Raw genomic sequence first — 285,941 nt, forward strand, 5'->3', positions numbered from 1 at the left:
CTGCCATTAAGTTGACCCATATTTGAGCCCCCTGGGTATACACAATATCCATCAGGTCTGGAGATGAGTCCTCAGAATCCTGGAGTTCAAAGACAAGGCAACTAACTGCCCCCAACACATCTGTAGACCACAGCAGTGGTCAGGTGGCTCACTCACTCTCACTGCCCCAGTTACAATGTAGCTAGCGAGAAAGAAAAAATATAAGCAGGTGTGCTATAGCCGTCCCTCCGTAATTCCAGTCTTTTCAAAGCCAAGAGGGAAGCATGACAACTTCAAAGCCAGCTTGGGCTATACTTTGAGACTTTGTCTCAAAAAGAGGAAGAAAGAAAGAAGGAGGAAGAGAAGGAAGGAAGGAAGGAAGGAAGGAAGGAAGGAAGGATCAACAATTTGTGTCTTCATTAGCCTTCTACACAATTCTGCTGTAGGCTTAAGTTGAAGATTCCCAGCAAGACAGTGGCAGTCAAGGAGCCATAACCCAAATGTGCAGGGGACACTACACCTGAGCATCTAGAAAATTCCATTTAAAAAAAATTACTGGTGCCTAGGACTCCAGTCTAAAGGGTTTGTGTGCGTGCATGCATGGGGGGGGGGAGTGAGAGAGAGGGATAGAGAGAGTGTGTTGTGGGTACATGTGTGTATGGGGTGCCTGTGGTTTGTACATGTGGACACCAGAGGTTATCTTTGGGTGTCTTTCTTTACCTCTCTCTACCTTTTCCCCCCCCAATAGTGTCTCTGAACACAGACCTCGCTGTTTGGGCTAATTTGGCTGGCCAGGAAGTCCCTGGGATCCACCCCAGCACTGGGGTTCCAAGTGCATGCTGCCAAGCCTGGCTTATCCCCTGGGGGGCTCTGTATCTAGAATTTAGGTCCCTTTGCTTGCTCAGCCAGCAGTTCATCTACTGAACCTTTTCCAAGCCCCAGAATATTCTGCTTTAAATCAGCCCTTGCTTTGTAACGGGCTGCCTCGTTCTAGCAACTTAAAAACAGCAATCATTTGTTTGCACTCTGGTTTGGTCTCTGGGTTGGCCTTTCGGGCTGAGTGGGGTTCATTTAGGGATTTGCATGGAGCAGAATGTGGCCTCCCTGGCTCTGCAGTTGGTTGGTTAGGCGTTGCCTGGGATGATGAGAGGAACTGAGCCAAGTCTCTCCTCTGGTGGGCTAGCCTCCATTCTTCTGGCAATGGTCTCTGAATTTGCAAAAGCAGGAGAGGGGGCCAGCGAGCTTCCGCTTCCATGCACAAGTTCTTCCCAAGTTTCTGTCAGATTGGATCTTATCTCATTGGCCAAACAAGCCAGTTGCTCAAACCCAAATTACATCAAGATAGGGGGAGGGTGAAGACTTCACCTAGAGGTGGCAAATGTGTCAACCATTAATGCAGCTTTTTAAAATTTTCTTTTTCTTTTGAGACACAGACTTGCCATGCTGCCCATGTGTCATTAAACGTGTGACTCTCGGGGCTGGGGATTTAGCTCAGTGGTAGAGCGCTTACCTAGGAAGCGCAAGGCCCTGGGTTCGGTCCCCAGCTCCGAAAAAAAGAAACAAAACAACAAACAAACAAACAAACAAACAAACAAAAACAAAACGTGTGACTCTCTTGCTTTGGTCCCCGGTGTGTGTTTACAGGTGTGTGCCACCACACCTGTCGCACTGAAGCTGTTTTAAGAAGCTTCTAGTGCCATGCCCATCAATCTACCATAATACCTACCCCAGCAAGTAGTGAACCTATGGGCTAGTCTGTCATTCTCTGGGAATGCATCAGCTATGGCCTGTTCTCCAGGGACATGCCTAATATAGGCATTCGGCATATGCTGGTCTTAGGGACGGCCGAGCTTGGGCAGCTGTCTTACTGCTAGTGAGAGCTGGGAATTTAGAAACTGCCTCTGATTTGAGGTCCAGGTCTGGAGTGTCTTTGGCTGTAAAAGCTTGAGTGTTCTTGTGGATTATCTAGTCTAGTCAGTTTCATGTGCCAAGAAACCAGGCAACACTCTGTAGACCTGTGCTATCCAATATGACAGCCACTAACCATAGTAGACCTGTGCTATCCAATATGACAGCCACTAACCATACTGAGTTATCCAATACTTGAAATACAACTGTGTGATGTGGGTTTGTGTGTGTGTGTGTGTATGTGTGTGTGTGTGTGTGTGTGTGAGTCTGTCTGTGTGGTATGCGTGGTGTGTGTGTCGTTGTGTACATGTGTGTATATGAGTGTGTATTTGCATGTGTGTGTGTGGTGTATATGGTTTTGTGTATGTATAGTTGTATATGTGTGTGTTGTGTGTTTGGTTGTATATGAGTATGGTATGTGTGTGGTTGTATATGAGTATGTTGTCTGTGTATGGTTGTGTATTGTGTGTGTGTATGTGTGTGTATTTGTGTATGCATCTGTCTCTGTGTGTGATATGTGTGGTTGTGTGTGTGTGTGTGTGTGTGTGTGTGTGTATTGCTAGCAGTGGAATTCAGGGTTTCACATATGCTAGGCAACTGCCTATCATTGAGCCCCAGCCCCCAGCTACTCTGTATCTAGAAGGCCTGTTTCTTTTTACCTTTTAAAATGTATCTAGTGGGAAATGGCTTGCAATACTTGGGACTCAGTTACTATTTCTATCATACAGCACCCATCCCTGACTATTTCTATCAGACAGCACCCGTCCCTGACTATTTCTATCAGACAGCACTGATCTTCCCTGAAGTCTGAGGATTTCTCAGTTATTGCCATATGCTCACTGAATCCCTTTCTTTAAGTCTGTTCCTTGAGAAAAGTTGCCCTTCCTCCATCTCCTCTCCCTTCTCTCCCTCCTTCTCACTCCCTTTCTTCCTTCTTTCCTTCCTTCCTGTTTTGTCAGTGATGGGGATCAAACCCAGGGTCTCACTCACCCTAGACCAGTCCTTTATCACTGAACTACCTAAGACAATTCAAATTAATAATCCAGAGGTAAGGATTCCACCTTTAATCTGATTTTTTTACCAGGCTTGTATTCATGGGTGCTTATCCCACACTGGTCCCAAAATGATTTTGAGTGGTCCCAATTTTGTGATAAATTAAACAATGCTTTCTTTAATTTATCAGCTGATAAACCTCTCCTGTTCTTGGATTTATTTTTTCTTAATGAACTTGGGTGTAGAAGAAACTCAGTTGTTTTGGTGTGTGTGTGTGTGTGTGTGTGTGTGTGTGTCTGCAATTCTAGTACATGAGAAACTGAGGCAGGAGGATTTTGAGTTGAAGCCAAATGGACGTATGTTGTAAGACTTTGTTTTAGGACTGGAGAGATGGCTCAGTGGTTAAGAGCACTGACTGCTCTTCCAGAGGTCCTGAGTTCAATTCCCAGCAACCACATGGTGGCTCACAACCATCTGTAATGGGATCCAGTGCCCTCTTCTGGTGTGTCTGAATACTCACATAAAATAAATAAATCTTTAAAGAAAACAACAACTTTGTTTTAAAGAATAAAACAGGGGCCAGCAGAGGCAGAGACAGGAGAACCTCTGTTGAGGCTAAGTCTGGTCCATAGAGTGAGTTCCAGGACAGCTAGGACTATACAGAGAAACCATGTCTCAGAGATAGATGATAGATAGATAGATAGATGATAGATAGATAGATAGATAGATAGATGATAAAACAAAAACAAAAAGCAAGCAAGCAAGAAAAAGAAAGAAAGGAAGGAAGGAAAAAAGAAAGAAAAAAGAAAGAGAGAGAGAGAGAGAGAGAGAGAGAGAGAGAGAGAGAGAGAGAGACTAGGGAGATAGCTCAGTGGCTAAGAGCATTGGCTGCTCTTCCAGAGGATCCAATGCCTTCTGGCCTCTGAAGGCACTAGGCACACAGGCAGGCAAAACACCCATACATTTAAAAAAAATTAGAAAAAAATATTTAAAAGGGAGGCACGGAGAGACTGGCTCAAGTAAAAGACAGCATCCTACTCTTCTTGAAGGTGAGGTTAGTTCTTCCAATCTGAGTCAGTACTGACTTCTGTGCACAGACTGGGACCAAAACAAAGATGGAGTCACTTATGCTGGAATCCAGAAGACGACAATCTAAGGGCTTTTGGAAGGGGCCAAGAAGCCCCGAAAATTGATGTATACACAAAGAAAGCAGGAAAGGCAGTGCATCCATATACTGCACTGTTGGCTTTTTGTCTACTTGACACAACCTAGAGTCACTTGGAGGGATAGAACGGACGTTGAGGAACTGCCTCCATCACACAGGTCTTTCTAGATTAAAGATTGATGTGGGAGGAGACAGCACACTTTGGGAAGCGCCCATCCCTGTGCAGATGGTCCCGGATGCATGAGAAAACTGCTGAGTAAGGCATAGGAGCAAGCATATGAGTGGCATTCCTCTGGTCTCTGCTTCAGTTCCTGCCTCCTGGTTCCTGCCTTGGCTTCCCGTGATGAATGGCTCTAATTACTGAGCTGAAGTAAAGCTTTTCCTCCCCAAACTGCATTTAGCCAGTGTTTTATTGTAACAACAGAACGCAAACTAGGTCAGAAATCACCTGAGCGCTGACCTAACCAAGACTGATTTATTAATTTATACTGATTTTTCATCTGTACCAAGGTCTTGCCTGTATCTACACATATGTGCCCTGTGCATGACTGTTGCCTGTGGAGGTCAGAAGAGGATGTCAGATTCCTAATCCCATAGACACGAGAAAAAGACCACTGACCCACATCATGGCCAGATTAATTGAAGCAAGCTTTCTTAATTTATATATTTGGTCTCTTTTTAAAGGTGGGGTTTGGGCTGGAGAGATGACTCCGTGGTTAAGAGTACTGACTGCTCTTCCAGAGGTCCTGAGTTCAATTCCCAGCAACCACATGGGATGTAATGGGATCCAGTGCCCTTTTCTCATGTGTCTGAAGAGAGCTATAGTGTACTTATATAGAATAAATAGATTAATTAAAGAAAATAAAAGAGTGGCACATTGTCTTTGATCTCTGTGCTGTCTTAAAGGTGGGGTTCAAGAGATCAGCATTGGACATGGGCAAGAAAAGGGTTTTATAGTTCAGGAGTAGTAGTTCCACAAATGGGGGATTTGGCAGGAAATAGATTGGGTTACAGAAGCAGAAGATAAGCATAATAAGGTAGTCATAACAACATCATGAAACAAAGATGTAATTTCCAAGGTTGTCATGACAAGGTGGTGGTCATGACAAGGTGGTTGTGACAAGGTGGTTGTGACAAGGTGATGGTCATGACAAGATGGTTGTCACAAGGTGGTCATGACAAGGTGGTGGTCATGACGAGGTGGTCATAATAACCTTTTGAGACAAAGGCATGATTGTCATTTTCAGGAACAGGCAGTACAGAATCATTTGTAGTTAAGCTTACAGGTGGGGCATAGCTCAATCCTTGAGAAAGCAATTTAATCATAAACAGAAATGAACCTAGTTTGTCTTTATTGTAAGATGTTTTTCGAGCCCAAGATGGAGGCAAGGTGACTTCTCCTTCACCCATTATCTTCTGCGTCCCTGTCAAATCCTTGATAGGGTCTTAGCATTCTTTTTATCTGGGTGGGGTGGGGACAAAATTTGTAATGTGTGGCCCAATCATAAATAATGCTGGTTTTGTTTGAAAAAATCTCTTTGTCCACTTTATTAGAGAGTCTGCTTTTGATCTAATGTATCCCAGCCTTCTGTTGAGATGAGAAGCAATGTGTTCTCTTCTGTAATTGTTTCTCAGATGAAATCAGAACATTATTGTCAGGGCCCAGAGAGATTGGAGCATTAGTCAAAGTCCAGGAAGAGGTTAGGACAATGGGTTATTCATCAGAAGCACTTAGTTTCTGACCCAGCCGATGAGTCAGGGAACCTCCAGTTTTGTAGGACTACCTGGGGCATATGGTTTGGATCACCTTCAGAGTAGTTTGTACTCTGCAGCTGATTTCTTCCAAATGGTGTCTGCCAGGTGCTTGGAACTCTGCCAAGACAGATACAGACTAGGAACAGAATTTAAAGTTAAAGAAACTAAAGAAAAAAATTATATTTAGAGCTTCCCACTCACGAACAGTCAGGGAAGCTTAGGCTGTTGGTTGACAGTGATTCTTGGCTTTTTATGTTTGACTTGGAGGGGTGGACCTAAGACTTATGACTTTCTTGATTCCCTGGAGCATAAAATACCATTTTAAAAATAATCTGTACTGAAACCCAGCCAGCAAGGGTCTGTAAAGAAACTGGAGTAGACTTACGCCTTTGAGTCATAGCAAAAACTATGGCTTTCTGCTAAAAAGCACGAATGTTTTCTTCTTCCCAGAGGGCTAAATATATAGATCAGATGGAGAGCTTTATAGCACGATTAAAAGCATCTTTAAGTCTATATTTAGATAGCCAAGCATGGTGATGCACACCTTTAGTCCTAGTATTCAGGAGGCAGAGGCAGGCAGATCTCTGTGAGTATAAGACCAGCCTGGTCTACAAAGCAAGTTCCAGGACAGCCTGGGCTACAAAGAGAAACACTGTCTTGAGAAACAAATACAAGCCAAAAAGAAACAAAACACCCCCCCACACACACAAAAAGTCAGTATTTAGGGCTGGAGAGATGGCTCAGTGGTTAAAAGCACTGACTGGGGCTGGAGAGATGGCTCAGCGGTTAGGAGCACTGACTGCTCTTCCAGAGGTCCTGAGTTCAATTCCCAGCAACCACATGGTGGCTCACAACCATTTGTAATGAGATCCGATGCCCTCTTCTGGTGTGTCTGAGGACAGCTACAGTGTACTTATATATAATCAATCAATCAATCAATCAATCAATCTTAGAAAAAGTCAGTATTTCGAAAACAGCCAGAGGAAATTTAAAATCTGAAGCTTGTGACTGATACAGCAGACAGTGCTTTATTAGAACTTCGTTGATCAATGTGAAAACTGTAGACTTTTGAAACCCTAATATAATAGTAACACAAAAGGGAAAAAGAAATCTGAAATGTCTCTTATTTTAATAAATAATTTTGGTATGTTTATAATTTGTCATTATATATCTTTTTAAAAAATATTTCATTTATTTTATGCATATATATGAGTACACTGTAGCTGTCCTCAGACACACCAGAAGAGGGCATCAGATCCCATTACAGAGGGTTGTGAATCACCATGTGGTTGCTGGGAATTGAACTCAAGACCTCTAGAAGAGCAGTCAGTGCTCTTTTTTTTTTTAAGTTTTTTTTTTTTAAAGATTTATTTATTTATAAGTACACTGTAGCTGTCTTCAGACACACCAGGAGAGGGCATCAGATCTCATTACAGATGGTTGTGAGCCACCATGTAGTTGCTGGGACTTGAACTCAGGACCTCTGGAAGAGCAGTCAGTGCTCCTAACCGCTGAGCCATCTCTCCAGCCCCAGTCAGTGCTTTTAACCACTGAGCCATCTCTCCAGCCTCTTTTTTTTTTTTTTTTTGGTTCTTTTTTTCAGAGCTGGGGACCGAACCCAGGGCCTTGTGCTTCCTAGGCAAGCGCTCTACCACTGAGCTAAATCCCCAACCCCTCCAGCCTCTTTTTATACAGTTATTTATCATCAGACATATATTAGTGGTTGATTACTGAGAACAGTCATTGCAAAGCAAGTTCCTTTAAATAAAGGAAAGGGAACAGTTATGTTGAACCCTGTTTTTGTGAGTTTATCTTTTTGCTGTTGTTGGTCGTTTGTTTTTTTGAGACAGGGTGTTTTTGTGTAGCCCTGGCTGTCCTGAAACTCACTTTGTAGACCAGGCTGGCTTTGAACTCACTGATCCACCTGCCTCTGCCTCCTGAATGCTGGGACTAAGGGTGTGCACTTGCCTCCATGGCCTGGTGTGAGTTTATGTTTTAGTGTGGAATAAACAGTTTCTGCCTTTCTCAGCAGGGAGACCCAGAGGCTCAGGAAAAGTGAAGAGCTACACAGTTAACTGTTAACACCATCAGAGATCCGAGAAGGACAAATTATAGCTGGAGCTATGATCCAAATGGCCTCTGTACTAATTAAAATGACAAAGACTTACCAGCTATCTAGATGACCACACTAGCTCCCATGGTGGTCTTGATGGTTTTGTTGGTGGCAGAGGTCATAGGTCACTGGTCATACTGGACAGTATTACTTCTTCACCTGCTGCACAGGATGGCATAGGCCTTTGGCTGCCCAGAAGGTCTGAGAGATTTCTACGTGGAAGAGGAACTTGGGAAAACCTACTCACTTTGAAGAGACAGAGTAGGGTAGTCAACCCATTAGTCTCCATAGTTTGAACAGGTCCTGCCATGGGATGGGGCAGTGGTTAGTGTTGCCAGAATTCAGGTGTCGTCACCTGTGTCCTACCATCTTCCTTGGAGATCTTAGGGTTGCTGCTAGGAGTTTTCTATTTATTACTGTTTATTTCATTTTTTAAAAATTAAACATTTTAAACACCATATTCAGTAGATCTCTGGAACGTTTTGAGGGTCTATTAAGTATGCTTGATTTTTTTTTTTAAAGATTTATTTATTTATTATATATAAGTACACTGTAGCTGTCTTCAGATGTACCAGAAGAGGGCATCAGATCTCTTTACAGATGGTTGTGAGCCACCATGTGGTTGCTGGGAATTGAACTCATGACCTCTGGAAGAGCAGTCGGGTGCTCTTAACCGCTGAGCCATTTCTCCAGCCCAAGTATGCTTGATTTTAAAGAAACTTTATTTGTTTATAGTTCCTTGCCTTAGGTTTAAGCTTGAAAACACATACAAGAGGCTAAATAAAGTTTGTCCTTTTAAGTGAGCTACATTTGTGTTTAACGTGACTGATAATGGTTCTCAAAGCATTAAATGATTCGATCACTTATAAAGTGACTATTAACGTGCATATCTTAATCATCTGTGACAGTTTATAATAAGTTAACAGCTTCTATAAGATTAAGGTTTTACAGTCTTATCCATGTCAAGTTCAGCCTTAAATTAAGGTTCTTGAATTGAAGCTCTTTCTGAGTCAAAATAAAAATTTAAGTCATGAATGTAATCACAGGGAGACTGGCAGCTTTGCTTTCCCGGTCCGTTTGTGGTGCACTACTGCAGGATATATAGTTTTTGTAAGACGAAGTTAAAATATCTAAAGTATAATGAAGATTAGCAAAGATAAGAAGTTAGACCCACATTCTTATGTCCGTCTCTGCTGAGCCCTTCTCAGGGAGAGCTTTTAACTGTAAAAGCCATGTTTTGGGTTGACATATTTTAGTTAACAAGAACAGCTAGCCAGAAGCTGAAGAGAAGAGGACTCCACAGTGTGTGCTTGGCTTTCTTTTCATGTGGCTGTTTGCTCACTCAGTCAGTCTGCCAAACTGAGGGCATTGGAATGTCTCCACAGTGTGAATCCCCTAAGAGTAGCTCTTGAGCTCTGGAGGACTGGAAGGAAGGCTTCTGAATATGTGTTGGGGTCTTATTCTTGATGGGGCCTTCCAATGTTAACCCTATAGCTATGAGAAGCAAGGACCCTGACCCAAATCATGGCCAAATTAATTAAAGCAAGCTTTTTAAAAAGAGAAGCCTTTTAAATTTGTGTACATGAGTGTTTCTCCCTAAAGTCAGGGTTCAAGAGATCAACACCGAACATCAGGAAGATAAGGGTTTTTATAGTTCAGGAGTAAGGGTTTTGCAAATGAGACATTTGGCAAGTCAATAGGTTCAGGTTATGGAAGCAGAGCGCACACACCTCCAAGTTAGTCATAACAACCTGCTGAAACAAAGACATGGTTGCAAGGTGGGCCTAACAACTTTTTGAAACAAAGTCATGCTGAGGTGAGGATGGCAACTGTTGCAAGGTGAGCACAGTCACCTGTAACAAAGACAAGGTTGCTATTTTTTTTTTTTTGGAACAGCCACCCACAGGACCATTTATAGTTACAGTTATAGGTGAGGCTCAGACTAATCCTCGAGAAACAAAAGTTTAACCATAAGCAGGAACGAACCTAGTTTGTCCTCACCGTAAGAGGACTTTTAAGCCTAAGATGGGGTGGTGTAGAGAACTTTTAGTCCAACACCATGGCTGCTCTGGTAAGTGATCACCTTTAAATCCACTGGCTGGAATACAGGCACACCCTTACCACACCGGTTTAATCTCAGGAGACAGATAGAAATGTATCTTTGTCAGTTAAGTGGACAGTTCCAGGTCAGGCAAGACTGCATAGAGAGATTTTTTTTTTTTTCAGAGCTGGGGACGGAACCCAGGGCCTTGGCTTGCTAGGCAAGCGCTCTACCACTGAGCTAAATCCCCAACCCCGATTTTTTTTTTTTTTTTTTGAGACAGGGTCTCAACTGCGTAGCCCTGGCTGGCCGGGAATTTACTATGTAGATCAGGCTGGTCTCGAACTCAGAGATTAGCCTGCTTCTGCCTTCCGCGTGCTGGGATAAAAGGCCTGTACCATTATACATAATGAGATGTGTGTAGAGGTAGGTGTGCAGCACTCCTCAAGAAGGCATTACACGGGTGCTGAGAACTGAACTTGGGCCTTCTGCAAAAGCAGACAGCAATCTTAACCACGGAACCATGTCTCCACTCCCTATTCCCACGGAAGTTCTTTTATAAGTCTTTAGGAGTCGAGGCAAGATGAAGCAAGTTCTACTGTAATCTTTTTTTCTTGTGTATTGAGACAGGTCTCATATAGCCCAGGTTGGCTCCCACTGAAGAGAGAATGATCTTGAACTTTAGGTCTTCCGGTTTTTACCTCCTAAATGCTGGGATTACAAGATGCCCAGAAAAAGAAGAAAAAAAAAGCATTGTTGGCAGGCATGATTCAGAATCTGGGGTGGGTGAAGGACCTGGCCTGTAGGCAGGTCCATCAGAGAAAATGGGGGAAAGGACACGACAGATGAATGCTCTCCCGAGTGAGAGGGTTCTGGAAGAAGTAAAGCCAAAGCACGCGAATCCTCTTGCTTGAGAGTTTGTGGAAGGTAGGCGCCCTGTGCAGCAGGTGCTGCATCTCCTCTAGGAGAGCCTAGCAGGCGACAGCAGCCTGCGTTCCAGACGCTCCGCGGCAGAGGGCGCTGTAGCCACGCCCGTCCTGCGCCTCCGGGGCGGGGCGAGCTCCAGGCCGGGGGCGGAGCTGCGCGCTCACGTGACCCTCGCTCAATGGCGGCGGCGGCGGCGGCAGAGGCAGTGCCGGCGGCTTTCGGCGGCTGGAGCCGGATCCTGTAGCCCGGGTGTGGGCCCGCGTCAGTCCGTCCCTCCTTCGGCCCCCTCTCGTCTTCCGGAGTGTGGCTGGCGCAGCCGCGATGGCGGAGCGAGGCCTGGAGCCGTCGCCGGCCGCGGTGGCCGCGCTGCCCCCGGAGGTGCGGGCGCAGCTGGCGGAGCTGGAGCTGGAGCTGTCTGAGGGTAGGCGCGCGGCGGGCCGGGCGGGCGGGCGGCGGCCTGTGGGCGGCTGGGCTGGCGGGGCTCGCCGCTCCCCAGCCGCGAAGCGCGGCTGAGCTCTCATTGTTGTCCCTGGGGGCCCCGCAGGACGAGGGGACCGGTCAGCTGGAGACAAAGCTGCGCCCTCCGGCTGACACCTTGCCCCTCTGCTGCCTTTCTCCTGAAGGGCCGCTCGCCTGCACCCTCTCTCCTGCTTCAGAACGAGGCGCAGGGGAACGCCGCAGCTGCGTTTCTTCCTGCTCCTCTAACAATGCGAGGTGCCTCACCAGTGACAGGCGTGAGAAAGGAGCGGGGGAGCCATTGAGGGTCCGAGGGAGGTCGGAAGCGGTGGCGCTAACCCAGAGAGAACCGGATCCGCTGCCTCTAAACCACCTCTGTCCTGGGGTGCAGCTGGCTTTTCTTGGCACCTGTATTCAGGCTAGGTTTTCCTTATCTGGTCACCTTTTGGAGTCTTCGTAGAGGTGGCTACCGGGTACATGCAAATCCTGGCCGGCACCCTCTTTCTTTTGACAATGGATTGGTACAGGGAGGGTTGGGTTTATGTAGATAATTTCAAACATGAGCTAAATCTAGTCTCTGTTACAAGAGAAGTGCCTTGGACAACAATGAGAACCTCAGTGCCTGCTGGGGGCATGTGGTCAGGCGAATGCGCTGTGGCGATCAGCTCTCTGTAAAGTTCCTGTTTTTATCACAGGCGGCCTCTGAACAAAAGCAGCATTTTCTCCGCTCTCGGTGTCAGTACACTTCGCTGATGTCTCCAGAGTTGCATATTGTTGAATTATTTGCCAAAGGCCCTCACCAGTATTTTTCACGTTCAATAAAAACTGTTGATTTGAAAAAGAGTAAGGAATGCGACCAAGTTCCCAGGAGCGGTCTAGTTCCGACTTTTTGTTAACTTGTCATGACACTGGGCTTCGCCCCCCCACCCCCATTCTGAAAATCACGAATAGTCAGAAGTGCATTTGAAGTGCATTACAGATCTTACTCGATTGAAGAAGGAAATAATTAATTTTAATAACCCTTTAAGGCTTTCCCAATGTGTAGGGTGGTGATCTTTTCACCTGCATGCAATTATCAACATATTACTTTTTAATTAATCAATGGGGAAGCATTTAAGAAGATAGGAATCCTTTGGGCTGGTTGCCCCATGATACCTTTGGTTAAAATATTTATCGTATTTTTTTGTTTTTTTTTTTTAAAGCATTTGAAGTAGTTCGTTAAAATATATTTAGAATATATTTCCCCTATGGTTTTGTTTTTTCGTGCTATCTTTTTGTGAAAGTGTTGCCACTGAGGGTTAGGAATCCCATTCAAACCTTTTAAAAACAGTTCTTACTTTTAGTAACAAATCAGCTATACCTTTCATTAGCCAGAAAGGGAGGCTTGCCTGGATGTTTGCATGAGGGGGAGATTAAAAATAGGGTCTGATTGCTTTTACTGGTTAAGGGAAATCCTGGGCGCTCCCCTTGGTGTGGATCTGCCCCACACAATTATCGCTTACAGCTCTTGGTGTTTCTAGACATCTTTAGAAAGAGCTATTTTGAGGATCCACTACGGATTTGCTCACCCTACTCCCTGAAAGGCGTGAAAGCCTTAGAAACTGAGAATGTCAGGGTTTAAATGTTTTTTTTAAGGATGAGTGAGTTGGTCATTCTTCTACAGAGGGTACTTTGATGGGCACATGACTTAGTTTAAATTTATTTCTTAAGGATTTGTACTGCATTGTCCTGCATCTTATGCCTTTGCGCTCTAGAAGGAAATAGCAGTTGAGGAACCTTGAGCCTGCAGTGTCAGCGTATTGGCCATCTGTCTGTCTTGCTTCAAGTACACAGATGGTTGGCTAGAGATGTAGGAAGGTGCTATTCGGAGTTCAAGTTAAAATAAACCAAGGGTCCTCAGATCTGTGAAGTTTGTGACATCTGCAGCATATTTTGAACTAATCTTGCCCCCTTTAAAAAATAATTACTATTCTGACAGAAAAACTTTTTTTTTTTTGTTTTGTTTTGTTTTTTTCCAAAGCCTCTGTCATGACTTGCTGACATTGGTGAGTTCCTTCTTTCCTTGGCTGGTTTTTGTAGGTTCAGGCACTACTTGGTTCTAAAGATAGGAGAGTCTGAGCAAAGGACTGTTGGAGCATTTTCTTTGTGTGTGTTCTGCTGCAGGCTTTGGTCACAGATCAGCCGCTCTGCTGAGATTCAGGTCCGTGCCTCCTTTGGGCTGTTTGCCGCAGAGCATAGTGCAGAGCCCTGTATGGTGGTTCTGCTGCTACGGGCTGCTCACCATGGACTTGAGTGGCTGTAAACCTCTCCCGCCCTGACAGCCTGAAACTCTCCAGAGAACTGATTAGAAACTGAATTTACACATGAATTTTTTGATAGATGAGTTGGATAGGATTCTTAACCTAGTCCCTGTTTGAATATTTTCTCAAGAGCTTCATGTGTCTGTCATCTGTCGCTCCACAGTGTTGAAGGACCTAATGAGAATTGTTTCTTTAAATCTGTCCGGTCCCCTGTGTGGTGCTTTCATGAAGTCATCAGAGCATCACTACACTTCTTGATGAGGTTATAACAGGTACACTCAGTCCCCCTGCCCCTTTCGCTTTAACAGACGGAAGATTTGGACTCAAAGGTTAAGCGTTTGTTTAAAGCTGCACCTCTAGTGAGAGCTATTATCTCAAGCTGTGATGTAATTATGGGATCTGAACGATTTAAATAGCTGAGTTGTGATTGCACAATAGTTTTCTCTTCCTCTAAGGAAGCGCTACGTGCAGTGTTTGTGCCACAGTTCTGCACAGTCCTGGTGGTTCTCAACCCGGGGTCCCTGCATGCTGCTTTCCTCTGTGTCTCTCTGTGTGCGGTGGTAAGCAGGAGGTTTGCCAGCTTTCAAGGAGCTCTGAGCTGCTAGAGGACATCTCTTAAAAATGTCAGCAAAACATCACAGCAGACCATGACAGAGCCATGCTCAGGGGGCTGCCTTCTAAGAAAGGAGGAAGCTGTGTGCTTCGCCATCATGAAAAGCAGCAGAGAACTGTAAATACTGGATTGTGTGGTTAGCGAAGGCTGTGATTTGGCTGGTGCAGAGCTCACTGTGAGGGAACAAGGGTGTGAGGAACCGCTCACCCTAGCTGCAGGTTGGAGGGTGAGCAAGTCTTTCCGTGTCTGAGAACAGCCCAGAGAGGGCAACTGGAAAGGTATTTAAGATAAAACAACAGTTACCGGAAGGGAGCCTCCCTTTCTTGTTTGAACACTTCTCTGGGCATGAGCAGCCTCCTGTCTCTGTCTCTACATGTTTCACTCCCTGTCTCTCAGGCCTGGAATCTGCAGAGTCCACCCTGAAGGTGGAGGCACGGAAGGCACCTTCTTAGGAGCTGAAGCAGAGTTGAGAAGGAAAGGGAGGTGCTGGGTAGATTGTAGTGAAATGAGCCAGCCAACATCGCTTCTGTTTACCTGTAGTGCAAGCTTGGTCACTGCCCCCAGAGATGTCCCTCATGGAGCTGTGGGCTAAGCACGCACCCCAGAGCTACAGCTGAGGTCCGTGCTGCTAAGAGTTTTCACATCTGCAACATAGATTGTTGTTCTTACATTGCTACTGCTGAGCCAGCATTCCACCGCTGGTTTCTACCCTCAGTCCTGTAGGCTTTCATTACAGTTTGAAATTACATTTTATCTATTCGTGTGTGTGTGTGTGTGTGTGTGTGTGTGTGTGCGTGCGTGCGTGTGTGAGAGAATGGAGGTCAGAGACTGTTTGTGGGAATCAGTTTCCACCCTCTACCACATGGGCCCTGGGTGTTGACGAGGGTTATTGACAGTAGGCCGTTGGTTGGCCAGTGCTGACTTCATAGTTAGAAGTGTGTTTATGTTTACTGGAGTGCTGGGGATTGAGTCAGGGCTGATAGGCTAGCTGAGTGCTCTCCCATGGTGATGTCTCACTTTCATTCAGCTCTGGAGAGCTCCTTTGCTTTTTTAAGTTTTGGGTTTTTGTTGTTTTGCTTTGTATTTTTGAGATGTGGGGGGCAAGCGCTCAAAGGAGGGAGGGAGAGAGAGATTGGGGGCGGGGGGAGCTGGCCCAGAATGCTGGCTTTGAACTTGTGGATTCTACTGGTCTTGCCTCCCATGTGCTGGGATAATAGGTGTGTGCCACCACTCCTGGCTCCTATAGACTTATTTTATTTACATATGTATTTATTTTGAGATAGGGTCTCTATGTAGACCTGGCTGTCCTGGAACTTACTCTATAGACCAGGCTGACCTTCAAACTCACAGAAATCCTCCTGCCTCTACCTCTCAAGTGCTGGGATTAAAGGTGTACGCTACCACATATGAATTGTTTATTTATTTAAATAATTTAAAAGGATTCTGCCAGTGTTTGTATCATAATCATACAGTTTTCTGTTGCTCTCCCATGCCTAATGTAGGGTAATGCCCATCCCTCTCTTGCCTGTTGTTGCAATTCTTTTTTTTTTTTGATTCTTTTTTTCGGAGCTGGGGACCGAACCCAGGGCCTTGCGCTTCCTAGGTAAGCGCTCTACCACTGAGCTAAATCCCCAGCCCCCCCTTTTTTTTTTTAATATTATTTATTTAATGTATATGAGTAGCTGTCTTCAGACACACCAGAAGACGGCAGCAGATCCCATTACAGATGGTTTGAGCCACCATGTGGTTGTTGGGAATTGAACTCAGGACCTCTGGAAGAGCAGCCAGTGCTGTTAGTCATGGAACCATCTCTCCAGATCCTATATTTTCTTTGAAATAACTTTATTATTTTGAGGCAGAGTCTTATTGTGTAGTCCAGGCTGGCCTGTGGCTCTCCATCCTCCTGCTTCATCCTCCCAAGTGCTGGGACTGCAAGCCTGACTACTACGTGCATATTTTATTTTTATGTGTCTGAGTGTTCTGCCTGCATGGATGTGTGTTCACCATGTGTGTGCAGTGCCCTCAGAGAAGAGGAGGCACTGGATCCCCTTTGGATTACTGACAGCTGTGAACTGCCATGTGGGTGCTGGGAATTGAACCCAGGTTTTCTTAAGAACACCCAGAGTATGGGTAGAGACACTCACCTTTCATCCCAGCAGAGGCAGGCAGAGGCAGGAGGATATCTGAGTTCTGAGTTTAAGGCCAGTCTGGTCTCTAGAATGGGTTTTAGGAAGGCAGGGCTGCACAGAGAAACAGTGCCTCAAAGTAGGGCCAGTGCTTTTTACTTGCTGAGCCATCTCTCCAGCCCCTCGTTTTTATTTATATTATCTTATTTTCTTGTCTTTATTTTGTTTTATTTATTTATTTTATTTTTTTGATTTATTTATTTATTCATATATGTGAGTACACTGTAGCTGTCTTCAGACACACCAGTAGAGGGCATTGGATCCCATTACAGATGGTTGTGAGCCACCATGTGGTTGCTGGGAATTGAACTCAGGACCTCTGGAAGAGCAATCAATGCTCTTAACTGCCTGAGCCATCTCTCTAGTCCTTTATTTTATTTTTTGAGACAGGGTCTCACACATACTCTGGTTAGCCTGGAATTTGCTGTGTACACCAAGCTGGCAGTTAACTCAAAGATCTGCCAGCTCCTGGCTCCTGAGTACTGGGATTAAAGGCGTGCACCACTATGCCTGGCTTACTTTTGTTTAAGTGTGTGTGTGTGTGTGTGTGTGTGTGTGTGTGTGTGTGTGTGTGTGTTGGGTGCTGGGAACGGAGAGTGGTCTTTTACATGGCAGTAAGTGGGAAGCCCTGAGCTGTCTCTTCAGCCTCTCCCTTGTTTGTTCAATATGGTTTTAGGAGGACAATGAGTTTCTGCTTGGTTCAGTATGATTTGAATGGGAAAATCAGGTCTCTATCTTGGTGATTTGATCTTGGCCTGAGATGGGGCTGTATAATTATTTGAGAAACATGTGTTGTTATCTGGTAGGCCTTGGTCCACATCCTGGCCATATCCCTTAGCTAGCCGTGTGACCTTGGATGAACTGCCTAAACCCTGGTTCTATCCATACAAAAAAGACGAAATTTCTTACTAGACTTGATGTAATAGCACGTAGGGAACATTTAGCACATGTTAACTCATTGCTCATGTTTCTGAGCACATGGTAACCCATTTGTTGTTGATTGTTGAGACTCTTTCATGGGTTTAAGGTGTGATGTGCTGTGTGGTGTGGATGCACTTTGTGAGCATGATTTTCTTTTTCTTCCCTCCCTCCCTTCCTTCTCTCTCTCTCTCTCTCTCTCTCTCTCCCTCCCTCCCTCTCCCCCTCCCTCTCTCTCTTTCTTTCTTTCTTTCTTTCTTTCTTTCTTTCTTTCTTTCTTTCTTTCTTTCTTTCTTTCTTTCTTTCTTTCTTAGGACAGGGTCTCAGGATGTAGTTCTGGTTGTCCTAGAACTTAGGATGTAGGCCGGGCTGGCCTCAAACTCAGAGATCTGCTTGCTTCTGCCTCCTGGATGCTGACTTGTTTATATTTTTATGTAATGCCTCTATCCATGAGTGTGTATCATGGAGTCCAGAAGAGGGACTTGGATCCTCCAAAACTGGGAATTGGACACAGTTCCTGTGCAAGAGCTCTGGTGCTCTTAAGCCCTGAGCCTTTTTGCGGTTCCCACCCTTCTTTCCCAGAGACTAAACCACTCCCTCCCTGTTCTAAAGTGCATACCCGGCTGGTGCCCTCAACCCCATCAGCTATCCCTTCTCTGTGGTATTCTGGACCTGCTAGTATCTGTCTCTGGTCCCCCCCCCACCCCCTGCCTTTTTCCTCTTAGCTCCTCATACATCTTGACTCTTCAGCATTTACATTTGTTCCAGTTCTTCCCCTGGAGAAGATGGGAGAAATACACAAACCCTTCCCAGAATTTCGTGTGAGTGGCCTGGCTGTACACAGTAGGTAGGAGAAGCAGACTGCCTCCGACCATTTGCCTTGCTCATGGCTCATGGCTCAGTCGGCTGGGTCTAGCTCAGCAGACTACTGAATGAAACATTGTTTCCAGGCGCAGACTGCAGCACCTCTGGGTTGTTGCACTGCAATTGGTCCATTGTTGTTTTTAATTTTTTAATGCTTTTTGAGAAGAAGAAACTTTGTGGTACCCAGGTTGTTCTCCTACTCCCTTTTGGCGTCTTGCTCCACACTCTTCTGATGCAGGTGACTTCAGTAACACCCTTATTCCTTATTGGCATCTTTCTTAGAGCAATTTCATGCGTGCCCAGGGCTTCAGCTCTCAGCAGCCTTCAGTTGACTCCCAGGTCTTAATCTCTAGCACTGCACCCTCTGCTGTGAGTGCCATTGCTGTCCTTGTAGACACTGATTATTTAGCAAAACCAGCACTCCCTCCTCCCTGGTTCATCCATCTGCCTCCTCTCTCCAAAGAGAGTCATCTCAGGATGCCCACTGTCTGATGGCTACTTTCCATTGTCAATGTGACTGGGCCAAGAAACCTGAGTGTACTAATGAGATGGAACTTTGGGTATATCTTCAAAGGCTTTTCCGGAGAGATGAGCTGAGAAGTAGAAAGATCCCATCTCAGCATGGGCAGCACATCTCACTGCGTCCTGGACTGGCTAAAGGTAAAGGAAAGAGAAAACACACAGACCCAAGTTCACTGTCTCCTTATGTGCTGCCTGGTCTGCTGAGGTGTGAACAGGAGGTCCTCTGCTGACACATACCTTCCTTGATGGGATGGTCTGTTCTCTAAAGCCAGATAATCTTAAGTTGCTTCTCCCTGGTATGTATCTTGTCATAGCCATGAGAGCACTAACACACCCTCAAGATTGTTCCCGACTATAGCAGAACACCACAAATATAGGTATTTAAGAAACACCCGTTGTTCATAGTTCAGAAGTCAGTAAGACATGATCAAGCCAGTGCATCCATTCTGGTGAGGGCTTGTGCTGATCCCCAGAGATGGTGCCTTCTTCCTCATCCTCAAATAGGAGGGAACAGGCCTTTCTGAAGCCTTTCTGTAAGAACTGGCATTACTCCCGTCCATGAGTGCTCCATTCTCATGATCTAATCACCTATTAAAGCCTCCAGCCATGACCACACTGGGAATTACATTCCAGCAGAAGTGGGGGGTGAGCAGGACACCACCTTTCTCCCCACAGCAGCTTACCCAGAGGACCCCTGCGTTCTGTGCTTGTTCTGTCTGTCCTCATCCTTCCTTGGTGCATCCCACTCCTAGTCCTTTCTCTGCCTCAGCCATCCTGCTCTGTTCTCTTGTGATTATTTTGAAACAGAATCAAATATGATCTTTTCTTTCTTAAAACACTTCTATTGGCTTCTCCCACGTGCAGGGTAAACTCTAAGCATCCACATGTACTCAGGCGGTTCTCTTAACCCCACTTCCTGCTCCTTGTTCTCTCCTTGCCAGCCATGCTGGAGGACTCTGCATACATTCTGCTTTTTTGTTTGCAGGCCTTGGTTGACTCTGCTGTCTCCTGATGCCTTTTCTGGCTTCCCTCTGTCTTACTTCTTCACTTAGTGTCCTATGAGCAGTTTCCTCATCCTCAGTCTCTAGATTTCCACACTGGTGTAATCGCTTTAGAATGCTTAGCATGGAGCAGGTCCTGAGCTCCGCCTGCACTTAGAAACCTGCCCGACAGCTAAGCCGCTGCCCTCATGGTGATGGTAGAGCTGAGCTAGCAAGGAGTGCTTGCAAGTGGCATAGGGTGTGATGTGCAGCCCAAGCTACTGGTGTCGCGCAGCACAAGATCTTCCACTTCCTCCGGCAGGAAGGGAACATTTTTAAAAAAAAATATATATGTATCCTATGTATACATATATACAGACATACACACACACACACACACACACACACACAGCGAGAGAGCGAGAGCGCGAGAGAGCGAGAGAGCGAGAAGAGTTAGTTTTGCCTGTGTGCATCACATGCATGCCTAGTGCCCATGGAGGTCGGAGAGTTCAGATTTTGTGGGACTGGAGTTACAGATGGTTATAAGCCACCATGTGGGTGCTGGGAATTGAACCCAGGTCTTCTTGAAGAGGAGCCAGTGCTTGTAACCACTGAGCTATCTCTACAGCTCCTATTTTTACATATTTCTACTTATTTATTGTTTTTGAGATAGGTTCTGGCTGTGTAGCCCTGGCTGTCCTGAAACTTACTTTGTTGACCAGGCTGGCCTCAAACTCAGAGATCTGACTGCCTTTGCCTCCCCAGTGCTGGGGTTAAAGGCGTGTATCACCACACCTGGCTGGTCAGGACTTCTTACTGGGGATCTGTGTTTATCCACTACAGATACTCAATTTGTAGGATAACATGGCACATCTTGGAATGTTGATCTAATTGAAGTTTGGGGAAGTATATTAATGTTTTAGTGAAGAGCTGAAAACCTAAGATAAAAACCTAGGGAGATGACTTGGTAGTTTAGCACCAAACATGGGGACTGGAGTTTGCACTGGGGTGGATGTGGCAGCCCAATTGAGCCTCGGAAAGCAAAGACAGGGTCCTAGACCAAGGAGGCTGGGAAGACCAGCCACACTGTTCCGGAGATTCTGGGTGTGGCTGAAAGACCTTGCCTCGCTGAATAACGGTGCAAGAGCCAGCCTTCAGGGTGATTCCCAACATCAAGTACCCCCAGCAAGTACAGCTTTACACGTGGGTAGCAAACACATGCAAGCTTGTGTACTTACATGCGTACCCATCACACACAAACGGGGGGAAAAGGAAATCTGAGATAAAATGCAAGCCTAATGTTTAAGCTTTTAGTGAATGCATTTTGCTTTAGTGGCTGTGCCCGTAGATGTGCCAGTCCCACATCAGTTTCTTCAGAGCAGAGAATGTTAACACCATCCTCATAGTGACTAGGACTAACAGGTCAGTGTTTCCCTCGAGCTGGGTAGTGTTATGCTCCAGCACTTGGTAAAGGTAAAGAGTGACGCTTAGGGCCCGGTGCATATGGCCCTGTGGTTAGGACTGGGGCTGGAGGGAAACAGCTCAGAGAGGCTGGGCTTTCTCCACCGTGGGGTCAGGGAAGATGGAGTGGAAAGAGGTGGTTAAGGAGGGGAGTTGTTGACTATGGAGAAGCAGGGGATTTGGTGGAGGGATCTAGTGGATGACTAGGCTCTGAGGTTTCTTTCTTTTTTCTTTTTTTTTTTTTTTTTGGTTCTTTTTTCCAGAGCTGGGGACCGAACCCAGGGCCTTGCGCTTCCTAGGCAAGCGCTCTACCACTGAGCTAAATCCCCAACCCCGGCTCTGAGGTTTCTTAAAAGAATTGGCCTTGGGGCTGGGGATTTAGCTCAGTGGTAGAGCGCTTACCTAGGAAGCGCAAGGCCCTGGGTTCGGTCCCCAGCTCCGAAAAAACAAAAAACCAAAAAAAAAAAAAAAAAAAAAAAAAAAAAAAGAATTGGCTTTGCTGGCCCTGTCCCTCACTTAGGGAGGGGTCTCGTTTTGGGCAGCAGGGAGCCAGAGGCAGAGTCACTGACAGGACGAACAGATGAGGTGTGCAGCAGTGGGCTGTGTGGCTGAGTGCTTCTGGAAGGCCTGGCCTTTCTGACCTGCAGCTGAGCCCTCCATAACGGGTATGAGTAAGGTTGTCCTGGGAGAGCTGTGCAGTAGGAAGGCTGAATATCCAGAGCTCCGGGAAGCACTGACCTTGGGAGCTGCAAAAAAAAAAAAAAAAAAAAAAAAAAAAGGAACCTGGGAGAGAGTTGCCTGTGAGCAAAAGCAAAAAAGAAAGAGCAGAGCAGTTGGGGATTTCCTCAGTCCCTTGCTGAGGCAGCTCCACTATGGCCGACTCAGAAACTGCCGCCGATTCACAGTCGTCAGAGGAGGCCTTCAGGAGGGACTTCTGCCTGGGCGTTGTTGTTGTTGTTGTTGTTGTTGGTGGTGGTGGTGGTGATGATGGTGTGGTGGTGGTGTGGTGGTGGTGGTGGTGGTGGTGGTGTGGTGTTGGTGTTGGTGTTGGTGTTGGTGGTGTTGTTTCTTCTTTGGGAAACGTTCTAAAGTGGCCTCATGCTCCATGCAGTCTTCATGGTGGAATTACAGGCAGCTTTAGTGTTCCCAGGGACAGGGATTGTGTGGGAGACTGCACCATGTTGGGGAATCGTGCAAAGCAGAGAGAAGTGGAAATGGGGTCCCAAGTGTTCAAGCATGGCTGTGAGGAGGAGGAAGAGATAACACAGGAGTAGGTGCTTGTCAGTGTGTCTGTCCTTTGTCTCTTCCCACTGGAAAGAATATGGTAGGACCCTCATCCCCATTGCCACAGGTCAGAAAGAACCTGTGCAGTCGCAGGCACAGGCACGGTTCTGATGGCCAAGCAGGGAGATTTGAGCATATAGATTTGGAGTACAGGGATGGGGACTTGGAGCAGGAACGTGGTCTTGCTGAGTCTAAAGTTGAGATTCCCAAGTACTGCTGGAGTGGTTGTCCAAGCCGGGCGCTGGAAAGACAGCCTTTTCTGTTGGAGTTAGGGGAAGCGCTAAGGACAGGAACAAAGAGTCATTGTAAATGGCAGATGAGGAAGTGATAGGCCTCTCTTGATGGCCTCGTGAGTGTTCTGTCAGGTAAAAGCAAAGAATAAAGACTGAGTGTATGTGTTTTGGGGAAAAGCTTTATGAAGACATAAAAAGACAAAACCCCAAACAACACGAACAAGAAACAATCTAACCCAGCAACAACCCACCCCTTTTTAATGGCTGCCCTTATGAGGCACACACAAGGTGATGGTCCGTGACACAAAGGGTAGATGAGGTAAGGCTGTGCCAGACTGGATGAGTAAGAGTAGCTGAGACAGAAGGCCTCTGCCTCAGCCCTGCAGGTTGGGTGTGGCTGAACAGTGGAGGGGCAGGTGGTGGAGGGGCGTTGGCACACCCCTGTGCACAGCTGTTCCCCCCCAAGTCCCCCTCAGGGGTAGCCTGTGACATGCTTCTGGGGAGGTTGGGGGTGGGTACAGAGGCTCACCTGCTCCTTCTTGATGACAGCAGCAGAAACCCAGGTTTCTCAGGAAGTTACTCTTAGCAACTTCTTCCCCATTAGGCTCTTCTCAATGATCTGTCTCTGATTCATTTAGCAGGGAACTTTCCCAATGGTAGCAAACCTGTTTCTCTAATGATGTGGAAGTAAAGGTGATAGTGAGAAAGAGGATGTGACGTCATCACTGGGGGTCAGGCGCTGGCTACCAGGTGTGATCTAGAGTTAGAGAGCAGTGAAATGCTGACTTCTTAGAGTGCCCCATATCAGTTCACGACTACTTATTTCTCAGGATCTTTCTGCAAGGGGGAAGAGTGGGAAAAGCACGTGCTGCTTTAGGACATGGAAGGGATTTCTCCGTCAGACAGAGTGGCTGAGAGATAGTAACTGGAACTTGGTATCATAGTTTGTTTCCGTACATAAAAGTGGTAGAGGGCTGGAGAGATGGCTCAGTGGTTAAGAGCACCCGACTGCTCTTCCAGAGGTCATGAGTTCAATTCCCAGCAACCACATGGTGGCTCACAACCATCTGTAAAGAGATCCGATTCCCTCTTCTGGTGTATCTGAAGACAGCTACAGTGTACTTATATATAATAAATGAATAAATCTTAAAAAAAAAAAAGTGGTAGAGACCGGTGTCTTCTCCTGCTGGAAACCAAACTTTACTGTTTGTTGAGCAGCCACTCGTTCTTAGCGCTTCTTGAGTAGCTCACAGCTGGCACTGATTTTGCAGGAAAGATGACTTTAACATTTGAGGAAAACTTGGGCAGCAAATCATATGGTTACTCTGACACCAGCAAGCTGAGGACCCATTTCCATTTTCACAGAAAGCTAAACCATAGCTGGGTGGTGGCGGTGCACTCGTCAATCTTAGCACTCAGGAGGCAGAGGCAGGAGGTTCTGAGTACAAGGCCAGCCTGGTCTACAGAGTGAGTTCCAGGACAGCCAGGGCTACACAGAGTTTGTCTTACCAAACAAACAGACAAACCCAAACAAACAAACAAAAAACCCCAAACAAGAAAAGAGTTTTGAGTTCAAATCCCAGCACATGGTGGTTCACAACCATCTGTAATGAGATCTGATGACCTCTTCTGGTGTGTCTGAAGACAGCTACAGTGTACTCATATATAATAAATAAATAAATAAATAAATAAATAAATAAATAAACAAATTAAATAAATAAAAGAGTTTTTAGGGATTAGAGAGATGGATCAGTGGTTAAAAACACTGGTTCCTCTTAAAAAAAAAAAAAAAGCAAAAGAAAAAAAAAGAGCTTTGACTCTGTGTGGTTACCCCCAGCTGTAGTCCCAGCTACTTGGGAGGCTGAGGAGTATGTGTGCTGAGGAGATTGAGACCAGATTGACAATTTAGTTGTATTTTTTAAAAAACAAGGTCTCTGTAGGCTTGACTGGCCTGGAATTCACTGGATGAACCAGGTTAGCCTCAGAGTCACAGAGGGCTGCTGCTGCCTCCTGGCTGCTGGAGTTAAAGGTGGGGACCAGCACAGCAGCTAAGATTTATTTGTGTGTGCATGTGTGGCAGGTAGAATGAAGGCTTTATTTTCACAGTGGAAGCTTAAACATTTTCATGGACAATGGGTACGGTCATTTAAAGGGAGGAGAGTGACCATTCAGGAGAGAAAAGGGAGAACATGAATTGAAGAATGCAGCAGGTACCAGGAGGGGTTGGAAGCAGCTAGAGGAGAAAACTCCTCTGAGGTGCCAGGGATGGGCACAGAAGTAGGACCTGGGTGGGTATCATGGGCTTTGCTGGAGGCAGATCCTGAGACTGTCTATAGAGAATCTGGGAGAGGGAGATGGGGATGCGATTGCATTAGTCAGCCTTGTGGCCAGTGGTCAGGGCAGAGACAATGAGTATAGTTCTGTCTGAATGAGAGAACAAAGGCAGATTCAAGGGCTGCTTGCCTGACATTGTGTCAGTACTGGGGTGTGTTAGGGGAGGGAGGCTGGGTAAAGACAAGCTATGTTGGCTGTGGAGACGGGGTTATTTACTAGTTGGGTCATTAGGTGGAGAAGTGGTGGACTTAGGGGTGGGGGGCTGCTCACTCTGAGTTACGAGCACTTTGTGAAGTGAAGTCAGGACCACAGTGTTGTTGGACTCAACCTTGCCTGTCACTGCACATGCCTGAGCCACTGTCTTTGTGTGTGTGTGTGCGCGCGCGTGTGTGTGTGTGTGAAGGAGAGAAGCGAACATCTTGTTTTAGGGCTGTTGAGGGGGAAATGAGGCATGAAAATGCTTGCAAGAACACTGTTTAAAAAGAGACATGGAAGTGCTGCTGGGAGAACACCAAAGGTGGGAAGTGGAGAAACAGCCCTCTGTCAGCGTTCCTGCTCATTCACAAGTTCCCAGACGTCACCATTTCCTAAAATCTCTTTTGTAGGTCTGATAGTTAGTGGAATTAAAAAAAAAAAAAGCACATTCTGGGAGCTGGGGGTGGTGGTGCACACCTCCTAACATTGGGAAGGCAGAGACAGGCGGAGCTCAAGAGTTCAAAGGTAGCTATGTATGGAGTTGAGGCTAGCCAGGGCTGCATGATGAACATACACACACTCTCATGCATTCACACATGGGGTAGCTTAGGAGGTGCCTTTGGATTTCTCATGTTAGCAACAGTGAGAAATTATTACCCTACAGTACTCTTTTTTTCCTGAGATTTTGTGGTTTTATTATTCTTTTTTTCCCTAGTTTTTTTTTTTTTTCTTTTCTTTTCTTTTTTTCGGAGCTGGGAACCGAACCCAGAGCCTTGCGCTTGCTAGGCAAGTGCTCTACCGCTGAGCTAAATCTCCAACCCCTAGATTAAAATTTTTACTTAAGGCTTAACACACTTTTCTTGGAGACAACAGAAAAAATAAGGGACTGGAGAATTTTGCATAAGGTACAAAGAATCATGCAACTTTTGTTCACAACTAGTTTTGGCACACTTGGTTCTGCAGAGACATTTCTGAGATTCTGAGGTCATCTGCATCAAATGTCTGTTTTAGGCACTTCCCTTCAGACTTAGTGAGAGCGTGGGTGTAAAGTTCCTAACTTAGAATCTCTTCTATCAATAACTCACATATCAGCACTGGAAAAACAAAAGAAGAGAGATCATGAAGCCTTCAAAAGATAAAGATTGAAACTGTATGGTGGTGTGACCTTTAATCTCCTCACTGGGATGGGTTGGGGAAGGGCAGAAGCAGGTGGATCTCTGGGACTTCCAGGCCAGCTTGGGCTACATAGTGAGACCAGGTCTCAAAAAAACCAAACCAAACACAGTGGCCTTAGGCGATTTCCTGAAGGTGAATTAAGCATCTAGATTGTATGTTTTGTTTTAGTGCTGAAGGTTTCCAGCCTGAAGCAGTTCTACTTCCCCTTCCTGGTGTGGTTTGGGGTTGACTCCAGGGCCCCAGGCACATCACACAGGGCTCTGCCTTGAGTTATCTCCTCCCCTTGCTAGGCCAGGCTGTGGAGTTTCGGTCCTCTTCCCTCCTAACCTACACTGTGTGCTTTCCCATACCCTTTGGGTTAGAGGTGGGGAGCAGATAGAGACACTTGAAGTAACAAGATATGGGTCAGAAAAAATGTACTCAGTTTTGGCCAAAGATTATAGTCCTGCTAAACTATGGCACTGAGAGAAATCATTTTAAATACCTTAAGTAAGGAGTTCTATGACTCTGGTTAATGGTGCCTGCTGACAAGCCTGGGTTCCATTTTCAGGACCCATGAAATGGAAGGAAAGAACTGGCCTGCAGTTGCCCTCTGACCTCCACACACTTGCTAGGCCAAGCCCCCCCTCCAACCCCCATAACGCTCACAGAATCCTGAATAAAATGTAAAAGCTAAGTATTTATAACCTTCAGGGAACAGTTTGATGGGCATCTTTAAAGATGTACACCCTCCGAAAACTGTCACCTATGGCCTCAGCCTCGGAGTGTTTCTGAAGCGTAACTGTTGGCATGAGATGAGAACGGGCTGCAGACTTTCTGATGGTCACGATGGCAGTCCCATCGGAGAGTAGAACTTGCTTGAACACGAGAACCTGCAAGTAATTTTCCACAGCTGGGCTTGTGAAAGAGCCTGAACCCTGAATTTGGAGGGATCCCAGGTGTCCTCTGCACTTGCCCCAACTCCGTGCAGCAACACGTACCGTGCAGTGTGAAAACAATCTGGCCACGAAGTCAGGCGAGTTCAGGAAAGTCAGGTTTAAGGGTTAGGGTGCACCGAGAAGCTGCATGGGAATACGGGGTTAGACCGGCTCAAGAGATTACAGAGTAAAGCAGAAATTTTGGCAGTAAAATACTTGGTCTCCATAGTAGTTTCCAAACTGAGCATCCGTTTCCATGAAATTGTTTGGGTTTTACCAAGGAAATGCCCCCTTCTGTGCCCTGCCACACTGTGCCCTGCCACAAGGAGATAGGTTGTAGTCCTGGCGGATAGAGAAATGTATGCAAGTTTGTAAAGAGACGTCAGTCCCCACACAGAGCACAGTGGTCTGCCGAAATGTATGGAGTTAAGAGATCAAAGTGGAGACAGAAATGGCCACAGTATTTGTCTGCTCTTTATTATTATTTATTTAATTTAATTATTTTATTTTATTGGTTTTTCAAGACTGTATTTCTGTGTGTAACAGCCCTGGCTGTACCTAGAACCTTCTTTAGACCAGGCTGGCCTGGAATTTACCGAGATCCTCCGCTCTTTGTCTCCCAAGCACTGGGAGGAAAGGTGTGCACCACATCTCTGCTCTTTACTATTCTAAGGCTGAATTAACACGAGACGGGTCCTAGTGTACGTGTGTGAGTGAGACCCGGCAGAGGAGGGTCCTAGTGTACGTGTGTGGGTGAGACCCGGCAGAGGAGGGTCCTAGTGTACGTGTGTGAGTGAGACTCGGCAGACGGTTTAGGACGGAGCAGTTGATTTGTGTTGACACTGCATCATTATATGAGAAGAACTCACATATCGTCCGTCGACACTTGAGGCTGCTACAGAGAGCCCACGATTGGCCCAGCACCTGGCCTGGGAATAGAGAGCCACAGAGAAGCTGTCCAATTAGGAAAGGCTCACCTGGCTCACAGTGAGCCTTTTGGACTAGATCATCCTCAGAGATCTCTGTCTGGACGGTGTGCCTGCACTGGAGGGAGTTTGTCTCTACTGTCTGACACTTTTTAGATCTGGGGCTTCCTCAAATCTGACCCTCCCACCCCCACTCTTGTATCTCTTCCTCACAAAGTAGTGAGAGCAGCTGGGACCCAATAAGCCCAGGTCAGGCGCTGCACTTCCCTTGGGGTTTCCAACATGCGCCCCAAGTCCTCTTCATCTGTGTTGATGTAGATTTGGGCAGATTTCTGTCTTCAGTTTCACTTTTAAGAGGAAGAAACCCCTCTCTAAACCTTTTCCATTTCACTCAGACCTGTGTGTGAGATGTGCGGGAGGGACACAGGACAGTGGGTGCCTGACTCAGATCCCCGGCTCATGACTTGAGCAGCGGCCACACCTAGAAACCTGACAACAACAGCACTGTGTTTGATACACCTCACTTGTTAAGTCCTGTTTGGATTTTACCGTGCGCTATATGTGTTGTTCATCAGCAAAACTGAACAGGTGCTAGGACATTGCCAAAGCTTTAATCAGACCTATGACGACATTCTTTCTGGCTTTGGCCTTACAGAGAGAATGAACCACAATAGCCAGAACAAATTTTTGGTTGTTTCTTGTGGTGACAAATTATGGTTTAATGGTTTTAGTGCTTTCACCTACACCAAGGTAGACTGTCAGGGGTAAGCTGTGGTGAAGGCGGTCTGGCAGCAACTTCCTCTCTGGTAGAAACACAACATGCTTGATGATAAAGAGAAACTGAGGAAAAATGCACACCCTTCATTACAGCCCATTGATGCCTCATTGTAAACAGTGACTCTGTGTACTCCTCCCAATACTCTTTGCTTAGGTGTCTGCTTAAAACCAACAGACCCTGGGGTAAGTACCTTCTTGGCCTTTGGCTAAGAGCAAGTTTAAAGATGCATATAGTTAGGGGAGGGGATGCACGTATAGTATAGTATAGCTCAGTACAGTACAGTTGAGCATAGTTCAGTACAGTATAACACAGCACAGTGTGGTGTAGAACAGTACAGCACAGGCGTGCATGTACAGTATAGTATAGTACAGTGCAGTTCAGTACAGGAGAGGTGATGCATGCCCCTAGTCTTAGGACTTGATGAGCTGAGGCAAGCATACAGAGTTACAAGTCATACTGAGCTTGTGCCTCAACAAACCAACCAATAAAGAAGAACAAAGAACAGAACAAACAAGAATTTGGGTTTGTTTCTGCAATGTTTGTTTTGAGATGGGGTCTTATAGCCCTGACTAGCCTGGAACTGGAATTATCGGGGGTTATGAGCCCCCTGATATAGGTGCTCAGAACTGAACCTTGGTCCTCTGAGAGAGCAGCAGGACCACCAGCCATCTTTCTAGTCCTCAGAATAGGTTTTCCCCAAGTTTGTAAAACTGGGTTCAGTAGTTCAGTGGATTTACATTGCGTTTTTACAAAAGGAGTGCACCATGAACGAGCCTACTATGGTGGTGAGGAAGGAAAACATTGGCCAGGAATGTGGCTTAGTGCCACAGAAAAGCTAAGACCCCACACTCCGTACAACTGCCTGTGTTGGTAGACACCTGGAGGTGGAGGCAGGAAGGTTATCCTCAGGCATATAGTGAGTTGGGGGCCACCCTGAGGGTGAGGGTGAGGGTGAGTTGGGGGTGAGGTACTGCCACCAGCAAAAAAGAAGGCAAACATCTCCATTATCTGGGCTCAACCCTTCCCAGTCAGCACTCCACAGACATACCGAGGGCGGACCTGTGCACTTGTGTGCACTGCTTCCCCTGTTCTTGTGTTTACTTAAGTGGCATCTTAGGAATGCTGTCCTTTGTTTCTGGCTTCCCTTTCGGGTCTCTGCTTTCTCATTCATTGTACACAATACTTAGATTTATAGCTGTGCTAGCGTTCATTTGCTTTGTTGTTGATGGACATATGGTCTGCTTATGTTTTTGACTCACAAATGCTTCTTTGGTCACATGGCACTTGCGTGTTTATTTAATTTTATAATTTTATTTTTCAGTGTTTGAAGTGTTTTGTTTTTTGTTTTGTTTTGTTTTGAGACAGGGTTTTTCTGTGAAGCCCTAGCTGCCCTGGAACATGCTTTGTAGATCAGGCTGGTTTTGAACTCACAATAGATCCTGCCTTGAGTACTGGGACTAAAGGTGTGTGCCACCATGCCAGACTTCTTTGAAGTGTTTATATAAGCTGGACATCCCTAATCTGGAAATCTAAACTCTGGAAACTGAGACATTTAGACTTCGTGAGTACTGATAGTATGGTTCACTGTGCTGGATCAGTCAAAATGCATGAACACTGAGCAGGAATGGAGTGCTTTCCATCTTTATCTATAGATACTTACACAGATCAGCCCTCATATACAGACTCATGTGTACATGGTAATTTTAAGGTTATGCTGTGTGCTGTGTCTTAACCCTGATACATATCACTCTGCACATGAAATCGTCCAGAGTCAGGCTGAGAGCTCAGTGATTTCCCTTTGCACTGGCTGATTGGTTTTTCTTGCTGGGCCCAGGGCGGGTGGTCACATGAAATGTCAGACTGAATACAGTGCCAGAGCTGGGAGCCTGGGACCTTACAGAGCCCCCAGCACTGTGCACAGTGGGCACACGATAGGATAGGCAGCACAGGCATTGTGGAAGCAGCGTGAGTTCCTTCCTGTCTTTCATAGTTGCTGACATGAGCTCCACAGAATGTAACTCCATACAGATTGTGTGACTGACACTGACCAGAAGTGAAGACAGCAGTGAACTCAACTTGCCTTGTGGGACAAGCTGGGATGGGCACTGAGACTGTTAAAGGAAGGCTGTGACTGGTGCTTTGGTCAGTAGGATGATTACATTCAAATGTATGCCATTTGAATACCCATTAGCAGGTCAGGTGAAATGTGGGGTGTGGTTTAGGCTGCTGTACACGCATAAATTAGATGGCACTCAAGTATGCTCTCAGTCTATCCAGAAGAGTGACACGAGCCAACGACAGCCCATAGTGCCTTTGTGAGGTTGTCCCCAAGGAAGCAAAGGGAGCAGACAAGTTCCAAGTGTGGAGTTGTGCTGGGCCCAGCTGCTGGCTGTGATGTCAGTGACCTGGGGGTTCATTTCTTCTCCTTTACATAACAAATGTAGGTGGCCTGGGGCTGCTGTGACGTGCCTGTGTGCTTGCCCACATGTGTGGGGTCACTTTGGTTTAAGCATTTGGATGGCAAAGAGAATAAAGAACTCATTTGTATGGCTGCTCCATAACCAGCCAAGGGCTTAGTTAAAAGTGTGTCCTCCCTAATTTAGAACTACACCTGCGTCTTTCGTCAGTGCCAGGACTTACCTTTGTGAGAAGATGATGCTTAAATGGAGGCCTAAAGATTTTTGGGATCAGCCAGGTAGGTAGACAAGGAAGACAGGAATAGGGAGTTTGAAAACATGCAAACTCAGATTTAGATTTGATTCAGATTGGCTAAGGTCAGGGAGTGGCCGAGATGAGCCCAAGGTGTCAGGCCTATAGCGTCACATTTTCTCATTGCTCATGTTCTATCTTGTAGTCAGCTACAGCCTCAAACTGTTTATTTGGTTTTTGTTTTATAGGATGAATTTCAACTTCTGATTCTCCTTCCTCCACCTTCCAAGTGCATAAATTAGATGGCACTCAAATATGCTCTCAGTCTATCCAGAAGAGTGACACGAGCCAAAGACAGCCCATAGGCATGGGCCGTCATGGCTGGATTTATCAGAACTGTTTCTTTGGCCATGCACTGTGGTGCACGCCTTTAACCCCAGCACTTGTAAGGCAGAGGCAGGCAGATCTCTGTGAGCTAGAGTCCTGACCACTCTACAGAGTAAGTTCCAGGACACCAGAGTTATGTAGAAAGACCCCATCTCAAGATACATAATAAAAAATAAAAGGTTTTTGGCAAAAGCTTTTATGACTTGAGTGATTGAGGAAGTGTCTGCCTTGCCCTTGCCCTGGAGTTAGGAAGGCGGGCTGCTGCCCCAGCTTCAGTGAGGCTGATGGTTCTGTGGTTTCTGAGAGATGGTGAGGTAAGTAGTAGCTTGTGAGGCTCAAAGTAGCGATGCACTTTGAGTTTTTCAGACTTTGCCAGAGTGTGTGTCCTGCCTCCCAGCAGGAGTAGTGTGTCGCCAAGTCTGAACATTATTTGTTTGTTTCTTAATTTTTTTCTTTTAGTGACAAGGTCTTATTGTGCAGTCTAGGCTAGCCTTGAACTTGTTTGCACCTTTGGAGTGCTACCATGACCAGTGATTAAAAAAACCACACCTGCCAAACACTTGCCCTTTAAAACATACATTTCAAGGGCTAGAGACATGGCCCAGCAGTCAAGAGCACTGGCTGCACTTCCAGAGGACCCAAGTTTGATTCTTCATACCTACATGGAGTTACATCTTTAACTCCAGTTTGGATATCTTCTTACAGTGTCTTCTGGTACCAAGTAGGCAAAACTCAGATGCATAGAATGAAAAGCTTAAAGAAGTGTGTATTTCAGAGACCCTCAGTTCATTCCAGTTGTGCATCCGCCATTACCATGTGGGTTCAGCTCCTGCATTTGGGTTGATCTTCAGTCTTTACATGTGGGAGTGCATAGCAGCCTGTGTGCTCTTGTGCAGTTAGAGATTCAGTTCTTACATGTGATGGTGGGTAGCAGCCCATGTGTGCTCTGGTGCAGTTCTTGTGTGTCAGTTCTTCTTGTGTCATTGTTTTCAAAGAACCCCCGTCTCATTTCATTGTATTAAACCCTTTTAAAAATCAAGGGCTAGGGGGTCAGCATAAGAGCACTCACTGGCTGTTCTTCCAGAAGTGCTGGGTTCAATCCCAGCACCTACATGGTGGTTCAAAACCATTTATAATGGGATTTCATACTCTCTTCTGCCATGAAGGCATTCGTACAAATAGAGTACTCAAATGAATTGATATATACATACATACTACACACACACACACACACACACACACACACACACACACACACACAAATAAAACCAAGGGCCTCTTGGTGCCAAGCTGATGAATCAAATTCCATCCCTAGAACCTACATGGAGGAAGGAGAAACTGACTCCCAACAGTCTTCTTCTGACCTACTCACCCACCACACAAACATATACCATGGTATGTACACACACACATACACATGTACACACACACTACAAACCACCCCCATGTACACATATATATGTATACACATATACTATGGCATGCACATTCACACACATGCACATACACACACATACACATACACATGACATGAACATACATGTACACATACAGATACCATATACAACCCCCATACATGCACACCATGGCATGTACACATGTGCACACACACACACACACACACACACACACACACACACACACTCACTAAGTGGCCCCTGCACTTGCATGAGAGTCAAAAGGACAACTTTGTGCAGCCCACTCTCTTCTGCCTTACCTAAGTTCCAAGGGTTGGGCTGAGGTCCGCAAGCTTGCATTTTCAGGCAGAAAGCATCACCTGCTTGATAGGAATCAAAACCCTGTGTGCTGAGGTCCTGGGGCAGGCAGAGGTGGATTTGCCCGGCCTTCACACTTGAAGTGTCTGCCTTGCAGCGCCTTTCCACAGAGCTGGCAAGTAGTCCTGAAGCAATGAAAATCACAGGCTACTCCAGGGGACTTCATGATGTGTAGCTAAGGGACAAGTCCCCTTGAGAATGACCGCAACCAAAGAGGATCTCTAAGTTGGATTTGCTTTCACAGTAACTCTTGATTTTACTTTGCTATAGTGTTTTACATAGGAGTATAATTGAGTAGACTTCAGAATCTTCCTGTCTTGAAGTACACCTGTAGAATACGCTTACAGAACTGTTTGTTGTTTTGAGGAGGGCCTTGCTATGTCGTCCAGGCTGGCTGTGACCTGTTCTTTATCTTCCTGCCTCAGTCTCCTGATGCTGGGATTACAGAGACCCCCCACTCACTGCACTTCATGTTCACTCTTGATGATCACGTCTGGTACACAGAGCCTTATGCACTTGAAGAGATTAGATGGAGGTACATTCCAGTGCTGTGCAGTGTGGCCTGATGGGTATTAGGTTTTAAACTGAGGGTTTTTGCGTTCTAGAATGGCTGTATTGTGGCCTTATGTTTCAAGTTTCATATATTGGAAACTTGGAGATTGGAGACAATGGGAAAAGGAAAATAAATGAGGTCTATCTCAGAAGTTATATCTGGTTTGTATATAGATAATTTAGAAATACATTATTGATATAACAGTTGAAAGGTATGGTGTTATTGCCTGGTGTGGAGGCTGAGGCCGGAGGATTGTTAGTTCTAGGCTAGCCTGAGCTAAATAGTGCTGTGAGACTCTCTCAAACAAACAAAGAAAAGTAGAAGTCAGCTCAGGATCGTGCACGGGGAGGGAGGCTGTGGGATGTGCAGCAGCTGTGGTGCCGGGAGGGGTGGCTCAGTGGTCAGGAGCTCTGCTGCTCCCTAGAGAACCAGCTTCCATTCACAGCACACGACAGCTCAGCGCCCCCTGTAACTCTAGTCTCAGGGGATCTGATGCCCTCTTTTGGCCTCCATGACTACCAGGCAAGCATATGGTGCACAGACACACACAGGCAAACACAGCCATTCACATAAAATAAATAATGTAAGTGTGTTTAGGATAATTAGGATATATTGGGATAATCATAGGAAACACATTTGTCTTGATGCAAATTTCCTCCAGTGTTGAATTTAGAGGCAGAGCAACAAGTGCACTTCTTACTGTGTCATCCCAAGGTGACAGATGTAGGTGACATGTATTTTGTGTCTGCATTTATGGGATTTCTTTTCAAATAGAACAGACTCAAGGAAAAACAAACAGAGCTGGAAGCGATGTCCTTTAAAAATGTACATGTGTTTGGTGTGTCTGTGAGTTTTGCACTTTGTGTAAATACACTCCTGCGGCCAGTGGATTCGGTATATTCAATTAAGCTATAGAGCACATTTTCTTGGGATGCTTTTCTCTCAGTACCTTTGGTGCTGGGAATTGAACTCACAGCCTTGGGTATGCTAGGCAGGTACACCACCATTGAGCTATAGCCCCAGTTTGTATTGGAGTGCATACAAGACAAGTGAGTTTTCTCTCCCACATCCCCTCTGCAGTAAGTTCCTGAGAATTGAACTTCTCTAGAAGTCACTGGGTTTGAGTCAGTCTCAGCATTATGGGAGCATGTGCAACTTTCTGTTTAGAGTGTTAGCTTGTTCCTGTCTTTGAGTTAAAGTTTAAATTCTATGGTAATTACCTAACTGCACAATCACTGAAGCTAAAACTAGAAAGTCTTTCAGACCAGTGGAACTCAGAGTACAGCTGCTTCAGGGTTAGGCTGTGAATTTGACTTGTCTTCATTGAGGCGATTGATGTCAGGGATGAGAACACAGGCTGATTTAGAAAGTAGTCTGCTTTGTGTTCCCTGGGGTGTTGCTAGTCCATTTAAACTCCTGTAAATATATAGCATATATCTGAAGCTCTTCTGTTTCCTTCTGAAGAGTGTGTGCACATGTAGTTCACATGTAGTGCCTGTGCAGTGCTGGGCTCACCTCTGCTAGGTTGCTGCTCTGCCACTGGCGTATACTGCTTGCTGGCCCTCGTTCTGAGTAATTTCTACACTGGATCTTAGAGAAGTCCGAGAAGCAATTTGAGTAATTTTTTTTTTTTTAAAGATTTATTTATTTGCTTTATGTATATGGGTACACTGTAGCTGTCTTCAGACACACCAGAAGAGGGCATTAGACCCCATTATTACAGATGGTTGTGAGCCACCATGTGGTTGCTGGGAATTGAACTCAGGACCTCTGGAAGAGCAGACAAGGTTCTTAACCACTGAGCCATCTCTCCAGCCCTTGAGTAATTTTTTAAGGAATGAATATTCTGATTTGTTTCTTTTTCAGATAGCTTGTAGTGACACAGGCACTGTTAGATTTTGTAGGAACTTTCTAGTTTGTAAGTTATATGGCCCTTCTGTCTTCTTCCTTTATCTGCTGGAATATCTCCCACTTTGCTGTGTTCTTTGCTCAGTAAGAGAGAGTGAAGTAGGTGGATGAAATGAGTCAATGGATAAAGACCTGACCTGATGACTTGAGTGTGAGCCCAGGACCGACATGGCAGAAGAGAGAGCGAGAGCCATTGCGAGTCGTCCTCTGACCTTTACACTCGTGCTTGGCGTGTGTGTGTGTGTGTGCCCGTGTGTGTGTGTGTGTGCCCGTGTGTGTGTGTGTGTGTGTGTGTGTGGTGTGTGTGTGTGTGCGTGCGTGCGTGCGTGTGGTATGTGTGGTGTGTGTGTGTGAAAGAAAGAAAGGAAGAAAGAAAGAAAGAAAGGAAGAAAGAAAGAAAGAAAGGAAGGAAGAGTCTAGACCGAGTTTTGTTTTCAGACCTGATCATCTCTGTCTGTAATGCATGGCATTAAGTTCTAAAACCTCACTGAGGTCTCCTACCATGAGTTGAAGATGATAGCAGTGTGCTTGAACTTCTGTGTGGCTGTTGGCTTTGAATTTGCTATCATGTCCCTGCCTTAGCATGGATTACAGGTATATATATGCTGTGCCTGACTCCTGGCTCCTCCTCCTCCTCCTCTTCCTTTTCCTTTTTTCTTTTCCCTTCCTTCTTCCTTCTTTCTCCTCCTTCCTATCCTCCTTTGCCTTTCTTCTTTCCCCCTCCCTCCCTCCTTCCATCCTTCCTTCCTTCCTCCTCTGCTACTCCTCTCTTTTTCTTCAATGATAGTCTGGCCTCTGAACTCTGTGCAGTTGAGGCTGGCCTTCAACCCCAGTTTCTTACCTGTTTGGTGCTAGTCTATACATCAGTGGCCACCATGCCTGGCAAAGAAGGAACCTGCCTTCATTTCTCTCTCTCTCTCTTTCTCTCTCTCAAAGAAGGAACCTGCCTTCATTTCTCTCTCTCTCTCTCTCTCTCTCTCTCTCTCTCTCTCTCTCTCTCTCTCTCTGTGTGTGTGTGTGTGTGTGTTTGTGTGTGGTATAGCCCTCGGCAAAATTTGTTGCATTGTTTTTGGAAATTGAAGATTCCTGTTGTTTTTTTAGGTTTAATTTTTGTTTGATTTTTTGTTTCGACAGGGTTTCACTGTGTAGCCCTGGCTGTCCTGGGGCTCATTCTGTAGACCAGGCTGACCTTGAACTCAGAAACATCCACCTGCCTCTGCCTTATGCTTGCTGGGTTTACAAGCCTGCATCACCGCCCCTAGCCATTTCAGGTAGGTGTTTTGAACAGTTTCTTCATTCATTTTTCCCCCACCCATCTTCGTGTGACCACGACATTCTCAAGTACACTAACAAATTCAGCTACTCAGAATCTAACTGAATATTCATGAAAACACAACCTGGAAGAATGAAGGTGTCATTTATAGCTGCTGCTTTGCTAATAGCTGCATAAATGTTTCTTGTGGTGAGGACCCCGGGACAGTCTGGGACCTAACAGGCTGAGACAGGATTTTCTCCATCCCACACTGACTCAAACCTTCCTTCCTGTGACTCCCTGACCCTCCAGCCTCTGCCTCCCTGGGTCCCTGAAAGGTTTTTTTTTCTTTTTTTTTTTCTGGAGCTGAGGACCGAACCCAGGGCCTTGCGCTTGCTAGGCAAGCGCTCTACCACTGAGCTAAATCCCCAACCCCTTTTCAGTATCTCATTGCTCATTTTAACTTTTGAAAATTATTAAGGCCAGATGTGCTGGGCATAGCTGCAGACTTAGAACTTGGACACTGAGGCTGGAGGATTATGAAGTTGAGGCAATCTGAGCTTATAAAGTGAGACCTCATCTCAATAAGGGAGGGAAGGAGGGGTGGGGGAGGGAGTCAAGAAGGATTAGCTTAATCAGAAGGAAGTGAGTAGCCTTGGTAGAAGCAGACCCCAGACTCCTGTGCTGCAGTGTGAGAGCAATCTGTCAGTAAGGCTCGCCCAGTGACTCTCTTGAGACGATGCTCTGGCAGGCTTTTTAAAGCCTGTGTTGTGTAAAAGTTTGTGCTGTGTGCCTGCTTGCACATGCATGCCATGAAACATGTGCCATGAAGTCAGAGGGAGCTTGGGTCATCAGGCTCGGTGGCAGGAGCCTCTTCTTGTTAATTTTTTGTAGGAGTGTTTTGCCTTCATGGAGGTATGTGCGCCATGTGTGTAGCCGGTACACAGAACCCAGAGTTGCTGGGTCCCCTGAAACTGAGAGACCACTGGGTGCTGGGAACTGAGCCTGTGTCTTCTGGCAGAGCAGCCAGTGTTTCCAGCCACTGAGCTATCTTTCCAGTCTCTCCCCTCCCTCCCTCTCTCCCTTCTCCCTCCCTTCCTCTCCCTTCCCCTTTTTTGGAAACAGGGTTTCTCTGTGTAGCCCTGGCTGTCCTGGAGCTCACTCTGTGGACCAGGCTGCTCTGGAACTCACAGAACTCCTCCTGCTCTGCCTCCCAGGGCTGGGATTAAGTGTGCGCTGCCACACCTGGCCTCCTTTCTTTGTTTTTAAAAAAGCGCTTAATTGATAGTTTTTGCAATTTTGTGATTTCTATTTCTGTTATTAGTTCTCCCCTTTCTTTTATTCCCCACAAGAGGTATGGAAATAAATGTTTTAAATTCTTTGCCTTTTACAAAATTTCTTTTTTCACTTTTTAAAAACCTAAGATTTATTTTGGAGATAATGATTTGTCTTCCAGTAATTTCAAACTTCTAGTAATTTCCAGTAAGCACATTCAATGTGTTTACAGAGTTGTGCAGACTCCAACTGCACCCAATTGGAAGAAATGCCACCTCTGAGCCACCACCCCTGACTGAGCTCACCAAGCTTCTGTAAGCACTCAGTACTGTGTTGCTGTGGCTTTGCTGTTTGAATTCTTCAGGTAAGTGGGCTCCTGCAGTGCTGTGTGCCCTTCTGCTCAGTCACAGGAGTGAGGTCGGAGCAGAGCAGTTATGGAGAATTCTTGTATTACTGTGGAGTGTTGTTACTGTGAATTGAAAATGCAGACTTCCCAGATGACTGATACTTAACTGTACTTTAAAGTCGACATGCTAGAGTCGTGGAGGATGCAGGTTTTCCTAACTTGCATGGCGCATCACTCTGATGATCTTGTAGGATGTATGACAGCTATGAAGACTAACTGTGCCGCTGTTGTTCACTGGAAGTGAGGCTTGAAGAGGAGCTGCTCTGGGCATTTTCATGGGCACCTTGGGCCTTCCAGAGCTTTGGTCTCTGAAATCAGTTCACTTGCTTCTCTTCAGAATTTGATTTAAAAACTTCTTAAATTCCTTGTGTACATAGGACAACACATGTTCATTGTAGAAAATGTAAGAGTCATAGATAAAGCAAGGTGACAAGCTCTTCACACACTGAGGTGACAGACAGTTGTTGGCATCCCCTTCTGGTCCTTCCTGGCAAGTGTCACTTGAGCTCCTCAGGAGCTGTGACTGGAGCCACAGGTCACTGTACTGGCTTTGGCATATATTTTGACATCCCTTTTGTCTTTATTTTTTAGGTGAAACATAGTTTCACTGAGTAGGCTAGGTTGGCTCCAAACTCATGATTCTCCTGCCTCAGCCTCCTGATTCTGTATCTTTTAGAGCCATCTGATTCCTTTCCTCATCTGTCTTATAGCACTTCCCATACCTTCTGTGCCACTCATCTGCCTTGGGTAGGCTGTGAGCTCACTGGGCAGTGCTGCCTTTTGTCTTTCTCCATGTGTCCCATGCTGTTACAGCTTGCTTACCTTTGGGAGCCATGTGCATTCTTGATAGCTCTTGTACCAGTGTGTCAGAACCAGCGATTTATTTGCAGCCTGTTATGGTTTAACAGTGAGTCCTTTTGATGGGTGTTGTTTCTCATGGCAGTGTTTCCAAATGGGGGGTAGAGGACAGCCGACTGACTATCCATGGATGTCTGCACTGACTTGATGTATGTGCCCTAGAGGCCTAGGCTATCCCTGGTCCCGCTCTCCCCACTCAGCTGCCTCATAGGTCTGTTTAGCATATTAGCTGATCATTTAAAAATGTTTTATGATAAAAATACATGAAAAGTTATATTCTAGTAATTTCCCCATACCGTTTGGTTTAGTATCAGTTGTATATTCAGTGAACCTATACTTGAAAACTTTTTTTTTTAAAGATTTATTCATTTGTTATATATAAGTACACTGTAGCTGTCTTCAGACACACCAGAAGAGGGCATCGGATCTCATTACAGATGGTTGTGAGCCACCACGTTGCTGGGAATTGAACTCAGGATCTCTGGAAGAGCAGTCGGGTGCTCTTAACTGCTGAGCCATCTCTCCAGCCCCACTTGAAAACTTTTTATGTCTGCAACCCTGAACTCACTAGACAGTTCCTTCCCTCTTCCCCAGTAACCTTCTGTCTCCGTGGGTCCTGGGGAAGAGCAGCTGGTACTCTTTAAGCTGGTGAGACTTTTTTTCAGCCCCCAAATTCTTAGTTTGTTATAGGCTTATTTGTCTCATTCCTTCGTCTGTCCGTCTGTCCGTCCGTCCGTCCGTCCACCCATCCATCCATCCAATTTAAAAATAGGGCTTTTCAGCATGCATCTAGAGGCAGACAGAGACAGGTAGATCTCTGTGAGTTTGAGGCTAGTCTGGCTATATAGAGAGACCCTATCTCAAAATGAAATATTAGCTTTTCTATTTAGCTCAGGCCAACCTTGAACTCACACACCTCCTACTTCATCCTTAAGTGCTGAGGTCCAGTTGTACTAACACACCCGGCTTTCCTCATGAAATCACTGCCCCTTCCTCTTTGATGAGGACAGTTCCCTTATTTTCTTCTAAGTTTCAGTCTCATGTTTAAGTCTTGACTCCATTCTGAGTTAATTTTTTATATGGTGCACATTCTAAATGTCCTTTTTCTAATTTTCCCAGCACTGTTTGTCAAAGACCCTTCCTTAAATGGCTGTGCATTTTTTCTTGAGCTTTTTGAAAACTCATTTTACATGTAGTATTGCTTAATTACGTTTTCTGCCCCTATGATAAAATACCATGAGGGGACTCGTGTTTGCTTTGCATACTCCTTCCTGCAGCCCCTCAAGCAAGGCAAGGCCTTTGCAGCCTCCCATGCATACGTACGTAAGTAATGCTGAATGTAACAGGCTATCTGCGTGCTACAGATCTGTTTGAGAACTGTTGCAGTGTGTGGTAGGTAGGGCTGAATTAAAAAGTGAGCTAAATGGTTTTGTTATTCTGAGAGCCAGTATAAAATGTCCTATAAAGAGGACTTGTGGCTCCTTGCTTTTTCCCACTAATTGTTTTAATTGAAATTTTTATTTTATAAATAATTTTGTTTTATATTATAAAATAAAAATTTGGGCACATATACTTAAAAAGTTTAGCTTTGGCTGGGCAGTGGTGGCATACAGCAGCACGTGGGAGGCAGAGAAAGGCAGATCTGAGTTTGAGGTCAGCCTGGCCTACAGAGTGAGTTCCAGGACAGCCACAGCTACACAGAGAATCCCTGTCTCAAAAAACTAAAACCAAACCACACCACCCCCCTGAAAAAAATTCAGTTTTTCAGGCAGGATGCCCACAGCATTTGTAGGTGGGATGCCCGCAGCATTCGTAGGTGGGACGTCTGCAGCATTTGTAGGTGGGACGTCTGCAGCATTTGTAGGTGGGATGCCCACAGCATTTGTAGGTGGGATGCCCACTGAAGCTGCCTTTCTGCTCTTACCTTTCTGTTCGCTCCAACTTTACCTCCCCACCTCTAAGCAGCCAGTGAGCACTTCCTCTGCCTTCTCAGTTCTTTTACGTTTCTCATTCACTTTCTTCTCAGCATAGTTGTAATTTTCACTAGGTGTTAGATTGATATTCAGTACTTATGTTATTATGTTTATAAATATTGTTTATGACTAAGTTATGTGTAGTGTACTGTCTTAGGGTTTTACTGCTGTGAACGGTCGCCATGACCAATGCAAGTCTTATAAAGGACAACATTTAATTGGGGCTAGCTTGCAGGTTCAGTCCAGTATCATCAAGGCAGGAAGCATGGCAGCATCCAGGCAGGCAGGGTGCAGAAGGAGCTGAGAGTCCTACATCTTCATCTGAAGGAAGCCAGGAACAGACTGAGCATCCTTAGGCAGCTGGGAGGAGGGCCTCCAAGCCCACTCCCACAGTGACACACTTCCTCCAACAAGGCCACACCTTCTAATCATGCCACTCCCTGAACCAAGCATAAGCAAACCTTCACATGGTCCATGTATTTCTTGGGAATTGTTAGATTTGTTTTCTGTATCATTCATGGATGTGGACCCAGACTCTTGCAGTTGCACGATTCTTTCTGTGTGACCATCATACCATACAGGGCTTTGTTCAGTTTTCTTTCTTTGTTTGTTTGGTTTTGAGACAGGCTTTTGCTGTGTAGCCCTGGCTGTCCTGGAACTCACTATGCAGACCAGGCAGGCCTTGAACTCAGAGCTCTGCCTGTGTCTGCCTCCCGAGTGCTGAGAAGGTGGGCGCCCTCACTGCTTAGCTGTTTGCTGTTTTACCTTCTTGGATGAGCCCATCTTGGAGTCTTAGGTGACTGACCCCTGGGTGAATGGCACAACAGTTGAATCACGTTTCTCCAGTTTTCTAGAGTTTTCCACTGTGCCCTTTGTCCTATCTGATTTGTTCAGTCTGCATTGTCACTGTGAGTTGCCGTGATCACTTCAGCACGGTGCATCTCTGAAAGGGTCCGTTTCAGTGTACTGGACCTGCTCTTAGCTGTGCTGGGCCCCCCATTCTGGGGACTTTCTGTTTCTCTTCTAGAGACCACTCTGCTCTCTTCTGCCACAGTAAGGGGTAGGGTAGGGTAGGGTCTGGGCTGAGAGATCTGGCCTCCCTTCCCATGGGTTTTCATAGGGTGAGTCACTCTTTGCCTCCAAGGAATTGGCTTTCTCGTGTCGTCTGGGAGACATTTATGTCAATTATGTGTTTTGCACACTTCAGAATTGTACAGCTTTGGTTTCTTCAGGGTGTGTGTGTGTGTGTGTGTGTGTGTGTGTGTGTGTGTGTGTGTGTGTCTGCCTGCCTGTGCCTGCATGTTTGTGTGCCTGGTCTACAGAGCTAGTTCCAGGGCAGTCAGTGCAACACAGAGAAACCTGTCTTGAGCAAGCTGCCCTTTATCTCCAGGTTTCCTCTCAGGCTGGTCTCTAGTCATCTTTTATCTGCTTGTTGCCTCTGGCTTCTGCCTTTGACCTCAAGTGTTCCAGCCCCAGTTTTCCCCAGTACCTACATTTTCCAGCTCACTGAGAGTTCATTTCAGTGGCCTGCCTTTGATCTGTGTTCCTCTGGACGCTGGGGCCCTCCGTTTCTTAGTGTCTATCAAAGGGTCTTTTCCCATTGGCTTCCTGTTAGTTTGCAGGTCCGCCCAGCCCATGCTGCTCTGCTCCCCTTATGCAAATCACACTCTGCATCGCCATAGGGCAGGCTCTTCTGTGTCTGCTCAGCTGCTCCACAAGGAAAAGCAGATCAGTCCTGGAAATGAAACCTTGTTGGCTTAGAGTGTGTTCTGACTTCTCTGTGTGCCGCCACACAACACTCATGCCCCCTTTCTCTAACTACTCTCAGCTGACAGGTCATTTTCTTTGCAGGAAACAAGTATTTGCTTTTCACAAATAAAATAAACATTGTGAGTTAGAAAGACTGAGGCGGGAAGGCTCTAAATGATACATATTGTTAATCTCTCTCCTTTCCTTTCCCTTCCCCTTTCCCTTCCCTTCCCCTTCCCCTCCCCCCTCCCCTCCCCTCTCCTTCCCTTCCTTTCCTTTCCCCTTGCCACCCCTCCTTAACAAAAGGAGTTTCTCTGTGTAGCCCTGGCTGTCCTGAAACTCCATCTGTATCCCAGGCTGGCCTCAAATGCATAGGGCTCGGCTTACCTGTCTCCTGAGTGTAGGGGTTAAAAGCCACTGCTGCCTGGTTTGTTGAACTTTAATGGCTGAGATTTAGTACTTTATTATTTGGGACCAGTAGTCCCTTTCTACTTTATAGGACTACAGAGGCAAAGGCAAGAGATTAAGAAAAGGCATTTGGGAAACTTAGAAATTATATGTCATTTGTATTCCTTTTGCTTCTGCAGTTGTTCAGGCTGAGGTGTGGGGTTGCTGTCCTGTCTGACAGCGTGAGCAGGCTGAGAAGCCTGCATCATGCAGATCCAGGATCAACATCCGTCCGTCCTGGGTGCTCACCATCCCTGTTCTGTCCTCCTGCCATTTTTCAATGTGCAGTGCTTCCTAGATACCTGACATCTGCAAGGAGAGTGTGATCCCTGCCTCCAGCCGCTGAGCTGTGGCAGTAGCTCGCCTGGGGGAGCTACTCCCCGAGGGAACTGTTGGGAGTTCCTGGGAGGTAAAAGTAGAGTTGTAAAGACTCTTATTACATCCTCTCCCTTCCTTCACTTAGCCAAGAGACCATCTTTCCTTAGGTTAGCAGGAAACTGAGATTGATACTTTCATATTCTCTTCCTCCCCATCTCCTCCCCTCTCCATCTTCCCCCCTCCCCCTCCATGTACTTCTCCTTCCTGCCCCTGTGATTTTGTGAGCTGCCTGCCTGAGGCTCCTGAATATTGGAAAACTATACCAGTCCAGATGTGTTTGTTGACAACTACATAGCCCTCGCTCCTTGCTACATAGACCAGGCTAGTCTTTTTAACTCACAGAGATCCTCCTGCCTGTGCCTCCTGACTGCTGGGACCAAAGGTATATACAGCACACCACCAGGCCACTCCAGACTCATTCACCATTGCCTTCCCTTCCTCCTTCTCTTCTTTTAGAATATTATTATTTCTTTATGTGTATGGGTGTTTTGCCTGAATATATTTACCCATCATGTATATGGAGAGACAAGAAGAACACATCAGATTCCCTTGAACTGGAGTTGCAGACAGCTGCCGTGTGTGTACTGGGAACTGAATTCAGGTCCTCTGGTAGAGCAGCCGCTGAGCCATCTCTTCAGGTCCCAGATTTACTTTTTAGAAAGACAAGAGTCTGGAATGGGGCACCCACCGTGGCTTAGGAGAGGGTGGTGCATGTGGCCAACCTGCGAGTTTCAGTGGCTTAGGAGTGGACAGTATGTGTGGCCAACCTGTGTATAATTATTTCCATCTCCAGCATTGTGTGTCGGAGTGATTTAGTTCAAGGGACGGGAAATGGGGTGATTAGACAGACCCTCATCTTCCCTACCATTCTCCCACTGAGTAAAGAAGTCATGTGCTTTAAAACTAATTTGGAAGTTAGTCTTTATAGAAGAGATGTGAGTTAAGTTTAAAAGATTAAAGGTAATAGTTTGACTAAAGATTGATGCTTTAAAAATACTGTTTTAGGGCTAGCGAAATGGCTTAATGGCTAAGCACAGGTATTGGTTTTGTAGAGAACCTGGGTCCTATTCCCAGCACCCACATTCTGGCATCTCACTCACTGCCTGAAGCTCCACCTCTAGGTGTCGGACATGCTTCTGACCTTACAGGGCACAGGCACACACCTCTATAACCCCACACAATAAATGTTTAAGAAATAGTACTTTAGGGGACTGGAGACATGGCTCAGTGGTTAGGAGCCCTGGATGGTCTGCCAAAGGTTTTAAGTTTGATTTTCAGCACCTACACGGCAGCTTATAGTCATTTGTAACTCCAAATTCAGCACTTTTTTTGAGCTTCTGTGGGTACTAAACATGCACATGGTACATAGACATACATGTAGGCAAAACACTCATATATACATAAATAAATTAAAAATCAAAAAATATTAGTTTACACTTCTGCATAACCCCTCCCTGCTCTTTAGTGCTGAGGATGTATTCAGAGCTTGCCGTGGGTTAGACTAGCGTCTTCCCACTGAAGTGTGTGCACCCAGTTCTTTCCTTTCAGGTCAGTAGGCAATGGCACCCTTCAGTCAGGTCCACGTTAGCCTGTGGTGGTTCTAATGTCAGATCTCCCGTCTGTGCTATTGTGGCGAAGCCCATGTGCCTGCATCGTCTGGCCCGGGCAGTGTCCAGGCTTTGCAACTTGTATGTTCTTCTCTGGAGCTGTTTCCTACCTATGGGCTGAGGACCAGCCAGCTCTTTTCTATGTGGAGATTGGCCAGCCATGCTGTCACTCACAGCTTGAGCTTTCAGGGTCTCTTTCCCCAATGTCCTACAGTTAAGTCAGACTGAGTGTTCCAAACTTAAACTGGGAGTGGAGAAGCGACAGAAAGAGAAATTTACCTGTGCTTGGACTCTTCTCAGGCCCTGGGCCAGGACAAGGTAATTTCAGCAGTTTTAGTTTGTGTCCACTGTGCTGTTTTTTGAATTGGGCTACAAGGACAAGGCCATTACAGGGTCAAAGCCAGGACGTGATAGTTTTAGCAGCAGCAAGAAATGCAATGCACTGTGAGTCCCAGTGGACCTTACCTTCCCACCTCTGCTTGCCTCCCTGTTTTCCTTAGTTCTCCAAGGAAATGTGTTGCTCTGTTTAATTCAGAGCTTTTGTCGCAATGTGTGGTATATGTGTGTTGGGCGGGGGTGGGAGGGAGAGACAATTGTGGGCCTCTTGTTGGTTAATGCCAGAAATAGACTTTTGTATTTGTTTTTAGTCTTGTATAACTTTGATAAAATACTAATCTCAGGGCCAACAAGATGGCTCAGTGGATAAAAGCACTTGTCACAAAAAACTGATGGCCTGAGTCCAATCCCTAGAATCCACCGTGAAAGGAGAGAACTGAGTCCTGGAAATGACTGCCACATACATGCCATAGCATATATTCTTATATGCATACATGAATACACACACACACCTCATACTCAATAACCTGGGACTGAACCTTGATGAATGACCTGGATCAGCATGGTGTGACAGGCCGTGCTTTCTGTGTCCATCTCTCCTGTAAGCTGAGTGCCACGGTGTGTGGCGTGGTGTGGGTGTGTGGCGCAGTGCAGTTCAGAGGTCTACCCTCTCAACTTGAAGGAGTCCTTGAATTGCATGGTAGTTTCCTGCGTGGTGCAATTGTTAATTTTAGAGTTAATAAGGTAGAACTAATGCAGAAGCGAGTTAACACCAGGGTGGTTACTGTGGTTCAGGGCTAGGCTAGAGATGGAGCTGTCTATAGATGTAGAGTTGTTTCACTTTGATGAGATCCATGACTTTGCTCATGGAAAACCAAGGTTGGTCGTCTGCCTGTTAGCTTGCCAGACATTTCCAAATCTGAGAGAATGTTCAGATGAATCTTGCCATCCCTGATGGTGAGGTCCCTTCTACAGTTATTTAAGGGGTTTGGGTGAAGGTGAGGCTCTTTGAGAAGCTTAGGGTTTCAAGCCCTTCCTAGGTGGCAGGTGGAGCTTGCCCATTGATATAAGTATCAGTCAGTCAGTCACTCTGTCTGTCTGTCTGTCTGTCTGTCTCCCCCTCCCCCCTCCAGGACATCTGCTGCTGCTTAAATTCTCTCTGTGTGGTCTTGATTGTCCTGGACCAGGCTGGCCTTAAACTCACAGATATGCTGGGGTTAGAGCTGTGTGCCACTACTGCCCAGATAAATGTTTATTTATTTGAAGATTTTACTTTTGCAAAAAAAAAAAAAAAATTGAGACAGTCTTAGGTGTAGAGTAGCCATAAATCTATGACCCTCTTACCTCAAATTCCTGAATGTGGGGACCACAGATGCACTTGGCCTGGCATGTTTTCATCACTGTCCAAGCAGTCCTAAGAATACAGGACAACATGCTTCTCATTCATTCATTCATTCATTCAAGTGTGTGTGCGTGTGAGAGCACATGCACATGTCGTAGTACACACGTGTCCATGGTGTGTGTAGAGATCAGAGGGCACCTCTCAGGAGTCAGTTCTTTCTGGTTGAGACAGGATCTTTATTGTTTCTGCAGTGTGTACTTTGGGCAAGGCTATCCTTGAGCTTCTGGGATGGGACTCAGGTTGTTGTGTGGCAAATGGTTTCACCTCCAGAGCTGTCTCACTGGCCCCATTTTTGGGGGGAAGAGGGTAGTGATTGGAAGTAGTAGGTCTGTAGCCTGGTCTGGCCTTGAGCTTATGACCCTCCCACTGTCACCTCCCAAGTGCTACAATCACAGATGTTGCCACTACCATAGCTGCCTTAAGTTTTTTAAAAAAAAAAACATATTTTTGTATTTACTATGAACCAAGTAAGTTTTAAGCTAATTTCCAAGGATCAGAAATAGTGAACTTGTGTGTGGACGTCTGCTGCTGCTCCTGAACTCTGAAGTCTGTCAGTGGGGGTGGGATGTGCCACTCCACTCCCATAGGAGCAGTTCGGTTGGTCTGATGTCGTGATTCTTCTGAAAATCTAGTCTAAAAGATTTTTCCAATTCTTCATTTAAATTGAAAGAGTTTTAAACTTTCCTTTAAGTGTTATTTAAAAATCTTGTTTCGAATCTTGCTCTGTGGAGTTTCCTGTGCACATGTGTGTGTTTGCATGTGCATATGTATTTGCATGTCTCTGGTAGTACACGTTCTAGGTGTGCTGTTTGTGTGTCAGGCTCCAACATTAAGTATACAGGTATGGACACACCAACAATTCATTTCTTGTAGTACTTGAAGTTGCCTGAAGCTTCCCTTTTAAAGAACAGCTTTTGAGGGGTTGATAAGGTGACTCAGCAGGTAAAAGTCTCTTTCTTACTGCCAAGCCCTGCATTTGGTCCTGGTGGAGGAGAGAACCAGTTCCCACAAGTTGTCCTTTGACTACCATGTGTATGCCGGGGCCTGCTGATGTGTATGCACACATGCAAACAAACAAACAAGCGTATAGAAGAAGTTAATGAAAAAGTGGAAACTTTGTTTTTGTGTTTTCAGTTAAAAGCAGGGTCTCGCCTTGTAGCTCTGGCTGGTCTGGAACTCTCTGTAGATCAGGTTTCCTTGAACTCACAGAGGTCTGCTTGCCTTTACCTCTTGAGTCCTGGGATTGAAGCCATGCACCACCTTGCCTGTCCAAGAGTAGCTTCTCTAAACAAAAGATTTTTAGAAGTTTTGGCTTCAGTTTCTCAACCACACTTTTGTTGACTAATTAAACTATTTAGTAGATAATGAGCGGTAGCAAAAGGACTGTGACCTAGCCTTTGCCCACAAAGAAGGCAGACTCAGGAACTGATTCCTAATTAAAAAAAGTGAAAATGGACTTGTGTGCCTAGGTAAGCGCTAGTCGAGTGTGAGAAGCAAATACTGCGACTGTAGGGGAGGGGCCGGCAAGGGGCGGGGCCGGCAAGGGGCGGGGCTTCCAAGGAGGGGCGGGGCTACCTTCCCAGGCCTGGGAGAGGGTAGATACCGTACCTTTACAGATTCTTGAACGCGGTTGGTGTTTGGCAGGAATCAAAATCTGTGACCTTTGAAACCTAGGGCATTTAATTGTATAGCTTTAACTTGGGATTTATTTAACCCTGCATCTTTGTTTGCATTTCAGCTTTTCGTTTGAGTGTCCCTGTAGAGAAGTTGTCTGTGAGTGCAGCATGAGGCGTGTTGAGGATGCTTTCTGCATGGGTGCTGACAGTGCAGCTCTGGTGACCCAGCTAGGTCACTTGTTTTCAGCACTAAGCAGTTTTCATTTGTTCTGTAGTGGAAACTTAGACTGTCTGGATGGTTTGTCGTCTTGTATAAGTCGAGATGACCTTTCATGCCAATGTGAAGTCATCATTAGACCCAGCCCTTGGAAGGCAGAGACAGGTGGATCTCTGTGAGTTCAAGACCAGCCTAGTCTACAGAGTGAGTTCAAAATCAGCCAGGGCTACACAGAGAAACCTTGTCTCCAAAAACAAAACAAACAGAAACCATCCCCCTTCAAAAAAGACTACAGTTCTCAGCCATCAGTGAACGTACACTCCTTCTTTGAAATGCTGTACTTGGGTCAGTGAGGTAGCCTCAGCAGGTAAAAGCACTTGCCAGGCAAGCCTATGACCCCTGGACCCCACAGTGGAAGAGAGAACTGGCTCCCAGACTTCCATACCACAAACCCCTGCACACCCATTCTCTTTCACTTCACACTCTCTCTTTTAAATAAAAATTTAAAAAATTACTTTTGTAAAAAGTAGGTTTTTTTCAGGCTGGAGAGATGGCTCAGTGGTTAAGAGCACTGACTGCTCTTCCAAAGGTCCTGAGTTCAAATCCCAGCAACCACATGGTGGCTCACAACCATCTGTAAGGGATCTGATGCCTCTTCTGGTGTGTCTGAGGACAGCAACAGTGTACTCACATACATTAAAAAAAAAAAAAAGTAGGCTTTTTTTACATTTACATTGCAAAGTTAAGATGTATTTCCTAGAAAAATCATTTGCAAGAAGAGGAACTGAAATCATTTGCAGAGGAGGGAGTTGGGGATTGCTAAATCTGTGACTGTGCTATGGAATGGTTTGTAACATTTGACTCAGCAAGTGTTTCCTGACGCCAAGGGCAAAGGCCGCCCAGTAGATCTGATGGGTAAGGGTGAGCAGGAGGCAGGCTGTATTTGGAAGACATTGAGGGCGACAAGCTGTCACTTCTGAGTCACCTCCTTTCCACCTCATCTTGGCCAGTTTCCAGTTGGTCTAATAAATCATTTGTGTAAAATGAATGTCTATTCACTTAGTTTGCTTAAAATATTGGTTACAGATTCTCCATCACGCTAATGAAATCAAGAGTAACAGCAAACCCGTCGGTGTCCTGGTGCTCGTTTCCATAATGAACATTCCCAGAGTGCCTGCTTTTCATGGAGCTCAGTGATCCAGACCCTCGTGCTGTGATTCTCATGGAGAGGATTAAATCAGATCTGAGCAGCTCCAAGAGACAGTTGAGAGCTTGAGAATATGCCCAGTGTGAGCATCCTGACTAGGAGGGAGTGGTAAAACAAAGGATGCTCTTTGGCGCTCAGAGACTGACAGGCATGTGCCATTCAGTATGTGAGTGCTCACACACAATGCTGCAGCCTTGCATGCTGTCATTTGGGCCAGATTGAGTAGTTCATATCCTTGAAGGCTTCCAGCAAAGTCTAGTGCAAACTATTGGCACATCATCCCAATGAAGCAGATCTCAGTTGCTCACCCAGATGCATTAGCCCTCTATCCCCTGATTAGATAGCTGCTGGATGCCCGTCCAAAGCTCTGTGCTGAGTGTTTAGGGAGTGTAGAGAACAGTCAATGCGAGGCCTGTCACTTGCTTCAGCCTTTCTCCGTCCCATTTCTTGCTGCTGTCCACAGCTCAGTGTTGGGACACTGTCGTTGCAGACGGCCTGTGTGACCTTACCCTTGGTGAGCTACCCCACAGCTTGGGAACAGTAGCAGAGATGAGCTGGAGCTGCTAGAGCCTGAGGGTAGCCTTGGCCCCAGGAGGAACAGTCAAGGAAGTTTTCTTTTCTCAGTGGAATCCCACACTTGTCATTGAGACTGGCAGAGTGAGACAGGAGACAGTCTTGGAAGCTTCCCTTTTTCTAGAATATGTACTTTCCCTTTCTCAGGTTAAAAATGGCACAGCCTAGTTTATGGTGACAGTGTTGAGGTATTTTACATGAAGGCAAAACTTCATTCTTTCAAATAAAATGGCTTCTCAAGTGTTTTTAAAGTAACCAAAGATAAATATTTATGGCTCATATTTCAGTAACTGGAGGGCATTTTGAAGATGTGTTTTTCTTATGACTAGAATTACGTTTTGTTTTTCTTGATTGTGTTTAATGATAGTAAGAACTTGGAACTTTCCCCCAGATCTTGTAGTCTGAAAGCGGATGCAGCATGCAGTACTGATTGCAGTCTGGAACGCTGGCGCGCCTTGCCAGTGTCATTTTGTAAACAAATATGAAGGGTTTGTTCTGTCGCAGACACCTTAGAGATGACCGTCTGACAGGAAGCTTGTCGTGGAAAGACTGGCACTTGCCAAAGGCGTTTCTTGTCGAAGGCTGTTGACGAGGCCTTGGGTGAGTGCACCTCTGTCAGAGTCCTCTCCAGCTCTTGGAACCTCTCTTGACCGTCTCATTCCTGCACTTGTTGGGGCCTGTGCTGTTGGCTGCCCTCACAAGTCACTATGGCCATCCCTGGCTCTGCCGCGTTGCTTCTTCTCCTGGTCATGGTGGTGGTCATGGTCATGGTAAAGGAAGCCATTCGGTGTTACAGTTTGGCTTTCTAACTGAACTGTGATTGGCAGAGTGTTCCCTGGCTCAGCTGTGCAGAATTGGAGGTGTAAGCTGTGTAAGCCCCAACCTCAGTCCAGCACAGCTCACACACATGAGGTAGGGACAGCCGTCTGTCTTCCCATATTGCTGGCCAAATCAGCCTCGTCCCTCTCCTGGGTAGACCACTGAGGCTTCAAAGACGTGGCAGAGGTGTTGTACCTGGCAGGCCTGGATCCTGGCAAAAGACTTTAGAGAGCCAGGCGGGAAAACAAGTCTTCTTGCAAGTGCCTCCGTCTGCCTGCATGGTGTGTATGAGGCAGGCTGCTTCTGAGGTAGAAAATGGCAGCCTAAGTAGGCCAAGGAACTAACCTTGTTTGTAGGAAGAACCTCTGGTTTTTTGGATCGTAGCAAATATTTGTTTATGGGAATGATGGAAGTTGGTCCTTGAGAAGCTTCCTCTGCCCTTCTCCAACCGTCATTTAGAGTGTTCCTTCTGGAATAGTGAAGCAAGGCTTACAGTTCGGTCTCTGCTCTCCTTTAACAGTTTACAATATATCTCTCCTCCTCTCTCCCTTGCCCTCCCTTCTGTCTTCCCAAAACATTATGTAGCCCAGGCTAGCCTCAAAATTACAGTCCTGTAAGTGCAGGGATTACAGGCATTCACCACTCTCCTTGGCTGGTGGGACTGGTCTTGGGATACAGTCCAGCCTGTTTGAATTCAATCCCCCTGCCTCGTCCTCGCAAGTGCTGAAATTGCAAGTGTGTCTCCGCTGCCTGGCTCTTTCTCTTCTCTTCTTTTTAAGGCTTTCTTAACTCACCTGGTGCTCCTTTCCTTCCCTGGTGCTCTCTTTCCTGGTGCTCCCTGTATCAAGGCAGCATTTCTCCTTCATGTCCTTGCTTAGCTTACGTCATTACACAGGTCCTCCTTCCTGTTGCTTGCCTCGTAGATCAAGGATCAGTGAAGCAAGCTACTGATTCAGGTCTGGCATGTAGCCACAGTGAGCCCTGATGTGTGAGCCAAGTTGACTTTTGCATTTTTAATGTTAAGACAAGTGTGTGTGTGTGTGTGTGTGTGTGTGTACACGACCATGTGTGGGTCAGCAAAGCCCAATGTTTCCCCTTGGACTCTTCTGTAAGACGGTTGGCTGCCTCTCCCAACAGTTCTTCCTGAGTATCACTCGCTATCCCACCAGTCCCACCCTGTGCATGCATTCTCTCAGAACAGCGCCTGCTCTCTTGCGTTATCTATCTATCTATCTATCTATCTATCTATCTATCTATCTATCTATCTATCTATCTATCCATCCATCCATCCATCCATCCTCTTTCTGGCTGGACTCTTCCCCCACTATCAGGTTTCTCTGCAGCAGCCTGCACAGCACTGTACTCCCTTGACCTTGTCTGCCCACACGAACCTCCTTATCCCTTATGGGCGTCTAGCCCAGGCGTCATACTATTAAGCTTGTGTGTCTCCTGTGAATTAAGTTCCCTTTCCACCCTGTCTACCATTCGGACAGTCCCGGTGGGGTTGAGTGAGCTCCCTTACTGTTCAGTCATGTTTCTGCTACATTTCTCAGAGCAAGCTCCATATTCCCCTCTCCCAGATCTCCTTTACCTCTCTTGAGTGCTGGAGGGAGGATTCCAAGAAGCCGATGAGAGCCTGGAGCTTTGTGAACAACTCGGTTTGTCTACTACTGCTTTGGGCCTCGTTGTGTACTCTGTGTGGGCTCCTGACTCGCTGTGCAGACCATGCCAGTCTTGAACTCTCAGATGATCAGGACTAAGACCTCCTGAATGCTGAGATGATTGTGTTTCATTCTCTTAATTTCTGTTTCATAAATTTTAAAACTAAACCTTTTATTTTGAGATAATTTTAGGTTGACATGCACTTACATGAAGTGATGTAGACTGGGGCTGGAGAGCTGGCTCAGCGGTGTGGATGGAGTTAAGTAGGTGAGAACCTCTCGCAGAGGGTCCAGCTTTGGTTCTAAGTCCTGCCACCTGCCCGAACTCCTGTTCTTTTCTGGACATAGGGTACTAGGCATACGTGTGTGCACACATGTAAGTGCAGGCACTCACATAGAGACATAAAATAAAAACAAATAAAGCCTAAAAAGGAGGAAGTAAGGACCCTGGCTACCTTCAGCCTCATTTCCCAGTATTACAAAAGTGTCAGAATGCTGACATTGGTAGGATCCTTCCTCTTGTCCTCTTAGGACCACACCCTACTGTGCTCCCACCTCAGGCCCTGGTGGCTGCTAACCCCTGCTCCATACTGGCTTGCTCTCTGTGTATAATTTAATCACCTGAAGAATGTATACAGATGGAGCCACAACATTTGTAAACTGTTGAGACTGAGGTGTTTTTGTTTGTTTGTTTTGTTTTTTTGTTTGTTTTCTTTTTTTCTTTTTTCTTTTTTCTTTTTTTTTTTTTTGGAGCTGGGGACCGAACCCAGAGCCTTGCGTTTGCTAGGCAAGCGCTCTACCACTGAGCTAAATCCCCAACCCCGGGTCTGAGTTTTATCAGCATAATTATTCCGAATGGAGTTAGCCTGAGCCAGTTCTTTGCTCCTGAGCAGTCACACCCTTTAACAACGCACACGTCTGCTCGTGTGTCCTTTCCCTCTCTTCAAAGCCTACTAATGTTCAGATCTCTCTCTTCCTTACCACAGTGATGCTTTAACTTTGTGCTTATCATCGTTACAGTTCTACATGGTGTGGGCTCTGGATAGCGAGCACTGGACATTCCTTCCTTAGGCTAAGTGGGCACCTCCCCTGTTACTGAGACTGAAAGAGCTTTTGATTTTTTTGTGGATTATGTGTCTTATACTAAAATATTTTTGCATGATGATTGAATTAACTTTAAGTAATGAGCCCATTATATAAGCAATGTTTCATGTAAAATAGCTGTATTTTCTTTAAAAAAGAAACTGGAGAGAAAAAGCACTGTTTTACTTGTTTCTGAATTTCTTTAATGTCTTGATCCTTATATTTACTTCTACACTTAATCTGTTATGAATGGTTTTGGTTGAGAAATTTAAAAACAATTTGACTTCATTAATAATGTGACATCATTAGAAAAGTTGGAAGTGTTTTATGTTCTCAGGTAACTGAGGACAGTCTTTCCTGATGCTTCAGAAGTCTGTCCTTCATTTGCTCATTCTTTGTTGATCCCTCCCTCCCTTCCACAGAATCTTATATATAGCTCAGCTGGCCTTGAACTCCCTATGTAGCCAAGGCTAGCCTTGAATTTCAGTCCATCCATGTTACCTCCTGAGTGCTGGGACCACAGGCTTGTGCTGCTACACACAGCTTCGGTGCTCGCTTTTTAAAGAAGTATAGTAATTTGGAAACTTTGAATTTATTGAATTCTGCATATCCTCAAATCTAGAACATTTAATTAAACAATATTGAAATCTCTGGGAACTGGAGGTAGCTGTCAGTGGAGTATCCGCTGCATGATGGGTGAGCTGTGTCTCTGGACTCTGAGAAGCCAGGCACCGCACACTTGGAATAGGTAGGCCGGTCCCTGCAGCTCCCTGACCAGCCAGGGTCACTCTTTGGTCATCAGCCAGGTTGTAGTGAGAGACCCTGTGTTAAAAGACAAGGTGGGTGATGGCTCAGGATCTCTGGACTCCACACCCATATGGTACCACCACATCCCCAAAATATTGGAGTTTGTCAAACTCAACTTTTCAAAACTTGTGATTTTTGCTTGAAATCACTTTTCAGTTCATTGACTTCCTTTATTGTTGACAAACTATTGGTGAGATGTGCATTTCTTCCCCCTTCTTCCAGGTAGAAATGGGTCAGATCAGGAAAAACAGCCGATTCAGCTCATTGCTTGCTTGTGAACGGGAACTGTTCCCTGGAGCTGTAACATATAATGCATGTTTCACACAGTAAAGAGGCAAGTAATGCCTTGTGTTATGATTAAAATTTCTTTTACTTTGAGGTCTTCCCTCAGTTGGTGGGGTGCTGCGGAAGGTGTGGATGTCATGTTAGTAGACTGATTTATGGTGGACGAATTCCTGGTTCAGCCTATTTCTTCCTCTTCCGTCTGATTTTCATTCTGCCTTTGCTGACATGGTGTAGGATGGTTGGTTGAAAATCTCCACTCCTACAGGCAGCCATAGACAGGTACCAGGCAAATGCTGGGAATATCCTAGGGCACCGAGAGAAAAACCGGTTCAGAGCCTCACCTTAGCCTTCAGGGGCAAAGGCAATAGGGACGGGCCACAAACCTGCTAACCCCGTTGGCTTGCCTGTGTGTTCATCCAGAAAGCGTTCACATCCCAGACCTGAGCCCATAGTGAGACATTAACTGTGAGTCATGTGTATCCCAGGGTGGGAGAGACCTGGGCTTCCTAGGGCCTCCTGAGCTCTCTAGGAGCTACATAGGCTGGTTCCAGAGCTCCTGAGTCATGGCGACTCGTTCTAGCTCATCATCCCAGGAAGAGGCCTCAGACCTGCCCAGAACAAACCTTTACACCAGCAGAGCTTTGCTTGAGTTTTGGACTCCTTCGCCTGTGATTGAAGCTGTTTCCTTTAATGTGAACACAGCTACCTAGTCGCAGCACCCTAGATTTGTTATGTCTAAAGGCACTTTCATTCGTTCTTTTTCTTTCTGTCTGCTCAGTGTTGTCTTTGTTGAAGATGGTTCCTTTAGTCAAGTGTTCTAGGTGCTTTTGTTCCAGACATTATTTTTACAACTTGGGATTTTCTGGCATCTAGGGAGTAGGGGTCAGGGATCTTGCTTTCATTTTAGCAAAATCGCTAATTGTATTGTTAGGTAAGATGTGAGAGGGATAACCTAGGGTATCCACGGTAGCTTCCAGTAACAAAAATAATACAGGCCTAAATGTCAGTGGTGCCAACCTTGGAAAAATTCTATTTTAGTTCTGCTCAGAGATCCACCTGCCTCTGTCTCTCAAGGGCTGGGATTAAAGGTACTCACCACCAAACCTGCCTGTTAGCCCTTTAAAAACATTCGATTTGGGGCTGGAAAAATGGCTCAGTGGTTATGAGCGCTTGCTTTCTTGCTGAGGGCCTGGGCTCAATTCCCAGCATCCACATGGTGACTCACAACCATCCATACCTAGTTCCAGGGATCTCAGGCCCTCTTCTGGTTTCCTTGGGCATCAGGCACACGTGATACACTTTACATACTTAAAATAAAGGCATACACACTTAAAAATAAATATCTTTAAACTTTTTTTTACTTTACTTACCTATAATTGTGGCCTTATTTTTGGAGAAAATGTCTTAACTATGTCCAGTTTAATTGAGTTGACTTGAAAGGTCCCTCTTAGGAGTGAAGGCTCACATTTTTGCCTTAGGTCATGCTGTTTTTTTGTTTTTTTTTTGTTCTTTTTTTCCGGAGCTGGGGACCGAACCCAGGGCCTTGCGCTTCCTAGGTAAGCACTCTACCACTGAGCTAAATCCCCAGCCCCTCATGCTGGGTTTTTAGTTTCTAAACCTAAGAACTTCTAATAACTGATGACTGAAAAATAAATACACATTCCTAGGTTCCAACCCTGTCTTTTAAAAATTCTCTAGAAATGCTCATGAGTTAGCCAGGCCAAGAGTCCCTGAAACAGATTGGTAGTTTGTAGCTAAAATGGGATGTACTCTGAAGACTGGTTCTTTGTAAAGAAAAGGTTCTTTGTTGTTTTCAGAAGTAATGTGCACCCTGGAGTAACCAGTCACGTCAGTAAAACCAGTCAGACCACCCTGGCCACACCAGCTGCTCTCAGACGGCCAATGGAATGCTGGTTCTCTCTGGTCCTGTGCAGTGAAGTTCACCTGGTTAACCACCAGCCACAGCAGGGAGGCAGTCTGCAAAGGAGCTTGGGAGGGATGAGGACTAGGCTAGTGGAACCCGTGCCCTACTGCTTCTGCCCAGAGGGGAATTACTCAGTGCTGACTTTCCCGCCAGCCCATACTCACCACAGAGCTTAGTGTCTGGCTATAAATTCACCTGCCCAAGGCTGCAAGGTTGGTCACTCCCATTCCTACTATTGGGCCGTCCTTCTGACTGCATTGTCCTTGTGGGAGGTTAATGATGCTGAGCTTGGGTTGCAGTGGTTTTGTGAGCTGTGAGGGTTAGATATCTACCCAGAAAGGGACGATGGAAACCTTTGAACTGCTGCTTTTCTTCTCTGTTGACAAAATGTCACCTAGGACATTTCATTCTTAGCTAGGCTCCTTAGCTAGACAGGAGTGTCCCTCCTCTCAGGGACTGTGCCACCCACAGGCCAGAAGTGACCAGGGTGGGTCCTGAAGTAGGAGAGAAGGGCCGTCAGTTTTGAAGTGGACTGAATTTCCTTTGGACAGTATCCTCAGCTGTTGTTCAGGATGCAAACAAAAACTTATGAACGAAACTATAGTGTTACCTTACAGGAGGCATAAGATAAATATGTACATTCTAACCTTCTGGATTAATCTTGTCTATTACTGTATTACGGTCATTTTCAACACAGGGAGATCAGTTACTAAGACTGCATGTGCCTGTCACCAGTAGTGATGATTATAAGCACAGGACCAATCTCGTTTCATCTGCCCCTCACCAATACCCATGTACCTCATCCCCTGGATTTCATATTTTTAAAGTTTATTTTAATTTTATGTGTATGTGTGAGTGCAGTGGCATTGGCACACACAGGGTGCACACACACACACACACACACACACACACACACACGCACACACACACATGCACACACTCACACACATGCAGGCCAGGTGAGGACATTAGAACCCCTGGAACTAAGTTATAAGTGGTTGTCAGCTTCCTGGGTTGGGTTTTGGGAACCTGAGCGCTCTTAGTCTGTAACCATTATGTCATTTCTCAGCACTCATCTTCAGCAATTCTAAAACACAGGCATCCGTATATTGTTAGAAACATGGAAAGTTAGTGGCTACGCGTCTCCTCTTTGCATTCTCTCTGCTTGGTTAATTTGTTGTCAGTTTTTCCTAAAAGATGATTGCTAATTAAGCAGCCAAACCTTGGAATGTGTAGGGTGTGTGTATTATTCTTTCTGGGAGAGGGGATTTTTCTTGGAATTAGATTTCCAAAGATGCTGTTAAAGGCATAATTACTGGATAAGATGCTTGCTGTGCAGTCTAAAGTACCTGAGTTTGGATCCCCAGCATCCAAATAAGAATCCAGGTTGGCATGGCAACCCTTCTGTAATCCCAGAACTCCTGAGAAGGAGGTGGGGTTCAGGGCAGACTAGTTACAGAAGCCAAATTGTCATGCTCCTGCCTCAGTACATATTGTGACCAAGGAAGACACCCAGTGTCAGTCTATGGCTTCATTGCACGTGTGCACATGCATACTCTCACATACCTCTCACATGAATACCTTATATGCATGCATACACACATACAGACACGCATACGTGTACACACACACACACACAGACATACTCACACACAGAGACACACACACTCTAAACACATAAACATATGAAAATCTAATTCTTGGTATGAATTTATTTATTATATCTGAAGAGAAGTTATTTCTAGAATTCCATGAAGTTGTAACTAGAATCCTAACAGGCTTCTCATACCTTTAGAGCTAGCTACGTGATGCTTGTCTTCATCAGACTCACATTGTGTTCTCTGCTCTTTCACTGTTAGCTCAGCTTCATGCTTCTGGAAAGAATAGCATTGGGTCCAGAATACCCTTGGCATCTTCCTGGCCTGGTACCTCGTGACTTTGGGTAGCCATGCCACTATCATGTATTCATGCATCATGGCTGGTTACAGGATAGGAAGGGCTTGTCTATGCCCATGCCATGCCTCAGCTCTTCTACTTCTCCACAGGGTCCTGCTGCCATCTTGTTCCTCTCTGTTTCCTCCATCTGCTGTCTCTTTCTGTTTGTTGGTAAAGTTGACTGATGTGTCTTTAACAGAAGGTCATCCCTGCTCAGTCAGCTTCTTCCTATAGTTAGTGGCCCAGTCTTTTCTCCTCTTCACAGTAAAAACAGTCTTTCCAAAGAGTGGTCTGTTCCAGTCTTGGTCTGTGTTAGGCAGGAGCCTGGGCCTCATGCGGCCAGGCAAGTGCTGTGTAAGCCACAGAGCTGCCTCTGCTCACACTTCTGTTCGCATTGCTGCATTAAGCCACTCAGTAGGTTCCTTCTCCTCGCACAGCTTTGAAGCAGGATCAACTTGATGAAGCCTTTTCTTTCTGCCGCACATACACCTTCCTCATTCTCTTGATGGCCTCTGCTTGTCTGTCCTAGGCTGGAGCATCTCCTCTTTCTTCTGTTTCTCCTCTCTCCAGACCGTGTGGCTTTTACACTGTCTTTGTGTTGCTGACTTCTAAACCCATATTCACAGCTGACACCCATGCTCTGAGTCCACGTGGGTGACGGTGGCCTGCTGTCCCGACTTCATGTGTGTGTAGGAGGGTTGTGGTTCTCCCCGGTCCGTTTTCACTTCAGTAAAGAGACGCCAGTGCATAGTTTGTGAAGTGAGACGCCTGAGCTTTGCCTCCAGCGGTTCCTGTTTCCCAGGACTCTGGCCCGCAGCTCTCCCACCGCAGCTCTCCCACCGCAGCTCTCCCACCGCAGCTCTCCCACCGCAGCTCTCCCACCGCAGCTCTCCCACCGCAGCTCTCCCACCGCAGCTCTCCCACCGCAGCTCTCCCACCGCAGCTCTCCCACCGCAGCTCTCCCACCGCAGCTCTCCCACCGCAGCTCTCCCACCGCAGCTCTCCCACCGCAGCTCTCCCACCGCAGCTCTCCCACCGCAGCTCTCCCACCGCAGCTCTCCCTCCCTCCCCGCCGTGTGCTGCTCCCATCACTGCTCATCTCTTCCCAGCTGGAGCTGGAGCTTCGTGGTTGCTTTTCTTCCTGCTTCGTCTGCGTGCACTGTTCACGCGGCAGGTGGAGGCCTCTGCCAGACCTTCACCGACGTTCAGACTGCTTGATGGATAATCAGCTGCTCACTCCCCTCAGCCATTAGGGCCCTGCTTGCGTCACCTCTGTCCCTCATTGTGCTGGGCTCTAACTGGACCTTCATACCAACATCGGTCATGTGCTAGAGCTCAGGACTTGCTGTCTGTGGATGAGTTTGTTCGGACCTCTGTATTTTTGAGTGTGGCCATCTTAAGAGCCATTTTCCTCATCTGTCTTCCCAAGTGAATCTCACCTCAGTCTGTTCTTTGGCACACCTTCTTTTTCCCAAACATTTATTGATTGCTTACTCTGAGCCCAACACTGACTTCACTGGTAAACGTGGATGCGCGAAGGAAGCTGGCTGGCGGGCAGAGGCGCTGCAGTAAGCGTGTTTCCTGGCTGCTGGGGTATGCAGCATGCTAAGGGGTGCCAGAGACTGACTGTTGTGTGTCTTTGATCTTCCTCAAGGAACAGGAGAAGGTTAGTGTCAGGACGATCTCTGGCCTCTGCTGGGAATGCCCCAGTCCTGATTTCACAAGATATTAAAGAAGTCTCGAAGGAGTTGAACATTCACACAAGACAAGACTTACATTGTTTAACAAAAACCAATCAACAAGCAAACAAACAGAACCTATTTTTGCCTCAGACTGAATAGAGGGGCTTAGAGTAGTGGGGAGGAGCCTGGAAGGCTGGGAGAGGGTTGAGGAGCAACCGAACCCAGGGCCTTGCACTTGCTAGGCAAGCGCTCTACCACTGAGCTAAATCCCCAACCCCCGAGGAGCAACTTCTAATGCACTTCAGGCTGCAAACTTGCTCGTTTCTTGACACTTTGACCCTGGCTCTTTTCTTGATCTTTTTTCATTATTTGACTTTGTTTTGATATGTTGATTGAAAAAGGTTTATATGGGTTTGGGGATTTAGCTCAGTGGTAGAAAAGGCCCTGGGTTCGGTCCCCAGCTCCGAAAAAAAGAAAAAAGGAAAAAAGAAAAAAAAAGAAAAAGGTTTATATTTTATACGTGTGTGTGTGTGTGTGTGTGTGTGTGTGTGTGTGTGTAAATGCATGTACACTGTGAGCATGTAGGAGTCCTCAGAGGTCACAGGGGAGTCCGATCGATCTCTGCAGTTGGTTACAAATAGTTGTAAGCAGCACTGTGGGCACAGGACAGGAATCCAGGTCCTCTGCAAGGGACTGAGGGCTTTAACAGTGAATTCTCTCTCCAGCCCCCAGTGCTGTGTTTTGAAGATCTCACTAAGTAGACCTGCCTGTTCTGGAACTCCACATGTAGACCAGGTTATCCTTGAAGTTTCTGCAGTACCTATGCTCTGTGTAGACCAGGTTAGCCTTTTAGTTGCTGCAGTACCTGCGCTTCATGTCCTGAGTCCTAGGATTCCAGGCATGTGCCCACATACAGCCTCCATCATGTCAGGTTTGATGATGCACGCATGCTCTGTGCCAGCGAGTCGGCTTAGTTTTTATTGGCTTTAGCTTTGAAAATCCCAATTATTTTCTGTTGCGGTAAAATTAAAAGGGGTGCACATCCGTGCACTCGCACTCTGGCTGTTTCTCTGTCAGCCACTTTCACACACTGTCCCCTAGGTGGGTTGTTACCATGCCTGAGACTCACTTTGCATTCCTGTGCTAGCCCCAAGCATTCTATAGCCTAGCACGGCTTCCTGTCATGGACTCTGCTTCCAACAACCCAGTTAGTCATGACTCAGCAAGTCGGAACCCAACAACCAGATGTTAAATGCTCAGTGTACAGTACCTCCACACAATTAACTCACAACCAATCGATAGGACATAATTCGTTCATCTAGACACACAAAGCCCTGTGAGTATGAGTGTGTGTATACATGTGGTCATGTGAGTGTCACCATGCAGGTGACTTGGAGTTTTCTCTTTCCTTTGAACACATGGGGTCTGGGGATCAGACTCAGGTCACCAGGCTTTGTGGCAGGCACCTTTACTCACTGAGCTGTTCCACCAACTCCCTGGTTCTCTTTTCTTTAATGAATTTAAAGCAGCTGAGTATTTTCATGCTTTCCGGTGCTCCTGGTGTCTGCTCACTAGAGAAACTGACGTGACATTGTGTTCTTATTATTTGGCCTTCTGTCTGTTCTCTGTACTTTCCAGTTTTTGAAATCTTTTAAAAGAAGTGTGTGTGTGTGTGTGTGTGTGTGTGTGTGTGTGTATTTGTGTGTGTGTGTATTTGTGTGTGTATTTGTGTGTATTTGTGTGTGTGTGTGTGTGTGTGTGTGTGTGTGTATTTGTGTGGGCCAAGATGAGCATTAGGTGATTCCTCAGTTACTCTCTTTCCTTCGTTTTTGAATTTTATAGTCTTTATTTTTATTTGTTTGTTTGTTTTTCAAGATAGGGTTTCTCTGTGTAACAGTCCTGGTTGTCCTGGACTCACTCTGTGAACCAGACCGGCCTTAAACTCAGAGATCAGCCTGACGCTGCTGGGGTTTAACCCCTAATGCTGGGGCTAAAGGTGTGCGCCACCACTGCCCAATTGGCTCATTTACTTAAAAAACAAAACAAATAAAAAAGTTGAAAATATTTTTAAGTTGCATTTCTTTATTTTTATATTTTTGTTCTTATGCCTGCATGTATGTCTGTGTATCATGCCCATGCCTGGTATGGGCAGCAATGCGTCTCCTAGCACTGGAGTTACAAACTGTTGTGAGTCACCTTGTGGTGAGTTGTAACTACAACTCCAGGGTATCCCATATCCTCTTCTGGTTCACACATGCACACACACAAATCACCACCACCACCATCACCACTGCCACCACCACCACCATTATCACCCTTGGGTGTTTGTACTTCTACTGACATATTTTATATATTTGCTTGTGAGCCTAGCCTTTAACGGCTGAGCCATCTCTCCAGCCCCTACTGACATATTTTAAAAATTAAGCTAGCTTTTCACTACAGAGGCGCTGTCTTCTTGTGAATCCTGTCTTCTCAGTTGCACTCCCAGCCCTACTCTCCTTCTCTGTGGAGTCTGTATATCAGTGTCGAAAAAAGGCTGCATCACATCACTTAAGGTGAACACATTGTTTGAGTTTAGGCAAAGGCATTGAAAACTTGATGTCTTATGTTGAAGTGTTTGGATTCTTTGTCAGCATTACAGTGCTTCATGTAAGTGATTCTCCTATCTGTTGTGCCTGCAGACAGCACTTGAGTGTTCTGATTACCAAGGGAAAAGGTTAAAAATGAGTGTTACCTTAATATAACACAAGTGGGTGGTGCTGTAGCCTTCTCATGTAAAAGAGCGTTATTCTTGTGAATCAGTGGGTGTGTTGGGACCATGCTGTCTGGCTCTGTGGGAGCTTCAAGGGAGGGTATTTCAAGGAACCAACCTATAGCAGGCACTGAGGGTGGCTCACCTACCTGTCCTGCTGGTTCCTCACTTACCTGCCCTGCTCTGTCCTTGACTGAGTCATAGACAACACAGACTGACTTTGTGTAATGAGAGCTGACTCTAATTTTGTCTAAACACTAGAATTTTTTAATATTAGAGCTCTTTTATAATTAGGTTTTAAACCTTTTCCCGCTAATTTATTTATGTCCCAATCGCAGTCCCCCTTCAGAGGTCCCTCCCCTACTCCCATCCCCTTCACCTCTGAGAGGAGAGGTTGTCCTCACCCCTTCACCCTCCCACCCCTGGTACCAGTGTCCCTCAGCACCTCAAGATCTTCAGGAATAGGCACATCTTTCCCCACTGAGGCAGATACAATAGCCCAGTTAAGGGAACAGGATCCATAGGTTGGTAACAGAGTCAGGGTAATTCCCTGCTCCAGCTGATAGGGGACCCACATGAAGACCAACCTCTTGTGTGTGTGTGTGTGTGTGTGTGTGTGTGTGTGTGTGTGTGTGTGTGTGTGTGTGTGTGTGAATATGAGAATGAGAGTGCTCTGTCAGAAGAGGGCATCAGATCTCATTACAGATGGTCGTGAGCCACCATTTGGTTGCTGGGAATTGAACTCAGGGCCTCTGGAAGAGCAGACAAGTGCTCTTAACCATTGAACCATCTCTCCAGCCCTATCTTTTCAGTCTTTATGCACTTAAATCTGTAGTTAAAGAATTCTCAGGGGCTGGGGATTTAGCTCAGTGGTAGAGCGCTTACCTAGGAAGCGCAAGGCCCTGGGTTCGGTCCCCAGCTCCGAAAAAAAAAAAAAAAAAGAATTCTCATAAGGAAAATATTTGAAATTGAATGTTAGGTCTTAAAAAAAAAAAAAAAAAAAGCCCAAAACAAAACCTAGAACAGGTCTCACCCAGTACCTGTGACTCCTTTCAGCACTTCTTACCCCGCCTCTTTTCCAAACACCTCCCTCCTAGGGGTTGGGCTTCGGTTCCCTTCCCGAAGCCTGATCCCTTTGTAACTCAGTCATTTTGGCTACACTGGTCTCTTGGTCAGCAGTTCTCTCTTGCTCTCCTCTCATGGTATGGCTTAGTCAGTTGCTGTGTTGATCCCGGACCCTTCCCTCTGCCTGCTTTCTCCCTTGTATCATCTATACTGATCATCTCGTGCCAGGCGGTGGTGATGCGTGCCTTTAATTCCAGCACTCTGTAGAGGCGGTGGACCTCTGCTTTGGAAGCCAGCCTGGTCAACCAAGTGAGTTCCTAGACAGCCAGGGCTACACAGAGAACCCTGTCTCCAACAAACAAACAAACGAACGAACGAGCGAATGAACGGATGAACGGGCCCCTCCCTGACCTGGGAGTCTGTCCCTCTTTGTTTGCTCTTTCACTCAGGAACAGTGAGGTCGTGAACAGGGTTAGCCGACCATTTCATTGCTTTTGGTGTTTTCATCTTCTTTTCTGCTTCACTTTGCTTTGCTTTGTTTGTCTTATTATGAATCCATCTCAGGGGGCTTAGAACTTTATATTGTAGCCCAGCCTGTTCTTGAGTCTACCATCCTCCTGCCTCAACCACTTGAGTGATGATGGGAATGAGCTGCTAGCAGGATATTTCTGTATTTCTGCTTCATCAGCACATTGGGCAAGTGCAATTTTCTGCCTCCCAGTGATCGCATGAAGTGAGTGTTTCTGTAGAAGATGGCTTCACTCAAGTGATTTCTCATGAGTCTCTCTCCCTCCTCCTCTTGTCTGTTTCTGCCTCTCCTCCCTTCTCCCTCCTCCCCTGTCCCTTTCTGCCTTCCCTCCCCTCCCTTCTCCCAACCCTGAACATGCTGGGCTAGTGCTCTGCTGCTGAGCTACGTACTCCCCAGTGTCCCTTAATGTCCAGGTGTATACGTACCTATAAGGCTGAGGCAGGAGAATTGTGAGTTCAAGGACAGCCTGGCCGTGGAGGAAGTCTGCTTTAAATAATAAGAACAATGAAACAAACAAACAGACAACTAAACAAAACCCAGCTAAATAAGGATTCTTGGGCAGTGCACAGTTGTCTGTCTTGAGGGCATGTTGGGATTTTACTCTTCATCCACGTGTCCACGTAGTGCATGAGATACATCTGCAGCTTCCTAAGGAGAAGGGGCCGCTGGTCGCATCAGTCAGTGACAGTCATGGCCAACACTGTGTACCAGGACGGTCTGTCTTGTGTGAGGTTGCAGTCTTCTGTGGTAGCTGCCCTGGAAGGACTTGGCACCCACACTCCGCTGCTCTACCTCCTGCAGCCCAGCTGAGCCACAGAAGGAAAACGTTAAGTCAGGTGTCCAGGAGGTGCTGTCAGATCTCAGAACCAGAAAGTGTTTTCAGGATGATTAGTAAATAATATTTATTCATTCAGGGTGTTAGGCAAGTAAAGCAGAAATCACATGTTTGAATTAAACACACCTCTGTCCTCCAAATTTATAAATTGCTAAAATCACACATCCTTTGATGATGCAAATGATTTCCAAATCCGGTCCTTGTCAGATGCAGATAAAGAGAAAATATTTTCTGAGAACTTAGTGTTTTAATTATTAACAGTATTGATTAATTCTAGAGTTAGTTGGTTGTTATTCTTCATAGAAATGCCATTTTTCCTCAGTGCTGCAGCCTAGCTCTCCTCAGTGCTCCAGCCTAGCTCTCCCTCAGTGCTCCAGCCTAGCTCTTTCTTAGTGCTCTAGCCTAGCTCTCCGTTCTGTGCAGTGTAACAGCATCTTTTATTTGTCTGATGTAATTGTCATCTCTGAGGCTCTGCTAACCTGGGACCTTCTAGCCTCTCTACAATCTAATATGGGCCTAGAATGTTTACAGCCTCTGAGACTTACTGCTAAATAAATGTACCCTTTCTTCTTTCTGGTCTCTGATTGGCTGGTTCAACTCCACTATTCTCGATCAAATTCCTGTCCAAGCTGACTGATTCAATCTGGCTTCTTTCCGCTTCTGATTGAATTGTTTTGCTTTGCTTCATACTAACTCTGGCGATCTGTTCTAATCTTCAGGCTCCTTCTGTCTTCACCTGTGTCTAGCTGGTTCTCTCTTTGCGACCTCTCTCTCTGTAACTATCCCGGTAAAACTGCCTTATCTCGCTGCACTGCTCCTTCGAGTGGCTTCCCTTTCCTGTCTGTTCTCATGGGAGTTGGGCATACTGTGTTCTGTTAAATCTTTCTCTGACTTGTCACTTTGTCTGCCACTTAATTAGACATCACTTTCAAACATGGGTGCTTCCTTTTACAAACTTAACTTTACATTCATTGTTTGAGATTAAAGATGCGTGTTAAGGTCATGTCTGTATTCCAGCCAGAGTAGCCATGTTGCCGGATTCAAATCCCTCTACAGTGCTCCAGGCTAGTTCTCTGATGTAGAGTCCAGTACCTTGTGCCTCCCACCCCTCCTTTTCTCTTAGTGTTCTCTACCTTCATTTTGTGTATTTTACCTATTATACCTGTAGTCCTTTGCCAATCTCTTCCCTGAAATATTTCTGCAAGCATAAAGTATTTTATTATTTCTATAATATTTTAGCAGTTTAGCCACTGCTCCCCACGCCCCCTTTAACTCATGGTGGCCATCATAGTGTCTGTCTGCCATCTTGACGCCTCTTTGTATTTAACCTGTCTTGTCCACTTCAGGCTTCCCTGGCTGCTGTCCCTTCTCTGAAGACTCAGTCTCTCTGCATGTGCCTTTGGTGACAGGCTTTCACCCATGCGTCTTCCCTGTTGTGTCTGTCTTGCCCCAGTATGCTGTGGCTGTCATTCATTCTTCAAGATAGAATCCAACCGTCTGCTCCTGTCACAAGAGAGCAAACAGCCCTTCTGTCCTATGAGCCACTCATGGCTGGATCACAAAGGAACGCTTGGCATTGAGGAGATCTCTGTTGTCAGCTTTGAGCAGATTCATGTGTTTGAAATTTCAGGCTTAGTGAACAGAGGGAGTCCTCTGGGAGAGCTTGTTCTGTGTACTCACAAGCAATGTGGTGCACCACTGAAGACACTCACACACGTGTGCAGGAACACCCTGTCATTCAGATGCTAGCACTCTCTTCCTTCTGCCCTCTCCCTCTACTGTGTATGCACGCATCTTGGCAATGTAAACAGCATCTAATTTAAAGCAACATTTAGTATTTGCACATAACTTTTTCTCAAGCAAATAAAGAGCTATCAATTTAAAAGAGAAAACTAGGCAAGGTCAGGCCTTTTTATAACTTAGCCAAGACTATGTGAGTCTGGAAAGAACATTCTGCATGGCTGGAGCGAGTGGGAAAGAGACAGTTGCACAGTGGAGAAACAGACAGTAAGTTGTCTGGGATTGAGTATTCTAGAGAGGGTTCGGTTCATTTCAAGAAGTTGGCTTGGGGGGGTTGGGGATTTAGCTCAGTGGTAGAGCACTTGCCTAGCAAGCGCAAGGCCCTGGGTTCGGTCCCCAGCTCCGAAAAAAAAAGGAAAAAAAAAAAAGAAGTTGGCTTGGGAAACAGAGAGGTAATGACTTGACCTCAGCATGAGAAAGATGGCTGCCTTTTAGACTAAAACTGTCTCGTGTCAGTTTTGGCTGGACCTGCTGTGTAACTGAGGGTGACTGTGGACTTCTGACTGCTTGCCTCTGCCTCCTGAGTGCAGAGCTACAGGTGTGTGTCTCCCAGCCCAGTTCTGTGTGGTGCTGGAGACCAAGCTTTGTGCACGCGGGACAGGAACTCTGTCGTCTGAGCTGCACTCCTAGCCCTGCCTCTTGGAATTTGAAGCTCTTTGATTGCCGCGGGCTGTTGAAGTCCATACTTTGAGGCCACCAGATCCACTGGAGGATTTTTTCCTCAGGACTCACAGTTCAAGGAGAAATTCAAAATGGATGATTAAGCCTGGCCTGACTTCAGACCTTGGCTTGCAGATTTAGAATAACACTTTGGGAAAGATGTTGATCTTGGCACTGAGCAGACCCTGAATTCTTTCCTTTGCATTGTTGTAACTCTTCAGGCTCTCGATGGATTGCTTTTCCCAGCTAGTAAAGTGCCTTGAATATTACATAAATACAGAATAGCTTTTGGAAAAGTTAAATTAGACAAGTTAGACATTAATTGTTTGCTATAGAAGATGATTTAGTCTGTGGATCATTTAAATAAGCATACCCCTGTAGTGGTGAATTGTTAAAGGGTCTACTCTATGCTCCTGGTGTGTGGCTCTGTCTGAAAGACACACACACACACACACACACACACACACACACACACACACACACACACACATTTAATCTGCCTTAACTAGCTCAATGACTGGACACTTCCAAAAATCCCCATGGTCAGCATACACTCCCCTCCAGTATTCTGAGGTAACACTTTCTAAATCTATATTTTCTCTTTGCCGCCCTCTTTCCTTCTAGGCAGCCCTCTCATGGGGCCACTTTCCCTTTGCACCTACATTGCTGGATTTCTCTCCTGCAGCTCTTAAGTCTGACCTCTCTGCTTCTTCATCAGAGTGATTCTGTTCCTTCTCTGTATTTCTCACCCAAGAATCCTAAAAGTCCCACCTTTTTCATCCTGCCCAGCCACTGGCCGTTGACTATTGATTAATCAGAAACCAACTGGGGACAGGGACCCTCTACATCTGGACATGCAGATTCCCGTGTGACTTTGGGAGCTGAATTAAGACAAAGCATTAGAACCAATCCCCAACATACTCCTTATTGTTTCCAAGTATGGTTGATACAGTTTGAGGAACTGAATTCACTATAATAAGAAACACCAATCTGCACACACACAACCTCCTTCGTTTTCCTATGAACTCACAGTGGAAGTAACATCTTTGTGTGCATGTGGAGTAAATGCATCAACTAGACTTTTATGGTGGCCTTTAAAGAAGTTACCTTAAGCCAGGTGGTATCCCATAGTGGCCCAAGCCTTTAATCCCAACAGAGGCAGGCAGATCTCTATGAGTTTGAGGCCAACCTGGTCTACATAGTGAGTTCCAGGACAGGCAGGGCTGTGCAGAGAAACCCTGTCTTGAAACCACCACCCTACTTCCAAAAACAAGTTAGATTACTACCTAGACTGGTCACTGCCATTCATATACGAACCATGTGACCACTGCATTGAAGGCTTCTTAGCAGCACTGAGATGGACCCTGGGCCTTGTGTGTGCTGGGTAGGCAGGCACACAACCCTGAGCTTTATATCCCCAGCTCTTCGTGGACATGTTTATAACTTGCTTTATTGTCTGGAATATGATCAAGTTTACAAAGGTTCTCTGGTTTTAAAATCATGAATTAAGGGCTGGAGAGATGGCTCAGTGGTTAAGAGCACTGGCTGCTCTTCCAGAGGTCCTGAGTTCAATTCCCAGCAACCACATGGTGGCTCACAACCATCTGTAATGAGATCTGATGCCCTCTTCTGGTGTGTCTGAAGACAGCTACAGTGTACTCATATACATAAAATAAATAAATCTAAGAAAAATAAAGTCCTCAGCGTGACTTTCCCAGCTCACTATAGGGTGGCACTAGGTGGCATCACTGCAGGGCATCAGCAATGAGACTCACTTCATGTGGCACCCATGTGTGTGCCCTGCCCACTGCTGTGGCTGTTTGTCAGACTGAGACTATCTTGAGCAGCTGTGATTTGACTGTGTTTAGGTCCAGTGAGGGTTTTTTGTAATTTGGGTTTTTTTTTTATAATTTACTCACTTAAAGGATATAATTCATTATAATCTTACAGTATTGATTAACCAGCACTGATTGTTACTAGAAAGATTTCCTTCTTTCTTTTTTCCTCCCCTCCCCTGCCTTCCCCTCCCCTGTCCTCCCCTCCAGTTCTTTCCCCTCCTTCCTTCGGAATGTTTTGCCTGCATGTGTATATGTGCACCACGGTGCCTGTGGAGACCTGGAACGGGCATTGGATCTTCCGGAAGTGGAATTCACAGACTATTGTCATCTACCACATATGTGTTAGGAATTCAATTTGGGTCCTCTGGAAGACTAACAAGTGCTCTTAACTGTTGAGCCATCTCTCTAGCCCTTAGAGAAGTTTTCAGTGACACCAAAGAGACTGTATTCCTCTCACTTTCTGCTCTTGGCAGCCCTAGTTTATTTTCTGCCTCTGAGACTTTTCTGTATTCTGACGTTAATGGCACCATACAACATGCAGTCTTTTGTAAATGCACTCTCCTTCTCCCTTCTTTTCTTCCTCCCTCTCCTCTTCTTCCTCTTGCTTCTCTTCCTTGTCCTTCTCCTCTTTCCTTTCCTCTTCTTCCCCCTCTTCCTCTCCCCTCCATTTTTTTTCTTCCAAGACAGTTTTTCATTGTGTAGCCCTAGAACTCACTCTGCAAATTAGGCTGGACTTGAACTCAGAGATCTGCTTGCCTCAGCCTCCCAGTTGCTGGGATTAAAGGTGGGAGCCGCTGCATCTTACACGTTTATCACTGGAGGGTACCCCACTGTACTGTCTGCCACCTTCACTGGAGGGTACCCCACTGTACTGTCTGCCACCTTCACTGGAGGGTACCCCACTGTACTGTCTGCCACCTTCACTGGAGGGTACCCCACTGTACTGTCTGCCACCTTCACTGGAGGGTACCCCACTGTACTGTCTGCCACCTTCACTGGAGGGTACCCCACTGTACTGTCTGCCACCTTCACTGGAGGGTACCCCACTGTACTGTCTGCCACCTTCACTGGAGGGTACCCCACTGTACTGTATGCCACCTTCACTGGAGGGTACCCCACTGTACTGTCTGCCACCTTCACTGGAGGGTACCCCACTGTACTGTCTGCCACCTTCACTGGAGGGTACCCCACTGTACTGTCTGCCACCTTCACTGGAGGGTACCCCACTGTACTGTATGCCACCTTCACTGGAGGGTACCCCACTGTATTGCTATGCCACCTTTTGTTTTGTCCTCTCAGCAGTTGATGGGCATTTGGAATGCTTTCACTTTTGTATTTCCAAATATCTTTCCCATAAACACAGGTATAAATCTTAATGTGAATGTGTTTATTTTCCAAGGAGGTATTTTAACATAAACATCATTCACTGATGGGGGGATACAGCCCACATCAGAACTCTCTCATGTGTAGCTTTTCCCTTTGAGTTTTTGGTGTTTCTTACTTAGTGAGAAGAGGGTAGGCAAGGTTTATTGTTGAGGTGAATTAATCACTTCTCTGGGAGCTCTTTACATGTGAGCTCACTTAACCGTGTTAATAGTTTGTGAGACACATAAAGGTTCCTTTTCCTTTTTTAAGGTTCCTAAATTTTAACAAACTTAGAAAACAAACCAAGCAGAAGCACAACTCAAGGTGGGAGTTGTCACTCAGAAGTAGAACAGTTGCCTGGCATGCAGGGTTCAAGTTCACTCCTTCATACCACAGGGGAAGGGGGGCAGGAAGGAAGAATGCTAATGGAACCACCAGAGGCATGCCTCCTGAGTGATTTGTGACCATCAGGTCTTGGATTGTCTCAGGCCCCTGCAGTGGTACAAGTCTGCTATTCCACCCCTGAGAGGCTGAAGCAGGACGAGGAGTTCAAGGCCAGCCTGAGTATGAGACTGTCCCAAAGTCAAAGGACAGAACCTGGACCTGCACGTTTCACAAATCAGTCTTTTTGGAAAACATTCTGTTTATAAGCCATAAACTTAGTAGGATTGTTTCTAATTTTTAAAAATTTTATGTGAATGTTTTGCTGATATTTTATGTCTGTCTGTGTACCATGTGCATGCCTGGTTCCCAGGGAGCCCAGAAGAGGATGTCAGATCCTCTGGAACTGGAGTTATAGAAGGTTATGAGCTACCATGTTGGTGCTGGGAATTTAACCTGGGTCTTATGCAAGAGCCGAAAATGCTTTTAACCACCGTACCATCTGTCCACCCCTTGCCTAGTAATATTAAGAGCTTGCAGCCATGGGGAGGGTCTTAGTGAGAAAAATCTTACACTGAAGTGTTATTGAGCATAAACCTTACTAGCAGAGTTAATTTGGCCCAAATTTGGGGATTTCTTAGTATTATTAACTGTTCTAGTGCAGCAGGCTCTAAATTAGGCTCTTCATCTGAAAACCTGCTCACACCTCACTGGTTTTCAGGCTCCAGTCCTTCAGCATCTAGCGAAGCAGGAATTAGAAATCGTCACATATCTGTTTTAACTGTAGTTTATCTTGATGATAGTTTGAGGTGGGAGCTAACCATATTAAGTGGGCTGTGATGATAACAAGGTGACATTCAGAAAGGCTGTTCTGAGGGTGTTTGAGGGGGCTCAGCAGATCTCAAGCCTGATAATCTGAGTTTGATTCCTCAACCCCTGTAAAGGTGGATGGAGAGGAATGAACGCCACACAGCTGTCTCTCCTCACTGCCACCTACATGCTGGGGCACACATGTGTGTGCACACACATGCACACATACATCCTCACACACACACACACCATATTTACCTTATTAATTTCAGACTAGTCAAGATTCCATTTATATACACTGATTAGCTGTGAGGTTTGTTAGAGATGTGTCTTAAGTAATAGTGACACCAGCTTTTAAGTGTTCAGTCACAGTCTGGCTCTGCTGGTGATGCCCTGTAGAACAGTTATTTGCTACTGACTGAAAACCATCTTACTTACGGTCCTCACTGGATCATAGGTGTGGGGCATGTGACAAACAACAGACACTAAGACACTGGTCTCCATGTGTTCTCGTAGTCTGAATTCTAGCTGTCATTCACTAGGTTGCCAAGGACCAGGCTCTTGCTGTCCTGTTCCTTCCCAGTCCTTGAATCTGACTCACAACTGGTGGTCCAATGGTTGGTCACCACAGTCCTCCTTCAGCCATCAGCAAAAGAGGAAGGAACGGACAACATGATCTTTTTGTTAGGGCCCAGTACCTGAAAGGCAGACAGATCGTCTGTGTTACTATGAGCTCACCAGGAAAGGTGATGTTGTTTCTGGGTGGTTTTGTCCAGCTGAGAACCCTGTTATGGAGGACGGGGCAGCGGCTGGGCAGCCACTTGTGACTCTGATTGTTTGGCAGGTTTGGACATTTGTTTTTCCATATTTGGCGATTATAATGGTGTCTACTTCTCTCATAGTCTAATAAGGGATTATGACGCCTCCTTTAAATTATTTTTCATTTATTTACATGTGTGAGTGCGTGTGTGTGTGTGAGTGCGTGTGTGTGTGTGTAGGTTAGAAAACAACCATGGGGGTTTTCTCCTTCTACTGTGCAGGTCCTGGGGACTGAACTCAAGTTGTTAGGCACCCACCTACCTTGCTGGCAGGGACCTCCAAACCTGACAAGTCATTCATTTCACTGGCTCCACGATTGCATTCTTAAAACAGTATGGACTGAAGAGACAGCTCTTGCAGAGGACCTGAATTATGATCCAGAACCTACGCCTGGTGCTCACAGCTGCCTGAGTCACAACCGTAACTCCAGCCGAGGTATCCATCACCTCTGGCCTCTGCAGACCCCTCACCTCCTTTTATACATAATTGTGAATAAAGAAGTTTCATTTTAAGCCAAGGCACGAGAATCATGAGTTAGAGACCAGCCTAGGCTTAGATAGGAGAACTTATCTCAACAAAACAAGTTTTAATTAGAAAAATCACTATATAAAATGCTATTTGTTTCTAATGAGGAGCAGCCAAAACAAAACAGGGTATGAAGACACACTCTGTGCAGGATGCAGCAGCAGGATGGTCTGTCTCTGAGGTGAGACCAGCCAGATCCACATGGAAAGTTCCAGGCTAGTCAGAGCCACACAGTGGGATCCTGTTTTTTTGTTTTTTGTTTTACGTTAAATGAGAAAAAGAAAAACTATGTCACGTTCACAGTAAATTTTTTTGTTTCTTTGTTTTGTTTTGAAACCGAATCTCATTATATAGCTCTGGCTGGCCCAGAATTTCCTATGTAGACCAGGCTGGCCTCTAACTGAGATCTGCCTATCTCCTGAGTGCATAGATTAAAGGTACCACCATGCCCAGCAACAAATTCATGCAATAATTTTAACAGTTTTGAGATATTCAAGCATGTAGCCATAAAATCTAAGATGAGACGTAGCCAGTGCATATGTATTCTAGAACAGCGATCAGACTGCCAGCGTCACAGTTGTTACGGTCTCATTTCCATGTCAGCAGTCGGGAGAGCATATTTACATCATCCACATGAGTGCCGCTGCTGTGCCCTGGGCAGGGATGTCGGCAGCCAAGCTAGTTGCTCTCTGTGAGTCTGTGTTCTCTTTCCAGTCCTGGCCTGGCTGTGATCAGTGCCTTGAAGGAAGTCCAGGAAGCACCAACAGAGCTGCAAAGCCACTCCTTATTTTATTGCCTCTGCTGTCTTAGGATTGAGGTGTGCATGCGTGCGATGTGTTCCCTCGGGTGAAACTAGGAGCGCAGTGGTTTAGGGTTTGAACATCTATCTTTAGGTGGCAGACACTGAGTATGGAATCAGGCAGCACCCTCTAGCACAGTGCTTTTCAATCTGTGGATCCCGGGCCTTTGGGTAGTGTGTCAAACAGCCCTTTCATAGGGGCTATATATCAGATACTCTGTATATCATACATTTACATTATGATTCATAACATCAAAAATAACAGTTATGAAGAAGCAGTGACATAATTTCCTTCCTTCCTTCCTTCCTTCCTTCCTTCCTTCCTTCCTTCCTTCTTTCTCTTTTTCTTTTGATTTTTCAAGACAGAGTTTCTCTGGGTCTGGCTGTCCTGAAACCCACTCTGTAGACCAAGCTGGCTTTGAACTCACAGAGATGCGCTTGCCTCTTCCTCCTGAGTGCTGAGATGAAGGTGTGCACCACCACCACCTGGCTCTCAACAAAATAATTTTATGATTGGAGGTCAACACATCATAAGGAATTGTATAAAAGGTCGCAGCATTAGGAAGGTTAAGAACCACTGTTCTAGCAACTAATCCGAAACTGTATTTGTTCAGCAGTGGTAGATAAGTATCTCAATTACAGGTTATTTGCTATGATTCCAAGGCAGCTTAGTCATGTTTCTTTTTCTTTCTTTCATATATATTTTACATGAGCCAGTCTCCTTTTATTGGAATTGGCTCTTAGTCAGGATATGAAGATTCAGACATAGTTGAGTTATTTGGTTTTGGGTGGGGGCTTGGGAGGCGGTTATGTTCGGGCATGCAATGTCCTCCACACTGACCAACTTCAGTTGCCACTCATGTTTGAGTTCCCTGTAAGAAATGCAGTAGCTGGGGGTTGGGGATTAGCTCAGCGGTAGAGCGCTTGTTCAGCGAGCGCAAGGCCCTGGGTTCGGTCCCCAGCTCCAAAAAAAAGAAAAAAGAAGTAAAAAAAAAAAAAAAAAAAAAAAAAAAGAAAAGAAATGAAGTAGCTGAAAATCATGGATGTTTCCAGGAGCATGTTTAGCCCCACACTGGTGACGTTCCTGTGGTCGGGGTTGGCTTTGGTCCTGATTCTGTGTCTTCAACTCTCAAGTGTGGACAGTATGGGCAGCATGCCCTGTTAGGGGCATTTCTCAGGTTCCTTTGCCATTAGAGTAGTATGTGTACTGCGTGCTAGGAATACATACGGGTCCTTTGCGTGTGTGTGTGTGTGTGTGTGTGTGTGTGTGTGTGTGTGTGGATTCTGTTGACGCATTCTGCAATTGAGGAAATTGTATAGCAGGTACCCACATAGGTAGCATGGCATGCGTGCCCACCACACTTGTGTTCTCACACATGCACACAAATGTTTTCATGTATCCTCACATACACATTTACACACATGCACACACAATTCAAGATAAAACAAAATCCCTACTCTCATTCTGTCCCTCTTAGCAGAGTTGTCGTCCTACAGCCAGCTCTCTTACAGAGTGGTCCAGGTCCATGTGCCAGGTCTGTTGCAGGGAACCTCATGCTACTCTCAGTACTGCTTTTCCTCTCTTTCCGGGGAGCAGGACCATTAAGGTCCTGACAAACACAGAAAATATTACATTTGTTTTATAAAGTGGACTACAAAGACTGTTGCTTCTCGGAGATTATTGACTCAAGGCTGCCAACTCCCTCAGGACATTTGCACCCCAGTAAGCACTCAACAACAGACACCATCAACCCAGCCTAGGTTGGGAGGCCCACGCACGAGCTAACCATTGGATCAAAGTTCTGCCACATCCAGGGTACGTGCATCATTACTGTAAACTTAGTGTGTCCCTACAGTGAGGCTTGGCCTAGGAGGACCTCAGTGTCTGCTGCATCAGTGAGCATCTCGGCCCTTGTTTCATGGTGCTTTCTAGTTAATATACGCATTGGTCCTTCATTTTTAGATAAAAACACACCCAGGACTCTGGCCTACGGACACTTTGTTCTGTTCCCTGGACTGAGGACTGAGAGAGACTCGTTTGTCCATCCTGACCCTCAGCTTCTGCCCTCACTCATCCTTCCTGTAGATTGTTCCTGGGCTGCTGGTGAAGAAGCTGTTTGCGATGCTGACTTCACATTTGTGACTGCGTCCACCATTATTTCCCTCTCCCTTCCTTCCCACCCTTTCCTGACTTCCCTGCTCTCTTAGTAACCACCCCCCTTCCCCCAAATGTCACTTTATCCCAGGATTCCTTCTCTGGCCTTCCTCTCTTCTCACACCAAATGCTTTCTGAATGATGTCATTCACACACCACTTCAGCTGCCAGGCCTACGCAGATGCTTGCTGACATCTATATGTTCATGCCCGCGCCTCCGCTCCTCCTCGCTGGATATCCTCCTTCTGACTTGCTCCGTGTTAGCAGTGTCAGACAGTGATCATGAACAGACACTTGTGCGATCTCCTCGTTACCAATGAGGGGCCTGAAGACAGGGCATAGTCAGGATCCCAGAGGCAGTTCTATCAAAATGGCAGTGAAAACCCAAGTCTCCTGATACCGGGAACTCTAGATCACACACCTCCTGGCAGACACTGAGTGTGTGTCCTCTAGCACGGCAAACTTCCCCAGAGAGAGGCAGCGGGGGGGGGGGGTGCAGGGAGAGAGAGAGGGAGGGAGAGAGAGGGAGAGAGAGGAGAGAGAGGGAGAGGGACAGGGAGAGAGGGAAAGAGAGGGTGAGAGAGAGAGGGAGAGAGAGGGAGGGAGAGAGAGGGAGAGAGGGAGAGAGAGGAGAGAGAGGGAGAGGGACAGGGAGAGAGGGAAAGAGGGTGAGAGAGAGAGTAAGAGAGAGGGAGAGAGAGGGAGAGGGACAGGGAGAGAGGGAAAGAGAGGGTGAGAGAGAGTAAGAGAGAGAGGGAGAGAGGGAGAGAGAGGGGAGAAAGGGAGAGAGAGAGGGAGAGAGAGGGAGAGGGACAGAGAGAGAGAGAGGGAGAGAGAGGGAGGGAGAGAGGGAGAGAGAGGAGAGGGAGAGAGAGAGGGAGAGAGAGAGGGAGAGAGAGAGGGTGAGGGACAGGGAGAGAGAGAGGGAGAGAGAGAGGGAGAGAGGGAGAGAGAGAGGGAGAGAGAGAGGGAGAGAGAGAGGGAGAGAGAGAGGGAAAGAGAGAGAGAGGGAGAGAGGGAGAGAGAGAGGGAGAGAGACAGGGAGAGGGACAGAGAGAGAGAGGGAGAGGGAGAGAGAGAGGGAGAGGGAAAGAGAGAAGGGGAGAGAGGGGGGGAGAGAGAGAGGAGAGACAGACCAGAGATGGCCGCTGTCTTGGTGCTGTGCTGCAGTGAGTGCTCTGCTCAGTGCCGTCTCCTCCGCACCTTGTTTTACAGTGGGGCCTGGCTGCCAGCAACAGTCTTCAGCTCTTTATAAAATCTCATTTGTCGCTGTACTTCCAGAGGATGTGCTTGGTTTGATCCTCTAATTTTGTGTGGCCTGTTGATAAGGCCTGACTCATGCATTACTTAATGTGGCTTTGTACTTGGTCTAGACATTATTTTTTTTTCCTGCTTTAAAAAACTTGTCCTACCCTGGGTGCATACCTTTAATCCCTACACTCAGGAGGCAGAGGTAGGCTGGTCTCTTTTGAGTTCAAGTCTGCCTTGGTCTACACAGCGAGTTCCAGGGCAGCGAAGACTACACAGAGAAGCCCTGTCCTGAAAAACTGAGAAGCGGTTCCCAATGGATGAATGATAGGGTGGACACTGTGCTATCCCGTGCACATCACTCACTGGAAAAGGCTTCCCGACCGCCTGAGAGGATTAAAGATGGTAGGCTGCAGCATGCAGTAGCTGTAAACAAAGTGACCTTTTCTCCTGATACCCTGGGGTCAGGCAACATCCATAGTGGGGTGCATTTAATCCTCTGTTCCGTGGTTGATGGCACCATTCACATATGTACATACCTGATGGCACCATTCACATTCACATGTGGTGACTGATCTTCCCTCACTTTGGATGTAGGTTTGTATCTCTTCTATAAGAGGCCAGTTTTCCACTCTTGTAGTCTGCCAGCATTAGGAGCTACTGATTTGTTGGCTTTTGGTGGTCAGAATCCAGCACCTCCTAGAACCACTGGATCCCTACCCTCTTTCCTCTTCCAGTGTTAGTGTTCTAAAACTCGATACTTGTTGTCTTGGGGGGATGGGGGTGCCAACAGCATCACAAGGAGTGAGTTCTCTCTTGCCTCAGGACAGCAGGGATGGAGCTCAGGCTGGCAGGGTGGTGTATGAGGCACTCTTACCTTCTGAGCTTCCTCACCAACCCCTCTTCTTTAAAAAAGATGGACTCAGATTCCGATGGTTGAGACATGCTGCTCAGCTCTAGAACAGGTGTCACAAAAGACAATCCAGAATTTTCTAAACGAACCTGTCAAATATAAAGGTGCATTAGGACTCTCACTGGGGTGCGTCCACTAAAACTAGTTGAGTGCATGCTAAGTGTCTGGACTTTGATTCTCTTGAAGTCTGTCTCACCAGAAGCACTCCAGGGGATTTGTTCAGGCTTCCTCAGTGTTGCTTAGTGACTTACTGTAGTAGCAAGTGCATGAATGAACGAATGGTCTGCTTCTTCATGAAACCTGCACTTCCTCCCCTGCCCAGATCTGTGGGAAACTCATTATTTCCTGATTCCCCTGCTTTCTTTTAAATACTCAGCCATTAGGTGAGCACAGTTCTCTGTAGCAGCTTTCCTAAGTGACAGAGGACATACCTTTTGCATTAGCCAGAGTAATTGAGCCAGTTACATGGTGATGTTGCCACACTTAAGAGCTCAGCTTCTCAGTGTCTTCTGTTGACTTTTATTTGTTGGAACTTGTATGATGTCTTTGGTAAAATACCGTTAGTAAGGATCGTATATTTGACCTAGGGAGGTGAGCCATATAGCCACAACAATTCTAATTAGAGTTTTGGGAGAATGCAGTCTGGGTTTACCTGTGTAATTCTTTTTTTTTTTTTTTTTTTTTTTTGGAGCTGGGGACCGAACCCAGAGCCTTTCGCTTCCTAGGCAAGCGCTCTACCATTGAGCTAAATCCCCAACCCCCTGTGTAATTCTTAATACAAAACTGTCTAGTCACTCTTCTAAATGAGGTGATAGGAAACAGAAAGTAGAAAATCTTAATTTCTTTCAAAAATTGTTTTGTCAAACTAACAATGTTTACTTGAAAAAGAAATTATTACCATTTGAAGACTTTTAGGACTGATCTGAAAAATATTAGATAAGTAAAGATTCTCAACTTCCCCCCCTTGTTGTTTTAAGACAGCCTCACTGAGGCTCAGCCTGGCCTGGAGTTCACTACAGATTACATTAGTTTATTTCTTAACTATGTAAACTTTGCCTTTCCGGCACAGTATTGATTTTATCTATATGTAGAAATAAAAACAAAGGAATGTTAGAAATAAATTAGGACTTTTGAAGTTTAAAATAAAACCCATGTGGCACATGTGTGGTGGTCAGAGGATGACTTTGTGGGGTTGTCTACTTTTGCATGGGTTCCTGGGCTCCAGTGCCTGTGCCTGCTGAGCCACTGTGCTGGCCCAAAACAGTGTATTTAACTAATTAGAGTCTTCTTAGACATCTTCAGTTAACATATACCAGGAGAGAGCAGGGAAGGATGGTTGGTTTGAGGGTAAAGCCATTCTTTTGTGTACTTGTGACCTTTCTTGGGAAGGAGGATGTCTGAAGATGTGTGGCTGCTGCGCTCCATGTCATTTTATAGCTGGTAAGACGGCTGTGTGGGCAAAGGGGATTGCCACCAGCCTTGATGACCTCAGAGGGAGAGACCTGACTCCTGGGTTGTCCCCACTCCTTATGTGCGTGCCTTGGCACACATACTTCCTCTTCAAGCACTCACACACTAGATACATATAAAAAAGAATTTTCATCTGAAGGAACACATAAAACTTAATAAAAAATATTTTTCTTAGGTATCACCTAGCTTTTAGCCCTTTTCTGGTTAGCTTCCAGATTGACCGTATTGATGTTCTTGGTGGTCTTCCCCCATGTGCATCTGCATGGATCTGCCTTAGTTGGAACAACTCATAGTGTACTGTCTCCAGCCGTTTACTAACACCTGCCACCTTCCTTCCTGAATTAAAATTTCCATGTAAAGTATTGAATGAGTGGGTAACAGGCAAAAATTTGAAGATAATGGGGACACTGATAATTTTTCTTTTTAGACTTGGCACTGAGTGGACATGAAACTCACACAGGGTACTTTGCCCCAGTGGATGAACTTGTGGTGGCTGCTGCCATCTTTGCTAGCCCCTCTAACAAATTTTTATTTTTATTTTTTTAGACAACTGGTTGTAGTTCTGACATCGGCGTTCTCACTGGTTGTAGTTCTGACAGACAGTTGACATTCTCATTTAAAAATGAAAAGGGTTAAACTGTTCCTGATGATCTTAGAGGAAGGGCATGGGGAGTCGCCCCCGAGTGGTACATTGTGATGAGGACAGCCATAACATTGTGTATTCCATGCTACCTGTTTTATGAATGTTAGGTTCTGTTCTTTGTGGTGTATGTTCTGGAAGTCAGTGACAAAGAATAATTAGGAATGAAGAGCGGGAAGAAGTTAAAGGTGTGGGGAGCAGGGCAGCAGGCGAGTGCGTCTGTGGCAGAGCAGACATGGAGCCTGGGCCAGCCTTGTGTTCTGCACCAGCTCCCCAGTTCCCACTCACGCTTATGAAGGCCCATGACCTTCCTGCTTATTTAACATGGGTTTTAGCCAGATCAAATTAACTGGTAATGGAATGTTCTAGACTTTAGAATGATGGTTGTGCTGTAGAGAGCCATTTAATGAGAAGGGCATTAAATCAGCGACCTTCAAGGTGACCATGGGCCCTAACAGGTAGTCTGTGAGGGTCCCATGTGAAGGTGCTGCTGGCCTCTGGAGGCCTCCTCCAAAGGCTGGGCGCCAAGGGCAGCAGCAGGCCTCCATGTCCATTCCTAGAGACCAAGCATGCACTTTTAGATCTCCGCCGCCAGACATGCTGCTCTCTTCCATGTCTTCATGCTTTGTGCCTGTCTGTCCTGACAGCTGTCCAGACCCACTTAATAGCAACTTCGGTGGTGTCTGCTCTACCTTGCTGAGGCAGACTTTTGAAGGTGACCAGACAGATTCAAGCTAACTGGGTCGGTGTCAGCCTGCCCCTGGTGGTTGTTGGTTTTATGAGCTTCCTTCTGTAATCAGCTGCTGCAGACCTTTGGACAGGTGTACTCTGTTTACCAGTGAGTGGACAGCACAGTATCTGACTGGAGGGAAAAACCGATCTCTGTACTTGTTTAGGTCTCAAAAAACTGGATGATGGAGAAATGGCTCAGTGAATAAAGGTGCTTGCTGCCAAGCGTGATGGCCTGTGCCTGATCCCTGGGGCTCCGGGACAGAACTGACGTCACAAAGCTGTTCTCTCTGTCCCAACTTCCATGGAACACACATGCACATGGAGGGGAGGGGCAGAAAGAGGATTAAAAATATAAAGAATCGGGGCTGGGGATTTAGCTCAGTGGTAGAGCGCTTGCCTAGGAAGCGCAAGGCCCTGGGTTCGGTCCCCAGCTCCGAAAAAAAGAACCAAAAAAAAAAATATATAATGAATCTTAAAAAAATGATTAAAGCCTGGGGTTATAGGCCAGCTATAGAATGCTTGCCTTGCATGTGTGGAGCCCTCCAGTGGTCTCCAGCACCCTAACTCCCAGCAAAAGCAAGAGGAAAGAAGGCAACAGGGAGCAACCCAAGGTGGGCTCAAGTGTGCACAGCACTGCTTAGTGCAGTGAAGTCTGCTTACCTCACAGGATGAGACTGACTCTCAAGTTCTGAATCCTGGTGGGCATGACACTGCCGAGGAATGAGGATTCCCAGGCGTGGGCAGAGCTGAGGGCACGTCTGTGTAATCTGCGCTGGCTCTGAGGCTCCAGGTTCTATCTCTGTTCCTTCCTTTCTGGTCCATGCATTTGCTTTTCTGCTCCCTTCTGTTGTTGTTTGAGACAGGTCTCCTGATGTACAGCAGGCTGGCCTTGAACTCATAGATCTTCCTGCCTCTGCCTCTTGAGTTCTGAGATAAAGGCATGAGCCACCATTCCTGGTTTTTTTGTTTTTTTGTTTGTTTGTTTGTTTTTGTTTGTTTTTGTTTTTGTTTTTTTGTTTTTTTTCCTGTCACCTTTAAGGTCTGCTGTCAAATTTCAGTACACTTCTCAAGGTTCTTATCCTGAGGCCTTTCAGTTGCTACTAAAGTAAAGACTTCTTTTTCTTCCATTACAGTTTCCGCCCAAGTGCACATGTCTTTTTGATTTAATACTCCCTCACTGCTTCCATTTTACCCATTCAGTTAGTCTCTCATTCAACAAGTGTGTATTGTGCTGTCTGTGGGCTGGCCACTGAGTTGATGTGACAATCCCTGCCCTTGAGTGCAGTCCAGTGGGGAGCCAGAGGCAAACATGATTAAAATACCAGTGGTGTGCTCAGTACTGCCACAGAAGTGTGACAGGGCTGGGGAGGAACAGGAGCAGTAGAAGGGAAGCCCAGGAGGTGCCTGTGGCATCAGAGCCCTCTTCCTTACTGCCACTCTGTTTCTTCCTCAGTGTCTTCCTGGTGTCTTTGCTCAGCTATGACTCTAACTCAGCTAACTGGCATAATTAGACTCTCGTGATTGACTCCTTTCAAAACCTGGATGTTCAGTGGTTGATAGATGTCCCAGCTGCCAGTTAGTCTGAAGACAGTTACTGACAATGAGTGGTGGGGACTGAGCACAAGAAAGCCGTAAAAGAGAGGCCTTTCCTTTTACCAGATGTTGTCCAAGACAGCAGAAGTGGCCGCTGCGACTGTCCCACCCATATTCCAGAGAGTGGGAGATCAGAGGGCTCTATGGAGTGGCGGCCCCGAATGGGCTGCTAGCCCACAGTGAGACAGCCTTCTGTCTGCTGTGAGGCTCCTTGGTACTTGGGTCCTCTTTGTCCTTTAATTGTATGTGTTCTTTGAGCTTACCTGAATTCTCGAATTGACTGAGGGAAGAGTCTTGTGATTCTAGGTCTGTATGGTCACCTATTGATGGGACATGTCCGTTTCTCTGTGTCCCACAAACCCACACTAAGTTCAACCTCCATGTCACGTTTGTCCTATTAGAAACGTTCCTCAGCTTCTTGGCACCATTTGTGTGGTTGCTAGGACCGTGAGCAGTCAGCATCTTACTGAGGCCTCCCTGTCCCTCTGTCCGGGACTCAGAGTCTCTTCAATCCATTTGCTTCTTTTCATACTCTAGGAGGCTGCAACATCTGGCCTTTCTGCTTCTGTCCTTCTGTCTGTCTTCAGTAAGCCTCCTGTGCCCCTACCCCATATCCTTCTTGTCTAGTATGCTGAAGCTACCCAGCAACACCAGCCATGCGTCGTCACCCTGGATTTCAGCTTTCTGTCACCATGGTGTCTAAACATAGAACATAGAACAGTTAATGTAAGGAATGTGACTGCTTAGAGCCAGGTATGGCAATGCACTTCTGTCTTCTGAGCACTCACTCAGGAGGCTGAGGCTAACTCACGTTAGAGCAAACCCCTGTTCCAAAACTAAAAACAAACAGAAGTCAGAGAGATTGGGGCCCGAGAGAGTGTTGAGGTTAGGTGCGCCTGCTCTGCAACATGGATACTGGGTTCAGATCCTGGTGCCCTTGATCCTGTAAATGACCATAATCCTGTGCCTTTGGGATTCAACAGATTCCTGGCTTCTGTGCGTATGTGGGTATGCACCCACTCACATAAACAACAATCAATTAAATCTTTAAAAAATACTGGGAAGTTATATACTTAAATTATTTTCTAGGCTATTTAAAACCTTTTCTGTTTTCATGCATTGAATCATGTAAAACATCACTTTAAGTGAAGTGTTCTCTGCTTTTAAAAATTTATTTATTTATTTTTAGAAAAATGCTTTCATGCTACGTACATTTTACTACCCATGTTTCTTGCCACACCTTGGAAGCACTCACACTCGCCTGAGTGCCCTTGAGACCCGTGCAGCCCCTCTCCCAGTCAGTGCTCTCTCCCTCCCTCTTGCTCCTTTCAGTAGTCCTGCCGTTGCTTTGCTTCTCAGTGCGGCACATACATGTGTGCACTTCACTTAACCTCGGAGAAAAGAACAACCACTCAGTCAAGGAGAGCATATGGGAATTCCAGCCCTAGGTTCCGGCCCAAGTGTTAGCAGAAGGGCCTTGTAAAATTCTCTTTCAAATATCAGGTGCCTATGTGTCATTCCATTTTGGAGTATTTTAAATACCAAGAAAGTGAGGACACTGAGGGATGCCAGGAGTCTCTGGTGAATTGCTATGCAAGGCTGATGTGGGGACAGCCTGCAATTTTCCACAGGTCATCGTCTCCAAGCCTTCGGAAAGGCACACTTTACAAAGTCCTGTCAAAGAACTCTACATTTAAAACGTCCACTCTACATATGGCACTTCTCTAACACTCCATACTTAATTTTCTTTTTACGGTGTGGAACCATGGTTCTTCTCTAACATTCCATAGTTAGTTTCCTTTTACAGTGCGGAACTACAGCATAAGAATAATACATAACCCATTTCTGTTTCTTGCTGTTTTAGGGGACATCACACAGAAAGGATATGAAAAGAAAAGGTCCAAACTCCTGTCTCCTTACAGCCCACAGACTCAAGGTAAGAGAGGAGAAGTGTGTTCAGCTAAAGAGATACTGTCTTAATAGATGTCTGTCATCTGTCTGTCCCACCCTCACCATCTCACACCGGTAGGAAGACAAGGCAAGCGCAGGGGAGGATTCTCAGGTGAGCATCTGCTGTGCTCTGTGAAGACACTGAGGTCATCATACCATTTGCATAGACCTCGGTGGAAGTGCGTGAAAGACTGAGACAGTTCAGGGGCAGAATATTCCAGGTTGTAGAAAACCGCATTTTATATATGCCAGAGAGCATATATAAAGATGTATGTCTATAGGCAACTTGAGCCTCACCCATTGCAGGGTGTGCAGTGCTTGGGGATAGGAGATTGGGACAGTGCTCCTACACACCTGGAAGCCAGTCTGTACCCAGTTACCACGTCTGTAAAGAAATTGGCAAGTTTCTTACACATCTAGAAGTCCAGAATCCCCTTTGTGCTTAACTCCAGTTGCGTGCGCTTCCTTGCCTCCAAGGTATCAGATGTCTGTCTGTCTATCTGTCTGTCTGTCACCCATCCATCCATCCATTCACCCACCCATCTATCCATCCATCCATCAAGAGTATATATACAAAGTGCTCAGAGAACAACTTGCACCCTCCTCCACTTCCTGTATCCTTGGGATTGAACTCAGGTCATCAGTTTTGGTGGCAAGCATATTCACTTGGCGAGCCATCATACTAGCACAGTGTCAGATTATATATATATGTATGTATGAATATATATATATATATGTATGTATGAATATATATATATGTATGTATGTATGAATATATATATGAATGTATGGGCACTACTGTGTATGCCTGGTACCCACAGAGGTTAGAAGTGGATGTCTTACTCCCTGGGATACAAACCTTTGTGAGCCACCATGTGGGTGCTGGAAGTCAAACCCAGGTCCTGTCTAGCTTTTGCTCTGTGGGCATGATGGAAAGTGGGAGTATTGTTCTGACATGTTACAGACCTGACCTGTAACACTGACAGCCCAGAAATACCACGGTGAAAGAGAAGGCTGGGGAGCGGCCCAGTGGACACAGTGCTTGCTGTGCGAGCATGTGGTCAGGGGCTCAGACTCCAGTGTCCACCCTAATCCAGTGCTCAGGAGGCAGAGGTGGGGTTCTCCACGTCTTATTTTTATATGAATTTACACTGAGAGATCTATATTGTCAGTACATCTTGCCCCACGGGCAGACCTATATGGGAGCCAGGTCATAGCTGATTGCTTAGTATGCCTTTGAGATGTGAGGTGTTTATTTGCAGTAGACCAAGAGTGGGTGTACATCTCTCAGTAGACTTGCCCTTGCAGATGACCCCGTGAAGACTCTACAAGCCATTCCATTACACCTCTGTTAGCTTCCTGATGAAAGCTTAATTTCCTACATCTGTGCCCACCTATTTTTACTCCTTCCTCTTGCTTAACAAGGTCCCTGCCAGGTAGGACTGGGCTTCAGATTCAGAAATGGGAACTGCCTTGCTAGTGGCCCAGGATAGGGCACTGTGAGTGGTACGAGCTGAGTCCACATGTGAGGGGCACAGTGTCTGTGAAAATGCTAGAGCTAGGAGGGGTTGGAGAGATGGCTCTGCAGGTAAGTGGCTGCTCTTCCAGAGAACCCAGGTCCAGTTCTCAGCACCCACATGATGTCTCACAGTGGTCTGTAACTCCAATACCAGCGAAAGCAGCACCTTCTTCTGGTCTCTGTGGGTACTAAATGAGCAAGGTCCACCCACATACAAGGAGGCCAGACACTTCTACACATAAACATTAATTTAAAGAAAAGTAAAAAGAATAAAAGTAGTGACACGGAAGGAAGCTTGCTTTTTCTTACTACCTAGTGCAGCAGTTCTGAACACCATTAGTGATTAATCCTGCCCCTGCTGAGATGTCTGTCTCCTGCAGGGCTTTCCCTCACAGCTAGCTCTTTCCCAGCAGTTCAGCGTGCACTAACTGTCCTGTTAAAAAGCCACTCCCATGCCCCACTGTGTGCTCTGTAACCATCTTCCATCCTCTCACTCAGCTGCTCAGACCATTTGTCCTCAGCCATGATGTTATTGTTCTTTCTGCTGCTGCTGCTGCTGCTGCTGCTGCTGTTGCTGTTGTTGTTGAGACAGGGTTTCTCTGTGTGGCCCTCGCTGTCCTAGAACTCACTCTGTAAACCAGGCTGACCTCAACCTCAGAGATCTGCCTCTGCCTCCCCAGTGCTGGGACGAAAAGCCTGCTTCAGTAGATTCGAATTTTCATTGGCACAGCCTACACGCCTGGGAAGAGGGTCTCCAGGAAGACAGATTGTCCAGATCAGATTGACCCCTGGGTGTCTCTTTGGAGGAATATTTTTAAAAATTAATTGCTTGCTAGGCATGGTGGTACATCTCTTTAAACTCAGCACTCAGAAAGCAGAAGCAGGTGGATATCCATGAGTTTGAGGCCAGCTTGGTCTACATAATGGAGTCCAGGACAGCCAAGACTCTGCTACACAGAGAAGCCCTGCCTTGAAAAACAAACAGAAGCTAATTACTTGTTGTTCCTCATAGGTGTTCTTGCCGGCTCACCCAGCAAATGATAATGCAGTTATTTATTGCTTGACATCATTTTTTTTAAAGACCAAACCTCTCTATTTTGCTCTGACTGTCTTGGATGTTGGTATGTAGACCAGGTTGGCCTTAAACACATGTGATGCCTGCCTCCCCAGTGCTGGAAATAACGTTGTGCACCGCCAGGCCTGGCAAACCTTGAGATTCTTACATCAACCCTCCAGCCCGTCTCTCCTCTCCCTGTCTGTGGTTGTAGGTACACAGACTGCAGTCTGACTCTCTGGTCTCATAGGTTTTAGGGGAAGCCTGAGAATGTACATTTCTGTGAGATTTCTCGACAGTGTTTTTAGGTTGCGTGTCCAGGAACTCGATTTTGAGAATCAGTGGGCTCTCTCTCCAGATTATTAAGCCATAGCTGCGACTTTAACATTTGAATGCTCGCAACTCCCTAATGTGAATCTACAACCCAGATCATTTCTTTGCCCCGATCCATAAATCCAGCTGTGTCCTCTCCTCTTCAGCCTCCTCTGGTTTGAAACAGGGTCTCCTTATGTATCAGCACTGGGTGGGCTGGAACTCTCTATATAGAGCAGGCACGCCTCAAACTCACAGTCTGCCTGCCTTTGTCCTCTTACATAATCCTGTAACTAGTTTTCCTAAATCTTATTTTTAATGATGGTTATTAGACATTTAATCTCTCTTTTAGCCCACAACCTACCAGAGGTGGTGGGAAAGAAAGGATATGGGGAAAATAGACCTGTTTAGAAAGGTTCCTTGGAGCAACTCCCATCTGTGTGGTTTGAAATCAGCAGTTCAGTTCATAGGTCAGCAGCAGCAACTCAGTCCACACACAAACACTTCACGGAAACACCAGCAGTCCAGTTCAGTAGAGCTGGGATAGCAACAGCGGTGATATGACCTAGCAGAGACAGCCAGGCCTGAGCCTCACTTTGAGTCAAAAGGAGGGACCTAGAGGGACACCAGGAGAAGTTTTTGGCTTTGCCTCTCTCAGGGAAGCAAAGATCAGTGAAGATGGGAGACCCACAAGAGTTGCACAGCTAGCTGTACCAGCAAGCCAAGCTCTCTCTCCACCACACCGTAGAGTCCTTTTTATACTCCCTCCAACCATCACGTGTTCTCCACATGCCTTGCCTCAGCATGTGCATCCAATCCGCCCAACTCTGAAGAAACTGAAGGGCACCATCTCGTTTATCTGCTGGACCGACAAGTGCAGCCCAACTGCATGCTGCAGTGTGACCCAGTATATGCATGCTATCGGCACAGAATCCTTCATCACGCGTGCTTTCACATGTTTGCTTCAGCAGAACATCCTCTCTCCTGTGTCTGCATCAGTGAAACATTCCTTTATGGTCTGCCCTTAGTCTTTCACCTGTGTCTGCTTTAATGAAATGTTCCTTCACGTGTTTGCCCCAGCAAAACCCCCTCAGACTGACTTTTCAAAGAACCCTTAACTTTCCCCTTTATAATCCACTTTAAATAACTTCTATGTCAATACACTCAAAATTAAGTTGATGACTAACTCATGCTACCCTTACTATACTACCAGCTGAAGCCTGCCCTGCTACACACACACACACACACACACACACACACACACACACACACACACACACACACACCATGGAGGTTGGTTTTGTTAGTTTGACAGATTATCTACATTAGGTTGACCCGTGGGCAAATCTGTGGGTTTTATATTGCTTATGTTAATTGATGTGGGAGGAACCCACCCCTCCATGAATGACATCATTAATTGAGTTTGGGTTCTATATACAAGGTAGAAAAACTTAGCCAAGTATTAGAATTGTGTGTTCATTGTCTGTCTATTTCTGACCGTGGATGTGGATAGCTGTTTGAAGTCCTGTTCATGACGATGGACTGTCCCCTGGAATCCTAACACAACCCCTTTTCCTCTGGGTGGCTTTTGAACATCAGAGCCTTCTGTCACAGGACAGACAAATGGACCCAGGTTCCTGATCTCAAGTCCCAAGGCCACATCATCCAACACATTATCCTCAAAACCTCCATCCTGGGTTATCAAGATGACTGAGGTGGGGGTGGGTAGAGGTGCTTGCCCTGAAGGCTGTCAGCCCTAGTTTAATTCCCAGCACCCATATACCATAACAGAAGGGGAAAACTGATTCTTGCAAGTTGTCCTCTGGTCTCTATTTCCATTCTTAAATTACCAAGCTGTCAGTTTCTTGGGTGTTTGTGTTTGTTTTGAACCAGTTTTGGTCCATTTGATTTTTCTAGGAAACTACTTGTAAGTTTTCAGTCAAATTCTGCTAGCCACAACATTCTCCTTAAAGTGTCTGCTTTGTCTGTGTTGTTTGTCTCTGCCCCCACCAGCCATCCCAGATGTTTGCTTCTTTGAAAAGCATGCTTTGTTTTCTGATGTATTGTTTTCAGGTTCCTTTTATAATTTTTTTCTTTGCATCCTCTTAAGTTGGTTCGTGAACTTTTATAGAATTTCCTGGGTTGTATGGCTAGGCCTTGTCTCATTTCCTCACGTACGTGTTTCTTAACTTCATTGTGGTCAGAGAACATGCCTGTACATGGAGTCTGTTAGGACCTGCCTAGACTGACATTAGCCTCTAACTCATCTGTCAGTGTTCAGTGTTGTGATAATCCCTTGGGTCACACTATTGCATATGCTCAGAACTTGTCTGTGAGTCTGTCAGTGCTGATAGGAAGTGTATTCGGGTGCTGTGATTCATAGCATCTTATTGAGACACCAGTGACTAGAGCATCAATATTTTCCTGTAGTTCTGTCAAATTTTTATTTTACATTTTTATAATTATTTTTAATAGCTGTTACTTATGTGAAGTTAGGAGGTAGCACTTGCCTACCTCAGCAAGACCTAACACACATGTAATATATAAATTATAATGTAATTGTAAATGACATTATTTGTCATATTATAAAATATTAACATATAATTAAAAGTTACATATATTTGATATATTAAAATCATATATATATAAACTTAATTTTTTAAAGATTTGTTTATTTTATGTATGTGAATACACTGTTGCTGTCTTCAGAAGACATCAGATCCCATTACAGATGGTTGTGAGCCACCATGTGGTTGCTGGGAATTGAACTCAGGACCTCTTCCTATAAAAGTCAATGCTCTTAACATTGAGCCATCTCTCCAGCCCCCGTACTGTCTTTTAAAGAGGTAGATACATCTTTATGAAGCTTATAGTTTCTTTCAAGGTCTTGAACACTTTCCTTCTGAGCAGAGTGAGAAATGAGGTCTTGGTCCCTCGTAGCTCTCAGCTCCTACTGGGGCAGAGCAAAGTGCTCTGGTCTCCAGTGGCCTACGAACAAACACCACAGAACTCTGCAGAAAGCTGCAGGGCGCTACAGAACTTAGCAGAACACCCTGCCCCATCATGGTCAATCCCTCCAGAACCTAGAGCAAAGCTTCCCTTATTTTTTTTTTTTTTCTTTTTTTTCAGAGCTGGGGACCGAACCCAGAGCCTTTCAGTTGCTAGGCAAGTGCTCCACCACTGAGCTAAATCCCCAACCCCCAACCCCCAAAGTTTCCCTTTTACTTCACTTAGCAGACTTCCGGTGGGGAGGGGCAGGAAGTTCACGCTCCTTCTGGCATAGCCCAAAGAACTGTCTTTTCAATCCACACGTGTTTTGACCCCTTTCTCTAAATCAGCTCTCTCCTGGCCAAGAGCAAATACCTTTGGAGTGACTGGAAAGTGGAAGGTTTTGTGTAGGAAGCTTCACTTTGCTGACATTCTGATCTAATCTCCTTCAGAGATTTGCCCTACAAATACCTGATGTTTCCAGGTAGCTATAAGAGAGAACATGGTGTTACTGACAGGACTATAGTACATATTTAATGAGTAATGCCCATGTTCCAGGTACTGCTGGCACACCAAGGTGGTGGTACTGGGTGTGGCCGAAGTGCCCTGCCACTACAAGTCTCTTGCTTCTGCCCACCAGTTTGCTCTGGTGTCACTGTCACTCTCCATAGTAGCTTGCTGAGTGACAGGTTCCAGCCAACCTGTGTTATCTGAGTGGCATTCTTGTAGCTTTAATTCATTGTTACTGTGTGTGTATCCTTGGCATGCATGTGCAGGTCAGAGGTCAGCTTCATGGACTTGGGTCTGTGCTTACCTTTAGTGGGTCTCAGGGATCAAACCCAGGTCACCAGGTCTATGCAGATACCTTCACCCCTTCCTGAGCCATCTCACCAGCCCCAAGTTGTATTTGAAGAACATTCCTATGCAGTCCTTAGCTTGTTGACCACTTTGTGTCTGGCTGAAGTGCTGGGCTCCTCCGGTTTCTCAGGAGCGTGCTTATAATTCGAGTATCTCTGTTGTGACCCTGCTTTGTAGCCTTGTGTTTACACCCAGCATATGTACAGACATTGGCAGAGCTGACAGAAAGTGTACCTCCAGGGTCTCCTCAGCAAACCTCTCTAAGGGTGGGATTCTTTTTTTTTTTTTAAGATTTATTTATTTATTTATTATTTATTTATTTTATATGTGAGTACACTGTAGCTGTCTTAATATGCAACAAAAGAGGGCATCGGTGCCATTACAGATGGTTGTGAGCCACTATGTGGTTGCTGGGAATTGAACTCAGAACCTTTGGAAAAGCAGTCTGTGCTCTTAATTGCTAGGCCATCTTTTCAGCTCCAAGGGTGGGATTCTTAGAACAAAAGAGGTAGTTTTTGTGTACATCAAAGAGTACTCTCTTCTCCCTTGTCTCCTGGCACCTTGTCCTGGCCCCCAGTCTTTTCCTTTATAGCCGCTAAAACCTAAGACACGTCATGAGTGTGGTAATCATCTGAGACCTCAAATGTCAGACCTTGTCTGTTTAGTTTTCTGTTCATTGTTGGCAAAGTGTCTCTCTGTGTCCCTTCAGATCCCTGGTGCTGGGATTATAGGCTGGGACGCCCACACTGGGCTTCATGTCCCTGTCCCTTCTACTGTCATGTATGACAGTGCTAACAGTGGGGCTGGAGGCCCCGGACATGCCATACAAATGCCCTACTGCTGAGATACAGCCCAGCAATTTTTATCTTTAAATGAAATGAGCTACAGGCTTCCAGCACCAAAGATGCGCAGTGCCCTGTCTCTCCCTGTGTAGGACGAATGTCTGCCAGCCTTTCCATCCCTCTCCATACTTACCTCCGTCTTTTAAATAGTTTCTTTACTTTTTCTCAGCTTTAATCAACTTGAGGCTGAAATTTCTTTCTATAAAATATTAGTATCAGCCTCGTAACGTAAGCCTAGAATCCCAAATACCTAGGAAACTGAGGCAGGAGAGTTACAAGTTCAAGGCCAGTATGGGCAATTTACCAAGACTCTGTTTGAAAAATAAACTGTGTAAAAAAAAAAAAATAAGTGAACCAGAGATACAGCTCAGGGATAGAGCACAGGCTGGATCAGTCCTCAGTGCCAAGGGGGAGCTGAGGAAGGTCCGCTATCTGTCGCTTTTCTCCCTTTTGACCACTTCCCTTTCCCCTTTCCCTTGCTTTCACAGTTCACATTTCTCAACACATACCCTATATTATGCTTAGTATCAGGTGTGTGTGTGTGTGTGTGTGTGTGTGTGTGTGTGTGTGTGTGTGTGTATTTAGATTTTAAACCAGCATGGCTAAGCTATGTGTTATTCAGGTTAATACATTATTCTGTTTGTATTTTTGTAGAGTAAACTCTTGCTGTCTGCTCTCCTTCTGTCTCCTGAACTAAAGAGTTCCTTGTTTTATAACAGGCATTGTGGAAAGCAGTGAGCATACACAGGAGTGTTCATTCTGTCTTGTTGAGTCTGAGCTCTTTATCCCAACGCTTTTTTTTCTTCTTTAAATGTACTTACTTTTTATTATTTATGTATTTCTCCATATGTATGGTGTGTGTGTGTGTGTCTGTGTGTCCGTGTATGTCCGTGTGTCCATGTCCATTCATATATGTCCAGAAAAGCAAGAAAAGGGTATCAGGTTCCCTAGAGTCACAGGCAGTACTGAGATGACTGAACATGGGTATTGAGACTGTCATCTTCTTTCAGCTCCATTTCTCTGTGTCCCAGTGAAGATGGAGCTCACCCACCTTCCTTTTTTCACTAGATCGCCCTGTCTGGCCTGGAACCCACCACATGCCCCAGGCTGAGCTTTCCCCCCACCCCCTCCTAGACTGAGGCTCACCCCAGTTCCCACCCCAGTTGTTTATGAATGTGGTTGTGTGGTGACTTACATAGCATATCCCAGGATGAAGATCTAGTGAGCAAAGGTTTTTGTTTTCTCAGTCTTGGGTGGGGCCAATGCTTTGTCAGTCCCGAGTGCCTTGTGCAAAGGCAGCCGCACTGCATCCCCTCAGTTGCATGCCTTTCATCATATGTCTGCTCTGTTGGGTTCTGTCTCAAGCCTGCACAAGTGTTTATATGATTGTGTTAATAGAAAAAAGGAAACACTTTGTGGTGTAGCCCCCCACTGCCCCAGATATCAAGAAGCCTGAAATATCATTTCCCCAACAGCTTCCTGTAAGAAGGTTTGCTTTTATTAAACATATGACTTTGTGTACACTGGAAGGCAGAATCTGCTTTGGGGCTTGTGTTGAGCACACGCATACATGTATGTGAGTGGGTGCCCATATGAGGAGATCAGAGGACAGCCTTGGCTGTCACCTTCCACCTCCACACAGGCTCTCCCTTTGTTGTTATTTGCATACACCAAGCTAGCTGGCCCACAGGCTTCTAAGGACACCCCCTCCCCCATCCCATCCCAAACTGTAGTCTCCACCACACTGTTTCCCTGTAGGATTCCCCTGGAATTACAGAGCTTCACCCTAGCCCATTAAGTAGGAGTTTAATCATAACATTCATCAGTATCCTAATCTTTAAATTGATGTCATTTTTTTAAAAAAAAGATTTATTTATTATATGTAAGTACACTGTGGCTGTCTTCAGACACACCAGAAGAGGGCATCGGATCCCATTACAGATGGTTGTGAGCCACCATGTGGTTGCTGGGATTTGAACTCAGGACTCTGGAAGAACAGTCAGTGCTCTTAACCTCTGAGCCATCTCTCCAGCTTGATATGTCATTTTTTTAATCCCAACCACCCACCGTCAGTGGTAGATGTAAAGAGTCCAGAAAGATCTCAGTTATTTATTTTAACTAAATTGTTAGGAACCTTAATGTAAAAGACCGAAGCCAGTTACTGCAGGAGTGTAGGGAGAGTAAGAGCTCCGACCTTTACCTGTGTACTGTTGAGGGCACAGGAAGGCTGTCACATGGATTGGGTGCCAAAGATTGAAAAACACCATTCCAGAGTTCTAAGTGGGTGCTGGAGAAACACAGAGGGGCTGGACGATCCAGTTACTGAAACCAGAAGTGATGTTTGGAGTACAATTAAGTAGGCCTGTGTGTGCCTCTGAGATGTGGGGGATCCCTGCTGTGGAATCATTCTGTCATCTGACCTAGAAGCTACTTTGTAGGTAAGGCTGCCTGCAAATAGAGAGACTGCAGCTTCCACCCCCAGTCCTGTGCTTTTTGTGGGCGTGGTAGGATGGGAGTTGCCATGACTGGATGCATGCATATCATTGTATCTGCTCCCTGCAGCTTATCAGGAGGAAGTCTAGTCTTTCCTCTCAGGGCTTCTTTTTTCCCCTGAATTGTCCAAGAGCCCACAGGGAGTTAGGCAGCGAGAGAAGTGGTCCAGTATTCACTTCCGAAAGTGAAGACCTTTGGGTGCTACTGTAAGCCAGTCTGACTATGCTGACCTGCTGCTCAGCCCACTTTTTTTTTTTTTAATTGGATATTTTTGGTTGTGAGCCTAGCCTTTAACGGCTGAGCCATCTCTCCAGCCCAAGTAGGGGTTGTCTTTTTTTTTTTTTTTTTTTTTTTTTCGGACCTGGGGACCGAACCCAGGGCCTTGTGCTTGCTAGGCAAGCGCTCTACCACTGAGCTAAATCCCCAACCCCTTATTGGATATTTTTAAATTTACATTTCAAATGTTATCCCCTTTCCTGGTTTCCCGTCCATAAACCCCCTATCCCATCTCCCCTCCCCCTGCTTCTATGAGGGTTCCCCCTCCAGCCCCCCCTTCCCACCTCCCTACCCTGACATTCCCATACACTGGGACATCAAGCCTTGGCAGAACCAAGGGCCTTTTTCAGCAAGGCCATCCTCTGCTACATATGCAGCTGGAGACATGGGTACCCCATGTATACTCTTTGGATGGTGGTTTAGTCTCTGGGAGCTCTGGTTGGTTGGTATTGTTGTTCTTATGGGGTTACAAACGCTTTCAGCTCCTTCAATCCTTTCTCTAACTCTTCCATTGGGGACACTGTTCTTAGTTCAATGGTTGGCTGCGAGCATTCGCCTCTGTATTTGTCATGCTTTGGCAGAGCCTCTCAGGAGACAGCTATATTAGGCTCCTGCCAGCATGCACTTCTTGGCATCAGCAATATGGTCTGGGTTTGGTGGCTGTATGTATGTGGGTTCAGCCCACTTACTTTCTGCCCCCTGATACATCCTGGAGGTGGAACTTAATCTCTTGCCTCACAAGACACTCTTGGGTTCACAGAGAAGTTCCTGTGAATGTTGCCTTAGAGTCAGGCAGAGCCAAATAGTTTCCTGGTTACTTGTAGCCCAGAGAAATCTGTGCTCAGGACCTGTCTAGACAACTTAACCAGGGCTGCTGACCCTTCCTTCCCAGCTCAGGAACTCACTGCTCACAGACCTCTCCCCAGATGTGAGGCTCTCAGCTCCAGGCCCTTAGCTCCTCAGCAATGGCTCAGAGGTCATGGGCAGCCTCATCTGTCCTTGAACAGGGTGAGAAGGAGAGCAGTAGGCACACCTGAGGGCACGTCTGTGATAGGTGACAGCAGGCACACCTGAAGGCACGTCTGTGAGGACCTCCTTCTCTGTTAGCAGCACCTGCAGACCAGATGAGATGGAGTAGGAACCTGCAATGCTTGCACTTGGAAGGCTGAGGCAAGAGGTTCGAGTTTGAGGGCTACACTGTTCTGTTCTGTATAGGCTTGACCTTGTCTCATTACAGTTGGAGAGGGAGGGAGGGAGGGAGAGAGGGAGGGAGGGAGGGAGGGAGGGAGAAGAGTGAAAGCTGCAATGCTGCCTCACTGTTACCATCGGTCTGAGCGCAGGTGAGCTGGGCCACTGCTCCTTTCCTTTCCAGCACCGTTTCCTTTAGAGATGCTGCTCACAGCCGTAGTGCAGTCCTCCTTGTTCCTGTCAAGGTTTCCAGGCCTTTATTGGTGTGCTGTGAACATCACCCTGGGGAAAAGAGGGGACATGTCCTTCTTTGTGCCTGGCTAGGTCCTGCCCCAGTGCCATTCATCTTTCCTGAACCCCTAATGTTTGATTCCCTGTCCTGCGGGCCAGAGCCTTAAGAGTGTGAAGTTTAAACACATGAGCCCTGATGATCATTACCCCACGTTCCTTGTTTGGACACCACACTGCACGAGTGAGAGCACATCCGCTCTGATCACCTTACGTATGAGTGTTTTGTCCCATTGTTCGTCTCTGAGCTGCCTTGCTTTGCACTGCTATTCCTCCATGTGTGAATATCTCTGAAGTCATAGGCAGTGTCGGTAAGAACTGACTTGGCTTTCTCCTGTGTTCCTGGGAAGGACAGTTGTGCCGTTTTGTACTAATAGATATCTGTTCCTTTCTGGACTATCCTGTGTCACTGCATTCAAACAGGAGACACATAGAAGACTCACCCACTTTCTGAAGAACAATAAATTATGTGCATGTTGATTGTTGAAAAACAAATGCTCTGAAGGATTTAAAACCTGGTTTAATTTTAAAAAAAAGAAAAAGAAAAAGATGTGTACCAGACCTCCCACCCTCATTTAAAGGTACCGGTGACCCCTAGTGGCTGTTCCACATAGCTGCCTGAAGAGCCGAGGCATCCCTGCAGTGACTTCTGTTAAAATCACAGCTGAGTGGAGACTTCATTTGTAAGGCTGCAGCCTCTAGTCCAACCTTTATACTTAGTGTCTTTCAAATTCCTTTCATCTTGTAAGTGCCCTCATGCCTGTAAGCTCAACAGCTCACGGGGGCGTCACTGCAGGTCCCATCTGTCCTTAGTGTCCAGAGTGATTTTGTTCAGACTAAGGGTCTGAGTGTTTCACTTTAATTCATGGTATGTATAGTGAATTCCACCTTTACTTTTAGCTTTTTCCTAACCCTGGCAGTAAAATTACCCACCTTATTCCAAACATGGGACTTTGTATTGCGGCTACCCTGCGGTGTGGTTGGGAAGGGATGTTCCACCTTTGGGCAACATCTCGCCTGCCCGCCTGATGCGTAGTGCTCTGCCCTTCCATGCCCTCAGACCCCTCTGTCCTGTCCTTGATAGCAGGCCTGGGCATGTTATTTCCAGTTTCATCCATTAAATGGTGCACTTGCAGGTGGAGTGTAGTGAACCTCCATTCCTGTGATCTGCCCAGGATACTGCTTCTTTCCTTTCACACCAAATACATGTTAACTGCTGGTTCACCTCAGTACATGTTAACTGCTGGTTCACCCCAGTACATGTTAACTGCTAGTCCTGTAGTGAGCAACAGACTATGTTTACAGTGTTGGAGAGCTCTGTTCAGAGAGTCACCTTTTATCTAGGAATGTAATTGAGTTTGATAGGTCATAGCTTTTAGTTTTAAGAGACTCAATATCACTTTCACTTTCTTCCTTGATATTCCTTTAGTGTTCTGTAATGAACATCTGGTTTTATGTTCAGCAGACACACTTTAGCTGTACACAGTAGTGCACATCTGTAATCTCAGCACTCTGGAGCCAGCCTGTCTCAATGTAGCACCTAGAAATAAAAGTTGATAAAGTTCACAGTGAGGGATTACACACTCAGGCACACACACATGAGCACCTGTACCTCAGAGTATGTGGAGTCAGAGGACAACCTGTAGGAGTCAGTTCTCTCCTGCCCTGTGGGTCTTGCAAATTGGACTCTGGCTGAGAGGTGTGGTAGCAAACGCCTTTGGCCACTGAGCCATCTTGCTTGTGTTTTTTGTTGTCTTTGTAGCCCAGAATGATCTCAAACTCACAGTAGTCCTACCTCAACCTCCTGAATGCTAAAAAGATGGTTGTGGGCCAACTTTCATGGCTGTTTTACAGTGTCTTGTCAAGTTGGAGCAGATGCAGTATTCATGTAAACCGAGTTTATTCTTACATAAACCTATGTTTGTATGACATTGTGTGCTGGGGATACTTACTGAAATTATAAATAGAACTTCTGGGTTTATTTCTGACAAATTAAAATATGATGATTGTCACTGTTTCCAGTGTCCATTCACTTGTGCTCTTGCCTGTGTATCCACTGACCCCATTTTCATTGGAAGGCTTTCTCTGTGTTGTGTCTCCTTTCCTGTGGTGACCTGTAGCTGATCTTGAGTGGAGATGTGTGCTCTCTCCAGGTCTTCCCCAGGTTTATGCCTGCCATTTCTTCATGGCAGTTTTTTACTTTAGCCTACATTGTTTTCTCCTAAAAACAGGTGCATCAAAAAAACATAAAGCAGAAACATATTTGAGACAGATGTAAAAACTCTTAACTCTGTATTTCTCCTCTTTTAAGTAAGAATCTGCACTCTGTCTTTAACATTTAAACTATACAGTTTGTAAACATCATGTTTCTTGGAGTAAATTGTTATGCTGTTTGATCAGTAAAATAGCCAGCAGTAGATAATACAATTGTAGTTTTATATGGCCCCTCAAAAAAAGAAAAAGAGAAACAAACAGTACAACTTAAACAGAATCCTCCAAGCCAATAGGAGCCTGTTTTAAGGACACATGTGGCACCTGAAACCATCTTCCCTGTGCACATTTACAGAGCAGCTCATGCATGCGAATGCGATTTCCTTCCTGTGTCTGTCATCTGACTGTAAAAGTAAGAATAGCTGCTTTCTATTTTCTGTTCTCTGTTTAGAGTTGGTTGGACTGTATTCCAAGTACTTTCTCAGGCAAGAGGCTTTTGCAGCCTTTTCCACGAAGAGCAGTGTGGTGCTTGGGATTAGCGTTGGGTGTCTCCCTCCTTATCTAACTCTGAATCCCAAAGCACGTGATACTCCTGACCTAACTGCCTCTGATCCCCCATCACTTTCCTTTTTAAAGGTCTTGGGGGATTTCCTGTAGTCCCGCTTGTAGCCTTTTGTTTGAGAACCAGCAGAGGTAGGCGGCCTAGAGTCTGCCAAGCTCTGCAGCTTTCAGCCAGCGCTGGTGTCTCCCTCCTCCCTTAAAGGGCCAGGAGGACTGGCTTTGCAGGCTGATTTCACAGTATGAGAAATGAAATGAAACTTGTAGGTATTTCAGTCACAAACAGAGATTTAAATGTTGACTTTATTATTGTGGGTTAGGTGTTGGAAAAGGTTTTCTGTACAGAGCCAGATGGTCTTTTAGGCTTCAACAACTTATACTCTCTGTTATAGCTACTCAGTTCTGCCTGGGCAGCATGAAAACAGCCTTAGACTCCTGTGTCTTAGTCAGGGTTTACTGCTGTGAACAGACACCATGACCAAGGCAACTCTTATAAGGATAACATTTAATCAGGGCTGGCTTACAGGTTCAGAGGTTCAGTCCATTATCATCAAGGCAGGCATGGTGCAGGAGGAGCTGAGAGTTCTACATCTTCATCTGAAAGTCTATAGGAGAAGACTGGCTTCCAGGCAGCTAGGATGAGGGTCTTTTTTTTTTTTTCCGGAGCTGGGGACCGAACCCAGGGCCTTGCGCTTCCTAGGTAAGCGCTCTACCACTGAGCTAAATCCCCAGCCCCTAGGATGAGGGTCTTAAAGCCCATGCCCACAGTGACACACCTACTCCAACAAGGCCACACCTTCTCCAAATAGTGCCCTCCCTGGGCCAAGCATATACAAACCACCACACCTTATGTCCCAATACGTCTGTTTGTGATAACAGATTGTGAGTCACCATGGTAGCATACACTCTAATCCTAGAAAGATCAGAATGCCACAGCAGGTTCACGCCGTGAAGACATGAGACTCTCAAAAAGCAAAGGAAAGAAAGATCAGTGTAGCTTGGTTTGGTGGTAGCACTGATGAAAAGGCTGAGATGAGAGAATTACAGATTCTAGACAAGTCTGGGCTATGCAGACCCTGTCTCAAAACAAAACAAAATCCAAATGATAGGCATAGTAGGCCAGGAGCCACAGTCTGCCGATGCCTGTTGAGGAATTTCAGACAGCCAGGTGCTGGTTGGTGCCATAATCCCAGCACTCAGGAGGCAGAGTCTGGCAGATCTCTGTGACTGTGTTCCAAGACAGTCAGGGGTACACAGAGAAACCTTGTCTTGAAAAGCTAAACTTAGAAAGATATGCAGCTCTTAGGTGGATTATTGAGAATGTGTATGACCAAAGGCCAGTTTACAACCTTAGACACTTAAAATCTCTGTCTGTGTGCAGTGTCACAGGGCCTGAGACCAGGCGAGCCCACGGGGACTGCAGCTCACCTGAACTGTGCATAGTCATTTTGGGATTTCTTCTGTGCTGTATTATGTAACACTCTGAGCGCATTAGACAGGACCGGCTGTATCAGTCCACAGCTGTATCATGCTCTGCTTAGTTAATGAACTTTAAGTGAAAATTTCAGCACCAGGAACTGTTAAGAACAACTCTAGATGTGTCCTAAAGAGCCTCCCCGTCCCCTGGTTCTCTCAAATACAGTAATCTAGACTTGCGGATGTAGCTCGATGGTGGAACAGTACCTTGATTGTGTGAGGCCTAAGTTTGATCCTCAGCACTGTGGGGGTTGGGGTGGGGCAAAAAAGCCCAAAACCCAAACCAAACAGCAAAAGCACACAACCTTGTTAGGTTTGGTTTAACTGTTTGGTGAGCCAGTTTCAAGGATGCCTTTTTACACATTTATTGTCTTACCGTTCCTTTGCTATCAGACTGTTGACAGCTACAGCTATAAGACCTGAGGCCTTCACCTTAACCTCTATTTACTATAGATGGTGCATGAGAACTCCTTTCAGCTGTTGTAAGAATGCTCAAAGTGTTCAGAACGTATCACCTCCCATTGGATAACCATCTTCCAAACTTCCTCTTTCAGAAACTGATTCCACAGGACAAAAAGAAAGAAACCAGACTCCCGCTCCCACGGCAGCTCAGACTTCTGCTCCTTCCAAGTACCACCGTTCACGTTCTGGAGGTGCAAGAGATGAGAGATACCGATCAGGTAAGAAGGAATGATCATTTTTCCTGCCTGTAATATGAATTGTGTATCCTGAGTAGGGTGAACTATGTGTCCTGGGCAGTGTGAACCATGTGTCCTGGGCAGTGTGAATCATGTGTCCTGGGCAGTGTGAATGAGCCTTGTGTCCTGGGCAGTGTGAATGAGCCTTGTGTCCTGGGCAGTGTGAACCATGTGTCCTGGGCAGTGTGAACCACGTGTTCTGGGCAGTGTGAGCCATGTGTCCTGGGCAGTGTGAACCACGTGTCCTGGGCAGTGTGAACCACGTGTCCTGGGCAGTGTGAATGAGCCTTGTGTCCTGGGCAGTGTGAACCATGTGTCCTGGGCAGTGTGAACCACGTGTTCTGGGCAGTGTGAGCCATGTGTCCTGGGCAGTGTGAATGAGCCTTGTGTCCTGGGCAGTGTGAACCATGTGTCCTGGGCAGTGTGAACCACGTGTTCTGGGCAGTGTGAACCATGTGTCCTGGGCAGTGTGAACCACGTGTTCTGGGCAGTGTGAACCATGTGTCCTGGGCAGTGTGAATCATGTGTCCTGGGCAGTGTGAATGAGCCTTGTGTCCTGGGCAGTGTGAATGAGCCTTGTGTCCTGGGCAGTGTGAACCATGTGTCCTGGGCAGTGTGAACCACGTGTTCTGGGCAGTGTGAGCCATGTGTCCTGGGCAGTGTGAACCACGTGTCCTGGGCAGTGTGAACCACGTGTCCTGGGCAGTGTGAACCACGTGTCCTGGGCAGTGTGAACCACGTGTCCTGGGCAGTGTGAACCATGTGTCCTGGGCAGTGTGAACCATGTGTCCTGGGCAGTGTGAACTGTTTCCTGAGTGCCCCTCACGTTTGCTGTGCTGCTTTCCCTTAAGCCAAGAAGTTGCGTTCGTTCCTTCAGCTTTGTCTAGCACCTGCTAAATTCATCCAGGTCTTGTCTGTGGCCAGGCAGCCCTGATTTCCTAGGTATTGCTGTTACCTTTTGAGGTTTACTCCAGCTCAGCAGTGCTCTGACCAAAGCAGAATGGTTTGGGCACTTAAAATTATTTCTAGACTTCTGGGAGATTTTGTTTTCTCCCCTGGCTTTCTTTCTTTCTTGACATGTCTGTTAATAGATTATGATAAAGGGTTGAAGGACCAAGGAGATGATTCTTTACACTCTGTGTCCAAGATAATTGCATATTGAAAAGGGCTTGGTGAACCTATTAGGGGATGTAAAGTTTTGACTTTTGTGATCTCTAGGCCTTGTCGTGTTGAAACATGCTTTCAGAATTCTCCAGCTCTTAGAAAGCGTAGTCTGTGAAGCAAGTATTTGGAAATGCAGGGCAGGCTTAATAACTGAATTGTCAGAATGGCATTTATCTCACTGGGACTTGTAGGAGGGAGGAAATCAGCCAGAGAAAGGCCAGGAAAGAGGGGAGAAAGGTGATTGTTAAAAGAACCTCCATGGCTCAGGGGCTACAAGCATTTACTGCTCCTGCAGAGGACCTGGTTTGGAACACACACACACACACACACACACACACACACACACACACACATCTATCTTTTCTTTTTTTTAATCCCTGAAGGTCTGGAGAGATGCCTCAGTGGTTAAGAGCACTTGTTGCTCTTCTAGAAGAGCCAGGTTCGATTCCCAGCAACCACATGGTGGCTCACAACTGTGTAACTCCAGTCCCAGGGCTAGGGCTCCCAGGGGCACACACATGAATGATGTAGCAAAACACCCAGGCACATAAAATAAATGATAGGTTTTTTTTAAAGTTGAAAGTAGGGCCTTTTATTTCACTTGGATTGTTTAAAGGAAAGTTTGGTTTGATGTTTAAAATAGAAGGGAACACATACAAAACCAAAAACCTGAAGAAGAGAGAACACACCGGACTTCTGTGGGGGAGTGGAGGCTATTTCCCAGGCATGAAGCTACCTGAGGAGGGTGTCACCATGCTAGGCAAAGGGTGATGGGACAGTGGTCACTGTCAAGAACCTTGGACCAAATCTTGCTGTCATAATGCAGGTAAAAAAAAGAGTAGGATAGCAAAAACTAATCAAGGTGCCAACTGATGTTCTTGGGTGGGCATCCATCATGTAGTCCAGAAAGTCTAAGCGTAGACTGTGTTGGGGTAGAGATGCCGGAGGTTGTCAGCCAGTGGTACCGCCTGTAGCAATTCCCCAAAGCCCTGGCGCTCCTGGGGAGTAAAATCAGCATTCTTTTTGTTTCCTTTGGGGTTACAAAGGTAGATTTCTTCATGAGTCACATTGAGATTCCCACACAGTACCAGAGGTTTTCAGGAAGCCAAGTCCTTTAGAAACTTGCAAAAGGCTTCATCCCAGCACTGCTGGTACTCCAGTCTTACCAAACTCCTGCCTGCGTTGGGAACATAGGTTATTACACAGGAGGCCAGTTCAGCCACAATCACCGGTCTTCCTGATCATGTTCTGCCTCACCTATAAATGCCAGAAGGGACTTTGAGTGGGCACTGGTGGAGAGTAGGCCCACACCACTGTATGCTTCTGTGTCTGATGGAGCTGACCAGTACTGACGGGTGAGTCCAGGCAGCTCCTGCAGTTCAGCCAGGAGTTTGTTCTTTGAGCATTTGGTCTCTTGAAGGCACAAAATGTCTGGTGTTTCTTCCTTCACACAGTCCAAACCTTTCTTTTGAATGCAGGCTGGAAGCCCACCCACTTCCCAGGAGCTTATCTGAGTGTGGCGGATTGGCCACTGTGAGGTTTTCTGATCCGGAGGGCCCTCATGCAGGACAGTTTTCTTTGCCGCCCCCTTACTCTTCTTGGTCTCTGGCTCTGACTTGGGTTGTTCCCTGTCCTGGGTTTGGCATCTCCGGGATGAAAGCCCTAGGTGCCTGGGGTACTGAGGCAGCGCTTATTACATCGCCTCCAGTGAGGTCAGGGAGCCACCCCTCACAGCACAGAATGCCATGGTTTTTAAAGCCCGTCCCAACCTTAAAAAGAAATCTCCAGAGCTATGAAAAGCTGAGAGAGTGCTGCGACATCGCCATAGTGAAAAGGCGAGCGAGCAGAGCATGCAGGCGAAGACTGTTCTTTTCAACACACTGGGAGTTGTTCAACCGCAGAGCCACGAAAACTCACACACTGGGGGATTCTGGCCGTCCTGAAACCAACAGCCACTGCTGATGGGAGAGGATGGGAGAGGAACTTCTACCTCCTTCTCTGGTGATGAGAAGGGTTGTACGGCATGCCACATGCAGAGTAGCTCAAGAGTGTATGGGATGTTTAGTAAAACTTGTGATTCAGAGTGAAGTGGTGGGGGGTGCGGTCTGGGTGTAGAGTGGACAGAGGGAAGTGGTGGCTGCTCAGAAAGGGTTGATAATTTAATGCTGGTAGGTGTGACTGAATAAAAGTTTTTACTTGGCACAGGCTTTGGCACCTGTGACCTTTCAGTCATGGTTCCAGCCTTTCTGCTAATGTTTCAGGTAGAACGTAAGAGCTTATTGTTTTCAGGGTTTGTTTATTTTATGTTAGGGAGTTTGCTTGAATGTATGTGTGTAGATCATGTGCCTACTGTCTGTGAAGGCCAGAGAACGGCGTTGGGCTGCCTGGAACTGGAGTTACAGACCATTGTGAGTTGATGTGTTGGTGGTGGAAATGGAATCTGGGTTTCCTAGAACAGTAGCCAGTGATTTTAATTGGCCAGCCGTCTCTGGCCCTTCTCTACAGAGTTTAGATTCTCAGACCTGTTCTTAGTGCTTAGCCCAAGGGACCTTAAACATTTTGCTTAATATTATCTCTTTGTCACTTGGCAATAAAACACACACCCTTAATCTCATCACTTGGACCGCAGAGAGGCGTAAAGACACTTTGGTCTACAAAGTTCCAGCACAGCCAGGACTACACAAACTCGACAGACAGACAAACAAACAAAGTTTCTCTTTTTTCTGACCATTAAGGAGTGAGTGATACACCTTTCTAACTGTGTGTGATATGTTCCCAGCTACAGAAAACACTTAGGTGATGCTTACAGCGGAAGGTGATCTAATAGTAAGTCAATCTAACAATGCCTTTGATGTTAGTCTTTTGAGAAATTAGACACACCAGCAATAAAACAAAGGGTTATCTTAGTCAGGGTTTTATTGCTATGAAGAGACACCATGATCAAGGTAACTCTTATAAAGGACAACATTTAATTGGGATAGGCTTACAGGTTCAGAGATTCCATCCATTATTATCATAGCATGGTGCTGGAGAAGGAGCTGACAGTTCTATATCTTGATCCACAGAGAGCCAGAAGGAGACTGATTTCCATAGGCAGCCAGGAGGAGGGTCTCTTCCTGGGTAGAGCTTGAGCATAGGGGCTTCCAAGCCCTCCCCCACAGTGACATTCCTCTCCAACCAGGCCACACCTACTTCAACAAGGCCACACCTACTAATAGTGCCACTTCCCATGGGTCCAGCATATTAAAACCACCACATTGCCCTCCCTGGGACCCACAGGTATGAGGGCCATACCTAGCTATAACATAATGCAACAGACACTTAGTCCAACTTCAGAAGTCTCCGTAGTCTGTAGAACAGTCTCAACAACCTCTTCTGACCAAGCAACACCTCTTCTGAGATTCATGCCGTCACTTAAATGTCATCCCCTAGAAAAACCAAAAGAAAAAAAACAAATCACATGCTTCCAATATCACAATTACCATTAACTGGACCAAAGAGAGAGCAGAAATCAGCCGGGCGCATTCCAAACCCTGCATCTCCATGTCTGATGTCAGAGCGCTCTTCCTATCTCCAACGCCTTCCATCTTTGTTCACCGCATCTCTCTTGGCTGCTTCCACTCCCTGTTAGCAGCTTTCCTCAGCAGACAGCCCACAGCTCTGACATCTCTGACATCTTGGTGCCTCCAAGGCAACTTCAACCTTACAGCTCCTTGTTCCTGTCTGGGATCCACACATGCTCTTCTGGGATCCACACATGCTCTTCTGGGATCCTCCAAGGAGCTTGGATAACTTCTCCAGCTCTGCCCTCTGCAGCACTCTCTAAGCTCAGGTTGATCCACTCCCTTGTCTCTGTGCTCTTGGTGGTCACCCCATGGTCCTGGCAACTCCAATACGCTGGGGTCTTCCACTGCAACCAGGCTTCACCAATAGTCTCTCACAGGCTCTCTTCATGGTGCCAAGCCTCAAATTCTTTGCATGACCCCTTCAGTCCTAGACCATCAATCGCGTCTGGGGCAATACCTTCCTAGTGGTCTTCCATTTCCTCTCACTGTGCCAACCTTCAGTTGCTCTTCATGACCCTTTTATGTTTTCAAAACCAGTACCACCTGGATGACTCATATATTACCACCTACAGTACAGCTGCAGCATGAGGTACAATCTTGACTTTATCTAGAACACAGCTTCTTCTCTGTTCTCAGAAAACACTTCCCAGATTTCACCTCAGTGATGCTTGTCTCTTCTTAATAACCGTCAACTTCTTAGCTCCAGCTGACCAGCATCAACTGTCGCAGTAACCCCTTCTACTCTTGACTCTAAAGTCAGTTCCATGGCTGAAGCTGCCAAGTTCTGCTCCTTGCTGTGACTGGAACATGGGCCTCTTGTTCTATTAAGTCATCACTAGCTTTCTGTTTTCCAACTCTTTCATGCCTTAGCTTCGCTGTCCTGGAGCTTGCTCTGTAGATGGATCTTGAACTCAAAGATCTGCGGGTCTCCTGAGTGCTGAGATTAATGGTGTGCTCCACCATGCCTGTATCTGAGCTTTCCTCTACCTGGAACTTGCTCTGTACCAGCCTGGTCTTGAACTCAGAGGTCTGCTTACCTCTGTGTTTTGGGATTAAAGACCTGTAGCACTATGCCTAAAACTTCCTCAAGAAGCCTGTGTCTTCCAGTTTCAAGATCCAAGTCACAGGTATGCCTTTCATGTCTGGATTGTAGTTTATTCCAGACAAGCAAGAATAGCTGTCACAGTCCATCCCTTGTCACTTTGATAATAATTATATCTCTTACGTCCAAATGAAAACTGTGATCTGGTCATAGTAATGCCTAGATGTAGCGACCTCCTGTTCAACACAGTCAGCTTATCTCAGAGGGATCTCCTTGGACACAAGATTCAATTTTGTTCCACTTCCTGGTCCCCCTTTAATACTTGTACCGTACATTCTGTATTTTTCCTTTCTCAGCTTGCTCCTTTTCATAAAAGTGCTCTTTATAAGAGTGAACTTTAGTAATCACACAGCCGAATTTGTACCAGGCTGTTCTGAGGTTTCCTGTGCTAATAATACAGTTAATCTATCTCTCTTCACCTTAGCCAGACTCCTCAGGCAAGGGCAGAGAGCAGCCACATTCTTCACCAGACTATCACAAAACTAACATTCTTCTCCTCTGTAACCTCTTGAGCTAGGTCCCTGTTGCGCCCACCTTGGCCGGCAAGGAAGACACAACACGGTCGGATTCTTCTCAACAGCCTTTATTGCAGGACCACCTCTTTGCTGATACGGGGACCTCGAGCGGCAAAAGCGCTCGCCTTATATACACAGCAGGCTGAGGCTATGCTAATTATCCTTCAGGGATTGGCGGAGCATGAATCCCTCATTAGCATATTAACATCCTGGCCAACTGATGCCAGGTGCAAAACCTGCGCATGCGCAGTACCGTTGTTCGCCACAGGAGGGCGCCGGATCACCTCATTATCCTACGGCCACCCTGGCAAGGGGACAAGCCTGCGCATGCGCGATAAGTCGTTTACTACCAGACGGGACTGGATGTCGGTGCCATCTTTGTTTTACCGTGCCGCTCCCTATATCTCCCCCTTTTTTGTTTAATAAAATTACTGGTCTAGATCTGGGTGTCACATCAATCTTGTCATTGCTCCTGTCTTAGGTCGTTCCTGGCGATGACTCAGCATTACCCGTCGTTGGGTTACACCCTAACGCCACCGGGCCCCGTGTCTTAGGTTGGTCTGAGCTCGAGGAAAGTTGCCCGTCTCTGGATACAACGACTCCACATGACAGTGACAAAAATGATCTAGAGCGAACTCTTAATCTTTCAAAGAGGCCAGCCATATGTTGGGGGAAGCACCATTTTCAATGGTGGTCATAGCCTGGTAAACAACCACTTTGTGTCTGGCATGTTCTCTTTTTAAACGGCCAATAAACCAGAGACCTACTCGGCATCCCAGGAGGACAATAGCTCCCCAGGCAAACATGCCCGCCCACTCTTTAAAAAGGGAGAAAGCATTGGTAACCCATGAGGTAAAATCTTCAACTGTGATGGGGTCCAACCTAGTGCTGTTGAGGACAGCAATCTGCATCAGCAATTGTCTTGATAGTTGCTCTGCTTTCATGGACCAGTTTTCTTTCAGGTAATTCGAAATTTCTTTGCTCTGTTGAGAATGCTGAGAAAAGTTAGCTCGCAAAGGAATAATGCATAAACCTCTAAAGGAGGAAACGCAGGACAGCTGCGTCATATGATACAGTGCTTCAATTTGTTCTTTAATTAAATCTATCCTTTGATTAGCTAATAGAAAGCCAGATGCCAAATGGGTACATTGTTCACATTAGAGCTTATATTATACTGAATATTGAAATGTGGCTCTACGCAACCAAAGGCAGGGCAGGGAAGAGTTCTTAACAGTAAAACATAAATCAATCACCATTTTTACTTTTTCTAGCTGTAGTTTTAAGAGAAACACCTTGTCACCTGTTGAGTCCAATAATTACAGTCAAAGATTTTTCTAAGAGAAACAGCCATCAGTTCCATTACCTTAGAAGCTGTGAAGCTCCTGGTGTCTTTATGATCGGCTAGTATAAACATTTAGCTAGCCCCCCTGGGGAGCTTACCCAGCCGACTTAGGCTTCTAGCTACAGATGCAGGCTCCAAAAGCCAATTGAAACTTTTTATTTATTTGTTCCTTTCTTGAAAGGAGTTAAAGCTACATCAATGGGTGAATCAACCAGCATTTAAAATTTTAACCTTTCCTTTTAAACATGAAACACAAAACATTCAAGCAATGAGAAGCAAAACCCAGACATAAATTGACATACATGGACAGCTTGGTGCACCAAGGACAGACAATAGACACAGAGGAAAAGAACTAGATGGTGTCCCACCGAAGGGACCCAGATTCCAATAGGAGTCAGCAGAGAGGTAGGATTTCCCCTTTCCCACCACTTCCACGGTGACCATCCACTCAAGTGGAGTTGATATGGACGATGGATTGTCTCAATTCCTGGACTAGTCCATCAACGTGTTGAGACCAAATTCCTGTAAAATACTGAGATGTATTACGGATAACTGAGCAGCATGACTGACATTCACAAATGGTATGGAAGTGAAACACAGTCCTGAATATTTCCACTCACAACCCAATTGCATTAACTCCATCAAGCTGTACATGGGTGTTGAGATGTCCTTGGGGGTAGGGGGTAGGAAAAATGAAATGAATGCTGTAGCTGATGTGTCCTGACTGGTCCCAGCTGAAAGTCCTTGAGACCAGGAATCCAAGTAGGCACACTCTGTACAATTCTCAAGACAAAAGTTTAGAATTGAGATATCTTTTTGTTTGATTCTCCTGAATAAATTTTTCAGGCGGTCTACCTCTATCAAATCTGATCAGTATGACTCTGTGAGGTTTCCAGAGCCTAATCACACCTTTTAAAAACACAAAGACAAAATCTTTCTCCCAAAATACTGTGTTCCTTAGTCTGAAACCAGAAAACCTTGTATCTTGTACTCTCTCCCAGAGTAATAATATAACCATAAAACTCAAAGTCACACCCATCATAATATCCGCTTGTTCCTGGAGCAAATCGACCCTTTGATACAGCAGCAAAATTCCCGTTTTCAACTGACTATTAATATTACCCTGAACATCTAAAGCTTCTGCAACACCTGCGGATAGATTACTTACAGCTGCCGCAGTCTGTACTACAGAGGTAAGGGATATGGCTGCAGCAGTGGCTGCGGCAGCAGAAACTGTGCAATTTGTCCCAAAACCGAGAACCTTATAGTCTCAATCCGAGAACTTAACCCTCGTCTCAAAACCGGGAACCTTATAGTCTCAATCCGAGAACTTAACCCTCGTCCCCAAACCGGGAACCTTATTGTCTCAATCCGAGAACTTAACCCTCGTCCCAAAACCGGGAACCTTATTGTCTCAATCTGGGAATTTACTGACGTCGCCGTCCTGAATTTGAAGAGTTCTGAATCCACAAGAATGTCCTCGGGTCTGCGTACGGGCCACCAGTTGTTGCGCCCACCTCGGCCGGCAAGGAAGACGCAACACGGTTGGATTCTTCTCAACAGCCTTTATTGCAGGACCACCTCTTTGCTGATATGGGGACCTCGAGCGGCAAAAGCGCTCGCCTTATATACACAGCAGGCTGAGGCTATGCTAATTGTCCTTCAGGGATTGGCGGAGCATGAATTCCTCATTAGCATATTAACATCCTGGCCAACTGATGCCAGGTGTAAAACCCATGCATGCAGTACCGTTGTTCACCACAGGAGGGCGCCGGATCACCTCATTATCCTATAGCTGCCCTGGCAAGGGGATAAGCCTGCACATGCACGATAAGTCGTTTACTACCAGACGGGACTGGATGTTGGCACCATCTTTGTTTTACCGCGCCGCTCCCTACAGGTCCCTACAGCTGAAATAACCCTCGGCACCAATGTCTTCCATGTTCCTACTAGGATAGACCATTGAACCCCACTTAAAGGTCCCACTGCTTTCCAAATTCCCCAGGTCCACATATCTCCAAAGAAAAGCATGGTCAGGCCCATCATAGCAATAGCCCAGCCCCTGCCACCAACTCCTGTCTTACTTAGGGTTTCCTTGCTGTTAAGAGACACCATGACCAAGGCAATTCTTTTTTTTTTTTTTTTTTTTTCCGGAGCTGGGGACCAAACCCAGGGCCTTGCGCTTCCTAGGCAAGCGCTCTACCACTGAGCCAAATCCCCAACCCCTGACCAAGGCAATTCTTATAAAGGACAATATTTAATTGGGGCTGGCTTACAGTTTCAGAAGTTCAGTCCATTATCGTCACAGTGGGAAGCATGGTAACACCCAGGCAGACATGATGCTAGAGAAGAAGCTGACAGTTTGACATCTTGATCCACAGAGAGCCAATAGGAGACTGTTCTGCAAGCAGTCAGGGAGGGTCTCTTCCACACTGGGTGGAGCTTGACAATAGGCGCCTCTAAGCCCACCCCACAGTGACACTCCTTCCAGCAAGGCCACACGGCCTTCTAGGGCCACTTCCCATGACCAAGCATGTTCAGCTCACCACAAGGGTATATTATTGTCACTCACCCTGTGAAGTCCAAACATTAGTGCTGGAAAACAGTACTCAGCTTCCATGACTTCTGGCCTAGAAACCCAGAGTCAGCTTCGTGCAGGAACTGAACTTTGGAAGTGACTCCTTATCAGAGAACAAGATGAATTCTGCGTTGTTGAACTGTCCCATTCTGTTATGAGGGCTGCTGTGTTCCTATCAATAGGAATCTTGGCTAGAGTAACTGGGAGTATGTCCTTGGACACCAGTGTCGGGGCAAGGGTTCTCATGAGGGACAGATGGGTGACTTGGTATTCTTGGACCTGATGCTGTGACTCCAATCCTACCCTAGTTCAAGTCCCCCAAAGGCGTGGAGGGGTGGGGGGGAAAGTGAGGGGGTAACTTTTCTCTCACATTTCATATCACATGTAGAAATACTTTTGGAGATACAGAACCAAATGGCAGCAGTTGATGTACCCCTATTCTGCATTGAGAAATACTTTATCTCATTATAATTGATTACATCAGATGGACAGTGGCAGAGGTTGACTCCATGACCCTTGTGGCGCTAGAGCAGAAGCTGAGAGTTCATATCTTGAGGCATAATCATGAGGCAGAGAGCTCCCTGGGAATGATGTTAATGAAACCCATCCCCAGGGACACACCTCCAACCCCTAGGGACACCTCCTCCAACAAAGCCACACCTCCCATTCCTTCCCAAACAATTCTACCAACTAGGGACCAAGTATTCAAGCAGAGGAGCTTGTAGGGGCCATTCTCATTCAATACAATAAAATTTTAAGTCCTCTGTAAAGATAATAACTCTAATGAGGAATAGAAATTGAAACAGTCATTAGATATACCATTGTTCAAGCAGTTAAGAGCACTGGCTGCTCTTTCACAGGTCCTGAGTTCAATTCCCAGCAACCACATGGTGGCTCACAACCATCTGTAATGGGATCTGATGCCCTCTTCTGGTGTGTCTGAAGACAGTGACAATGTACTCATATACATAAAATAAATAGATAAATCTTTTTTTTTAAAGATTTATTTATTTATTATATATAAGTACACACTGTAGCTGTCTTCAGATACACCAGAAGAGGGCATCGGATCTCTTTACAGATGGTTGTGAGCCACCATGTGGTTGCTGGGAATTGAACTCATAACCTCTGGAAGAGCAGTCGGGTGCTCTTAACCGCTGAGCCATCTCTCCAGCCCGATAAATCTTTTAAAATAAAGAATTAAGCATGGTTGAGGCTGATTGGTTTGATAGCATTTGAGGGGCTGAGGTAAGAAGATTGTAAGTTCAAGATCAGTTTGGACAACATATGTGTCCTGCCTCAGATAACACCAACAACAAAAAAGCCAGAAGAGCAAGGTACTGGGGAGATTTCTCAGTACTTGCTGTGCTGCAGCACCATGGAGTATAACCCAGGCACTGGATCACAGGTTCCGCAGCACCCATGGAGTATAGCCCAGGCACTAGAGGCAGAGACAGGAAAGATCCCAGCGGCTTGCAGGCTGGCCAGTCTAGCCAAAGTCACGAGCTCCCAGTACAGCCAGAGAATTTGAGCTCCTCTTTCCAAAAAAAGATAAAAGAGTGAAAAGAGATATAAATGCTTGAGTGGACCCTGGTGTGCACAGGCGCGTGTACACACACACACACACACACACACACACACACACACACACACACACACACACACACACGAAGACTATGGGGAAATGAACGTGCTTACACACTTTGCTGGTAGGAAAGCAGGAATGTTTTGTGACCCAATGACGTTAAGGACGTAGCATAGCTGTAGAGTTCCTAGCGCGCCCAGACCCCTGTGCCTCCTCTCTAGCACAGTGTGAACCTATTAATAAGTACATGTTCATCAATTTTATTCCTTTCCTTGGAGTTAATTCTGAGGAAGTAATTAGATGAATCCTAACCTGAAAATACTGAACTATTCTTATTGTAAAGTAGTAGGAAAAATGGAAGCAACCTAATGTTTGTTATTAAAGGGCTGATTAACCTATGATCTGTTAATTCAGTGAGGTACTATGGAGCTCTTTAAAGGCATGCTATAGAACTGTTTACACAGTAAGCGTTTTTTGGGCTAAGTGGGGTGGCTGCCAGAAGATCCTGCTCAGCGCAGGCTGGGTAGTGGGTGGGGTGAGGCTTGACCAGCTCAGCTGCCATGCACCCAGGCCCAGATCTAGCCCCGAGAGTCAGTCAGTCCCAGCACCTACTCCAAGTGTGAGCTGCTGGGCTGCCAGGAGAGCCAGTGCTGCAGAGCCAGATGGGAAGCAGGTCATTCGCACCACAGATGAAGACCTGAAGGCTCAGCGATGACCCAGTGGTTCTGTGCTTTAGTGATCAGAGGCCTTCAGCAGACCAGGCAATGAGGATTCGCATGGACAGTTGTGTGGGCAGAGCTGTACTGAGTGACGTGCAGTTTCCAGTGCCCTTGCACAGGACGAGTTAGTGATAGAAGCGTGGGGAGGGTGAAGGAATGGAGTATTGTGTATGCTCTGGAGAAAAGCTCAGCTACTTCTGCCTCTGAGGCCATGTTGATGTCTGTGGCCCATGCTGCCACTGGGGGCCACATCTGGGTTCATGGTCAGCTGCAGTGTCTGTGGCCCATGTAGTCCATGTTACAACCAAAGGTCTTGTCTGAGTCAGGTCCTGCTGCAGGGTTGGGGAGGGTGGCAAGGGTATTATTGATGTCCCGTTCATGTTTGTGCTGCCACCAGAGCCCATGCTGAGGTCCGTGCAAAGGGCAAGGAAGCTTCTCCTGCACTGGTGTCTATGACGGCAGGCTCTGGAGGAGAAATGTAGAAGAAGGCTTCTTCACTCCCCGCCATGTCTTCCTCAAAAGGTTAACAGCCTAGACAGGAAGTCATCAAGAGAACTTTTAAATATTGAGATAAGGATGCTGAAGTTGGGTCCTCATTAGAATGGTACTGGTGGGGCTCGGGGTAGTGAAATACTCACTCCTCTTTAAGGGGCCAGCTGCTGGGAGTTTACCCATGCTCTAGTGACTCTATGGACAGCTCAAGCTGTACTTTTTCTGGCAGGCTGGGGAACCACAAGAATGGGGGGAGCACACCTGTGAGGAGGGGGCAAGGAAGAGTGATTGGAGTATGTTATGGGAAATTCCCAAATAATCAATAAAAATATTATGTTCAAAGAGGTCTTATTCGTGTTAGTCAGGGCCTTCTTGGTTGTACAAACAGCTGCTGATTCAGGCTGCTTAAGCTGGTGCAGGTCACAGAAGGGAATGGCTGAGAAAGAAAAGGAGAAAACTCCAGGGATCTCACTTGAAGTTCAGAATCTCTCCTTTCTGGGTCATTGTCATTAACTCAAATCTGCTCTAGGACCTACACTTTCTGATTGAGAATTTAAATTCCCCCCAAAGAAGGATCTGATTGGACTAGCTGCTCATTTCAGGTCACACTTCCAGAGCCTGCCTGCCTGGCGGGATGTGGCAGAAGCCATTCTTGGGAAAGGAGAGATAGATGGTCAGCTGCTAAGCCTGGAGTTTGACCCACCTCAGGAGGATCTGTGAGAACATCCTTCTTTTCCTGTTAGTTTCTGTGTGTGAGGTGCATGTGTACATGTTTGTGTATGCAAGTGTTTGTATCAGTGTGAGTGAGTGTGCACTGGGTGTGTGCGTGGGAGTGGAGGTCAGAGGTCCAAGTCGAGCTTCGTATGACATCTTCTGCTGACTGACCGTATCTGCTTTCTGCAGAGTGAGAACCTGTTTTGTAGTAGATGCGGAGAATCCCGAGTTCTATTTGGAATGTATTAATTTTAAGGTTCCTGTGACTCGTGTAAGTTGTGTGCAGACTGACTGACATGTCATGTGTGCCCTTGTAACTTTCTAGTGTCACCCCTTCTGGTCCTGTGACATAGAAGCAAGTGTCTTAACCAGGCTCTCTCTGACTGCTCAGCCTACCCTAAGCTGCTTTCCTTGGAAGTGCTCTAACTCAGCACCTTCACATCAGGACACATCTAATTACCTCTTCAGAATTAACTCCCTGTGGGCACAGATGCTCGCCAGACTCCGCCCCTCTAGTCAGCCCTTTATCTGTCACACAGTTGTACAGTCAGTCTTCCTTGTTCTCTGTGAAATTACCCTTGACTTCTTTTGTTTCTATATTTGTTTTTTATCTTAATTGATCTGAATCAAAAGATAAATAAAACTACCTAAGCCTCCACTTGGCATTTTTAACAACCTGAGTACCAAGAGTTCCTAGCAACCGCAAGGCCCTGGGTTCGGTCCCCAGCTCCGAAAAAAAGAAAAAAAAAAAAAAAAAAAAAAAGAGTTCCTCCTCAGAGGTCTTGGCTGTGCCTGAGTGCAAATGTCCTTGTGTTTAACTTTTCAGATATCCACACGGAAGCAGTCCAAGCTGCTCTGGCGAAACACAAAGAACAGAAAATGGCTTTGCCCATGCCCACCAAGAGGCGGTCCACGTTTGTCCAGTCTCCTGCGGATGCCTGCACACCTCCGGGTAGGTGTATCTCCTTCCACTTTGACAGTCCTGGATGGGCATTTGGAAATACTCTTTTTCCTTCCCGAGGTGGGACCTGGAACTCCCCACACATCCAATGAACCCGAGGAGTGCTCTCTGAAGGGGGCTGGTGAGCACACTTACCAAGGCCCTTAAGACCTCTGCAGACTGCTGCCTTCTGAGCCTTGGCGCTGTGCCTACGATACTACACCACACTCGTGTAGTCAGTAAGCACAGGTGCAGGCCCCCTTTTGAGGAGATGGATGTTTTGTGTCTCCAAATGCGATCTGTAGTGATAGATTTAACCCATTAGTTTCCTCAATTGGTGTTTATTTCAGCAGCGAGTGTAGGAGTGGGCGAACTTGGGACAGAATTCTGTGTGCTGTTAGAGATTTAGGAGTATGATGATACAAATTTGAAATAGATCTGAAAAAAATAGATATTTGTTAATATATTTTTATATCTTTAAAGTGTTCTTTTTTATGTGAGGTCCAGAAGTAAGTGGGAAATAGATATCCCTCCCTCTCCACTTACCAGACTCAGAATTTATTCTTCCCAATGTAAATTAAAACTTCACATCCAAGGAACCTCGAGTTTCTTTTCTGTTCAGTTTTGGCAAATTTATACAAACAAACAAACAAACAATCTTATTTTTTTAACTCAAATAGCAGACACTATTTTTAAATGATTTGTTTATTTTTATTTGATGTGTGAATGTTTTGCTTGTGTGTATCTATATACATGCCTGGTGCTCTTGGAGGCCAGAAGAGGATAACAGGTGTCTTAGAGCCATAGTTACAAACTGTTGTAGTGCTGGGAACTGACCCAGGTTCCAGGTGGCACAGGCTCTTTGCACCTGCTGTGGCTTTGTCAAGTTTCCCTGGGGAGTCCTATGGTTGGTTTGCACGCACAGTTGCCATGCTGGGCTTTGCTCTTGGATCCATGCTTGTGTTCTCAGAGCCGTGGGTGAGCGGTGGGCTCATTAGCTGTGCGCTTCTTTCCCTTCACATTTGTGGTGTCAGTATGTTTGAAAGAGAACTAGCTCTGTGGCTTCAAGTGTTTCTCAAAATGTAACAAGGATACCTCTGGCAGACTAACACAATGAGGCATTTTGTGTCCATAGTGGTGCATACTTGAGGCCCACTCATTCAGAGTCTTGGATGGATTCCCTTCCACATTTGTGCAGTGTACAAGTTGGGTCCTTGGGCACAAAGGGGGCTCTCAGTCTGGTAGCCGTCAATGTTGGCAGATTCCCTACAGAATAGCTGGAGGTTCAGTTTCAGTAAATGGCAAAGGGCGGGGAGCAGTGTGACAGGCAGCCCTCTCCCAAGGGCTCTCCCTCTGTCAAGGCACCGTGGCTTCAGAGTAAATGGCTGCTCTCATGGCTCTGGCTTAGAAGGGAGAGCACATCAAAGAACTGGGAGAAGGCTCTCAAGGAATGGGGCCTGTTGGTCAGGACTTCATAGCAGTCACTGCCACAGGGAACTTAGCAACTCCCGAACCAAATCTCAGCTGCTCACTGTTGGATGAACCATAATCCTTTGCTGCAAGCCTCTGCATTTCTAAATATGCATGTTCTGTTCTTGTGGAACCTTCCAGAACTGTGTGCCATAGTGTTCTTGATCATATTATAGGTGTTAATAAATAATTTCATAACAAAGACACAGTCCTCTTCTCTAAGACCTGACTCAGCAAGGCAGAGTGGTCAGGCTTCCTGTCCCTTTTCCTTCTGTTCTAGGGGCTTCTGAATAAGATTCGAAACACCTACATATGCTATTAGGGACATCTCTAGTGCAAGTAGAAAATCTCTCCCATCAAGAGACGTTGCGGTTCCTCCCGGCAGTCTCACACAGCCCAGTGTTCTCGTTCAAATGTTCTGCATATACCAAGTACAAGTACTTTGCTCCAGAGAGGGGAGGCGAGAGGCCTGTACCTAAGGTTGTCTGGCTTCTTCGTGTTAGCACTGGGATTTGCCGTTCTTTGGGGGGTGGTGGTGCCTTTAATCCCAGCACTTGGGAGGCAGTGGAAGGCGAATCTCTGAGTTCTAGGCCAGCCTGGTCTACAGAGTGAGTTTCAGGACAGCCTGAGCCAGGCAGAGAATCCTGTCTGAAAACAGACAAGCAAGCAAAAGTGGCTTGGCTGCTCTTGCCCTTCTGCAGTCGAAGCCACTGACATGTCCCAGGACATGCAACCTCTAACTTGGGCATCACACAGTTTTATCTGGCTAGCTCCTTTTGCTAGTCCCGAGGACCCAAGTTAAGAAGCTGTATTCTAGGGGTGTGGAAGAGGAGGAGGAGGAGGAGGAGGAGGAGGAGGAGGAGGAGGAGGAGGAGGAGGGAAAAGAGGAGGAGCGGCGGCAGCAGCAATGATGGGATTGTTTGTCACTGAACATGTTAAGGTCAGTGTCTGACGTTATGCAGTGGTCAGAGCGTAGGCAGCGGGTGGCTCACTGGAGTGTGAATCCCCAGCTCCATCCCAAAGGCTGGGTGCAGTGGTGCACGCTGTAACCCTAGCACTGTGTAAAGAGGAGGCAAGTAGGTTTCTAGGGCTCACTGGCCAACCAGTCACCAAACCTGTGTCAACCTCTGGCCTCCAAAGGCACACTCCTGCAAGCACACTCCCACACACACACACACACACACACACACACACACACACACACACATCTTAAGAGAACTTGTACTACATTTCGGCCTTTGATCTTTAAACATTGACTGTCAGCCCACACATCCATGTGCGGTGTTATGCGGAGCTCACTTCTGGGGCACACATCTCTCTGCTCTCCCTGTGGGAGGTGCACAGTCTACTGGATTACTAACCAGATGAAAATTCAGAGCTGCCTGATCAAAAGGTTTAAGGAGGAAAACCCCAGACATTTTGGCTTTATTTACAGTGTCACACAGTTTGGAAACAATGATAACAGTTGGCATGATTTATCTTTTTTTTATAAATGATTCTCAAATAAGACGTCAGTCAACCTAAAATGTGATTACTGACGCCTGCACTAAACTGCCGTGGATCAGAAAGTTCAAGTTTTCTAAGTGCGTAGTGACTCCTAGTGTTAGCACCTGTGGCCTTCCCTATCTTTTAGACTGCTTGAGTGACTGTGGTGCAGGTGTCTCATGCGCTGAGGTCATTTACTGATGTCATGAGGCGATGACTTCAGCTCTCTGTAGTCATCTTTGTGTAAGCCATTGCTCATCCATACAGGAGTGCAGACCCGCAGCACTAGCTCACTTATTTCTGTCTCTGAGCTTTTCTGCAGTCTGTGAGGTTATCGTTTGCTGCAGTGAGAGAGAGCAGGTGACCCCAAGTGGAGGGACGTGTGCTCTGACAAGGTCATACTTGCCAGTGACTGTGGTTATTCTTGGGACTGGATGACAAGGTTTTCCTCCATAATGTGTTTTTCCCACCCCATCCATCTCCTTCTCTGCATTTCTTTGCATGAAAATGGTGTCTGGGGCACACTGGGGCATGACTAGTTTTCATCCACCTCAGGGATGCTTTATGGGATTATGGTGTGGAGGACTTTCACCAAGACTGCCCTGCCAGACTCTGCTTCCTGTAAGTGTTTGCAAGATGGGAGAGCAGTTGTTCTGCAGATGGGAGATGGACAGATGCTCATCGTCAGTGGGTAGTGCTTAAGTCCTTATCAACCCTCAGTGTCACAGGCAGGAACCCCCTCTGACCTAATGGGTGTCTATATCTGCAGAGGGGTAGGCACTAAGTAGCCATCGCCTCCTCAGAGCTGCCATTCCATCACTTCAATGTTACCTGAAAGAGAATCCCTGGGCTGGAGGAGAGGCTCAGCAGGAAGCCCCAGTTCAGTCCCTAGCACCACACAACAGGTTTGGTAGCAGGAGAAATGAAGTGCTCTTCTGTGTGAAGTGCGTGCTTCACCTACTCCATGTCCAGGAGAGATGAGGCACTATTTTGTAGAGGTTCTTAGAGTGGACATTCATCCGTTGTGTCAATGCATGGTGGCTTACTTGCTCTCCCAAGCTACTGTCTAGACCTAATCTTGTCACCTGTTGAGTGAGCCCAACAGCAGGCTATCTTTTTCCTTTCTTCTTTTTAAAAGATGTTTACGATTTGTGTGCTTGAGGGCTTTGGCTACTTGTATGTATATGCACTGTGTCCTCCTAGAACTGGAGTTACAGACGACTGTGAGCTGCTGTGTGGGTGCTGGGAACTGAACCCTGGTCTTCTGGGAGAACATCAGTATTCTTAACTCCTGAGTCATGGCTCCAACTCTGGTGGGCGGTGTCCTCCAGAGCCTGCCACTCCCAGTGCTCCTCAGCGCATCTCTACTTTCAGGTGCTGTTTGTCTCGTTGTGTCCCTTTCCAGCCTTGTACATCTTTTCAAATCTCAAATTAAGTCTTTTTCAAATTTTGAAAAGCCTTTTCAAATTTATTTTTTTACAGATTTATTCAATTAAAGTTGACATAAAATAAGTAACTTTGGAGGGATAGCTGGTGCCGCGGCTCATCTTCACACACCTGAGCCTGCGACCTGTCCCTGAGCTTGAGCCGCAGCTAACGGCATGTCCTCCCTCGGGTGTGTGCTCTGCCATGTCGGGACACAGAAGCACAGTGACAAAAGTGCCCGTCTCTGCGTTCTCCTGAGCGCTTCATGATCCTCCCACCCGAGAGCCACTGCTGTGCTCTCCTTGTCTGCGCATTGGCTTGTGTTTTTCCAGACGTTTATGCAGTGGAGCCATGTGATTTTATTTTTTTTTTTCCACAGGTAGAGCAGGAGGGAAGGGCAGCTTTCGTTCACCCTGAGTACTTTGAAATTCTTCCATATTGCAGCCATCCCAGAAGGTAGCTCCTGGCTGAGTCAGACTCTACCACATGGGGAGACTATGGCTTATTCATCCATTTGTCTGTATTTCCACAGTGGGCTTGCTTCCTATTTTACGTCATTAAAGTGACATTCACTTACTAGTCTCTGCACACATACGAGCTTTGTTATTTGTTTTTTTTTTAATACCCAGGACTGCAATGAATAGCTAATATCACAAATGTTCGATTTTCTGGCTGTGTGACTGTCTAGATCTCTGGAGCGGGAGTAGAGACAGTTGTGGACGGCCATGTGGGTCCTGGGAATCAGACCTGGGTCCTGTGGAAGAGCATTCAGTGCCCTTAACTGCCAAGCCATCTCTCCAGCCCTATGTGTTCACCTTTTTAAAATAAACATTTTTAATATGTCCACATGACTAAAGTTGTAGCAGTTAAAAAAACGTAGTAAACCAGGGACTTTTCTTCTCTTAAAAACAATAAGCAAATCATTTCCATGTCTCCTAATTGATTACGTAGGCTTCTGATGAACACTGTCAGGTAGTGCCTGATAACTCACGTCACCCAGGCAAGCCATGCTTTTGGAATTATTCTCTGGGCTGGGGCTTAAGCTCAAGAGCAGCATGTGCTTGCCTAGCATGAAGCCTTAGGCTTAGTCCCTAGAACCACAGACAACAACAAAAACAAGAACCACTTGAGCTAAGTAGTAACTCCTACTGTATTCCCAGCACTCAGGAGGCAGGAGAACTGATTGTCATGAGTTCAAGGCCAAGGCCTACCTATCTAGAACTGCATAACAATACCCTGTATCCAAAAAACAAACACTGGGTCAGTGAGATGGCTGAGAGGTACTGGCATGAGCCTGGCCGGGCAGCCTGATGGCCAGGGCCCAGAGTGGAAGGGGAAACCAGCCCCAGCACACTGTTCTTCAACCCCCAGGGGTGTGCCCTGGCACATGCATGCCCCTACAGGTAAATTAGTGAATTAAAAAACATTTTTAATCAAATTTCTACAATTATTCCTGGTTGACAATTGTTTTTTTTTTTTTTTAAAGCTACAAAAGAAAATATTTAAAGGAGCTCATTTTGTTTTTTTATAAAGTTGTGGGCTCAGACAAGTATGGTTGGCTATACTATAAACCCATGGGTGTGGAATATGAACTCAGGTCCTCTGACAGAAGTAAGTGCTTATTAATCGCCGAGCCATCTCTCCAGTGCCTTATTTAAGTTGTTATTAAGGAAAATAGCAAATATTATGTCAGACCAGAAAAACAGAATCCCCTTTCTGTCAGTGGCCCAGTGCTTGGGAAGGGCTAGTTTACGATTGTAGCTGCAAGCTGCCTGTTGGCCCCCAGTGGGGTGAGGAAGGTGTCCCCATGTTTGTTTAGATCCCTTGGCATCCGGTGCCTCTGCTGTTTGTCCTCATCACTGTCACTCTCAGTTTTGCCTGTGAGCTTCAGCTGGCTTCCATTTTGTTAATGTCCTCAGATGTGCCCTGTTTTCTGTCCCTACAACCTCTCTAATGTCCTCTCTACCTGATGCTGTCTGTCCTGCCTCTCAGCCAATCACTGCTTATGCTGCCAAGCAAAGGAACATGGACTCCTGCCAGGCTCCGAGCCCAGTGAAAGCAAGGCTGTGTCACGGGCTTCTCATTGCCCCATGGCTGGTATAGTGCTGGTCTATTGTTGAATGGATAAGCAGTCTTCACAATGAATCATTTTAACCTCAAGTTACAAGTAGAGTGGTGGGCCTCAGGGTTCAAATGAAAGAGAGGCACCAAAGCTGTGTTTCCCCCTAGCCTGTGCTGCTCCATAGCTGTAAGCATTAAACACCCAGAAGAGGGCTGGCAGGCAGGCAGGCAGGCAGGCAAAGCAGGTAATTGAATTGAAACACTACACCTAATTATATAATTGATCAAGTACAAGAACATAATGCAATTAGTTTTCCATAAATCCAATAATGAAAATTCTGGTTTTACTGTCTATAAAAATTGATTTATTTTGGTTTCAACTTACACAAATTAAAATGACACAGTAAGGGCAGCTGGTAGATCTAGAGGCCTTTGTGGGATCTGAGATGTCACCCAACATACATTGTTCTTGTGGTGAGAGTCACAAGTCTCACTGCTTCCCTGCCCCCACTTTCTTTTTTTCTTTTTTTTTTTTTTCCTTTTCTTTTTTTCGGAGCTGGGGACCGAACCCAGGGCCTTGCGCTTGCTAGGCAAGCGCTCTACCACTGAGCTAAATCCCCAACCCCTTGCCCCCACTTTCTAATGGAGCTGAAATGTTAGAGTATTTTCTAGAAATGATTATGCTTTCTTTAAACACTGTTCTCTTATGTTTAGCTTTCCCCATTCCCTGTTATGTTATCCATCTTCTCCTTTAGGGAGTCTTCCTTTATCAACGAAATCTCTGGGTCTCCATCTGTCTCTGTCGTCTGTCTGTGTCTCCTTCCCTCCCTCTCTTCCTCCCGCCATCCCCCACCTCCCCCATCTCACAGCTCCTTAGACCCTGGGCCTAGACCCTGGGCCGGGATCAGTCCTCCTCCCTCAGAGGTCTCCACTCGGTCCAGTTCTCACAGCGGTGTTGTGTTCTAGTGTGGGGTTGTATATCACAGTGCCACACTGCGGTTTTTGAATGCCACATGCTGTCTCATAGGCGCTGGTACATGTGAGAACCACAGGACCTGACTTAGTCTCCAGCACAAGGTGCATTAGAAGCCATCACAATGCTTGCACTTTGGGTCTCCTTTGCCCGGAGGTGATGAGTTGCTGTAGGCCTGACAAGCAAAGGCTGTGTCTCTTCTGTGCTCAGAGCTTATAGATCAGATTGACAGATGCGGGATGACTGTGGTGGGTTTTCATTGTTTGTTTTGGTGTGGTTCTGGTCCCCATTGTAGAGCAATTTTCCTGCCTTCTCTAGCTCTTTGACGCACTGCCTGACCTGGACCCACTTATTCACCTGAATTAGGGAACATTTTCTACAAATCTGAACATAACCTTTTAAAGTTAAAAAACAGACAAACAAAATCTGGGGATGTTGTGTTTGGCTTACACCGTACGGAGTCCTAGCCTGCAATGACTCTGGCTTCTCCCCAGCTTTGGCCTCCCTGTATGTGGTCAGATTTTTCTAGGCAAGCTGTCCAAATTTAGGCCTGGTTCCTGAAGTCAGGCTGAAAGGCACTAGGGAATTGTCAGTCTTCTCCATGACTGCTGTGCTTAGAAACTTCGCCTTCTCGCTTTGACCAGCTCCTCAGCTACTAGAGCAGGCAATCCCTCAATTCCCCATCACCAGCCCTCATCAAAACTTTTCTTTAAAAAAAAAAAGATTTATTTATTTATTTATTATATATGAGTACACTGTAGCTGTGCAGACACACAAGAAGAGGGCATCAGATCTCAGTACACATGGTTGTGAGCCACCATGTGGTTGCTGGGATTTGAACTCAGGACCTCTGGATGAGCAGTCAGTGCTCTAACCATTGGGCCATCCCTCCAGCCCTCACTGAAGCTTTTGACAGATGAACAGCGCGTCTTCTGCCTCCATCTTCTCGAGAAGAAACAAATACCACAGAACCCCATGCAGCCGCCTGTCACAAGTCTCTGATAAGTAAACAAATTAGAAATTAGATATTGAGTAATCTCAGACCAAGAAATAGTTAAATTCTTTGAATTTTTTTAAAGTTTATTTAGCATGGTCTTCTGAGTGCCGCTGTTCTGTTTGGCGAGTTGTGGTCTGTGGATCTTTTCCTTGGAGTCTGAGATGTCACCCATTGACCTAACGTGAGAATGCTAGTGTCCCCTGATGCCAGCATCAGGGGTGCAGGCAATGAGCAAGAACTGAGGTCTGTGCTCAAGGCGGGACCGACCCTTCTTTTTCTCTAATTCCACGCAGACACGTCTTCGGCCTCTGAGGATGAGGGCTCTCTGAGACGCCAAGCTGCGCTCTCTGCTGCCTTGCAACAAAGCTTGCAGAATGCTGAGTCCTGGATCAACCGCTCAATCCAGGGATCGTCCACTTCTTCATCTGCGTCTTCCACGCTGTCCCACGGAGAGGTCAAAGGAACCAGTGGGTCCCTAGCTGATGTATTTGCCAATACTCGAATAGGTAGGATTGGATCTACCCAAGAAACCCACTAATTGTTCTAGTTGGCACCCAGTGTCCAGGAAACAGTCCACGGCTGTGTTAAGTTTTGATGGCAGAGAAAGTTAGCTAGGTAGAGAGGGAAATGCCAGGGGTGTATTCAGTGCAGGGTGATAGGCATCGTCAGCAACGTCGGACAGAGCGTGCTCACCCGAAGCCGTGCCTGTTTGCATAGGCAGCACTGAATGCGAGAGTGTTGACACTGGTCTGGACAGGTCTATCTGAAAGGAAAGACTGCAGAGCTGCTAGGGCTCAGAGACCCAGGAAGACTGTCCGTGTCCACAAAGCATGCATATGTAACCTGTGAAAATGCACACTAAGCCATGTCATGAAGACCTTCTGTCCTTAGCCTGACTGGATTTACGTCACTTGCTGCTGTGGTGTTGCTGCATGCGCCGTGTGCAGGTCGGCAGGCGCTGAGCTGCTGGCTGCTGCCGTGTGGAGAGCTGCTGCTCGCCTCTGCTTTGTGCACTTGTGAATTTTGGCTTTGTTTTCCAAAGTTGCTGCTTTCCTTCCTCGGTGGCACCAAGTGCCTTGTCCCTTGGTGGCACCGAGTGCCCTGCCTAGCCTTTGTGCTGTGTCTGTTGTCTCCCCCTGTTTCCTTGACAACCAGTCACATTCTGTTGTCTTAATTGGCATCTCAGCAACCTTTCTTATCACTTTATAGAACATTTCAATTTGGTTTCTGAAAAGGCTGGGAAATTATAATTTAAGGTTATAGTTTTTAATGAAGATACCTGCCTTGCTACTACAGTTACCAGATAAAGAGCTTCCCGCCATCCATGGTGACCCCTGCCACGTTCTCTACCACACTGTCACAGACAGCAAGCTGCCGAGATGTGGCCTGAAGAGTTTACGTAGAATATGTCTAATATGTCTAAGGAGCTTTTCCGCCTGCAAAGGCTTAAACCCGTGTTGCTGCTTTTGGATGCTGGCCCTTGCTAATGTAACGCCTGTCCCTTCAAGCGACTACAGTCTCTGGGGCATGGTGGTACACGCCCTTAACCCAGTGCTCAGGAGACATCATGAGCACCTTACATGTTTGCAGTGACACTGTTCCTTTTGTGATTTTAAAGTGAACCACTGTTTTCTGTGCCTCAGCTCACTTAGCCACACCATTAGTCTGGACAATGAAATAGTGTCTGCTGCTGTGCTCTTTAAAACATTGCCCGGGTGAGCCTGCTAGGTCAGAGACCATACACATCTCTAATTGGATATAACCAGATGAGCCTGCTAGGTCAGAGACAATACACATCTCTAATCGGATATAATCAGCACTTGGAAGCTGAGGCAGGATTGAGGCTAACCTGAGCTACATAGCAGGCTCACTTCTTGAAAAACAAACAAAAGGAAGCAGAGAGCTGAGTGTGCTGGCACACAGCTGTAATCCCAGCACTCACGAGGCTGAGATGGAAGGCTCACAAATTCAAAGTCTCTTGAGGTACAAGAGACAAGAAGAAAACATTTGATTTCTTCTTAGCCATGCTATACCACAATGGACTCATGCCAGTGTGTTTCAAACTTTAAAAATATTACATTTATAAAACTCATAATCACAGGGCTTTGAAGCACAGAAATCTTACTCTTAAACAGTCCCACAATTGTATTTCCCTCTTCATGCCTTTAGTGGTTTTATTCTTTTTACATTGTATACCTTACTTCCTCTAATTTTCTTCCTCTTCAGAAGATTTTTTTCATGCCGTAGCTCTGTTCAGTAGTTCTCTTTTTACATCATTCAGTTTCTGACAGCAGCTTACGTCCTGTGTTTCGAATCTCTCCCAGACCGGGGTGAGCAGGATGCTGCCCTCACACCTGTAATCCCAGTTGATGAGATCCTGTCTCACAGTGAAACTCAAAAGGACTTCTCCATGAAGTAGCACATGCGTGTTAATCTCAACTTAGAGCAAGAAAGAGCCTCACTGTGGGCTGTAAGAAAATAACATTTTTGAGAAACATTTGCTAGGTGATTTGATGTAATAACTAAGGTTACTCAAATCTTGAAATTAGAGTTTTGGAAAGCTGATATGACCTGGTTTACCTTAGACTTTGATTATAGAGTCTGTTTTGGGGCCAGGGGTTGTTCTCTGATCTCCAGTTGTATATTCTGTACATGTATGTATACCTATACACACACATTGGTATATATAAACACATGCACATGCATTCACACACATGCATATACATGTACACACATACACAGGCACACACATGTACATATACACATACATTACATATATATATATATACTATACATATTCTTATAATGATAAAATCTTTCTTTGAAGTTTGTTTTAAAAGAGTGGGTGCTTTTTTATTCCTTCAAAAAATAAGACTTAGAGGTGATTCCTTTTACTGTCAATACTGTATGATTCTAACTCTCGTCTTTTCCTCTCTTAGAGAATGTCTCTGCTCCTCCTGACGTCACTGCGACTACCTCTTCCTCCTCTTCCTTACTGCGTCCCGCCAACATTGACCTGCCCCCATCCGGCATAGTCAAAGGCATGCACAAAGGCTCCAACAGGTCCAGCCTCATGGACACAGCAGATGGTAGGGGCCTGCTGGGTGCTCGGGAGCAGTCACTGCCCTGGGGTCCCAAATTCTAACTGCAGCTGCTCCCAGTGTCCCAGCGGCAGAGCCACACTGCAGCTGGGCCATTTGTCACTACGTGGAGCCCTCTTGGTACTTGTTCCCTTGGCCTTCACAGAAGTTACCATGAACCGACTGAAAGAAAAGAGCACTACAAGGGAAGAGGGAGCCAGGGGCAACGAACTTTCTGCCGTGTGCCAGTCTTCTGCCTTCTGCTTGTCATGTGTATATTGGTCGCTTTTGGGTAGAGTGGAACTGGGCAAAGGCCAGACTCCATTAGAAGGAAAGTCTGAGGGAGGAGAGCGGCAAGGAGAGCAGGAAGGAGAGCCACAGAGTTCAATATTCACTGATAATAAACAGTTAATAGTGTTTTCTTAAAGAGTTTAATTGAGGAAATTAATATCTTTATTAAGCTCAATAAATTTTAGTCAAATTTGCCATTTTTCCCTTACAGGTGTTCCTGTCAATAGCAGAGTGTCTACAAAAATCCAGCAACTTCTCAACACTCTGAAACGACCCAAAAGACCCCCCTTAAAGGAATTTTTTGTGGATGACTCTGAAGAAATTGTGGAAGGTAGTAGTAAGGGCCGAAGCATGCACCCATCAGGAGTCAGGACAGGGAAGCCTGAGCGTGGGCTTCCTGTCACTGCGCCGTTCCCCCAGTCATTCTCCTGTTAGGTCTCAGGAAGAAGGGGCTGGGGAGAGGGACAGAAGGACTGGAGTTTAGCGCCGTCCTCTTGTGTGTATGCAGTAATCACACCAGAATAGTAATCGAGTTTTGTGTGTTGGAGACTAGTTTTACTAATTGAACTTTTGCTAGACTTCTCTGACTAATGATCCTTTTTAGAAAAGAGAAGTGCCGATGTCTGGAAGCATGAGGGAGTGTGCCCTGGAGCCTCATGGGAAACAGCTGCCTGCCAGGAGTGCAGGCTCAGTGGAGATGAGTCACTCGGGTGTTCCTCTTCCATTTAGACTAAGTTTAAAAACCTGTAAGATTGTAGGCAAAGTAAGGGTGAGACAAGTTTTAAGTCACTTGAATGGATCCAGAGAAATGGATCCAGGGAGAGATCATTTTGCTTTGTGAACTAGCAAGATGCAGAAACATAAAGACTGCATGGTTTTTCTTGTAGAATCTAGATTTGAATGTATATGTGTGCAGGTCATGAAAAGGGGGGACTGAAAGAGAGAAGGAAGTCCTAACAGAAGTGGGGGCCAGAGACAAAGGGAGCCCCTATGACAGAAAAGCAGAGTGAGGCGTGAGGACTGTTTGGAGGGAGGAACAGGGCTGGGTCGGCTGCATGAGGACAAAGTGTAATGATAAAGACTGAGAAAGTGCGTTAGGAAGCCTCTGCTTTGTGTGCTGACTGAAAAAGAACAAGTCAAGCATTGTGAGTTTACAAATCCATCATATTACTAGGTTATAGAGAACAATGCTCTCCTTATTTTTAGTTGTCTATACTGATTTGTGAATATGGGTGCTTTGCCAACATGCGTGTATGTATACTGCTTCATGCCTACATGCGTGTATGTATACCGCTTCATGCCTTGCATGCGTGTATGTATACCGCTTCATGCCTACATGCGTGTATGTATACCACTTCATGCCTTGTGCCCACAGAGGCTAGAATAGGGTGTCAGATCTTCTGGACCTAGAGTTACAGACTGGTGAGCTGACGTGTGGCTGCTATGGCTTGAACCTGGGTCATCTGGAAGAGCAGCCAGTCCTCTCTGGCCCACGTGCAGCCACAGCATGCACTAAGAGCATGTGCACAGCAAAACCAGGCCATGGGAAGTGTGGGAGAGAGAAATGTCCCCTGAGCTGGAGCAGTACTTCTTACTGTAGCTGTCTGTGCAGGGTTTGTTCTCTGTGTTTGTTGAGATAAGAGTCCTTATCCTGAGACCGTGCTTACCTCTGAGACCAAGCTAGGCTCGTACGCAGCTTGTTCACGTTCTCAGTCTGTCATAGTCTGTGCACATATGATGAAACACACTGGATACTTCACTTTTTAGTCTATTTCTAAATGTTTTTCTGTGAGAATGTAGAAATTAAGGCTGAGCGTGGTGGGAGACAGAGGCATGTGGCTCTCTGTGAGTTCAAGGCCATACTGATCTACATAGTGAGATCCTACCTCAAAAACAAACGATACCAATAATACATGAGTAATATATGTTCACTGTTGAAAAATCTACTGTAGAAATGAGTATAAAACACTCCCTCAGATTCTTGGATAAGCGTTTGTCTCTCTGTCCCTCACAGTTGGGCTCAGCTGACTCTGATAAGCAGCCATTATGTTTGGGCAGTGTGTGGAGTAAGAACCACCCTCCCCTGGGAAGCTGTGACCTCTGTGGGAGGACGGCAGAAGCCTTAGTTGTCTTGTCTCAATTCGAGAAGTCAGGGACTGCGGAGAAAGATGTGCCAGAGGTTAGAGTTGTGTTAGGGCCCCGTGAACTTACTCCATCTTCTGCTTGTTTGCCACAGTACCTCAGCCAGATCCCAACCAGCCAAAGCCTGAGGGCCGCCAGATGACTCCAGTGAAGGGAGAGCCCCTCGGCGTCATCTGTAACTGGCCACCTGCACTGGAATCTGCCCTGCAGCGCTGGGGCACTACCCAAGCCAAGTGCCCTTGCCTCACTGGACTGGATGTGACGGGGAAACCAGTCTACACCCTCACATACGGTGAGTTTCATTTCCCCACTGCGCCAAGAATTCCTGAGTATTGTGGGTAGTGTTTCTCCTGTTAGTCCTCGGTTGCAGAAGTTCTCAGTTATTTCATTGAAATGAGCCATGTATCAGTGACCTTTGGCCTTAATCCCAGCACTACAAGATCCCTGAGTCTGAGGCCAGCCCAGTCTACAGAGTGAGTTCAGGACAGCCAGGGCTACATAGCGAGACCCTGCTGCAAAAGCCAAAAAAGGGGGAGGGGAGGAGAACTTGGAGTATCATGTCAGGCAGAAGGATATTGCTTGTTTCAGGGCAGGAGTGACTTTAGAATGACTGAGAAGCGGCCACTTGGGGAAGGATTTGCTCTGTTAGGGAGGGTAGAGCTAACTGTCCCAGCCACTGTGAGCAACCACAGACCTTGTCAGCCGGCTGAACCTCTTGCTCTCCAGCCGGAGAAGGCCTATAGTTTTTTCTTCCTGTTGTTTTCTTTTCCCAGGGAAGTTGTGGAGCAGAAGTTTAAAGTTGGCTTATACACTGCTTAATAAACTGGGAACAAAAAACGAACCTGTGTTAAAACCTGGAGACAGGGTAATTTGTTTTTCACTTGTCTTGTTTGGAGAGCTGGTGTCCGTTTGTGTGTGGGTATGCTGCCTGCGTGGGTGTCTGTACCACAAGCATGATGGCTCCTAAGACTGTCAGAAGAAGGCACCAGACTCCCCTGACCCACAGTTGCAGATGGCTTTGCTTTTTGGTGTCACTAGGATTGCAAATGGGGCCTTATTTGAGGCACATACTCTCAGAGCTATGTCCTCAGTCCCCAAGACGCACAGTGTAATCATGGGGATGGTGCTGTTCATGCTGTTCTCTTCTCAGTCACGTAATTTCCTTCAGAGCACATAAGCATTAAAGTGTTTCACTTATTCTGTTCATACAAAGTGTTCTGTGTACATAAAGTTAGTCTGTATGCCCCTGTTGTTGAATGTCTCTGTGAATTTTAGGTTGCCCTGGTTTACCCCAACAATGATCCTGTCATGTTTATGGTGGCTTTTTATGGATGTCTTCTGGCAGAAGTGATTCCAGTACCCATAGAAGTACCCCTGACCAGAAAGGTAACTTCGCTGTGTTAAATGTCCTTCCCTGTGACACAGTAGGTCCTGCACTGACTCAGTGACAGTAGAAACAATGTTGTCAGGTGGTGGAGGTGCACATATCTTATTTTATATAATATACTCAATGTAGTTCACCTATGAAAGAACTTTCATAGAATTGTTCCTCACTTTAAAAATAGCGAGAGGCATGCATTTGAGTGTTCAGTGTTTGGTTACCATCATAGAGTGTCGCTCCTTTAGACTTACTTTATCAAGGGATTTCTTTAACCGGTCCACATAACCCAGACTCGCTGAGTGGGAGGACGGTGCAGTAGTGCTGATGGCTCTGCTGGAGAATTGTGCTTGGACATTCAGTGCAGATAGTAAGCTCACAGCACAGGGTTCCACTCGAGGGTGAATGGCTTCTCTTGAGCTGTTTCATGTTTATTACTGAGAATCGGGGTTAAAGACCAATATGGTGGATAATGTTGGTTGATTGATTGATTGATTTTAATAGTTTTTTTCCACTTGGAGCGGTTTAATGAGAGAAGAGTAGCAGAGGGGAGGAAAAAAGGAGGCCAGCCATGAGCATGTGGAGGGAAGGGGGAATAGAGAGAAGGGACTGGGAAGGGGACAAGAGCAGAGCAGAGAAGTACAAAGAGCTGATTTTAATATGTATTTACTTATTTAATGTATGTGAGTACACTCTTGCAGTCTTCAGACACAGCATCAGATCTCATTACAGATGGTTGTGAGCCACCATGTGGTTGCTGGGATTTGAACTCATGACCTCTGGAAGAGCAGTCAGTGCTCTTAACCACTGAGCCACCTCTCCAGCCTCCGAAAATGTCGGTTTATATGAAGGGATTGTTTTAAGTAATAAGAAAGAAATGAGTGACATTGCTGCTGCTTTAGCTGATGGGGTAGAACATCCATATTATAGGAAAGCACGTCAAGTTCTCTTTATGTCGACTGTACTCAGCTTCCTTACAGTACTTTGAAGGATTGAACATAAATGCTCCAGACTTTGTCTTAGGTTGCTTTTGCTGCTGCTTAAGGCTCAAGTCTATTTCCTTTAAAATAGAGTGGCGGAGCATACAGATTTAGCGTAACTGGCTTTGATGTCCATCTTATTTATGTTGTTCTCGCTTGGCTTGCCTTGCTCTTAGATCTGGGGTAGGACTAGAAGACAACCGTGTTAGAATTTGTTTCACTTGCCTAGAGGAGTCAGAGAAGGTCACACTGGCTAGTAGAGTGCATGCTTCACACTGTCAGCTCAGCAGCGTTTGCGTGTACTTACACCTTTGTAGGATTTGTTTGGAGCCATGTTGTCCTGAGCTGGGACATTTGCCAGCTGTCCGGCTCCGTGGCACAGTGGGTAGTGCTGGAGCATCTCTGGGTGCTGGTTCAAAGCCTGGCGTGCTCACATTCACTCTCTCTCACACCCTGACTGTGCTCATTATTTATTCTCCACAGGATGCCGGAGGTCAGCAGATTGGCTTCTTGCTAGGGAGCTGTGGGATTGCCTTAGCTCTCACCAGTGAAATTTGTCTGAAGGGCCTGCCAAAAACCCAGAATGGAGAAATCGTACAGTTTAAAGGTGACATTCGTAACCAGATGCCAACTGAAAGTCAAAACTGAGCTTTAATGAGAATTTTACTAGATTAACAGCTAAGGGCTTCCTGTGTATTTTCCCCTCTGTCCTTTGAGGTTGGTACCATGGTCATCCCACTTTTCAGGTAGTAAATTGAGAAACAGAGTCCTCAAATCCCAGCTAATAAACAGCAGAGGAGTGAATTGTACTGAGTCTGTCTGATTCCAGAGCTACATTCTTACGTTTGTGTGCCGCCTGGAAAAAGAATCTGGGACTCTGTACATTAAAGCTAAATCCTCTGTGCAGAAGGACAAACAGCAGAGCATAAGACTCCAAGGATTTCCACTGACAAATTAGTCACCCCGCGTTGAGGAGTCCTTCCATGTTGAGGAATTAGCATAGGAAATGAATGCTCGCTTGCTCTCACTCTGGGTTTGTCTGACTTAGGTTGGCCTCGCCTTAAGTGGGTTGTGACAGACTCCAAGTACCTTTCGAAGCCGCCCAAAGACTGGCAGCCGCACATATCGCCTGCGGGCACGGAACCAGCGTACATTGAGGTAAGTCGAGGCTGCTCGTATCCTGGCCTCCTTCACCATCAGCTGCAGAGCTAATGAGTGTTAGGACATTTGCTTGTTCTGTGAAATTTCAGTTTTTTAATCTGGTAAATGTCTTGTGGTGGACCTTCTGTTAAAATTTATTTTTGAGGCAAAGTTGAGTTTATTCACAGAGGTTTTAAAATAGTAGATTTGAAGCATGGGGTTAAGAGGAAAAGCCATACCCAGGAAGAAAGTACCAGCCCAGGCGTGAGTGTAGTCTGAGAGGAGTCACTGTGCCAGTCACTGCCCTTGTAACCTCTCAGTCAGGAGAAGGATGAGGGTATCGGACGTGCAGAATGAGGGGAAGCAGCTGTGCTGAAAGAGGGCGTGCGACGGAGAGAAACTAGAGATCAGCCAGCTACCGGCAGACTTGGTGTCGACAATGAGAGTGGGGCTTGACGACAGCAGAGCTTGCACACTGAACCTGCAGGACACTCAGAGCCGAACACTTTCTCTTTTTGTTTGTTTGTTTTGTTTACTCAGTAATACCCAGGGGTTTGAGCTTTTTTGTTAATTTTGTGTTTTTATTTTCCTCATCATTATTATTTATTTGGTTTTATTATGAGATTAGCTCTGTCGCTTGGCAGAGTGCATTTTGATCACACTCGCATCTCCCCTGACTTCCCAGACATACCCTCTTGCCCTACTCACCCTTCCTGGTCTCTTTTGTTTCACTTTTAAACTCATCAAGTACAGTCTATGCTGAGTGTTGGACCTTGACTGCAGTGTGGCTGACCTCAGGGTGGTGGAGGGCTCACCTCTAAGACGATGGCTCTCCTTTCCCAGCACTGTCACTTGCCAGTAGCTCTCAGCTTGGGGCTGGGAATTCATGGCCACCTTGCCTGTCCATGCTGGGACTTCGTCTGGCCTGAGCTCGAGCAGCCCTTGTTCCCGCTGTTGTAGCTGCTGTGAGTTCCTGTAGGCAGCTGCCCTGCTGTGCTCAGAGAACATTGCCATGGAGTCATCCACTACTCTGATTCTGACGCTTGCCTCCCCACCCCCTCTTCTGCAATCATCTCCAAGTCTTGGGAGGAGGCTGTGAAGTAGGGCCATTGAGGCTGAGTATTCTGCCTCTCTCATTCTCTAAGCCTCCACCAGGTATCAGTCTGAAAGTGTTAATCACCCTGTGTTGCTAAAGAAACTTCTCTGATGAGGGTTGACAAACCAGATTTCAATTGTAAATCTGCTCTGTGGGGTCAGGGAGATGGCTTAGTGGGTGAAGGGGCTTGCCACCAAGCCTGAGGGTCCTGAGTTCTAGTCCTAGAACTCACATAGTAGAAGGAGGCAGCTGACTCCCACACATTGTCTTCTAACCTCCACATGTGTATCATGGCATGCACACCTTCCAATCATAAATAAATACTATGAACACAGTCTGTGCTGTGAACAGAAGGCTGAACTACAAACTATGGTGGCTGGGGCAACGCTGTATGACTGACACCTGTACCTCTGAGGCTGTGCCCTTTCCCCTCTGCAGCCTCTGGAGACTTGCTCACCAGCTAGCTGCTAAATTAATGAGTAAGCACTTCCATTAACTTTTAAAAAGGCTCGGGGTGCAATACGGCCTGAAAGCTCTTGTAATAACAGGCATATGTAAGACCTGAAACAGCTTTGGCCATGCAAGAGTCTGAGGCACATGATGTTGACTGCAGAGGGGGTAGATAAGTGGGGGTGTGGGGCTGAGTATGTTTGAAAGACAGCCAAGCCAACAGGAAGTTATAGGATGCGCGCACGCACACACACATGCACACACAGGCACATACATGCACACATACACACACACATGCACACACAGGCACACACATGCACACATACACACGCGCACACACATGCACACATGCACACACACACGCACACACATACATACATGCACACACGCATACATACACGCACACACACACATACACACACACGCGCGCACACACACACTCGCACGCACGCACGCACACACACATGCACACACGCGCACACACGCACATGCACACACACGCACATGCACACACACGCACATGCACACACACGCACACACGTGCACGCACACACGCGCACACACGCACACGGACACACGCGCACACACACATGCACACACGCGCACACGCACATGCACACACACGCACACACGCATGCACGTGCGCACACGTGCACACACGCGCACACACACATACACGCGCACACATGCGCACACCCCATTCAGTGATGAGTCAGTCTCGTGGCTCGGTGCAGGCATGGTGCTCACCCCCAGGCCTGGGAAGTGGGTGTTCCCTGGATGCTGCTCTCCCATCTTAGTGACGTCCTGTGGTGGGGCCGCTCTGTCTGCTCCTGCAGCCTTACCTTGTCCTACCCTTATTGTGGAGCTGCACCCTGCTGTTCAGGGCCTGCCTGCTCCAGAGCCTCATATTATCACAGGGTTCTCCTGGTCAGGAGTTGGAAACTATTGAGGGGTTGTCAGCAGGAGAGAAGTAAGAATGTATTACACAAAAAGATCCTCTAGGCCCATCTGGATGGCTCAGCAGGAGGGCGGCTGCCACTCGAGCCTGACTAGTTTGAGCACAAAACTCACATAAAAGTGGAAGGAGAGAAGCAGCTCTGCAGACTTGTCCTCCAATCTCCATACATGTGTTGTGGTGTGTATGTGTGCTCTCCCCATGTCATACATACAAATAATAACAAAGCTTAAGAAGAAAAGATTTATCTCGATTGCCTGGTTATTAGAGTGGGAGCTGTAGGTTTTAGGTTTGTTTTGGTTCGGTTTTCCTTCTCTACACTTTATGTGTATAAGTGTGTACCTGAGTGCTCATAAGTGGACTGTGCTTGGACAGTGTCCCAGAGGCCAGAAGATGGTACCAGATCCCTGCACTGGAGACCCGGGCTGTTGTGAGGACCGAGTGGGTGCTGGGATCTGCACTGGAGACCCGGGCTGTTGTGAGGACCGAGTGGGTGCTGGGATCTGAGCTGGGTCCTCTGTAAGAGCATCCAGTACACTTCTGAGCCATCTCTCCTGCCTGACTCCCTTAAGAAGTTATTGAAGTGAATGGAAGCTCATGGGGATGGCTAAGAGAGGGGTGGGTAGGGCTGAAGGATGAGAGGAAGCAGGGTAAGCTGACTGGTCCTGCCTGAACAGAGAGAGAAGGCAAGTAATACTCATATTCCTGGTTTGCCACCTGGATGGATGGCAGAATGCTTCGGTTAAATAGACGATACAGACTCAGGCAGCATGTGGTGCCACGCCTTTAGTCCCAGCCTCAGGAGGCAAAAGCAGGCAGATCTTCATGACTTCAAGGCCAGCCTGTACTACAAAACAAATTCCAGGACAGCCAGGGATACAAGTAAGACCCTGTCTAAAACAGAGAGGAAGAGAATGCAGAGCGAGCCCTCAGAGGTGGGGGGATGGAATGGAGTGTTGGCAGCTGCTTTCCTGTGGCAAAGGCACTCTAGCAGTATGCCGGGGACAGATGTTAGCAAGGATGCCACACCCTGATGGCGTGACAGGGAGGAGGTGGGAATCCTCAGGAGTGCCAACAGTTAAGGCAGAGTCAGAGATTCTGGGTAAGATAGCTCATGCGAGTCTGAGGCACAGGTTGCAGCCAAGCCTGGGCTCCACAGTGAGACCTTGTCTCAGAGAGGGAGAAAAAACCTGAGAGATGGCCAGAGCAGTGGGAGGGAGAGACCAGCCTTCTGGATCCGACATCAGAAAGGCTGATGCGCTTGATAAAAAGCAACTTGGAAGGAACACTGAGGATAAAAACAAAGTGGAACTATTTATAGGTGTGCATAGGGCCTGCTACTAACTGAGGTGCCAGGGCTTTCTGTTTTTAGTATTTCTGTGGTGCTAGGGGATCCAACCCAGTGTCATGTGCGGCTAGGCAAGCAGTCTACCACTGAGTTGCAGCCCTAGCCGTGGGGAGTCTTACCCATGTAACTCTGCAGAGCTATGCTTCTCCGTGGGGCTACTGCTGTGTGTCTGCAGCTTCCATATTCAAGGCTGAAACTCAGTGCAGCCTTCAGAGGACATCAACAGTGTTGGCTTTCATAGGCAATCCAAAGATGCACACAAACACGTCATCATTCTGTATAAGAAGGCAAGCATCCGTCGTCTGTGGCATCTGACTGGAGTGTGGAACTGATCCACACACACTGCGGAGTGACAACTGCATTTGGTCCACACACACTGCAGACTGACTGCATTTGGTCCACACACGCTGCAGAGTGACAACTGCATTTGGTCCACACATGCTGCAGAGTGACAACTGCATTTGGTCCACACACACTGCAGAGTGACAACTGCATTTGGTCCACACACTGCAGAGTGACAACTGCATTTGGTCCACACACACTGCAGAGTGACTGCATTTGGTCCACACACGCTGCAGAGTGACTGCATTTGGTGCCATGCTTCTGTGCATACAGCTCATGTCACTTGGCTTTAGTTTTTTGGTGACCACGTCACATTGATGAGTGACTGAACTTTGAAGTCTTTTGACACTTGCTTCATTGTCTTCCAGTCTTGGCTTTATTTGACTAGAGTTTGAGGTCCGAGTGCAAAGCCTTAAATGTCTCCATTGAACATGTAAAATTAAGCCCGTTGTGATAGTTTGTCTGAGTTTAGGTTTGGGTTCTGGATTTTGTCATTGATAATAACCCATCTTACTGTGCTTCTTATAGTTTATTTTTGTTGTATTTTCCAGTATAAAACAAGCAAAGAGGGGAGTGTGATGGGAGTCACAGTGTCCCGGCTTGCAATGCTGTCCCACTGCCAAGCTCTGTCACAGGCCTGCAGTTATTCTGAAGGTCAGACCTCTCCCGTGACTGCCCTCATTGTTAGCTTCCTATGCGTGTGACTGTGAGCGCCCACTCAGTGATTGGACGCCATTGAATGACTGAATTCCAAGGGAAATGTTCCAGGACAAAGTCTTGGCTTGCTTTTGTCTTTGCTACAAAATAAATTAAAAAAAAAACTTGTAATTTAAATAAACTTCTGGATAAACCAGATATATAAAATGTGATCTCTAGAGGACAGAAATAGAAAACCTCAATTAAGACCGTGAGTCTGTGGAGTCTTGGATGTTCCCATCTCCCATGTAAAACTTCAAGCTAAGTATAGTTCAAGAAGCCGGCTCCATAGATGCAGGCTTCAGCAGACAGCATCCAGAGCAGGAGATGCAGCCCGCGGCTCTCCCTGGCACTCCTAGCAAGCAGGAAGGGTCAGCTGGAGGCCGGCCTGAGGTGTGTAGTGAGTGCTAACAGCCTGAGCTATGGCATCAGTTGAGACCCTGCCTGTCTCAAAAAATATAAAACACAGTAATGTGAAACTTTTTTATGTCCATGACTATTTCATAGTGAGATCCAGGCTGGCCTCCAGCTTGAGCCCCTCATGCCAGCATTACAGGCCTGGGCTGCGATCTGTCATCAGTGCTTGCTCCAGGCGTTCCCCTCCACACTGACTGCTCAGTGTCTCATCTCCCTTTACAGAATAAGGGGACTGTGTACCTTTCAGAGGGTATTCCTGTCTGATTCCAAAATACGTGCATGTGCATGTATGGGGACAAGCACCCGCCACAGACTGGGCTCTGTTATGTGCATGTATGGGGACAAGCACCAGCCACAGACAGGGCTCTGTCATATGCATGTATGGGGACAAGCACCACGCCACAGACAGGGCTCTGTCATGTGCATGTATGGGGACAAGCACCAGCCACAGACAGGGCTCTGTCATATGCATGTATGGGGACAAGCACCAGCCACAGACAGGGCTCTGTCATGTGCATGTATGGGGATAAGCACCACGCCACAGGCAGGGCTCTGTGAGGAGTGCACTCACTCAGAGGCTCTGCTGGGGCCTGAATGTTAGAAACATGGGGTTATCTTCTTCACTGAGTGGAAACAGTTAGATTCAGGCTTAGGTATGCTTACTTTATTATGTTGATAATCTATAGGTATCTAGAAACAGACATTTGCATACATGGGTTTTTATATAGAACAATATTTCATGTTTTTCTAAGTATACTTTTTACGTATATTTGAAATTTCCAGAGTTTCTAAACAAACTCATGGTCTTTATTTCACTAGGAAAAAACTTCTTTTTTTTTTTTTTTTTTTTTTTTTTTTTTTAAAGATTTATTCATTTATTATATGTAAGTACACTGTAGCTGTCTTCAGATACACCAGAAGAGGGAATCGGATCTCTTTACAGATGGTTGTGAGCCACCATGTGGTTGCTGGGAATTGAACTCATGACCTCTGGAAGAGCAGTCGGGTGCTCTTAACCACTGAGCCATCTCTCCAGCCCCAGGAAAAAACTTCTTGAATACTGTCCCTCAGTGCTAAAGAATTCTGCCACAGTGTCTCTTCTGTGACCACATCACACTGTCACCATCCTTCAGTCAGTTTGTAGGGGGCTAAGTATCAAGGAGACACTGGTCTCCTAGTTGTTTCTCCAAAGGCACCTAGTGCTTGGTAGGGGCAAGGAGTGTGACGTCACTCACTGCTAACCATGGCTGCCTTCTGTTTCCCTCCATCTTTTCTCTTGCAGGAGAAACTGTCGTAAATGTCTTAGACTTTAAGAAGGATGCTGGGCTGTGGCATGGCATGTTTGCGGTAAGCTATTAGCGTTGGGGAGTATATGGCAAGGTGTGCTTGAGGCTGTGGCTCTGTAACAAGTGCATACAACTGAAGTCCCCAAATAGTCAAAAACATTTCCTAGAGGACAAGCATGAGGACCTGAGTTTAGATCCCAGGATCTAAAAAAGCCAGGCACAGTAGTGCGCATCTGTGATAAGGCCAGCTAACCTGGGGTAGCAGTGGTGAGCAGCAGGAGTCGGGCTGGAAAGACGCCTCAGTGGCTTAGAGCACTGCTCTTTCAGAGGACTCTTGTTCCCTTTCCAGCACCCGTGCCAGGCTGCTTAGAAACACCTGGGGCTCCAGTCCTAAGAGATCTCTCTCACGCTCTCTCTCTCTCTCTCTCTCTCTCTCTCATGAATTCAGTCCCTCACACACACTCTCTCTCTCCCTCTCTCTCGCATGCATTCTCTCTCTCTCTCTCTCTCTCTCTCTCTCCCTCTCTCTCACATGCATTCTCTCTCTCTCTCACACTCTCTCCCTCTCTCTCACATGCATTCTCTCTCTCTCTCTCTCTCTCTCTCTCTTTCTCTCTCTCTCATGCATTCACTCTCTCACGTACTCTCTCTCTCTCCCTCTCTCTTGCATGCATATCTCTCTCTCTCTCTCTCTCTCTCTCTCTCTCTCTCTCTCTCTCAGCAAAATAGATAATCAAGAAATAAGAGAGAGCATCTAGTGCAGTCTCTAGGCCCCCACCCCCTACCACACCCCCCACCCCACCACTACCCCGTTCCATCCCCATCTGAGAAGGGCTACATTCCTTAAATATCTATTTTCTTTTTTTTTTTACATCAGAAATTAAGAAAACAAGACTCTGTGAGGACTTGAGGGGGTCTTTATGTAATCTAAGTGTAGAAAGAACCTTTTTCCTGAAACTAAGTCTGTGCCAGCATGAGGTACTTTAGGGCAGGGGATGGGACCGTGTACATAAGAGCAGGTAAGTGGTGAGCAGGGTGAACAATCCAAGTACTCAGGCTTAGCTCGGGGTACCTAAATCCCAGCACTTGGAAGGCTGAGGCAGAAGAATCCCTCTGAGTTCAAGCCTAGCATGGGTTACTCGAGTTCCAAGCCAGGTAGGACTGTAGAGTAAGACCATCTCAAACACACAAATGCCCCATCAGAGTCAGCACTGGCTTAGTTACTGTGCTGTGCTAGGTCTGGGGATTACACATCCTTGATATGGGTGGCAAGAGGGACAGCAAATCCCAGACCCTCAGTTCTCTCAGCTCTATCTTTACAAATGCCTTATCCTGTAAGGAACTGGGAAAATAATTTTTTGCTTTGAGACTCTGTTCCATTTTCCTTCCTTCCCTCCATACTGTAGCATGTGGCAGTCAGGAGCACCTTGGAGCACTAGATGGGCTGGGCTACCGACCTTGTGACCCTGCAGGACTTCTTCTGTAGCTGCCCTAGAGACATAGTTGTATACATGCCCATGGATACAAGGACAAGCACATCCCTTCAGCAGTAATGACATGGCAGTGTGTAGCCATCCACAGGGAGCTAGAGAGCTCTCTCACTCTGAAGGGCATAGATTTACCTATGAAACATCAGAAGTAAAGGCACCAAGTAGAAGATACATATATACTATGATGCCTTTCATTTAAATACTTACGTGCCTAAATTGACTGTATGTGTGGACAGTGGACTGCAGGGACAGATACTAAACTTATTCCTGTGGTGCTCTGCGTGAGAACCAGGCTTACAGAGTGGCTCTCAGAGGTGCTTCAGCACCACTGCTAGTCTCTCAGGCATCTTTTGCAAGGGTGCACTTGCATAATCCCTATAACGCTGTTAGCAGAGTGTCCATACAACTTTAGGTTGCTAATACATTTAGCATTGATTGCTTTTTATGTTTCTTTATTCCAGAATGTAATGAATAAGATGCATACAATTAGTGTGCCCTACTCTGTTATGAAGACCTGTCCTCTCTCTTGGGTCCAGAGAGTCCACGCTCACAAAGGTAATCACACACATCCGCACATTAATTGTGAGACTGGTGGAAGCTCGCCTGCCTCGGTAGAGAAACAGTTCTTTGCCTTGGGGGCTTACAGAATTTTAGAGTTGTTGTAGGTAAGCTGTTGCTTTACTCCACTGTGTCCTTTCCTATAAAGTGAGATAAGTTCTCCAGGATTTGAGCTACAGTTAGCACCTTACTTAAATCCTGTATTGTTCAGAGTTTCCTTTTTCTCCAAGTGAGAACTATCACTAAAATAAGCAAAATTGTCCTAATTGTAATGTAGTAAATATATACCACGTGTGTCGTAACTCTGTTTCCTTGACTCTGTAGCCAAAGTAGCACTAGTGAAGTGTCGGGACTTACACTGGGCCATGATGGCACATCGGGACCAACGGGACGTGAGCCTGAGTTCTCTGCGGATGCTCATTGTCACCGACGGCGCCAATCCCTGTGAGTGTTGTGTGTAGAAATCCCAGAGGATCTGACAGGCTGGATGTTTTGTTCCTCGTCTATAAGCTTTTCTGTTCTCAACATCTGTGTTGAGATGTAATATACATACAACAAGACTTGCCCGTTTCACCAGTGGTGATAGTGGCAAGAGCCTTAAATCCCAAGAGGCAGAAGCAGGCAGACCAGGTTTGCAGCCAGCCTGGTCTGCAGAGTGAGTTCCAGGACAGCCAGTATTACATAGAGAAGCGCTGTCTCAAAACCCCTCCCCAAAACCCCACTCCCACAAAAAAAAAAGCAACAAAAAACAACCCCCTAAAAAACATTTTTAAATGTATGTGTATATTTGTATGTTTGTGTGCTATATGCTACATGTGTGCATGTTCCCTCAGGCCAGAGGAGGTGTCTGACCCTCTGGAACTAGAGATCCATCCAGGGTTGTGAGCCACCTTACATTGGGTGCTGGGAGCAGCATGTGGTCCTGTGGAGGAGCAGGCTCTCTCTGGCTCTCTCCAGCCCCTCCACATTCCGTCTGCATAGATTTGCCTGCTCTGCACACTTTACATGAATGTAGTCCTGTGTTTGGTCTCTCGTGATAGGCTTCCTCAGTCAGCATCATCCTTCTGATTGGCATGTAGTCCTTCATATGTGCACTAACGTGCTTATCCGTGCATATCATGATGGACTTAGAAACTTCTGGAAACCACGCCTCTCGCATTCATTGGGTGCAAGGAGGGGTTTGCAAGTGACTCGGTATAATTGAGTATGTGAATGTGGTATGAATTCTTCCAAGCAGCAAATAAAGGGAATGTTAAGGAGCTTGTAGAGATGGTACCATGTTGTCTCATTTCTGGATGAGCACAAAAGACTGGTTCTCCACTCGGGATTCTCTGGTGAGCTCAGCAAGAAGCTCTTTCTCCTGAGTAAACTTGCTCATCCTCTAGCCTAAAAATGCATGTGCAGAACTTAGAAAGGAGTCAGAGAGCATCACTAGAGCAGGTAGGACTGCCACTGGTGAGGTGTGCTGGCTACGTAGGTACTCAGGGGCGCTGCTAGAGTCCCGCCTGGGTGCCTATTGCCCACAGTGTTGTCTCCGATCTTGTTCTCTCCCTTGGTAGGCATAGCCTTTCTAGGCTGTGACTGTAAGAACTATCATAGACATCTCATGGGCTGGATGAGCATGTGTCAAGCCACTCACAGGCAAACCGAACTGTTTGCATGGAATGAATGATGTGCAGTGTGAGTTCTGACAGGCAGATGCACCTCCCACTCTGTCAGGTTCCTGCAGTAAGAAAGATGGCCATCTCAGCTTTCAAATTGCTCTGCTCTAACCCTTAGGGTCTGTGTCATCCTGCGACGCTTTCTTGAGTCTGTTCCAAAGCCACGGGTTGAAACCTGAAGCCATCTGTCCCTGTGCCACATCCGCTGAGGCCATGACCATAGCCATCCGAAGGTACTGCTTGCCATCAGGGTTCTCTGGGTGTCTGTCACAGCCTGGCTGAGATGGGAGAGAGGACTTTAAATGGTTTTCTGGTTCCTAAACCTAAAAGTAAAGTTTCTGTGCACAGTCACCTCAGGCATCTCACGGGAGACCTCTTCTTGCCAGAAGTGCACCCAGAGACAGAAAGTTTACTTTAATTATTCTAAATGCATATTTGTGAGGTATTCTTCAGAACCCTTTGCATCTTAAATTAGAAACAGTAATACCTCAGTCAGATGTGACGATCCATACCTAAACCTTTATCAGAACAGACCAGCGTATTCTTTTCTCTTTGCTTTTTTGTTCTTGTTAAGTAAAGAAACTTGTCTGTTAGTCTGTGGACACACAGAGCGAGGTGGGAGGACTCCTGAGTGAAGTTCAGAAGAGGCTGTCAGAGGTCCTGTTTGTCCCTCCTGCCTACTCCTCTGAAGTGGCGTCTCTCACTGAGGCTTGTACCCTAGCTAGACTACACGCTAACCAGTCCCAGTGACCTCCTTGCCTTAGCTCCCTGGACCTTGGACTGTAGGCATCTGGGTGATTCCCCGCTTGGTTCATGGCCACTGGGACCCAAACTCTGGTTCTCACAAATTTCGGATGCTCCTCGCTGCTAAGTGTCTCTCCAGCCCTGTTCTGCTCGCCTTTTTTTTTTTTTTTTTTTTTTTTTTTTTTTTTTTTTTTCCCTCTTCTTTTTTTCTTTTTTGGGCAAGAGTCTCACTGTATAGTCCAGGCTGGCCTCAAATTTGCAGTGATCCTCTTGCCTCAGCCTCTCAGTACTAGATTGCAGCATGAGCTGTCACAGCTAGCTTTTTATTCTTAATTTCTTCACAATGTACTTATATGTCTGTGCGTGAGAGCAGGTGTATGGAGGTCAGAGGACAACCTGGAGGGAGTTGATTTTCTCCTCCTGCCGCGTGGGCCTGGGGGTCAAGCTCAGGTCATCAAGCTTGCATGGCAAGTGCCTTACAGCTGAGCTGTCTTGTCAGCCCTTCCTGTGTTCCTCTCAACATTCACTTGGTTGCATTCACTCCTGTTTGTAGATACCTGGCTTCATGGTGTTTCTTTTTCTCATTTTAGGCCTGGAGTGCCAGGGGCTCCTTTGCCGGGAAGAGCCATTCTCTCAATGAATGGACTGAGCTATGGGGTCATACGGGTCAATACTGAGGATAAAAATTCAGCACTGACAGTACAGGATGTGGGGCATGTCATGCCTGGAGGTGAGTCTGAGGCTGCCATTGGGTCATCATAAAGATTTGTCATCAGATTAATGGCGCTGGGCCAGGAAGGCAGCTTGGTAATAGAAGGCCGGCCTAGGTCACCCAGAACCATGGTTCCACCCCTGTTACACCACGCAAAGGGAAGGAGGATCTAGAGGAGAGATGGGGGCTAACAAAACAAGAGGGCCAAACAGGGGGGTTCCAGAGCCAGTGTTTGGTCTCAGCACTTCTGCAAGCCGCTCTGGTGATCGAGTGTCACCAGGCCAGCTCCTCACGGATGCCAGTTGAGTCTCCAGTCTCAAAGGCATGCATGACTGTGCTCTGTCCTGTGGAAAGGGATGCCAGTTACTGGCTCTCACTGTAGTGTCAAGCTAGGAAGGCAGTGTGTGCTCTCCTGGGCTCGCACAACCCGCATACAGCCAGCACGAGGAGGCTGCTGCAGTCCTCCTCCATGCCACCGTGTGTAGGAGCTGTGGGTGCCAGGTAGACCCACCCGTCTAACTCATAGCTCTCTAAGCACTTACTTCTCTTTGCTGCTCACTGTTTGCTGTTTCAGTAAATGTGCAACTCTTCTGGGTATGCAAAACAAAATTGTTACTTTGCAAGTTTTTCAGATTCTTCTGTTTTTCGTGTTTTCTGTGCACTAGGCATGATGTGCATTGTGAAACCAGATGGACTTCCTCAGCTCTGCAAGACAGATGAGATCGGAGAAATCTGTGTCAGCTCCAGGACTGGAGGAATGATGTACTTTGGACTTGCTGGCGTGACCAAAAATACATTTGAGGTAGATGATGTTACTTCCCAGAGTGTTCAGTGAGGTTAGATGTTACTAGGAGGCCTGCAGGCTGATGGCACGACACTGTGTGGCATGGTTTAGTGGCTGATATGGTGTCTTCAGGGCCTGGTACCTAAAGTCAGGTTCTACTCCACATGGGCCAGCTGCTGTTTGAGCTGCCTAGCCTCACTGAGGCCCAGGTTCTTTACCTTTAAGATATGAGTGACACCCAGACATGGTGGTGAGTGTGTATAATCACAGCACTTGGAGCCTAGGGTCAGGGGACTTCAGGCTCAAGGCCAACCTGGGCCGCATAATAGGACCTTGTCAGAACAATGCAGAAGTACACCGGCATAGCCTTTACTCGCAGCACCAGGGAGGCAGAAGCAGGTGGATCTCATGAGATTGAGGCCAGCCCAATCTACGTACTTCCAGGACAGCCAGGGATACACAGAGAAATCCTGTCTCAGAAAGAAAAACCCAACCTACCAAACAAAGACAATCACCAAAGCAGAGCACGGTGTGAACAGTAACAGCGCCTGTCTTGTGAGCTGTTGTGAACATTAGATGAACTAATACTTGTGGATTAGGCTAGCTTCTGGCACATAGGCATAGTGTTGTGTATTGGACATTAAAGGGCTCTCAGAGATTTACTTTTGGATTTACCATTGTGAAGGCTTTGTAAGTCCAGGATTTTGACATTGAGTACTGTGACAGTGTGCTTGCCGTGTCAGATCACTGTCAAAGACATGGAGCAGGGAGCTGGGGAAGCAACTGCCCTGAGCTGCGATCTCCAGAAGCCAGGTGTGCATAGCAGCTACCGTAATCCCCAGGTGAGCTGCGCAGATAGACTTGCAGATTAGCAGGCTATGGGTTCAACAGAGAAGGCACCTCCGTGAAGAAGACACCCAACGTCGACTCTGAGCCTGCACACACATGCATACACCTGCACGCACACAGGTTTCCTCAGAGGAGCAGACAGGCATACATTCACACACGCGCACACACAGAGAGAGGGGGGGGGGGAGGGAGGACTTAACCTTTTGCAGGGGTCAGATTGTTCCTCAGGCACCAGGTGTGCCATTGCTGCTGAGATGCATCCTAGTCCACGAAAAGCATTTCATCCAATATAAGGGTAGTGATGGCAAAGAGGGGTGAGAGGAGGGAATGCTGGGTGGGTGATCGGATGGGTGGGGAGATGGCTCAGCAGAGGAAGGTACCCGGGAGCAGACCTGATAACAGACTTCGGTCCCCAGAAACCACAGCAAATGAGCAGGCCCTCCCACAAGCTGTCTTCTGACCTTTACAGGTATACCATGGCACACGTGCACCCATACATGCACGCACACGCACACACACACACACACACACACACACACACACACACACGATAAATAAAGTAATAAAAATATTTGCAAAGGGTAACACTACTTTTTTTGTTTCATATATTTAATCAATATTTTACAATATTTTAAAGTCTGATATTTAAATTCTGGGAGTTTTCCAAAGTAGTTAACATTTTACTAGGACAAAAACATAGTAATAATAAATCAGAAAATTAATAGATGTATTAAAAAAACAAACTGGACAGGCAGAAGAGATGGCTTGGTGGTTAGGAACACTTGCTGCTCTTGCAGAAGACTGGGGTTTGGTTCCCAGTGCCAAGACAGCAGCTCAGTTACCTGGAACTGGAGCTCCAGGATATCCAAGGCCCTCATTTGGCCTCTGTGAGCACTGACACCCATGGGACATACACATAATGCACACCCATAAAAGAAAAATAAAACAAAAATTAAAACCAAAAAGTTACTGAGAGAAAAAGTAAAAATAACTATACACACATGTGCTCCAAAAAATGAAACAATAAACAAATAAATAAACCGTGCTACTGGAGATATCTTTAGAGTGTGTGCTCTGGCTTTGATGCAGGGGGCTGGGCTACATCCACAAGCACAGAGGAAAGCCTGAACAGGTGGAGAAAGATCATCTCTTTCTTATTTCTTAATTGGGTTTTAGAGACAGGGATTCTCTGTGTAGCCTGGCTGTCGTGGAACTTACTCTGTAGACCAGACTGCCCCTGAACTCACAGAGATTCACCTGCCTCTGCCTCTCGGGTGCTAGGATTAAATGTTAGTACCCCACACCCCCAAAGTGTTTCTAATGTGCATGGAGACCAAGCTCCTGTCACTGCTGTCTTCTTCCTGACCTTGGGAACAGTCTGCCTCTCCCTTTCTCACCCATAAGATGGTTAGACACAGGCGTGATCACTGTCAAGCAGACTAAGCTGTTAATATATATCAACTCTAGTCACAAAGGAGGCAGGGAGAGAGCTGCCCATTCTGAAAACCCAGTGACTAGAGCTTAGCCCCACATGGTACAAGTGGAGGACTGACTTCTGCATGTTGTCATGTGTTCTCTACATAGGCACACAGAAAGTGACGATGGATGGATGGATGGATGGATGGATGGATGGGCATATGACTGATTGGGGGAACGGATAGATAGATAGATAGATAGATAGATAGATAGATAGATAGATAGATAGATATGGCATGCAATGAATGGGCGAGGGAGAGGGAGGTGGGCTGGAGAGATGGCTCAGTGCTGGGTTTAATTCCCAGCACCCAAGTGGCAGTTCACAATCATCTGCAACCCCAGGCCCAGACAGATATGTACTTGTAGACAAAACATCCAAGCATGTAAATTAAAAAAATAAAATTAAATTAAAGGAGAAAAAAATCTAGAAGGAATAAAGAAACAGAATATTTATATAAATAAGCTATTTGTTATACCCACACATGTACACACACAACTACACAGTAAAGAAAAAGACATTTAACCATTACCAGTGAGGAAATTCAGTTTAAATCGTGATGGAATGTCTGGGTTTTTGTTTGTTTCCCAACAATATTAGCCAAGTTTGGACAGCGATGGCACACAGTGGTAGCTGTAATTGAGGAGGGTGAAGAGTCTTACAGACATCTGTGGAGCCAGTGCTGTACACAGCATGTGACACACAGACACCTCACAGCTTTGCACAATTATAAATATGAGCAGCAGTTGTCCCGAAAGCACTGCCTGCCCTGTGAGTCATCAGGGTCCCCTAGTCAGACAGAGCCTGCCTTCGAATCACTGAATGCACCATGCGTGCCTCTCCAGTCTGCTCACATCGTTTTACCGTTACCCATGCCCAAGAAGAGGATTCGAGAGCATTGTTCACAGCTGTACAGAACCTGAGGCTCAGAGCTGCCGGCGTTTGCAGAGTCGGCCCTGCCAGTAAACTACAAACTGCAAACTATCCTCTGCCCTGTGAAGTGCTCTCCTGTACAACGGTCTTACAACATGGCCTAGATCAGTCACTGCCTGACGGGGACGCTATCCAAGATACATTGTCAAAGGTCTGTTAGTGAAAAAGCCAGACAGACAGACAAAAGTGTAATGCGGCCCCCTTTTTAGTTTTTAATCTTTTCTTTGCCTATGTATTATGTATTATGCCTTTGTATGTGTGTGCATGTGCACTGTGTATGTGCTTGTTCATATAAAACAGTTCACTTGCGGCATTGACCTCTGACCGCTCCACCTTGTTTATGTGTGGCTGCCATTTGGGCTTTAGCAGCTGGCTTGGCCATCCTGCTGTCTCTCCCCTCCCCCACAGCCTTTCTCCTGGGTGCTGGGGAGCAGAACTGCAGTCCTCAGGCTTGTGTAGGAGCCCACCCCATGACCCTGTTTTAACATAATTAGTTGTCGCATTCATCTGTGTATCTTGTGAGGTGACACAGTGGGTGAGGGCACTTCACATGCTCCCTGATGTGTGCTACCCACAGTCCGCCCGGGGAAAGGAGAGAACCCATTCCTGCATTTGCCCTCTGACCTCCACAAGCATCTAGAGGCACAGTGCTTGCAGTGACACAAACACAAATCGACGTAATAAAATATTTAACTGAATATATATCTTTTTAAAAGTCTGGAGAGATAAATACTGAAGTGGATGAGATTCCTGGATTTGTTGCAGAATATGCCTTCCAATAAGCATATTATATATAGATTATTATATATAAACATATAAATAATTGTACTTGGGGTTGGTTTGTTTTAGAGACAGGGTCTCACTATGATGCCTTGACCAGCCTGGAGCTTGCAGTGTAGACCTGGCTGGCCTCAGATTTACAGAGCTCTATCTGCCTGTCTTCCGATGCTGGAATTTAAGGCTTGTACCAACCATGCCCTGCTCAGTTAGAATATATTACTTGGTATTTTTTCTTTTAAGTAAGATTTTTTAAAAAATCAGATACATTTTTTAAAAAAAACTAGCCAAGCTTTTCACCTTTTTTCTTTTGTCTTTTAGGTGATTCCAGTGACTTCTTCAGGCTCTCCTGTAGGAGATGTGCCCTTCATCCGGTCAGGACTGCTGGGATTTGTGGGGCCTGTAAGTGACAGTTTCCTGTTGGTTTTGCATTTGGACTTTGATTCACAGAACTGAACAGATTCTGAGTAATTAAGGGTGTCACCAGCCCCTTTACAGCAACCACAACAGCTCCCTCTCCTGTTTCTTTATTTAGACAGGGTCTCACTACAGAGTCCTGGCTGGGTTGGAACTCATGGAGATTCCCAACTCAGCCTCTGAAGTGCTGGGATTAAAACTATGTGTGCCACCCCACGAGGCACTTAACTGCTATACAGGCTGTCATAGGAATCAACTAATGTTTTTGTGTCCATTGCCTAAGTTCCTTTGACTCCTACAGACTAAGGTTTTATATGTATCCTGTATTTTCCAACTTTTTACTTACGCTTACTACTTTTCTTGGTTTAGGTTAGCATGTTGTAAGAAGTTAAGAAAAGAGCTGGAAAAGGTTACTTTGTAGCCAAGGGAAGCTGAGTGGGGAATGTATAGAGAATTTTCTTATACGTAGTCAACAGTGCCCACCCTGTGTCATTGTGAGTTCTTAGAAAATAATTTGTTACTTGGCAAGTGCTCCCTACTGGTCTGGAGACACTAGGACCCAAAAAGCCTGTTCTCAAAAAGCACACAGTGAGCTTGAAGAATCATGAAGGCCGCAGAGAGACAGGCTGTGAAGGCCAGTGGGTGAGGCAGTGGGAAGCCATGGGTAGTCATTATCCTGTTAACTCATACCCTCCGTGTATCCTTCCCGCCCCACCTCCTTCCTTCTCTAACTGCTCAGCTCCTGTGAGAGCATGTGGCACTGCAGTGCAGCCTCAGCTGTCTCAAAGGCCCAACTCGAGCCCACTGCGCTGCCGTTGAGGTCCAGTGCACAGCTTCAGCCGTCAGTCTGAAACAGACAGGCTGTTGTCCTAAACGCCATGGAAAGGTTCTAGGTGTGTCTGGTCTGAACTAGTCCCATGGTCAGATCTAGCTGCAAGAACGATGAAGATGGAAACACCATGTCAGCTAAACAGCCTCATCTGTGAGGCTTTGGAGAAGCGGACATTCTCCCTTCTCTCTCTTGTTTTTAAGGATTTGTTTTTATTATGTTAATTGTATGTGCAAGTCTACACACATAGCAGTGTTGGATGCCCTGACGTCGGAGTTACAGGAGTTGTGAGCCACCTGACGTGATGCTGGAAACCACACCTCACGTCCTCCGTAAGACCAGTCGGTACACTCCCTTAACCACTGAGCCACCTCGCTGCCCTCTTCTCATTTAACACCAACAGAGAGAAGTGTCTGGCCTCTGGCACTGTGGAAGCGGCTGGCTCCCTCTGGCATTTTGGGTAGACCAACAGCTTTCTGTGTGCGGACATTCTGTCTTTCTGACTTAGCCCAGTCACTGTATAGCACTACACTGTGCTCAACAAGTAAATGAATGACACTCTCATGGACATTACTGCTGACCCACTGGGGACACGTGAAGGCCCAGTGGCCTGCTGCTCTGTGGTCCTGGGAAGAAAATCTGCAGCCTTCTTAGACCTTCTTGAGTATCTATTTCTGATCTTGCCAATGGAAACACTTGTTACCCTTTCATGCTCAAAGCAACTATTTGCGTACTAACCATTTAATCTCTCTAATTCCAGTAGTAAATAAAGTAACATTTTCCTCCCCAGTATTCCCCGTGAATACTACAGAAGATGGACTAACACACCCTTGGCTGGGAAAGTGAACAAACAATGTGTGCGGTCATAGTTTTCTTCCAACCCTGTGAGATTGAGATTGTCCCCTAAGAATAAATACGAATGAATTAATCTCTTAGAGACTGTCAGACCTCAATGGGTGCTGGCTAGCTGGCCCAGCAGCTAAAGGTGTCTGCACCCACATGATCTGAGTCAATTCCTGGGGCCCACTGCGTGGAGAGAGGGAACCATCTCTGCAGGCTGCCCTTTGAGTCACCGTGGGCAGTGGCCTGCCTGTGCCACACACACACATGCCCACCAGATGTACTGTTCCTTTTAAAAAGACCTCAGTGGCTTCAGGGTGCCACTTTCTCACTAAGTCTAAAGGGCTCTTTTATTTTAAAGAAGTCCATGAGCCATGACACTGTTTTCTCTCACATAAACACATCTCTGTGGTGTTGGGGATTGAACGGAGTGAATGCTAGTGTCTTGTTTTTTTAATGAGATTTTCGTGAAAGCAGGAAATGTATGGTGTCTGTTTTACCCTTTAAACCATGGAAATGAAGGGAAATCATTGCTAACTTTCAGGGTAGCTTGGTGTTTGTGGTTGGAAAAATGGATGGATTGCTCATGGTCAGCGGCCGAAGACACAACGCTGACGACATTGTCGCTACTGGATTGGCTGTGGAGTCGATAAAGACGGTCTATCGGGGGAGGTGAGCATCTGTGCCCATCTGAGCTCTCTGTCACCACACTTTCTGGGCTGTGTTTTGTGGTTCTTTGAAGTTACTAGGTTAGGTTGACTCGGCTTAAAGGAACAAGCCTGGCTTTCACTACACATCTGACAGCACTGGCTCTGGCTGGCTGAGGAGTGAGAGATGTGAACAGTCTCAGACTTACTACTGTTTCTTGATTCTGAAGACTGAGGAGAATCCAAGATAGCCATTACCTTCTACAGTCTTCTGCAATGGTGCCGTCCTGGCCAGTCTAGTGGCTGCCACTCTGTACAGAGCAAACCTAAAAATCTTTCGTTTCTCACTGAATTGTAGTGTTTCTATGTGGAGACTGACATGGCAGCTAAGTGCTGAAATTCTAGGTTCTGTGAACAAGGGCAGGCCTTCTCCTTCCTGTGCCTGTAATGCAAGGAAACCATCCCAGCATTGTAGATGGGCGTCTGTTAGCATTCTTCTCACTTTATCTTTACACGAGGACGTCTTCACACACATGGATGCTGTGCTTGGAGCATATGCCTCCTCCTCCTCCTCCTCCCTCCTATCCCGACCGTAGTCATGTAAGAAGGAAAGATCTGAAGCCATCACAGAACAAATCAGCCCTGCACCGTGTGCTTTTCTGTCATGGTGGCTTCTCGGGCCTGGAGCTTCCTGGATCTAGACCCAGCTGTGTCCCCAGTGTACAGCACAGTACCTAGCATGTAGTTAGTGTCCCTGCCTGCCGTGGGTGGAGGAAGGGAGGAGGAAAGCCGGCGTTGTTGGCTCTCTAGATGCTTCGGTTTTCCTGCATTCAGTCCACAGTCCTCACTGCGTGCTGGCTACGCACTGCTTTTCTGGGTTCAGCAGTGAACACAGCAGGCTGTGTGCACCTTCTATTCTTGTAACAGACACAGAAGCCAGGCCAATGGCAGCATAGGTGACACGTGAGAGGGCCGTGCGTGCTGTGGAGTGAACACATGAGGTGGTCTGGGAACGCCTCACTAGTAAGGGGACATTTGAGCGGAGACCTCCCTCAGGTCCACCTCCATCCCTCCCTCTCTTGGTCTCCCCGCCTGCCTGCGTCTGACTCGCTCCACTTCTGCTTCACCACTCTGCTCCAGGCACACTGGCCTTCTCGCTGTTCCTCAAACCTGCCAAGCTCGTCCCCACCTCAGAACCTTTCCGCTTTCCGCTCCTTCTGCCCGGAATCCTCTTCCTCCAGATCTTCGCGTGGCTCGTGTCCTCACCTCATTCAGGTCTCTGCTCCAGTGTCCACTCCTCAGGGAGGCGCTCCCCCAGCACCCATATCCCACTGCACTGGCCCTACCCCAGGTGCTTCCTGGTGCTTATCACAACATGGCTTCATTAACTGTGTGTCGTTGGTTCTGTCTCTGACATGTAAGCGCCACAAAGCCAGGAACAGTGTCTTGTTTGCCACTCTGTGGTACTTAATCCGTGTTTTTTGGTTTTTATTTTCCATGACTCTCTCGGTCCTGACTTGGTGGTGATGACTGCACATTTTCTCTCTACTGCTCATGTCTGGGTGGTGTGGTTGGGGTGGCTCCTCTTTGATTCCAACTAAAGAAAGCAAATGAGATGGCTTTGAAGGGAGACTGACGTGTTTGATCTGTCTCTCTTAGAATTGCTGTGTTTTCTGTGTCTGTGTTTTATGACGAGCGCATTGTGGTGGTGGCAGAACAAAGGCCCGATGCGTCTGAGGAAGACAGCTTCCAGTGGATGAGCCGAGTGCTGCAGGTGAGTGCCCGCTGCGCTGGGGTGGGGTGGGAGGGGTCCCATCGGGCTGCCAGGTGCGGGCCGCCTTTAAAGACTGTGTTTGCACCTGCTGTGAGGGCGCACACACACACCTTCAATCCCAGCACTCAGAGGGAGAAGAGGAAGATCACTGTGAGTCTGAGGCTAGCCTTGTCTACAGAGTGAGCTCTAGGGCAGCCAGAGCTACACAGAAAACATGTATTCAACAGCAGCAAATCTATATATTTGTATGTGTATATGTACATACATATAATTCTATACGTGTTTGCAGTGGAATGTGTTTCTGTCCTCTTCTTTCCTCATCCTCCAACTTTTCCCACACCCCCTAACTACCTTGTTTTTCTCCCCTTGCCAGTTACTGTGCAAAATCAGCCCTGATCCTGCCACACCTTGCAAGTGGAGGTCCCAGAACACGGAAATGTTTCTCTTAATGCAAGGGCCTTTCTGTGGAGCTAGAGGAGTGGGTTGGACAAGCCACGAGGGCAGTGTTGAGGTGTTTTTAGTGGAAACAGGCTGGAGGGTGTAGGGGTCCAGACTCCATGCAGCATCACGTGTGTCAGTCTCTGCCACAGACACAGAGTGCGTGGAGACACACGACTCACTCCAGAGCCTGATTCCTGACCTGTAGAGAGGACAGAGTCCCCCAGAAACAGTGGCTGAGCGAGGCCCTGTGGAGCACATGGCACCTGCTCTCCGTGCAGCCTTGATTCTTGCAGTAGGAGCTGCAAAGTCCCGCGCAGACTGAGTCTTCCCTGCTCGGCCCCAGGCCTGAGCAGGTAGGATCCAGAAGGATTTGTGGACTAAGTGCATAGTACTGCCTCACAGTGACAACGTGTGTTACTGGACGCATGTCCGGGGATATGACCTTTCTGGCTAGGGCATTTGGAATGCTGGCAGTCACTTCATAGCACAGACATGAGAGACACTGCTAGGAGACATCAGATTCCTTCCATTCTCAGCGTGTGTGGCTCTGAATGGTTAGTGCTATTCAGATTGGCCATTTGTTGTACAGAAATGAAGGGAACCAGGCGTAGTAGCACACCCCCTTTATTGCAGTACTCTGGAGGAGAGGCAGACAGGTCTCTGTGAGCTGAGGTGAGTTCTAGGCCACTGAGGGCTAAGGAGTCCTTAACTCAAACAAAACAAAAACACCTCAGGACAAATTCTGAATATAAATTAGACCAAAAATATTTCTGAAGACTGGTACTGGACTGGTATCTGGTTGTCTGAAAGCTAAGGGGCAAGTACACAGACTCGTCTTAGCCAAATGTGACAGTACATGCTATAATCCCAACACTTAGAAGGAGGAGGTTAGGGAATTTGCATTGAAAGCCACCACTATGGGCTGCATAGTACATTCCTGTCACAAAGAAGCAATAGTCAGGGGCTGGAGATAGGTCCTCAGTTAAGAGCACTAGTTACTCTTCCGGAGGACCTAGGTTTGTACCCCAGCTCCCACAAGATAGCTCACAACAGTCTGTAACTCCGGTGCTCCTGTGGGCACCAGGCATGCCTGTAGGCAAAACATTCATGTACATAAAATAAAAGGAAGTTAATTAAAAAGCAATAATAAGAGTCCAACAGAGGGCTGGGGATTTAGCTCAGTGGTAGAGCGCTTACCTAGGAAGCGCAAGGCCCTGGGTTCGGTCCCCAGCTCCGAAAAAAAAAAGAACCAAAAAAAAAAAAAAAGAGTCCAACAGGATGGCTCAGATGGGAACGTTACTTGCAGTTGGAGCCTGACAACCTCTGTTTAACCCTCAGGACCCAATAAAGGAGGAAAGAGAGAACTGACCCCACAGTGCTACCCTCCCCAGAGCATTGCAGCAAGTGCATGTGCATATACATACAATCATAAGTGTTAACTAGGAAAGAAGAGGGGCTGGAGAGATGGCTCAGCGGTTAAGAGCACTGACTGCTCTTCCAGAGGTCCTGAGTTCAATTCCCAGCAACCACATGGTGGCTCACAACCATCTGTAATGGGATCTGATGCCCTTTTCTGTTGTGTCTGGAGACAGTGACAGTGTACTCATATATACATAAAAATTTTTAAAAAATGAAGTGTTTTCATGACACATATCCAAACACAGACCTACTCATGCTATCCAGAAGTTCTGGAGCACAAGGGCAGAGTCTGACAGTGAACCACACACAACCCAGAAAGTGACTCCAGGAACTTAACCTATGGGAAGTCATTTCAGGCTGGGGATGGTGGCCCAGACCTATAACCCCAGCCTGTCTACTTGGGTGGGCTGCCTGTCTGTCTGCTGCCTCAGCCTCCCAGGTGGAGACTGTAGGCATCGTGACACCACCACAGCCATCCACAGAGGAGATCCTCCCCCACCTCCCCAGTTCTCTAACTTCACTTGACATTCAGCAGGTTAGTTCTTATCCAAATTGACTGTAGATTTTTTTTAATGTAACAGAGACACAAAGTGCTTATCAGTGACCTCCCATCCTCATCGCATTTTCCGGACAAATGTACAGGATACAATATGAGCGCTCCTTACTCCTGGGCCTATCATTGCTGCACACACCTGGAGTCCCGTCTGCCTCCTCAAACCTCCATGTTCCATGGAGGGCCCACGTGCCTCGTGCAGCCCACTCTACGGATGTGCTTGTGAATGTCGTTAGTGTCTTCTCGGGCCGTGTCTTTGTTGGTGGCAGAATGTCCTTGCCAGCCTTCCTTACTGGAACCAGGCTCAAGTTTGAAAGGAAGGGCTCAGAGGATTGTGGGAAGGAAAACCAGGTGGCAGCAGGCTGGAGAGAGGAGGTGTGGGTAGGACATGTGAGAACGTGATGATCTTCAGACTCCCATCTGGGATGGACAGAGGAAACACCCTGTCAGAGTCTCTCACCCATGTCTCTCTGTTTTCCAGGCGATTGACACCATCCATCAAGTCGGTGTGTACTGTCTTGCCCTGGTGCCAGCCAATACATTACCAAAAACCCCGCTAGGAGGGATCCATATATCCCAGACCAAACAGCTCTTTCTGGAGGGTTCTCTACACCCGTGCAACATCCTCATGTGCCCACATACGTGTGTGACGAACTTGCCAAAGCCCCGACAGAAGCAACCAGGTAATAATGTGGCTTCTGGATGTACCATAACAGAGGCTTCCAGAAGCCAGCCTTTCAGTGTGCAGTGTGCAGTCATAGACTCTGCAAAACTGACCAACAGCCAGCAGGACAGCTGCAGGGTTGGGGACATGCTGCTGTGACTTCGGTTTCTCCTTTGCTCCCATGATCCCATGCTCATAGCCGCTGGGACACACACAGAGTCACACGGCTCATTAGTGCAGGCTGAGACTGGAGTTCTTGTGCCATTGTAGCACATTGGTTTGCTGTGGGAATGACTCCCATGGCTTGAATTACCCTTCATTCTCCGTGGCTGCTGAAGTTTGCTGTGGGCCTCGAGGGTAGCAGACATTTTCTGAATTATGAGGAGAAGACAGACAGCATGCTTTGTGTCTGCTGTTTTCAAGGCATAAAGCAAGAGAGTACCAACTGCCACTTGGACACTTAAAATGCACAAAGCCCCTTCTTGCCTGATGTCTGAACAGACACACATTACAGGGCTGGGAGAAAGCTAAGGCACAGCTCGGAAAACCAGTCCTGCTCAACCTGTTACTCTGGTTGGATGTGGTGGTGCATGCCTACAGTCCTTGCACTTGGGAAGGCAGAGGCCGGCAGATCTCTGTGAGCTCAAAACCAGCTTGGTCTACATAGTAAGTTCCAGGCCAGCCAGGGCTACACAGTCAGAGCCTATCTCAGGGAAAGACAGAGGGAAGGGACTTAGACTTCCTCACTAGCTTGGCTGACATCTTTCCATTATAAGAGAAGGTAATGAGGAGTCTGGTTAGCTTCCTGTACGCCTGGAAACATTAGAGCTCAGATCCGGCCTCTCCAGGTACCAGGCCTTCAAATGCACTGAGAAAGGAAGATGGAGCGAAAGTGGCTTTTGCATGCACTTTGCATGGCAACCTTGCTGAGAAGTAGCCAGCATGTGTGGGGATGCGGGGATGCAGGCTGAGGTGAACCCTCTGCAGCTGGTGATGTGATGATGCCGATACGGTGTGCTTCTTGGGTACCGCTCGTGCCTGCCATCCCAAAGTCCAGGCACACCACTTGGCCAGCCTGCCGTCACCTCACCAACTACCATATCATGGCAACAGCGGGTTCTGCTAGTGGAAATGGAAGGGTTATGAAGGCTAACATTCTGCTTTTTATTCATTGGCTACTGTCCCAAAGAGAGTCCAAATCACAGTCCATGGGAAGTGTAAAGGGGCTGGAGCGATGGCTGAGCAGTTAAGAGTTCAGAGGATCTGCGTTCAGACCGAGCATGCGTATCAGGTGGCTCACAACTGCCTGTAGCTCTAGCCCCAGAATGTCCTCTTCTGGCCTCCACTGGGCACCCACACACGTGGTACATCCCTGCACACACACAGACATAAATGTAAAAATGAAACGAAATTCAAAAGGAGGGACTTGAAACACATTACCTACATAGGCGTATGGCACACGTGGCATGCATGTTATGTGGGGTGTGGCTAGCTGGTACAGTGAGCATTTAGCCTGTGCAGGCCCCTGGACTCAGTCCCCAGCATTGAAGAAACACAGACACATACAAATGTGTCTCCATCTTAAGTCTTGTTGCTTACGTTCCAATGTTAAAAGCTAGAAGTTATAGAACATATTTAACGTTAAAAGTCTTACATTTATTTACTGTGAGTAAAATCGTATTTTAGGAAATGGTATGGTTGTTCTGTTTTTTGAGACAGAATCCAGCTATATCATCCTGGCAGTCCTCAACTTCAAGGTCCTCCTGCCTGCAGCCTTCCCAGTGCTCCCTATGTAGATGCTCCATCGTTCCCCTGGGAGCAAGCATTTTTACATGAAAAGTCACCTTAGAGTAGATGCTTTAAAATGTTCTTAGAGGCACAGTAGACTTTAAATTTTTTCCTTAAACTTACTTCTGTGTGTATTTTAGTCTGCATTTGTGCCTATGTAGCACGAGTGCAGTGCCCAAGGTGGCCAGAAGAGGGAGCATTCCCTGGAACTGGGTTGCAGATGGTTGTGAGCCAGGCTATTGGTGCTGGAAATTGAGCACAGGTCCTGAAAGAGCAACAGGTGCCCTCCTGAGGACCCCTGAGCCCACAGCAGCTCCCACGCTGCTCTCTAGGGTTGCCTTCTGAGCCTGGTGGCTGTGCCCGAGAGCAGAGCCGCACTGGAGACAGCGTGTGAGGGAAGGGTGGCCGAGGCTGGGTGCACCACAACTAGATATTCACTTTAAAAGTGGGCCAGCGACACTGTCTGCCTATTTCAGTATGGTTCAGAATATGCAGATGCTGCGAATGGAAGAACTGCATATTAAATGCCATCATTGCTCAGTCCTGGCTGGCAGTGGGCTGCGTCGTGGGGGCTGTAGAGTAGACACGACCTCATGACCTCATGACCCTCTACCCGTACTATTTATTTCAACACCTTTCCCAAAGGGAACACAAGACTTTCTTCACTCGCTTATCTCAGCTGACTTTGTCACTCCGGTAGCATGTCAAGGTTCTGTGTGACATTTGACTGCCTTATTTAGCACATAGATCACACTGGGTGTGACTGGCGGTGCCGCAGGAAGAAGCTGGGGTGGGGACCATGACTTTGAGGCTGCAATTTGATTTCATCATTTACCTTTTTTTTTTTTTTTTAATTCTTTTTTCTTTTCTTTTATTGGATATTTTCCATTTCAAATGTTATCCCCTTTCCCGGTTTCCCCTCTGGAAACAACCCTATCCCATCTTCCTCCCCCTGTTTCTATAAGGGTGCTCACCTGCCCCCTGCCCCCCACCCCTGCATTCCCCTACACTGGGGCATCGAGCCTTCACAAGAAGGAGGGCCTCTCCTATTGATGCACGTCAAGGCCATCTTCTGCTGCACATGCAGCTGGAGCCATGGGTCGCTCTGGTTGTACTCTGGTTGGTTGTTTAGACCCCAGGAGCTCTGGGGTGTGGTTTTGGTCTGTCTGTCTATCTGTGTGTGTGTGTGTGTGTGTGTGTGTGTGTGTGTGTGTGTGTGTGTGTATCTGTGTCTCTCTCTCTCTCTATTATAAATACACTGTCGCTGTCTTCGGACACACCAGAAGAGTGCATCAGATCCCATTACAGATGGTTGTGAGATACCATATGATTGCTGGGAATTGAACTCAGGACCTCTGGAAGAGTAAGTCAGTGTCCTTAACCACTGAGCCGTCTCTCTAGCCTGGTTTTGGTTTTTTGAGATGAGGTTTCTCTCTGTACTTCTGGCTGCCCTGGTAGACCAAGCTGGCCTTGAACTCAGAGATCGACCTGTCTTTGCCTCCCAAGTGCAGGGACTAAAGGCGTGTACCACCACCCAGCCTCGTTTGCACGCGCGCGCGTGCACACACACACACACACACACACACACACACACACACACACGCACAGAGGCACTAAGGCATATATTTAGGAGTCAGTAGACAGGCTACAGGACTTGGTTTTCTTTTCCACACTATGATCCTACAGACAGACCTCATATCATCAGACTTGGTGACAGACACCTTCCATCTGTAGCGAGACTGTCCCGCTAGTCCAGCACTAGCGACATTTCTAATGAACTCAGTCTACATCCTGATAGGTTATATTTCCTTGCAGACGAGATGTCCGTTACTCCTAAGTACTCTTTTCTTGGTTGGAACAAATAAAGTCATTTGTGGGAATGAGGGGAACTGTAGACTCTGGAGTAAAACTGTCTCTGTAGATCTAAGTTCAGTATCCGTCTGTGCCTCCTACCTCTCCCTGGGTCCCCTGGTTTATCTTTCCCCAGTCCTCCCCCTGCTTTTCTTTGTCCACAGTGTGTACATACTGGTACATTTTCCACTGGAATACAGGCCCTTGGATTGCTGAATAAACTTTTGAACCAATTTGGGCCAGTCTGGAAGTGCTTTCCAAGTGTGTAACTTGAGTCCTGTTGAATCAGGTTGTTTTTGCTTCGGTTCATAGGTGTAGGCCCTGCCTCTGTGATGGTTGGCAATCTGGTTGCTGGTAAACGCATAGCACAGGCTGCCGGAAGGGACCTCGGTCAAATAGAAGAGAATGATCTGGTGAGGAAGGTAAGTTCCAGACAGCCAGGCTCCTCCCAGTGAACACAGGGCACACCTCAGAGTGCAATGTGAACGTTGCATGTGGACCCTGACTCTCCTGTTTTGTGATTTCAGCACCAGTTCCTGGCGGAGATTCTGCAGTGGCGAGCCCAGGCAACTCCTGACCACGTCCTCTATGTGCTGTTAAATGCGAAGGTATCCAGGTCACTGTCAGGGTTGGGAGTGTTTGACTGCAGGAATGACCCCCAAACCACATAACAGGGCAGAGCACTGTGCAGTGTGTGCCTGTACTCCCAACACCTGGGAGGAGTTAAAGATCATCCTCAAACTACATAGCCTAGGCCAGCCTGTTCCATGAGACTGTCTCAAAGCAGACAAAGAGAATAGAGTAGGAATTCGTGTATATTACGAAAAGTTAGCTGGGTGGTGGTGCCCACGCCTTTAATCCCAGTACTCCAGAGGCAAAGAAGGGAATCTCTGTGGGTTGAGGCTGGCCTGGTCTCCAGAGTGAGTTCCAGGACAGCCAGGGCTACACAGAGAATCCCTGTCTTAATAAAGCAAAGAAAGAAGAAAGGAAGGAAAGAAAGAAAGAACTAAGAAAGGCTGTAAGTATGTTTGGTTTACGTTGATTAACATACCCTGGAACACTGGAACGCTGGGAAAAGAGGAATCCACACTGTTCTTTGTTACGAGGGGAATTGTCTCAGCTGATGAATCACCCAGAGGCTAAGCCTGCTGAGTGAAATGTCTGCTTCACTGTACTTGTCTCTGTTTCTGCACTGAACTTTAACCCACTTATCCTTCTTGTGTTAAAGGGAACTACTGTGTGCACAGCCAGCTGCCTTCAGCTTCATAAGCGAGCAGAGAGGATCGCTTCAGTACTTGGTGACAAGGGACATCTGAATGCAGGGGACAATGTGGTTTTGCTCTACCCACCTGGTAAGACTTGGATTGGTAAACTGGACTCCAAACCGTGTCATTAGATAACACACAGCAGGGAGAAGGGGAATGCAGGGCCACCGTCCACCACCACAGAGGCCTGCACGTCCCCATAAGCGTCCAATGCGTACAGGTGTGGCCCAGGCTGTGACTGTCTGCCCTGCATTCTGTTTCCCCAGTGCCTGCTGCATAATGATGCTCAGGCCAAGCATGGCGGTGCACTACCATGGTACCTGTCCTCAGGAGGGGAAGAACTAGACATTCAAGGCCAACGAGAGTTACATGGCGAGTTCTTTAATTCCAGAACTCAAGAGGTTGACACAGGTTGATCTCTGTGAGGGAAGGCCAGCCTGGTCTACATAGTGAGTACCAGGCTAGCCAGGACTACATGTTGAGATCTGCCTTAAACAACAAAAATAGCAAGGCATGGGAGCACCCACCTACCACTCGCGGGAGGTAGAACAGAAGGATAAGGAGTTTGGGGACACCTCAGCTGTGTAGCAACTTTGTCTCATAAACAAAACAAGAAGAGGCTAAGGAGGAGGCTCAGTAGGTTAAGTGCTTACCACAAAGGCATGAAGGCCTGCGTTTGGATTCCCCAGCACCCACATAGAAAGTGAGGCTGTGGACCACTTGAAGGAGCTCACTGTGCCTGAGGACCTGATGATATTGATCCCAGGAACTCATGATCGAGAAGGAGAAAAACAGCTCCTAACAGTGAACCCTCTGATCTCTACACATGTGTACACACAGAGGTGATGGTGGTGGTGGTGATGATGACGCACACACACACACACACACACACACAGACATATACAGACACATAGACATAAACACACAGATACACGCAGTCACACACAGTAACATACAGACATACACACAGAGATACATACACACACAGAGATATACACAGACACACACACACACAGAGACACACACATACAGATACACACAGACACACAGACAGACACACACACAGACATACACACACAGAAAAAGTTTTGAGTTGAAAGGCAAACATAAGGAAAAAAAAGCACAAAGTTCTTTGCATCTCCCTCCTTTGTTCCGGCTGTCCTGACTGCAATCCCCAGAGTCCTTTGTCAGTCTGTCGCCATTGCTCCGTCTCACTGCCTCCTGGTCTCTTCCCCTCCACTTCACTCTGTTGTTCCTACTATGCTGTTCCTCTGTGTGAACACTGAGACCTTCTGTTCCAGAGGTTCCAGAGGAGGGTGGGTCATGTCCTCGCGAAGCTGCCTTCCGTCTACCAGTAATGACATGGCAGGCCCACAGCACTGAGCTGTGCTCCTTGACCCACAGTGTCTAAGAAGTCCAGATGCTTTTCCCACCCCAGCTTTGGTGCAGGGAAAGCTTGGTGGTCCTCATTTCTCCTCTGTCCTTATGTCCTTGAATTTCCTTGGTTTCTAAGTACAGGAGACCGTAACAACCAACCTACCTCCAAGTGCCAAGCTCTAGGTGCGTGCGTGCGTGCGTGCATTTTAACTATTGCTACGTAGTCCCGGCTCATCTTGAACCCTTGGCAGTGTACCTGCTTCAGCATCTCAAATGCCAAGTGTTAACCACTGTGCCAGACTTTCTATTCTTCTTAGTTGTTAAAGTTTAATTCTGTCAGTGTCTTGTTTACATCATGGTCTAGGAAGCTACATGAGCCAGGTGTGGTGGTCCACACCTTAAGAGCTTGACACATCAGCCTAGAGAGATCTAATATGCAGCGCACATGTCGCCGTTGGATTTGACTGTTTGGAGGCTCTGGGTTCAGCTCCTTGGTGACAACGGCAACCACGTGACGTCCCTGACAGTGTCCTCTGTCTCACAGGTATCGAGTTGATTGCTGCATTCTATGGCTGCCTGTATGCAGGGTGTATACCTGTGACCGTGCGGCCCCCTCATGCGCAGAACCTTACTGCCACCTTGCCCACAGTACGCATGGTCGTTGACGTAAGTGCCCTCTGTGCCTGTCTGTCCCCATTGCGCAGAATCCACACTCAGACACCGGAGAATCTGTCACTTCTTGCTTCTGTAGTGTCAAGTAGTCAGGTTTTTCTAAAACCTCTGTCTGCATAGTTTGATGTGTACCTGTGATTCCAGCACGGGCAGAGGCAGGGCTGTGAGCTCTCATGTAAGAGCCTGTGTCAAAACAGACAGAACACAAAAGCACACTACAGCGTTCTCCTCTGCTTTTACCTGGCCTCCAGGTCTTTGAAGAGACTCAGAGCAGTGCTTGGCAGGACAGAGAACCGAGCATGTTAGTCCTCAATCCTGAGGAGGGGAGCTCTGCTTAGTCGTTTTTCCAGACTGAACTCCATTTCCTTCTTAAAGCACATTGTTATCTGTCAGACTTTCTTCCTGCACAAGAACCAGTATAATTCTTCATGTCAGGTTCTCCCTGTCAGGTCATTTTTATTTGGGTTAATATATTTAGCTAGTATTAAAATATGTGTGTTGGGAGGAGACTCCCAAGGAGTCAGAGTTACTTTTATTTTGGAGTGTGGTCACTGCTATGTTTCTTGGGTCCCAGTGGTTGACCCTAAACCTGCGTGCAGATGTGTAGCATTAGCTGGACTCAGAAGCGTAAAGATCTAGTAATTAAAACTTTTTTTTCCACGTGGAGAGGTTTAATGAAAGAAGTAGAGGAGAGGAAAGGAGGCCGGCCATGGACACGTGGAGGTAATGGGGTAGGGGTGGGATAGAGAGAAGGGACAGGCACAGAGAGGGCACAAGAGCAGAGAAGCAAGAGCAAGAATTCTAAACACTTAAAAGAGCGATGTGAAACTGGGAGGGAGTGGGGTGAAGGTAATCAGAACACGTTGTACAAGTGTGTGAATCAGTCAAGGAAATAAAAATTAAGTATAGTAAGAGCTGTGCAGAGCTGGGGTATGGCTTGGGGGTCAGCAACATCAACACAAACAGAAACCCCTGAATTTTGTTCTGAAGGTGCTAGGAAGTTTTTTTGTTTGGTTTTTCAAGACATGTTTCTCTGTGTAGCCATGGCTGTCCTGGAACTCACTCTGTAGACCAGGCTGACCTTGAACTCAGGTGGCCTCCTCTGCTTCCCCACTGCTGGGATTAAGGTGTGCACTGCCACTGCCCCACATAAGTGTTTTATAATATATGATAACTGAAGTGGAATGAATCTACGTTGTCTGTGACAGAAGACAGCCCGGGCCAGCATACTAACCGGCCACACACTTGTAACTGATGGGACATTTGTCTCTCCAAGGGTGCTGTCCCATCAGTAGCTTCAGCATAAGCCACACTATCATAGATGATTCCATTACAATTTAATTCAGAAAAACAAATGTCCTTGTTAGCTCCTACAGAGAGGTCTGGGGAAGTGTGGTGAGTCTCTTTCTGTTGACGCACTTCGGGTGAAAGTAGGTCACTGCATCTCCCCACACAGCTGAGCAGCTCAGGTGTGTGGGTGCTTCTGTCTGGCTCCATGGTCTCAGACTGGTGTCTCCACTGCACACCCCAAATCTAAGCTCCCACCACCCTCCCCTTCCCTGAGCACTAGGCCGGTGTCTTCTTGGTCTCCTGTCTTTATGAAGATTAGGAAAGCAGGGTTCTCCTGAGACTACGCCCTTCACAAGCAGCAGCCCTGTTGTCACAGCAGGACTGTCGTCCTGGTGACCTGGTAGGATTAAGTGTGACACATTTTCCAAAATAAAAACACAAAGAACAACAGTGATACAACCCAGCCAACGTGGCAAGCAGACTCCTCTTAGCATCGCCAGTGCAAAGCCTTCTGCCGTTTACTGCCGTGCCTGTGTTTCTAGGTCAGCAAAGCAGCGTGTGTCCTCACCACTCAGACTCTAATGAGGTTGCTCAAGTCTCGAGAGGCAGCAGCAGCAGTGGATGTGAAAACCTGGCCAGCCATCATTGACACAGGTGAACTGGGGGGATTGCTCCAGGGTGGGAGCCATTCACTGCCTTCAGGGTTTCCTAGAGTCTTACACACACCACACAGCTTTCCTGCCTTTCACCTTTCCTCTGCTGACACGGAGCACAGCCAAGTATCCAGTGTTAGTGTACTACCAACACACTGGACACAGTGAAGCCAGGGCCAGCACCAGCCCTTAATGTGCCAAGTGCTCTTTAGACAAAGGATCTTGCTGGGTGTGATGGCTCATATCTGTAATCTCAGCATTCCAGAGTCTGAGGCAGGATTGATAGCTCAAGCCCAAGCTATGCCACATCGTGAAAGACTGCCCCCCCCCAAAGACAAACAGTGATACTTTTGACATCGTCCAAAGGTGGTTACATTTCATGGCCAGATACCTGTTGGTCCATATGAAGTACTGAGACCAAGGGGCCAGAGAAATGGCGAGCGTGAGGGACTCAGTTTGATCTCCAGGAACAACATGGGCAGCTGGGCATGGAGGTGCTCACTTGCAGTTCCTGCCCCGAGGGGGTGTAGACAGGCCTAGAGCTTGCTGGCCAACCAGTCCCAGTCAGAGACCCTGCCTCAACTAACCAAGGTAGATGATACCTGAGAAATGACACCCAAAGTGGACCTCTGGCTTCCACTGACACACAGACATGTATACACATGCATGTATACCTGCAGATACATATGCACCTAGACACACACCTACACACACAGAGTATTGAGACAATCTGACCCTTGACTTGGAGAGATGATGTCATTGAAACAATGGTGGACTAGAAGTTAGGCAACATGGGCTCTAGCCTGAGCTTCATTAACGGCTGTACAATCCATTCTAAAACACTGTCATTGTACCTAAAAATATCAAATGTGATGCACTGTGAAAACCAGAATGTGCATAAATTTTAGGTGATATTCACATTAAAAAATGGGGAAGATGTGGGAGTAGCTGGAGGTTCCATGGAACAGGACAGACGTGGGCTCTGTACCTAGACAGGACTTAAATGCTGACTGACGCCGTTGCAGTTCTGCATATTCTCTTTGGCTTGGGCAAAGTCTCTAAGTGAGGTTTATGGAGACTGCAGTAGTGTCCAGCTGTAGTGTGGAGCCACAGTGCAACAGGTAGCCCTGCAAAGAAGTCTTTGGCTTGACCAGCAATAGGCACCCTTTCACCTAAGGTTAAAGTTCACTATTGCTTCTTAACCAGGAAAGCCACAGGGCCATCAAAGGGGCAGGGCTGGACTAGAGACATCGTGACATTTTTTATTTTGAATTACAAAGAAAATCTGGGATAAGGCAGAAATATCCCACCATATCTAGTTTTTCCGCAGCACCAGAAGTGAGCCCAGCTCAAGGCTCTGAGCATGTTAGTTCTTCTGTGTCCTAGCACAGGAAGAGGTGTTGTAAATGAGGAGGGACTGTCTCACTTTTAAAGTGGCTGTGATAAAGTATTATGTGCAAATAACTTAAAGAAGGTAAAGTGTATTCTGCTCACGTTCACGGCACAGCACCATGGGAGAGAGGCTGGGCAGCAGGACCTTGGGGCAGGGGCAGCAGCTGGTCACATGGCCCCTGCAGTCAGGAGGAAGAGTAACGGATGCTCTTGTGAGTCCAGCCTTTCCATATTCATGTGGTTCAGTCACAGAGCTGTGATACCCCTATAGGCAGTCTTCCGGTTCGATTTCCCTAATCAAGATTCTGATAATCGTGACCAGAGGCTAACCTCATCAAAATAACTCCCTGGTACATGTGCCTAGAAGGGGAGGGGGATCCAGGGCACTCCAGGTCCTGTCAGGTTAATAGTCCACACTGTCATGCCTGCGTGATTAATACAAGATACTAAACTGTAAGTGATGTGTTTTAACAAGAAAGTATTACAACAGCTAAGGCATTTTGAACATGTACGTAGTTCGTTTTAAAGTGGTTCATGTGGGAGCTGGAGAGATGGCTCAAAGGTTAGAGCACTTGCTGCTCTTGCAAATGACTCAGGCTCAACTTCCAGCACTCACATGGCAGCTCACAATCACCTTCCAGCTTCTTCAGGAGGCTCCTGCATGCATGTGGACATGCACATACGTATAAAATCAATGAATTAGTAAATAACATGTTAAGCGCTTCCTTTGAAATAACTTTGCAGTAGCACTGTGAAGGTGGGAATTTCACATACCTGTGTAAGAGAAAAGTAAGAGATGGCAGGGGAGTGGCATAGAGACATAGAGCTGGTGACAGGGGAAGTGACCTGCTCTGGGGTTGAACACTAGCACTCCAATTTGGCCATGCTGTTACCCATGGAGATGTCTGCAGAAGAAATCATGGTATGGAATTGCTGGGACCCTTAGCCTGGCGGTATCATAACCCTGCCTTGCTGGAGATGACTGTCATGAGCTGCACGGCTATCGACAAAAGCTCAGGCCTTCACACCCCCGGAGCTGGCTCGGCCTTAGAAAGGCAGTGAAGGAGCGATGGTTTCCATGTTCTAGCATGTCCACTTTACAGCCGACTTCTTCTCTGCTTTGCAGATGACTTACCCAGGAAACGTTTACCTCAGCTGTATAAGCCACCCACTCCTGAGATGTTGGCATATCTTGATTTTAGTGTCTCCACAACTGGCATGCTTACGGGAGTGAAGGTAAGCAGTAGTGTTTCCTCTGCTATGAGCTGCCGGGCTGCAGGGAACAGCCATGACCACTGCTTAGGGACCTCAGATGTGGAGGCAGCCGGCTGTGCCAGATGCCAGCGGGTGGATCAAGTGTCCTCGCTATATTAAGTCAGAGCACCAGCCTTTCCGGAGAAAGTTATCCCAGAGGATTTGCATTGTGAAGTGCTGGGCCAGGCACAGATGCTTGAGATGGAAAGAGATCGAGGTGGCCGTTTGCAGCCTTCGCTCAGATGTCATGAGATGTCAGCTATGGAGTACCTGCCTTCCTGTTTGTGCTTAGGCCTTGAAGCAGTAAAACCCACATGTGACAGGAGAATTGGGGAGCTGAAGCTGGTGCGAGCAGCTCTGCCCAGGGTGACAGTCTGTCCTTCTGTGTCCCTTGCTTCACAGATGTCCCACTCTGCAGTCAATGCTCTCTGCAGAGCCATCAAGCTCCAGTGCGAGTTGTACTCTTCCCGACAGATCGCCATCTGCCTTGACCCTTACTGCGGACTTGGCTTTGCTCTCTGGTGTCTCTGCAGGTAGGATGGAGAAACCCTATGTGGGCTCTGGGGGCTGCGCCACCTCACCCCTCCTTTAGCTCACTTGGTTTGATGAACTTGGAGAAAAAGCCTAGCACCCATGTCCTGCTGATGTTTGCTTAGCGTTACCTGAGTTGGTTTTTTATTCTCCTTACTAAATTTTATGCCTCCCAGAAAATGGTGCTGTTCCCATACCTGCTTTCTGTTCCATCCCGTAATCCTAGTTTTAGACGCAAAGCCAAGTCAGAGGCTGATTCTTGGGTGAAGTATGGCATGCTTGCCAGCCAGAACGTGCCCCCTAGGCTTGGCAGGAAGGTCCTCGTGGAAGGCAGTGACATCATGTGGCTGGAGTGCAGCCGTCTGCCCCGCCCAGATTGCTTCCTGAGGACTGGCAAGTCCCTGCTCTTTTCACTGCCTGCCAGGAGCCCATATCTCAGGCCTGCATTTTCACTTCCTGTCCAGACCCCATGAATGTCTCACCAGTGCCTGTCACTCCTCCAGCACCCTCCTTCTGTCCCTGTCCCTGTCCCTGTCCCTGTCCCCTTCTGGGTTGTGCTGCTCACCAGGACCCAGAGTAGAGACTTAGCTGTTATCTTCAACTTCCCATCTACATGCCAGTTCACATAGTGCTCATTGGCTCAGTCGGTCCAGTGCCTGTCTGTACATTAAAGTCACTTCTGGCACTTGGAAAAATTCCACAAGACCAAGCATGGTAACATGTACCAGTAATCCTAGAAGTTTGGGAGACTGAGGCAGGAGAATCATAAGGCAAGTGTGGTTGTCTGACACCGCCCCATCACAGAAAGGGGGGGGGGCTGGGAAGACGCTCAGCACTTAAGAGCACTGTGTTACTCTCACCGGGGCTCGCGGCCCCAGCACGCGCATGGCACCACAACGGTCTGTACTAGCATGCTTTCAACCCCAGTGCTGGCTCATACCCGTGACCCCAGCACTTGAAGGCAGAGGCAGGCGATCTCTGAGTTCTGTAGCCTGGTCTACAGAGTGACTTCCAGGACAGCCAGGGCGACACAGAGAAACCTTGTCTCAAGAAACCAAAATAGACAGACAGGCAGGCAGACAGACAGACAGACATAAAATGAAGTAAAACTCTTCTTGAAAAAGGAAAAGAACACGGTTTGGTGGCTCCCTCCTAGGCTTCTAGCCCTTGGGAGACTGCAATGGAAGGTGGCCTGTGAGGTCGAGGCCCCCCTTTGAGGGTGAGTGGGATTGCTTCATCTTCCTACCCTGGCCCGCTGCCCACTCTACATGAAGGAAAGAAGCTGATGAGGCCTGTGCTGGACTGGATTGACCCAGGCCCCTGTTGTGGTGTGGCTGTGCTCTTGGTCCTGGGTTTGGAGGGTCAGCTGTCATGGCTGTAGACCTTCCGGGTGAGCCACACTGCTTCTGTTGCCTGCTGTACCTTTATGGGTCAGCCCTCAGCATCGCTCACGCAGACCATCATGGCTCCTCTAACTGTCTCCCAGCACATCCCTCATGCAGACCATCATGGCTCCTCTAACTGTCTCCCAGCACATCCCTCACGCAGATCATCATGGCTCCTCTAACTGTCTCCCAGCCTGCAGGGTCCAGTCCACTTCCTCCTCCATGTTGGTTTACAACCCACAGCTACACTTTAAGGGTAAAGTCTAACCTTCAACCTTTCACCATTGCTCCAGCCTTTCAGATGGTCTCTGCGCTGATCCAGGACTGCCACGCGCGCTGCACACTTCCCTACCTACATCCTGCTCCTCTGCCTTCCCACCCCACCCCACTTCTAGACACTCACTCCTGAATGCTCCCCACTTAGTGAGCACCCTTCCCTCCACTCTGGACACTCCTCGTTCTGGAGTGCTCCACCCCCACCCCCACTTTTTCAGTGCGAGTGAATTGGTTTAATTCTGTGTTCTTGGCTCTTCCTGTGAATGTGTTGACCACACCTACCGCAGCCTGCCTTGTGTCTGGTCACGGGTCTTGTGAGTGTGCAGGAATGGGAGGGAGGGTCAGCCTGGCTCCAGAGGCCCTCTGCTGTCTCTCCTGCTAGTGCTAGGATGTAAGGTAAATGTATCCGCTCTCCACTTCTTCTTTGCAGTGTCTATTCGGGTCACCAGTCCGTCTTGATCCCTCCTATGGAGCTGGAGAGCAACCTCTCCCTGTGGCTCGCCACTGTCAATCAGTACAAGATCAGGGACACCTTCTGCTCCTACTCAGTCATGGAGCTTTGTACCAAGGGGCTGGGCAGCCAGGTGGAGGCGCTCAAGGTAAGCAGCAGCCTGGCAGGTGCAGGTCCTCAGTGGGCTAGGCTTGACTGAGCATGCCTCCTGCCCTTTGCCCTCTCTGCGGGACTGACTGGATATGTTGTAAATGGCAGGGGCTGGAATGGCCTCTTCCTAACTTGGTGCATTCTTTCTAAGCTAATTTTATTCTTTGTGGAAAGGAAGAGGATCTATTTATATAACAGCATGTGGGAAACTCACCTCTGGCAGATTTTTCCCACTAAACTGGAAACCCCAGAACACTGGAGATTGGGCACTCCATGAAGAACAGAGTCCTTGTTCATGTGTGCATCCAGTGACTGTGTATGAGGAAGTCATGTACTGAATTCCCTAACAGAGAACTAGGACCCCAGGACCTCAAACAGGAGATGGGGAGCCAACTGCCTGGAGTTCTGGGTTTGTTTTTCTACTGGGACTAGAGAACAAGAGAAATGCAAGGGAACGTGGCCAGAACAGAAACACAGTGCTGAGAAGAAAGTCCTAAAAGCTTGGCTTTTAATCCCCCTCCCCATGGTGAAATGCAGGGCCTGTACATTCTAACCTACTGCTTCCAGCCCAGGCCCAGGCCCAGGCCTTAAAGAGAAAAAATATGGAGTAGATCCCTGTGCAGCTGATTGTACCTAGATATCTGGTCATTTCCTCTCTGAAAGATACTCTTCTCCATGCCTGGGCCCAGAAGGTAGCTCTTGGCTTTTCCTGAACAAGAAGGGATCTTTCTAATTATGTTTTGGCACCAATTCCTTCCAGACCCGAGGGATCAACCTTTCCTGCATCCGAACTTGTGTGGTAGTCGCAGAGGAGCGGCCTCGGGTCACCCTCCAGCAGTCCTTCTCCAAGCTCTTCAAAGACATCGGCCTGTCCCCTCGAGCTGTCAGCACCACTTTTGGGTCCAGGGTCAATGTAGCGATATGTTTACAGGTAGCACCTTGTTGTTGTGTGTATGTCTTAGCCCTATTCGTTCTTTTTTTTTTTTTTTTTTTTGGTTCTTTTTTCCGGAGCTGGGGACCAAACCCAGGGCCTTGCGCTTGCTAGGCAAGCGCTCTACCACTGAGTCAAATCCCCAACCCCGCCCTGTTCGTTCTTATTATGACCCTGCCAGGCCCCAGTAAGTGGGTCAGAGTCCTGTGGATTTATCCAGTTAGCTTTAGCACAATTACTGGGCAATGTTTTGGTTTTGGTTTTGGTTTTGGTTTTTAAAAGATTTATTGATTTATGTGAAGAGGGCATCAGATCCCATTACAGATGGTTGTGAGCCACCATGTGGTTGCTGGGAATTGAACTCAGGACCTCTGGAAGAGCAGTCAGTGACACTTGAGCTATCTCTCCAGCCCCGCCCCACCCCCTGTGACATTTTCTACACTAGACTGGCTACTTCCCAGCTGTGCTCCCCAAGTACTTGCTGTCTGAGTCTCGCCTGGGTTACTTCTGCTCCATCACTCTGTCCTCAGACGGCACTTCTCTTCGTCACATGCTCCTGCTCCATCCCATCCAATGGAGACCTCTTGCTCTCCTGTCTTCTTTCTCCTTCCTCCTCATGGTCCCTACGACCAACTCCAATACCATGAAGTTCTCGCTGCAGGTGGTGGTTCTTTGAGACAGGGTTGTCTGATCTTGAACTCACAGCAGTCCTTCTGCCTCAGTCTTCTGAGCACCACAGTGGACTGTGAGTCTCTTCAGGGTCTTCAGGGCTGTGCTGCTCTGCCTGGTTCTGCTTGGACACTGTGGAGATGTGGGCTCTTTATCTTGCCTGGTGCATCTCCTGTGTTCATCTCTAAAACGATGCCTTTGCTTGCCCTAGGGTTGGCCTACGGGTCAGTAGGTTACTGGGGAAGAACTAAGAGAAGAGCAGGCCAGTGGCTGCCAGGCCAGTGTGATGCTCTCTCTCTCCTAGCACAGTGCTCCAGGAGCCACTCCGAGTCCTATTTCAATGTCATTAGTTGATATACAGCCTTCTTGTCCCCATAGTTTGCCTTTTAAAAATAAGCCTGCATCTTTTGCCATGTTGTTCTGGGTAGGTCTAGAACAGTGTGATTTTATGTGCTTGGCAGCTCATGAGGTCCCTGCTCTGAGCCCTGGGTAGGGCACCAGCCCACCCCCACTGCAGACTTGGTACTGCTTCACTGCTGCAGAGAAAGCCAAGAGGTCGCCAGGCCAAGACTCCCCTACCCCCTTTGAGAAAGTGAGAGTGAGCTCTCTGACAGCAGACATTCCCGTCTGCGGGACAGAGACATCTTGTCCAGGCTTTAAATAAACATTGTGCTCTTTTGTTGTTCTTTAGGGGACCTCAGGGCCCGATCCAACAACTGTGTATGTGGATCTGAAGTCGCTGAGACATGACAGGTACGGTGGGCACAGAGCTGGGCCTTAGCATCAGCACTCCTCCTCCTGTTGTTTACATATTGAGGGGCGATGCAGGAAGGGAAAGAACCATTAGTAAATGACAGAAATCTTGTTTATGAAAAGAAAACTTTAATTCTCACAGTTGCTTCATTATTAGCTTTTGGCTTTTTTTCTTTTTTTAGGGTTTTTGTTTTTTGGTTTTTTGGTTTTTTTTTTTTTTAATCACCCAAGAGGTGGAGTAGGATTTGAACCCTCAGTTTTTTATGCAGCCTAAGCATAAGTTTGTTATGTAAGCATAACTTACAGTCATCCTCCTGCCTATGATTCTGCTAGGTTATAGGCATGTGGAATTGTGCCTGGCTTGCTGTATTGTTCTATAATTAAAATGAAATCTTAGTTTCTAGCTATAAATATATACTTTTGTGGGACTGTGTGTGGTGGCACACACCTTTAATCACAGCACTCAAGCAGAGGCCGGAGGATCTCTATGAGTTCTAGGCTAGCTTGGTCCACATAGTAAGTTCCAGGACAGCCAGAGCTATACAGGGAGACCCTGTATCAAAAACAGAAATAAACAAGAAAACAAACAATAGATATTGTCTTTTCTCTGCAGGTCAAAAATAAAGATGAGGTAAACAAGATCCATGAGGCAGGGAAGGGGCTTTGAAACAACACTGCATCTGAGTCCCTGATTTGTGACTTCCTCCCTCGCTGAGGTCACACTCATGCTGGGTTTTTAATGTGTGTGTGTGTGTGTGTGTGTGTGTGTGTGTGTGTGTGTGTGTGTGTGTAGCCAGAAAACTACAGGTGGTGTTACTTGTATTCCTCGGGGACCATCCTCCTTGCCCTTTGAGACAGGGGCTCTGAGGCCTGTGGCTTGCCAATTCTGAGAAGATTGCTCGCTTCGTAGCTCATGGCTTTGCCTGTCTCCACCTCCCAGCACCGGGGCATAAACATGTATCAGAGCACGTGGCTTCTTACTCGATGCTGAGGGTGGACTGGTGTTCTCATGGTTAAGCAGCAGCCACGTCACTGCTCAAGTCTCGGGTGGTCTGATGGCAGCTGTCTTAGTCAGCGTCTTTCCCTGGAGAGACTGGCCTCTCAACTCAGATGTCACCATGCCTGGGAACATTTTTGGTTGTCACAGTGGGAGCTGCTATTGAAACCTAGCAAGTAGGGATGGGGATGTTGCTAACAACACTCTCTACAACAAACTCTGACCCAGAGCACCACGTGTGTGGAGTGAGAGAAGGCCCCACTCTGGGAGCAGAGGTGCCAGTTACACATCCTGAGGAGGTAACTGCAGTAGCAAACGCAGTTTCAGAAAGACTGCAGACATTAACTCCTGTGTCTCTGCTGCAGGGTCCGTCTTGTGGAACGAGGTGCCCCCCAGAGTCTCCTGCTTTCTGAGTCTGGAAAGGTATTCTGTTCTGCTAGCTGCTGGGGAAGGCTGGGATGGAGGAAGAGGACTGAAGCCTGAGGGTAGAGTCCAGTAAAGCTTGGGGAGAAGCCCACAGGTTTCCCTTAGCGGATGGTTTCAGATGCATGAAGCCAGATGTGGACTTATCTCTCTATTGTTTAAACCCCATAGACATGCCATTCCTGCTGATAAGCCAGCAAAGTGAATAGAGAAGCAGCACCTGAGGAGAGCCAGCTCTGTCTGTAAACACTGAGAGTCAGGATGGAGAGGAGGGTGGGCTGGGGGGAGAGCTTGCACCCACGGGGCAGCAGCAGCGGCAGCGGCAGCGGCGGCAGCAGCATTGCCTATGGAGTGAGCAGCTGCTCTGGGCATCCATTTATCCCATCCCTCTGTCCTCATCACCTCCCCCTCCACTATCCCTCACCCTGACCTGCCCAGACAAAGGACAGAATTATGAAGATGTCTCAGGGTCCTGCCTAGGGATCCTGAGGCAGAGGAGAAAGAAAACCCAAAGGAGCCCCTGCCTACTCTCTCCAGCGGATGTCACAACACAGGGGCTTGTGTGGAAATGCTTGTGTGGGCCATGCCATTCAGTGCTCATGTCTGCAGCTGGGTGCACATGGAAGCCGGAATGTCAGGTCATGAGGGAGGCCATCGCTGCCCTTTATTTACTTCCTCTAGGTTTAGATATTTAAACCGATACACTAGGCAAGTGGCTTACTGCTGAACTACACTGCTGACCCAGGAAACATGTTTGGTGAGCCCTGATCCGTGGGCCCAGACAGCACATAGGTTTCTTTTCCCTTCTGGAAGATCCTGGAGATGTGCCATCTCTCTCAGGGATGTGTTTCTGTGTTCGCACTAAATGCATTACCCACTGCAGCCGAGCTCCCTGTGGAGTGGTCTCCAGGTGTCTCCTCCTGCTGCTCATCTTTGGAAAGACTTACCCAAAAGGGAATGGCTGAGTTATTTACCAAAGTCTTGCAGTTGTGGCCTTGAGCAAAAGTTTCTCATCCCTCTGAAGAGATGGCAGTCTAGGTCAGTGTTCTAGCTTCAGAGTGGAATTCATTGGTCCTCCATCTCTACTACGATGAGGAAGGTTGACCAGGAACAAACAGAAAAACACCTTAGGACCCTTTGCGAGATGACTGCTTCATCAGCTCCTGCCATTTCTAGTCCAGTTCCTAGAGGTCATTGGTTGATTGCAGGGTTTGGGGTTGGAAGCCATGCCTCAGACCAGTAAACTAAGCCACAGCCAAAGTTATGCAGTTTGGTTAAACTGAGTATTTGTATTTCCTCTTTGATTCTCAGATCTTACCTGGAGTGAAAGTAGTTATTGTGAATCCTGAGACCAAAGGACCTGTTGGAGACTCTCACCTGGGAGAGGTGGGTGTGACTCTCATTGGAGACTCTCCTCTGGGAGAGGTGGGTGTGACTCTCATCTTCACTCTGAAGTCAGCCAAGATTGTGAGGTCACACCTGAGCCAACAGAACTGGACTCCACTCCATCCCTCCGTCAGGAAGGAATCCTGTTTTTTCTGAAGAGCTGGTGATAGAAAGGGGCAGAAGGAGGAGCCTGGGACTAGACTCAGCCTGCGTAGAGATAGTCTGATTTCTTCACTGCCGTTCGCTTACCTGAATGCAGCCAACTCATACCTGCTCCCACCTGTGAAGGGCTGGGGCTGTGGGAGCCCAAGCACACATTTTAACTCTCATAAGTGTTATACTCCGAATATACTGGTTTTGCTTCGATGTGGTGGAGATCTTAAGTCTTTCTTCCACTCTTCTCTTTTCCTGGGTCTTTGAGGAAAGCTGGTGGAGCCATAGCTCAGTGGGAGGGTCTTGGGACTGTAGTCACTGTTCTACTGCAGAGAAGAGACGCTGGGACTGAGGCACTGTCATAAAGAGAAAGCATTTAGTTAGGAGCTTGCTTACAGTTTTAGAGGTTTAGTCCATGTCTCAGTTAGGGTTTTACTGCTGTGAGCAGACACCATGACCAAGGCAAGTCTTATAAGGACAACATTTAATTAGGCTGGCTCACAGATTCAGAGGTTCAGTCCATTATCATCAAAGCAGGAACATGGCAGGATCCAGGCAGGCATGGTGCAGGAGGAGCTGAGTGTTCTACATCTTCACCTGAAGGCTGCTAGTGGAAGACTGACTTCCAGTCAGCTAGGATGAGGGTCTTAAAGCCCACACCCACAGTGACACACCTACTCCAACAAGGCCACACCTCCCAATAGTGCCATTCCCTGGGCTGAGCACATACACACCTTCACAGTCCATTATCATCATGGCAACATTCAGGCAGGCACTAGAACAGTACGTAGAGAAGCACATCCTGATTGTACGCAGAGAGAGACTCTGGGTTTGGCCTGGGCTTTTGAAATAAACTCCAGCAAGGCCACACCTCTTAATCCTTGTAATACTCTTACATAGTATCTCATCCTCGTGACTACCCATTCAATTACGTGAGCCTATGGGGCTGTTCTCATTCCAACCTCCAGCTGGTTACCAGCCTATCAGTCAGGTGGGCTGTTTACTTCTCCAGACCTGTCTGCTCTGTTTTAGTAATGATGACATGCACCTCGCGTAAGGAATAGAACCTTTGTGATAGATAAATTCCGTTTACTGTGTCTGCAGTGCACAGGAACAGGCTAGCTGTCAAGCTCTGAGCAAACCTAGTTGCCCTGTTTACATTGCAAACTCAGTGCTCTGTGGCGATACCTCAGAGCCTTGTGCCACAGGTATACCACAAGTGTGGGACCATACCTTGCTGTATCTGGGATGCTGGAAGCTGATGAGGAATGAACCAACAAGGCCATGCAGCTTAGCGTTAAGAGCATAGCCTCCGTGCCAGCCACCAGGGTAGGGGCTCCTTTCTAGCCCTGCATGTTAGGGGAATCATTAGACTTGTCTTTCTATCTGTATAGTGAAAATTACAACCATTTGGCCATCCCATGTGTCAGAACTGATTGAGAGCAGGCCACTAACAGAGTAAATGCTGGGTAAATGTTAGCCGCATGCTGTTGTTGATTGTATCGCTAGTGTGAAATGAGTTTGTTTTTTTCATTGAAATACTGTGCCCCAGGAGAACTGCACTAATTCGGCCCTCCTTCCTTCTCCTGTAGATCTGGGTGAATAGCCCCCACACCGCCAGTGGCTACTACACCATCTACGACAGCGAGACTCTTCAGGCCGACCATTTCAACACCCGTCTGAGCTTTGGAGATGCTGCCCAGACGCTCTGGGCCCGGACAGGGTACCTCGGGTTCGTCCGCAGGACGGAGCTCACCGCAGCCACTGGAGGTATGGATGGTCCAGCCCGTTCTCTTCCCTTGCTTACATCATTGGCCAGCCGATTCCACCTGCCTGGGGAGCGAGTCCCTCTGTGCCTCTAGAACGTGTAGTTGAAGTGATAATGCTCATTTGAAGCAGCCTTTGTCCTTTGAGGACCCCTTAAAATGCCACGGTGTCAGTGCACAGAGCAGGAGCTCCTGAGGAGCAGCAGCCAGCGCAGGCAGAGGGCGGCTCTCTTAGGGTGACACCCAGTGCTGACCAAGGTCCTGGGGTGGCTCTTCTCTGTCTCTTCTGCGCTTGCACACCGTTTTGAGTACAGGAGAAACAGGAACATACTCAACCCATGAGAGGGAGTTGGGTGTTGTTGTCTTTGTTTTTGTTTTTTGTTTTTTGGGTTTTATTTGTTTTAATGGTCTAATTCTGTAGTCCTGGCTGGCCTCAGACTCACAGAGATCCCCCTGCCTCTGCCTCTGAAGTGTGAGGCTAGAGTGCACCACCATGCTTGGCCTGGGGATGGCTGCTAAAGTGGGTCCAAGCCTACTTATGGGCAGCGCTCTGTCAGAGGTGCCCTAAAGCTGCCTTCTGTGCTTTCTGCTGCACCCTTCTTCCTGACGGGCACTGGGAGCCGCTGTAAACCATCCCCACTGTGTGGAAGAGCTGATGGACACGGCACCCTGGGCCATAAAGGCCTCGGCTGGACTGCACCATTTCTCCTGGGCAGATTTTATGGGGCATTTTCTGACACCAGGGAGGTGAGAATTGTGGCCCCTGGCCAGGCGCCCCAGCTTGCTTTGTGACTGTGAGCCTGTGGACTGGAGTCAGTGTCCTGTGCACACAGTGATGTGTGATGAGCTGCAGCGCTGTGCTCAGTGCTGGCCATAGATGAAACCCTGACTCAGGCTTTCATCCTCACATCAGAAATCTACTCTGTCCATAGAAGGACTGCAGAACCTGCCTCCTTCCGCGTGCCTTCCTGCCTCCTTTCTCGGCCCGCTCAACCTGACCACACTGATCTCCCTTCTCTGCAGTTAGAGAATTTACAGCCCTTCCAGAGGACCCAAGACCAATTCCCAGCACCCACTTCAAGTGGCTCACAACTGTAACTGAATCTCTAGGAAATCTAATGCCTTCTTTAAAGTGGTCCACGGGCTGGAGAGGTGGCTCAGTGGGTAAGAGCACTGACTGCTCTCCCAAAGGCCCTGGGTTCAAATCCCAGCAACCACATGGTGGCTCACAGCCATCTGTAATGGGATCCAATGCCTTCTTCTGGTGCATCTGAAGACAGCTACAGCATACTCATATAAATAAAAATAAAACAAATCTTAAAATAAAAATATAAAGTGGTTCACAAGCACCTGTAACTCCAACTCTAGAGAATCCAATACCTTCTTCTGGATTCTGAGGCACCTACACTCACGTGTGCACATATGCACACATAAACACATGCATGCATGCATGCATGCATACATACATACATACATACATACATACATACATACAAAAGGTTAAAACCAAAACGAAGCCCTTGTGTGTGTGGTCTGGACAGATGGCTCAGTGTTAACAGCACTGGCTGCTCTTCCAGAGGACCCAGGTTTGATTCCCGGGACCCACGTGGCAGCTCACACTTGTAACTGCTCTCCTGTCACCATGAACACATAGAATAAAACTAAGACTTTTTTAAAAATATTTTTTTAAAGAAGTGTAGCCGGGCAGTGGTGGTGCACACCTTTAAACCCAGCACCCTGTGTCAGAAAAGAAAAAGAGAAAAGACAAAAATGTATGTTGACGTGTGCAAATGTGTGATCACTTGTGCTGTCACCTGCTGTGGGGCCACCTCTCCTTCCACCTTCCTCTAGGTTCACCTGCCAAGCCTTCCTCAATCCAAACACAATGATGTATTCCTCACAGCAGCCGTTTGTCCTCTCTTTCTCACAGAGCAGGCAGCAGCACTCAGGACCAGTCACAGCAGGCTGACTGGTGGTGCCAACCAACCCTGTGCTCTCAATGCCAATGGCGCACGTCTGAACCTGTTCCTCTTCTTTCTTTCAGAACGTCATGACGCCCTGTATGTGGTGGGTGCGCTGGATGAGACACTGGAGCTGAGGGGATTGCGATACCATCCTATAGATATAGAAACCTCCGTGTCGAGAGTCCACAGGAGTATTGCTGAATGGTAATTTCCCTACACAGCTTGTTCTCGCTTCAGCATTAGTGATGATGAACTACGGAGGCCGATGTGGGAACATCTGGAGTTCAGACCAGCCTGGGCTACCTAGGGAAGAGATCCTGCCCCAAAACACGCAAAATAGGGTCTTTCAGCTTGCATGGGTTAGAGCCTCTCCCCAGATTTAACAAGAGCATCTTTACATGAAGAACTTTCTGGAAAGCATAGAGAAGTCGGTGCTATAACTGATCTTAGACATTTGACTTTATTACAACCAAATATTACTTTTAGCTGTTTTTAATAATTGGAATCATTTTAAATATCAGTTGAGCATTGTATATCGAAGTCCAGTTCAAACCTTTTGGTGTTGTGATATGCTCAGTGAAACTTATATTGCAAACCACAGACATTGTGTTCAACAAAGTTTGAGTAAACCAGATATGATGGCACACACCTTTAATCCCAGCACTTGATAGTCAGAAGTAGATAGATCTCTGAGTTTGAAGCCAGCCTGGTCTACAAAGTTATTACCAGAATAGCCAAGGCTACACAGAGAAATCCTGTCTTACAGGGAAGGGGAGCTGAAGTCAAGTCAGACATACTGGCTCACCTGAGCTATAGAGAGAGACTCTATCTCAGACAAACAGCACCTGTGTTGAAGTCAGCAGAAAGAACTTTGACCTTCTGGAAACGCCCCAAGTCTCAGAGTAGGTTACAAACAAGGGACAGGTGCCTCTCCTTCCTCTGAAGCTGTGGACACCTGTATCCAGTCCCTCCTTCCTGTATAATCCAGTCCTTCCTTCCTGTATAATCCAGTCCTTCCTTCCTGTATCCAGTCCCTCCTTCCTGTATAATCCAGTCCTTCCTTCCTGTATCCAGTCCCTCCTTCCTGTATAATCCAGTCCTTCCTTCCTGTATCCAGTCCTTCCTTCCTGTATCCAGTCCCTCCTTCCTGTATCCAGTCCCTCCTTCCTGTATCCAGTCCCTCCTTCCTGTACCAGTCCCTCCTTCCTGAGTAGCTGCATTGTGTCTCTCCTCTAAATTCCAAACTGTCAGACGCATGGGTCCTCACCTCAGGAAGTCCCAGTCTCAGATTCCTAGAAAATGCTGGAAGGCTTAGCAATCAGTTGTTTACATACATGGCTGGCCTCTGACTGACATCCAGGAGAAACAGGGTTCTCAGGGACATGGGCCTAAGCCTCAGGAGAAAGTACAAAAGAGAGCTAGCAAGATGGCGCCACAGGGGAAGGAACTTACTCCCAAGTTGTTCAGGAACAAACTACCTGAAGACAGCCCCAGAACCAGACTGTGGAAGGAGAGAACAGACTGCCTCAACTGACCTGACTCTTCACACCGCAGTGCTGTGTCCTCCCCACAAGGAACAAGAGAGAGAGGCGGCTTGCCCATTAAGAGCACTTGGCACTCGTGCAGAGGACCTAGGCTCTGTTCCCAGAACCCACGTGCTAGTCACAGCCAGCCAGTTCCAGGGAACCCACATTCTCTTCTGACCTCCTCAGGCCCTTCATGCACTTACATAAATGCAGGTGAACGCCCATGCTGGTAAAGTCTAAGTGACTATTCTTAAAGGATGAATGTTAACTGAATGTCATTGGAATTTCAGTGCTGTGTTCACGTGGACCAACTTGCTGGTGGTCGTTGTGGAACTGTGCGGCTCTGAGCAGGAAGCCCTGGACCTGGTTCCCCTCGTGACCAATGTGGTCCTGGAAGAGCATTACCTCATCGTTGGTGTTGTGGTTGTTGTGGACCCGGGGGTTGTCCCCATCAACTCCAGAGGAGAGAAGCAGAGGATGCACCTCCGAGACAGCTTCCTAGCCGACCAGTTAGACCCTATCTATGTGGCTTACAACATGTAGCCAGCACTGGAGGGGCCACAGGGGAGCCCTGTGGTTAGGAGCAGGCTTTCAGCAGGCATGAAGATGGCTCGGGTACAGCCTTCATCTCACCCTTCGGGACTCTGCAGTCACAGCACCAGGAAAACCATGTTGACAGTCCGTCAGACCTAAGCTCTGGCATGTGCGACAGCACGTCACTAAAGCAGGCACACGCATGTCGCGCTACCCTCGTCTGGTATACAGACCTGCATTTTCACCTAACCTTTTAGGCTTTTGAAAGGGAGTTTAGTGAATTCACACAAAGGGGGGATCTGAGTCCCACAGTTCCCCACTCTGTACTGTATTTTGCCATTTCCAGTAGTCAGGTGTTCTGCAGGGTTTCTTAACATGAAACTACCGAGCTTGAGTCAGCCCATAAGCAAATCCAATAACCCACATGAGAACTGCTTTAATGTGTCTAACTCTCAGTTATAAACATTCTGACCAGTGTTTAAACATGTCAGTAAGAACACACATAATCCAGCTAAAGAAACAGGCGTCCACTTGCTTAACTGGGTAGCTGAGCTTCTGCTGGAGAGCGCTGTGGCAGGACCGTCTGGCCAGCAACACAGAGCCTTCCATCAGTGGGGTGTGCTAAACGAAGGCTGCCTGTGCTGTGTGTAAAGCTTACGCCCAGAACTAGCCTAAGCTGCTTTCAACCCACTCCTCCCAGCTGAAAACACTCGTGTCAGGATTTAGACATAACCAAGAAGCATCAGTTCCTAACTACGGAACCACAGTTCACTCAGGTCAGTGTTGAGACACCTAGAGTGACCACAGGAGGATTGCCACCTTCTGCTTCCCTATGCTCTGTGTCTGCAGTTTCCCCTAGATCATCCCCTGAGAACTGAGGCGTGAGCTCTTCCTCAGAGGTCAGTGAGGGTGAACGCTGAAGGCTGGGAAGGGAGTGGAATCAGCCAGCTCATGGCGCTAACTGTAGGCCACATGCGCACATCTTACCAATAGCCAATGTGGGTTGGCAGACTAGTCAGACCCCGTGGAACAGGAAGTCTGACCCCGCAGGAGCTCTTGAAACTACCGGTGCCTGAGCCACACTCAGTGCAGGGCTGAGTTAGGCTCTGGCTCAGTTCCCATTCTTTGGTCTGAAACTTCATGTATCTGAATATAGTTAAATTTTATTATTTTTTTCTTACAGAAATATTTTTAAAAATTAAAGAAAACCTCAAGTGAAAAAGAATTAACCTGTTAAATCAGAATGGCTCTCTTTGACCCGTTCTGGTCGATCATGTAAATATTTATTTAGACTATTTTGATAATGCATATTATTTACCCCACTGTAACATCCTGTAAACTAAATGTGTTTTTAAGCAATTTTTAAGACTTGTAATTGCCCTAAAAAAAAGGTTTATTAAGCCAAGACCAGACTGAGAGCAGGGCAGCATTGCCGGGCTGTCCTCAGTCTCACGGCGTGGCCTCTGTGGGCCCTTCTCCATAGTCCTCTTCCTGTAACTAAGCGCCACAGAGGGGGACCCTCTGCTTCCACCTCAGGGCCTGTGCACTTGGGATAGGATTGGTCTGCGTGGGATGAGGGAGATGTTGGGGTGTACAGGGGAGGAATGTCACCTCCTGGGCAGTGACGTCCCATCTCACTATCCATTCCTTTACAAAGGAAATGCCGACTTGTTTTGAAAGTCTTAAAACAATTAGTTTTGCTTCTTTTTTTTTTTTTCCTTTGAGACAGGGTGTTTTGATATAGTCCAGGCGGTTGCCCTCCCCCCACTGGGTTACAGTCGTACTCTGCCATGTGTAGCTTTTCAGATGGTCTGTGATACTTACTAAGCAAAGCAGAGCCTGGGTAGCAAACAGTTCCTTGTGAGCAGTCCCCAAGTTTTAAGGTCCTTCAGTTCTAAGAAGAAAACTTGTAGACCAATTCCATCTTGACTGATAACTCTTACTAATGCAGATTATTACCTTAGTGTCACTGTCCGTGACACATTGTCTACAGGAAGTGTAATGTGAGTCACATCTGTGCTTTAAACTTTCCTAGTAACTACTTTTAAAAAAAGAAAAGGAAAAGGTCTCATTGTGCAGCCCTAGCTGCTTATAACTGGCTCTGTAGACCAGGCTGGTCTTCAGCTCAGAGAGATCCCCTCCCTCTGCCTCCTGAGGGCTGGGCCTAAAGGTGTGCACCACCACAACTAGCTGAATCCAGCGTCTAAACATGTCTTAAGGCATGTGATACTGGTTTTAATATATTTACCCCAAATACTATTATTTTGATATAAAATCGCTAGCTGGTTTCTGTTCTCTTATAATTTCAGAAGTGTCAGTCCATCTCACCAGCCAGTGCCCAGCCAGTCACCCCCAGCTCATCTGTTTTGAGATGAAGCTGGAGTGGAACACGGGGGGGGGGGGGGGGCTGTGCTTAACAAACTCCCTATACTGAGCTCATCCCATGTAGCCCAGGCTGGCCTGGGACCTCTGGTCTTCCTTTCTCTGTCCTGAGTACTGAAATTGCCGCAGACACCTTCATGCCTTGCCCCCAGTCTCTAGTTTGTCCCCTTCTGATAATGACTGCTTTTTTATTTTCCTGTTGCTTTTCTTTGAGTCCATCCCCCAAAGCCAGACTTCACTAATAGAGGAACAAAACCTGAGAGTTGTCCCCAGGAACTCTGCTAGTTGGTGATGGACCCCCCAAGGGCTATCTCAGACTTGTTTTCCCTTGATGGCATCATGGTTCTGGCCCTTTCCACATTTAGTGGAAGCTTCCTGGTTGAACTGACAATGAAAGCAGTCCTGGAAACCCATTATTGATAAAACAAAAGGCCTGCAGAAATTCCTGACCACTGAACCTGGAGGGTGGGAGGGTGGGGTGAGCAAGAGTAAACGCCATCGTAATTACAAAAGAGAAAACTTTCTCTTTTTCTCGTGTGTGTGTGTGTGTGTGTGTGTGTGTGTGTGTGTGTGTGTGTGTGTGTGTGAGAGAGAGAGAGAGAGAGAGAGAGAGAGAGAGAGAGAGAGAGGGAGAGAGGGAGAGAGGGAGGGTGGGGGAGGGGGTTACTGTATAGCCTTTGCTGGCCTTGAGCTTGATGTTCTTGCCTCAGCCTTCCAGTGCTGAAGTTACAGGCGTCCTCAACCAGCCACACCTGGCAAGAGAAGTCTTCTAATCTGGAAACTGTGAACCCTCAGCCCTCAGGAGAGGGCCTGAGATGGATCAGGGAGTTCTAGCTGCACACATCCTGAGCGCCTAAGCCCTCAGAATGCCCACCATGCACACAGAGACCCCATTCTCCCCAAGACCAAGTCCTCCGCTATTGGGGACCATGGCCTGTCTCCTCACCTTAGTCCTTGGGTGTGCGCTTATTGGTCCCCTGGAATCTCAAAGGGCCTGAGGCCTTAGGCTCCTTTAAGGTCTCTGCCCCAGGCATGGTGCTCAATATCTTGGCCAAATAAGTTAACTTTCCTTGAGTATCCAGGAATTTAAACTAAAGCAATGAGTCGTCTGTCACCTTGCCCTGGAACTGCAGTGTAGCCGGCCTTAGTGTTCCTTGTGTTGTCTGCTTTGATGTAAAACCACAGGTGTATGGAGGCAGAGGCTGCAGTCCTCTGTACACACAGTAGGCCTTCACTTTACCACAGTCCTGAATGAGGCATGTGTACATGGGTCATGAGATTGATCCCAAGGAAGAGACTGCAGACACATGAAGATTTTTAGTCCTAAATGCTGTTTTGTTTACTTCCCGTCAAGATATCAACCCCTGTCAAATTCAAACTATAGTACTGTGTAATTATGTATAAAGGTTTTTTTATTTATTTGAAATTAGATTAGATATACATTTTTAAATTTAACATCTGGCTGGACAGTGTTCTATTAACTCATTGAATGTGTTTCTTTTGTCTTGTGTTAATAAATATTGATGCCTGATTGTGCTTCATCCTTCACTCTGGGTGGGTCTGGGATTGAACCCTGGGCCTTCTTCAGGCCAGCCCTGAGCCACACCCACTTTCCTGGATTGATTGAACACAACTTCAGACTGTAAAGTGAGAAGGTGTCACTACAGCCTAAGAGTGCTCCAGAGCAGGCACAACTGAAGGAGACTGGATCAAGGGACAGCAATGTCACTTTGCAAGCCAAGAAAATGGTTGTCAGTGAGCGCCAGGAAACAAACCTGAGGCTCTGTGAGAGCAGCAGTCTCTTAGCTGCCGAGATGCTCGCCGCACACCCAGGGTTATGTTTGGATTTATTCTGGGGGAAGAGGGGAGCTTGCCTGTGTGAATGTCAAAGAACAGCTTGCAGGAGTCAGTGCTCTTTGCACCCCGGGGTCCTGCTGCCCAGTGTTCACACTCAGCCCTACTGCCATGCCAGGGTAACTCCAGCTGCTCCCTCTGAGCCTGTGTGTGGCACTTGTCATTTAAGACCTGGGTTGCAGGCTGTGTCTTCTGCCTTGCGCTGGACTGTGGTGAGGTTTATTGCCCTATCACTTCCTGGTAAGCAACTGGCTTACCTTTGCAGGATAGACTGTTTTGGCACTGAGGACACATGACCCACACCCCACTTAACAGACACTCACCAAGTGCTACCCACCAAGCACAGACGCTGTGTTAAGGAAAATATGAGGTTTGTGGCCTCAAGGAGCAGGGACAAGCCATGAGGTGTAAGGACAGGAGTGGCGGGGTGGTGACAGCAGGCTAGACAGGTAGACAGGCACCACTAGCCAGAGGGCATCCTCTGAACTTAGGTGGGTTTTTTGTTGGTGGTGGTGGTTTATTTGTTTGTTTTTTGATTTTTTGAGTCTAGGCCTCTAGCCCAGTCTGGCCTCTAAACCCATCGTGATCCTCCTGCCTCAGCCTTCTGAGTTCTGGGATTAGAAATGAGAGTTGCCTGTTTCTGGCCTGAACTTGGTTTTGGAAGATGACACAGGTAGAGAAAACAGGCAGGAAAAGCAGGTGTGATGCTGCCATCCAGCCCTTGGGCAGTAGGTGTTCAAGTTTCCCCTCGGTGACATGGCAAGTTCAAAGCCAGCCTGGGCTACATGAGACCCCGTCTCAAAAAAGTATATTTTGGGAACTGAGTTATTAGAATTGGTATGGTATGAATACATTATCCTTCAAAATTGATATGCTGGCTCGTGGATGCCAACCGGTTACACTGACCATCTCGGAATTGTCACATGACACACTCGGTGGCTAGGAGCATGGGCTCCTGCTGATCTCAGTGCTGTTGCTGAATCGACTAAACGGAAGGACTCCAAGATCAAGTTCCTATAGATTCATCAGCCACATTCTAGCCAAGTGACAATGGCCCTTCTTTAATCCTAGAAGGAAGGGCTAGTGATGTGTTATGTAAACACTCACCTGTCCTCAGAGCTTCAGTCATCATACCCGAGGGCTTCTGCAGGTCTGTGATACCTGTAGGCTGCTCTGACCAAGTGTAGACAATTCCCCTAGGGAGCTAGATATTGAACATCATGTCGGTGACGGCAATGATTGGTTTGCTTATGGAACACACGGACACGGTAACCAATAGTCGTCCTCCGTGAAGCAGTATTAGAGAAGCCAGAAAGGAGGCTGCAGAGAGTGCAGTGAGAGAGAGGACCCTGGCTTGGAATGTAGGAAGGGGAGGGAGTCACAAGCAGATGTTATTTCCCCTGTGTCCCAACAACCAAAGAAAGCTAGCTTAAACAGGAAGGAGTTACTTGAGCTAGACGTGGCTACCTGGCTGGTTGAAGATGGACAGTCACCTAAGAGCAGGAGTTCAAGGCTAGCCTAGGCAATGTGGGAAACCCTGACAAATAAAAGCCTGAGCCTTGTTGGTGGTGGCAGGCGGGAACGTTCTTATTGCCGGGGACAGTGGAAGGCACTGTATAAAATGTCAAGCTGTGGTGTGTTGAAAGCGGGCTTTGGAACTAGTACCTGGAAAGCCATTAGGTCACTCTCAGGTACACTGTCTACGGTTGGAACACACTAGAAAGTTCTTTTCCAAGGCCCATTCACTTAGGTGAGGCTTGTTTTTAAACCCTTTTACTGTTTCTAATTAGAGGGAGGGGCATGTGCCCCTGAGTGCAGGCAGGAACCTTTGGAGGCCAAAGATGTCAGCCCCCCCACCCCCAACCCCCTCCACACACACCCTCTGGGAGCTGGAGTTGTAGGAGGTTTTGAACCACCTTTGTGGGTGCTGGGAATTGAACCCAGCTCTTCTGAGAGAGCTGCACATACTCAAACCACCAAGCCATGTCCTCAGTACAAGTCAAATGTGAATGGGCATAATGACTTGACATGTGTTAAGTTTATTCCATGTATAAAGTCTTTACCAACTATGAAAAGAAGTGGGCTAGACAAAGTGGAGGTGGGGGCTGGAGAGATACTGGTTAAGAGTTACTGGTTGCGGGCTGGAGAGATGGCTCAGCAGTTAAGAGCACCGACTGTTCTCCCAGAGGTCATGAGTTCAATTATCAAGCAACCACTTGGTGGTTCTCAACCATTTGTAATGGGATCTGCTGCCCTCTTTTCGTGTGTCAGAAGACAGCAGCAGTGTTCTCACATAGATAAAATAAATAGACAATTCAAAAAAAAGAGGACCTGGGTTTGGTTTCTAGCACCCACATGGCAGCTCCCAGCCATCTGTAACTGCAGTGCCAGGGGATCCGACATCTTTTCTGGCTTCTCATATGCACTAGGCACATGGTAGGAGAGAACCAACCTCCTGAAAGTTGTCTTCTGAGCTCCACACGTGTCAGGGATACATTATGAGGCAAGCTGACTCCTTGATAGGCTTCGAATCACCAGTCTATGAAACTAGGCCTAAGCATTGGACAAGCCCAGGCAAGTCAGTGATTAGAAAAAAAAAAAACAAAAAACAAAAACAAAAAAACAAAACTTCAGGCAACTAGTCAGAAGCCGTCCCACCTCCTGGCCTGAAGCAAGGACAATGGGCCAACAACAGTTTCCAGACTCCCCCAGCAACAGTTTCCAGACTCCCCCAGCAACAGTTTCCAGCCCCCATGCCCCAGTAATGGAATGCCCCTGGAGATGGAATAAAATTAAGTCATCTACCCCGGAATCCCCTAATGTGCTTTAAATCTGGCCCTCAAGCTCACTTGGTAGTCTCTCCATCTTGGAATGAGAGACCCCTGCATGCTGGATTTCTGCAAAATTAAACGTTCCTTGCTTGGGGTACCATTCCTCTGCAAACAATGAACCTTTACATCTGGGGGCTCCTCCGGAATTTGCTGGAGAGCCCCCCACCCCCACCCCCAACTCAATCAGTGGAGTGGTTTTTTTCTGATCCGTAAGTCTGGGCACCCAGCTGTCTTTTTTCCATATCTGTGTTTCCGTTTTGGATTTAATCTGGAGGCTGAGAGGAACAAAGTAGATTCTCATTTGTCACCCAGCCAGGGGCAACAGAGGACGCTCCTGACCTCCTCCTACCAGGAACAGAACAGTTCATCTGACTTCTGAACTGGATCTGGGTCTGTGGCCTCCTGACCGCAGGGAAGAAGACTGTCTGAGACAGCCTTTTCGTTTTTATTGTCTTTTTCCCAGGAACGTTCCCACTGGGCCTGGGCCTGAACCATTTTAAGGACTTTTGCTGAGTCACAGAAGACTCGGGTCTGGTTGTTTGTCCTTGAAAACTAACCATCTTTTGCAGGAACGAATGGGCCACTTCTAAAGTAGACTGGCCAGAGGAGGGAACTTTGCATCTCCCTATGGTTTACAGGGTGAAGGCTTTAACTTATGACACCAGGGGCCACCCGGACCAAGCACCATACATACATCACCACATGGCAATACCTGGTCAAGAAGCTCCCATTTGGATGAGACCTTTTTTGTTACCAGTCTCCCCGCCCCCTGCTCTTCTTCCTGTGAAGGAGACTAAAGGTCTCGGCCCCTGCCTTGCTCCCCGTTTCTGCTTATGAGGAGGATCCCTGCCCCGTATGTCACGAATTCTGCCTGCTGTCACTGCCACGGCCAAACCTTTGTGGTCAGAGGGAGGAGCAGCTCCTGACTCCCTTGATTTTCTGGACTCCACTTGGAGTCTACCTTACACTCGGGTCTGTACTGCCCAGAGGGCTGACTCTACTTCGGCCTTAGCCCTCAGGGCTACCGGATGACAGATGCTCAAGGGAGTTTCCGGTAATGGTCTTTACAACTGGAAATTGCAGAACCCCCCATTTTCAGAAAGACCGTCAGATCTCACAGGTTTCCCAGATTCAATCATACAGACTCTCTTGCCCACCTATCATTATCTGCAACTGTTCCAGGCCCTCTTCACAACGGAGAGAGAGGACTGTGGGAGCCGCCCTAAAATTGGTTCTGGGAGCAAATGGACTGCCAACTTTAGACTCAACATGACTGGGATGTTAACAAGGCTGAAGGTAAGGAGAGTCTCCAGGTCTACTGCCAGATTCTGTGGCAGGGTCCTCCGAGTGGCCGCTGTGGGGCCTCTGAGAGGCTGCCAGGTGGCCTACAAATTTATCTAAGGCGATCCAGGCGATGCAGGGAAAGAATGAGAGCCACGGGGAACATCCAGGATGGCTTTTTGAAGCCTATAGGACACACGTTGCTTTTGACCTTAGACGCCAGAGCGCACCAGTCAGCTGTGAACATGGCTTTTGTTAACCAAGCTGCCTGACATCTGTGGGAAGTTCCGGCGACTGGATGGTTTTTCGGGTAAGCAATTGACTAAGTTAACAGCCACATAGCAACAACCGGGAGACCCCAGAGTCTCCTGACAGACCAGGGGACTGGAACAAGTGCTACCCACCGCCACAAGGCACAGCCTTCCTGATAAGAGAGAGCTGAAGGGGTTGGGGATTTAGCTCAGTGGTAGAGCGCTTGCCTAGCAAACGCAAGGCCCTGGGTTCGGTCCCCAGCTCCGGAGAAAAAAGAAAAAGAAAAGAGAGAGAGAGAGAGAGAGAGAGAGAGAGAGAGAGAGAGAGAGAGCTGAAAAAACAAGCTCATGGAAGGGGCAAAGTAAGCCCACCCCCTCCACACCCCCACTGACAGAAAAACCCATCCTCCATTACAGAAGCACAGTGTGCCTATTCCATGGGAAAAGGCCATTGGAAGAATGAGTGCCCTAAGAGGAATCAGAGAGAGCCCAAAGGTTCTGGAATTGGAAGAATCAGATGACTGAGGGTGTCTGGGCTCAATCTCCCCTCCAAGAGCCCTGGATAACCCTACAGGTGGAGGGGAAGCCTATAGACTTTCTGGTGGACACAGGAGGACAACATTCTATTTTGAAACAACCACTGTCATTGTCAAGTCAAAAAACATGGGTGCAAGGGACACTGGGCACCAAGCCCTATCCAATGGACTACCCAGAGAAAGGCGGACTTGTGAGTAGGACAGGTAACCCACTCATTTCTGTTCATCCCTGGACGTCCATGCCCACTGCTGGGAAGAGACCTCCTCACCAAAATGGGAGCCCCAAATCCATTTAGGCCCAGAGGGAGTGAAAGTGCTGGATAAGAATGGCCCATCCATGTTCTGACCTCGGCTCTAGAAGAGGAATACAGAACTGTTCCCTCGATCAGCCTCGTCTCCAAGCCCATTACTTCAGAGGTTCCTAGCCAAAGTCCCCAAAGTCTGGGCAGAAAAAAATTCAGTGGGACTGGCCCAATATCAGGCTCCGGTTCAATTAAAAGCTGGGGCTACACCAGCCAGAATCCTAGCCAGTCACCATGGAACACTCCCCTCCTTCCGGTTAAGAAGCCCCATTCCAGTGACTATCGCCTGTGCAGGATTTAAGGGAGGTAGACAAGTGGGTGAAAGGCATCCATCCCCCAGTTCCAAACCCATACACCCCGCCGAGCAGACTTAACACAGGGCTGTTGGTTAAATGCTCAGCCCCCTACTATGTAGACATAGCTATCCCTGGAGACTATTCACAGACTAAATCGTACTCAGTGTAGATGGTGGCCACCAGAGAGAGGGAAGCTGACCCTACTGTCAATAACAGGATTCTGTATTGGAAGTAAGCAGCTACTGTGTAACCCACCGTAACCCCCACCCTTGCAGGATACATGCTGCCCCAGAGAACGCTTGGTGGGCCTGTGCCTCAGGGCTTACCCATGCATTTATGGTCTCGTTATGAATATGACGGAGGATTTTTTGTTTCAGTACAGCTTGTGCCTAGAATGACTTATTTCTCTGGGGAGGATGTCACCAACCAGCTACCATCTCCAAACAATCAAGTACAAAGGGGTGGCCATTTCCACTGTGTTACTAGGTTCTCTCCTTGGCATAGGGGTGACCAGAGCTGTTAGTGTAGGAACCCCAGCCCTGATACTAATAAAAATCACAAGGCCCTGTGGATGGTGACAGACACAGATATATAGGAGGTGGAAAAGTCCATCCCGGCCCTGCAGGATTCCCTGCCCTCCCTGGCAGAAGTAGCCTTATAGAGCAGAAGAGGCCTAGACTTGCTGTTCCCCCAGCAGGGACGACCCTGTGCGGTCACAGGGGAGGGTGCTGCTCCTGTGTGGGCCACTCGGGGGTGGTCAAAGAATCCATGGCCTTAGTCAGGAAGAGACTCCATGCGAGAACAGTCTCAGGGTTGTATGTACACATACACATCACACACATGTAATACACGTACACCTCTAAAAGACGTAAGTTCAACTAAGCTAAGGCTTACTCAGAATCAAGGCCTCTTCCTTAGCTATTAGCATTGTGCAGTGTGGCGAGTTCAGCTTATCATCAAAACAGAAGCCTCCTTGGAGTGACCGTGTGCACAGGCTAACGATTTACTGAAGACAGTGAACAGGCTGGAAGATGTTAAGCAGGGAGTCTGTGCACACTGTCTTGCTTCCCAGACTGCACTGTATGCTACTGGTGGGGGCACACTGTAGCCATGCTCTGGGAGTCAGAGAGCAGCTTCATGTAGCTGGCCCTCTCCTCCCACCATTAAGCGGGGTCTTGAGGTCCAACATCCTGCTTGTGCAGCCAATGAGATGAGCCATCTCCCCCTCCCCTCTGCACACTTTTTAAAGGCTTCTTTCTTTCTTTCTTTCTTTCTTTCTTTCTTTCTTTCTTTTTTAAGATTTATTTATTATGTCTAAGTGCACTGTAGCTGTCTTCAGACACACCAGAAGAGGGAATCAGATCTCATTACAGATGGTTGTGAGCCAACATGTGGTTACTGGGAATTGAACTCAGGACCTCTGGAAGAGCAGCCAGTGCTCTTAACTGCTGAGCCATCTCTCCAGCCCTAAAGATTTCATTTTTAAGAATATCCCAAAGTTTTTAAAACTCCTTTGTAATGAGCATTTGTAAGTAGTTTCTGCTGCTCCCGCCCACTACCTTTTTTCTTTTATGAGGCAAGGTGTCATGTGGTGAAAGCTGATTAAGTTTACCCCTCAGGTGTCGGGACTTCAGGTGAGTGCCATCAACGGCAACCCAGGTATTCTCTCTAGAGTTTTTCATCCTCCTCTATTCAATGATCAGCAGGGACTGGGGAGATGGCTCCAGCTTAACGGTTAAGAGATTCTCTTGCAGGGTTGGGGATTTAGCTCAGTGGTAGAGCGCTTGCCTAGGAAGCGCAAGGCCCTGGGTTCGGTCCCCAGCTCCGAAAAAAAGAACCAAAAAAAAAAAAAAAAAAAAAAAGATTCTCTTGCAGAAGTCCCACATTAGGGTTCCAGCACACACCCAGCTTACGACTGAAAGAAATGAGGACACAACAGTTCTGAGGTTCGGTTGAGAAGGCTTTGAGTGCATGTGTGAGGCCAGAAGAATGGGAAGAGTTCAGAGCAGGGAGACAAAATAACAGACTGACCTGAGCCGTGACAGGGGGCAGAGCAAGCAGCGAGAGAGGAAGAGAGTAGGGAAGAGAAGAGGCAGAGAGCCAAAGAGAGCTGGTCAAACTGGCAGGTTTTCATAAGAATCAGAAGCTGGGGGAAGGGAATTGAAGCTCCTCGGCCTGGGATTTAGGGTAGGGGGTTGGTGTGCGCATGAGAAGAGCAGATTGTGAGCCTGGCTGTCAGTGTGTGCTTTGGCATGCTAATAGAGACCACAGTTGGCCATTTGTCCTGGGCTTCTTGGGGACCTGACAACCACCATTTCTAATTCCAACTCCAGGGAAACCTGTGCATGTACCATCCCCCCTCTATCTTTCAAATAATATATTTAAAAGCAAACTTTTTTTTTTTTTTTTTTTTTTTTTTTTGGGAGCTGGGGACCTAACCCAGGGCCTTGCGCTTGCTAGGCAAGCACTCTACCGCTGAGCTAAATCCCCAACCCCTAAAAAGCTAACTCTTGAAAGGAAGGATGAATGTATAGAAGGGTTTGGAGGGAGGAATATAAACTCAAAATAAATTTTTTAAAAGTACTATGGGTTACGGAATGACTGCTGCTGGACTTTGTTGTTCAGGAAAGGCTGTTATAGGCCACTTTCTATAATGTTGAGACATTGACTTAGTATTGTAATTTCCAGGTTTTTTTTAGAGATTTATTAATTTATTATATATAAATTTAACCCAATTGGGAACATCTTTTTAAAAGATTTATTTTATTTATAGATGATTGCAAGCCACCATGTGGTTGCTGTAATTTCCAGTTTTTTGAGAGGCTTTCTTTGTGTTGCTTTGCCTAGAACTTCCTATGAAGAGACAGTCCTGTGTCTGCCAACACAGAGTGCAAGGGTTAGAGGAACGGATGACCGTGCCTGGCAATTTCCATAAATTTGATACTGACTCGAGAGGTTGGGTAATTAACCTAATCGATCAAAAACCGAGTACTTCTAATTTATGGGTAGTCATCAGTTTTAGCTTTATTGGGCAAGATTTGCTGAATCACAGTGCATGGATTCTAGTAAGTCCTTCTAACGCTTCAGTTTAAAATCACATCATGTGTTCTAAAGGGTCAAACCCAAAGTTTTCACTCGCCCAGTTATTAGGAGGGGAGATGTCAAATACAACTTCGGAAAACTTTTGGTATGCACTTTGTAGAGAGTATGCTTGAAACAGAAACAAAAACGCTGCGATGCCCTAGCAGAACACTGCAAAGGACCAGATAAAGCCTTCAGGATGAAGGTCAACTTCCCCAGAAGGGCAAGCTAAGTCTTTTCCAAAGCATTAAGATGGCAGCATAAGGTTTTATAGATAAACAGAGCAGGTAGCGAGCCCCAGGAGTCCTCTCACGAGACTCTCGCAACTCCTGCAGCACCCCGCGCCCGCCCGCGCGCTCCGGGGCTCGCCAAGATGGCGGCGCCCACGTGAGCACGCGGTGACGCAGCACGCCGGCCCGCGCAGGCCCCGCCCTCCCCACGCTCCCGCGCACTCCTCGGCCCCCCTCCCCAGCCCCCGGCCTGTGCGGATCATGCCGCCAGCGACGCCCCTCGCGGCCGGGAAACGGTAGCCGGGACGGTTGGCTCTTAAGTTACGACGTTCTTTTTCCGCGCCCCGCCGACCGCAGGGACCGGCGCCACCCCGCCGCGGTGCGCGGCTGGCAAGTGAGGAGTGAGGTCGGCGCCGCCTGGGACGGGGGAGTGGAGCTTCCCGCCCCGGGCAGCGGCCAGGAGGCTTCGCGGGTGAGCGGGACGCGGCGGGGCGCGGGGCGGCCCGGGCGGGAACGTGACGCTGGTGGGGACGCAATGGCGGCCACGCGCCGGCCGGGGGTCGCGCGCGGCGCGGCGGTGGGGGAGGGGCGCCGGGGGGTGGGACCGGCCGCGCGCTTCCGGCCGCGCGCCTTCGTGCGCCCGGGCGTTGGGCTCCGCTCGCCCGGGGCGTCCTGTAAGCGGAGCCACGCGTCCCGCTGCGCTCCTTCGGCCCGCGCGGCATGGAGGCGGGAAGAGCCGGGCGGCGGCCTCCAGCAGGCTGCAGGCGCCGCGGCCTCGGGCTCCCGCCTCCATGACTGGGGAACCGAGGCAACACGCCCGGGTGGTGGGGCACGATGGTCCTCTCTCCTTCCGGGAGTCTCGCAGCTGGCCGCCTAGGTTGTGGTAGAAACTTAACTCAAAAGTCTCGGTAGCCGCCTTTTCCTTTTGAGAAGGGATTTATTCCTACGACTTCTAGACGTGGTCGCCGTGCCCAGTTTATGGTAGCCTTTTCAGTTTTGCCTACCCAACTGGCCTTTAATTTTTTTTTTTTATGTAGTGCAGGGTGGCCTCGAACACGGCTTATGTTAGTTTTTCTAGCGATTTATTTACCGCTGGGTATGGTAGCACATACCTTTAATACCAGCTCTTCGGGAGGCAGAAGCGGGTCGAGCTGTCTCTGAGATCTACAGAGCGAGTTACAAGCCTGCCAGTTCAACCGTGAGACCTCATTGTTTTTATTGACGGGTATGTGTGTCTGCTTAAGTTTATGTGCACCACGTGCCTGTAGGTGCCTGAAGACGCCAGAGGGTGTCTGATCTTCTGGAACTGGAGTTAGCGGTTGTTGGGAGTGCCAGGAACTGGCCCCTATGTTCTGTGGAAGAGCAGTGAGGGTTCCTAATCGCTGAGCCATTCTCTCCAGCCCAACCTTAGCTTTTGAGGTTTTTACTCGTTTGGGCCACTTACTCGGTGTAGCTCAGTTTTGCTTAGAACTTCCAGCAGTCCCGCCGTGAAATGCTTTGGGCCACAAGTCTTCAAGGGCCTTTTGAGGTCTGAGGCCATTTCAGTATAGAAGTAAAAATGGCCTCATCTGTGATAACAGTTTGTCTAGTATTTTTTTTTTTTTCGGAGCTGGGGACCGAACCCAGGGCCTTGCGCTTGCTAGGCAAGTGCTCTACCACTGAGCTAAATCCCCAACCCCAGTTTGTCTAGCATTTATGTTCACAAAATGCATTTATGCTAAAGATTTATGCCAATACATATTTTGAAATGGCAGTCATCTCCTCCCCCCCTTTACAGTATACAATTACAGTCTTATCTCCAGTAGAGTGTAGCTAAGCAGGAGAGTGTTTGCCTAGCACACCTCATACTCAGTACTTGGAAACAAGACAGGAAGCTCTGGGTGCCCTAAAGTTAAATGTGGCAGCTTCTAAATAGTTAGTTCTCCCTCATCATTTGCTTTGATAGGACTTGGGTGGTATGCATCACCAGTAGATGGTAGTCAAGTCAAACACAGAAGCTGGCATGGTCTCACTGAACTCCAGCTGTGACTCCTGTGCCTTAGATGGCTCCCCGTGAGTACAGCTGGGGCGGATCTCTGAGGTTACCTACCGCCTCAGCTGAAGTTATCAGTTTTAGTTGGACACGTAAGGAAGCACGTGGTGGTTTTAGTCTCAGTTTTAACTGTTTGTTAATTGGTACCCTGTAGGGAAGGGATGTGCTGATTGGCTTCCTGGACCTTACATTCTGGTGGGGAGACAGAAAAACAAGACATTACTGTAGTTAGGTGCCTTAAAAAGGGAAAATGTACGAGGGTATACGGCCAGTCTAGAGGCCATCAGGTAGGTTTACCTGGAAGAATAGATGAGAAGTGAGCCTCACAAGGAGGACGACTGTAGCATGAATGAGAGCTTCGTGTGAGAAGCAGCCAGGCACATTTGAGCATCTGAGATTACCTGTGACCACTAGAGTGTGTGTGTGTGTGGGGGGGTGGGTTCGGGTCCCCTGTCCCCAAACTTACCACCGCTCAACACCGATTTCTAGGAAGGGCACTAAGACCCCTTTTACTCGCATGTCTGCTGAGGAGTCTGTACTTGATAATCACCATTGACTCAGGACAGTCTGCTGGCCACTGAGCACACCTTAGTTCACACAGGCCCCTGTCTGCCTTCAGAGCTTAAAGCTGGGAGAACCAGGCAGGCTAGTAAACACAGCTGGTTCTTAAGTCATCTAGAGGTAATGTGCCAGCAAGGTAAATGCACTAAAATAGGATCTGGGCCAGGCATAGTGGCATATGCCTTTACTCCTAGCACAGGAGACAGAGGCTCCAAAAATCAAACCACCTCCCCTAGCCCTCACCCACAAAAAAAGACAAGACAGGAGTTGGAGCCAGGAGTGGCAGTGAGAGGCATTGCTGGGACAGGCATGAGAGAACAGGCTCCGGTGGACACAGCCTGGCTTCAGGTTTTTGCATCCTAATGTGAGATCCGAAGTAAAGAAGTTTCTTTGGGGGGTTGGGGATTTAGCTCAGTGGTAGAGCGCTTGCCTAGCAAGGGTAAGGCCCTTGGTTTGGTCCCCAGCTCCGAAAAAAAAAAAAGAAAAAAAAAAAGAAGTTTCTTTGGGTCTCCAGTATCACCACAAAAAACAAATCTCTTGGTATTTCACTGGGAAAGTTGCTTTCTTTGTAGGACTTATTAAATCACCTTGCCTTGGCCTGGGGATGTAGTTTAGGGAGTTGCCTACTCTGCAGAGGACCTGGGTGTGATGGCAGGTTCTGCTTAAGGGCGCTGGGGAGGTGCACTGGAAGGCAGGGTGGAGTCTGGAGAATCACGTTCCAGAAAGGTCATGCTCTGCTATGTAGCAAGTTTTAAGGCCACCCTGGTCTAGGAGACCCTGTCGTGGGAGGGCAGTGCCTTCCTTGCCCTTGTGTGGCCTGCTGAGTTGTTGGTTTTCAGCGTGGCCCGTGTGTGCACGGTCTTGTTGGTAATGCACTTGGACTGCATTTCATTCCTTTTGTGATTCTGCCCAACTCAGCATCCACGGGTGACAGCTACTACTTGGAACTTAATTGTTTTTATAGAAAATGTACACATAAAAGTTTATTGTGTTTAAAAAGGTGTCATTTTGAGAAGCAGACTTTAGTCAAGCATGGTGGAGCACACCTGTCGCCTTTGCCTTAGCGCTCAGGATCACTTCTCAGCCAGCCTGGGCTTTAAGATCCTGTCTAAAGGGGGCTGGAGAGATGGCTCAGTGGTCAGGAGCACTGACTGCTCCTCAAGAGGTCCTGAGTTCAAATCCCAGCAACCATAGTGGCTTACAACCATCTGTAGTGGGATCTGAGGCCCTCTTCTGGTGTGTCTGAAGACAGCCACAGTGTACTCACATACATAAAATAGATAATTCTTTAAAAAAAAAATGCTGTCTAAAAAGCAAAACAACAAAAAACTCAGCAGACAAAACACCAATGCTTATAAGATAAATCTTTCTTTTTGTTATTTTGTCTTTTTTTTTCTGGAGCTGAGGACCAAACCCAGGGCCTTGTGCTTGCTAGGCAAGCGCTCTACCACTGAGCTAAATCCCCAACCCCAAAATAAATCTTTCTTTAAAAGTGTATTTGCAGTTAATAATGTCAGTAAAACAGAACAGATACTGTTTGTTGCTTATAGTGATGAAAAGGTGTGTGTTTGTTTGGCTGATTTTTCTTTTGTTTTGTGTTCTGTTTGTTTCTGTTTTTTTTTTTTTTTTTTTTTTTTTTTTTTGAGACAGGGTTTCTCTGTGTATGTAGCCCTGGCTGCCCTGGAACTCTCTGTAGACAGGTTGGCCTTGAACTCAGAAACCCAATGCCTCTGAGACATGTCCCACCACCACCTGGCTTTGATTGATTTTTTTTTTCCTGTGTAAACCTGAGTATCCTCAAACTAAAAGAGATCTGCCTTAATGCTGGGACTAAAGGTATACACCACTGTGCTTGGTCTTTTTTCTTTTAAAAAGTTATTGTATATGGATGTTTGGCCTTCAGGTGTGCCTGTGTGCTGTGTTCCTGTGGAAACTAGAGAGGCATCAGATCCCCTGGGACTAGAGTTGTATATGGTTGTGAGTCACCGTATAGATGCTGGGAAGTGGAACCCAGGCCCTCTAAAAGAACAGCCAGTGCTCTCCTCTCCAGCTTGTGATTAAGAATTCTTAACTCGTCCAGCAGGGGTGGCACATACCTTTGATCCCAGCACTCCAGAGGCAGGGCCAGGTGGATCTCTGAGTTCCAGCCTTACCTGGTGTACAGAATGAGTTTAGGAACAGCTAGGGCTACACAGAGAAACCCTGTCTCCAAAAACAAAAAAGAAATCTCAACTTTTTGCTTCCTGACATGTTTTCAGTGTTGGAGGAAAAGGGCTAATGCCATTAATCAGTGCGGAAAGCCAAAGCCACTTTGTTCTTACTAGACTGCTTACTATGAAAACAGAAAACACCAGCACGTGCTGGCAGGGATGGGGAGGGACTCCAGCTAGAATTCTAATGTGCTGCTAGGAACATGAACCCCATTACATACCATGAAAATCAGATCCACAACAGAATAACCAAATGATCTAGCAGCTTTCCTGGCTACACATACAAAGAGAATGGAAAGCAATCTTTTTTTTTTTTTTTTTTGTTCTTTCAAACATGGTCTCAAATGTAGTTCTGACTGTCCTGGAATTTATGTAAACCAGGCTACCTTCAGACTCATAAGACAGCAGTTCTCACCCTGAGAGTTGATTGTCCCTTTCATGGGGGTCCAATATCAGATAACCTGCATGGTCAAGATGGTTACAGTATGATTTATAACAGCAAAATTACAGCTATGAAGTAATAACAAAAATAGTTTTATGGTTGGGGTCACCACACGATCAGAGATGTACCTTTGACACCATGCCTGGTAAAAGCAGGTCTTTAAGGGGTCATCACTATCCATGCTCATAGCTCCACTCTTCACAGTGGTCGGGAGATGGAGACAGGTGACATTTGTCAGTAGATGGGGTGGGGTAAACTGGGAAGTACACCCCAGGGAGTGTTACTCCCACTTCAAACCGGGAAACCTCTGACAGGAGCCAGGAGCGATGGTTAGGCAGCATAGAAAGGCTCACTCTGGTCCACCTTGTGGGAGTGCCTAGAGTAGTCAATAGTTAAACAGTGGCTGCTGGGGCTCCTAGAGGAAAAGGACAGTTACTGTTGGACGTAGAAAAGTCTGGAAGTCAACTGTGAATGTGGTCAACATAGCTGAACTGTACTTTGAAAAATGTTAAGATAAGCCAGGCATGGTGACATGGTCCTTTAATCCCAGCACTGGGGACAAAGAAGCTGGCAGTTCTCTGTTCAAGGACAGCCTGGTCTACAGAATGTGTTCAGGACACCTAAGGATAGACAGATCCTATCTCAAAAATTTCCAAAATATGGGGGGGCTGGAGAGATGGCTTAGAGATTAGTAATACTGGCTACTACCACTGCTCTTCCAGAGGTCCTGAGTTCAATTCCCAGCAAACACTTGGTGGCTCACAACCGATCTACATTGAGATCTGATGCCCTCTTCTGGTGTGTAGGTGTAGGCAGAACGCTGTATGCTGTATACATAATAAATAATTTTTTTAAAAAATTCTAAAATATGAATTAAATATCAAGATACTTTTCTTCTCTTTTAAACAATTAAAATTTTTCATAGGCTGGAAAGATGGCTCGGCGGTGACCTGCGTTTAGTTGCCAGTACCCACATAATGGCATAACCATTTGTTATTCCAGTCCCAGAGAATTCAACACCCTCCTCCAGCTTCCTGGGACACCAGACAAACACATGTGTGTATGGCATACATGCAAGTGAACGCCCATGCTCATAAAATAAAAAGTTTAAAACTGCTGTTTAGAAAGCAGGGACAACTAGGTACACATCCCGAGTTTTCCTGACATAACTGAAGTTTGAGCTCACGCTTGCGCGCGCGCTCTCTCTCTCTCTCTCTCACTCTCTCACACACACTCACTCACACTTTCTCAAATTGTGTTCTTTTTTCCTTCTCCCTTTGTGTTGCCCCCTCCCTCTTTTATCACCTCTCTTTCCTCCTTTATTTTTCAGATAGTGACTTACTACGTAGCCCTGGCCTGGGACTAGCTCTATGTGGAGCTGTGTATAACCACATAGCTAGTCTGTCTTTTGGGGTGTTTTGGATGGTGATGTGGCTAAAACCCAAGACCTCATGCTTACTGCATAAACTCACTGGACTACTAGGCTGTATCTTCAGTCCTCCTGCATGTAACCATAAGACCTAAATTCTACCTAAATATTTTACCAATCTTTTTGTTAGTAGTTCTCCTTCCAAGTTATATACTCAGTCATAATTCTCATTTTCTTAGCATACATACCCTAGTGAGTTAATATTTAGATCATTTGGTCATTAGATTTTTTTTTAAAAGAATTATTTTATGTATATAAGTACACTGCAGCTGTCTTCAGACGCACCAGAAGAGGGCACCAGATCCCATTACAGATGGTTGTGAGCCACCATGTGGTTGCTGAGAATTGAACTCAGACCTCTGGAAGAGCAGCCAGTGCTCCTAACCACTGAGCCATCTGGGGGGGGGGGGAGGTGGCAACTTTTGAGACAGTGTCTCTGTAGCCCCAGCTGACTTCAGAGAGACCGGCTAGCCTGCTTTTGTCTCCTGATCACTGGGTTAAAGTTGAACATCGTCTTGCTCTGCCCTTCTGTTGACCTCTTCCTGGACTGGAGGAGCAGATACTTTGTTATTGTTAAGAATCCTGGGGTTGGGGATTTAGAAGGGGAAAGAAAAAAAAAAGAATCCTTTACATGGGGCTGGGGATTTAGCTCAGTGGTAGAGCACTTGCCTAGGAAGCACAAGGCCCTGGGTTCGGTCCCCAGCTCCGGGAAAAAAAAAAAAAAAAAGAATCCTTTACAAGTTCATGGACGTATTTTGGTGTTTTAGAATACTGTGCCAGGAGTTCCCTTTTTGTAAGGGCAGCTGACTGATCCGGTGTCACGTGACTATAGTCATGTTCTGTAGGAACTGTGCTTTTTACTTTATTTGTTTCTCTGTGTAGCCCTGGCTATCCTGGAACTCGCCAACTCAGATGAGTGCTGAGATTACAGTCATGTACCACCACCACCCGGCTACACTAGCTTTTTCTAACTGTCTTTTTTTCCTTTCAGTTGATTATGGAAGATTCCCACAAGAGTAACACTTCAGAGACTGCATCACAGCCTGGTTCAACAGTTCCGGGAATCATTTCTCAGATAGTCCATCAGGTAAAGCAAGAAGTAGCAGAATACTGAGCTGGTCATTGTGTTCACAAATTAACCTGTCGTTTTCGGTCTCATACTACTGATGTTCAGAAAACCAGCACAGAGACCTTGAAATGATGCTGTCTAAGCTGGGGGAGAGGCCAAAGCATCTTTAGAAGACCTTTGTTCCCCTCTTTTTATATTTGGGGCAGGGGGGAGGATGCAGGTTAACCTGAAACTCACTGTATAAATCAGGCTACCCTTGAGCTCCCAGGGATCTGCCTTCCTCTGTTTTAGGAGGATTAAAGGTCATTGTGCCTAACCTGGCCTTGAATTCTTGATCATCTTTTCCTTGCCTAGTACCAGAGTGCTAACGTTATAGTCCTGGGGTCACAGGCAGATAGATGCCCAGCTTGAAACCAGCGTCATTCCAGCAGGTCAAGGGCACATATTAAAATGTCCTGCCAAGTCATTAGAGAATTCAGCTTAATTGACAAGTAGGTGGGCATGTTCAGACTGAAAATGTCAACTTAGGAGTTACGAATAATAAATTTATATTTAATTTAAATATAAATTAAAATTATGGGGCAACTTCTGGCTTCTACCTAGTGCATAGAAAGCGTAAAAGAATCTTGCTCCTACCTCAAACAAGAGTAAGTTCAATACTCTACAGGTCACTGAACTCTTGAAACCCATAGAAATTCAATGTGGGTATGATTCACCTGTGAATGCCACACCAAGAAGAAAAAACAAGTCAGCTGCATTGAAGACATAGCCCAGGCTAGCCTCAAACTCACTGTATAGTGAAGGGTGGCCTTAATTAAACTCCTGAACTTTCTACCTTTGAGGCACCTGCTGGGACTGCAGGCACATGCTCTTGTACACAGCTGTCAAGTTTAAAGTCACTTATTCATTTGTCTTTTGGAGTGTGGGTATGCAGATGCCATGACCCATACAACTTGGGATAGGTAGCACACGTGAACAGTAGATGGCACTAGGGCTTATCAGACTTGATAGTTGAAGAAAGAATCTGAACGTGCAGGTGGACTAGTGGAAATCACCTAAATGGAAAACAGAAAAGGGAGCGAGACGAAGGCAGAGAAAGCATCCAGGGACTCAGGCAGTGTCTGTTCTGAGTAAGTAGTGTGTAGATGAGGTTACTGAGGTGTGGGTTCTGTCATGGATAACATCTGACTTTGATTTGACCATTCCTATGTAAATATCCTGTCTGCTTTTTTTTTTTTTTAAAGATTTATTTTTATTTATTATATATATAAGTACACTGTAGCTGTCTTCAGATACACCAGAAGAGGGCATCGGATCTCCTTACAGATGGTTGTGAGCCACCATGTGGTTGCTGGGAATTGAACTCATGACCTCTGGAAGAGCAGTCGGGTGCTCTTAACTGCTGAGCCATCTCTCCAGCCCCCTGTCTGCTTTCTAGTCAGTTCGTTTGGTGTCTGCGGTGTGCCTGTCCTGTGGAGAAAAGGCACAGGAATGAGCTAACTGCTGCTCACCGCCAGAAGAGCCTGTCACATGTGTGTACATGTGCACACCTCTCTGTGAATTCGTGTGCACTGTGTGTGTAGAGGTGCCTGTGAGGCCCAGAGACATTGGATCTGTAGTTACAGGTTTTTGGGAACCACCATATAGGTGCTAGACACAGAGCCTAAATCCCCTGCAAGAATAATGAGCACTTTTAATCTCCAGCCCATCTGTCTAGCTCTCAGACTCTTGTTTTTTGATATTTAGGTTATTTCTGTCGTGGTGGAACAGGGTACCCAGCCTCAGCACAATTGTGGAGATCAGAAGCAGCTTCTGGGAGTTGGTTCTCTTTCTGTCATGTGGGGTCATCAGGCTTGGTGGCGGATGCTTTTACCTGGGAGGCACCTCACCGCCTTTCCTCAAGGAGTTCTGCTCAACAAAAGGAGCTAAGAATGACTTGTCTGAGGTGGTTTTAGCTTCCAGAGTTGCTCATTCACCACCACCCACCCCCCAACTCTCCCACCCCCTTTTCCTAGTGAATGATCCCAGGGTCTAAGTTGTTGGTCAGGCACTTGACTACTGAGCCCTGGAAGTTTTTGTTTTCATGACTGCTTGTTTTTATTGTGACAAAGGCATTGCTGTGTTGCAGAAGGCCTCAAACTGGTGACCTCCCATCTCAGCCTTCAGATACTGAGGTAGCAGCTAAGGTTTTATGTATGTATGTATATGTGTCTATATATGTTTGCAGTGTGTACAGGTACCTGTGAAGGTCAGAGGTGAGCACTTTATTTGTGTTTGTGTGTTTGTGTGTGTGTGTGTCTGTGTCTTTGTGTGTTTATGGATGTGTGTATAGGTGCCCATGGAGGCCAGAGGTAGGCATCATATCCCTAGGTCTATAGTTAAGAGGTTGCAAGCCTAACATGTTCCTGCCGTGAGGCAGTATATCCCTTAGAACCTTCTGTTTGCCTTAGTTGTATTTGGTTGAACATTTTGTTCCAGCAACAAGACAAGTAACTAAGACAGGATCATTTGCTTCCATTAGAATTTAGGATTGCCAGACAGTGGTGGTGCATGTTTTAATCCTAGAGGGATTAAACTTGGGAAGCAGAGGTAGAAGGATCTCTGTGAGTTCAGGGCCAGCCTGGTCTACAGAGCGAGTTCCAGACCACCAAGGCTGCACAGAGAGACCCTGTCTCAAAAAACAAACATAAGTAAAGGTCATGACTTCACTTTTTAAGTGGCTGAGTAAAATTTAATTGGGTATGTATTGCTGTGTTTCTCTATTCATCTGCTAATAGGTATCGAGGCTGTTCCTATCCCTGTTGTGAACAGTGCAGTGGTACAGATGATGTGGCGTGCTGATGACCAACAGTCCTTCCAGTATAACTTGAAGGTTCTGTGAAATGGGTTTCTTTCTTTCTCTGTGTGTTTGCTTCTAGTATAGGGAACAGTCGGTAGTTTCTGTGTGTTAGTTTGTGTCCTCCCACTTTGCAGAAAATGTTTGTGCTATCTGACTTTGGTGGCGTTGTTAAGAATAGATAAGGTCAAGCTGGCGAGGTGAGTGCTTTGCCACTCAAGCCTGATAGTGTGAGTCTCCTGGACAGAGGTGAGCTGTCCTAAGGTCATGAGCTAGGAGACGTCATCAGATCCAGACGTAGAGATAACAGATAACGTGGGTTTGTGCTCTGAGCTACAGTATGGCTGCTGGGAACTGAGCTGAGGCTCTTTGCAAGGACCCTTAGTGTTCAACGCTGAGTGATTTCCCTAGTGGCTGTGGCCACTGCTGCCTCTTCTTCCTCCTCCCCTGTCATTTTCTTTAAGGATCTTATTTATTTTGGGGTACTGTGTCTTCATGAGAGTCTGCCACATATGTTTAGGTGCTTTTGGAAGTGAGGTGTGAATTACCCTGGAACTGGAGCCGTGAGCTGCCCAGTGTTGGTACAGGAAGCCCAGTTCAGGTCCTCTGGAGGAGTAGCAAGTGCTCGAAACTGCTGAGCCATCTCTCTAGCCTCCTCTTCATCGATTTTAAAAGATAATTTTGTTGTATATAATAATCTTGGTTGGCCATTATTCCCTTTGAGGTTTTGTGGCTTGTAGTGTTTCACAGAGACTAACAGGTTTTCTTTTGTGAGTCAATGTTTTACTCTTAAGAGATTTTAATGTTGGTTGTTTGTTCTCTAATCTGGCCAATTTTTTTTAAAGATTTATTTAATGTATATGAGTACACTGTAGGGGTTGGGGATTTAGCTCAGTGGTAGAGCACTAAGGCCCTGGATTCGGTCCCCAGCTCCAAAGAAAAGAAAAGAAAAGAAAACAAAACAAAACACAATAGCATGAGTACACTGTAGCTGTCTTCAGACACACCAGAAGAGGGCAGCAGATCCCATTAGAGATGGTTGGGGGCCACCATGTGGTTGCTGGGAATTGAACTCAGGACCTCTGAAAGAACAGTTGGTGCTCTTAGCCACTGAGCCATCTCTCAGTTAAAGTCTGGCCATTTTAATTCTGTGCATGGAAAAGCTTTTTCTAGTCCTGTCTGTGGCTCTGACATCCTCTTGTGCTGAATTGCTGATGCCCTTTGCCTGAGTGTGATGCTTGTGTCGTAATTCCGTTGACTATGATTTCTATGCCTTTAATTTTTACGTCAGGTCTTAGCTTTTCACTCCCCTCCCCCCAAGGGCTTTGATTTTTGAGACAAGGTCTCCTGTTGAGCAGTCTGGTGATAGGTACAGCAGTCCTCCTGTCAGGTCTCCTGTTGACCAGTCTGGTGACAGGTACAGCAGTCCTCCTGTCAGGGTTCCATTTGCTGGGCTCACAGGCACGCACCACCACATCTGTTTTATTCTGTGTAATGGCTACTCCTGGTTCTCCACTTGACTACAGGGAGAGTGAGCTGCGGTCCAGAAATGGAGGGCTCACCTGTAATATCTTGGGGTTGGAAGACCTAGGCTTCTGGCCTGGATCTCCACATGGGGTGACACTTTTTGAACCAGATCTTGAGGCGTAGTAGCCTTGAAATGTTTATGCCCAGGCAAGGTAGTATAAGCCTTGAATCCCAGGAGACTGTGGCAGGCAGATCTCTCTCAGTTCAGGGGCAGCCTGGGACAAAGCAAATTCCAAATCCAGGTGTGGTCCACACCCTTAATCTAGGCCACACCTTCTGCTGGAGGCCTACATAAGGACATGGGAAGAAGGAAGACTCACTCTGCCTGCTTGCATTTGCCAGCATGTCTGTTAGAACCTACTTCTGCAGAAGGCCAGCGCTAACACCTAACCTCGTGGGACTGAGCAACTTCCCATGCACAGCTGCCCATTGTTGAGTTAGTTGGATTGCAGAATGTAAGTCATTACAACAAATTCCCATAATACAGAGACATTCTGTAAGCTGAGACTCTAGAGAACCCCATCTAACACATTTTGTGCGTGTGTTTGAGTGCACATATGGGATGTCTGTGGACCAGAGCAGCTGTCTCTGTTGCCCTCCGCCTTACTGTTTGAGACAGGATTTCTTTTTTCTTTCTTTTTTTTTTTTTAAGATTTATTCATTTATTATATGTAAGTACACTGTAGCTGTCTTCAGACACACCAGAAGAGGGCATCGGATCCCATCACAGATGGTTGTGAGCCACCATGGGGTTGCTGGGATTTGAACTCAGGACCTCTAAAAGAGCAGTCAGTTCTCTTAACCACTGAGTCATCTCTCCAGTCCCAACTTCAATGTCGGAGAGCTCCACGGTCTCGCTCAGAGAACAAACCGCAGTGCTGCTGCACTCAACCACTCTTTAAAGATGAAGAGAAACGTCTTTAAAATCAGTTGAAGCAATCTATAGCACTAAAAACCATAGAGCAAAAGAATGCCAAGTGTCTGCTGTGCAGTTAATGTTATTAATGAGAGAAAAGGTAGAGGAAGTAAAGGAGACAGGCAGAGAGGGGGACGAGAGGAGCCAGGGTTGCGCTGAGGAATGAGAGAAAGACACGCTATGTGGAGAAGGAAAACTTGACAACATGGTAAGGAAGCTCGTGGGAGACTGGAGGGCGGGCTCAGTCTGGCTGCTCTGTCAGAGGACCCGGGTTCAAGTCCACCAATTCCTGTGGTAGTTGAGAATTATTTATATTTCTAGAGGATCTGATGCCTCCTCTAGCCTCTCTGGACAGACTTGCATGCAGACAAAACACTTAAACATTTGAAATAAAATAAAAATAATTTTTAAAAGTTTTTTAAAAGTGAAAACTATTTAAATAGATGAGCACTAAAAATTCTACCTTAGCTGGAGAGACGACTGGTTAGAAGGAAGCACTTGCTGCTCTTGCAGGGGATCCAGATTTGGTTCCCAGCACCTACACAGTGGCTCACAACCATCTGTGACTCCAGGGCCAAGGATTCTGATACCCTCTTCTTTCTGACATTTGAGGGTAACAAGTATGTGTCGTGGTTTGCCCTGGAGTTATCTGTATCTTGATGCTAATTCCACTGCCCCCCCCCCCCCCCCCCACGGCTGGCTGCCTAGTCACGTACTCAGGACTCAGGTGACTTCATCAGAACCTTCTCCCCATTTAATTTGTAAAGTACAGGTGAGGACCAGTACAGGATAGAATGAGGCCTGTCATTGGATGAGAAGGAAGGATGGGCGGGAGAAAAGTTTGAGGGAAGGGGAGGAGACGGGAATGGGAAAAAGGGAGAGACAGAGCGTAGCCGCGGGACAACATGGAGGCTGACGTTAAGATTCCACGCTGCACCTTTACAGGCTGTTATGAATGTTCTTAAGGGATGGATGTGTACTGGGCTTTGTATGTCTAGGTGGGCAATTATATCTTATCAACTGGATCAGAGGTTATTGTGTGGTGTGGTTTTTCATGTGGAGAATTGAATTTGGGAGAGTGTGTGGGACAACGCACAGTTGGGATTTTGTGTTTCTGGCATGGAAACCTGCCTTGGGAACTAGATAGGTAGATTGCTGCCAGCTCAGAGAAAGGCCTTCGGCAGTGTGATATGGGAGGGAGCAGAGTGGGTGAGAGGCTTTGCTGACTGAGATTAAGATACCCAACAGATACCTTGGGGCACTGCAGTGCCGGACCTAGTGGGGGATGTATAAGAGTTGGCATGGTGGTTGGATGCCTTTAATCCTGCAGTTGGAGAGCAGAGGCAGGTGGATCTCAGTAAATTCAAAGCCAGTCTGTACTACAAAGCAGGTTCCTGACCAGTCAGGCTATGTAGTGAGACCCTGTCTCAAAAATAAACAACCGTACTAGACATAAAGAATACAGGAAGACCGGGAGTGGAGAGAGTAGACCAGGCCATAAAGCAGTCCCTTCTGGTGCGCTGGTTGGAGTGTGCTCCTGAAGGACAAGGACTTCTGTACCAGAGAGCTGGGTGCTGAGCTGTCTTCACTCTGACAGGAATCTCCCCTGGTCACTCTCAGTTTTATGGCCTGTGTGCAGGGCAGGTTTTTCTATGCCCTAGACATTTCTCCCCGAGGCTTGTAAGATCAAATCCCAGTGAGCATTAAACACACAGCTAGAGGGAGGGGCCTGCCCAATTCAAGGGCTCCCACCCAGCTCAGCTTCAGAATTCTTAGAGCTCCTGGCAAGAATCCCAGGGTAGATAGATAGGTGGTTCAGGGCTGGACTGCCTCCTGGTCTTTGGCTTGTGGCTGTAAGCCTCAGGGTCTTAGACTAGTGAGTTTTCCTGGTTTTCAGGCCTCCAAAGTAGTAGTTTCTAAAACTATAAGTTCTCTTCTAAGGTGGCTCTTAGCTACTGCCCTCCTGAGTCAGGAGAGTAACAAGCCTGCCGTTCCTCTGCAGTGCTGACTGGTCAGTCACCCTGGAACCACACCTCCCAAGTGACTTAAGACTTAAGAACTGTTAGCTTGTCCTAGAGGTGGAAACCTGCCATTTTCTTTCTACCCACCCCCAACTCACTTTAGATAAGACTCTGCCCACCTCCTGACAAGGAGCAGGGGAGCCCTAGCCTCCTTTTTGCTGAGTCGCCCTGGTTCCTCTAGTTTGCTGCTGCCCTATACTAAGAGCCTGCCTGTCAGTCGTTCTGACTGTCACCTGGAGCAGTGCGGTCTAAGTGCCCCCGTGTACGTGCCCGTGGCTGTGATTGTGTCATAAGGTACATGTGCTATTCGATTGGCAGGTGACCGCTTTCTTCCATAGTTGCTGTTGGGGATAAGTGGCCTGGTACTGAGTCTGGCGTTGTTTCTCCTGTGGCTGCTTTTCCTGTTGATGTTTACTGTATGTCACTGGCTGGAAGGCACTTTGTACACCAGCCTGACCTTGAAAGTGGCTGGGCTGACTGAGTTTCTGGTCCTCTGACTTGAGCCTCCTGAGAGCTGAGGCTGTTGAATGTGGCACTGAATGCACTACTCCATCCACTTTTATAGTCGTCTTCCCTTTTAGCTGTTTTGCAGTTTTGTTATTTTTAATGTCAGAGTTCTTTTTATTCCATGGATGGGTCATGAGGCCTCCTGAGCATATGGACTGGTGTCTGTCCAGTACGTGCTGCTGCCCGCCTACGGCAGCCTGCGTTCTGCAGGCTTCCACAGAAAAAGCTCGATTTGTCTTTTTCAGAGAAAAACGTTTCAGGATTAGTTAGTATAATGCAGTTGTATAGTTGACTACAAAAAGATTTTTAAGGTCCAGCAAGATGGCTTAGCTAGTAAAGGCGCTTGCTGCCAAGCCTGACCTGGGTTGGTTTTTAAAATAAACAAAATGGATTTTCTTAAAGCTCCGTGATGGTGACACATGGACAAGACAGGGAATAAGGACCTGGGGATGTGGGTGCCGACTGCCTGCAGAGAGCCTTGCTCGAGTGTCCTCAGTAGTCAGCATGAATGTGAGTGGAGAGTTACAGTTAAAGGGCTACCAAGAAATGTGGAAGGCCCTCGAGGGCCCCCTGGCAGGATTACAGGAAGCCAGAAGTCCAGACAGACAGACAGACAGTTAGGATGCCGTTCCCTATTGTTGTAAAATATAAAAATAAAAAAAAGTATTGGTGCCTTTTACCCTGCTAGGTCCAGCACCGAGGTGCCCCAAGATGTCTGCTAGATATCTCTGTGGAAACACATCCCAACTTCGCTGCAGCAGACCAGCGTCTCTGGCCACCGCACACTTTCCTACACACAACCCCTCACATAAAAGAACACACAACACAATAATCTTAGATCCAATTGATGATATAATTGTCCACTTAAACATACAAAGCCCGGTACCATCCATCCCTTGAGAACATTGATAACAACCTGTAAATACACAAGGGAGATCTTTACATCAGCCTCCATTGTCCTGCCACACCTTCTCCCCTTCTCTCTCCCTCCTGTCTCTTCCTCTCCTTTCAGTCTCCTCCTCTTCCTTCAAACTTCTCTCCCTCCCATCCTTCCTTCTCCTCCAGTGACAGGCCTCCTTCTATGCTGTACCTGCCCCTCACCTGTACTTTACAAATTCAATGGGGAGGTGGTTCTGGTGAAGTCACCTGATTCCTGAGTAGTGACTAGGCAGCTGTCCTTGGGGCAGTGGAATTAGCATCAAAATACAGATAACTTCAGGGCAAACCACAACACACAGCTGGCTCCTTGCTGTCTTATTATTCTTACTAAAACTATGTGTCTGAGAGTGGGCAGTGGTGCCACAAACCTTTAATCCCAGTGCTCAGATGGCAGAGGCAGGGGGATCTCTGAGTTTAAGGACAGCTAGGGCTATACAGAGAAACCCTGTGGGGGAGGGGCAATCTGAGAAAGAACTGTTTTTATGTTGGCAACCTTCACAAGTGTTAACTGCACTGGAGTTTTGGTTCTTTCCTAGCACCAGAGTCACAGCTGCTCTTCCTCCTCAGGTCCCCATAATCCTCACTTTCCTACTTCTTTCCCCTTCATCGTTTTTCCTCTTCCTGTTCTTGCCATGCCTCCTAACCTCTTATGTTTTCTGCTTGTCCTTTAGTTCTTTAGCTCTAAAAATTCTTCCTTATCTTTTAATTCTCCAATCCTTTATCATTTGCTGATATCTAAATGGTAATTATTTATATTTCAAATCTATCTTTAAGATTTCTGAAGACATTCCATTATCTAACATGGAATCTCTCCTGTCTCTCTCCCCCTTCTGTCTTTGAGGGAGAGGTTAGGGATGAACCCAAGGGGTCCTGGGTGCTAAATGTGAGCTCCACCACCACCGTTCTGCATCCTTGAGCCTGCAGTCTGCCTTTTTTGAGATTTTTATATATAGTTTTGTCATTTGTCTCTTCCCTTTCCTCCCTCCAAACCTTGACATATCCTCTCCTGTTCTTCAAATTCACACCCTCCTCACTGCTTGGCTATTGCATGTGTGTGCATGCACACACACTCCTTTTTTTTTTAAGATTTATTTTATGTATATGAGTACACTATTGCTGTCCTCAGACACACCAGAAGAGGTTACAGATGGTTGTGAGCCACCATGTGGTTGCTGGGAATTGAACTCAGGACCTCTGGAAGAGCAGCCAGTGCTCTTAACCGCTGAGCCATCTCTCCAGCCCCACATTTATATTCCTAAATAGAACCTGCTCTCCCCAGATGCTGTTGTTTTCCTTTCTGTAGATGGGTGCTCCCCTGCGTGTGTCGCTGTGCCATGTGTGCCAATTGCCTGCCCCTCACTCTGATTCCCAGCTTTCCTGTCACTTGTAGCTCTGTGTAGGGCTGAGGCCTCGATGCTTTTCCCTGCCCACTGTGGCTCGTCCACTGGTGTCGTCCTTGTTCAGCTCACATTTGGGCAGTTGTGTTGGCGGACTGTGTGTGTGAGAGGGGGGCTTCTGGTTATCACTAGGAGAAAATCTCATTTTCTCTGCCCTTCTACTGCTCTCTGAGCCTTAGGTGTGGGAGTGTTGTAGATGTAGTTTTCATTGGGACTGGGCTCCACAACTCTACATTTTCATAGGCTGTAGCTTTCTATAGTGGGCTCTGTCTGTCGTGGAGCAGAGTTCCTAGATGAGGGTTGGGTGTAAGGACAAGTTTATGGATTGTTGTCAGGGACTATGCTGGTTTAGTAAGTTAGTGGTTAGAGGTTCTCCTCCAATAACCATAACCTCCTACCTCTGAGTGCTTAGCTAGGTTTTCAGTGCTAGGCCTGGTTTCTCTCTCTCTGTTGAGTGGGTCTTAAGTCAGGTTAGCTGTTGGCCACAGTGTGTGTTACTGCTGCCGCCTTCAGCCGGTCACTGATGTGGGTGAAGCCATCTTGGCTGAGCAGGGCTGTTGGTTGCTTTCCTCCTTTGGAAGCTTGTGGCATGGTGCCTTCTGGTACCATGAAAGCTAAACTTCAGGGATGGGCTTTCATGTCCGATGCAGTTAGGGCCCCGGTGTTAAAGTGCAGAGATTGGCTGGCCAAGGGTGGGTGAGGGTAGCCAAGGACAGTAGACTGTTTTGGGAGACTTGGACAGCTCTGGCCAACAACTCAGAAGAGGGCTTGTCTGTCTGTCTGGTTAGTTTGTTTGGTGTTTCATTAAGTTTTTTTGGGACAGGGTTCCTCTGTGTAGCCCTGGCTGTCCTGGAACTGGCTTTGTAGACCAGGCTGGCCTTGAACTCATCTGCCTCCTTCTGTCTCTCAAGTACTGGGATTAGAGGTATGTATCATAGTCTGGTATTGGAGTTCTGTTTGGTCCCTGGTCTTTAGTTCTTGGGGGGAGCATTGTCAGTCCAGATGAGAAAAATACATTAAGATTATATACGTATATTTGTGCACAGAGTCACACATATGGTCATTTTTGTTTTGTTTTTCCTTGGTAAATAGTTTGACTTCTTGGGCCTTTTTCAGGCCTCCTCGCTGTTGTTTTTCCCACCTCCCTCCTGTATTTGCCTCCTTCTCCCTTTGAAAGAAAAGAAAACCCACAGTAATTATTAAAACCAAGCTGTCCCTTGTCTGTATCTAAGACCCAAAGAGAATGGAAGGTCTTACTCACTGATTACCCTAAGTGAAAGGAGGGCACCTCAGGACCAAGTTCTCAGCACTAAGGAGATTTATTTGCCCCAGAGAGACAGAAGGCGGGCAACAAGAAACAAAGGCAGGCGAAGGGGAAAGAAAAGACAGTGGCCCACAGGCAAATGGCAGTTTATAAAGGCAAAGGGGGAACCGTGTGTCAGGCCGAGGTAGTTCATTTGGTTTGGACGTGTTAGCCAGAGGGAGCTGTTGATTGCTGGACCTTGGTGACTTCCAGTACTTTGGTAGCTGGACCTTGGTGACAGCATGTCAGAGGGCATGGGGGAAGAGCAAGGCTTACCAGAGCTATGTGTGTCATGCTCAGCGGCTAGAGCCTTTCACTTAAGCTTATAAGTTTCACAAGCGATGTCATCCCTCAATGTCTTTTAGGTCCTGGTCCAGGTTTTGCTTTGAGCAATTGAACAAAGACACGTTTGCCACCTTAGGTAGATGGAGATTTACGCAATAAACACACTGCCAGAATTCACCCGTTCTTTCCTCTGTTGCTAGGTTGTGAGACAGGTTTCTCTGTGTAGCCCTGGCTGTCCGACCTTACCTAGAATTACTATTTCAGAACACCCATTTTGTTCTTTTCAAATGGTTGTTCCCTGGGGTCACCTTGCCGGTGTGGCAGAACTATGCTTTTCTCAAGAAGAGAACAAGGCAATTCAGGACTTAAGGCAACCAGGACTTAAGGTTGGTTGTGATCTATGTTGCTTTCAAGCCGCCCATTAGAGGCAGGTTCTTTGGGGATGGGCCTAATGGTGGGTCAGTCCTGATGAGCAAACATTCACACCCTATCATGGGTTCCTGTCTCTGGGCTGGGTTAGCACACTTAACTACTCATCTTTGTGGTGTTTTGGACACAGTGCTTTGCTTGTCTCAGTTCTGTTCACCGTGGTTTAGCATCTCTTACAAGTCCTTGATGGCATCAGTTCTCCTCTATATCAAGTGTGAATGTTTGGTAATTGGTGTCTGGTGATGACAGTCTCTCCCTTTGGTCTGATTCTGCTGCTTATTCTGTGTCTCTCGTTCTGTGCTTTGTTGTTTACAGGCCATTACGCTTTAGACAGCTGCTGCTCACTATACAGACAGGCTTAGAAAGAGTCTAAAACAAGACTTGTCACTGCTCAAAACTGGGAGTCGAATCTGCCTCCCCACTAACCCTCAGTGTGTTCTTTCAGACTTTTTTTTAAAAAGATTTCCTCTGCAGACAATTTTTAAGCAGTGTCAGTACCATACAGCAAAACATGTATAGTATAGCCTTTTAACCTGTGTGTTTGTGATTAGCTCTGGAGGTCTTAACTTTTTAACCTGTCTAACCTGAGCCAAGCTTAGTCTTCTGTAAGTCACCCCTATGTACAGACAACTTTAGAGAGGTCACCTTGAGAATGGGGAATTTATACCCTGCTTCTTTATACACCCTCAGGTTGCTGTAGTGTGGCACTGTGGAACTAGAAGTTAGACTGCAGGTCAAATGAGCAAGTGGGAAAGTAACATTGTAGGATTTCTGACACATTACACAGTGACATTAGAAGTCATTGTGTGGGGGTGGGCAGTTTATGCTTTCGAAGGTGAGAAATAAGACAGTTTGGTAGACCGGAGGTCACTGTGTAGCTCAGACTGACCTTGAACCTTGAATCATGTGCAAGTTTGCTAGGTTTGGGGATTACAGACCTTGTCACCATGTTTGGCTAGAAAAGAAATGTTGGATAAACCTCTTTATCCTGGTGGTACTCGCATGAAAGATCCCTGAGTCTTAGCAGCATAGGAAGGTAGGTACCTCCCCACGGTCAGACGCAGGGTTGTCTCTGAAGTTCAGACCATGCCTACCTCCCTCTTACCAGTAGACAGCTTCTCTTCTCTGCCCTCCCCGTTTCACCTTCTGGATGCAAGGATGGCCGGGTGGGCTGCTGCTGTTAGTCAAGGAGCTGCAGCCCTCACTTCCTCTGTTTGTTGTCAGAGGAGTGTTTTGTTCTGTGTGTTTTGAACCGGAATCTGGCTGTGTAGCTGAGGTGAATCAAGCTCTTTCTGCTGAGTGACACAAGGCTGATGAGGGCAGCAGTGTTCTGTGACTGGTGGCACCTGTATGTATTGAGAGTATGAGAGTATGACGAGTATGAGAGTATGGTTTGCTGGTGGTACCGTCAAGGAGAACTATTTAGTATCTTAACTTTAGAAATCATTTTCTTAGGAGTTTAGTGAGAGAACCTGCAGCAAATCTAGGGAAGGACAGACAGACAATGACTGAAGGTTAGGATTAGAAACAGATCATAGGGCCTGGCTCAGTCGCCTTTAATCCCAGAACTGGAGAAGCAGAGGCAGATAGATATCTGTGAGTTCAAGACCAACCTGGTCTATGTAGTGAGTTCCAAGACAGCCAGGCTACACAGCAAAACCCTGTGGTGGGAGGTAGTAGGGAGGGACTGGAACATCCTTTGACACCTGAGTCGTGAGCGTGACAGTTATCTGGGTGTCACTAGTTGCCGAACAGTTGTAGATCTGTTGAGAGACAGGAAGGGTGACTCTGAGGGTTCTCTGTGTGAACTCAGGAGACACTGGGGGTTTGTTTTCTTTATAAGACGTCTGTTTAGCTCAGACTGGCCTCAAAATGGTGGTCTCCCAGCTTCCTGAGTTCCAGGGTCACAGGAATAAGCTTCCATAGGCTAGGATCACTCACTGAAGGAGAGGATTAAAGGTGAGGCAAGCCCTGTGCAAGCGTTGCCGGTGTGATAGTCTGAGGGAGGCTTTAGACAGACAGCTAACGAGGCACAAAGGGAAGTCAGGTGTCATAATCCAGTTTTAGGGAAATGTTTGGTATTTTACGTCATTTTAAGAGTTAAAAATAGGGGCAGGAGAGATGGCTTAGCAGTTAAGAGCACTGACTGCTCTTCCAAAGAACCGGAGTTCAATTCCCAGGACCCACAGGGCAGCTCACAACTGTCTGTAACTCCTATTTCAGGGGATCTAATACCCTCACACAGGCATATGTGCAGTCAAATCATCAACGCACATAAAATTAAAAATATAAAAAGTTAAGAATAGGCGATGGTGGTTTGCACCTTTAATCCCAGTGCTCTGGAGGCAGAGGCAGGCAGATCTCTGAGTTCCAGGCAAGTGTGGTTGGTCTACATAGCAGGTTCCAGGACAGCCAAAGCTACACAGAGAAATCCTGTCTCATCTTAAAGCTTGGTTTTAAAAGTTTGAGAATAGGAGTTGGGGATTTAGCTCAGTGGTAGAGCGCTTGCCTAGGAAGCACAAGGCCCTGGGTTCGGTCCCCAGCACCAAAAAAAAGAACCAAAAAAAAAGTTTGAGAATAGTTAATATTGACTTCTGTCTACCATGTCAAGTGCCTTACATACATTGATTGGTTCATTGTGAGAGGAGACAGTGCTGACTCCTACGTTCTTAAATTCATCAGTGTTTGTGCTGACCTCTACCTATCACCTCCACCACCTAATTTCTGTCCTTGTAGCAGCCTCTGGCACAGCTGTTTGCCCTTCCCACTACTGCTGCCTTCACTACTTTCCTGAGGCAGCTTGCTTGGCTCTTGTCTTCTGATCTCTTCTTACCAGTATATTAACGTGAAAGTATTCATGGCTTTAAGGGCTCCACATAGCTTTGCCTTCACCTGCGTCCTACTTTAAATTAAGTGTAGTGTGTGAGTGCCCACATGTATATGCAGGTGCCTTAGGAGGCCAGAAGCATCAGATCCCCCCAAAGCTCCACTGTGAGGCTGCTAGGGATGGAGCTCTGGTCCTCTGAAGGATAAACAGTTGCAGCTCAGAACTTCTGAGCGGTCTCCATCCCTGGGCCTGCAGCCCTACGTATCTGATAGGCTCTTCAGACCCAGCATGTGTGCATATGGTGCAGAGATCAGAACTGTCTTTTTGCCTTTTAACTTGTAGAATAATGAATGCCACTGAAAGGCTTACTTATGTATTTTATGTGTGTGACTGCTCTGTCACATGTTCATCTGCTTGTCAGAAGAGGGTCCCATTACAGATGGTTGTGAGCCACCATGTGTGTGGTTGCTAGGAATTGAGCCTCTAGAAGAGCAGCCAGTGCTCTTCACTGCTAAGCCAGCTCTCCAGCCTCTGAATAATACCATTTTATTTCAGATATAAGCTTTATTGTTTGCTCTGGTCTGCTGTTTTGTATATGCGTTTTGGTTTCTTGAGATAGGATTTCGCTGCCCTGAATTAACTTTGTAGACCGGGATGGTTTCGAACTCAGATCTGTTCACAGTGCTGGGATTAAAGGTGTGCCAGCATGCCTGGGTTGTTTGTTTTCACATGTCTTTTCAGATGCTCCCCTTTTCTCTTTGTTTTGAGCCTCAGAAGTAATAATATACAAGAGAGCAGGTGACAGAAGTCAGGTCGTTCGTTTACATTGAAAACTATTCTTGCGTGGATTAAAATGAGTTCTGATTTTTAGGTGTCATCGTTGTCAGAAAGTGAGGAGTCTCAGGACTCATCTGACAGCATAGGCTCCTCACAGAAAGCTCACGGGATCCTGGCGCGGCGCCCATCTTACAGGTCAGTACTTTGTTACCAGTGTGTTCACAGAGTTCTGAGAAAATGTAAGTGGGCTTGGGTGGTTAGGGGAGGAAGCAGATCTTAGAGAGGTTCAACCACATTAGGCCGAAGAGGCTTTAGGCTTGAGTTTTAACCTTGTTGTTGTTGAGACAGGGACTTTCTGTGAAACCCCTGCTGTCCTAGAACTCACAGAGCTCTGCCTGCCTCTCTTCCCTGTCTGCTGGGATTAAAAGCCTGAGTCATGATGCCCTGCTGGTATAGAAATGTAAAAGCAGAACTGTGGGGTAGGAGGTGGACTAGCCGCATGCTCTCCCTTCTCTAAGTCTGAGCCCTGTGTCCTTCTGTATGCGCTCGCCAGAAGCCTCGGGTCATTATGTGTGTTTGCCTGCATAAGTTTGTGTGTGTCGTGTGTATTCCAGGGGATAGAAGGAGGCCTTAAGGCCCCTGCAACTGGAATTACAGTGGTTGTGAGCTGCTGTGTGGTTGCTGAGAACCTGAGTTGTCTGCTACAACCGCCATTGAGCTGTCCTTGCGCCCCATAGCATTCCATTTTATTCAAAGGCGTGGCTATGTGATATTTTCTGTAATGCCTCGTCCTGGTAGGGTAGTCATCCCTTAGAAATGCCAAGTAATTCTTACTTAGTGATGGGGGTCTGTAAGTGGGACAGTCAGTTGATAAAAGCCTTTGGGACTGTTGGTGATTTCATGTATTTGGAGTGAGAGAACTCGTCACACTCCATGGTAGAATTGACCAATCCAGAGCCGTGTGTGAGCAGTATGCTAAGGTTCTAGATGCTGTTAGAGGGTCCGTAGATGAACTAGGAAAGAACTGTCAGACATGAGTCAGGGCAGAGTGTTGGTGCAAAGAGCTGTCTCACTTAAGAGCCAGCCACACACTCCAAGGTGAGTGAAGGAAGGAAGGGCAACTCTGCCCGGTCCAGGAACTCGGGTCCATCAGGTGGAGGGGAGGAAGTCTGTAGTGAGAATTTTGGTTTCTTTAAAAACCACAGAAATTGGGGTTGGGGATTTAGCTCAGCGGTAGAGCGCTTAAGGCCCTAGGTTCTGTCCCCAGCTCCGAACAAAAGAAAGAAAAAAAATACAAAAATAAGAATGTGCTTTTGTGGGCTGGAGAGATGACTCAGAGGTTAAGAGCCTGAGTTCATATCCCAGCAACCACATGGTGGCTCACGACCACAGCAGTGGGATCTGAGGCCCTCTTGGTGTGTCTGAAGACAGTGATGGTGTACTTACATACAGAAAACAAAGTTTTTTTTTGTTTTGTTTTGTTTTTGTTTTTGTTTTTTAAAGAAATGTGCTTTTGTTTTAATCCTGCTGGGGGACATGGGGTTCCTTCAGACTGCCCACAGCAGCTGCCTGTGATTTGCTGGCTGCAGATAGTATAGTGTCTTCACTTGTGTGACTGTTGCAATTCTGGGACCTTTTCAGGGGTATAAATGCTGGGGCCCCAGAGGTGGAGGCTCGTTGGTTGTTGGTCACTGTCATTTCTGGTTGCAGTTTGTTTAGTGGTCTGTGTATGAAGATGGACAAGAAGAAACCAGATATCCTGACAGCGAAGATCAGACTTGCCCCAGGAATCAGTGATGTCTGTACTCAGGAAGTAGTCTGATAATGTTACCCTTCCCGTCTCTTTTCCTGAATCTTTCCTTTCTAGCCTATCTAATGTTAGGGGTTGAGAGGGTGGAAGAGAGAAGAACCCATGAAGTAGCAAAAGTCCAGTTTCAGAAAGACAGACGTCTATCAGTAAAAGGTGATCAGGAACTAAGTACTTGGAACTTGTACTCGATTGAATCAACAATGACAGGTGTGTTAACTTTGTGTAATTTTAAAAAGGTTCGTTTTCATACTTTTAATTATGTGCATGTGTTAGGGTGTGTGAGCCCACAGAGGTGGAAGAGAGCATCACATGTCTTGGAGCTGGTGTTATGAGTTGCCCAACAAGATTACTGAAAAACGAACACAGGTCCTTTGCAAAAGTGGTCCTACCCACTGGGCCATCTCCCCGCTGCAAGAAGCAGTCTTTAATGTCCTCTTACTTGTTTGGTTTTTGTTGTTGCTGTTGTTCTGTTTGTTTTGAAACAGATGGGGCCCAGAATGGGGTCAGCCTCATTGCGGTTGTCCTGCCATAGCTGTCACTGTGCAGAGAGCAGAGATTTGAGCCATCATGCCTGCCTGAGATAAACAGCCTTTAAAGAGGAAGGTTGAGTTTACCGGTTTTGAGGTTTTGATCCATGGTTGGCTCCATTGGTTTTGTGCCTATGTAAAAAGTCTGTGGTGGGGCTGGGGATTTAGCTCAGTGGTAGAGCGCTTACCTAGGAAGCGCAAGGCCCTGGGTTCGGTCCCCAGCTCCGAAAAAAAGAACCAAAAAAAAAAAAAAAAAGTCTGTGGTGGTCAGGAATGTGTGGTAGGATGAGAACTTCTAGTGCGCAGGCAGCAGAGGGACTGCATCCCAGCTCCCTACCTGTGGGCTGTCCACAGTTCCTTCACGCCCTCATGCTGGGCTCCACTGTCCCAGAAAGCACACGATGGAATTGATGTAATTAACGCGTGGTGCTTCAGACGACACCTCCCCCAAACAAATCAACAGTTGTGGGAGGAGACCCTGGGAAACCACCTGAAAACTGTAAAAGCTAAAAGAACTAATGTAGTATTAGCAGACAGCGACAGATGGAGCACAAGCACCAGTGACTCCCTAAAGAACCAGATGGCGACATTAGCAGGGGCTCTGACTCAGAGAAACCCTAACCTACAACAGAAGACTGGGAGGATTTAAATAACAAACCTGGAGAGCTAGGTCCTTTACAGCCATTTAGATGCAACGGAAGAATCCAAGTAAAGCACTCAGGGTGCGCACAGAGGTAAATAGAATCGAGGACACCGGACGACGGTGCCCCAGCATGAGCTGCTCCCGCCCACGGCCAGCGCTGAGCCGGGTGTGTGCCCACCCAGATAAGTATTAGATCTTGAAACGCTGTTTAGAAAGGAATGACTGTTAAGCTAACAACAGATGTTTTGAACAGTACCATTAGATAGTAATGGACTGAGATCTACCTTTTGGCCTAGAATTGTGTCTTTAGGGATGTACCCCAGTTGTGGCTTGAATATACTTGGCCCAGGGAGCAGCACTATTAAAAGGTGTGGCCCTGTTTGTGTGGGTGTGGCCTTGATGGAGGAGGTGTGTCACTGTGAGGTGGGCTTTGAGACCTTCCTCCTAGCTTCCTGGAAGTCAGTCTTCTGGCTGCCTTTGGAACAAGAAGTAGAACTCTCAGCCCCTCCAGAGCCATGCTCCTGCCATGATGATAATGGACTGAACCTCTGAACCTGTAAGCCAGTCCCAATTTAATGCTGTTCTCCTAAGAGTTATCTTGGTCATGGTGTGTCTTCACAGCAGTGAAACCCTAAGACACCAGTGGTTACCTTAGTCCAGTGGTTACCTTAGTCCAGTGGTTACCTTAGTTCAGTGGTTACCTTAGTTCAGTGGTTACCTTAGTTCAGTGGTTACCTTAGTTCAGTGGTTACCTTAGTTCAGTGGTTACCTTAGTTCAGTGGTTACCTTAGTTCAGTGGTTACCTTAGTTGCTAAGACTTGCCTAGCGTGTGTAAGACCCTGGATTTGGTGTTCTGTACTTCCCCAAAGATGGGCGCTTACTCGTTACTGTTGGCTTCTTATCTTTTTTTTTCTTTTCTTTTTTTAGGAGCTGGGGACCGAGCCCAGGGCCTTGCGCTTGCTAGGCAAGTGCTCTACCACTGAGCTAAATCCCCAACCCCCTGTTGGCTTCTTATAACAACAACAGTGACTCATTTGGTGGCCTGATAACAAAATAGGGAACTGGGAACATACGTCAGTGCAGAGCATTTGCCTCTATGCGCAAGGCCCTGGGTTTGATCCCCAGTACCACAGAAGAGAAAGAAATAAGAGAACATAACCCGGGAAAGACGCACAGCAGCTTAGGTGACAGCACTCTGTAGGAAGGGGTAATCTGACGTAGTATGTTGTGATGTTACTGTCTATTGATTCCTGGTATGTAGCACACAGCTATTGTGTTTATGTTCTGATGTCTAATGGGTGACATTGAGAATGGAATGAGCACTGCATTCTGGGATATGGTATCATGTGACTGTCAGAGGACACCTACAGGCCATTGGTTCTCTCCCCTGACCACATGGATCCCTAGTTCAAACTCCAATTATCAAGCTTGGCAACATTTGTTTTAACCACAGGGCCTTTCAGCCACCCTGGCCTTGAACTCTGTCTTCCTAGTGCTGCTTTAGAGGCGTGTGCTACCAGACAGCCTCTGCAATTTTGTGGTAGCAGATCTGCGAGCCGTGGCTTCTCTGTGACCGTGACTGTAGTACTGGCAGTTGAACAGGCCCTTTGTTCTGTCTGAACAGCCGTCTTTCCTGGGTCTCTGGATGCTTGTGCTGCTTGTTTTTGGTTTTTGAAATGGGGCATCACTATGTGTCTCTGATTGGCCTTAAACTCAGATTAAAGGTGTGCACTACTAAGCTCAGCTTGATTATTGTACTTTTAAAAAATTCACCAAATGTTGAACTCTGTGTCCCAACTTTATGTGTTTGTAGTCTCTCTTTCTCTACAAAAACTAAGTAAGTAAGTTAGGTGGTGGTTGTGCACGTCTTTAATCCAATACTTAGGAGACAGAGGCAGGTGGATCTCTTGAGTTTGGGGACAGCCAGGGCTACACAGAGAAACCCTGCATCAAAACAAAAAAGGAGAAAACAAAAAATCCACAAAAACTATGGAGTCAGCTGTGTGTTGTCCAACTACATGAGCTCCTGCCCTGCACGAAGTGCAGTTGATGCACAGTGGCCACCAGAGACCGTGCGTGTCCTTTTCCCAGAATGGCGGCACACCACACAGTGTCCACTTTCCCTTTTGTGTTGAGGTCTTTGTGGATTGTCTTGGCTGGTCTTGTGCGTGCTGTCAACAGTCTGTCTGTGTGAGCGTTGGTCCTGCTGTGTCTGAAGATGCTGTTTCCTTGGAGTTATCCACTACTCCCCCTCTTCATGGGTCCTCCTCGAGCTTAGAGGAGAGGGGCTTGATGACGACGCCCCATTTAGGGCTTGGGTGCTTAAGTCTAACAAGTCTCTGCACGGCTTCTACGTTGTAAGTTGTAAGTCTCTGTTATTATGTGATAAAGCCTTCGACAGTGAGTGTGCCCACTGGAGTGCCCTGGAGAGATTGGCTCTGTTTCTGCAGACATCACAAAGGAGTGGAGATGGCTGGAAGGAAAAGCTGAAACCTAGCCTGACATTTTTTAGTCCAGTGGGACAGGACAGTGGGTGAAAACTATGGTGTGTTGAAGAACGGATGCCTGTAATCCTACACTGTGGAAACTGAGGCAGAGGGTTGCTGGAAAATCAGTGGTAATTTGGGGCACAGCACATGGTAGTGTGGAATCATGTGAGTTCTCATGAGAACCACGGCTCTCTTAGGGCTGTCCCTTTTTCTGGATGAGTAGAGCAGCTCCTTGGTTTCCTTCCTGTAACTTGTAACTGTGCTGTCTTTTTCTTGGGCTCTTGTTTCCAAAGCAGTACTTGGGCGGGTGCAGGAAGTTTCTGCTGTTGGGAGTTTCTAAGGCAGCTGGTTTCTTTGACAATCACCGGCGGCTTCTCTAAGGGACTGTTAGGCAAGAGGGTTCCATGTCCTTGTAAGCAGATCTAGGCTAAGACTAGTTTAGTGCAGTTGTGAGTTAGACCTTCTCTTGGCCCCGACTCCCACTTCTCAGTGGTCTCGTCCTTGCAGTGTGCACCAGTGGCTTCAGCCGCAGTCGAGGCACAGTTGCTTCTGTGTGATGAATGCTTTTCTGGCTGCAGCCGTGACTGTAACCATGTGTCTGTCCTGTTCCTATCCTGTGCACATGAGTTTCTGCCATGCTGAACTAAGCTGAGGAGATCTGTCTCGTCCGACAGCCATAGATTAGTTAAACACCTTAATTCCTGACTCAGGAATCACTTGAGGGTGATTCACACTGGAAGGAGTTTCTTCTGAGATGTAAAGCACTCTTAGCAGCAGCTCTCAGGAAAACTGTATTGTGATGACTCAGCTTTCTTGTGACCCTGGGACCTGGTTCAGCAACACAGTGACTTTAAAGACCACACACTCTTCGGGAGAATTCAAATGCAGTGATTCAATAAAGCTTGCTAAGCTGACGTAGGGCTGGCTTCTGCTCTTGGTTGGCTTTCCTGTCTTTGACGTGGCCTTTACCCTGGTCCATGCTCATTTCCTGTTTCCAGGCTAAGTAATCCCCCTGCCTCGGCCTGCCAAACCGAGACTAAAGTGTGCATGCACCACACCCATTAGCTTGTTCACATCTAACCTGGACGGGGTTGTGGCTCCTAGCGCTGGGAGGCTGGCAGGGCAGGAAAATCACAGTTTGGGGCTATATAGGCAGAAAGAGGGTGTGTGGGAGAGAGTGCCCAGTGGCTTCCTTTTGTGACAGCATTGGCATTAACAGTGTTAACACAGTTGTATTTATTGCAGGAAAATTTTGAAAGACCTCTCTTCTGAAGACACACGGGGCAGAAAAGGAGACGGAGAAAATCCCAGCATTTCTGCCGTCACTTCTATGTCTGTTCCGACTCCCATCTATCAGACTAGCAGCGGACAGTACAGTATGTATGGGGTTTGTTCCCACATGGTGGACACACAAGACTAACTCTTTGAGAAAGGAATGTGATAGAAAGACTGCAATATTTTAAGGGTGTTAATTATTAGCATGTGTAGGAAAGTGCTTTTCTTCCTTACAACAACTTTGTGATCCGGGGATTGGGTGAAGTAGGTGAAGACATACTTAGGAAGGAAGTGCTTCCTCCGGGTGTGGTGCACATGCTGTTATCCTAGCACTTGGGATGTGGAGGATCCGGCTCATGAGTTGAAGGCCAGCCTTGCTACATATTGAGTCCCTGCCAAGCCACTATGTAATGAGACTGTGCCTCAAAACACAGTGGTCTCTTCCCAACTCCCCAAAGTTAGATAGTGTCCCTAATGTCACATTACTTGTAAGTAATGGAGCCAGAATGTCTGTGTCTAGAAATAGTATTTTCCCAAAGCACACAGGCTGGAGAGATGGCTTAGCAGTTAAGAGCACTGATTGCTCTTCCAAAGGAACTGAGTTCATTTCCCAGCATCTACATGGTGGCTCACAACCATCTGTAGTGGGGTCTGATGTCCTCTCCTCACACGGGCATACATGCAAATAGAGCACTCATATGAATAAATAAATCTCTTTAAAAAGTAGTTAAGCATGATCATTGAATTTTCAGTTTGAGGTGAAGGAAAAAAAGAGCCAAGACTTTGGAGGATGAGATGGTAGCATGAGATGGCACCATGAGTAGTGCTGGGCTGTCAGCGTCAGCGCAGGCCACGTTATTGCTGTGAATCCCGTCTGGGGACTAGCGGTGATGGGACAGGTCCAGCGTGGCATTGGGAAAGTAACAGAAAGTGTGTGTCTACCACAAACAGATGTGCGATTATCCCCAGCCAGTCACAGTAGTCTAGATTTGTACTTGTGCTGACATCCGTTTTTTTTTTTGTTTTTGTTTTTTGTTTTTTTTTTTTTGCTTAATCATTTAGGAAATGGAGTCCTCTTACTGATTAAAATAGTATTTGATGAGATTAACAGGTATCATGAACTCTTAACACCATTACTTTTGAAATAGTGTCTCACTGTTGCTCTGGCTGGCTTGGAACTCAGAGACCTGCCTGCTTCTCCCTCTTGAGATTAAAGGTGTGTGTGGCCACGCCCACTTACTTCTAACAGTTTTTAAATCTTTCATGTTTGTTTTCTAGACAGGATTTCTCTGTCTAGACAGCCCTGGCTGACTTGCTCTGTAGACCAGGCTGGTGCTGATCTTAGGAACTCAAGAGATCTCCTTGCCTCTGCCTTCCAAGTGCAGGGATTAAAGGCACACATCTGCCATCACCACCTAGATCAGTTTCTACATTTTTCAAACAACTAAAATTGAACAAATTTTAGTAGCAGGCATAGATAGCATTTACAAGCTTTTATATTAGACTTAGAGTTAATGTTTAAATGCTTTTCCATCGCATAGATTTCCCTATATTTCCATTGTTAACTGTTGCTGCCCTTACAATTCTGTTGGTGGTCGTGAGGAAGGAGCTTCAGCTCGTAGTTACCTACTCAGCTTAGGGAGTGCTGCCCGGTGAACTTTCCTGTCTTCCTCGATGTTTTTCTAAAATACTCACAGTAAGGGTCACTCTGGGGCTTTGGGTAGTGTAGTGTATAATGCACCACAGTCTGCTTGGCCATTGATGCATAGCTTGGTGGTAAGCACTGAGTTCAGTCCACAAGGCTGAGGTTCAGTTCCTAGCACCTTGGTGAGAAAAAGGTAAGAAAACACGAGTAAGTCTGATTGGCACCTTCCACGAAATGGCTGCCTCACCTGACCACCTTTCAGCCGTCTAACCACTGAGCCATACAGCTTCCTGAATTGCCACCGTGGGTCCATCCTGACAGCTAGCTGGTGCCTTCTTTCATCTGCTGTTGCTAAGGTTACTGATAAAGTGTCAACTAAGTGGGCATGGGAACCACACCTGTAACCCCAGAACTGCGGGTCAGAAGCAGGAAGTTCAGCAGTTCAGGATCAGTGTCGGTTATGAAGCAGGTCTTGTCTCAAACCAAACCTGAACTTAAAGAAACTAAAGTGTCTCGTGGACTCTTGCTCCAGTCCCCGCTGTGGCTTTCTGTTACACTGAAGTAATATCCAAGGCCCAAGTTACTGTCCCGGCTGCCGTGCTGTCCGGCCACACGGGCCTTTTCACTTCCAGCCTACAGTTTTCATTCTTTAGGGTTTTAGAAGTCGTACCCCTTGGTCTGGTTTTTCCTCATCCAGACAGTCACATGGCTAACATCCTTGTCCTCCTTTTAACTGGGAAACTCTTTGCCTTTCTGTGTGCATGTGTGTGTGTACATGAGTATGTGTGTGCACACATAGATGTGCCAGAAGGAGGAGTCGGGTGCACTCCTCAATCTCACCTCTTCCTTCCTCTGCTCCGGGCTCTGTCCCTAGACCTGACGCAGGCCGCCAGCCCAGCAATCCTGTCTCCACAGCATCTCACAGTTAGAGCTGCAGGTGTCCATGGGACGCCTGACTTAGTGCATGAGCACTAGGCTCTGGAACGCTGCTGCTCCTCCACCCTCCACCCCCCAATTGTGCAGCAAACAGCCAGCGAGCCATTTCTCCAGCCGTGTAGCTGTCTAGAGTTCTCTGGACGATAAGAAACAGACACGGTGTTTTCAGAGGTGACAGGAGGTTGGTGCTGTCTCAGCTAAAGCTGACTGCGTCCTCATCCTTCACGGGCTTCACTGCCCTCCTAACACAGGCGTTAAGTAAGAGGAGAGAAGTACAGTACAGACTGGTGTTTAGGACAGCAGAGTCCGGGAGGACCCGTGGGATGGCAGTGTTTGCCCTGTCAGGATTGTAGCCACAAGCCTGGGAGGCTGCTTAGGACTTGACATGGTTCTGGTGAGCAGAAGAAACTTGGGCTCTTATAGTACCCGTGGTCAGCCAGAAGGGCAGGTTACAGAGAGGAAAGCACATTGTTGCTGTCTAATGCCCCCCCCCCCCCACATTGGGCCCAGCACTGTCAGTTCAGTACACAGTGCTGCTATGTTACTCTCAGTCCCAAGAGAAGCCTAGAAGGAAGTGCACCAGAGATGGGGCTTGAAGCTACAGAGAGTAGTCGCCTCCATCCTGCAGTAAGTACGTTAGGAATGAGACTTTCTGCTTAGATATTTTTGAGAGAAAATGATACTTGTATCACATATATAATTTCAAAAGAAACCTGCTAAAATATTGGCTGTTCTGAAGTCAGGTACTATGGGTCTTCTTCCCACACCCAGACTCCCAGAAATAAGACTCAGACTCAAAATATATTTACAAATACTTTGGCCATATAGCTAGGCTCTTCTGCCTATATCATAACAAATTATATAACACATTTGTTCTACCCTCCATTCTGCTCCGTGGCTCATTACCTGTGCTCAGGCACCAGACAGCTGCCTTCTCACATGGTCCCTGCTGGACCTCCCACCGGCTGGATCTCAGACTTCTTTCTGCTTACGGATGTCCCACTTTCTAGTCTACCCTTTCCTATAGGCCATAGTTTGGGTTGTTTTTTTTGTTGTTGTTGTTGTTGTTTTTCTGGTTTTTTGTTTATTTTTTTTTAATTGACAGATGATGCATCCATACAGTACACAAGATACTCTGTCTCTGCGGGGTACTAAGGTGTGTGAGTCTATACGTGGGGTAGGGTTGAGTAGTTGAGCTCCTGGAAAGTCATTTTCAGTAATAACCCCTCCAGTACATAGGCAGCTTTGTTTTGGCTTCTTGGTAGCCAAAGTATGAAAGGGGAAACACAGTGTTGATGTAAAAAGGCACAGACCTGAGGCATTGACTTCTGATGGAGATTTAATAGGGTGTCCATTTGATCCTGCCTCTCAGGTGTATCATTTAAGAGAGCACATGGGTGTAAGTGTCTTGACGTCTGGTACTGTGCTCCACAAGCAGTTTTCTGATGATTTAATTTTTATTAGGTGGTAAATGAATAATACATTGTTTAGCTTTTTGTTTGGTTTTGATTTTTTTCAAAAGGGTTTCTCTGTGTAGCCCTGGCTGTCCTGGATCACCTGCCTGTGCCTCCCAAGTCCTGAGATCGAGGGCTTGTGACACCACTGTGCCGCTCAAACCCCGCAATATTAAATTCTTCTTTATTTATTTATTTTTTTTTATTCCTGTGCTAGTATATGGTGGTCTTGAACTCATGATCCTACTCTCTGTGTCTCCTAAGTGCTGGGATTACAGGTGTATCACTATGCCCAGATTCAGATAAAAAGTAAAATGTTTATTGGCTATAGAGAGAGTCTCGGGCTACATGAGATATTGTATGAAATAATTTGTAAAAAAAACCTTAGTCATTAGATACAAGTCATTATTATTAGTCATTATTGCCCAAGAATTCTGTGGCAACATCAGCAATTAACATAAAGTGCCCCTGGACTCCGGATTATGCTTCATTCTATAGTACGCAGCTTTAGACTAAATCCTGGGTAGGTAGCTTGTCTGAACTGTAATGTTGTGTAAAGACATTGCTATTTTATTCCAGTTTTTTGTTTGTTTTTTTTCTAGTTTACCCAGAGTGGTCAGTGATTTAATCTGCACTCAAACCTATTTTTTAATGTTTGTTTTATGTCCTTCTTTGAATTAGTGTATTGTGTAGCCGTCTGACTGCTTTCTCTTTCTCTCTCTCTCTCTCTGGTTAAAGTTGCCATTGCCCCAAACGGAGCCTTACAGTTGGCCAGTCCAGGCCCAGATGGAGTACAGGCCCTGCAGACATTGACCATGACAAATTCAAGCAGTGCTCAGCAAGGGGCGATCCTCCAGTACGCGCAGACCTCTGACGGACAGCAGATACTCGTCCCGAGCAACCAGGTGGTGGTGCAGAGTAAGTGCTGCTCTACAAGTGGGCCCGGGCCTTCCTGAGGCCTTCGTGAGTAACTCACTTCACTTTTGGCTCTGCAGCTGCATCAGGAGATATGCAGACCTACCAGATCCGTACCACACCATCTGCCACGTCACTTCCACAGACCATGGTGATGACTTCTCCTGTTACCCTTACATCTCAGACAACAAAGACAGATGACCCCCAACTCAAAAGAGAAATACGGCTGATGAAAAACAGGTAAGGTTTCTGCGCATCTTAAAAAAGTCACGCGTCAATCACCTCATTAGATAACAGGAAGGAGGCTTGCGTCAGCTTCGGTTCACTGTGTGGTAGGTTATGTCCAGTGGATGCAGGAGTGTTGTTGGTCCCAGTGGGTCAGTGACGTCATTGTTCAGTCTCCGCATGAAATGGCTTATGTAGAGTTATTCAGTCTTACCATATCCTTTGAAACGAGAGCACTGCCGAGTGGCTGGAGAGATGAGATGGTTCCGTGATTAAATAGAGCGCTGGCTGGCTTTGCAGAGGACCCAGATTCAATCCCAGCACCACATGGCAGCTGACAGCCGCCTGTGACTGCATTTGTAGGGGATCTTACAGCAAATGTGTCCTCCCTGGACAGTGCGTGCATGTGGCATACATTCATGAAGGCATATATACATATATAAGGGCTCTGTATACATAAAAATAAATGGATTACTTTTAAAATTGAAATAGCATTGCTAGCAAAGCTTTTCAGACAGCACCATCTTTTTGTTGGGGTCACAGTGAAATGGCAGTGACACAGGTGTGCCCTAGAGATTCTACTGTGTGCTTCCAGAACCGGGGCACAGCAAGCCAGGCAAAGGGCGGGCCCAGCACATACAAGCCGTGCTGAGTCGCTGACATGTGCTATGATGGACAAAGCTGACAGCCCCAGCCGTCACTTGAGCCTAAGCTGTAGCAGCTCCCCTGGGTGTTAATGGCTGCCCTCCACCACACTGCTGTTTGCTGACCTTTGCCTCATGGAGGACACTGTATCCTCTGCAGTTGCTCTGCACACCCTGCGCTGGTCGGTAGCACTTTCCCTGGGACAGTAAGTCCACAGTCAGTTCACACCATCGTCACCAGTGGAGTCCTGCTCAAGAAACTGTTTTGTTTACTTTGGCAAATGAAATGACTTGTCTGCTGGATTTTTAAATTTACCAAAAGATAGCATTGGGAGCTGGAGAGACAGCTCAGTGAGGAGCACAGGCCTGGGGGTTTGGGGTTTATTTTGGTATTTTGAATCATGGTCTCACTATGTCGCTCTAGCCGTCCTAGAACTCATAAAGGTCTGCTGCCTGTCTCTGTTTCCCCAGACTGAGAGATCAGTGTGTGCCACCAACCCAGCCGCATACTGTGTTGGTGTAGAGGACCCAGCTTTAGTGCCCAGCATCCATATTGGGTGGATATAACCCTGTTCCAGAGGAAACGTCCTCCTCGGGCCTCTGAGAGTGCCTGCACAGGAGAGCATTTTGGAGCTTGGTGTTGATCTCTCTTTAGCTGTGGAAGTCCGGGCCATGTCTTAACTGAGTGATGTTTTATCTACACTGCAGTCTGTAGCCTCCTCTCAGTCATCTCCTCACCAGCATCTGTAGGTGACTTGCTGTAGCATTTCACACAGTTTGTGTGTGTGGAGGGGGCGGCACGTGGGTGCTGGTGCTCCTGTCGTCAGACGCTGGAGGTAGAGGTGGCTGTGGATGCCTCACATAGTGCTGGGAGCTGAATTCTTTTAGAAAAGTATGCAAATGCGTGCCTGTGCACCATGTGTGCCTAGTGCCCGACAAGACCAGAAGAGGGTGTCAGGTCCCCTGGAACCAAAACTTTTTTTTTTTTTCTTTTTTTCGGAGCTGGGGACCGAACCCAGGGCCTTGCACTCGCTAGGCAAGCGCTCTACCACTGAGCTAAATCCCCAACCCCAGAACCGAAACTTAAGAGATGGTTGTGGGCCACCATGTAGATACTGGAAATTGAACCTGAACTCTGCAAGAGTTTGTTTTGGGTTTATTTTGCGGGTTTTTCATTTATTTTGCCTACTTGTATGTTTGTTCACTACATACCTGTCTGGAGGCCACAGAGATCAGAAGAGGGCATTGGATCCCTGTGGACTGGAGTTAACATCTATGCTGCCGTGGGTGCTGGAAATCAAACTGAGGCCCCAGGAAGAGCAAGTGTGGTCACCTGCTGAGCAGCTCTAGCCCCACTTGCCTCTTCGTCTTCATCTTGGTTTTCTGCTATGTTGTTGGATGGGGTACCAGACCCTAACTGGGGTGAGAGCGGGTGGTTGTGAGCTGAGCAGAATGTGCTCTTTCTTACCTTGCCACCACGGCCCCTGCCCTTCTGTTAGACTTTATGCATAGAAATGGCTTCTTCCTGCATGAGCTACCCTTCCAATTGAAGAGTGTTGGAGTCTTACTCTAGAGTCGACCCTGGATTAAAGGAACCTTGTGGCTGTTGTGATCTGGTCAGATCACAGAAACTTCCGTGACTGCTTCATCTTCTGACTTGTGCAGTGACGTAGCTGCCCTCCTCTCGTTTGGTTCAGATCACTGGCTGACGGGAGGGTCTTGCTCTGGCTTGTCGTAGCTGTCAGCAAGCCTTCCTCACTAAGTCGAATCATTTCTAGCTCCACTGAAGTGAAGGGAACCTCCTTTCCCCCTTCTCTTAAGCACATAGAGGCTGTTCTAGGGTTTTAAGAGGCCTGGTTCCCTATACATCTTAATGACCAAAAGAAGAGAGTCAGACAGGAAGAGTAACAACTCAAGGTCACACAGGCCAGCGTGACTCATCAGGTACCGATTGGACCTTGGCTGGAGCCTGGCTTCAGTTCTTGGAACCATGTAGAGTGGAAGGAGAAGGCCCAGCCCTTAACCTCCGTGTGTGTGCTGTAACAGATTGTGTCTTCCCACACACAAGGTTAAAATTTAAAGAAAATGTTTTGTTTCGACAATCCTCATAGAACATTTACTGTCTCCTTAAACACATCCTGTTGTCTGGGTGGCCCAGGAACTCCATAGCTGGCCTGGAGCTGGCTGTGTCACCAAGGACTTCTCAGACTCTGATCTCGCTTCCACTTCCTGAGTACTAGATACCAGGTCGGCCCAGGGCTTCGTATGCTAGACAAGCACTTCACCAATTGAGCCGCATCCTCTTCCCATGATCACATTTAAGCCTTGCTACAGTCTCTAATGCATACACATCAGGCATGGAAACTTGTTGGTTCTTTGAGAATGTACTGTACTCGAGAAAAAGAGAGAGGAGGTACCAGGAAACCAGGAAACGACAACAAAAGGTCAGGTATAAAGATTACAGTGTGACTGAGGTTTTAGCTACACACAAAGAAAACTAGACTAAAGGTAATGTTTTTAAAGCAATAGAGATTAGTATAAGCGAGTCATGTGGATACATGTTAAAAGCACACGCAGTATTTACTTCCGTCCCTAGGAAGGAGTTTGGTAAACAGTCAGAGAGCAACTGAAGTACATTGTGCAAATAGAAGGAAATTGATATAATCTTGTATCTAGAAACCCCAAGAAACTTACAAAATTAAGTGCTTGTCCCACATGGACAAAGCCCTTGGTTTGCTCCCCTGTGCCACATAAAAACAGGAGGTGGAGGTGAGAAGTTGAAGGGGATTTGAAGCCAGCCTGGGTTACAGAGACACTGTCTCCAAAGAGAGAGAGCAACAGAGAGGAAGTTACTAGAAGAGACTTTCTCACGAGATGCCCTCAGCTACGAATGTGTTAAAGGTGATGAAATATATAAGGTGTCCTTTAAAGTGAATGGTGAGTCTATAGGAAGGAAGCGGAAACTGATGAGGTTAGGAATGAACGAACTGCAACCTTTAGATCCGCCTGCCTCTGCCTCCTGAGGCCTGGGAGTAAGAGGTGTGCCGTCCTGTCCAGCTGAACTTCTTATCTTGACCTAGGTTTCTATGCTGAAGAAAAAAGGAGCAGTCTTGTCTTGGAGCTGCCTATACTGGGAACTGCATCAGGTTGATCTCATGGGGCCACTACACTCAAAAGGATGCTCAAAATCAGTCCTCTTACTGGGCGGTGTCTTGCACAGTTCCCAGACCCCTGGGTGAAAGCACTTGACATAGCTCTGACAGTTTCTGTGAGTTGGCCCTCTGAAGTTTCTTAAGGAAATGTAGTTCTAGAGAGGTCATAGACTTGCCCTGAGTTACCCAGCTTTGCTTAACAGGAAGAGCAAGGCTTCACAATCCAAAGCACAGATACAGATACAGATACAGCTATTTCTGTCAGTATGTAGTTACCTGCCTTGTGTCCTGAACGCCAGCCCTGGTGTCACACCCCAAGCTTCGGAGGTATAAGCATGAATTGCTCTCTGAGGCAGCCTGGGTTACACAGTGAGACTGACTGATCCCACTCAGAAAAACAGGAAAAGAAGGAAAGCTTCAGACCAGTGTGCCGGTGCACGCACGCCTCCGATGTTTAAAGCCAGGGTGGTTGGCAGAGTGAGTTGCAGTCCAGCTGGACTCTGTCAAAAACATGTTTTATATATAAGATGAAGTTTAAAACTTTAAAAATACATAATTTCATAACCTTAAGGTGTCCTAAAGATTTCCTAAACAAGATAACATTCAGTGAAATTAGTACTTTAGAGTTTTGTTTTGTTTTTTGGTACATTTTGAGGCAATCTCACTGTAGTTCTGGCTGTCCTGGAATTCACTTTGTAGAAAATTTGAAAGTTAATGTATAAGCTATAGAAACATCAGATGTCAAATTAGTGGATTGCTAAAATATAAAACTCAGTAAGCGATGGCTATGTATAATGAACAGAGGGGTCTTAAATTATAAAGATGGCATCCTTGAGCACGAGCCAGGGCCCAGGTAGGCGGCTACAAAGCAGTCCCGAGGCTGCATCCCTGCACCGCGTGCATTCGAGGAAGACAAAGCTGCATCTCCTGGGTGTTCCCAGCAGTGAGGCTTCCTAAGCAGAGTCAGAGCTGTCACTGTGGGTGACAGGGTAGCAGTCTCCCCGCATGTTAGACCCCCACACACTACCCCAGTACAGCCTGCTGTTACAGACAGAATCTGTTGACCACGAGGAGTGCTTGCAATTCACATAAAGAGAACTATAGTAGATATAGAGGCAGATGCAGTGTCTGTCTAGATTTACTTCTATAAATGGAGAATTAGACGGAAGGAAGGAAACATGAAGGTGGTCAGTAAACAAGAAATTAGCCAGATTTTGTGCATGCATCTGGAAAATCTAACCTGAGCCATTGGACAAAGTTACTAAGGATGGGGACAGTGAAGCTCCCTCCCGTGCTTTCCTAGAATCCTGAGATGCTGTGGGCCTGTTGGTTTTAAGTGAGTATGTCCAGTGGCCCTGCAGAAAATACTTATAAAAAAGGCAGGTATGGACTGAAGAGGTGGCTCAGTGGTTAAGACCACTGACCACCCTTTCAAAGGACCAAGTTTGATTCCTAGTATACAGTGGTGGCTGGCAATCGTCTGTACCTCCAGTTCCAGGGAAGAAACACCATCTCTAGGCCTCCATGGGCACTGCCGGTGCTGGCACACAGCAGGAAAAGAAAAGAAAAAGCTTGTGGGGAACTAACCAGCCACCTTGCACTTGGAAGGCTGTGGCAGGGAGACAACATGCTCGTGAGCAGCCTGGACTACAGGATGAGGGTTGGTTCTAGGACAGGACAAAGGCTGTGCTGAACGAGCTGCGTCTGTGTCTGTAGTCGCCACGCTCAAGATGCTGAGGCAAAGCAAGAACTTGTCTAGACAAAGCACTAATTGGAAGCTAACTGGATGAGCACAGCAGTGGCTGCCTGTGCCTGGCAGAGAGCTGGCCAGGGGAGGAGGGGCCTTACCCAGTGTGTCCAGAGCTGACAGAACTCGCACAGAGAGTCCTGCCAAGGCTGAGGTAAGGGAGTCTAGGCCAACCTTGTCTAAAGGAAATGTCTTTGTAAATCATGTGTGGGTATGTGCAAGTATCCACGAAAGCCAGAAATGTCTTACCCCTAAATCGTAGTTACACCTAACATGGGTACTGCAAGAGCAGCAAGTGCTCTTAACCACTGAGCCCTTTCTCTTCTCCAACCTCTTCGGTGATACCTTAATTTTTTAAATAGGAATTAGAGGTAGTTAGCATGTGTTTATAGTCCCAGCATTAAGAAAGAGGATGAGGCAGGAGGATTGCAGATTTGAGGCTATACAATAAGATGATGTCCACTAAACAGAGTCAGGAATGGGGGGGGGGGGGACGACATCCCTCGTTGTCCGTCCACTTGAAGGATGTGGCATTTTCCTGACGTGCTCTGTCGCTTGTTTGTAGAGAAGCTGCCCGGGAGTGCCGGCGGAAGAAGAAGGAGTATGTGAAGTGCCTGGAGAACCGAGTTGCTGTTCTGGAAAACCAAAATAAAACCCTAATAGAGGAGCTAAAGACTCTGAAGGACCTTTATTCTCATAAAAGTGTTTGATTCTTTAAAGAGAAAGTATTTTCGTGGACTTTTAAGCTTAAAAATTAGGTGTATTTCTTTTTAGTGGAATTGTATTAATTCAAAGGTCAAAGAAGCCACTCTGTTGGGTTGTCACAGCCAATGAGATGGAGGGTGAATGGAGACGGCCTTCAGGAAGCTGCTGGCTCAGCTGGAAGCTCCCAAAGGAGAGATGCTCAAGGAAACGGACTTTCAGCAGTTTAAATGGAAATAAAATAATAGTCAGCAACGAAAATGGCAGGTGACATTAGTGAAGCAGTCAATGCCTGCTAAGTCTTTATCTCTGTTCCCTAAAACTTGCCTTTCTGTGTGTGTTGTGTGCGTGCGTGTGTGTGCGTATTTCTGCCAATAAATTTAAATTACAAATGTAAAAGAATGCATAAACCGTTGCTAAGTGTGTAAATTATGTGTCTGACTGTGTCGTACTGTCAGGCTGTGTTGAGTGAGTTTTTCAGTTAGTTTTGTTGGACTAGATGGTTCGTGAAGATCTGAACGATGTGGACATACATCCTTCTATGGTGATGGTGGCTTGTGACTTTTTATCAGAATAGAAAGAGAACTGTCTGCAAGTTTGACAGTTTAATAGTTTGGTTTTTTGCTTCCTCTGATAAGGGCGATTTTTCTTAAGAACATAATAAATTGGTCTTTTTTTATTTTATTTTTTTGATTCTCTAATCCTGTATGCAGGTGAAGATCATTATTCTTTTGTGCTTTAACAGAATGAAGTGTTTACAAACGCCCTTAAAATGTTTAAATAACCTGAAGATGTACACCAAAGCTCTCCTGAGGGATTTTATAATCATCTTACCGTAGTCTGTCAGGTTCTGAGAGAGTTACTGAGGCCATCTCACATCGAGACTGCTGTGTGTAGCCTACGGTACCTTTATAAAAGAAGTGACTGCCGATATATTTTTATAGTGAATCTTTATAAATTCTAATGTTGAGTTTTAAATGATTATTTTAAATGTTTATATAGTTTGTTTAGTAAAAGAAAATTTGTATCTCAAAGTATCATTTTTATATTATGAGAAGAGTAAAGTTTTCAATTGGCTGATAATTGAATTGTATGTTTTATATAAAGTTTTATCTGAAGTTCCAGCTGTGGTCAGTACAGCAGCATTTAACCTCTGTATTCTAATCTGTGTTCACTTGGAAACTGCAAAACTATTGTGTGCCTACACAGTATGTTTCATATTGTCTATGAAATTAAAGAACATTTGATAAGACTAAGTTTTCCACATGCAAATATAATGTTTGACATAGGAATGCCAGCCCACAGCGGCCACTGTGTACGATGCTCACTGAGAAAGTGTTAGCCATAAAGTGCAGCCGATTCTAGTGGGGGTCTGGGTGTGCTTTACAGTGGGGGGTGCACTCGTGCTCTGATTCAGGAAGAACCAGCTACCGTGTGCTCGGGAAAGTTGCTGTTCTGGGGGACTTGGGACATCGTAACAGTGGTCAGTCACCTGGTTGGTTTGCCATTGATCTCCCAAGGAGAGTTCATTAGTGGGACCACAAAGGCTATTCCTTATTTTAACTGGCTGTCCATCAGCCTAATGTAGACTAGGATAGCCCGTGTAGCCACATGTAAGGCTTCTCAGATCTGTTCCATTTTGTTTTTAGTGCTGAAGGTTGAACTTCAGACCTTGCATATACCTCTACGATGAGGTAGCACGTGCCAGACCAGCACCCTGCAGTAAAACAGCCTCCTGGGCCATTAAAGGATTTCGTGATGACTTTAAGCAACAAGTGAAGAATAGGCATTTCTTAGCTTGTGGAATGGGAGAGATGTATCCTGACTTAGAATGAGCAGTGAGTTGGGATGTCGTACACATTCCCAGGAAAAGATGCTTTGGGTGCCACAAAGTTAGCACCAACGAGTGAGGCCTGAGGAGCCAGGAGTCGGTCAGCAAGTCTTTGTGTCTGAATGCATAGCAGGTCTAAGCCAGTCGTATGTTACAAAGTAAGATGTCTTGTCTCACTCTAAAGCCAAAGAATCCACGGGCTTTTGGAGGTTAGCACTGCCCAAGTCTTAGGGCCTATTCTGTAGGAGAGATCTAGGACATTTAACTTCGCTGTCTATGAGCGCCCTCCTTTTTTCATTCTTGGAGGTTGTGTAACTGTGGTAACTGACCTTTTGTTAGTATAGTTGTTACAGTCATAGACATTACAAATGCCAGTTCATGATTGGGGTCCTTTTTCTCCAGATTATTGGCAGCATATATGGTCATTTGCTGTCTTCAGGTTGTACATTAGACAATGTGTCATCACTACAGTCAAGTGACTTTACATGCATACACTGAGGGCAGGTGTGTACCGCTTCCCTAGTGTTTGCTGTGCACCAAGAAGGGGAGGGGTACAGCAGCCTCCGCTCCTGTGGAACACCTCGTGTGTTTGCTTGCTAAGGTTACATGAGCATCAATGACTGGCACTGAAACTTTAAACCCACTGTGGCGCCAGGTGCGGTGAACATCTGGCATCTCAGTTGAGACCCAGGGGCTGAGGCAGGAGGACCAAGAGTTTAGGACCAGGCCGGGTGTGGTGACACTTTTATTTTTATCTCATGAGCATTAGTTTTGCCTGTGCGTGCGTCTGAGGATGTCAGAATCCCCTAGGGCTGGAGTTAAAGACAGTTGTGAGCTGCCATGTGGTTGCTGGAAGTTGAACCTCGACCTCTGGAAGAGCAGCCAAGTGCTCTTAACAGCTGAGCCATCTCTCCAGCCAGATGACTCCCTCACACCTTTAATCCCAGCACCCAGGAGGCAGATGTGAGTATGAGGCCAGCCTACAGAGCACATTCTAGGACAGCCAGGGCAACACAGAAAAACCCTATCTGAAGAAAAGTTTGAGCCTGTTGAGACCATGTGTCTCGGACAGACAGACAGACAGACAGACATGAATTTAACCACTCAGTAAAACATTAACCCCATGAGCTCCATCTGCAGAGGTGAAGGAAGGAAGCTGACTCCCACGGTTGTCCTCTGACCAGCTGGACCACGAGGCACACCTGCATTCACACACACCTTACACACACATGCACACCTTACACACTCGAACACATGCACACCTCACACATGCACACCTTACACACGCACACTAACAACCCAGCGGCCCCACTGCCACCCAGCTGGACCACGCAGCACACCTGCATCCACACACACCTGCATTCACACACACCTTACACACACACACACACTAACAACCCGGCGGCCCCACTGCCACCCGGCACACACCTTCACTAAACTCCAGTAAGACACCTTTTGCAGCTCCGTCCTGAGGATTCCTCATATTTGGTAAAGATCTGAGTACAAATTCATGTAGCACAGGAAAAGCTGATGCCTGCCAGAAGCTACACAGTAAATAACAAAAGCGATGTTAAATTCCAGGTTGAGTCAACCCTAAAATTTGCGTTCTTGGTCATTCCGAATGTGTCTTCCTTCTCACCAATGGTTTGGAGCTAGAAAGATTTTGGGGGGAAGAAAGCAAAAAAAGGTCCTAATCCTTGTCTTAAAATAGTTTAAAGCCTAGTCTGAAGATTTTAAAAGGTTCTGTTTAAGTGTGTCCACTAGGTGGCAACCCTCCTTTAACATCACACTGTACAAACTCAAAGCACTAGTCTAGACAGTAATGCAGCTCAGCCCGTAAAGGCACGTGTGCCAGGCCTGACAACTCGAGCGTGGTCTCCAGGACCCACACAGGGGAAGGATAAATAGACTCCCAGAAGCTCTCTGACTCTCACCTGTGTACTGTCACGCATGTATGCAAAGAACACATGACCTGTATATCACCCAGGACAGGTGGCACTTTTTGAGGTCTTCAGGGGAGAACGCACACAGGAGGCCCCACAGCCCCTTTCTTAAGATTTCTTCCCACGGGGTGGCAGCTACTTGAGTTCAGTGCACCCATGCAGTGTGTCTGTCCGCTACATAGTTTCACAGATACAGCAGTAATTCCAGTTCTGGGGCTGGGACATGAGTTCCAGGCCAGCCTGGGCTCAACAGCAAGGTCCTGTGTGAAAAGCACACAAAGCCTGAGAGCGTAGTAGCTCTGCTGCCCAGTGCTTGCTCAGCAAGCACGATGCTCAACGTTGGATTCCCACCACCGTAACTGTAGCCTAGAGGGTCCAGTGTGGTCCCAGCGCTGTCAAGGCAGGAGATTAGGAGTTTGAGGCCAAGCCTGCACTATAGGAAGCCACGTACCAAAAACTCAAGCTTGCGGTGAGATGGCTCAGCAGTTAATACATCTGTTCTTTTTTTTTCGGAGCTGGGGACCGAACCCAGGGCCTTGCGCTTCCTAGGTAAGCGCTCTACCACTGAGCTAAATCCCCAGCCCCAATACATCTGTTCTTGATGGGGCACAAGTTTGATACTTAGCACCCACATTCTGTCCACCACTGCTTATAACCCCAGGGGCCCCACATCTCTGGCCCTCAGTCGGTCAGGTACATATGTACACAATTAAAGATCATCCACCACAGGTAGCTCTCTGAGTTCTAGGCCAGCCTGGTCTACAGAGTTATTGGACAGTTAAAGGGTATAACAGAAACTCTGTCTCCAAAAACAAAACACTACCTTCTTGCACCCTCCTCTCTCCCTTCTTCCCTCCCTCCCTGACTTCAGTGGTGCTAGGGAGTGAACCCAGAGTATCAAGAATTACGGCAAACCAGGCCTGATGATGCATGCCTTTCATCTCAGCACTTGGAAAAAACAGAGGCAGGAGGATCACTGAGTGAGGCTAGCCTGGTCTACATAGTTCAAGGACAACCATGTAGAGAGACCTTGTCTCAAACAAAACAAGAATCGGGGTAAGTACTCTACCCCTAAGCCACACTGCCAGCCCACCCTCAATCTTCTCTCCTGCCAGTGCTGAGAATCCTGATTTAAACTGGAAGCTCATACAGTCCCCTGAAGACACATCACCTTCGTCTGCCTAGCCCAACTCTAGCATTCCTTCCCACATGGTTTCTATGGCTGTGGCTGCCACACATGGCTGGTGACACATCTACTGCGGTTTGTGAGTTCTTTGAAGCAGCTTCCTCTTCCAGAAGACGGCTTAGTCTGTGCTGCTAGGAAGGAGACTTTAATAGGCTTGTCCCGGGGAGTGTGCGGGTCAACTGGCCTCGGGGTACAACCTAGAGCCACGTAACAGGGAAGAGATCAGGATAGCCCTTGGGCAGTCTGGGAGATTGTCTTGACTGGAAACTGAGGACCTAGCCCTCCCTCTATGAGCAGAACCATTTCAAGGGAAGCAGTCCTGAACTGTATGGGTGTCACAGCCTGGCCTGTCAGCCGTGGCTTCTGCTGAACTTCTCGGACTCTGGACGTCCTCGGATGGAGGTAACGCTGAACGGCATACCAAGCCGGCCTGCCTTCCAGTCCCTGCCTTGAGTTCTCCCAGCAACAGGCTTGTGATCTGGAACTGCAAGTGGAAATAAACCTTTCTTCCCCATGTTGCTTTTTGTCAGAGCATCTGCCACAGCAACAGAAATGGAGTGAGGACTTGTGGCTACCCACACCTAAAGTCATGGGTCATCACTGGGGTTTGTGTGCCAGTGGTGCTCGAGTGCACTCGCTCTCTCTCTCTCTCTCTCTCTCTCTCGCTCTCTCTCTTTCTCTCTCGCTCTTTCTCTCTCTCGCTCTCTTGCGCTCTCTCTCTCTCTCTCTCTCTCTCTCTCACACACACACACACACACACACACACACACACACACACACACACACACACACACACACACACTGTGACCTCGTGGCTGCCCTGTAACTACCCAGCTGGAAGGTTACAGTCTCTGATCCTGGTGAGCCCTCCCCCTGCTTGCAGGTTGCCCCCTCAGAAAAGTCTGCACTGTCGGCAAGTCACTTGTCAGTCTTTCCTTCTCATTCTTCTGTCCTAAACTGGTCTCCTCTTCCTCGTGTAGGTTCCAGACTGAACCCAGGGTCAGGCATGGTGGTGAGAACCTCTAACCACTGAGCAACCCTGCTCTGCTGGTTTCATCACACATGCTGGCCTGGCTTTGCTCTGCTTTTGGAGACAGGTTTCTCTGTGTAGTCTGGGCCCTGTCCTAACAGCTCCACCACATGACCAGAGCAGGCTGGCCTGAAGAGATCTGCCTGTCTCTGCATCTCAAGATTAAAGGCACCCCCTTTAATCACTGGGCACACTGGGCTCCCAGCTTCTTCACTGTCAGGATCTGCAGGGGCCAAGGCCAGACTCCCACACCCCCAAAAAAGAATGTGCTGAGATTGCACCTGAGATCGTGTCTGTCTGTCTGCCTGCCCATCTACTTAATTATGTCAGATGAATTTGAGGAGACTGATACCTTGGAATAGCGAATCCTACAGTGTGTGTCGTCTGGTCTGGGCGAATGGATGCCATTAACGGTGCTGTTGACTGTTAGATATGGAGCCGGCCTTATCGAACCTTTTCTGTTTCCTTAGACACTGTACATGGTAGCACAACAGACTCCCTTATATTAGGGTTTTCACGAAGCCTCTGATAATGTTTTTTCTCCCTCAGTCCCAGCAGGGGCAGAGGCTGCACTTTCAGTCCAGTGCCGAGAAGGTAAAAGCCTCCATCCCTGGCTTTTGCTCTAACAGGCAGGCTCCTGTGGGCTTTAAGAACAGAAGTTACTGGGGGCTGCAGAGGTGGCCCAGTGGTTAGAGCACTGGCTGCTCTTCCTGAGGTCCTGAGTTCAAATCCCAGCACCCACATGGTGGCTCACAGCCATCTGTAAAGAGATCTGATTTGCTCTTCTGGTGTGTCTAAAGAGAGTGACAGTGTATTCACATATATTAAATAAATAAATAAATAAATAAATAAATAAATAAATAAATAAATCTTTAAAAAAAAAAGAAGAAGAGAGGTTACTGTCTTCTGGGTTAATCAAATGGAATCATCTCAGTTTCTTAACTTTATTTCATTTCCCGCCTATTCCTAATACAAGTAGCCAAACCCAATGGGTCAGGATCCTAGCCTCTGGCTGTGGCCCCAGGGACAGCATTGTGGCGTTGTTAGGACAGAGCCAGGCCCTGGTCACAGTGTTGGGGAGTTGTTAGGACAGAGCCAGGCCCTGGTGACAATGTTGAGGAGTTGTTAGGACAGAGCCAGGCCCTGGTGACAATGTTGGGGAGTTGTTAGGACAGAGCCAGGCCCTGGTGACAATGTTGGGGAGTTGTTAGGACAGAGCCAGGCCCTGGTGACAATGTTGGGGAGTTGTTAGGACAGAGCCAGGCCCTGGTGACAATGTTGGGGAGTTGTTAGGACAGAGCCAGGCCTTGGTGACAGTGTTGTGGAGTTGTTAGGACAGAGCCAGGCCCTGGTCACAGTGTTGGGGAGTTGTTAGGACAGAGCCAGGCCTTGGTGACAGTGTTGTGGAGTTGTTAGGACAGAGCCAGGCCCTGGTCACAGTGTTGGGGAGTTGTTAGGACGGGGACGGGCCCCGGCCACAGCAAGCTTGGCCAGGTAAATAGATAAGCAACAGTGAAATCAAAGACTGTCTCTCACTCATCAAATGTGGTCACATTGGGAGAGGAACAAATAAACCTAGGGTCCCCCTGCCCAGGCCATCTTTGGGATCCTGGCATGAAGGTCAGAGCTATGCTTGGCTGAGGACCCTTGGTCACCACTGTCCTCCTGGGGTCAGGACAAAGGCAACCTGAGTGTACCTCCTGGCGTGGGTCTGACATGTGAACGTCATGTGCAATCCTTGGGAGACAAGCTCCTCCCCTCACAGACCAGCTCTAGCCTCTTCCTTCCCCAGCATGAGTCCTGAAAAGATCCAGGTTCCTAGGACCACTTCGAGGTCTAATAGCCAAAGAGAACACAAGTGTCTGACAGGTTCCGTCCTGCCAGGACCGAGAGGACACTAATGTTCACTTAAGCTTCAGCTGCACTTCTCCACCTGGCTTCTTTGTGCCCAGAAATAACGATTCTGGGACTTCTTTTTTTTTCTTTTTTTTCGGAGCTGGGGACCGAACCCAGGGCCTTGTGCTTGCTAGGCAAGTGCTCTACCACTGAGCTAAATCCCCAACCCCCGATTCTGGGACTTCTTATACATGAATAAATGCTTAGGCCAAAGGCTTTGCTTGTCCCCAAACTGGCTCACAACTCAATTATCTGTTTATTCTATTCTATGAGTGCCACACGGCTGGTTACCGCCTTCTGTTTCATGTGTCTGTTTCCTCCTCCAGCATTCCAGAATTTGGGGAGAATCTCTCACACCTAACTTCTTTCCCAGAATCCCCGCACCCCCCCCCAACTCCCACCTCCTATTTCCTGCCTCAGCTCATTGGTCATAGGCTTTTATGGACGGATGACGCTTCCACAGTGTGTAAAGATTCTCTCTACACTTACCGAGTGTGCAGTGAGAGGCTGCCCTCCTATGACTGTGCTAAATCTCTCAGTCGTCCTGGGAACACCTGGTGGAGACAGTAACTCTGTCAACAGAAGCACCCCCAGCTCTGGGCCTGGCCTTGCTGTCCTCACTAGATTTGGCTATGGTGGTAACGTGGAGAACAGAATTTGATAAACTTATTCCCACTCCTAGGGACTGGCAGTACTCAGTCTATCAGCAGAGTACATCACTGTAGATTTTCTGTAGTTTACACCAAGTCTGTTGGCCTAGAAGAGCTGCCTTCTATTCCTCATTCAGGAGATGTTTGTTTTTAATTATTTTTCTGTGTATGGGTGCTTTATTCACATTTATGGGCATCGCATGTGTGCCTGGTACCCACAGAGACCAGAATGGGTGTCAGAGCCCCTGGAACTGCATTTACAGATGGCTGTGAGCTGCTGTGTGGGTGCTGGAAACAGAACTCAGGTCCTCTGACACAAGTTCCAACTACAGCACAAGGCACAGACAGCACGGTGAGGTAATGAGGAAAGGAGGGCAGACTGTGGTAGAAGAACTGGCCATCTGCTCTTATGGCTCTGACCTCGGGGCAGGAGGCAGAGATGTTACAGGTCCAGAGCTCTCTTTCTGCGTCTGACTGAGCATCCTATGATAAACAGGGAGCGCCTTTTAGGATGTACTAACGTAATTTAGCTTCCATTGACCAGCACAGCAGGAGCTAGATTGCTTCCCCTTGCTTTAAATGCACTAATGCACTAATGTTTCTACCAACATGGTTTTTTTTTGGGGTTTTTTTTTTTTTTGGTTCTTTTTTTTTTTTTTTTTTTTTTTTGGAGCTGGGGACTGAACCCAGGGCCTTGCGCTTCCTAGGCAAGCGCTCTACCACTGAGCTAAATCCCCAACCCCCACTACCAACATGTTTTTAAACGGCCTTAGTTTGAAATGTTCTTTATTCTTTTTTAAAAGGATGGATGGATATTGAAGATTATACACACACACACACGCACACACACACACACACACACACATGCACACGCATGATGAGTACACTGTAGCTGTCTTTAGACACACAGAAGAGGGTTGTGAGTCACCATGTGGTAGCTGGGAATTGAACTCAGGACCTTTGGAAGAGCAGTCAGTGAGCCATCTCTCCAGCCCCAACTTACTTTATTCTATACCATAAAAACTTTATAAAGCTGTTACCACCCTGGGATAGGAAATTTGAGGAACCTAAGCCCATGTCCCCAGGCCATAGTCACTCGTATTTGTTCCAGACCCTACCTCCTTTGAGGGAAAAGTTGTGTTTTCCCCTTGACAGGGCCAACTACTTAATAGATGGAAGGCAGACTCTCTCCTTTTGAGATGTACACACCCTCTACCCTCAGCATCTGCACTCTTGGGTCTTGGACCTTTTGGCTCAGAGTAGGCCTTTGGGTGCAGACTCAATGGCTCCATTAGCTTTCCTGGCTCTCTAGTCTGCAATGGCAGATCGTGGGATGTCCTGACCTCTACAATTACATGGGCCAATTCCTGTGCTGGCCTCTTGCCCTCTCCCCTTCCCTGCTCGTCTTTAGCTGGAAATCCCCAACTAATGCTGGTCTTCAGGCCTTGCTCTGTGGAAAACAATAGCCCTCAAGCTGTGCCTTGCTCTGAGTGGCTCCATTTCATAAAACAATAGCTGGCAGACACCAGGGCAGGATGACTCCACTTCTTGTTTGTGCATAAAGAGATTTAATCTGTCCAATGTAAACCAAGGCACTGGCTGACAACTGTGTTACTCACATGAGCAAGGTGTCACCTCCATACTCAGCAAATTGGGTCAGGAAGTAACAGACACACGAGAAGATCAGAACCACATCAGAAAAAACGAGGGCTAGGAACTCATCAGACGGACAAGACCACAAAGGAGGCAGAGGCCTCAAATGGATCCAATAAGAGAAGAGTATTTCCACAGGACAGGGTAGCCAATATGTATGTCCTGAAATCCGTAAGCAAAACCATAAAAGCTAACTAACTAACTGTCTCTGGGACTTCAGCTTATCATACACACACACACACACACACACACACACACACACACACAGCCCACTCAGTTACACACACACACACACACACAGTCCACTCAGTTATACACACACACACACACACAGTCCACTCAGTTATATATACACACACACACAGCCCACTCAGTTACACACACACACCCCACTCAGTTACACACACACACCCCACTCAGTTATATACACACACACACAGCCCACTCAGTTACACACACACACCCCACTCAGTTATATACACACACACAGCCCACTCAATTACACACACACACACAGCCCACTCAATTACACACACACACAGCCCACTCAATTACACACACACACACCCCACTCAGTTATACACACACACACACAGCCCACTCAGTTACACACACACACCCCACTCAGTTATATACACACACACACAGCCCACTCAATTACACACACACACACAGCCCACTCAGTTATACACACACACACACAGCCCACTCGGTTACACACACACACACACACAGTCCACTCAGTTATACACATACCTCTGTGAGCTGCCGAGTGGCTGCTGGGAACCAAACTCCGGTTCTCTGCCAGTGCAGCCCATCCGTGCCTTTAACTGCTGAGCGTCTCTCCGGTCCTTGCCTTAAGTTCCAATGACTGACATCATGGGTATCAGGCACCTCATGATAGGGAGGCCATGCTGTTTTGGGTACTAGTCTTAAATACAACCTATCTATTCTGTTGTGTGCTGGTGTGAATTGTCTCACTTGTATCTTACAGATTCTCATCAAATCACAACCCTCCCAACACCACAGTTAATGTCCGCCTCTGACTGGACAGAGTCAGTGGTTTACTCCATGGACAGGGAGGTCTGTAGACAGCTCAGCACTAAGTTCTACAGGACAGAACCACCTCATCAACTGTTGACACTCAGATTAAAGTCTCAGAGGGGAATTGAGAGAGGATAGAAAGACAGGAAGAATGATGATGTCATGGAAGAGAAAGGGTCCCCACTGCAGAGTATGATGCCATGGAGGGAAAGGGTCCCCACTGCAGAGAATGATGTCATGGAGGGAAAGGGTCCCCACTGCAGAGAATGATGTCATGGAGGGAAAGGGTCCCCACTGCAGAGAATGGTTGAAGCTTTCTGACAGGTGAAAACTCAAAACTCCAACAGTTAACACTTGCTTGAGGCCTTCCTGTTCCCAACTGTGGGCAGTTTCTGGAGACTGCAGCAGAAACCCATTATGGTAAAGGACACGCCAAAGCACCACCAGAGCCACTTTATCAAAAAGATAAGGGGGTAGGGTGGCTTCTTGTAACTTAAGAGCCACCAAATGTGTCAAGTGCTAAGACACTTCACTGTGACTCTTTGGTGATGCCCATGTGTCTTCTTAGAGTTCCTATTCCTGCACAAACATCATGACCAAGAAGCAAGCTGGGGAGGAAAGGGTTTATTCAGCTTACACTTCCACATTGCTGTTCATCACCAAAGGAAGTCAGGACTGGAACTCACACAGGGCAGGAACTTGGAGGCCAGGGCTGAGGCAGAGGCCATGGAGGGATGTTACTCACTGGCTTGCTTCCCCTGCCTTGCTCAGCTTGCTCTCTTATAGAACCCAGGACCACCACCCCAGGGACGGCTCCACCCACAATGGGCTAGGACCTCCTCCTCTTGATCACTAATTGAGAAAATGCCTTATAGCTGGGTCTCATGGTGGCATTTCCTCAACTGAGGCTCCTTTCTCTGTGATAACTCAGCTTGTGTCAAGTTGACACACAAAACCAGCCAGTACACCATGTCCTTGCTTCCCACAGTGCACGACTATTCCAGCATTTCTTTCTGCTCACCTTGTGCTTATGTTGATACAAACCCTCCCTGCTTCATACTGGCCAGTCCTGAAAGCCTCTGTACAACGACATGGACCCCATCTCACCTGAGTTGTGAGGTTTCTAAAGATCCAAGAGAGCCACCTGCTGAAACCACTAAGGCTTTTCCACTGACAAAGTAAGCGACTCACACCAAATTCAGAATATGAAAGGGTTACTGGGGGCAGCTCTCTGGCAGGCTCACTGGTTTCAGAAATTGTCCTGGAGACGGGCTCGCGCGCACACGCACACACATGCACACACGCACGCACGCACAGAGAGAGAGACAGAGACAGACAGACACAGAGACACAGACACAGAGACACAGACACAGACAAAGACTGAGAGAGATCTGGGGTGGCTGGTGGGCAGGGCCTTTTATCCACAGCATACACCTGGTGCACCTGGTGGCGGCACATGATGGCGTAAACAGTGACGAGGTGCCGGAGAACGAGTCAGTGGATTTTCCTGTGTATAAACAAGATTAGGGTTGGATCCTAACCGTGGAAACATGCAGCTGCACCCCTGTCAGTTCTGGTAGGGACTTAGTTACTCAAGGGTCCCCTTAACCTTGGAAGAGAAGAGCCAAACGCCCCTCGTGGCTACCTGCACCTGACAGAGGATCATAGGAGCCTGGCCCTGTGTTGAGCTGCAGTCTCAGAAGGGAACCTCCTCATCTGGGAGGGGTGTGTACAAGTGTGCAAGGTGCACAGTGATCTGCTCCACTCGGTGTTGGAGCCTCCTACAATGGTGAAGGGCACACTAGCCCACTGATGCTACCTTGGGAATGAATCCTGTTAGGCCTTAGCACACACTACTGAGAACCAGGCCTGGTGCTCATTAACCCCTGTGTTATTCACCAAGAGGAGCCTCGAACCCTAGATTTAATCGGCTCCTGGAAAGCCTAGAAGTACCTGCGCTTTTCCAACCACTCTGTGCTAAAGTCACTGTCTTTGGTATGTCTAATAAAGTGCGATTTTGTGGCAGTTTCCTCTCCACACTTTTTCTTTTGTTGCCTTTCCAAGGTCATTATCTCAGTCAGGGTCGAGTGTGGACAGACTTAACCTCCCAGAGCTTCCTGACAGACTAGCTCTACTCACGGTCAATCCTGATCTGCACATGGAGGTTGGAAACAAGGCCCTGGTGCTGCACACTACAAGGGAGATGGAGGAAGTGCTTCACCACAAGGATTTAAAATAAACCCCAAACAGAAATACAGCTTAGACTGTAACTGTTCAAAGCCCTGACAAACCTACATTACCTTACTAACGCGTTTTTCCCGAAACCCATTCAGATGGTATCTTGGGTCTATTAAATATGTTCAATAAAACACTAAATGCTCTGAGCAACATTAAGACATAGCTGATCTTAGGGCTGGACTGGTGGCTCGGCAGTCAAGATGGCTGCTCTTCTGAGGACCTGGGTTTGATTCCCAGCACCTACATGGGTGCTCACAACCACAACTGTCTGTAACTCCAGTTCCAGGAAAATCCAATAGAAATACAATGTGCTGGTGTTCTCGTTCTCTCTCTCTCTCTCTCTCTCTCCCTCTGTGTGTCTCTGTCTCTCTGTGTGTCTCTCTGTGTTGTCTCTCTCTCTGTCTCTCTCTGTGTTGTCTCTCTGTCTGTCTGTCTCTCTGTGTGTGTGTGTCTCTGTCTCTCTGTGTCTCTCTGTGTTGTCTCTCTGTCTCTCTGTCTGTCTCTCTCTGTGTTGTCTCTCTGTCTGTCTCTCTCTCTCTCTGTGTGTATCTCTGTCTCTCTGTGTGTGTCTCTCTCTGTGTGTCTCTCTGTGTTGTCTCTCTCTCTGTCTCTCTCTGTGTTGTCTCTCTGTCTCTCTGTCTCTCTCTGTCTCTCTCTGTGTCTCTCTCTGTCTGTCTGTCTCTCTCTCTCTGTGTGTCTCTCTCTGTGTCTCTCTCTGTGTGTCTCTCTGTGTTGTCTCTCTGTCTCTCTCTCTCTGTCTCTCTCTGTGTTCTCTCTCTCTCTCTCTCTCTCTCTCTCTCTCTCTCTCTCTCTCTCTTGGACCCTAGGGCTTTCACCAGCCTTACACCCTCCATTTTCCACCCACAGGAACACTCTTGAGTAGAAAATTCTCAGAATGTACTGACTGACGCTTACTAGCCAATAGATTTAAAGGTCAATACGCTTAGCCAGTAAGTTTAAACTGTAGCCTTGCTGAGGTAACCTGTGCCCCTAAAAGGTGTAAAAACTCTTGTGACAGCCATCGGGTTGCCTTCTAGTCACTCGCCTCAAGGGACTGATTAAAGGTCGACCCCAACACTGGGAAATAAACCTTTTACTTTTGCATTGATTTGTGTCTCAGTGTCTCACTTGGGGGAGTCTCAAAATAAGTACTCTTTCTCTCTAATTTCTTTTTTTTTTTTAACATTTATTTATTATGTATACATCATACAGCTTTCTGCCTGCATGTACGCCTGAAGGCCAGAAGAGGGCACCAGGTCTGATTATAGATGGTTGTAGCCACCATGTGGTTGCTGGGAATTGAACTCAGGACCTCTGGAAGAGCAGACAGTGCTCTTTTTTTGGTTCTTTTTTTTTTTTTTTCGGAGCTGGGGACCGAACCCAGGGCCTTGCGCTTCCTAGGTAAGCGCTCTACCACTGAGCTAAATCCCCAGCCCCGCAGACAGTGCTCTTAACCACTGAGCCATCTCTCCAGCCCCTTCTCTCTAATTTCTATTTAATTGTTTTCATGCAATATATTTTGATCATATTCCTTCCCCTACCCCATTCCTCCCAGATCTCTCCCACCTTCTACCAGTTCAACCCCAAACCACTCAAAAGAGAAAAGGAAAGAAAAACAGCTGATAAAGCAGCCCGCCTCCATTTTAGGCTTGGAAACCGTCTTACAGTGAACTCAGACTAAGACAAGGGACTGAGCTGTGCATTTTACACATCAAAGCAGACCTGGCCTCCAGGTTCTCCCAGCATCCCTTAGTCCCTACCTGGCCTATCCTCACCTCAACCCTGAACTTTCCAGCCCAGAGGTTGGGCTGCCCTTCCTCCCTATAAAATCCTGACGTTTGGCTTCCCCTCCTCTCTCTGCCCACAGGTTTCTCTCTCTCCTCCTCCTCCTCCCCTCCCCATGGCAACTGCCCTGGACTCCATCTTTGGGCCCAGTGAACTCTCCTGAGAGCAGCTTTCCAATAAACCTGCCTTTGATATCATCGAGTCTGGCTCACTCCACCTGCAGAGAAAGAACCTATCCGGGTGTTTCAGTTTATGATTTAATCCGTTTCTCAAGGACTGGGACATGCCTTGCGGCGAGTGGTGCACTGGAACTCACAAAGACCCACTTGTCTCAGTGCTGGGCCTCAGGGCATGCGCCACCAGGAGCTCTGAGTTCTAAAGCAGCCATCCTCTTGGTGACTGGACAGAATCCACTCATGGCCACGCCCCTCAAGGATTTCAACTGAGAGTAAACAAATGAAAGTAGAGATGGTTCGGCAGGTGCAAACATTTGCAGGAATGCCTGAGGGCCGGAGTTAACGCCCAAATCCCGCCATCCCAGGAGGTGCCAGGGTGGAAAGGACTCCTAGAGTTGGTCTCTGACCGCCCCGCCCACCCCACCCCCAGATTGTGCCAATCACAAGAACAGGGTTTCACACAGATGATAAATAATAAACACTTAAAGTGGGTCTCAGGACATGCCAACCCTCACGGAGAGTCCGGGCAACTGGGCAAGCTTGGGTTACTTGGCTGGAGCAGATAAAAAGAACCATGTCATTAAGTCTTGCCAAGAGAGAGATAACTAATACCTTGCATTTAGAGTGTATATTTCAATGCTTAAACATTTCTAGACTGCTTTTGATCCTAGGCAAAAATTAAAATGTAAATTGGTTGTTTTTGTTTGAGATAAAGTCTCACTATGTAGGCCTCCCTGGCCTGGAACGCTCAGAGACCTGCCTGTCTCTGCCTCAAGTTCAAGGCCAGCCTGGTCTACTGATCAAGTTCCAGGACAGCCAGGGTGGTCATACAGAGAAGCCGCATCTTGAGAATACCCACATCCTGAAAAAAAACCAGCAAACAAACGCTTGGCAGTGCTAGCGCTTACATGGAGACACCTCTTCTAACCCACATGAACCACATGTGTTCTGTAGATGTCGAGGTTTCCACAGAGCATTGGTTCAGGGTTAATATATAATAAATACTGTTTATAAATAATGCCAAGAAACTAGGTATTAAGAGCGTGTACACAAAGGTAGTAAAGCCTGACCTGTCTGTAAGTGCATACCCATGATATCTAACAGACATTACATAGCCTCTGTTACTCTCAAAAAGACACTGCTAGGACTAGGGTCTGTAAGTTCATACCTGTGACATCTAACAGACACCACACGGCCATCAGTGATCCACACCAGCGTATCCTGTTTTTCCATCTCTGGCAAATACAACACAATGCACTCCATGGTCCCAGCACTCAGGAGGCAGAGGCAGGTGGATCTCTGAGTTCAAGGCCAGCCTGGTCTGTAGAGTGAGTTCTAGCCAGGGATACACAGAGAATCCCTGCCCCCCCCCCCAAAAAAAAAGACACACGTAAAGTCTTTGTGTCACAAGAATCTCCATGTTGTCAAATTGTCAAATAACATCGATAAAGAAGGTGTCCAGAAAAACCAACCAACCAAACAACCCCTAGATTCACCCTAGTTCAGGTAAGTTATCCTGGAGCGGATACTAGGAGCTGAGTCCCTTACATCTCTGTGTTATTCTTCAGGCTACAAAACTGATTAGCACTCTTGGTTGTGGAGAGTTGGAATGTTGCAGGCAGTGAGCTAAAGCTATCCTGGGCTATCTTTAGTTCCCTGCCTGTCAGTGGCTGCCCACCCCTCTGCAATCCATGGGGAAGTAACATCCCCTCTGTCATGTAAAACCTTTGGCAGCCAGGCCTGGTCTAACATAAGACCCCTGACTCCGGAATGTATTTTCAGGAGACCTGCTCGATGTCCTCGGCAGTGTCACTCACTACATGTGCACTGTGGCAGGCTGTCCCTCTTTGCAGCAAGGCACCCGCCTGCTGGTCTTACCAAGTTACTCAGTACTTGATTGGTTGATAACTTCCTCTTGTTCTATGATTGTGACAATCTACATGACCACTTCCACAGTGGACCATGTCATTCAGGTCAACCTGAACGCAATTCCCCATACAAGGTCACTCATGCTTGGCTCAGAATAAAGGTTCTCTTATTAACTCTGGATTGACAGCTTTTTTTTGCTGTCAAAATACAATGTTGCAAGAGGCATAGAAAAGAATCTTACAAAAAAAGATGTATATGTAATTAGGTTGATACAAGATTTGTTTATATTGTTTTCTAATGATTTCTATTTAAAGGAATTGGAAAATATTGGTCTATTTCAAGTTTTTAAATTATGTGTATGAGGGGACCCTACGTGCTCATGGGTGCAGGTGCCCACAGAAGCCACAAGAGGGCAGCAGGTTCCCAGGCGCTGGAGTTAGACTGCTGTGAGCGGCTTGCTGTGCGTGATGGGAACCAAATAAGATCTGCTGTAGGAGCAGGGCACACTCGACCGCTGAGCCATCCTTCATCCCAGACAAGACAAGAACTTAGTATTTTATGTCATCCTTTTAACCAAACCAGATCTTATGTATTTTACGTTTAATTTTTACTTACCTACTTATTTATTTAAAATATGCAGCAGGTCAGGCAGTCACAAGAACACTGCCTGCTAGGTTCATTACAATTCCATTTAGGCTCACATCTCGTGCTGGGTAGTTTTGTGTTGACTTGACACAGGGTAGAGTCTTCTGAGAAGAGGGAGCTTCAACTGAGGAAACGCCTCCATAAAAACCAAGCTGCCAGCAAGCCTGGAGGGCACTTTCTTAGTTAGTGATGGAGGGGAAGGGCCGAGCCCACTGTGGGTGGTGACACTGGCAGGCTGGTGGTCCTGGGTTCTATATAATGAAGCAGGCTGAGAAAGCCACAAGAACAATGACCTGCATCAGCTCCTGCTTCCAGGTTCTTGCCCTGTGTGAGTTCCTGTCCTGACTGCCTTCCAGGACAGATGATAAATTTTAAGTAAAATAAGCCATCTTCCCCAAAGCTGCCTTTGGTCATGTCTCACTACAGCGAGAGAGACCCTAATGTCTCACCACAGCAAGAGACCAGACACTAAGACACACCATTTTAACCATCATTTTATGCCTAGTTAAAGCTGGACATCTTGTACATGGTCTACACTTCTGTACCACACAGCAAGTTTACTTAAGTCACTAATGTTATCTCTACACAGTTTTTTTTTTTTTTTTGTTTTGTTTTGGTTTTTTTTGACTCAGGATCTTCCTATGGACCCTTGGATGGCCTAGAACCTGTCAAATAGGGCAGGCTGGTCTCAGCCTCTTTGTGGTACTCCTCTGCCTCAGGAGTGCTGTGATTACAAATGAGCACTGTTACGCCTAGGTTCAAAAAATTGTGCATGGGGTTGGGGATTTAGCTCAGTGGTAGAGCGCTTGCCTAGCAACCGCAAGGCCCTGGGTTCGGTCCCCAGCTCCGAAAAAAAGAAAAAAGAAAAAAAATTGTGCATGATGATTTTCAAAATGTAAATGTACCCGAAGATTTTTCTAAGGTCAATGTTTAATTTATCAATCTAAAACTAGAACTGATTTCTCTCTGTTTAAAGCAATGAGCTTTCTTAAAAAACATGTGTGTGTGTGTGTGTGTGTGTGTGTGTGTGTGTGTGTGTGTGTACACATGCTGGTGTGTGCATGTGTGGAGCATCAGAACTGTCTTGACACACACCCAGCTTTCTTTGGTGTATTTTGTGGTTCTCATGTTAACCCTTTACTGGGGCTTGGGTTATGGATATGGGTACAGGGTTTGCTTAGTTGCTTAGGCCCTGTGTACCACACCCAGTACAGAACCAACAGGCAGATGACACACATCTGCAGTCCTGCAACTGGGGAGCTGGAGGCAGGAGGATCATCTGACAGGTTCGAGAGCAGCCTAGGTTTCAAGGCCTGTCTCAAAATAAAACGGGAGGGCTGGAGAGATGGCTCAGTGGTTAAGAGCAAAGCTGCTTTTGCAGAAGATCCAAGTTCAGTTCCCAGCACCCACACAGCAGCTCACAGTTTCCTACAACGCCAGCTCCAGGGGACCCAATGCCTCTGGCTTCCCAGAGCACTACATTTCTGTGCACACACTCATATATAGGCACATGTACACACACTTCATTAATGTGTGTGTGTGTGTGAATACACTTCATTAAAAAATAAGGAAAATAAAAATACTTCTTAAAAAGTCGAGGCTGGGGGTTGGGGATTTAGCTCAGTGGTAGAGCACTTGCCTAGGAAGCGCAAGACCCTGGGTTCGGTCCCCAGCTCCAAAAAAAAAGAACCAAAAAAAAAAAAAAAAAAGTCGAGGCTGGCTCTCCTTACGACTGACATCTTGTTACAGACATCTCTCAGTTAAGTTGTTGTTTAATAGGCTCCACTGGGGCTAAACTTAGTGCTGACCTTCAGAGAAAGTGAAGAGAAAAAGCTTCCAGCCTGCAACGTGCCCAAGAAAAGCAGCAAGTGGACTCAGAGACAAAGGACGCCTACCAGCTTCAAAGGGAAAGGAGCTGTGTCCTCCAGGTCTCTCTGTTGTACATTGAGTCTAAGGACAGGCTCCAGCCAGGCACATTTCCTTCTGCCCCTCTCTCGGCTGCTCACAGCTAGCAGATGAAAAGCACCTCTGGATCTGTTTCCCTTCCTGCCACACCCCCTCCAGCATGGGGTACAATCAGTGCGTTCAGACTAACTAGGAAAAGCCAAGGCACAACAGCGAAGGACAGTTAATTGCGACAAGAGCCATGGATGGTGGTGTACGGCTTAAATCTCAACACGTGAGGTAGAAGCAGGTATGTATCTATGAGCTTGAGGCCAGCCTGGCCTACATAGTGAGTCCCAACCTCAGAGCAAACCAAAACACACCACTATAAGATGGGTATCAGCGTTGATGGATGTGTACACGGTAGGAAATACCTATAATCCCAGCACTTAGGAGGCTGAAGCAGGATTATTAATTTGAAGCCAGTCAGACTCTTGTCTCAAAGCTAACAAAACAGAGTCACTTACACCAGCATTTCAAAGTCACTAACTCAAAGAGATTAAACACAAAGAATTCTGTGTATGGCTACTGGACACTAACTGAATGGCAGAGGTCAAAGGTCAAAGACAAAAGCAGAAATTCCCACACTTTAACCACTAGACCCTAACTACATGAACCTGGGCCCAGGGCTCTGTGATGTGTTTTTATGTGGAGGTCAGAGGACAGTCCTGTGGATAGAGTTGGTTCTCTTCCACCTTTCCCAGGGATCTGACTCATGTTTCCAGGTTTGTTCCACAAGCACCTTCACCTACTAGCCCCAACCTGCAAAGCCTAATGCAAACACCCGAAGTCTGACTCCAAACAGCTTGCTGAACCTCATCCCTGATGGCCAACACCAACCAAGCACAAGGTAGCGAGCTGCCCACTGCACGAAGAGGGGCCTAGCACAATGGAGCATGAAGGAGACCAAATGGCTTCCCTTCAACTGTTCCCAAGAAGTCCCATTCAGGGGTTCGCTCTCCCTTTGAGATTCGCTTAATGACTCTGTCTCTGCAACATGTTTTCTCGTTATGGTGTACATGGGGACTCTGTGTAGATGGACGCATGGGTAGATGCACATGTATGCTCATGTATGCACATGTATGCACATGCTGCACAAGCTATGAACTCCGAGATTGTGTGATTTACTTAAAAAAGCCCTGATTCTTGTTATGGTGTAGCTCAACCCTTACCATACCCCTTAAATCCCAAACAACGAAAGTAAAGTTAGTTTGTCGTAGCCATGTTTGAAAGTGATGTCTAATTGAGTGGCCGAGAAAATGACTAATCACAGAAAGATTTGACAGAACTGGATATGCCCAACTCTCATGAGGACAGGAAAGGGAGGTGACTTAAGAGTGCACAGAGAGAAGGAAGGGGGCAGTGTTACCACGACAGCTGTACAGGGACAGGTTGCAGAGGGAACAAGCTAGACACAGGTGAAGACTGAGGGACCAGAGACTGAGAAGGAGCCAGAGGATCAGGAGAGATTGCCAGAGTTAGTTTGGTAATTTAGGAGCGCCGGAGGGGGAAGCCACCTTGAATCACTCATCGTAGAGTGGAGTTGGAGCAGAAGGGCTGAGTTACCCAGCCAGCCAGAGTTCAGAAGGAACTCTCAACTGCAAGTCTCACAGGCTGACAACACTCTAGGCCTAGATTAGATTGTACAGAGGCTGGAAGCTTCCAGGACTAGGCCTAGGTTAGCAGACAGAGGCAGTGAGCCTCAAAGACAACAATTACATCAAGATACATTTACATGCACATGCACGTGGGACTAGGAGTCAACCTCTAGTAATTACCTTGCTTTCTGAGATGGGTGCCTCACTGGCCTGGAGCACTAGGCTAGGTTTGCCTCCCTAGTGCTGGGACTATAGGCATGTGTGGTCCATGGGTCTGGGCACTGACCTCAGATCCTCAAACCTGTGCAGTATGGTGCAGACCGGGGGTCACCCCAGCTCCAGCACATTTTGTTTTCCTCTGTTCTTTCACGACTCCTCCCTTAGTTTGTCCTCGGCAGGAGTCTTGTGTCTAACCCTGACTACTGCTTGTATTCCTCTGTGATGCGCCTTTCAGACACAGGTTCCACGAATTCTCACAAATCCAGCATATCACTACAGACTCATCAAAACTGAGGTAAAATCAAAGAGAGCTCCAAGGTGGCTTCTGGGGAGGAGCAGTGTTAAGTCACAGCTCAAAGGTGTAAACCATCATGGTGGAGAAGTCAGGATGTCAGGACTGAAGTAGTCGGTCATGTGCAACCACAAGCAGGGGAAGAAAGGTGGATGAATTCTGATGCTCAGCTTCCTTCTGCACTTACACAGTCCAGACCCCAGGGAATGGAGCCGCCCACAGTGGGCGGGCCTTCCCACCACAATAAACACACACACACACACACACACACACACAGACATACATTCTCTCCCTCTCTCTCTCAGACACACACACACACACACACTCACACTCACATACACACACATTCTCTCTCTCAGACACATACACACTCACACTCACATACACACACATTCTCTCTCTCAGACACACACACACTCACACTCACATACACACACATTCTCTCTCTCTCAGACACACACACACATTCACACTCACACACATTCTCTCTCTCTGATACACACACACACTCACACATATTCACACATTCTCTCTCTCTCTCTCAGACACACACACACACACACACACACACACACCCTTAGGACCCATAAGCTCTCATCTTCACCTGCAATAATGGTATGTTTCCCTACTCCTGGCAACAACACTCAAACTTAAGACAATTTCTATTCAAGTGTATACTAATGTATCCAGATAGGAAGACTAGAAGGGGCCCATCCTGCATGAGCTTTCTCTGGGTACATTGCAGTAAGACAAAACTATGCCCTCTGGTTATCTTGTAGGGACCCTCATAAGCCTGTGATATCCCTATCCTACATGCATGATTAAGATCAGATGTTACAGGAAGGGACATGAGTGGCAGGAAATCTGGATGTATGATCTCATCTGTCCATAAAAAATAGCAATCAGCACCTTTCTCTTGGACTCCATGAGAGGAAGCCCCCAACAAGTGCACTGTGTGGCACTCTGTCCTCTGGACGGTGGCTCCTCTCTAACCTGTGCTACCCCTACAATGGAACAAAGCTATCTTGCACGTCTTAATGAGCTAAAAAAAAATTTTTTTTTTTTGGTTCTTTTTTTCGGAGCTGGGGACCGAACCCAGGGCCTTGCGCTTCCTAGGTAAGCGCTCTACCACTAAGCTAAATCCCCAGCCCCCCAAAAAATTTAATTCTTCTGATCCAAAACCACCCAACAGACCACAGGTAACAGTAGGTTAACTCTGGACAAATAAGGAGATGAAGTAGAAAATTTTGGTTTCTTTGGAGTCTCAGTTGTGTCATGTGATGTTTTTCTGGAAATGGTCTTATGAGAGGATGTTTGTAAGAGACATATAACGTTTTTCTGGAGGTAGCCTGGGAAAAGGGCATGTGGTGTTTTGTTAGAGTGGATGCTTGAGAGAACACACGATGTTTCAAAGGATAGAAATATAGCCCAACAGACAGTGGATGACTCTGGATGGTACTGGTACGCCTTGTCACTTTTGTTGGTCATTGTTGGGCCTTGCTGATGCTGGTCTTTGCTGAGGATGCTGAGTAGTATTGGTACGCTTTACCATCCTTTGTTAGTCACTGTTTGTCCTCACTTCACAGAGAGAAATGCACCACAGAAACTTCTGGTGCATTCCTGCAGCTTCTTATCACTTCTGCGGACTTGGGCGATCAGCACAGCCTTGCAGTTTCTTCTAGATCGACGTGCCTGCCATTGCTGATCGTGAACAGTGTTTGCAAGTGGATTGAGTTGCTGCTACTGATTCCTGCGAAGTGAACTGCTGGTGTGCTAACAACACAGACTGGATTTGCACATCTTAAACAGGTCCACTTCCTCCTAGTAATCTTTCCTTTCCACACCTCTTGGTGGTGGGCTCCAAGGGAGGTTAAAGCATTTAAGAACCCTTATTAAAAGTACGTTTTGAAAAATCTAAGCCTACAAGGAGAGGGGCCTCTGGTTCCTAAAAACAAATATAACAGACCAATTTTTTTTTTAAAAAAAGAAACATAAAAATAAGCAGGACTAAAAATAATGTAAGTTCTACCAGGCCCCAGAGTCCCGCTGGCCCCCAGGTGTCAGTCAGTTGCTGCTGTTTCTAATCCCGCTCACCCAGTGTTACCCAATTTTTTTTAAGAGACTTCTCAAAATGGCCACGGGGCAGCTCCTATCATAGCTGCCAGCCCTGGAGTCACAAACATTTACAACTTTAATCTTGACAGGGCTGGCCTCCTGCATTAAACCATACTGTGCTGCCACAACAGAATACAAGATAGCAGGCACTTTGTAAAGAAAAGCAGTTTATTGAAATGCTTCCACTTGGCTGGGATGTGGGGATACATGCCTGCCCCTGGTTACATAGGAGATCCAGTACAGACTAATCAGCCTGAGGACTTGTCTCCAGACAACACAACAAAAAAATTAAAACCTCAATGTGGTCTCTCAAAGTCTGGGATCTGATGTCCCCCAAGCCCACCTTAGGCCCTATTTCTTCTTTTTTTTTTTTTTTTCTTTTTCTTTTTTTTTTTTCAGAGCTGGGGACCGAACCCAGGGCCTTGCGCTTGCTAGGCAAGTGCTCTACCACTGAGCTAAATCCCTAACCCCTAGGCCCTATTTCTTTAACGTCCCAACGCATTAGTATTATCCCACTAGAGACCAAGCTTCTAGCCTATGGAGGGTACCTCGGAGGGTTGGACTACCTTTGGAAGGTAATCAAACCATTTCATCAGTCACCTCTGAAAGGCGGTTCTTTCAAGGCAGACACAAGGTGACCACAACACAACTCCTCATATTGGCACTGCCTACAGTAGTTACATCGTCCTTGCAAGTGTGGGGCTAACATGGCAAACTTGGGCATAGCTCAAGACAGGGATGGCAACATCATTTAGAACTGACGTTAGACATCAGTCTTAAAACTCTGGGAAATAGAAGGGAGACTTCAGCAATGTGTACTAACGCAGACAACAGTCTTCACTCAAGACAGTTAAGGTAGGTACATGAGGGGCTGGAGAGATGACTCAGCAGGTAAGAACACCAGCTACGCTTCTAGAGGACCTGGTTCAATTCCCAGGACCCACATGGCAGCTCACAATTGTCCAACTCCAGTTCCAGGGGATCCAATGCCTTTTCCTGGCCTCCATGAGCACAAGCATGAAGGCAGTGCACACACACACACACACACACACACACACACACACACACACACACCCATATGCATGAAGTTCAATAAAAATGAAAAAACAAAAAACAGGTGATGAGGCCTGGGTCCATATCTCAGCTGCAGGAGCGCTTCCCTTGAATGCACAGCGCCATGGGCTGTCACCAGCACTGCATGAACCAGGCATCATGGCACATGCCCATATTGGCTGAGGAATTCAAAGCCAGTCTGGTGGAAACATGGGGCTTTTTAAAATAAAATACAAGCAGGAAAGAAAGTCGAGGGAAGGAGGGAAGAGAAAGAAAAGAAAGCCACTAACCTGTCAACAGATTAACAAGGGCTACTTAAAGGCCCTCCCTGAAATGGCTGAAATGTCAAGGAATATGTCCAGAGTTTCTCAGACAGTAAGGAATCTGTCTAGCTGAGGGAGAGGACAGGAAGGACTGAGAGGAGGAGGAGATCTTTAACCATGATAACCATGATTTTATCAGCCCTGTCAGCTGCAACACAGCAGGAGACACAGCCCAGCCCCGGAGCAAGTTGAGGTCCCTTATCCTTCAAGGACCTCAGCAGCACTGAGCTAGCCAACTGAGGGCCCTGTCCTTCAGGGCTCTCCACTAGGGTAAAGCTGTGTCTTTGAAGAGATTTCTGCTGGGTACATGCCTTTTACCCAAGCTCTTGGGAAACAAAGACAGATGGACCTACATCTGGGGCTTCCCAATTTCCAGGCCAGCCTGGGTCCATATCTCAGCTGAGACCCTGTCAATAAAATAAAAGATTTCCAAAAAGAAAAAAAAGAAAAAAGAAAAAAAGCCAATGTAATGGGGTTGGGGATTTAGCTCAGTGGTAGAGCGCTTGCCTAGGAAGCGCAAGGCCCTGGGTTCGGTCCCCAGCTCCAAAAAAAAAAGAAAAAGAAAAAAAAGAAAAAAGGAAAAAAATAAAAGATTTCCAACATAAATTTAAGCATGAGAGGGCTGGAGAGGTGGTTCGTGATTAAGAGCACCAAGTGAGTCTGGCACTCTCATGGCCTCTATGGGCACTACATGAACCAGGTACACATACAGACAAGCAAGCACACCACCATGTACACACATATAAAAATAATTTAAAAAAGATTTAACGGGGTCGGGGATTTAGCTCAGTGGTAGAGTGCTTGCCTAGTAAGCACAAGGCCCTGGGTTCAGTCCCCAGCTCCGAAAAAAAGAAAAGAAAAAAAAAAAAAGATTTAAGGGGTTGGGGATTTAGCTCAGTGGTAGAGTGCTTGCCTAGCAAGCGCAAGGCCCTGGGTTCGGTCCCCAGCTCCCAAAAAAAAGAAAAAAGAAAAAAAAAAAAAAGATTTAAGCACAGGAGTTGGTAGAAACAGAGAGGGAAAGAGGAGGGTGTGGTGTGGGCTTCTCAAAAGAGAAATATGTAAATATCTTAGCAGTGATTAATTATCTTAACAATTTTGGTGACTGTTATATCTCAAATGTTGCCAAGAAGTTCCGCCCCCCCTTTAACAAGTGAAACTATAGGGTGGTCCAAAGGTATTTTGGTTAGGATTATAATCTGATAAAATAGAATTATGGCCCAGTCCTCAATGGGGCTCTGTGGGAGAGGTGCTTGTCAACAAGCTTGCCTGAGTTAACCCCCAGGGTCCAGATGGTGGCAGGAAAGAGCCAGTTCCTGAGAGCTAGCCTCTGGTCTCCACACACGCACAGAGGCGTGCATGTTCACCCAGGCAACTCACAAAATAAAATGCATTTCTTTTTTCTGAGGTAAGCATGGGGGTGGAAAGATGGCTCAGAAGTTAAAAGCATTAGCTGTTCCTCCAGAAGAGCTGTGTTCAGTACCCACCTCTCACATGGCGGCTCAAGATCCTTTAAGTCCACTTCTACCTACAGACAGTCTTAGTCAGGGTTCCTATTCCTGCACAAAACATCATGACCAAGAAGCAAGTTGGGGAGTAAAGGGTTTATTACTATTGGCCCCTTGTCAACTTGACACACAAACACATCAATATTAAGCCTCAACCCTTACTTTCTTATTCATCCCCAAGATCTAAATAACTTTAAAAGTCCCACAGTCTTTACAAATTCTTACATATTAAAATTTCAATCCATTTAAAACAGCCAATCTCTTTTAAAACTCAAAGTCTTTTTTCAACTCAAAGTCTCTTAAATGTGGGCTCCACTAAAATACTTTCTTCCTTCAAGAGGGAAAAATACCAGGGCACAGTCACAATCAAAAGCAAAATCAAATCCTAACTGTCCAGTGTCTGGGATCCACTCAAGATCTCCTGGGCTCCTCCAAGGGCTTGGGTCACTTCTCCAGCTCTACCCTTTGTAGCACACACCTTGTCTTCTAGGCTCTAGCTGCCTGCTCTCCACTGCTGCTACTGTTGTTGGAGGTCATCTCATGGTACTGGCATCTCCAAAACGCTGCTGTCTTCCATTGCAGTTAGGCTTCACCAATAGCCTCTCACAGGCTCTCTTCATGGTGCCAAGCCTCAACTCCTTTGCATGACCCCTTCAGTCCTGGGCCATCAATTGCAACTGAGGCTGCACCTTCACCAATGGTCTTCCCTGGCCTCTCACAGTGCTAAGCTTCAGCTGCTCTTTATGACCCCTTCATGCCTCAAAACCAGTACCACCTGGGGGACTCTTACACATTACCAAGTCCAGCCACAGCATGAGGTACAATCTTAGTTATCTCTGGAACACAGATCTCAAAAAACACTTCCCAGAAGATTTCACCTCAGTGATGCTGGTCTCTTCTTAATCACTGCTAATTTCTTAGCTCCAGCTGACCAGCATCAATAGTCCCAGTAACACAAAGGTTCGATTTAGTAGTTCTGGTATCTTGTTAATCATAGCTGATTCTTTAGCCCCAGCTAACCAAAACCACAGAATCTTCACAAACAACATGGCCCTGATAAGAGTTTTTAATCTTCCCTCTGAAATTTATAAGTCAGGCCCCCATCATTTGCACAGTTCTCAACATTATCTTCCAAGCTCCTATAGATCATTCAACAGAGCTCTCACCACCCAATGGCTCTTCTAAGCTCAAAGTTCCAAAGTCCTTCCACAGTCCTCCCCAAAACATGGTCAGGTTGTTACAGGAATACCCCACTCCTGGTACCAATTTGTCTTAGGGTTTTTATTCCTGCACAAAACATCATGACCAAGAAGCTAGTTTGGGAGGAAAAGGTTTATCCAGCTTACACTTCCACATTGCTGTTAATCACCAAAGAAAGTCAGGACTGCAACTTAAGCAGGTCAGGAAACAGGAGCTGATGCAGAAGTCACGGAGGGATGTCTTACTGGCTTGCTTCCCCTGCCTTGCTCAGTTTGCTTTCTTATAGAACCCAGGACCACCAGCCCACCCATTGTACCACCCATAATGGGCTGGGTCTTCCCCCTTTTGATCACTAATTGAGAAAATGCATTACAGCTGGATCTCATGGAGGCATTTCCTCACTGAGGCTTTCTCTGATAACTCCAGCTGTGTCAAGTTGACACACGAAACTAGCCAATACACATACACAAAGGCAAAATACTCATATAAAATGAAAATACATTAATCTTTAGAAGAAAAATGAACTGACTGCAGGTCATGAGAATTGAACAAGGGGGTTAAGACACGACTTTCAAGTTTTACAGTGAAAGGAGAATATAAACCCCATTTTTACAAGGGGTCCCTTGTTTAAGGACCCCATTTGTCTCCATTTTGAGGACCAGGCCTGATTTCAAAAAAGGCCATAAGGCACCAGCTTCAGGAATACACCATAAGTCTCAGAAACTAGGTCATAAGACACCAGCTCTAGGAATACAGAATAAAATGAAATAAAACCCCCCTCCCAAAGAACAGCCTGGAAATAATCACAAAAAAATGGGGAAATATCTTATCTCACAGTGGGCCATCTGCGCTGGACTGCCCTATTTCATCACATGATTCAACGATCATGACATAGGAATGTAGACCACTGATCAGCCGTGACCCCCTAGCACCCACCAATGAAAATTTAGATTACCTGATTCTTCTAGAAAGTTCCTCCTGTTCCCTATAAAAAGGCCTGCGTGCTTTTTTTCTGGGGCCGCCATTTCAAAGATACCTCCCTCCCCCACCCCCACCCGCTAGTTTTTTCTGCAGAATAAACACTCTTTGTTTTTGCATACTGAGTCTGGGGTTTTCCCTCAGCGATTTTCCGATCCTTACAACAGTTGGGAGAAGGCCACAGACTTTTTTGTTTGAAATACTCTCACATAAAAGGAATGCTATTTATATGTAGGCAACCTTCACATCAAACTTTTTTTTCTTCAATCTATCTATCTCTATCTATCTCTATCTCTATCTATCTATCTATCTATCTATCTATCTATCTATCTATCTATCTATCTATCTAGTTAGTTTGCTTTTCGAGGCGGGGTTTCTCTGTGTAGATCAGGCTGGCCTCAAACTCAGAGATTCCCCTGCCTCAGCCTCCCGAGTGCTGGGATTAGAGGCAGTTTTTTCCTTAGGAAATATTTACTTGTTATTGTGGGCATCCCTGGGTGTATGACGTGTGGGAGCATGAATGGACAAGCTATGGTGCCTGTTAGGTGAGAGGATGTCTTCTGCAGCCGGCTCCTTCCAAACCTGTTGAGCATGCTCGCGAGGCGAGGGCTTCGACCTGACCATGGCGAGCCCTCCCTTCCCCTCTCACGCCTACTCTGAGGTGCTGGAGGCAAACCTTTTCAATCCGGGCCCACAGCCCCGCGGTGTGGAGAGACCTTCCTTCCCGTGCCCAATGGCGTCCAGAGTCGGCGGCCTTCCGGAAGTCCTCTGCTGGGCGACAGGCCCGGAGCGGCCTCACCAGTCGAGCGAAGGCGGGAAGCGGTGGAGGACCAGCAGGCACCGCGCGGACCTCCCCGCAGCCGCCATCTTGGGGCCTGCGGCCGCCATGGGGTCATGGGCGCTGAGCGCCGCACTGCTGTGTTTGGGCGGAGCCCTTGCGTACGGCAAGCTGCACTCGCTGACCCTCAGGGAGGGCTCCAGCCCGGCGCAGGGACAGGCTGCCATGCCAGGGCCGCCGGAAGAGGAGCAGCCGGTCACGAAGGGCAGTATCTGGTCATGCGCAGCCCCGCCGCCCCAGCACACGGGGACCTTGCCCGCTGTCCCCACCTCAGCTACGCAGGACTCAGCTGCTCCCAGACCGTTGGTAGCCATGTCAGTGATACCTCAAAAATGCTCGGCACTTATTTTCTAGTCAAACTTATTGATGTTTGTGGCTCAAAGGGCTGTTGGGTGACCTTTTAAGAATACAGTTGAGAATAATTATTTAACAGGTTAAATGGCAAGAATGGCTGACATAGCTTGTAGTTCTTGACTTAGCAATTGCAACTTTTGTTTTATGCCAGAGATTGAATCAGTAGCTTATTCATATACCTGCTTCCGACACACCCTTATTTCTGAGCAATATCTCAAACACATGCAGACACAGGCACATGCAGGCACACACACTTTTGAAATCAGGTCTCACGGTAAGTCCAGGTTTGCTTGGAATTTGTGATATCCCTGGTCTGATCCTCTCGAATGCTGGGATTACACGTGTTTACTACCACTGGGTGTGGTGGCGCACATCTTGGAACCCAGCACTCTGCAGCCAGAGGCAGGCGATCTTTGAGTCAAGGCCAGCCTTGTCCACAGAGTTCCGAGACAGCCAGCGCTACACAGAGAAACTCTTGTCTCAAAAACAAACAAACAAAAAAAAATTAGTGTATACTAGCATGCTGGCTGGATCTTAGACTCTTAATCACTATTTCACAAAGGAAAGAACAAGGTACTTAGTGAAACTTTTAAGTTCTTGGGCAATGCAGTTATTAATAAACTATGTTGATTTTGTGTTTTACCACGTAGTCAAATATATCATGTTTGTTTTAATTCCTTTGCCATTCAAAATATCAGCTTGTACATAGTGTACAAGAGATTTAAAGAATTGTGCTAATGAATTCAGGTTAGGAAGTAACACAAAACATGGATGTTGATTCCAAATTATGCATTGCTTTGTTTTTAGGCTGTGGAATAGCACCACTCAGAGGTGCACTGGAAGGGTCTCGGATTATAGGAGGTATGCAAGCCAACGCTGGAGCCTGGCCATGGCAAGTTAGCCTGCAGGTTCAAGATGGCAATTTTCTTGTGCACGTATGTGGTGGTGCCCTAGTGAGAGACAGGTGGGTCCTCACAGCTGCTCACTGCACTAAAGAGGCTAGGTAGGTATTGGCGATGTGACTCCCATTTTCTTCTCTTGGGGACAGTTTGAAATGGTACTGACTTTAGGTAAGCATTGTGTCTATGGGAGTGTGTGTGTGTGTATATATATATGTGTGTATACATATATATATACACACACATATATATAATTTCTTAGATATATTACACTGCATTTGTTGAAATGAATCCTTTAACTCACAGGTTGGCGACTGTTTCTGTGGATAGTGTATAGGGTTTACGGGCCATATAGTCTGTTATATATTATTACTTAGTGTAAAAGTAACTATACACAAGTGGAAAATACACAGTTAAGTGACTGTTGCTGTGAGCCTGTACAACCATATGCGGTGGTTTGCAAATGCTTGGCCAGGGAGTGGGATGATTAGAAGATGTGGCCTTGTTGGAAGAAGTGTGTCACTGCAGGGGTGGGCTTGGAGACCCTCCTCCTAGCTGCCTGAGGATGCACAGTCTGTTCTCAGCTCCTCCTGCACCATGCCTGCCTGGATGCTGCCATGCCCCCGCCCTGATGATAACGGACTGAACCTCTGAATCTGTAAGCCAGCCCCAGTGAAATGTTGTCCTTTATAAAGTTTGCATGGCATCTGTTCACGGCAGTAAAACCTTAACAAGACACCATACATCTAACTATCTATTTGTATATGTAAAAACATACTTTGTTTGTGGGCTTCATAAAAACAAGGCAGTTCACAGTTAATCTTTATTATTTGAGCTCTGACAGAGACCCTTTGGTTTCATTTGTTTAGAATCATAAAATCCCACTTTCATGGGATTTCTTTTTTTTTTTTTTTTTTTTTTTTGGTTCTTTTTTCCGGAGCTGGGGACCGAACCCAGGGCCTTGCGCTTCCTAGGTAAGCGCTCTACCACTGAGCTAAATCCCCAACCCCTTTCATGGGATTTCTGTGACCAAAACCTAATTTCCAAAGCTGCTTCCATGCTGGGTGGATGCAGCTTTCTCAGTTTCCATCCAAGTGATCATACGCTATGTGGCAGTTATGCAAACTTTCCTTAGAGTGCCTTTTTCCAAAATAGTTTATTTTTATGCATGGGAGTGTGTGTGTGTGTGTGTGTGTGTGTGTGTGTGTGTGTGTGTATGTATGTATGTATGTATGTATGGATGGATGGATACCATGTGCATCTCTGGTGCCCAAGGAAGGCAGAGAGTGACAGACAGCTGTGAGCCATCATAAGGTTGCTGGAAAAAGAACCTGGCTCCTCTGCCCGACCGTCAGGCTCTTACCCCCGAGCGTCTCTCTAGCTCAGAAGCATCTCTTCTGATGTTGGTGAGCTGGGACGAGGAATGGCAGCACGGTCTGTATTCTATACATTAGCCTTTGCTGTCTACCTCCTATTGTAATTAACGCTCTCTATGATGAATTATCCGATCAGGCAGCCTAGCTTTTCATTTTAGGTGAAAACGGTGCCCAGTTTATTAATGAACCATACTTTGGTCAAGGGTCCATCCCTGCCCCACAAAACTCCAAAGGGTTCGGATCGTGTATATTAATTAAATCAGGACACCTTGTGGCAAAATAAGTAAATCTTGTACAGGCACACGGGTATTGCCTCTGGGCACCAACACACACCCAGGAAAAGGCAGTGGTACTGGGGGCTGAACCTAAGGCTTCACACTTGTGTGTGTGTGTGTGTGTGTGTGTGTGTGTGTGTGTGTGTGTAATGCTGAAAAGAGTGTGTGTGTGGGGGGGGAGGATGGAGCTGGCATCTGTCACAGGGCAGAACCTCAGGGTTTCCCTGTGATGCCGGCTTCCGCCCAGCAGAAACAACCATTGGGATGTAGCTGTCTTTGTTTTCATTTCTCATTTATTTATTTATTTTCTTTTATAACTGTGGTATAATTTCCATGCCTCTGGGCATGTCTGTGGGAGGTTAATGAGGTGGGAGCCACCCTACCTGAGGGAGGTGACTCTCCTTCCTTAGACTGAGTGAAAAGGAGAAAGGAGCTAAGTATTTGCTGGCCTCTGTCTCCCTCTGCTCCCGCCCTGATGATGTGTCTGGCCTCCTGATGTTCCTGCCTCCTTGCTTTCCCTGCCATGATGGACTAGAACTTGAACCAGAACAAACCCTTCTCCCCTACATTGGTTTTTTTGGAGTAGTTTATCCCAGCAACAAGACAACTAGTAAAACTTTGTTTCAAAACAAAACAAGATACAAAAAAAACAAACAAACAAAAAAAACCCAAACAAAAACCAAATAAATCCTGTCCCATGTCAGAGCCATATATTCACCTGTCTTCTTTTTAGTTTAATTTTTTAAAATTCTAGAGCTAAGGGAGGTTGGGGATTTAGCTCAGCGGTAGAACGCTTGCCTAGAGAGCACAAGGCCCTGTGTTCGGTCCCCAGCTCCGAAAAAAAAAAAAAAAGGAAAAAAAATTCTAGAGCTAAGATCCAGATGTTTTATTCTAGTATATTTCCAAAAATTAGGGGCCTGATATGGCTCTGTGGTTAAAAGCACTGCCTACTCTAACAGAGGACCAGGTCTGGATTCCCAGCACCCAAGTGGCAGCTCGCAACTCCCTGAGATGCGGGTTTCAGGGAATCTGATGTCCTTTTCTGGCATTCTTGGGCATGAGTCACGCACATGGTGCACAGACAAAACTCCCAGGGCACAAATGAATTATAAAAGGAGAGGAAGTAATTCCCACATGCTTATCACACAGCTTCACGTGCTACTTCTTTTAACGATGTTTATTAGTGTGTATTAAACATGGCGTGACATTTTTATACATGTATGTAATGCATGCTGCACTCATGTGCTCCTCTTGCCCCTCCCACCCATGCCTTATGGATGCTAAGCCTGCCCTCTGCAGAGTTAATCTTCGCTAAGCAAATTCCAGAGCTATCATTTTGCCTGTAGTAGAGACAGCACCTCTTACGAAAAGAACTCTAAGCTTTTAATCCATTTGGAGTTTACTTTGGTGGCTTGTGTTATTTCAGGGATTTAACCCTTTCTTTCCAAACAGGTAGTTGTCTCAGCACCACGCAGGGAGTGACTGAGCCCTCCTTTCAGTAGCAGGACTTGCTATCCTAGTAGGCCATGACGGTCTCTGAGTCTGTTGAGTTCCCTGTCCCACTCATCATCTCTCTCCTCTGCTGCGTCATGAAGTTTGAGCTTTTTATATTTGTCACATGGAAATATACTTAAAACTTTGTTTTCAGTCTGATATTTAGGGGACATCTAGGGGAAATAGAGAATTGTTTAGGTGGACCTCTGGGTGATAAGAATACCTGCTTTCTTCCAGCGATCCTCTCAAGTGGAGGGCGGTGATCGGGACCACCGACCTCACCCGGAGCCACTCCCACAGCAGGAGTGTACGCGTGTCAGACATCGTCATCCAGCCAGATTTCATTCTGGAAACGTTCGTAAATGATATCGCACTGTTCCATTTAAAGAAGGCCGTGAGGTATAATGACCATATTCAGCCCATTTGCCTCCCTTTTGGTGTTTTCCAAAAACTGGACCAAAACACAACGTGTTTTGTAAGTGGCTGGGGAAGAACCCAAGAAGAAGGTAATTATAGTCTGACTCCAACTGACATACCTTCCTGGTTGCTGGCAGAGGGAGGGAATCCATTTATATATAAATGTCCTGCGTACACCTCTTTTGATTAGTGATTGATTAGTTGACTATGCTAAGAATCACATCCAGTGCTGTGCACACACTAGGCAAGCAGTCGACCACTAGGTTTTATTCTACCCTGTTTTATATTTTGTCTTTATTTTACCTCTTTACTGACCCCAAAGCTAAACAACGGATTCTTATAAACCATAAAAAAGAAGAACATTTTTATTTTGTATTTTCTTCCTTTTGGAGAGAGACTTTTTTTGCATAGGCAGAAGTATGTAGGAACCCTGGTTCTAAACACCAACATGCTTGAACTAATTTCACCCGAGAATGACGATCTGGTGTCTCTACAGCCCAGGACTCAGCATGGATGAGAGAATCTGCACCTTAAATCAGAAAGTCGAACCGAGGATTCTATTTCCTTTCCCTCTAATTCCCTATGCAGGATTAGGCAGGATGACTGCCTGTGATCTCTCACACAGGCGCTAACTGTTGATCATACACCTGACAGGAGAGAGAAAATCCCTATAGCAGCAGGCTTCAGACAAGCCTGTGCCTCCAGCTCCTGCTCCCTCAGCATCCCTGTTGCAAATGCCACTGCTGCTGCCTCTGCTACTGCCCCTGCTCCTGCTGCTCCTGTTGCTCCTTCTCCTGCTCCTGCTGCTGCCCCTGCTGTCCCTGCTGCCCCTGCCCTTGCCCCTGTTGCCCCTGCCCCTGCTGTCCCCACTGCTGCCCCTGCTGCTCCTGCTGTTGCCCCTGCTGCCACCCCTGCCCCTGCCCCTGCTGCTCCTGCCCCTGCCCTTGCCCCTGCCGCCGAGGCTGCCATCCTGTTGACCATCTTCCCTGCTGGTCTAGGACTGTGCTGCAGAACAGAGGCTATGGAGGCCAAAGGCTGAGTCCATGGAAACTGCATACATGTGTAATCCCAGAGTGGGCCAAGACAATCAGGAGATCAGGAGCTCCAGGTCATCCTCAGCTATTTGTGGAATGAACTCAAGGCCAGCCTGGGCTACATAAAATCCTATCTCAACTACCACCTCCCTACCCCCATTTCCCCCAACACCCCTCAAAAAAGAAGCAGCTAGGACTCAAATTGAGGTCTTTGAGATTCTGAAGCATGGTTACTTAACTAGCACATCAACCTGGTTCTCAAGGGGAATCAGACAGTTTGGAACGTGTTAGAGGAAGTACTAAGACTTATTTTTCATGGCATATGAAGTTAAATAGTTAGGGATTTTTTTTTTTTAAGATTTATTCATTTATTATATATAAGTACACTGTAGCTGTCTTCAGATACACCAGAAGAGGGCATCGGATCTCATTATAGATGGTTGTGAGCCACCATGTGGTTGCTGGGAATTGAACTCAGGACCTCTGGAAGGGCAGTCGGTGCTCTTAACCACTGAGCCACCTCTCCAGCCCCCGGATTTTGTTTTTTTAAAGACAGAGTCTCCTGTAGCCCAGATTAGCTATGTTGTCAAAGATGACTAAGGCTGGGCTGGTTCACACCTTAAATCTTAGCACCTAGGAGGCAGAGGCAGGTGGATCTTGGGAGTTCAAAGCAACCACCCAAGAACCTGGTCAGATGTGAGTCACTTAGGCAGTAGTGGGAGAATTTTAGGGAATACTTTGTAAATTACTGTTTTTCTTGAGCACTTTTTTCTTTTTTCTTTTTTTTCGGAGCTGGGGACTGAACCCAGGGCCTTGCGCTTGCTAGGCAAGCGCTCTACCACTGAGCTAAATCCCCAACCCTGTCTTGAGCACTTTTTAAAAAATGTTTCCACTTAGTGATTGATTGATTGATTGATGACTATATGAGTGCTCTGCTACATGTATACCCACACACCAGAAGACAGAAACAGATGCCCTTTTAGGGGGTTCTGAGACACCATGTAGTTGCTAGGATTTGAACTCAGGACCTCTGGAAGAACAATCAGTGCTCTTAGCCACCAAGCCATCTCTCCAGCCCTTTCCATGAGCATTTTTGAGGGAAGATAAGGAAGACAACACAGAGAGGAGAAGAGCATCACAATGGGCTAAGTCCCAGCCTTGTCGTGTTGTAACTCCTACAGCACGGATAATTGGCCAAGTGGCACACGCCTTTAATCTCAGCACTTGAACTGTTCGAGTTCAAGGCCACACTGGTCTACATAGCAAGCGCCAGGCCAGCCAGGCTACATAGAGAGACCCTGACTCAAGATCAAACTAAGTCACCAACCAACCAACCAGTAGGGAGCATGGCCATCTTGGTGAGGTTGACAGAGGTATAATAAGGTAACAATGTAAGAATAGTTGCCATTTACTGTTCACGACTAGGGGTGACCCGGGGCTGTGTGAGTCTCAAAGGACTAAGATACAGAGCAGCAGACTAGGATGCCCAATGTCCTACCTGGGCCACTGTGCCCTGATGGGCGTGTGCATTGTCCCGTGTGTGCATGTGTGTGCGTGCATATGTGCGTAAGTGGGACATATTAGTTTGTCAAAATTTAAAATGTGTGCTCTTAGATGACTCGGGTTAGGAGCACTGTTGCTCTTGCAGAGGACCTGGTTCAATTCCTAGAACTCATATTGTGGCTCACAAATATCTATGACTTTAGTTTTAGGGGACACACTGCTCTCTTCTGAACTCCACAGGCACCAGGCACATGTGTGCATACATATATACAGGCAGGCAAAACATCCATACACATAAAATATATCTTTAAAATGCATTCTCTTTAAAAGACACATCTTAGAGAATGGAGAGATAAGCTTTTACTAAGGGAAAAGCATTTGCTCCAGAGACCCTGTGAGAGCTTTGAAGAACCTGCTTAGCTGACTGGTTGTAAATTTGCTGATGATTTGAAGGATACCTCACTGAAGCAGACTTTCGGATGCCAACAGTAAGTGAAGAGACGCTGCCACCACTTATGCCACAAAGAGAAGCCACCACACCGCTAATACAGCGGTCATGACCCAAAAGACGCACAGTGCCAAATCTGGGCAAGGATGTGGCAAAGCCGAAATGAACAGAGTTTAGTAAAATGGCAGGACTAAAACCAACATGTTCAGATCTGTTTTGTTCCTGTGTACCAGGAAAAACTAGGGAATGTAATCTTAAAAGCCAGGAGCTGGAATAGGACACTGATACATAGGATCACCCTACATGAAATAAACCAGTCAGAAAACGCAGCCTGCAGTCCCATGTATAGAAAGAAAAGGCCTCACATGGGCAAACCTAGACAGGAAGTAGCTAAGAAGCTCTGAACAGTCAGGCCCAGGGGAAACAGACCTCGGTTCAGTGATACACAGAAGGCATTCTGTGGAGCCGTTCCGTCTTCGGTCGGAATGTGACCCTCATTAAGTGCCTGTACTCTAATGTTTTAGCAGGTTTTAGTTTTTAAAGACAAGGTCTCATGTAGCCCAGGATGTCTTAAACTCTATGTAGCTGAGGATGACCTTGAATTTAGGGTCCATATCTCCTTCCTGTATGCAGGGATCCTAGATGTGTATCACCATGGTTCATGCAACATAGGGGCGGAACCCAGGGCTTTGTGCATGCTAGGCCAGCACTCCACACAGCACTGGCCCCATTTTCATTTTTTGAGTCTGAGTCTCTGTGACCCAGACTAGCCTTGAACCAATAGCAATCCTCCTGCTTCAGCCTCCAGCGTGTTAAAATTACACGTGTAAGTCAGCACACATGGACTGTACACTAGCATTTTAAAGCACTGTAAAGTTGCCTGCAGTTATTAAGACGAAACTTAAAGGCTTTGTCGTTCTGCTGCTGACAGGCAACGGCACAACCATTTTACAAGAGGCGAAAGTCCACTTCATCTCTCGAGAGATCTGTAACTCTGACAGAAGCTACGGAGGAGTGATTCCTAACACTTCCTTCTGTGCAGGTCATGAAAATGGGACCTTTGACACGTGCAGGGTAAGACCAAAGATTTAGATGCGTTCTAAAGCCAGGAGGAACCCAGACAAAGGCCTTTGCTCTGGTAATCATAATTACCAGGCCTAATCTGAAATTCTGGTTTTAGATTGGATTTCCTGGTTCTTATCCCTATCAGGATCAAATCCAGGCAAAAATCTTCCCCATTCCTTCTCTTCTCTTCGTGTGTGTGTGTGTGTGTGTGTGTGTGTGTGTGTGTGTGTGTGTGTGTGTGTGTGTGTGGTTTTTGAGGCAACATTTCTCTGTATAGCCCTGGTGGCCAGTCTGGCTTCCAATTCAGAGATCTGCCTGCCTCTGCCTCCCAAAGTGCTGGGATTAAAGGCGTGTGCCATTGCTGGCTAACTTATATTTTATTTATCTGGGTGACTTGCCTGGATGTGTGTGTGTGTGTGTGTGTGTGTGTGTGTGTGTGTGTGTGTGCGTGTGCGTGTGTGTGTGTGCGTGTGTGTGTGTGTGCGTGTACACAATTGGTACCTAAGGAGGCCAGAAGAAGGCGTCAGATTCCCTGGAACTAGAGTTACGGATGGTTGTGAGCTGCCTTGTGGGTGCTGAGAATGGAACCCTGGTCCTCTGGAAGAACATCCAGTGCTCTTAATTCCTCAGCCACCTCTCCAGTCTCCTTCATTTCCTCTTTCTTTTCTTTTTCTGTCACCCAGAGCCTAATGTACCCATTTGCAGTGTGTAACTCAGTGGAGTTTTTAGAGTTGAGCCATCATTTCAAGTCTACTTTCAGGACATTTTTTTGTCACCACTAAAAGGGATCTAAGAGTCACATGTCAGGGCTGGAGACATGGCTCAGTTAGTGCTTGCAGTGCAAGCACGAGGACGTGAGTGCAGATCCCAGCGCCCACAGAAACAGCAGAATTCAGCACCGACCTAACCCCAAGGCCAGTGCAGGAGATGGGAAGGAGCAGAGACTGGAACCCCAGCAGCCTGCAGGCCTTGTAGACAGCAGTAAAACCAGAGACCCTGCCTCAAGCCAGAAGGGACAGAAGCCTGACAGCTGAGGCTGTCCCCTGACTGCTACTCATTTGCCATGACATTTATGACATGTGAAGACACCTGACATCATCCTCTGACCTCCACACGTATATGCTTATACATACATGTGTGCGTGCACACACTCAAAAGGAAACCACGCCTCATTCTCCTCACCCACCTCTACATATAGGCAGAGGTCCTCGGCACTTCTGGAGAAATCAACATGTGGTCCTTCATGACTGGCTTGTTCATTCTCCTGCCTGGGGGTTGCCCAGACTGGAAAGTGCAGTAATCCTGACCAGTCACTCGTCTCATTTCATCATACCCAATGCTACTAAAGGAAGAGGATTGTTTTTCTGAGGGGACAGAGCCCGCCCGTCATGTGCCTGCCCTCAGGACACAGCGCTGCCCGCTGCCGTGCAGCACAGCAGGCTCACCTTCTCCCTGTGTATGGTGGAGGCGGTAGGCACCCTTACCCCGAGTCTGATCACATGGCCCCACATGGTGCTCTGCGAGCATCTCCTCCCGTTCCACCTATGATGATTTGTTGTTGCTGCAGCCACTATGTCTGGTCATTGTTGCTTTGTCCTGAGGACCAATGCCAGGGCCTTGTGCATGTTAGCAGTGTTCTGCCACTGACCTCATTTGTTGTTTGTTGTTTGAGACAAGGTTCACTGTGTAGTCCAGGCTGGCCTGGAACTCACAGAGCTCTGCCTGCATCTACCTCCAAGTGCTGGGGTTCAAGGCACGCACCCTAGAGCCAGCTTTTGTTTTTGTACAGAATATTATTTGGATCTTAAGTTTCCAATTTTTATGAAATCCAATTTCCTTCCTGCCTTATCTCATATGACTTTCTCTTTCCACACGGGAGACTGGACTTCTCAATTCTAAGTGCACACTATGCCACAGAGCACCGTGCCATGTCAGCCCTCTTGTTCTTGATTCTTCTGCCTATTGCTGCTTCCAAACCCACTGCCCCGCACACAGGTGCCCTGCCCGGCACACAAGTGCTCTACACTCTTCTATTCCTGCATCCCTATTCCTGCACTCTAGGGTTTATGTCTCCTGTGTTCTCTTCCTTTAAAGTCTGTGCGTGAAACAGTGAAACATTTGGCTTAAATGAATTGCATTCCCTGAACAAACTCCATCGAACATAGTTATTTCAACAACCATTCAGTGCCTTCTCAGTTGACACTCAGAACTGGTCCTCAACCTCCAGATTCCGAGAGAATGATTTTGGCATCCTTGTGGCTGTGAGGGCATGGCCAGCATAGGAGCAGCACTTTTGGGTCTTGTATAACCCTTGAGAAGCTGGTTACTTAGGGCCCTGTTGACAGCCCTCCCCTTCCTTGCACCTCCCTGCATGAGCCAATCTCAGCTCTCGAGGACATGCCGTTCCTTGTGGACAAGGCATGGCAGCAAAAGGAACACGCACTGGAGCACTTCTCCCTTCTGAACAGCGCCTTTGCCACAAGGCCAGAGCAAAGGAAGTACCTAATGGACAGTTGTTTCAGTCCTTTGTGCTCCTCCCAAGCCATGTTTCCTCTGAGAACTGTGCTGTAAGATCCAAACGGTTCCATCTCTAGTCTTCTGGTTCACAACCGTGCAGGTGAAGTGAGCCTCCAGCTGTGTCTCAGCAGATGGCACACCTCCAGAATAAGCTGGAAATTAGGATGGAAATATTGTCCTGATTTCCAAAAATGTTATATTAATATGTTAAGGGTGCATCTTAGTAATGCGTGTGTGGCCGGGAGCCATCCCAGCAAAACGCCAGCTCCCTGCGCCTCCTTCCCCACGCTTCATCCTGATAGCAAGTGTGGAGAGCAGCCCATGTTGTCCTTGGAGGTTTGCTGAGAAGGGATGTTCACAGAGCAGGTGCACCATAGTGTAGCCGAGTTGTCTCAGCTCTGTGACTGCACAAGAAATAATCAGACTCTCCTGGGGTCTCTGGCAGGGTGACAGCGGTGGACCCCTAATGTGCTACCTAACAGAACACAAAAGATACTTTGTGATGGGAGTTACCAGTTACGGACACGGCTGCGGACGGAGGCATTTTCCCGGTGTCTACAGCAGCCCGTCCTTCTTCCAGCAGTGGCTGACGGCTTACCTGTCCCAGGGAAACACCAAGCACCTGTTTGACATGGACATGATGCTTGGCCAGGTCCTCATGGCCCTAGGTTCCATCATCCTTCTGGGGGCAACATAAGGAGCCTCCGCAGGCTGGGGCGTCACGGGCGTCACTCTGCCCCTGCTGCGTCTACACGGCTCCCTTTAGCGCTTCCACACCAACATTGGCTTGTTTTCATTTTTGTGTTTTTGAATGAAAAAGATTGTGACAGATACATAGTTGTGAATTCTGGCTCCAAATCACATACTTCATTAGAACCTGATTCACAATTCTGTATTTGGAATACTTTCCTAGGGTTTGTATAAAATATTCAGTTCACTATGTATGTACTTTATGTGTATAAAGGCCAATAAACAGTTTATAATTTAACTGAAAACATTTTTTTTTTTTTTGGTTCTTTTTTTCGGAGCTGGGGACCGAACCCAGGGCCTTGCGCTTCCTAGGTAAGCGCTCTACCACTGAGCTAAATCCCCAGCCCCTAACTGAAAACATTTTAATGATTTGTTTTCCGTCTTTATTAACTTGGGTATTTCTTATTTACATTTCAATTGTTATTCCCTTTCCCGGTTTCCGGGCCAACATCCCCCTAACCCCTCCCCTTCCCCCTCCATATGGCTGTTCCCCTCCCCATCCTCCCCCCATTACCGCCCTCCCCTCAACAATCACATTCACTGGGGGTTCAGTCTTAGCAGGACCCAGGGCTTCCCCTTCCACTGGTGCTCTTACTAGGATATTCATTGCTACCTATGAGGTCAGAGTCCAGGGTCAGTCCATGTATAGTCTTTAGGTAGTGGCTTAGTCCCTGGAAGCTCTGGTTGCTTGGCATTGTTGTTCATATGGGGTCTCGAGCCCCTTCAAGCTCTTTCAGTCCTTTCTCTGATTCCTTCAACAGGGGTCCTGATCTCAGTTCAAAAACATGGAACACTGCACGAATCTGCGTGTCATCCTGGCACAGGGGCCATGCTATTCTTCTCTGTATCGTTCCAGTGTTAGTGTGCGTGCTGCCGAAGAGAGCACTGATGATCTGTTTTTATTTTATGTGAATTGGTGTTTTTCCTGCACATGTGTCTGTGTGAGGTGTTTGATCTCCTGGAGCTGGAGTCACAGAGCTGTGAGCTCCCATGTGGGTGCTGGGAATTGAACTCAGGACCTCTGGAAGAACAGCCAGTGCTCTTAACCACTGAGCCGTCTCTCCAGCCCCAACTGGAATTTTTTTTTTTTTTTTTGCCAAACCAATTAAAAGATAATTAAGTTGGATTTTATTTTACCTCCTTATTAATTTGCATGTGGCAGGAGGAGGGTCACAATCACTTGGCTCCTCTGTTTCTGACCCTGGGCTGAGACCAAATATGATGCTGGAGAGAGGAGGTGAGCCAAGCCGCTCCCTCACGTTGGGCCAGGAGCAGACATAGGGCTGAGGCAATGTATTCATGAAATATACACATCTGAAATCCATTTTCTCTATGTGTTCTGAGCTGAGGGTTCACCGTATAGTCCAGGCTAGCCTCAAGTTTAAGATTCTCCTGCCTCAGCCTTCAAAGTGCAAGGAGTACAGGTATGAGCCACTGTTTGTGGCTAAGTATTTCTGAAGTACATAAGACTAGAAAGAAGAATTTCCACAGCCCTACCTAAGATGGCTTTCACAAAATCTTGTCTTTTCCCTTATTTATTTTATGCTAGTTCTTCAGAAAGCTCCCTCCAACTATCCAGCTATACGACAGTTGGAAAAAGAATCACAAGTGTCCATCCATGCTTTACTCTCACTCCTCCAAACGAACTTTCGTTTTCTTATATATGAGGCACACTCGCACTCACATGTGTGTGCACACACACACACACACACACACACACAGACTTTTTAAAGCGAATAACTAAACACTTCCCCAACTTGAGTCAAATGTTTGACCAGACTTAGGAAGCCCATAGGTCCCTGAAAAGTTGAACCCAAATGGCACCAAAATATATCATAATTAAATTATCTAAAATCAAAGACAAAGAAAAAATTCAAAAACTACAAGGGAAAAAAGTCTCTTTAGACTCTCAACATATTTCTCAGCAGACATCTTAAAAAGGAAGAAAGAAAGGACGGAACATTGATAACCTTGAAAGAAAAAACAAAACCAGAACGACAACAAAACATAAACAAAAACATAGCACTGGAGGGCGGGTCGGTGGGAAACTGCCTATTCGGCACACATGGGCCCGGGTCCAGCCTCCACCACCCAAGAGGAGGGAAGGGGAAGGTGGGGGGAAAGAAGAGAAAGAAAGAAATGAGAGCAAGCTATAGACCTTTCCAAGGAAACACAGGCAGGGAGAGTTCGCCAGCATCCAGGACTTGGGAGACATGCTCTAAGCAACTCAAGTTTAACAAAGCATACCGATCGTCACCACGAAGCACATGGATGTCTAAACTCACTGGGAAGGTAAGGACGTAGACAAACTCAGAGCCCTGTCATTGCACAGTGGTCACACGGGGGTCAGCACCAATGAGTGTAAACCATTGCAGTTGGGCATGGTGGCCCTCACCTCTACATGCAGTGTCTGGAAGGCCAAGGCTGGAGGATTTTGAGTTCAAGATCTATCTGGCTATATAACAAAACCTTATCTCAAAAATAAACAAATGACTAGGGATAATTACCTACAATAACGCATCATGATGTGTTGTCATTGTTGAAACAGGGCTTTACATGGTGAAGATTAGAATATGTGGCCTAATGACTGGTGTGGTGACACCCATCATTAACTTCAGCACTCAGGAGGCAGAAGTAGACAGATCTCTGTCTGTTCCAGGTCAACTGGCTCTACTGGATTCCAGGACAGCCAGGACTAACTACATAGTGAAATCAAGCTATTAAAAAAAAAAAAAAAAGGTGTGGCCTTGTGGAGGCAGTGTGACCCTGGATGTGGGCTCGGAGGTCTTTCTGCCCGAGGTGTGAGTGAGTTCTCACCGGCTCCTGCTGCCAGGACGGATGCCTTCACTCTCACCAGGCTGGCACTCAGCCACCGTGGACTCAAGCCCTCTGGGAACTGTACATCTTATGAAACGCTTCTTTTCCACAAGTTGCCTTACTCATGTTTCATCACAACAATAAAAAAGTGGTTAGTGTAGGGTTGGGGATTTAGCTCAGTGGTAGAGCGCTTGCCTAGCAAGCACAAGGCCCTGGGTTCGGTCCCCAGCTCCGAAAAAAAAAAAGAAAAGAAAAAAAAAAGTGGTTAGTGTAATTGTATATGTGGGCATGCACACATTCACACACACGCGTGAGTGCACAGGACATACACAACATGCACAGGTGCACATGCACAAGCACACACATGACTGCACACATATATATACACACATGCACACATGTACATACATATGTGAACACACAAGCACATATACAACATGCACACGTGCGCGCATGCACAACCACACGCACATGTACACATGTATGCACACACATGTACACATGTATGCATACATGCACACATGAGTGTACACACTCAATGCACACATGCACAATTGAACATACGCATGCACACTTGCATGCCCCCCCAACAGGCGCACACACACACAGAGGCACATACACACAATGGTAGAAAAGGGTCCTTTGTTGTTGTTTGAGACAGGGTCTCCCTATGTATCCCAACTGGCACGGAACCCATGATATGAAACTCACTGGCCTTGAATTCAAGATGCCCCTGCCAAGATTAAAGGCAGTGCACCAGGCTCAGCCTCACAATAGCTTAATTTTTCATAGCTCCGAACTGGAAATAACCCAATCACATATTAATGAGTGATAAGAAAGACCACTGGGTGTAACACTTGTTTTAAGTTGTGTGTGCACATGAGTGGAGACATGGAGAGGCAGCTCTCAGGCAGGATCAAGTAAGGACTGGTGACAGGTGCATATAGGGGCTGGAATTTTGAGAAGGAAGTATTTTTCTCACTTGACCTTAACTGTTCTGCAGCGTCCTGTTTCTGGGGAAGTGGTTCTCACGCTCTCTTGGTAATGGCGAGTTTATTTTGCTAATAGGAAGAAGGTGATTTGTCATATAAATATTTTGAGAAGAA

General features: G+C 46.9%; 3 protein-coding genes, 2 long non-coding RNA genes, 1 other non-coding gene and 1 pseudogene across 22 annotated transcripts; 3 read left to right on the plus strand and 4 right to left on the minus strand.

The window, feature by feature from the left end:
- The first annotated feature begins 11,035 nt into the window (after positions 1-11,035).
- On the plus strand, positions 11,036-189,073 carry Dip2b (disco-interacting protein 2 homolog B). 8 transcript variants are annotated; one of them, XR_005487417.2, is made up of 39 exons: positions 11,038-11,302; positions 86,582-86,653; positions 103,285-103,410; positions 118,032-118,157; positions 126,850-127,062; positions 129,496-129,645; positions 130,139-130,261; positions 132,164-132,361; positions 132,843-132,934; positions 133,345-133,455; positions 134,911-135,034; positions 135,476-135,585; positions 140,310-140,412; positions 142,154-142,218; positions 144,109-144,202; positions 144,530-144,649; positions 145,985-146,099; positions 147,201-147,340; positions 147,988-148,124; positions 152,461-152,541; positions 154,770-154,897; positions 156,532-156,646; positions 159,541-159,742; positions 163,675-163,784; positions 163,890-163,970; positions 164,591-164,714; positions 166,549-166,670; positions 168,509-168,620; positions 171,138-171,247; positions 171,668-171,798; positions 173,888-174,056; positions 174,819-174,989; positions 176,350-176,411; positions 177,774-177,831; positions 179,143-179,217; positions 180,963-181,140; positions 183,181-183,304; positions 183,867-184,002; positions 184,917-185,055. XR_005487417.2 is itself a non-coding variant. In XM_017595330.3 (38 exons), the coding sequence occupies exons 1-38, from the start codon at positions 11,203-11,205 to the stop codon at positions 185,167-185,169; spliced, it is 4,725 nt and encodes a 1,574-aa protein (XP_017450819.1). In that variant the 5' UTR covers positions 11,038-11,202; the 3' UTR covers positions 185,170-189,073. The 8 variants fall into 8 exon arrangements, 7 of the variants coding, with proteins under 7 accessions (XP_038936304.1, XP_063120437.1, XP_017450819.1 ...); XM_017595330.3 differs by lacking the exon at positions 183,867-184,002 and having other exon boundaries at positions 184,917-189,073; XM_017595331.3 differs by lacking the exon at positions 183,867-184,002 and having other exon boundaries at positions 130,139-130,258; positions 184,917-189,073.
- LOC134479576 (uncharacterized) lies at positions 76,318-86,509 on the minus strand. Its single transcript, XR_010053105.1, has 2 exons — positions 83,785-86,509; positions 76,318-80,371 (listed from the first exon to the last, which is right to left on the minus strand). It is a non-coding gene; the product is annotated as an uncharacterized LOC134479576 (long non-coding RNA).
- Positions 105,300-106,617, minus strand: Apex1-ps1 (apurinic/apyrimidinic endodeoxyribonuclease 1, pseudogene 1; annotated as a pseudogene).
- On the minus strand, positions 178,466-180,315 carry LOC134479575 (uncharacterized). The gene is made up of 2 exons (XR_010053104.1): positions 179,873-180,315; positions 178,466-179,726 (listed from the first exon to the last, which is right to left on the minus strand). It is a non-coding gene; the product is annotated as an uncharacterized LOC134479575 (long non-coding RNA).
- Positions 189,074-198,416: 9,343 nt separating the features above from the next.
- On the plus strand, positions 198,417-241,131 carry Atf1 (activating transcription factor 1). Of its 4 annotated transcripts, XR_010052984.1 has the most exons (8): positions 198,542-198,676; positions 205,870-205,965; positions 221,806-221,906; positions 228,426-228,556; positions 233,229-233,408; positions 233,486-233,645; positions 237,355-237,542; positions 239,739-239,840. XR_010052984.1 is itself a non-coding variant. In NM_001100895.1 (7 exons), exons 2-7 carry the CDS (start codon positions 205,876-205,878, stop codon positions 239,881-239,883), a joined length of 807 nt encoding a protein of 268 aa, NP_001094365.1. In that variant the 5' UTR covers positions 198,417-198,676; positions 205,870-205,875; the 3' UTR covers positions 239,884-241,131. The 4 variants fall into 4 exon arrangements, 3 of the variants coding, with proteins under 3 accessions (NP_001094365.1, XP_038935263.1, XP_063119743.1); NM_001100895.1 differs by lacking the exon at positions 237,355-237,542 and having other exon boundaries at positions 198,417-198,676; positions 239,739-241,131; XM_039079335.2 differs by lacking the exons at positions 198,542-198,676; positions 221,806-221,906; positions 237,355-237,542 and having other exon boundaries at positions 205,880-205,965; positions 239,739-241,127.
- A 28,350-nt stretch (positions 241,132-269,481) lies between these two features.
- Positions 269,482-282,263, plus strand: Tmprss12 (transmembrane serine protease 12). Of its 7 annotated transcripts, none has more exons than XM_039080378.2 (6): positions 269,482-270,091; positions 271,048-271,204; positions 274,522-274,683; positions 275,700-275,809; positions 278,618-278,760; positions 281,714-282,263. In XM_039080378.2, exons 1-6 carry the CDS (start codon positions 269,671-269,673, stop codon positions 281,963-281,965), a joined length of 1,245 nt encoding a protein of 414 aa, XP_038936306.1. In that variant the 5' UTR covers positions 269,482-269,670; the 3' UTR covers positions 281,966-282,263. The 7 variants fall into 7 exon arrangements, with proteins under 7 accessions (XP_038936306.1, XP_038936309.1, XP_063120439.1 ...); XM_039080377.2 differs by having other exon boundaries at positions 269,487-270,091; positions 271,048-271,243; XM_039080380.2 differs by having other exon boundaries at positions 269,949-270,200; positions 271,048-271,243.
- Positions 282,264-282,797: 534 nt separating this feature from the next.
- LOC120093903 (U6 spliceosomal RNA) lies at positions 282,798-282,904 on the minus strand. Its single transcript, XR_005487621.1, has one exon. It is a non-coding gene; the product is annotated as a U6 spliceosomal RNA (small nuclear RNA).
- Between the last annotated feature and the right edge of the window lie 3,037 nt (positions 282,905-285,941).

This window comes from Rattus norvegicus, chromosome 7 (genome assembly GCF_036323735.1).
Source record: "Rattus norvegicus strain BN/NHsdMcwi chromosome 7, GRCr8, whole genome shotgun sequence".
Classification (NCBI taxonomy): Eukaryota; Metazoa; Chordata; class Mammalia; order Rodentia; family Muridae; genus Rattus; species Rattus norvegicus.

Bases quoted from the DNA above. Each gene is read 5' to 3' on its own strand.
- Dip2b (XM_017595330.3), top strand. From the start codon at position 11,203: ATGGCGGAGCGAGGCCTGGAGCCGTCGCCGGCCGCGGTGGCCGCGCTG. The intron at 129,646-130,138 runs GTAGGGGCCTGC...TTTCCCTTACAG, and splicing joins CCTCATGGACACAGCAGATG to GTGTTCCTGTCAATAGCAGA. The intron at 171,799-173,887 runs GTAGGATGGAGA...TCTTCTTTGCAG, and splicing joins GCTCTCTGGTGTCTCTGCAG to TGTCTATTCGGGTCACCAGT.
- Atf1 (NM_001100895.1), top strand. From the start codon at position 205,876: ATGGAAGATTCCCACAAGAGTAACACTTCAGAGACTGCATCACAGCCT. The intron at 228,557-233,228 runs GTATGTATGGGG...CTCTGGTTAAAG, and splicing joins GACTAGCAGCGGACAGTACA to TTGCCATTGCCCCAAACGGA. The intron at 233,646-239,738 runs GTAAGGTTTCTG...GCTTGTTTGTAG, and splicing joins ATACGGCTGATGAAAAACAG to AGAAGCTGCCCGGGAGTGCC.
- Tmprss12 (XM_039080377.2), top strand. From the start codon at position 269,671: ATGGCGAGCCCTCCCTTCCCCTCTCACGCCTACTCTGAGGTGCTGGAG. The intron at 270,092-271,047 runs GCAGTATCTGGT...CTTTGTTTTTAG, and splicing joins GGAGCAGCCGGTCACGAAGG to GCTGTGGAATAGCACCACTC. The intron at 278,761-281,713 runs GTAAGACCAAAG...GGTCTCTGGCAG, and splicing joins GGACCTTTGACACGTGCAGG to GGTGACAGCGGTGGACCCCT.